This window comes from Rhinolophus sinicus, chromosome 3 (genome assembly GCF_057876585.1).
Source record: "Rhinolophus sinicus isolate RSI-liver-muscle chromosome 3, RSI-T2T, whole genome shotgun sequence".
Lineage (NCBI taxonomy): Eukaryota > Metazoa > Chordata > Mammalia > Chiroptera > Rhinolophidae > Rhinolophus > Rhinolophus sinicus.
In genome coordinates this window covers 197,254,250-197,536,182 of record NC_142503.1, presented here as the reverse complement: position 1 = coordinate 197,536,182, position 281,933 = coordinate 197,254,250, and the positions used below count along the sequence as shown (strand labels likewise).

At 51.7% G+C, this 281,933-nt stretch overlaps 5 protein-coding genes across 18 annotated transcripts; 2 read left to right on the top strand and 3 right to left on the bottom strand.

Annotated features, from left to right (window-relative positions):
* Positions 1–3,235: 3,235 nt before the first annotated feature.
* CYP46A1 (cytochrome P450 family 46 subfamily A member 1) lies at positions 3,236–33,243 on the bottom strand. Of its 2 annotated transcripts, XM_019751594.3 has the most exons (15): positions 32,907–33,180; positions 26,361–26,441; positions 25,722–25,803; positions 19,862–19,935; positions 19,332–19,418; positions 14,656–14,794; positions 13,652–13,762; positions 12,658–12,808; positions 12,402–12,464; positions 10,642–10,714; positions 8,247–8,331; positions 7,502–7,612; positions 4,983–5,071; positions 4,171–4,237; positions 3,236–3,990 (listed from the first exon to the last, which is right to left on the bottom strand). In XM_019751594.3, exons 1-15 carry the CDS (start codon positions 33,026–33,028, stop codon positions 3,820–3,822), a joined length of 1,506 nt encoding a protein of 501 aa, XP_019607153.1. In that variant the 5' UTR covers positions 33,029–33,180; the 3' UTR covers positions 3,236–3,819. The 2 variants fall into 2 exon arrangements, with proteins under 2 accessions (XP_019607153.1, XP_074183048.1); XM_074326947.2 differs by lacking the exons at positions 25,722–25,803; positions 26,361–26,441 and having other exon boundaries at positions 32,907–33,243.
* A 5,586-nt stretch (positions 33,244–38,829) lies between these two features.
* HHIPL1 (HHIP like 1) lies at positions 38,830–70,593 on the bottom strand. 4 transcript variants are annotated; one of them, XM_019751566.3, is made up of 9 exons: positions 62,413–62,808; positions 55,505–56,151; positions 52,883–53,026; positions 50,155–50,483; positions 49,564–49,690; positions 47,593–47,738; positions 44,716–44,797; positions 42,285–42,367; positions 38,830–40,394 (listed from the first exon to the last, which is right to left on the bottom strand). In XM_019751566.3, exons 1-9 carry the CDS (start codon positions 62,692–62,694, stop codon positions 39,859–39,861), a joined length of 2,376 nt encoding a protein of 791 aa, XP_019607125.3. In that variant the 5' UTR covers positions 62,695–62,808; the 3' UTR covers positions 38,830–39,858. The 4 variants fall into 4 exon arrangements, with proteins under 4 accessions (XP_019607125.3, XP_074183044.2, XP_074183045.2 ...); XM_074326943.2 differs by lacking the exon at positions 62,413–62,808 and adding an exon at positions 70,400–70,593 and having other exon boundaries at positions 39,711–40,394; XM_074326944.2 differs by lacking the exon at positions 62,413–62,808 and adding an exon at positions 62,860–62,987 and having other exon boundaries at positions 39,711–40,394.
* A 17,616-nt stretch (positions 70,594–88,209) lies between these two features.
* CCDC85C (coiled-coil domain containing 85C) lies at positions 88,210–165,683 on the top strand. 6 transcript variants are annotated; one of them, XM_019751581.3, is made up of 8 exons: positions 88,217–89,342; positions 145,275–145,348; positions 151,981–152,016; positions 154,051–154,086; positions 155,630–155,737; positions 160,767–160,862; positions 161,646–161,744; positions 162,491–165,683. In XM_019751581.3, the coding sequence occupies exons 1-8, from the start codon at positions 88,565–88,567 to the stop codon at positions 162,578–162,580; spliced, it is 1,317 nt and encodes a 438-aa protein (XP_019607140.2). In that variant the 5' UTR covers positions 88,217–88,564; the 3' UTR covers positions 162,581–165,683. The 6 variants fall into 6 exon arrangements, with proteins under 6 accessions (XP_019607143.2, XP_088653604.1, XP_019607140.2 ...); XM_019751584.3 differs by lacking the exon at positions 160,767–160,862 and having other exon boundaries at positions 88,210–89,342; XM_019751582.3 differs by lacking the exon at positions 154,051–154,086 and having other exon boundaries at positions 88,218–89,342.
* Positions 165,684–166,319: 636 nt separating this feature from the next.
* Positions 166,320–187,957, bottom strand: CCNK (cyclin K). 2 transcript variants are annotated; one of them, XM_088797479.1, is made up of 11 exons: positions 187,809–187,957; positions 179,586–179,835; positions 179,049–179,130; positions 177,625–177,756; positions 175,856–175,961; positions 175,328–175,385; positions 174,427–174,596; positions 173,794–174,062; positions 173,048–173,081; positions 170,228–170,299; positions 166,320–167,458 (listed from the first exon to the last, which is right to left on the bottom strand). In XM_088797479.1, exons 2-11 carry the CDS (start codon positions 179,780–179,782, stop codon positions 166,839–166,841), a joined length of 1,740 nt encoding a protein of 579 aa, XP_088653605.1. In that variant the 5' UTR covers positions 179,783–179,835; positions 187,809–187,957; the 3' UTR covers positions 166,320–166,838. The 2 variants fall into 2 exon arrangements, with proteins under 2 accessions (XP_088653605.1, XP_074183054.2); XM_074326953.2 differs by lacking the exon at positions 187,809–187,957 and adding an exon at positions 187,562–187,698.
* On the top strand, positions 187,634–249,100 carry SETD3 (SET domain containing 3, actin N3(tau)-histidine methyltransferase). Of its 4 annotated transcripts, none has more exons than XM_074326951.2 (14): positions 187,634–187,755; positions 197,815–197,841; positions 197,958–198,067; positions 199,821–199,913; positions 201,103–201,251; positions 203,167–203,239; positions 203,545–203,801; positions 235,428–235,486; positions 236,300–236,414; positions 240,549–240,623; positions 241,744–241,910; positions 242,784–242,869; positions 245,988–246,148; positions 246,850–249,100. In XM_074326951.2, the coding sequence occupies exons 3-14, from the start codon at positions 197,965–197,967 to the stop codon at positions 247,294–247,296; spliced, it is 1,785 nt and encodes a 594-aa protein (XP_074183052.1). In that variant the 5' UTR covers positions 187,634–187,755; positions 197,815–197,841; positions 197,958–197,964; the 3' UTR covers positions 247,297–249,100. The 4 variants fall into 4 exon arrangements, with proteins under 4 accessions (XP_074183052.1, XP_074183053.1, XP_019607134.2 ...); XM_019751575.3 differs by lacking the exon at positions 187,634–187,755 and adding an exon at positions 188,359–188,526; XM_074326952.2 differs by lacking the exon at positions 197,815–197,841 and having other exon boundaries at positions 187,734–187,755.
* The last annotated feature ends 32,833 nt before the right edge of the window (positions 249,101–281,933 follow it).

The following is a 281,933-nucleotide window of genomic DNA, read 5'->3' as shown; positions in this document are numbered from 1 at the left end:
CCCCCCTCCCCATTTCCACCCCAGTAGTCAGTAGATGCGCCACTGGATGAGCCTGGGCCGGGGCGGGATGCCGAAATTTGCACCCTCTAGGCCTTACCCCTCCTCCTGGAGACAGAGCTCGCTTCTTCTGGGGCCCCACCCACTCACTAGACCTTACGGCGGTGGGGAGCACCGCCCCCTTGGCCAGAGACCGTCGCACGGACCTGAGCGCTGCGCCGCGGTGCCACCGTGTGGCTGTTCTGGGAACTGCCCTACCTGGCCTCCCAGACTAGCCCTTCCTTCCCTGGAGGTAACAGCAATAAAGATGCCACCGCCAGTGAAGTTACAGCAGGCAGGTCTGCGGCACTGACGCTGACTGGCTCTGTGCTAAGCACGATCCGGGTAGAAGGCTCTTAATTCTCCCACCAACCCCAGGATGTGGATCCTACCAGTATTATTCCTCCTCCCTTACAGATGGGGAACTGAGGCCCAAGCACCATAACCAATGACGGATGGAGTAGGATTTGACCCCAGAAGGTCTGGCTGCGGAGCCTTTCTCTTGCCTGGCCCCAGAGGTTGGTACCAGCCCTTTGCACATTGGGGTCTCCTGGGGGGACCTAAAAAGAAAAATTTCCAGGCCCCACCCCACAGACTGCTCCAGCTGGCCCAGATGACTCTTATACCGTGTTTCCCCGAAACTAAGACCAGGCCAGACCATCAGCTCTAATGCATCTTTTGGAGCAAAAATTAATATAAGACCCGGTATTAGGTTATATTATACCGGGTCTTATATTACATTAAAATAAGACGGGGTCTTATATTAATATTTGCTCCAAAAAATGCATTAGAGCTAATGGTCCGGCTAGGTCTTATTTTTGGGGAAACATGGTAGATAGCCAGGTCTGAGAACCACCTGCCTTCTCCCAGAAAGTCTGTTTTTTGTAAGAGGAAGTGGCTCCGGAGTATCAGGATGGGTGCACTGACCCACAGAAAATGACAGCGGAGCCGGATGCGGGTCTAGCTCCTCAGCCCTCCAGCCCTGGGTTTCCAGTGCTCAGAGGCAAGCCCAGGCCTGCAGTGACCCGGCTTGTTGAGCTGGTGGAAGGTCACTGGATGCAAAGGGCCAAGAGTTTCAGTCCTGAGTCCCCTATGGCCTGGCTGTGTGCTTTGGCCTTGATGTTCTCATCTATGAAATGGGCTACACTCTAGAGGATTTGAAGAGTTAGTGATGTGAAGGCCCAGGCTCAGCAATGGACAGATATTTTCTAAGTCAGGGGACAACAAAGGCAACTTGACATTTCTAGAGGGAGCTGATCCCTCAAGAACCCTCCAGAAAATACCACGTTGTGCCTCTGGAATGCTGAGACTTGGTGGCTATGGACCTTTTAGATGGACAGTGCTGTCCTGTGGGGGCCAGGCCCAGCCATGGCAGGAAGCAGAGGGCATGGAGTAGCAGGGGCTAGTACTGGGGACCTGGTGTGGGAATTGGGGGGTATGATGTGGGAAGGCCATGGAATTTGTGGAGTGGAGGCTGCTGTGGGGCTGTTTAGGGATCTGTTGGGGAGCTGATGAACCTCAGAGAGGGGCTGCAGAGGATGGGGGGGTCACAGCAGGACAGGTGCTGGGAGCAGGGCAGTGCTGAGGGCCCAGGAATGAGACGAGAAGAGACAGTGGTACTGGGCAGCCATGAGAAGGGTCTGCTTTCAGGCAGGGCAGAGGTGAGCAAGGGCTGGGTTTGGCCATGCAGCTGGAGGCAGAGCCCGCACATCATTCTCAGAGCCTCAGAAGGTTCTAGTGTCCCCCAGGTAGGAAACTGGAAATGGAGGGGGTGGGGTGGAGCTTAATGAGGGCCAGCTGAGTACCCAGATTGGAATGGGGCTGAGGAAGCAGGACCCCCCTCCCAGCTACAGAGGCACCCCAAACGCCGGACCCTCTGCCCAGAAGCTCAGGTGAAACTCCAGCCCGGGCGGGGGACCCTGCTCTTCCCCAGTGGCAATACTGCCACCTGCACTGAACATGTCACCTTTCCTCTGGAGCCTCAGTGTCCTCATCTGCTAAATGGGAAGCTCCTTCAGAGCTTTTGTTTAAGATTGTGACAAAGACTGAGGAGCCCACGTACGGCCCAGCCCAGCCCAAGTGCACACCCTCCCTGGGGTGGAGGGGCACCTTTTCAGGCACGTACCCCAGGTGCAGGGCGAGGGCAGTTTGTCCTCTGCACAATGACAAACTCCCAAGTGCTGAAGGAGAGACGGGGCCAGCCTTTATCCTTGGACGGGCCAATATTTACTGCCCATTGGTCACCACAAGGCCCTGGGGAGGAAGGGACGGCTTCTTCACCCCACCATCACCGTGCGAGTTCCAGTCTCGCCACTTGGGGCTGGGTCCCCACCAGCCTTCTCCAACCAGGTCAGGAGGGGCAGCATCATGACAGCAGGTGAAGAGGATGCCAGGGCCATGAGGCCAGGCATCCAGGTGCTCAGCTCCACCAACTGCCCCCATGAAAGGTCCCCCGACCCTCTCAAATCAAGCTCTCAAAACCCTGCCTGGGGCCAGCCCGGTGGCTCAGGAGGTTAGAGCTCCATGCTCCTAACTCCGAAGGCTGCCGGTTCAATTCCCACATGGGCCAGTGGGCTCTCAACCACAAGGTTGCTGGTTCAACTCCTCAAGTCCTACAAGGGATGGTGGGCTCTGGCCCATGCAACTAAAATTGAACATGGCACCTTGAGCTGAGCTGTTACTGAGCTCCCAGATTGCTCAGTTGGTTGGAGTGCATCCTCTCAACCACAAGGTTGCCAGTTCGACTCCCGCAAGGGATGGTGGGCTGCGCCCCCTGCAACTAGCAATGGCAACTGGACCTGGAGCTGAGCTGCGCCCTCCACAACTAAGATTGAAAGGACAACAACTTGACTTGGAAAAAAGTCCTGGAAATACACACTGTTCCCCAATAAAGTCCTGTTCCCCTTCCCTAATAAAATCTTTAAAAAACAAAACAACCACAAAAACCCTGCCTGTAATCCCAACCTCACACCACACCAAGGAGCACGGTCTTGCACAGAACAAGAGAACAGGTTTCTGTTAACACAGGGCCTTCTGGGTAACCTAGGCAGTCTTCTCCCAAGGGGACAGTGTCTGGGCCTCTCCAGGGGCAGCTTCCAGAGCTGCATCAGCCCTTAGAGGGACCAGCCTCAATACCACTCCACTTTACAGATGAGCAAACTGAGGCCACAGCACCCTGGCCGATCTGGCCATTCATTCATGCAGTCAACACATATTTATTGAGCATCAACTCTGTGCCAGGCCCTCAGTGGGCATGGGGGGGCTCATAGATGAATCACACTCAGACCCCGCACTCGAGGCACTCACAGCCTGGCAGGGCAGTCAGTCACATCAAAGGACACTCATGATACAGTGTGGTCAGTGTGGTGTTAGAGGTAGCACAGGTGACCAAAGGAGCACAGACAAGGGGCCCCTGGCCCGGCCAGAGGTAGCAGGGAGGGCTTCCTGGAGGAGGTGACACCTGAAGAGGGCTTTAGAGAGTGAGCAAGAGTTAAGGTATCTGGCAGAGGGAGTGGCCTGTGCAAAGAGGTGAGGGGAGACAATGGCACATCTATGTGGTATCTGGGAGCTAGGCAGGGACTGGTCCAGGAAGGGCAGTGGAGTTAGCAGCACACAGGGAGCTCTGAGGGGAGTGAAGCAGGCATGGGTGGCAAAGGGCCCTCTGGGAGCCAGTGTGGTGGGTACCCCAGAGGAAGAGGACAGGGACAGGATGGGTGGCAGTGGGTTGCAGAGGAAGGTGGGCACGGCCCCTGCCCGAGGAGTCCGGTCCTGCCCAAGGTGCCCTCAGCAGGGTGGGGGTGGGGGTGCAGGCTGCCAGCCCCGGGGCTGCAGGGTGCACAGCACGGGGTCCAGCGGCTTGAGCGTGGCCTGCTCCTGCAGCCCATAACGCTGCCCAGGTACCAGCCGGAACTCGAGCCTCTGCAGCAGCTTGGCCATGACCACCTTCACCTCCATCTGGGCATGTGGGGGGGGGGGCAAAGTGAGAGGGGAGAGCAGGGAGTCAGTGAATGCAACCCCAGGATCGCTGGGTCCCCAGCCCCCAGCCCAGAGCAGGGCTCTAACATGCATCTTTGCCCAGGACAACACACCACCCTGCAGTCACTTCTGGGCAGCAAACCCACCCCGGCCTCCTACCTGAGCAAACTGCTGCCCAATGCAGGAGCGGGGGCCCAGAGAGAAGGGGAAGTATGTGAACCTGGGCCTGCAAGGAGAGAGGAGTCAGGAGTAGGCCCGCAGCCGCTCAACAGCACAAAACAATGTCTTGCTGATGATTAGCTGTTGGGCCAGGGCTGAAAACATCTACAGCTGACTCTGCTAAATTCTGGCCCAGCAGTTTCTCACATTATCCTCCTGTTGACCCTTCCAGAAGGAGCTGTGATTATCCCCGTTTCACAGACAGAGGAATTGAGGCTCAGCGAAGCAAAGCAATTCACCCAAGGTCCCGTGTCACTTACTCGTTCGGTCAGTCACACGTCCAGTTCTGGGCAGTCTGGGTCTGAACTGAGGGGCTCTGTTCCTGGAGCCTGGCTCTCCCCACTGCTGCTTCAGCACTTTAAGGGTTCAGTCCCACAGCACCCCCCAGAGGGAGCCATTGGCATTGCCACTTCTCAGATGGAAACATCGAGGCAGAGAGGGGTGCAGTCACTTGCCCAAGTCACAGGGCTTCCCAGTATAAAAGACTGGTCATGAGCCGGCTTTAAAACCAGTGTGAGCTGGGTTCAAACCCCAGTTCTGCCACTTACTGGTTGTGTGCCCTCAGGCAAGTTACCTAACCTCTGAGCTATGATGGCTTCCCCAGTAAAAGGGGGCAGGGTGGGGATCACAACTCCCTCACAGTGGTCTGAAAGGCTCCGTGGGCTCGGTGGGCACAGGCAGCTCAGACCAGAGGCTGCTGGGACCGTCCTCCCACAGGCCTCCATCCGTGGACAGCTCGAAGAGACACTTACTTGGGTGCTTTGGGGCTGAAGCGATCGGGGTTGAAAGTCAGTGGATCCTCAAAATATGTGTCCATGCGCCCCATGACGTAGGTGCTGAACTGCCGGACAAAGGATCCGTTTGTCTCTGGTTCCAAGGATTGGTCCCCTCCCCCCTCCCCCACACACTGTGACCAACCAATGGGGTGACTCAGAGAAGAGTAGTCCCCCAACTCCCCACCCCTACTCTCCTCCACCCACCCATCTGGGCCAGTGTGGGATCCCACTGGCCCCTGGAAAGTCTCTAAGAGGAAGAAAAAAGACAGCCCACTGTGCCAGTGACGCCCAGCTGGGCATCCCATGCTTGGCCCCGCCTTGGGGGAGCTACCATTATCCCTACTTTATAGATGAGGAAGCTGAGACTCAGAGAGAGAAGTCACCTGGCAAGTAAGTAGCCAAACACAGGAGTCAAACTCAGGTCTGCTGTGAGGCCATGTTTCTCCAGATCTGTTAAAATCTGAGAGCTGTTATTATTCCAAGTTTCTCTTCAACACCAGGCTTGCTGGGGATGTGGGGAGCTGCAGACCCCCGTCCCACTAGCCTTTCACCTACACTCATGGCACCTCTTGATTTAATGGGGTTAATACTCCATGCCCTGCCCCCAGGGGCCATGTGTGCCCCCCATAACTTGGGCCCTGGGTGCCAGCCTCTACCTCTTTACCCTGCACATAGTATGTCCCTGGGCCACTCTGCCTCTGGCTCTCTTGCCAAGAGTCCAGGGGAGAAGGGTCTGGAGGTGAACTTTGGAAAAGTGAGTGAGTGGGAGTGTAAGACAGAGAGGGGTCTGAGGTCGCAAAGGGTGATGCTGATATGCCTGGGATTCTTGTCAGACAGATGACTTACAGAATCCTGTTGATTCTTCTCAATAAACTGGGACTCAAGTACCACCATCCCCATTTTACAAGGACGGTGCTGAAGCCCAGAGAGTCAGGGTCTCATCAAGATGACCCAGCCAGGCCAGCTGGGTTTGGAGCCTGGATCTTCCCACTCAAGACCCGCTGAGTTGCACACCCAAGCTGCGAGTCGTCAGCTGCAGGCCTGGCCTGCCAGATGTGAAGGCATTATAAGGAGATGGGCATTAAGGCAGGTGGTATCGGTGCAGGGGTGTTAAAAAAAAAAGGCAGATAAACAAAATAAAGAACCACACACAGATGAAACTTTGATACGTGCTGGGAAGGCGTGGCAGAGCCCTGGGGAAAATGGTGCTCAAAACATGGGGCTGGGGGCCGGCCCGGTGGCTCAGGGGGTTAGAGCTCCATGCTCCTAACTCCGAAGGCTGCTGGTTCGATTCCCACATGGGCCAGTGGGCTCTCAACCACAAGGTTGACAGTTCAACTCCTCGAGTCCCACAAGGGATGGTGGGCTCTGCCCCCTGCAACTAAAATTGAACACGGCACCATGAGCTGAGCTGCCTCCCCGATGGCTCAGTTGGTTGGAGCATGGGCTCTCAACCACAAGGTTGCCGGTTTGACTCCCACAAGGGAAGGTGGGCTGCACCCCCTGCAACTAGCAATGGCAACTGGACCTGGAGCTGAGCTGCGCCCTCCACAACTAAGACCGAAAGGACAACAACTTGAAGCTGAACGGCACCCTCCACAACTAAGATTGAAAGGACAACAACTTGACTTGGAAAAAAGTCCTGGAAGTACACACTGTTGCCCAATAAAGTCCTGTACCCCTTCCCCAACAACAACAACAAAAAAATAGATGGGGCTGGAAGCATGGCGTTCTCCTTTGTGAAAATAAAAATGGATCCTGTTATGGGCTGAACTGTGTTCCCCTAAAATCCGTATGTTGAAGCCGTAACCTCAGATCTTTAAAGAGGTTATTAAGTTAAAATGGGGCCATTAGGGTGGGCCTTAGTCCAATATGACTGGTGTCCTTCTAAGAAGAGGGGATTAGGACACAGACACACACTGAGAAGAGGCCATGTGAGGACATAGAAGACGGCTGCCTGCAAGCCAAGGAGAGAGGCTCAGAGGAAACCAACCCTGCTGACACCTTGACCTTGGACTTCCAGCCTCCAAAACTGTGAGGAAATCAATTTCCGCTGAGCTCCCCAGTCTGCGGTGCTTTGTTATGGCAGCTCAAGCAGACAAGTACAGATCCATACCTCACACCATACATGAAATCAATTCCAAGTAGATAAGAACTTAACTTTCAAAATAAAAATGTAACATTGTTAGAAGACAATGTAAACGAATATGCCAACCTCGGGATAGGAAAGGATTTCTTACACAAGACAAAACGAAAGAACCAACCGCTAAAAACCTCTCTGAGCCTCAGCGTCCTCACCTATAAATGGGGCACCCGCCTTCCGGAATCATCCACTGTCATCTTACACTGGACAGTGTGAATGGGGAGAAAGAGACCTCACAGGGTTATGGTGAGGACTCAAGTGAGAACACCAAGGGCGGCCAGTGAGAACAGGGCGCAACCTCGGAGAAGAGCCCCAATTAGCCACTGAGGACACGCAGGCGGGCCCCACGCACCAGGAGCGGGGTGTTGCCGGGGACCCTGACCCCATCAATCAGGGTCTCCTCCTCCAGCAGGCGAAAGGTGCCCCATGCTGGTGGGTACAGCCTCAGCGACTCTTTGAGGACCTGCAGAGCCACACGGGGAGATGACAAGAGAAGTCAGGAAATTCGGTGCAACATGTCCCAGCCCATCTCTGCTCCCTTTGGCAGTGCTGGATGTGTACCCACCCAGGACTGGGGCCCAGATACCTTTGTGTTCAACCTCTCTTGTGACAGAAAGAGAAACTGAGGCCCCAAAGGAGAAGGAGGTTGTGCAAAGCCACAGTGGCAGAGCCCAGACCAGGAGCCAGGCCTACCTGTGAACCAGGGCTCCCACCATCCTGGGAACCCCCACAGCACAGGCAAGGTCTTTTGCTGTGCTTTGTCTTCCAGGGGAGGGGGCTGCTGGGCCTGGCCCCCTGGGTGGGAAGCTCAGGGTAAGTGCAAACACAGCTCCATTCACTGAAGGGCTGGTTTCCAACCTTGGCTGCATATTGGAATTCCCTGGGACACCTTTGCAATGTTGCTGCCTGGGTCCCACCCCCCAGCAACTCTGATGTCATTGCCCAGGGGCAGTCTAGGCATGGGAAATCTCTTCCATCTCCCAGGGTATTCTCATGTGCAGGGAGGCTAGAGAACCCGTTCTAAAGGGTTAGGGAGGCAGCAGGCCTGACCTGACCTGACCCACATCTGCCCAGAAGCTTCTCTCCCACCCCCACACCTGGGACAGGTACTGCAGTCTCCCCAGGTCCTCGTAGTCAAGGTGCCTCTTAGAACCGATGACTTCATCCACCTCGGCCTGCAGCCTGTTGGGTCAGACAAAGGCAAGTTCATCCCTAAGGAGAGGTGTCCCCACATGAGTTTTCAGAAAGGGGGATAGAAGGAAGCATGCAGAGAGGGGCCTAGGGTTTCCCCACCTGTGATCACTGCCCAGCCACCCCATTGTTGAAGATATCCAGGAGCCACCACATCCAAAACAAGGTGCCCAAGCAGGTGGGAATGATGTTCCAGGGCCCTTTACAACATTCGCCCTTTGTGTCGGGTGCTGGGAATCGGCACTAGGAAATCAGTGAGTCACAGAACAAGGCCTCTGCACAGAGACGCCTATCTCAGCCTGGGCCACAGCTGCCCGCAGCTGGGAATGGCAGACTGAGCGGAGCAGGGATGCTGGCTGAATGAAGCCTGCCTGGGGTGTGCACTGTCAGAATCGTATGCAGCCCTAAGAGTGGACTGGACCGCCTCACACCCACTAGGAGGGCTGTCACCAAAGACAGAAAAGAGCAAGTGTTGCAAGGACTTGGACAAATCGGAGCCCCTGTGCACTGCCGGTGGGAACACAAAAGGTGCCGGTGCACATGGTGGAAAACAGTGTGCAGACCCTCAGAAAGTTAAACATGGGACCACCATGTGATCCAGCAATTCTGCTCCTAAATGTGTAACCCAAAGAATTGACAGTCGTGTCTCAAGTAGATATTTGCAACCCCATGTTCAGGGCCAAGAGGTGGAAGCAACCGAAGTGTCCACGAAGGGACAAACACCGCCCGCCCGTCCATACGGCGGTGTGGATTCAGCCTTGAAAAGGAGGGGCATTCTGGCACGGGCTACAACAAGGATGGACCTGGGGGTCATTATCCTGAAACAGCCAGTCACAAAAGGACTCCGCTTAAATGAGGCAGAGTGTTCAAACCGTAGACAGAAAGGGGACTGGGGGTTGTGGAGAGGGGGATGGGGAGTTAGTGTTTAATGTGGACAGAGTTTCAGTTTGGAAAGATGAAAAGTTCTGGAGATGGATGGTGGGGACGGGTACAGGACAAGGTGAAGTGCTGAATGCCACTGAGCTGTACAGTTGACAATAGTTAAAATGGTAAATGAACTGAGCTGTACAGTTTAAAAAATGTATACAAGTGGACACTTTGGTCAACGTTGCTCAGTCAGTAGTTCGCCGTAATCAGAAGTGTCTGGACGCTGATGGTAACCACTTTGAGCATCTCTTATCATTGCAGAAGTCAAACATGACTTGTATTCATCTTTTGTTATCAGTATATATTGAGTATTGCAATTTTAATACAATTTTCCTTTCTTAAAATGGGTATACATTTTTTTGGCTATATATATATATATATATCACGCATATGCGCACACATACACACACACATACAGAGGGTGCCAAATATATGTATATATGTAATATACATATTATATATTATATATAATATATATGTATATATATTTCATATACATATATTACCATAATATTACAAAAAGTGGATTTGGGAAGAGGTCACAATAATGTGGGGGTGATATTGTGATAAAACACATGGTAAAATTCAGTAGTTAGCCATGAACTGTCTCTGGATAGGTGTGGGCACTACAGGCAGATTTTTTATTATTATTACTATTTTAACTTTTTTCTCTTTTCTAATTTTTTAATAAAGAGCACATTATTATTATATCTTTTTAGAAACCCAATAAATGATTTTATATTCTCAAGGAGCCATTCACGTCCGCCCTTTTATGCTGGTGATAACGACTGATCGCAGACCTCTTCCCACGTCCCCAGCGCTCACACCCCAAGCCTGGTGGCATTTTCAGAATGCTCTTACATTTGGCTCAGTCAGTCTGGGCAACAGTCCTTGAGGGAACCTGTTTGTATTTAAGGAAACCAATGGCCCCGCTCAAATGCCATGTCCCCAGGGAAACCCTCCTTTGTCCTGCCAGCTAAAGACAAGCACTCCCTCAGCACTTCAGCTGGAATTCTCTTCAGTCCTCAGTGCCAGCACCTGGCCAGGTACTAAATACACCACAGGGAGGGAAAGAGCCACAGTCCCTGCCCTCTTGGAGCTTCCAGTTTCATGACTGAAATAGACTTAAAGCAAATAGTCCCAGGAGAAAACACACTCATGAGCTGGGAGGAGACAGAGGAGTTCTCCAGAGAGAACTGTCAGAGGAGGGACCAGCTTGTGCAAAGGCCCTGAGCTGCAGAGAAGCAGGACACAATGCAGGGGGCTCAGCCATGGGCGGTGGGAGCAGGTGGCCCTCTAGGAACAAGACATCAAACAAACCCCTTCACCAACGTCAAGGGAAGCCTTGCATCCTCTGGTCCCCCCTCTCCATACCTCGCCAAGATCTCAGGCTGGCGTGACAGCTCCATCACAGTGAATGCCAAGTGATTGGCAGAGGTCTCGTGACCTGCAGGCAAGGAAGAGAGTGGTAGCTCCACATGGGACAATGGAGCTGCTGCTGGCCTGGTCTCTGAGACCCCCAGCCCCTCACTTCTGCCTCTCAAGGCTGAGGTGGGCATACAGATAGGGAGACGCCTTCTACCCCGACAACGCCTGTGCCAGCCAGTGTAGTCACATAAATGGCATTTGCCCCGGACATCCACACTCCAACAGGCCCTTTCTCCAGCTGTCCTCGAGCCCTGCCTGGCCTAGAGGGATGTGCATCCGTACGTTGCGGAAGAGAAAGCTGAGGCTCGGAGGAATGTGTCTCTCTGAGGTCACAGAGCCAGAGGAACAGAGCTGGGACTCAAGTCAGGCAAGGCCTTCGAGCCCATGGCTATGTTCTCCCCAAGCTGTGAGCACCAGTCCCTGAGATCTGGAGAGAGCACACCTCCAGTTAGAGGGCCTGCCAGTGGCTTCCCCCTCAGAGGGCAGGGCTCATTGCAGGAGGGCCGATGCTGAGTTCTGGTAGGATCTGGCCAAGTTGATATTCAAAGCTCCCGGTTGGCCTAGGAGGGAACCATCCGTGTCACAGGAATTTCCTCTAAAGGGGCAGGTGGCTTACCAGGTGGCAATCACTGGCAGCCAAGGGGTTTGCGGGCCTGCTCAAACACTAGAGAAGGGCCTACACCTCACAGCAAGTAGGTGCTGGGAAGCGAGGCCCACCTGCTCCTGGGGAGGGAAGGAGGAGAGTCATGGCCAGGGCACCCTGCAGGGAGGGTTTGGGGACGGAGAGAGAAGCATCCAGAAGTCCCAGCCTGGCCCTGGCCCTGCATTGCCAGTTGCGACTCAGTGTCCAGACACTGCAGGAGCCCAGGGGAGGCAGGGAAGCTGTGTCTATTTTCCTTCCTCTGAAAACCCACTGCCCGGCAAGGTTCCCAAGCAATTCTGTCTCTGTCTGTCTGTCTGTCACTGCCATCAGACTGTGCATGGTCCCTCCTCTTGTTCGCCTGTCTTCCCTGAGCCTAGTATCCATTCACTTGTTCATTCATTTCATCCCATCTTCACAGATCCTACTGTGCTGGGCCGTGGGAACACACAGGTGGGTGAAACAGCATAACCCCTCACCGAGCATGCAATCTGCTGGGGAGACAGGCTGCATGGAATAACACCAATAAATATACAACTTAAACTGTGAGACATGCGGGCAGAGAGCTCTGGGCCCTATGGAGAGAGTCTAACTGGGGGCCTGGTGAGTTGGGGTAATCACTGAGGGCTTCCCCGAGGAAGAAGCACCTGAGGGATCGCTGAGGGGTGAATAGGAGCTTTCTAGGTGAAGACAGACGCTCAAGAAGTTGCTTAGCGTGTCTTTTTGTGTTAGTCTACTGAAGGCCTCCCCACAAATTCTGAATGAGGGAGTACCTTGAATTCACATGGCCAAGCTCTCCTGAGCCCCAAATCCCAGCTCCACAAGACCCCATGATTGCCAGCTCCATTACCAGGTCAGATACCGCCAAGAGGGCCTCCTGGGCCTCCCTAAGCAGAGAGAGGGGGCTTCTGCTCCCCTCATCCCAGCCACCACCCCACCCCCAATTCCACAGCAGAATCCTGCTCTGATGGCCCGAGAAATCTCTCAGAGGCAGAGCTTAAGGGATCCACAGTGCCCATCATTTCTGCACAGCTCTGAACCTTTGGTCCCCACTGAAACTACAAACCAGCAATGAAGAAGGTGACGAAGTTGTCCAGCAGAATCTCATCGTCCTGGGCCCCCTCCTCAGCTGAAAGACAAGGAGAGGCTGAGGGCGCTGGCAGGAACATCTGTGACACTCATACTCCTGCTCCCTCTCCCCACAGCTCATCAAAACCCCACCGTCTTTCTCCCCTTAAGCCAGAGCCATCTGGAGCCATCTGTGACGGACCACTCTGACAGGAGACACCCCGACCGCCCGGCCTCGGAGGGAGGCCCCGCACCTTTGAGAATCTGTGTGAGGATGTCGGCAGGGACGTCCTCCCCCCTCTTCAGGGCCTCCCGGCGCCGCTGGACCCAGTCCTTGCCAACCTGGCGCAGAAAGCGGACACTCTCGCGAATCTCACGAAGCTGCTTCCATTTTCCAGGCATAAACTAAACAAGAATTCCAGCTGAAGATGGTCCACAGAACACATACACTTCCCTCTCCCCTCTCCCCACAACTGCAACGTGACTTTAGAAATCCACAGCAGCACTGGCAAGCTGAGCAGAAGAATGCGAGAAAATTCTAGAAAAGATAAAGTAGCCAGGCAGACTAGATCAAGATGGCAGGCCCAAACTCAAGCATCCATCGGCTTCCCCTTCCTGCACAAAATCCCTAGAAATGATGGAAAAGATGCCTTAAAACATCCAGGAATCACTGGAAAAGAAGAAGGGATTCCTGAAGGCTGGAGGTGGTTAAGAGGAAACCACCACCACAGGAAAGTGAGGTGGAACCAATAGCCGAAAAGATGGGATGGCATCAGAGGACCGCAAACTCAGAGGCTAAAGTCCCAAGAACATGAGGGGGTCCTGGGCATCTGTCTGAGAATCAACTCAACTACCTCCTTTCTCCCTTCTTCCTCCTTCAAGCCTAGAACAAGGAGGTGATAGCTGGAGCTGCAGCAGCCATCTTATGACAGTGAGGTGATGGGCTGGAGACAGTGGACAAAAGAAAAACCCAGGAACATCTGACACTGTGGAGCCATCATAGCCAATCTAGACTGCCTGCTTCAGGGATCATTTTACACAAGAGAAAAATTAACTCCTAATTTACTTAAACTATTTTCATTTTGAGCCTCTACTTGAGGCAATGTTTGCAAATCCTAACTGATTCAGAAGTCATTTCACACATACATACCAGAACTCAAAACTCATTCTGGAAAAAAAAAAAAAAAAAGCACTGAGGACACCACAAGCTCCAGCGGCTGGTCACCAGAAGGGGTGCCGAGGCAGTACCTTTGCCAGAGTGTTGCGGGATGCGCTGATACCCTCCAATATCAGTTTCACTTTCCCGGACAGAGGCTTCTGGGCACCCAGTAGCATGCTGGTCTCCATCCCAAAAGCTGCCTGGGGAGAGAGAAAGGAGAGGTGAGACCTGGGGGACAGGGGGACCAAAGACCCGGTTCAGAACCTGGCACCATTCAGTTAGAGACCCAGGCCCTGGGCTAAGGGCTGATGTGCGTCCTGTCATTGACTCCTTACAAGGAGCCATGATAATTCTGACCCCGTTGAACGTGGTGGGCGTTAAGTAGCACATAGTAGCTGCTCAATAAACGTCAGCCTCCTTTCTTAACAAGATGCATTTCCCTGAACATGCAGCCTTCCTTGTGTGTCCTTTCTACACTCAGCTTCCCAGTGAACTGTTGAATGACAATGACTCTTCACAACAGTCCCTACACTCCAGCTGCCTGCCTGTCTTTGCCCGGGTTTGGGGTTATCTGGGCCACTGCTGGGTGTGCCAAGGTGAAAAGCCAAGCCATTACTCCATGAGGGATGCCAAGGGGGAGGTGGGCTTTGGGCTAGGAGTCAGGCAGACCTGAGATCCAGTCCTGCTTTTGCCCCTGACCAGCCACAGGCCACTCCCCACGCCTCTCTGTGTCCGTTTCTAGAGAATGAATTAGTAGGCCCAATTTCACTGGGTTTTTTTGAATAATCAAGGAGATATGAAGCTTTCAGCCCAGAGAAGGGGCCACTGATGTGTGGGGGATCAAGAGGGTGGGGAGGAAGTCAAAGAAAGGGAAGAGGGAGGGAAGAAAGCCCTGTGCCGCACATGGCACGCCCCGCCACACGCCCTGCCCCACGTGGCATATCATGCCACACACCCTGCCCCACGTGGCATGCCCTGCCCCATGTGACACGCCCTGCCCCACATGGCACTCCCTGCCCCACATGGCACACCCCGCCACACTCCCTGCTCCACGTGGCACACCCCGCCACATACCCTGCCCTCCACCCATCACCTTGGCCAGGATGTCAATGGTGGTGCAGGTCAGCATTTCCTGCATGGACACCGGTGTCTGCCCATCTGCCTTGGCTTCTAGAATCTCCACCAGCTGCTCCGCTTTCTCGTTGAATGTCTCCATCAAGCTAACCAAGGAGCTGAAGAAACAGCACACTCATCAGGGGCCAGTGTGTAGATGGCAGTTGTGGCCCCTCCCAGCCTTGCTGGCCTCCCTCAAGGCCCAGCTCCTAGACTGGAGTTGCAGTAATCAAACTAAGCCCTGGGGTTTCACCATTCTCCTCCACTCAGGATGACTGCTGTCCCTTTGCCCTTGTCCCAGTGGTTCCATGGGTCCTCCATCTGCCACTGGACCCCTCAACTCTGACCTCAAGGGGACGTGGAGGCATAGAAATTCTAGAGGACAAGGGGAAGGAAGAGAAGAAAGGCCTTTTTGGCTTCCAGAGCCCATGAAGCTTCCCTTCCAACCTCTTTGCTGGTATTGCCCACTCTCCCCCATCTGCCTGCCCAGGGCTGCTATCTGCAGCCTTTTGTTTTCCCATTTCATTCCCTGCCTTTGAGCAATCATGGTGTCCAACCCTACATGGAAATGAGCCCTCAGACCCAGAGCTCCCAACCCACAGCACCCCTGCCCTAGGACAGCTACCCAGATCATCTGCCAGGTATAGAATTTAGGAAGAGGTATGGAAGGATGCGCTCCAAACTCACAAAAATGGTATCCTCAAGTGAGTGGGAAGGGGGTAGACTGCTACTTTGCACATTATGTATTTTGAATTTTAACTGACAGAAAGCACTGCCTTTGAAATTGAGAGCAATTTTTAATGTTAACCATCTGGGTAAAGAACATAGGGGTATTCTTTCTCTTATTCTTATTCTTGAAACTTATCTAGATATTTGAAATTATTTCCAAATAGGAAGTTTTTAAAAACATTTAAAAGAGAAAATGGGAGATGCAAAAGGACAGTTTTTTAAATCAGCAAAGAAAGTCAGCTCTTCGTTGCCCATCCACCAACCCTGCTCTGGCTTCCTGGCTCTAGCACAGACCCTGGTACCCTCGTGCTTGCTACCACCCAGCCCCCACCCCACTCTGGCTGCGAATCTTATCCTCTATGGCCCAGGCCACGACTAAAAGTGCCACTCTGTTCTGGTCCCTTACCGACTTAAAACACTTTGAAGCACCCTGTCACTCTTAGGAGGGAGCAAAAATCCTCACCTGGGCCCAAGAGGCAGACTCTGCCCCTTGCTGACTCCCACCTGCAGTGTTGCCTTTCTGTTACAATTGCCTTTTAGCTCCTCCAAAGCACGATGCTCTTTCCCACATCAGGGCCTTTGCACATGCTGTCCCCTCTGCCTGGAGTTCTCCTCTCTGCCACCCTACATCCCCATGCTCTGCTACAATCTTAACACCTGCCTACTCTCCAGATGGACACCCAAAAGCCACTTCCTTAGGGAAATGTCTCTTGAGACCCAAGTAGACCCCATGCTCCCATAGCACCTCTGACTTTTTCATCATACCACTTATATGGTTTGAAAATATATATTTATTTGCAAAAGACTTGTAATTGTCTTTTTTCTTTTTTAATCATATTCACATTGACTATTTGGGTAACATGTGGCTGGTATCAGACCAATTCCAAATCTCTTGCAGCTATTGTAGTATAAACTCTGGGCTGGAGAGTTAGTGGTACAGTACAATCCCAAACCCCTTGTCTTTTATGAAAACAACTGGGACCAAGGTCTTTCAGTAAAAATAATATCTGAAAAAGCAGAAACTGGCAATTTACTCTCACAAGTTTATTAAAAGTATATAATGATATTCTACAAGAATAATGGCTGGAGATGAAACTCACCAGTTTTTTTCTCTCTCTCATTAGTGAATTAGAATTTAGCAAGGGTAAAACATTTACAGGGATCTCCCAAAGCTTTTTTTCATACAACTTTGTAAATTTTACATTTCCAAAAAAAATAGTCATCTCTTAAATAACTACCTTTTTGTGAAAATAAAAATTTTAAACGTGTGGTGATGGTTGCACAACAATGTGAATGTACTTAATACCACTCAACTGTATACCTAAAAATGGGCAAGATGGTAAATTTTATGTTATGTGTATATTACCACAATTAATTTTTAAAAGTAAACATGTCTATGAAAGCATTTAAGAAAATGTAAAGTGCTGTTCAAATGCAAGGTCCTGTGTCCTGGAAAGCATTCACATAGACAATGCCACTGATATTTAAGCCATGGACACTGTGGATGGTCATCTGGTTAGAATCTATGTCCTCTTACAACCTCAAAGCTTCCTGAGGGCAGGGACCATGTCACCTTGGATGGCCTTCGTAGCCCTGGCTCTTGGCACAAAAAGTATTTATTAAATAAATGCCTCTTTCCAGTCTATTTCTTCTCATTCTCACTCCTGGCAACTCTCCAGTAAGACCAAGACTATTTCAATTCATTATCTCATTAATGTATTCATTCACTCTATGGGCATTCCTGGAGGACTTGCGAAGTGCCGGGTGCTATGGGTGCAGGAGTTAGGAACAGAATGTGCCTTCTGCCTTCAGGGACCTGAGATCTAGAGAGCGAGGTGGATGTGAATGAGAATCACTGCAGTGGGCATGACAGGAGCATGAACTCAGCCTCGGAAGGTCAGGGAACAATTTCCCGAAGCAGTGACATCTTAGCTGGGTATCAAAGGATGCACAGGATTGATACCCTGGGAAACACAGAAAGCAGAAGGAATGGCAGAAACACAGGCAGAGATGCCAGAAAGCCCACTGGTTCTGGAACAGTGGAGAAGAAATGGTGCAAAGGCCTGAGGGGCCTAGCAGTGGGTGGGGTCTTACCCTCATCTTTCAGATGACAGGGACCCATTGAAGGCTTCTGGACCAGGGAGTAATATGGCCAGATCTGAGTTTTAGCAAGCTCTCTCCAGGGCAGTGAGGTGGATACATTGGAGGAGGAAGACAGGAGTCAGGGAGGCCAGGGAGGAGGCTGCGATGAAAGTCCAGGAGAGGATGTTTATATATTCACCCACAGATTACATACTAAGTATTAATGTCACAGTGGAGAAACCAGGAGAACACTGTCTTAACCAAGTGAGCAAAGTTAACATCTCCAGAGATGGGACAGATTGACAGCATGTGCCTCCTGACATAATATCCTGAGGAGAGCACAACAACATTTCTGCCATTTCTACCAAAAAGCATAACCTGAGTGTAATGATGCAGAAACAGCAGAGAAACTCTAATTGAAGGACATTCAAAAAAATTGGCCTGTAATCTTAAGATCGAGAAGGTCAAGGAAAGACGAAGAACTGTTCTAGAATGCAGAAGAGACTTGGTAATGAAATGTAACACATGAACATGGATTGCATCCTAGACAAGGAAAAAAAATAACTGCAATTGCACAAGTGACAAAATTCGAATATAGATCATGGATTAGATAACTGTATTTTAGATTCATGCTAAATTTCCCCATTTTGATAACTGAACTATAGTCGTGTAAGAGAATGTCCTGTTCTTTGAAAATGTACACAGACGTATTTAAGGAAAAGGATCCCAATGTCCCCACTTTACTCTCAAATGGTTTAAAAATATATGCATTAAAAAATACAAATATTTGTATGCACACACAGAGAATGATAATTATATTTATATGTACATACAGAGAAATGATAAAGCAAATGTTGATTTAAACAATAAACAATTCATGAATATGGATAAGAAACATACAGTAGTCCCTTATATTATTCTGGCAATTTTTCTGTAAATTTGAAATTAAATCAAAATAAAAGATTACTTTCCTCAAAACATTGAATATAGAAAGAATTACTATCTGACCCAGCAACTCCACTCCTAGGTATACACCCAAGAGATATACACACATATGTCCACACAAAAACTTGTACACAAACGTTCAGAGTTGCATTATCCATGATAATAAGAAAGTGGAAACAACTCAGACGTCCATACAATGGAATTTTATTTGGCAATAAAAAGGAATGAATTTCTGATATATCCTGTAACTTGGATGAACCTCAAAAACATTACACTAAATAAAAGAAGCTAAGCACAAAAAAAGCATATATTGTATTATTCCGTTTATGAGAAATGTCTAGAATATGACAATCCATAAAGACAGAAAGTAAATTAGCGGTTGCCGGGAGCTACGGGCATAGAGAGGAAATGAGGAGTGACTGCTTTAGGGGGTGATAAAAATGTAAAACTGACTAAGGTGATGGTTGTACAGCTTTGTGAATATACTAAAAACCATTAAATTGTACCCTATAAATGGGTGATTAATATGGACTGTGAGTTATATCTCAACCAAAGTTATTTTTAAAATGTTACCCCAAAATGAAAACTATAATAAATAAAATAAAATAAAATGCGCTGATGAGGAATGATGAGGTCTGAGCCAGGGGAGCTCCTGGGGGACAGGGATTGTCACCCCTCCAAGCACCATTGTCACTCAGCCTTTGATGTTCACAAACAGTGTGGTGACCTCTCTCAGCCTCACGTCCCAGTGGCCCACCTGTCTCTCTCTTTCACTACTAATGCCATCTCTTTCCTCTGCCCTTTCTGCCTGGGTGAGGCCCCCCCACACCCCCCACGCTGGGCAGCCCAGCCCCATCTGACCAGCCGAGACGCACAGTGCCCGCCTCCAGCCACACTCACCTGCGACTGAAGGCCAGATCCATGACTTTCCGCTGCTTGTGCCAGCGCTCGTAGTCACATTCGGACACCAAGCCTTGGCCAAACAGTCTGCGGGACACAAGCACTAGATGAGAAAAATGGTGAGGGATGGGGACGGACTGCTTGACGGGTGTGCGGTCACCTTTGGGGGTCATGAAAATGTCCTGGAATTAGACAGTGGTGATGGTGACACCGCATTGTGAATGTACCAAATGCTACGGAATTGTACCTCCAATGTGGTTAAATGGTAAATTTTATGGTATGTGAATTTTACCACAATAAAAAATAAATAAGAAAGAAACAGGGTGATCATGTGCCCCAGCCTCAGCGACCCCCGTACTCCCATCTGCCACGCGAGGGGAGAGGGGAGAGGGAAGGTGCTGATGACAAGAGCGGTGGCCACCATGTTTGGGGCACACATTGAGTGCCCAGCAGCCAGGGCCTCGGCCCTAAGGCTTCCCCGAGGCTCGGGAGCCCCTGGGCCCCTGCTCACAGCGGGAGCCATGCCTTACCTCTCGCCAAATACCGTCTGGATTGCGTGGTACATCTTGGAGTCCTTGTTATACTTGGTGGACATCAGGAACTTCTAAACAACCCAAAAAATGCAATATGAGCTCCTGCACCCGTGAGAGGCTGCGAAGGGCTCAGTAGTTTCCTTGACTCTTGTGAAACACCCCAAAAGGTCACCCTGAGCCGAGCCTCAGCTAGAGTGTGAACACTCCACACGCGTGACCGCGCCTAACCCCCACAAGTCCTGTCTTTAAGCAATAGCATCCCGGCGTTCAGGGATGAGGAAAGTGGGGCACAGAGAGGTGAAGTGATTTTCCTGTGCCCACACAGCTGAGGAGCTGTGCAGAGGGGTTTCCTCAGTCCAATGCCCACACCCAGGACCCCACACCTCACCATCTTCCAAAGTGGCAAGAGCAAGAAAGGACACAGGCTGCTCTGAAACCAGAGTGGGGCAGGGGGCAGGCCTGGAAAGAGAGCTTTGGGGACACCGGCGAGACACTCAGCACAGATTCAGTGTTGCTTGTGCCAACACAGCCATGGAAGTCAAGGAAGGCTTCCTGGAGGTAGGGTCAACTTTCTCACCAAGAGCTGATGGTACAACAGTAACATTAGCTGACAGCTCTTGAGGCAGATGGCCCAGGTTATGGAGTCAGCTGGCTTGAATTTGAATCTGAGCTCCACATCCTTACCCCGCCACATGCTAACAACTCTACCACCCAGCTCGAGTTACTGCCTCTGGCCCTCAGTTTCCTCATCTTACAAGATGGGGATAAGAAGAGTGCCGGTCTGGTAGGGTTGCTGTGAAGAGTAAATTCGTTCCGTATGAAAGCACTGACAATGGTGCCTGGCACACAGCAGGTGCTCCAGAATGCCAGGTGCAATCACCATCCTGTAGCTCGTTTAATGCCCAGTCAACCCTAAGCTGTGCTCGTCTTCCATACAGAGAAAGAAACTGAGATGTGAAACTGGCCCTACGTCACACATGTGGTAAATGGTGGCCACAGGATTTGAATCCAGGCCTTCTGCTGTGGGGGAGGGGAGAGAAGGCTGTGACCCAGCAGGGGCAGCCGGGGTCACATGGTGCATTCAGGTAGACGTGTGTGGAGTGGGGAGGAGCAGCAGGAGGATGGAGAAACCTGGCCTGGGGATGCTGAGCTTTAGCCTGTGGAAGCTGGGAAGCAGAAGGTGACATCTCTACTGTACATTAACTCAGGGGCAGCTGGTATTATCTGGGATCTAATATCAATTTTTCAGCTGAAAGGAACCCCAAGAAATGGTTGACTTTGAATCATGAGCCACATCCTGGGGACCCCACTCAAACACTATCATTTGTAAGCCAAGTTCCATCACTACCCCACTCCCACAGGTTTTCTCTTCTGCACAAAGACGTGATAGTAAAGGGTGGCCTCCCAGGCCCCTCTCAAACATCCCTGAGCACAACTCTGCCCAACCTGAATGAAGGAACTCCCACACTGAGGCACAGCACCCTCAACACAGGCCCTGGCCGGGTCCCTCACGGGAGCTCCTCACAGCTGTCCCTGGAGCTGGGGGCCCTTTGATGGCCCAGTGAGCTGGGCTCTGGGACATGAGGGAGGCCCAGCACGAGCTGCCTGTGCTGGCTGCCCACCCTGACAGCACGCTTCTGCCTACGAAGGGGCGACTGCTAGCGACTTGCCCTCCCTCCATAAAGAACCAGACATAGAAGCAAAACGTATGAAATGTCTGTTTCAGACACTGGACAATAGGCAGTGTGCAGGATTGTGAACCCTGAGAGAAAGAAAAGGAAAGAAAAAAAAAGACATGAGCCATGTGACCTAGGATTACTCCAGCTTTCTGCCTAGAGCCAATTTCAGGACAGATACTAAAAGGAGAAACTCAGATATAGCCCAGCAGCCTTTCCAAACTGATGAGTCAGTGACCAGAACCCAGGCAGGCCAGAGGACGCTAGAATTTGCAGGCAGTGTCCCTGAGAGGAGGGCGCCACGCATGGGGAGAGCTCCTGTGTGGAAATCGGCATAGGGACCCCTTGTGTCTCTGGATAAATCCCACCAAGTGCATGTGTAGAGTGAAACCCCCCAAGACTGGGTGAAAAATCAACTTCTGGGAAAAGGAGAATTACTGGGTAACTGCAGGCTGTATAATTCTCAGAACTTACACAGCCAAGAATTGTTCAAGTTCCCACCGGCCAGAGTTAAATCTCAGACACAAGCCCTTTATTAGAGGCCCCGGAAGGGGTCACTCCTTAGGAGTGAGGCTAAACTAGCTCTACAGTAAAAGTCTACTCTATGTCAACCCTACAAAACCCTTAAAACAAACCTGGAAAGGATAACACTGATCTGCAAGTAAGTGTACCGTCTACCAGAATGAGGTCCAGCACTCTTTAAAGGAATAACACAAAACCGAGCACTCAACAGTGTACAATTCACATGTCAAGTGTGCAACAGAAAATCACTAAACATGCTGAAGAACAGGAAATTCTGACCTATAACCAGGCCCGGAAATAACAGAGATGATGGGATTCACAGACAAGAACTTTAGCACGTTTATTACAAATACTACAAAAGCGCATATGCTCAAGGAACCCACATATCCAAGAAGTTCAAAGAATCCTAGGTAGAATTAACACAAAGAAAGGTAAACCAAGGCAGATCATAATCTAATTTCTGAAACCAATGATACAGAGAAAATCTTAAAAGTAGACAGAGATGAAGTAATACAATATTACTTGAAGATAGAGTGATATAAATTAAAGATTATACTATGAACCCTAGCACAACCAGTAAGTGACAGGTAATAAGACAATAGTACAGATACAATGGAATACTAAAACATAATCTAAAAGAAGGCAGGAAAGGAGGGAAAGGAACAAACAACAGGTGGGACAAACAGAAAACCAACAACAGCATGGTAGATTTAAACCTAACCATATCAATAATTACACTAAATCTAAATGACTTAAGCACCTCAATGGAAAGGCAGAGATTGTCAGACTATAAAACAGCAAGACCTAACTACCTGCTATCTATAAGAAACCCACTTTACATATAAAAGCCCAGATAGGGTACTATCTAAAGGGCAGACAAAGATATATCATACAACACTAAGCGTAAGATAGTCAGAGTGGCTATATGAATACCAGAAAAAACATATGCCAGAATTAGAATATTACCAAGGATAAACGGGGACATTTCTAAAGATAAAGGAATAGATTCATTACAACAAAATAACAATGCTCAATGTACACATACCTAATAACACAACTTAAAAATACATGAAGCAAAACTGATAGAACTGAAAGTAAAAATAGACAAATTTATAATTGTGGTTGGAGAGTTCAACACTCCTCTCTCATAAATTGTAAGAACACGTAGACAGAAAATTAGTAAGGATTTAGAAGATTTGAATAACACTATCAACCAACTTGACCTGATTGATATTTCTATAACACTCCATTCAACAATTACAGGATATACATTCTTTTTTTTAGGAGGGCGCAGCTCACAGTGGCCCATGCAGGGGTCGAATCGGCAACCTTGGTGTTCTTAGCACCACGCTCTAACCAATTGAGCTAACCGGTCACCCGAATATGCATTCTTTTTAAGTGCTCATGTACATGCACAAAGATAGACCATATGCTAGGTCATACAACAAGCTACAATTAATTTAAAAGGATTGAAATCATGAACAGTATTTTCTCTGACTTTGCAGAATTAAATTAGGAATCAATAACAGAAAAGATCTGGAAAATCTCATAATATTTAGAAATTGAATAACACATATTTAAATAATCTATCATTCAAAGAAAAAAATCACAGGGGAAGTTAGAAATTATTAGGTTGGTGCAAAAGTAATTGCAGTTTTTGCAATTATTTTTAACCTTTTAAACCACAATTACTTTTGCACCAACCTAATATATTGAACTGAATGAAAATAAAAGCACAACATACTGAAATGTGTGGTGCATTTGTGTTAAAGTAGTGCTTACAGGAAAATGAATAGCTTTAAATGCATATATTAGGGGGAAAAAGTCAAAAATCAATTACTCTCTCACCTTAAAATAGTAGAACAAGAACAAATTAAACTCAACGTGAGTAGAGGAAGGAAATAATAAAGAGCAGAAATCAATAAAATAGGAAATGGACAAACAATGGAGAAAACCAAAAGCTGGTTCTTTGAAAAGATGACTAATACTGATAAACCTCTTGCTAGCCTGATCAAGAAGATAAGAGAAAACTCAAGTTACTATTCTTAGGAATGAAAGAGGAGAGACATCACCACAGATCTGGTAGACATTAAAAAGATAATCAATAAATGTTGTGGACAACTTTATATCAATAGTTTCAACAATTTAGAAGAAATGGACAAATTCCTTGTAAGACACCAAACTCAAGAAAAAAATAGAAAATTTGGATGGTCACATATCAATGAAAGAAATTGAAACAAAAAACACTTCCCTCAAAGAAAATTCCAGGCCCAAGTGGCTTCACTGGCGAATCCTATCAAACATTAAAGGAAGAAATAATGCCATTCCTATATAAACTCTTCCAGAAAATAGAAGAGCGGGAACATTTCCCAACTCATCTTATGAGGCCTATTAACCTGATACCAAAACCAGACAAAGGCATTATAAGGATAAAGATAGAAACAAAAATTCTTAACAAAAGATGAACAAATTGTATCCTTGTATCCACGTATTAAGGAGCAAACTGTGTCAGGACCAGGAATTCAAGGTTGGTTTAATACTTGAATATGTCTCAATGCAAGTCATCATATTAATATATACCTTTCAACTCATTTTCTCATTGAACATCATAAAGGATTTTGTGTATGGCTTTTGGTAGCATGCTTTTAAAAGTCTTAAACTGTGACTGTATTGGAAATTAAACCTTTTAAAATAAAATTATTTTTAACATCCTGTTAAAGACACCATAATTGTTCCACTTGCCTCCTGACTCGGACCTCAGTTGTACTTTATCCCTCTTCGTGACACCACAACCATGCCGAGATTCACCCTACACATCATCTGAGTACCCACTGTGAGAATAACGGCACCATCCTTTACTGAGCAATTGCTGTGTGCCAGGCAGGGCTGGATCTAGTCTCACATACTTTATTTCAGTTCCATTCTCACAACTACTTGTAAGAAAGGCAACATCCCCTATTTTACAGACAAGGAAACTGAGGCCCACAGTGTTGAAGTAACTTGTCCGAGGTCCCACAGCCAGTTGGTGGCAGAGCCCAGATTTGAGCCCAGTTCTGCTGACTCCCAAGTAGGTGATCTGATGGCCATTCTTGGTACCCACACAGCAGACACCAACCTGCACACATTGCAGGCCAATTAATACTGCCTGTCTCCGTTTCCTCATCTCAAAAATGGGGACTAATAAGATCCTACCCCTATCAGATTAAATGGGTTAATAATTGAGAAGTACACAGAAAAGCGCATGACCTATGTAAACACTGTTTAAGTGGTTTTTTTGACCTTGTATTTGTTAAATAAATTTATCAATATTTAATTCGCATCACAGCCCTGAAAGAGAGGGGTTATAATCCCACCTTGCAGATGAAGGCACTGAGGCTGAGAGGTGAACTAACTAAATGTGTGTGCACTAGTTGGGCAGACTCCCAACCCACATGGGTCCCACGGCAAAGTCCCCACTCAATGACATCTAACAGCCCTGCTTGTAAGAGCCCACCAAACAGTGGGTGGTTGAAAAGATGCCATTCCCTTTTGGATCCTTGGGAAACCACTCCAAATGCATGTGGCTTGAACAGTTCTCTTCTAATCCCCCAGGCCGAGTTTCATGTCCCCACCCCAGGGATGGGGAGGGCTATCCCCATGAAAACCATGTTGCTTCCTACCTTGACTGACTCGGGGCTCGTGACGATGACCGAGGTCTTATGGAAGACATTGACCCGCACAACGGGCCCATACTTCTTAGCCCTGGAAACCAAAGTCACCCAAAGGAGGCTGTCAACTACTGGAAACATGAATACCACCAGCCCCGGCCCAGCCGGAGAAACAGGGCATCCCATCCCAGGAGGGGGCTCACCAAGGGCCTGGGGCTGACTCACTGCTGAGTCATGTCCCCCACTGGGCCTCAGTTTCCACATCCATGCAATGGGGCTGCTACACTCTTCCTTTGCCCCAAAGGTTGTGCTGGATATCAAGCAATACCATGTCTTTGAAAATGCTTTGAAAAGTGTAAAGCACCACCCCAAAAAATGACTCTTATCTAGTAACACCTCCCACTCAGTTTATAAATAAGGAAACTGAGGCTCAGAGATGGCTGGTCTAAGGCCACGGGGTTGGCGAATGGCAGAGCTTGCCTTTTGAACAAGCCTGGTCTGCCTCTCCACTCAGGAGGAATTGCTGAGGGTGGGAGTAATCTGGACGAGGGAAGAGGGAGTGTATGTGCTGAACTGGGGGAGCAGAAGGGAGCTGACCCGGGAGGGACCTAGACTGGAATAAGGGCAACAAAGGACAAGTTAAGGACCCACCAATCCAAAAACACATCTTGGAGCACGCGGCCACAAACCTCATCCTTTTTCCAAAAGTAGGGGAGGTGTCCTAGAAGGAAACTAGAAGAAATGGGAAACATTAAGATAGCCAGAAGTCACCATTAAAGTGTGTGTTCCTTCCCCACAAGACCCTGTGAAGTCGGCGTTATTAGACCCACTTCCCAGATGGGAGGACTGAGGCACGGGGAGGTATGGCACTGGCTCAGGGTCACCAGGCAGGATGCAAACCTGGGTCTGACTGGCTCCAGAGGCCTCCTAGGAGAGGAGATGGAGAGGAAGAAAACCATCTCCCTGGTGTATGGAGGTCAGGAGGTGGCACTCAATTATATTGTGTGGAATTACCTGGAGACATTCATTGAACACTCCATATGCAGGGTGCCATGCTAAGTCTCACCCCCATCTGACCTCCTCACACCACCTGGAGGTATAAGTCCATTATTAACCCATTTTACAGGTAGGACAGCCGAGGCTGGGCAGGTGAGGTCACATGCCCACAGTTGTGCAGCTGGTACCAAGGTGCTGGTACCAAGGTGCCCCACAGTCCTCACTAGGAGATGGTAGGGTCAAGCTAAGTCTGCAATGTGATCACCAGATTGTAAACAAGCTTTTAGGTGTTGCCTTGAGGCACGTCCCAAGGTATTCATGGCTTCCTGTGTGCTCTCTGACTCTATTCCAGTCAAGGTCACTTACTATTGCTTACAGAATGGGTAGCAACAAAACTGCAATTGGGGTGTTCTGGGTCAGTGAACTCATTCTCCTGGGGGGAGACAGAATAGATAAACAAATAAATAAACATGAAGTTAGAGAGTGATGGGAGAAAGATCAGAGAGGGGGAGGTAAGGAGAGCTGGGGATAGGCATGAGGGTGGCCATTTTATACAAGCAGGTCAGGGAACGTTCTTCTATGAAGGTGTCATGTGAGATGTAAAAAGAGAGGGACTTAGTTGCGAAGGAAACTAGGGGAAGAGCATTTCAGGCAAAGGGAACGGCTGGTGCAAAGATTCTGAGGAGGGAATATGCTCGGTAAGTTCAAGGAAGGCAGTGTGGCTGGAGCAGAGTGCTGGAGGAGCATGTACCAGGGTGGGGCAGAGCGCAGACGGCCTTGGGGGCTGTTGTCACCACTTTGGCTTTGACCTCGGTGATGGGGGCCACTGGAGGGTTTTGAGGAGAGCGGAGACGGGCTCTGACTTGGGTTTTAAATGGATCGTTCTTGCTGCTGCAGTGCTGAAAGAGGGGTGAGGAGGGGGCCGGGATGGAAGCAGGGGCACCAGGGAAGGGGCTGTGAGAGGTGAGGAGGGCTCAGACCAGTGCGGGTGAGAAGTCAGATTCTGAATGTACGCTGAAGGCAGAGCCAAGGGGACTTGCTGACCATGCAGATGTGCTGAGTGTCCAGGATGACCCTGGGCCACTGGGACAGTGGGTGGAGCTGCCATTTCCTCAGGTGAGCAGGACTGAGAAGGGGCTTGTTGAGGGCAGCGGACCCTATCGTCCACCCCCTGCCCATGTCCATGCAGGTGGGCAGGCTGCCAAAAGCCAGCCCTGAGACTGCTGGCTCCCTGGTCTCTGCCTGCAGAAGGGGCGGCCTGGAAACTCCAGCTCAACACCCCTAGAGCAGCCCTCCCTCCGCCAGTGACCCCAAGCCCTCCACCTCAGAGGGGCAGCTCAGCGACATGTGCTCTCCCCAGGTCCCACAGTTCCTCAGGGGGCTACACTCAGTTGTCCCCAGAAGGAACTTGCTTTTCTGGCTTTCTGGCCCTCTCTCTAGGCAATCCCCAAGCCCTGTTGAAGTTGTCTCTCATAAACTACTTACACTTAGATTCTTATCTCGACATTGGCTTCTGGGGACCAACCTGAGGCAAGCGGATTCAGTGGGGAGCTTGGCGGTGGACCTGTCCGCTTGGTGGTGCCTGTCTCCCATGGAAAGGAAGCAGGTAGACACTTGAGGCTGGAGGTGGGGGAGGCTCCGGGCTAGAGAGATACATGCAACAGTCCTCAGCAGGCACGCAGCATCTACAGCCCAGCCACTGGATTCCGCCACAAGGAGGGGAGTGTAGACAGAAAAGAGGCCCAAGGACAGGCAGCAAAGGGACGAGTCACGGAGACCGCGCAGGAGACTTGAGGAGGCTGGAGGAGAGCTGGAGGGAGGGGAGTGGGTGCTGCAGAGAGAGGCTTCAAGGAGGAAGGAGAGATCAGTCTGCCCCAGGCTGCTGAGGGGCCAGGCAAGATGGGGACCCAGTGTGGCCTCTGTGGTAGCTCCAGAGAGGACCTTGGCCAAAGCAGGTTAGTTGAAGAGGTGGGGGGCCAAAGCCCAATGGGGTGGTGGGTTCAAGAGAGAACAGGAGGGAGGAACAGGGCCTCAAAGACAGGCAGGCTTCTCAGGGGTTTGCTGTGGGGGTACAGAGACAGGGGGCGGCCGTTACATGGAATGAGAGGGGGAAGACAAGGGTTGCTGTGGGGTTTTTTTAAGCATATTATATAAAAATGGGAATGATGCAGAAGAGAAGGAAAAGTGATGGTGCAGGAGAAAGGGGGCATTGATGGGGCAGGGTCGCTGAGCAGTGGGAGGGATGGGGGGGTCTGCTGTCCTTGGCCAGGAGCCTGTGTCCCAGTGGGAAGGGTGCGTGGGCCCGGTGCAGGGAAGGGGGCAGCTGTGGGGGCCGAGCCCTGAAAGGAAGTTCTCCCCGACTGTTCCATTTGCTCTCAGGGAAGTAGGAGGCAAGAATAAAGTCTGCCAGTGCGGATGGAGAGGCGGAGGGGGAGGTGCCGGGATTGAAGAGAAGGCAGCATGTGCAAGAGTGGGCGGGCAGATGCCTGGGGAAGGAGGTGCAGGGTGGCTACTGAGGCCCACTCGAGGTGAGCGGCCTTCAACTTCTACCACTCCACCTGCAGAAGGATGGACCGCAGACATTACACACGACTGAATAGTCTCGTATCCATGGTCACTCCCCAAAGCTGCACATTTTCAGGACATGTTCTCAGTTTTCAGTCACCTGAGTGAGAACAGAATCTGTAACCTCCTCACCCTCCCAGGCCCACCTGAGAGCCTCTGTCCTAATCACTGTGATCCACTACCACCTGGGGAGGAAGGTGAGTGACACCTCAAGAAGGCCAAGAGCGTGGAGTGGTGTGGGGTCCCCACTGCCAGGCAAGACAGGGAACTAACACTCGTTCCTTCTGGTTCCTGCAGGGGGCGCGGGAGAGGCAAAGGCAGGGCAGGAAGACCAGAGGTTAGAAATCAGCAGGTAAGGGATGATCAGACACTGGGACTGGGGGTGGCCAGTCAGAAGCCCACCTGGCCAGTCCCCAGAACATGCAGTTCTCTGCAACGCGCACAGTGGGGAGCCAAGTTTTCCTGGGGGCAGACAACGCTGTGTACAGTAATTGGAGCAGAGGTCATCTGGAGAGTCCACTCTGAGACCACCCAGAGGGGTGAAGGGAGCCCACTGGATGGCGAAGGGGTGGGCCACCCACAGGGTGAGGGTGAGGGGTCATGATTGTGCCTTGTGCCACAGGAATGGGGTTGTGAGTGCTCAGCTGGGCACCCAAAGTCCATTGGGTGCACCACCCAACAGAACTAGCAGTGGGTCTCCACCATCACCAGGAACCACCCAGTAACCTGTTGAACACTCCCACCCCCAACACCTGGGCAAGTAGGAGTGGGAGGAGAGAGCCAGCACTGCCCAGGAGTCAAACTTGAAAAACTTACTCCAAAAGAAGTAAACACAGGGAGAGAGACTTTTCATTGTCAAGTTTACATTCACCCCACACTACCAGGAGAGTGGGGGCTGATGAGAAAGTTTAGAGCAGTGACAGAGAAATAAAGAAGCTACAAGTGTTTGCGTGGGATCTGAAGGTGGGGTCTGAGGTTTCAGCTGTTACACGGATGATTGCAGTAGGATATTGTTTGTAATTAGAACACAGAGGGGGGCACTCAGGGAGGGCATCCTGGAGGAGAGGGCATTCTGGTTACTCCTGCAGAATAAGGAAGATGAAGGGTCAGGTGGGGCTGCCTCTTTGCAGGGCAGAGGGGTCCTTGCCTGCAAGCTGGTAAAGCCATGATGCACCAGTGGGCAAATGGCACTCCTGGAAACTCAATACCCTGATTTCTTGTCCACCATGGTATTGTCAATCATGGTCTGGGGATCCAGGCTTTGAATGCCAAAGCATCTGATTTGTGCTAGAAGAGGTTCCAGAACTTTCACTTAGTGCAGCTTTATATTTGACCACCAACCAATTTTTAATCCAAAATCTGCCTGTGGACCTTTCAGTTCACCTCCTTAGAACGAAGAACCCCACCATAATTATATTCTGCCTCCTCCCACTCCTCTGACGACCCACATACACGTGTAGGTCACATGTAGATTCTGTGGTGTAAGATTTGGGAGGGAATTCAGGCCTAAAAAAGGAAAGAAATGAGGACACATGCTACTCCATGGATGACCCTTGCAAACATAATGCTAAGAAGCCAGACACAAAAGGCCACATGTATGGTTCCATTTCTATGAAATGTCTAGAACAGGCAAATCTATAGAGACAGAAAGTAAATTAGTGGTTGCTTATGGCTGGGGGTTGAGGAGAGATGAGGAGAGACCACTAACAGGTATGGGGTTTCCTTTGAGGGAGATGAAAACGTTCTGGAACTAGAGGTGATGGTTGTACAACTCCGTCGCTACATTAAAAAGCACTGAGTTGTATACTTCAAAAGGGTAAAGTTGATTTATTGTCCTTCCAAAGGGCATACAAATTTTATTTTTTAAATGCAAGTTTTAAAAAAAATGTGAGGAGGGGCAGAGAGGGGTTTGCCTTAAGTTCTTTCTTCTCAAGACACAAAGACTGGACCGGGTCTGTAGTGCTTGAAGCACTTGTGTTTACGAGAAGGCCAAATCATGAGACCTATCAGAACAAGCCCAAAAGTCATTCAATTCCAAGCGGTTGATGGCTGACTTGAAAACTTGAAAGGGTGACATTGTACCTAACAACTTGCAGATTTCTACCAGCCACCTTGAATCACTGTCTATTGATTGTCTACTCTGCATGGACCAGGCATTGCTATGCTAGATGTTGGGGACATGACAGAGAACAGACAGACACAGGCCTATGAGGGAGACAGACATTTAACAAGAGGTTGCACAAATAAATTACTCAATTGCCATTAGGGTCACTTAGAGTTCATAAAATGAACGAACATAATATATTTGGGTGTGGGAGCAGGTGGGACCTCCTTGAGGAGTTAGCATTTAAGCCAAGGCTGCAAGGCTGGGGGAAGAACCATCTAGGTGGAGAGGAAGACAGAGCTGCTAAGCAAGGGAAAAGGGGTCAGGAAGACCTCAGAATGGGAGAGGGCACCTGGGAGGATAGAGAGCCGGTAGGGAGAAACAGCTGCCTCCCTGTGTCCCCAGCCACAGAGATCTTTCCCGGACCCACCCAACAGGAATTCAGGCATCTAATACCAGGGCACCTGGCTTGTGCTGGAGGTGGGTATCTTCCCGATGTTCAGGTCCTGAGGCTTTAAAAAGTGTGTCTAATACCATTGTTTATTCATTCATCCAACAAATATTTATTGAGCTTCTGCAATGTGCCAGGCGCTGGGAATACACAAGCAACACAGCATCCCTGCCCTCCCAGGGCTCACATTCTAAAGGGGAAGACAGTCAACAGGTGAACAGACAGTCAACAGGTGAACAGAAGGTAACTTCAGGGGGGATGGCCCTATAAGAAGTTTGGGGCTAGGTGGGCTTTACACAGGGTGGATGGGGAACAGCAAGACCCCAGAGGGAGGGAATCAGCTGGGGGAGGAAGGTGCAGACCGACTGGGGGCAGCAGTGAGTAAGCAAGGGGGGGAGAGGCAGGTTCTGACAGCTCAGCAGGGGCCTTGCTGGCCGTGGGAGTGGACTTAATTTGGAATTAGATTTAGTTCTAAGGTGATGGGAAGTCTTTGAAGCAGAGAAATGACACATTTGATTTAAGCTTCAGAAAGGTAAGCTTCAGGTGGGGTGAGGTAGGTTGTGGGGGATGGGGGCCAAGAATGGAATGGAAGTACCGAGAAAACAAAAAGGATATGCCAGGACAGAGGTACAAAAGAGAATGTGACCAAAGTACAGTGTTCCAATCCAGGTTGAGTAACCCCGTCCACGTCCCCAAAGTTAAGAGCACCCACTTTAGAGCCATGCTGACCTGGGTTTAAATCTAGGCTTACCGACGGTGTGACCTTGGGCAGGTGACTTTGCCTCTGCGAGCCTCAGTCTCCTCGTCTGAGCGATGTGGTAACAATAGCGCCTACCTAACAGGGTTGTCGCTGCCATCACGTTTGTGGGGCCCAGCAGAGCGCGGTGGGCGCCGAGCAGCTGCGGTCGCTGTGAGTAATTTGTTACTAAGAATAGTTAGCGCCCCTCTCCCGGCCGCGGTCTCCAAGCGGCCGCGCGCAAAGGCGAGGCTGGACCCCCGGCCCCGATTCTGGTTTGGACGCGGTCCCCCGACCCCCCATTCGAGCGCCCCATCCAGGCCCCCGCCCCCACCTCCCGCTCACCTGGGCCGCGGAGGCCCGGGGATGTGCTCGTAGCGGCTGCGAGCGCGGTGCACGAAGGTGCAGCAGAGACCGAAGGCGACCAGGACGGCGCTGCCGAGCAGCAGCAGCAGCCCGGGGCTCATGGCTCCGAGACAGGCCAGGCCGGGGTCAGGGCCGGGCACCAAGGGGGCGGGAGGCCGCTAGCCGACTCAGCTGTCAGCGCCGCGCGCCGCCTCGGCCCCAGGCCCGGCGCGACCCAGCACCGCCCCCACCGCTCGGCTCCGCCCCCGCCAGCTCCGACCCCTCCCAGAGCGCTCCGTCCCCGCCAACCACGTCTCCGCCTCCGGCTCCTGCTCTCGGGGCCCGCCCCCGCTCTGCCCTGCTCCTCCTGAAACTCCGCCCCAATATTAATTATGCCCTAGCCTAGACCCCGCCCAGATCATGTGGTTTCCGCCAATCACAACTCCGCTTCTGGCTCAGACCCCCTAGGCCCCGCCCTCTCCCCGCCTCCCCAGGCTCCGCCCTCAAGCCCCACCCCAACAGAAGCTCCGCCCAGAACGCGTTGTCCCTAGCAACCCTGATTCCTCGGCGCTTGCTAACCTGGCGGCGGCGCTAACTTCTGCGGACTGGTTCCGCCCTCTTCCGCGCCTTCAAATAATGGCGTTTCTCCGCGCGCGGTCCTAGGCCCCTTCCTTTCTCCCTAAAACCTTCCTGGAAACCCCATTCTAGTCTCCGAATTTCTGTATTACACAGACTGTTCCCAAACCTCTTCCTGGAACCCCCAAAGTTGATTTCCCCTGTCTGGCCTGTCCACGCTGAGTGCCCTCGGTCTCCCAGCGTGGGGCAGGTGACCAGCACCCTGGGGACACTGGAAGGCCTGAGTCTGAGAATGAAGAGCGCATCTCTGAGCCCGACCGAGGCTGCTCTCCCGGAGTTTCAAGCACTTCTAGAATCTCCCACATTCAGGGAAGCCCCATCGGAGGTGTCGACCCGGGTCCAAAGTTGCTGGAGTGGGTGAAAAATCTTGGTACGCAAAGTCACCCTCAAGAGAAAAGGAGAAATGTGACCCGCGTGCCTGAAGGGTCTGCTTGAACTAATAACTAAAACTGCCTTCCCTTCTGTAACCTGCTTCTCATTACCCGTTCTAGTATGACAGAAGGGGTCAGCTCTGGGCTTTTTAGTTCCCAGTTCTACACTCAGGGGTCCCCCGGAGTGAAAGCAGTGGGTGGAATGGGCCAGGTGTGCCCACTCCTAGTCCAGATAAAGATTCTCCGGGCTGGGGAGAAGGCACCCAAAGATAGATGCCGCTGGGTTTCTGAGAAGAGAACATGTCCCTGCCTCACTCATGGACCAGTCCAGGAGTGGTTGGGCGACTGGAAAACTGAGAAGGCCTATCCTATGTACCGGCTTTCCCAGGTGCAGCCAGGGACAGTCCCCATCAGGAACAGGACTGTCAGGGGTATGCGGTCTGCGGGGTGACGGAGAAGGCCAAGCTTTAAGAGCTGGGTCCAGCACCGAGGAGACAGGATTTCTGCACCGAGGCCACGCAACCTAGGCGTCCTTCCCCACGTGGGGACCTGGACACGCCCCCAGTAGAGCTGTGAGACAGTGGCTTGCGACCGCGCCCCCGTGTGGCGGCGAGAAGCAGCCGCAGGCGCGCATCGGAGACTTTTGGTTGTCCCTGCTGTGGGAAGGGGGAGGTGGGGAGGTCAGACAGCTCCTCCTGGGCTGTGAAAGCTCCAGGAGTTGGAGGCAATTTGAAGAGAGGACCCCGAACAATTGTTCTTTGAGGGCAAGGAGGGCAGGGCAAGGTCCTGAATTGCTCTGGCCACAGTCTGTGCCCCACATGAGGAGGGCATGGAGCAGCATCGGGGTATAATTGTGAACCTGAGCCTGTCCAAGCAGAGCTAATGAGAGGAGTGGGCGTTGGATAATACTCTCTGGTACACCGGTCAACACCAGTGATCTCTGGCTCAATGTGACCGTGGCTCAACCTGGCATTTCTGTCAACAGAGGACCCCGGTCCCTGACGCGCGAGTCAGCTGTGTCCCCTCCATATGGCGACCTCATCTGATCCTGCCAGCTCTCCTGTGATTAAGTGGTGAATAAATAATGAGATCGGAGCACACTAAGGCTGGGGTCCGAGGCCCTTTGTCCAGGGCGGGCAGCACTGCGAGCCTCCAGCAGACGGCGCCACTGGGAAGCACCTGGCCAGCCACCCGGCTCTTCCTTTGGAAGGTCTAGACTCTAGACAAACCAATGGAACAGTCACTGGGCACATGTGGCTATCAAGAGCTTGAAGCGTGACCAGTCCAAATTGAGATGTGCTGTGTGTGTAAAATACACAACAGACCATATCGACTTAATACAAAAAGAAAGTAAAAAGAAAAAAATCTCATTGATATTTTTATATTGGTTACCAGTTAAAGGGATAATTTTTGAATATGTTAAGTTAATTAAAATGAATATCACCTGTTTCTTTTCACTGCTTTAACAGGGCTACTAGGAAATTTGAAATTACTTATGTCGCTCATTTGCATTTCTGTTCGACAGCACTAGTGTATAGACAATGGTCCTCCAAGTGTGGCCCCTAGGCCATCAGCATCACCTGGTGTCACGATGCAAATTCTCGGCCCCACCAAAACTGAGTAAAAAAACTCTGATAGGACCTGGCAACTTGTGTTTTAACCAGCTTTGCAGGTGATTCTGCTCAAGTTTGAGAACCATCGGTAAAGATGGCTCCATACAGGAAGTGGTTTCCCGGCGGGAATCATGGAGGGGCATACAGGCAGAGGAGATGGCTCTGAAGTGGCTGCCCTCATTTGAATGTCCTGGCAGGGGACAGGTACAGTAGCCTAGGGAAGGAGAAAGATAAGGCTCTTTGGAGGGGGCTTTGGTTCAAAGCTGCCTCACCCTCTGAACATGGGACCCAACACTAGTTACATTGTCACCTTGGGGATCTGCCCCTTCATCTGGAAAAGAGGGATGGTGATGTCAAGGGTGCCTTATGGAACCATTGTGAGGACTGAGTGAGCCAACACACCTGAGACACCTGGCACATAGTAAGTGCTCGATAAATGCTGGTTCTTAGAAGGAGTGAGAGAACAGAAGAAGACGTCCTCTACGTGGTAGTGTGAAGAGGCTCATCTGCCTCCCATTTTGAGGATTTGTCCCAGGTCATTCTCATCTGGTCCCTCCACATGGCGTACCCCTCCCCACCCTGTCTTGTGCAGTTGGCAGCTACCAGTGTGGACACCACCAGCCTGGTATTGAGCATTCTTTCTAGGAAGCAACCTGGAATGGGCTGGACATGTTTGCAAATGTTACCTCAGTTTTCTTCCAACAGTCCTGCTGATTACCTCTGTTTTCCAGTGAGGCTCAGAGGGGTTAAATGACCTCCCCAAGGTCACACAGCCAAGGCTGGAACCCTGGTCTAGCCTCAGAGTCAAATATTTGCAAGGTGTAAATACAGGGATGCCTTAGTGAACTGGAGGTTGCCAACTAGCTTGCTCGCCTTCAGTCACTGACACAGCTGTCAGGGCTGCCAAGGACAGGGGGCCTTTCCTATCGTCAGAGGAGAAAGATTGCTACCCAGGGCCCTGGTCCAGCTGGGGCTTACCAGAGGGGTGCAGGTAAACAAGGAACAAGTGAGGGCCAGTCAGGGACCTAGGGTGTTGTCAGCCCTGAGGCTGATGCCATAGACACAGTCCTGGGCACTGGACCACACCCGGGATATTCCTGCAGCTCTGGGCTGCGAAGGCTCCAGAACGAAGCTGTGTGACGCTGGGCAGAGGCAGCCCCTCTCTGGGTCAGGTTCTCAGAGGTCACTCTAGCTGCTGTATGGAGACTGGATTAGAGGGAGTAAGGGCAGAGGCCTGGAAGGAGCAGGGGGAGACTTGGCCCAGACCATCGCCCACCCTCAGGGATGCTGAAGGACTCTAAGGCAGGGTCAAAGTCCCCAAGGACAGAGTCACTTGTGAATGATGCTTTGTTGGCTGGCCACAGGCAATGGAGTGAAAGGAACACTGGACAGGGAGTCTGCACCCAGCTCTGCCCCTCCCTGGACCTTTGTCCCCATCTGCGCAGTGACAGGGCCTGATGATGGAGACCACTAAATTCAATGGTCTGGAGGTAGCACAGTGTGATAGCCCACAGCTGGGGCTCCAGAGCCCAACCACCTGGTTTCAAATATTGGCTGTGTGACGTTTAGCAAGTAACTAAGCCTCCCTGGGCCTCAGCTTCCACATCTGTAGAATGGGGGAGACTGTAGCATTTGCCTCATAGTTACTGTGAGGATTTAATGTGTGAATAACAGGTAAAACTTCAGAACTGTACGTAGCATGTATACATGCTCAGCAAATGTCAGCGATCTACCCTTGTTATCACCAGGAGCAGTGAGTCTTATCAGTTTCCTTCTCAGGAGTCAGGCCACAGCCCGAGCCCTGCTTGGAGCCTGACGGATGATGAGTTGGGGGACTGGTGGGCTGAGGACAGCACTGTCCAGAGGAGTGGTCAAGCTTGTGAACTTCCCCAGTTGCCTCAACAAACAGCTCAAGGCCCCAGCTGAGGGCTGGGCCACTCCACTCCACCACTCGGGGAAAGGTGCTGAGGGCCCCAGATGGTAGCTCCATGCTACTGGTGCTGAGATGCCCCCCATCACTTCTGCCCCGCCTCCTAGTCCCTACCTTATATCATCATGGCCTCCAGGCCTTGAAATGGGGAGGGGAGCTCAGAAACATGGGGAGGGGCATGGAGAAGCCCAGGAAGAGGAGGCAGAGGATGCTAGGTAACCCATCCCCTGACTCTGGGCCAGAGGGACTGACAGGTCTGGTCCCCACACTGGGTAGGGCCATGGTGCTGCCCTGCTTCGAGGGCCTTGAGGGCCACCCCACCTTCTCTGGGCTCTAGTCTCAGCTTAGGTGGCCACAGGCCTAGGCCAAAGCCTCCCAGGCCCATGTCCCCATCTGCACAGTGCAGAATTTGGCCTGGACGGTCACTAAGGGCCATCCCAGCTTCCTAACATTCTCAGAATTTTTCTTTTTCCTGGGAAGGTGCCCAGTCAACCCCTGGGCAGTGAGAGACCGCACAGCCACACACTGGGCAGAAGGGGCTCGCAGGGGTCTCGTCTCCATCAGCTGCTCCCCAGCCAGGCTGGCAGCACACAGTGGGCTACCCGCTGGGCCAAGCTGCACCCTGAGCTAGGGAGGGCAGTGGTTAGGGTGCCAGCAGGTGCTCAGACTAGGCTGCTCATGTTCAAATTGGGTTTCTCCCTCCCTGACTGGGTGCCCTCAACTAAGGTGTTTAACCTCTGTGCACCTTGGTATCCCCATCTGTAAAAGGGGAGACGAGGGCTGTTCTGAGGAATGAGTTCACACATGCTGACCGGTCTTACAACAGGGCCCAGGACAGGCCACATCCACAGCAGTGCTCATTGTGTTTTCCATGAGGGGCACAACAGTGCCAGATAGGCCACAAGGCCCAGGGCCCTTGACAGCCTGCTCAGGGCAGAAGCGGGAGGAGTCCGAGAGAGTGACCCTCTAGCATCTGCCTGCAGCCCGACTCCACACCCAGCCTCAGTGAGCAGAGCTTCACAGAACCATTTCCTCCATTGCCACACGGCCCCACGTGCCAGCTCCTCTCTCAACAACACGCAGGCTGGGCTGGGCTGCCCCACCTGGAACGCTTCCAGCCCCCAACACGGGCCATATCCTCTCCTCTCTGCCCAGTGACCATCTGCTTAATGCCCCTGTGTCCCCACCTGCCATCAGAAGCTGAGCCCAGCTATACTTGACGCCCCTGCACAGGCCTGGCACAAGCCAGGGCCAAGGCCCTCAGTGGGCAAAGGAACTGTGAGCAGGACGGGGGCTGCAGGCCCATCCCCCCACCCTGCCCACCTCCCCAGCTCCCAGGCAGGCATGGGTCAGAGAGAAGAGACGAGAAGGGAAGGGGTTGTAAACAGTCATGGTGTTGGCACAGCCCTGGGTGATAGAGCATCAGTAGTCTCACTGGACCACAGCCAGGTTGGCCCGGGGTGGAGCTGGAGGAATGGAAGGAGGGGTTCCCTGGGATTTCAATGAGCAGGCGTGGGTTTTGAGATGACACCAGTGGGCCCAGTGGCCCCAACACCTTCTTGAAAGTGGAGAAGCCCTAACCCCCCACTCACCAGGAGCTGGGGTGCTGGGAGTGGCCACTGGGAAGCTCTGCCCAGTCAGTGCTGGGTGGCTTTTCTCCTGGGGAGAAGGGGAAGTCAGACCTTAGGGTTGGGTGGCCCCGCACCCTCCCCAGAGCACCCACATGGACCCAACATGATGAGGAGGTTCAAGATGACCAGGAGGCTTCTCCCAGAGGTCAACCAGTGCCCTCCAGCCAGTGCCCCCAACCCAGGCACTCGCTGGGACAAACATGGCCCATTATTACCCTGGACACATCGGTCTGATGGCTTCTCTTTGTCCCCCTGGATCCTTTCTGTGCTCTTCAGCACCTCCGACTGCTGGGCCACCAGTCCATGCTCTTTGGGCCACATTCCTCAAGTCACACATTCCTCAGCTGGTCTTGGGCCTTCCACTACAGTTGTGAGCAGAGCAAGCCTGGTTCCCCTCCCTCAGTCTACCAGCTATGCCTCTGTTAATGCAGGCAGGGCCATGTCTGTCCTTGAAGAGTGGCTGTCCTCAGTGCTCAGGGTTCCATGCCAGGCTGTGTTCCTGCTGCTGCTCAGAGGTAAGAAAAGAATGCCTCCTGCCAGGAACACACATCCACAGGGCCCCCAGACCCCAACACATACTGGGGCTTCCAGGCCGAGGACACATGGGCAGGGACACACAGAGAACACCATTCACTGTGCATACCTCATGCGCATCCACAGGACAGCATTACAGATGGGCCACCTCCACCCTCAGACTCCTGTGCACGCACGAGGCATGCACAGGGCAGAGGGCCCTGCCAGGCTCTGGTCAGGCAGACAGACTACACTCGCCTACAGATCGGGGTCCTCGTGGCTGCACACGACGCCCGCGTCCTCCTGATGGCTGCAGTTGTGCGTGCCCAGGCCGGCATGTGTGCACTCCAGCAGGGTTTTCTCACTGCCCGTGCAGCGCACGTCGTCCAGCAAGATGGGCAGTGCACGGCCCTCACCGAACTCGGCGCGCCTGGTGGCTCGCACGGCGTATGCAAAGCCCAGCTGGCGGCACACAATGGCTGCGGCCTTGATGTCCCAGCGGTCGTCACACACAGTGCCCCAGCGTCCACCCGCAAACACCTCCACACGCCCACGGCCTGGACTCAGGCCCGCAGGCCGCACCAGGCGTACGGCGCCATTTGAGGGCGCGGGGTCTGCAGTGCCTGGTCGCCCCCTCCGCCGCCCACTGCCCTTCCGGCCCCCAGGCCGCCGGGTGGGCCTTGCCGGCTGCGGGGTGGGCGCGGGCCTTGCGGCCGTGGGGCGGCTGCGTCGGGGCGCCTTGGTGGTAGCACGCGCTGTGGGCCGCGGGGTGCTTTCGGCCCTCCGGATGAACTCTGCACAGAGGAAGAGCCGGCGATCAGGGGACCTTGGCCACCCTAACCCACCCCAGCTCACCACCCCAGAATGCAGACCCTGGGGAAAGATGTCCTCATTCTGCCCTTGGCTCAGACCCTGAGGATGGTGTGCCTCTTGGGGCACCAATGGTGGCTTCCTGGGTCACTCGGGCCCCACAGGATGTGAACCTGGAGTTGGGTGCAAGGTGCTTCTTCAGTCATTCTGCAAACACTCACTGGCAGCTGCTTTATGCGTCTGCTGCTGGGTCACCCCACCCCCCAGCCTGCCCTCCTGGGAGTCCAGTCTTGGGAGAGTAGGGGAGGGGGAGGGCCAGCAGACCCTCACGCTGTAAACTCTGGAGCTCAGTGGAAGGGAAGGTGTGTCTGGAAGGGCTTCTCAGAGCCAAGTGACCCTTTCTGATTCTAATCTTTGGCTTGGGGTGGGCAAGCTGAGACCCACTGGTGGGGGAAACTGCAAGGGGCCATGGCAGATGGACAGAATGGGAACCACACGCCCGGCCCGCCTGGCCAGAGTGAAGCCTCCCGGCCAGGCCTCCAGGTTGCCTTGCTTCTCCCACTGCGCCTCTTGCTGCTCCCTGTGCCTAGACTGCCCCCTCCCCCACCTCATGGTGAACCCTTCTTCCTTCCAGGCCCAATCCTCAGCCTCTGCTCTAGGACCACCACCACCCACCCCATCCTGCACTACTCTGGGTCCCCATGGCACCCAGCACACGGTTCTGTCACTGGGCCTGGGACACTGAATGACTTTTCTGTGTGTCCCGCCAGGATCCGGCTTTGTCTGACTTCTGTGGCTCCAGCACCCTGCCCTGAGCGGGTCACCAACAAAAGTACCAGAAACTGCTGAATGAGTGAACGGAAAACTGGCCGAGGCCTAAGGCCAACTGAGGCTAGAATTAAGTTCCCCCAAACAGTGAGCTCATCTCTTCCCTCAACTTTCCTCTTCCCTTCCTCAAGGCCAGGCACCCCCACCCACCCATGTGCCCAGCCTCCACTCTTTTGCAATCCCTGTACATGGTCCGCCATCTGGTGACCTGTTAGCACACTTGGCCCACTAACGTATTCCCTTTGGCCCACAAGGTGGTTTTTAAAATTTTGAGCTAGTTGCCAAGATTTTCAAATGGGATGATTTGTATGTGACAACTCTAGAAGGCAAGGACCACATCTGTCTCACTCAGCATTATATCCATATCCCCAGAATGAAGCACATTATGTGCTAAATGAACTAATGAATTAATTAATTAATGGATGGGTTTCCTGCTTCTCTTAAGAACTGGAAGGTCTGGCAACACTGGGTCTCTGTCCCCACCTAGCTTGGGCGCAGTAGAACAGCCCCTCTCCTTGGGACAAACCCTTTTCAGTTGTCCCCAATCCCAGGGGGATTGGTGCACACACACACACACACACACACACACACACCCCTTCCCACCAACCTTGTCCAAATGGAACGTCTTATGACAGGCCCAGCCCAAATGCCCCCTGCCCTACAGGCCCTTGCACCTAGAATAACTCTTTCCAATGTTCCTTGCGAACGCACAGATACACCCTCTTTCTCTGTCCCTCTCAAGAACTCCAAGTGTACCTTTCCTGGTACCAGCTATTTCTCCCTTTGTCGCCCTCTGAGACCTGCATCCCCTTGGGGCCACCCACCCATGGCCTGGGGCTGGCATGCACCACACCAGTGGAGGGGGTTTAAGGAGTTCCACCCGCTTTAACTGAGTGTCTAATGTGTGCTCTTCATGGTGCTGGACACAGGGCCCGAGGAAGGGCGTCTAGGTCCAGCCGTGAGGACCCACATCTGATGGAGGGGCAGCTGGGTGTGGGCTGCAGGAGCTCCCCTCCCCCACGGTGTCCTCGTTGGTGGGCACTTACTTTCTTTGGGCACAAAGTGGATGAGGCGGCTCCTCACCTTCACCTGGGCAGGCTGGATCTGACACTTGCCGGGGGGTGCCCGTCTGCCAACACACAGGAGGTCATGAGTCCCGCCCTGGGAGCCGGCCCTGAGCATGTCCCTCTGACATCACATTCCCTCTCTAGCCAGGCAGGAGGGAAGGGCAGTGTGCTTTCAGGCCTGGGAAGGTGTGGAATGGCTGCCACTTATGAAGTCCCTTACAATGGCCTGCCAAGAGCCCATTCAGCTTCTGCATGAGGGCCGGTGGCTCACCTGAGCCACTTCTGATTCAGAGCGTGACCTGTCTGCAGGACACAATCAAATGTCACAGCCCTTCTCCTCCCACAGCCTGTAACTAACTGCAGCCCGATTCCTGCCTGCTACCCTGGCCCCCTGCGCCCACGGCCTTAGAGGAGGGTCTCTCTCTGCCCCTCTAGTTCCTTGATTTCTGCTGATGCAGAATCAGAGATCCCTCCGCCTGGAGGAATCAGGGAAAGATTAAGTCCATTTAAAGAATAAAGGGGGAGAGAGAGAGAGAGAGAGAGAGAGAGAGAGAGAGAGAGAGAGAGAGAGCCCCCCGGGCTGGCAGTAGAGCCAGGGACCTGGGGGCCTTGGAGAGTGGGAGAGAAAAGAGTCAGAGAAGGGTTGCCAGGGCTATGAATTGGGCTCCTCTGACATCTTTGAGGGGCACCAGTAAGGAATGGAATCCCATTTTAATTAGTTTTTGGCTGTCGATATGTAAGTCTTTTAAATGGGAACGACCCTATTCTGGGACTGACCCACGTGGGTGCAAGACTTCAATAGGTTCCACCAGCACAAGGGGGAAACCCTAGGGGTAAAGCAACCATGTGACACGAGGTGGCTTCCAGACAGAAGGAACTTGGGCTTTTCCCCCAGAAGCTGAAGAAACGCAACCAGGCAACACACTTCTGAAAGCCATAGAAAGGGTGGGTTTTCTGGCTGCTCTGAACTCCAGATAATATCCTCATGCTTCTCACAGACCCAGCAGAGTTTTGCTCCTCAAGGAAATTATGTAAAAAAATCTTCATTATGCAAAAGGGTAGCAGATACATCAAAAAATGCCACAGCAGTTATATTTGGGTGGTCACGGATGACCCCACCCCCTCCACTCCTGGTTTCTCCGTTTGTCCTGTCATGGGACCTCTGTGCAATATGTCATGCGGCAAAGAAACACATTTATTCCAAAAGATAAAAATAAAAGAGAAGGATCAGAGAGGGAGGAGTCTAGCCTTTTCCTGGCTCCTCCCATCCACAAGACCTGGAGCAGAAAGAAACTTCCCTCGGCTGCACAGGGATAATAAGGGGTCAATAGCATGCTGCCCAAACTAGGACGAGGTCAAAGGCAGCATCTGGCACAACTTAGGTGCTCCATAAATGTGACATTTCCTTAGAGAAGCACTCTTTTTTTTAAAAAAAAAGTAAATAACCTAAATGCCTGAGGAATGGTTAAGACAATTATGGCACAGTGAGTCAACAGAAAAGTACGCAGCCATTAAAAACGATCCTTTTGAGGGTGATGTTGCAACGTGGAAATGTTTACACAAAGTAGGGAAAAACGAACGAAGAAAAATGCAGTTTGCATGTGCTCCACCATGATGACGTAAATCCCGGGCTATGCAGGTAAAGATGGGTGAGACCTCAGGGAAACGAAAAGGGGGCATGAAAAGAGGACCTATGTTTTTCTTGATAAATAGTTCTGTCAATAATTAATAGATCGGTGCTTAAAAAAAAAAAAAAAAAGTGTGGTGAGCAAGGAATGTCTGAGAAGCTGTCACAGACCAGAGGAAGCTCAGGAGACAGGATGACTAAATGCAATGTGGGATTCTGGATGGGATCCTGGAACGGAAAAAGGACACTGGGGGAAAGCTAGAGAAATCTTTTACAAAAAGTGCAGTTACTTTAAAACAGTGTGGAGTCTAATTAACAGTAACGTACCAATACTGTTCATTAGCAGTGACAAAGATACCACGATAAGGTAAGACTTCAATAACAGAGGACGCTGGGTGAGGGGAATAAGGGAAACTCTATGTTATCTTTGCGACTTATCTGGAAACCTAAAACTATTCTAAAATTTTTAAAAGAATTTTTTTTAATGTGATGATGGGGTCTGCGCTTATTGTCCCCCACCAGTATCTTCGACTCCCTCATGTGGTGAGTAGAGCGGAACTTTGAGGCTGGCAGGCCCCGTTTTGAATCCTGGATCTGCCCCTCACCAGCAGTGTGGACTGGGCTAGTCACATCCCAATTCTGGGCCTCAGTTTTCTCATCTGAAAAATGAGGGTATGACTAATACCCACCTTAGGGAGTAGTAAGAAGGGGAAATGAGGCAATGGAGGTGAGGGCTCCTGGCAGACAGTAGGAACTCAGGCAATGCGGTGGGCCGGGACTCACCTGGAGGGGTCAATCATTTTGTAGACAACCCCACGGGCCGCTGTGGCACTCGGCACGCCTGTCGACATGAAGTACAGCTCCCCTTGGACAAGAAACAGGGCAAGGAGTGAGAATGCTGCCTGAATACGGCCCCCCCAGCCCCATGGCCCCCACCTCAGGCTCTGAGACAGACCCTAACCTCAGAAGGCAAGGCATGAGGGAACACGTTCCAGCTCAGGGTAGCTCTCCAGTGCCCAGAACTGGAAACAGAACCTGAGGAGGGCATCCAGACATGCCCAGGGTCTTCTGTCAGAGCGTGGACCCATCCAGGCTCTGACCTCTGCTCTCGTCCCTCCTGCTGCCCCAGCCCCACCCCTGGTCCCTGCCAGGGGTTTCACGCCCGCACACCTCTGGATATAAGGAGGGACCTCAGCCCAGCTCCCCCACCAACTGCTGACTGGGTGGCGCAGGCACATGTGGCTCCCTGAGCCTCAGCTTCCTCACCCAAAACAGATGCCTCCTAGGACTGTTGTTAGGATTAAGAGAGCACACAGTGAGTGCTCAGTCAGTGTTAGCTATTACTGCTGTTGTCACTGTCACCCAGGATCTGGGTCCTGCCAAGTCTTTGAGGCCAGAGTCTCTCTCCACTGACCAGCAGGCAGAATACAAGCTCGGGGAGTGTCTCGTGTGAACACTAGTCCCTGCACTCAGCCCCACCAAGTGAGTGCCAGCAGCTGTGGGACAGCCCCACTCTACGCCTCAGTTTCCCCACCTCTCAGGATGCAGTGAAAATGCAATGAGTGAGTTACAAACACCTGGCACCATGAGTGCTATCAGGGAGCAAGAGGTGTCTGTTCTCTGCTCATCCAATTCTGCCCCTGACTCTTGCTGCCAGAGGTGCCTATATCCAGGAAATAGGCTTCATTATTCCCATCTTACAGATGAGAAAACAGAGGTTCAGAGAGGTCAAGTGACTTATCCAAAGTCACACAGCTGGTGAGTGGTTAAGCCAGACCTGGAATTCAGGAACATCTTTGCCCCTGAGCCCACACCGATTCAGGATACATGGTTGGTGGGAGGCCCAGACACAGGCCACGTGTGACTCAATGTGATAGTTCAGTCATGCGAATACCTTCAGTCCTTCTAAGGGGACAGTGGAGAGCTCTTCCAAGGTTGGGGGGGGGGGGGTTCCCCAAACAGAGATGGAGACAGTGAGGTGAGAGCTCTGCTTCGGGGGGTGGGGAGTGGGAAGTAGGGGAGGTAATGGGCCCACATGGTGATTATACAACCTGTGGGAGGGAGTGGGGTACCCTGGCAAGCTGATTCCTGCTGGAGAGTACAAAGGCACAGCCATGAATTTGCTGTGTAGCCTTGGGCCATCACTTCCCTCTCTGGGCCACTTCCTGTCTCCCCCCTGGCTGTGCAGCCCTCCCACCTACACTCCCGCTCCTGGAGCAACTCGGGGCTGCCTGTACACTCAGCTCCTTCAGCCTGGAATGCCTTTCTCCATCATCTTCCTTTGACCAAAGCTTAGAGCCCTGCTCTGGATACAGAACCCTCCTCCTCATGTCTGGACATGAACAGTCAACCTCAGTTTCCCCATTTGTAAAGTGACAGGGTTGGACCGGACATACTCCAAAGCCCCTTCTTTCATGCTTGGGCAGGGAGCCCCCATTGGCACTGCCAAGCCCTGCTCAGAGCCACGCTGCCCTCTTGGTCTCTGCGATGTGACCGTCCCTGGAGGACAGCCGGCCAGCAGAGGTCCTTGTTTTACAATTTGCAAGTATCAGAAGAACAACTAGAGAGGCGGAGGCTGGAGCCTGACGCTGGGAGAGGTTTGTTTGCGTTGGACCCCAGAGCGCTGTGCCTTCCAGGGGCCGCCTGCTCAAGCTTGCCAACGGGCTGTTCCTGAGCTGTCTGTCTCAGAGGGGCCTCCGCCTGGCGGTCCATCACTCAGTGTCACTCAGAGGGCTGAGGAAGGGCCCCTGGGAAATGCACCTTCCAGGTCCTGCCTCTATGTGAGTGTGTGTGTATGGGGGAGGGGGGTGCAGATGGGAAGGGTGGACAGAGAGCACTCCTCCTTCCAAAACACGTTAACCCCCTATTGACCAAAAGAAAGGACTTCCCAGCGCCCAGTGGGCTTGGGGTGGCAGTGGGGGCTGGGGCTGCCCTTTTGAAAATTTAGATTCTGATGGGTACTGGTTCAACAAAGGTTTCCCAGACTCAGGCCTGGGGGCCCTGGGCACCAGGCCCTGCGGGGGACACGCCTCAAAAGGCCCCTGGCTGGGTGTTGCCCGGCAACTGCGCCAAGCATCCACTAGGCCCCCTTGGGAACCCCTAGGCTTTTGTCTGAGGACAATCCAGGGCCAAGGACAAAGGCAACAGGCTGGAGCGGCATCCAGCCCCAGTGGCCCCTCTTCCTCTCCCTTCCCCCACTGTTCCTTGCATTGAAAATGCAAGTGCTTGAATGGGGGACCCACGAACAGGCAAGAAGGCGGTGTCTACCCATACTCCGAAGACAATGTAGCTTAATTTTATAGGCCCCAGTACATTTGCCATCAGGAAACCAGGGCAGTGGAAGTCTCAGGAGGCACTCTTCCCCTAACTGGCTGCATCGCCATCATTACAGAGCCTTTCCCGGTCTGCTAACTGCCTTGGACTCTTACCCAGGTGATCACACTCTCCGCAGCAAGCCTCTCAGGGTGGGGCTTCCAGATGAGGAAACTGAATCTCAGACTGGTGAGGACAGATGCCCGGCAAGGTCTTGAGCCCACTGAACACATCACTCTCCAGCCTGAAGTTGATTTCAGGCCTGAGACCCCATTCCTCAAATCCCAGGCCAGAAGGACCCATGGGGTGGGGGCGCCGCCCAGATGCAGAGACCCCAGGAGTGCTCACCGGCCTCGTCCTCTGCGAAGGAGATGATGTGCGGATAGTAGTTGTTGATGAGGCCCGGGAACTCGCAGGTCTGGCCCCGGCCCATGCAGATCTCACTGTACCGCCACCGGCCTGTCCCCTGTTTCTCTCTGAGGGACATCAGACGCCTGCAAAGGAAGAGGAGCTGTGGGTCATGCCTGGCATGGTGCCCAGGGGAACCCCACCTCCAACCCATCCATCCACTCATCTGTTATCCAGGCAATGAGGACCATATGTAATTGTAGGGTCCAGTGCAAAATGAGCAGGCAGAGCCCCTTGTTCAAAGAACACTAAGCAGTTCAGGACACTGAAGGCAGAGCATTAAGCCAAATGTGGGCCCTTCTGAGCGTGGGGCCCTGTGCCAGTGCACAGGCCACACATGCATGAAGCTGGCCTTGCCCGCAGTCTTTACTGAGCACCTACTATGTACTGAGAAGCTTGGGGGCGGGGCACGCAAGACCAAAGACCAGCTTGGTTCCCGCCCTCTCAGCTCAGCCCAACCTACTGACCAGCAGGCGGCAGTCAGGAGCTAACTTGGGTTTCAGAACCCTCCAAGGCTGGTGCGCAGAAGTGTATGCGCACTTTGGAGTTGCCTCAGCTTCTGAGCACATGGAGCCTGGGCATCTTCGGAATATGCAGATCTGACCCTTTGCTCCCTTTTCTACCTGTCAGTTACCCACTGATACTTCTAGCTCCTGCTCAGCTGTCTGTCCCCTCCTCTGGGAAGCCCTCCTGACTGCCCCCATGTTGGGCTTCTCCAGCCTGTGCACAGGCTTTCTGGGGTTGGACTAGAGAACACTGAGATTTGTCTCCCTGACTCAGGTACGAGGTATTCTTCAACTCTGGCCCTGGCACCTGACCCAGCAGACAAGCTTGGGAAAGGTTGGCAAAACTAATTGAATCTCTGTAGACAGGTGACTTGGGCACGTCTCGGGGAGGGAGGAAGTGGGATAAGTGAATCAGGGTAAAAACAGAGGCTTCATCTAGACCCATTTACCAGATGGCATAGCTGAGTCCTAGAGGCAGACACCTAGGGAGGGGCAGAGCTGGGAGAAAGATCCAGCACCCAGAGGCCCAGATCAGGGCTCTCTCTGCTCTAGCTGCAGACATCCTGGCCACACACCCACACCCAGGTCAGCAGCCTGCAAGAGGTGAGAATGCCCCTGCCAGCCTCAAGCTCCCTTAATTCCTTATTTTCCCTCCTGAGGAACAGCTGCGCTCATGTGGAGAATCTAGGGTGGCAATAATCAAGAACCACCCGATACCATCTGCATACTAGATTCTAAGTGCTGTGTGAATTAACTGACTCAGTCCTCAGAAACCCCTAGGATGCAGATGCTATTATCATCTTCATTTTGCAGATGAGCAAACTAATGTACAGAGAAGTGGAGTAACTGGGTCAAGGTCACATGGCTAATAAGTAGGCCAGGATTGGGACCCAAGTGATCTTAGCTGCACTTTTAAGCATCATGCCAGGTGTATATCTCCCCTGTGCCTCTCTGGTCCTCAGTTTTCTCCCCTGTACAATGGGAGAATGAGGTGGTCATGAGGTCCCATAAGCTCCTCTGGGGAAGGAGTCTGACCCACAGCAGGTTTGCAGGGTATGCTCTTTTCCCCTCCAAAACCTGTGTAGGGTGTGACACCCCCACCCACACTTTCTAGGGTCTCGGTAGGTGGAGGTGGCACTGCCATAAAGTGTGGGAATCAGGCAGCAAGTCTTCAGGGGCCCCCATGGTCAACCCTGGGTTGGAGCCCAGCTCCCCTCTCCCCAGCAGGGTGGTTCTCTAGCCTCTCTCTTCTGGACCAATGCTCCCTGGGGCCCTAGCCCGCTGGCACAATGACTGGTCCTACCTACCTGGGGTGACCCTAAACCTGTCTAGGAAGTTGTTTGTGTTCCCCGGACCTTGCTCCTTTGCCCTCCCAGCCCTCCAGAACTGCTGTCAGGCCACCTACCCGCTCATGAAATCTCCGAAAATATAGAGGCCGTTCAGGTTGGGGTACTCGCAGCCGCGGTACACATAGCCCCCGGTTACTGACTTTCCCAGTTTGTGCGGGTAGGCAAATATGGGCAGCACGTCATCTGCAGTGTGGGGAGAAGGTGGGGTGAGTCTTGGGGGAATCCCCTCCCCCACAACAAAACTTCGTGGGTGGTCCTGAGTCTTGCTGGGCAAGGGTATATGAGGTCACTAGGAAGGTTGGAGATGGGGCTCCAGATATTCACTCAGGGAGGGAGGTGCTTACAGCTTATAAGGTGGGTAGGACAGCCCACCTTGGGGGGCGAGAAAAGGAGGAGACTCCCAGGAGAATTGGGGAGGGGAATGAGGCGAGAGGAGGTCCCGGGTAGGGGGTTGGGGGGTCAGAAGGGAGGCATTGGCGTATGTCCCGTGGGTGAAGGATGGATCTGGGATCAGGGGCTCCCCAGGGGCCATCTCGTTGAGCCTCGTGTGGCCACCGAAGGAGGCGCTGGCGTACAGCGGTGGGATGGGGGACAGATCCGAGGAGGAGGGTCCCGGGAGCGCGCAGAGGGGTGGGGGTGGCGGTCACCGAGGGAGGTGTTGGCGCACAGCTTGCGGTCGTAGCACTCGAAGCCCTCGCGCGCGCGCCAGCCATAGTTGCGACCGCGCTCCACCAGGTCCACCTCCTCGAACTTGTTCTGGCCCACGTCGCCGCAGAAGAGACGCCCGCGGCCTGCGCCCGACGCCGGGTCGCCACGGTCGAACGAGCATCGCCACATGTTGCGCACCCCCAGGGCGTAGACCTCGGGTCGCGCGGCGGGGTCGCCCACGAACGGGTTGTCGGGCGGGATCCGGTAGAGCGGGCCGCGCTCGTTGCCGTCCACGTCGATGCGCAGCACCTTGCCCAGCAGCGCCGACCTGCGGGCGGGTGGGTGGGAGACGGCGCCTGCTCGGAGTCGCCCTGCGCCAGGGCTCTCCGGCATGGCGGGGCAGGTACAGGGGCCCCGGGCCCACGGCCCAGCCAGAAGCAAGGCAAGCCTGGGCTGTGGGGCCAGAGACCGAGGGTTCAGTCTTCCTCAGCTCCTTACCAGCTGGGTAACCGCCTTCGTTCATTCAACCTTACTATGTGCCAGGCCCTGTCCCAGGCATTGAACATGCATACCATGTACGGCCTGGTTTAGGCCTCACAACAAATCTTTTAGGTAGGTGGGTATTATTGCGACCCCCATTTTACAGATGGGGCAGCTGAGCTCAGAAAGGTCACGTAAGTGCCCTGTTGCCACACGGCTAGTAAATAGTAGTAGGGCTGGAGTCCAGCCCAAGGAGCTTGGCCATAGAAACCCAAGCTCTTAACCACGACACTGTCTAACCTTCCCAGGCTGTGTCCTCCACTAATATGAGGCTGGTCCTCTTTCCTGCTCATTCACAGGGTTATGCTATAGGGTGAAAGTTAATGCTCCTAGAAAAATGACTTGTGTGTAGTTTACTTCCAGCACCTAACACAGTGTCTGGCACATAGTAGGTGTTCTATGTGTTTGCTGAGTGAGTGAATGAGTGAATGCAATCAAAGTCAAGTGCACCATACAGAGTACAGGTCAGGGGCGGGAGGTGGGAGAGAGAACACTGCAGATCTTCGCATAAGGGAGACTGACTTCTTGCTTTCTCTCTCCCACACCCCTAGGCCATTGTAGGCAGAACCACAGCATACCAGAAAGCAGATAGGCCTCAGTGCTGGTTCAGTTCATCCCATATTCTACACCCCTGCCCCTACCTCAAAGATCAGGCAACCCAGATTCTGAGAGGGGGACCACTTCCCAGATCCTGCAGACAGCTCTGGACTGGAAGCCAGGCCACTCCACAGCACCTCGCAACATCACCTTCTACAACCCCTGGAGTGAGAAGACCTCAGGATGTGCCCTCCAGAGCCACACAGAGCAGGCGTGCAGCCCTAACCTCCACAGAGCTCCTGGGGGTGAGTAGCTTGTGGGTTTCATTCATCACATGACAAAAGTGACACATGATGGGGGAAATCTGCGTTGTGCTTGAAGACAGGAAGCACACTGGGGAACACTCTTTTATCTGTGATTGTTGATGCACCTACGTAATTAATGCATGGGTTTTCCCTTGCTCTCGGCATTTTGGTGACTCCCAAATGCCGCTTTACAAGGCAGGACTGGCGTGGTTTGCACATTTGATGCAACTGTGTGCCCACCACTCGCACACAGCTTCAGCACCCAGGCATTTCCCTCATTAAAGACATCTTACAAGTGTCCTCTGTAACGATGATAAAACGCTCGCAGCCACTAGAGTTCCCACAGTTGATCCCCGACTGCATACGTTTAGGTTTTACCCAATGGGTTCCTGTCGCATGCTCCAGGCTGTCAACACCAAGCTGCAGACTGCAGCCCAGAGCCACACCATGCACCAGGCTTCCATAGGTAAGTGGGCAAAAGTCATAGCAGCAAAATAATTGTTTTAAGTTCTGTCCAATTATCCACAAATCCTTAATTTCTATTTTCTCAACTTCATCTCGAAACACATCCCAAACATGAGAAAGCTGCACTGACTCTTACACCGTCACATATGAAAGCACAAGTCACAAATTGTGACTACTTTAATTACTGTAATCAGCATCTGACTCGCTATTTTTACTTTCTGGGCTGAGGAGGGTTTTGTCCTTTTGGCTAAGAGAATGGAGGAGGCTGTCCTGAGACTGCTAGATAGCCTTGTCTACACTCACATGACTCATAATTGTGTGTGTGTGTGTGTGTGTGTGTGTGTGTGTGTGTGTGTATAGGAGTGGAATGATGGCAGGCCATCTGCTCAAGCCAAGAAGTGAGTAACTGAGAGCAATTTCTAGGCCATCGTAGGTGACCCCTGGGACAGAACACCCACTTAACCATACGACCCTGCTCCAACCAGCTCACATGCCCCATTTGGTCTGAGAAGCACCCCTTTCCTTTCTCTGGTTCCAGCAGGGCTGGGCTGACTTCAGAGAAAATCCTATCTTCCCAGAGGCTCTCTGATGCCACTTATCAGGCACCTATGACAAGTAGGCACTATGCCTGTCCCTCCACAAACATGACTGTCTTTATTCCTCACGACAAGCCTCCCCATGGAGATTATTATTATTCCCCTCTGGCTGACAAGAAGCAGTGACCTGATGAGACCCCAGCTGGCTAGCTGCAGGCTAAGCTGGGGTCCAAGGCCCTTTCTGCTGCCCTCCACTGCATGGCTGAGGAGGTAACCCCCTCCAGAAGAGCATGTAATCCAGGAGTATATAAACCAGCCCACCAGCCAGCCGGAGCACGACATACTTGTTTTGGGCATTTCCAAACTTTCCAAAGGGGTCTCCAGCCATCCCGCCATCTCCGGTAAAGATGTAGAGGTACCCATCGTCCCCAAAGAGGAGCTGCCCCCCGTTGTGGTTCGAGGCTGGTTCTTCGATCTCCAGGATTATCCTAAAAGAAGATAAGGCGACCCCCACCCCAAAAAAATAACCTCAGCCAAAAACACAAGACAAGGTCACAGCAAAAAAAAACTCCTCTCTCAGATGTCATTTCACAGTTGGAAAGATGTTTCATATCATTTATAGCAAATGATTTTTACAAAGATCTGTTAGGCTCAGCAGGGATAATTTACTCCATGTGCTAACAAGGAATTGGAGGCTCATTGGGGTTGAGGAACTCGCCCAAGGTCACACCCATAGGGAGCAGAGCTGGGACTAGAACTCAAGTCTGCTAGTTCTGGTTTAGCGCTTTTTCTACTACTCCCCACTGCTAGCACCTGCCCTGCTATAATCATGCAAAACTGTTGACCCAGTCACTGGCACAACTGGTTTCTTCATCGTCATAGCTACCCACACACCAGCCATGTAAGCTGCGCACTTTCTACACACTCCCTCATTTGTCATCTACTGTAACTTCGAAGGCGGTGGTCTGGTGGCATGGGCTGAACTCACCTCCACACCCACACCCACCCATCAGCAACCTCCATGACTGCCGGCCAGCTGGCTTCCGGTTCGGCTTTGCCAATGGAGAGTGGAAGGCAAGAGCCCCGTTTCCCTGGCTTCTGGCTCTGCCTCCAGGAGTAGTGGTTGCGGAGATGGCAACAGCGCTGGTGAGTGTGGACACCTGGGCTTCGGCCCAGACTTCTTGGTACCGGGAGTAGCAAACGCAGCAGCACAGACCTTGTCCCTTTGGTTCTCCAGCCCATGAGTGGCAACAGCCTCGTGCAGTTACTAATTTCTAGGTAACTTGACCTTCCCCTTTTCCTCTCCAGCTCTCCCAACACCTTTGTAGTCCACTCACTGTATTCAATTCCCTCTTACTGACGTGCTTAGGCTGGTTTAGACTTTCCAGGATGGGTCAGTGACTTACCAATCTCTTATCCATGCAGATAAGAAAAACCAAGATACAGAATGGTCAAGAGCTTGAACCCAGGACTTTGGGCCTTCGGAGCCAAGACTGGAAGCCTTTCCACGTGAGGCACACATGACTTGGTGAGCCATACGGAGCCCCAAACTCCAGGTCGTCCGAGGAGAGGACAGCTTAGACTGTGGGTTTGTCCACCTCCCATTGGTATCCCAGCCCTGGGAACAGAGACTGACAGCTGACTCAGGAAAGGATGACCACTCGTTCCTGGCCCTGTCCTGAGCCAGGCAGGCCTACTTCTCCCCCTACATGAGTCAAGTTCTAGGCTTGTACTTGTGAAGCCCCCACAGGACCCTCAATGAATGCTGACTCTAAAATATGTTCATTTGTATATTTTGTATTGCACCTTCAATCTTTATCAGGAATAAATTTTTAAGCGTCACTATTGAAGACACGTCCATTCTGTCCCTCTGTCTCCCCTCTGTGAGATCCATGTGACACACTTGGTCTCTCGTGGAGAACTGGTTGTGCAGCCTCATATAAGACCATGAGTGTTATGTTTTCTCCTTTTGCTCTGGCTGCCAGGAAGCTCATAGTCAAAATTACCGCTGCATGACAAGATCCACATTAGCTTAGCCAGCATGTTTGATTCCTTCTCCTTTTTATACTTTCAGTGTCAAGATTTTAGTTCCATCAAACACATGACGTATTGTTATTTGCCTATTTGCCCTCAGATCCAGTCGGTCCTGGCCCTCCCCCTACCTGTTCTCTACTTCAGAGGGCCAGTTCCAAAAAACTGCATTTCCCGTGCTTCTTTGCTAGCTAGATCCAGCCAATGACGGCATTGGCAAGAGACTGGAGTGCGGGAGAAAGGGAGAAGCCAGGGTATTTCTCCCCATATCTCTCTCTCTGCTTCAGGCAGTGTCTTGGCAATATAACAGCACCTCCCCCCTGGGTCTAGCTCCCCCTGCCCGGGCCCACCATGGTTCCAGCTTCCACTGAGTGGCTCCAGCTCTGGGGGCCTAGTCACCCTGCCTTCTCACTTTGTCCTCCAGCCCAAGAGGTAGAAGCAGCTTCCTTCAGCTATTAAACTCAAAGTTGCCTCACTTCTTCCGCAGGTTGCTCTGCCATCATTTGTAACACCTCAGTAACTAATTCCCATATCAAATTCTGCCTGTTGAATTATCTGGTACAGGATTTATTTTCCTGACAGACCAGGGTTCCAGCTCTGATGCTTCCTGGTTGTGTGACCTACCAGGTCACTTCACCTCTAAGCTGCCACGTCCTCATCTATAAAACGGGGAAGGTTATACTAATCTCACTCAGCTTTATGAGAACCAAATGAAACGGACCATCTGAACTTGATGGTCTGGACTTGATCCTGTGCTATCTGCTTGGCAGCTGTCCCTCCCCTGACCCCAGAACAGAACGTGGGGTTCAGCCCCTTCCCCAGGGTGATGTTCCAAACATTTAACAACCTGAGCGGCACACAGCATGAATTGACATGGTCATATTGGCCGCATTCCAGCCCTGCCCCCACCCAGCCCGGCTCCCCAGGGAGGCCACCTCTCAGACTCGTGGTCCACGGTGTTCCCGTCATCCTCCGAGACCCTGAACTCGCTGACGCGGATCCACTCGTCGAAGTCGACCCCCACCGAGTAGTAGACGTAGAGCTTGCCGTTATGCCGGAAGCGAGGGTGGAAGGCAACGCCCAGGAAGCCGCGCTCGTCGCCCTCCCACGGTGAGGTGAGCACCGCCAGGCTGATGTTCAGGAAGGGCTTCTCCAGCCGCGAGCGGTCGGGCAGGTAGGCCCACACCAGCCCCACCTGCTCAGCCACGAAAAAGCGGTGGGTGCCGTCCCGGGCATGGACCATGGCCACGGGGTTGCGCAGCCCATTGGCCACCTCCTCCAGGCACAGCTGCAGGCAGCCCTTGGCATCGGCCACCACACGGCCCAGGTTCGAGTTGAGGTTCTCGTTGACCAGCAGGCGCGGGAAGCAGTAGTCCGTGTCGTCCAGGGACAGGTAGCGGCAGAACTTGGCACGGTTGCCCTCCAGTGCCCAGAGTTCGCGGTCCGGTGAGAGGTGGCGGAACAGGCCCCGGCAGGTCTGCCACATGTCCAGGCAGTAGTCCTCGCAGAGCCCGGGCACCGTCCGCAGGGGCGTGGATGGGTCTTCTGCATCGTAGAGATGGGCCGCATAGGGCGAGCATTCCTGCAAAGAGAGGGACAGCTCAGGGATGCTTTGTGGTGGCACTTATCAGCTGTGTGACCTTGGGTAGGTCACCCCACCTCCTAGGACCTCAGGCTACTGATCTGTGAAATGGGAACAAGTCCATCTGTCTGTTAGCAGGATTAGTCGCAACTACAGCAGCAACTACAGCAGGCCTCAAGCCTCCTCGCTGGCATTCTTTTTCTCTTGCCTTAATGCTTCTGTTAGGACAAATAACCACAACTATTACTATGACTAATAACAACGACATCAGCAGCTACTCTTGAGCACCTGCTGTGTGCCAGGAGGGTCTGAGGTACTTATCTACTTTCTCTTTTAATGTGATGCCTCCTTTGCTTTGTTTAGCTCCCGGCTCAAGGGCCACCTCCTCAGAGTTTTTCCCTGACCACCTTCCACCACCTCCCTTTCCTCCTGGCCTCCAACTCAGCTTATAAAAGAAAAAAGCAACATCTAACATGACTTGATATTATAATAAAAATGAATGCATTTACATGGTTATTGTCTGTCTTCCTCAGGACATTAATTCCATGAGGGCAGGACTGTAGCCTGTCTTGGTCACTGCCCCACCCAGAGCCTAAGACAATGCCCAGCACATACACAGTAGGCTCTTGGTGAGTACTGAGGGAAATTGCTGAATAGTAACATGCCTGACCATCCCTTAATGGTGACTAAGTGCTCCTACCTCCGTTATTCACTTAATCCTCACAAGAGCCCATGGGGGGAGAGTGCTACAGATGGAGAGACTGCGGCAGCCCCCCCTCCCCCGGCTGTCATTCTGTGCCATTCAGACAGCTTGGAGGAGTCTGGGCTTGGTCGCAGGCTGAGCCCACTCTCCCCAGCACCACGGAGGCTGGCACCTGTATGTGTGCATGTGTGTCTTGATAACGCCCATGGCCTCACACCCCCCTGGATCCTCCTCTTCTTCATCCCTCGGGCACCTTGTTACAGCCTCTCCCAGGCAGAGGCCTAGGGCTGGCCCCTACTCTGTCAGCTACCAGAGCAGTTTTCCCATGAGATAAAGGAACCAGACCCCCTGGGGCACCTCTTCAGACCCTCTCAGCCTCAGTGGCCCCCATTCTAGCTCTGCTGGGCGCTAACTTCACAGGGTAAAAACCAACAGCCATGGCTCACCCCTTGCCTCCCACCAAGGGCTTCCCCATTCATGAGACACTGTGGACCCCATGCAGTGCCCATGATTTGGAATGTGCAGGAAGTAATACCTCTGGGGCAAGCCTTTGACCCCTGGGAGGAGGAAGCTGACAGCTGAATTGTTCTGCCTTCCTCCCTGCCCACGAACAGTCCTGATTCACAGTTCATATGGTTTCCTGGAAACGTGGGCCTGCAGGTTCAAGCATCACTCACATTTAGCAGTAGCCAGCTGGAAACTACATCCTCAACTGGGCTCTCCCTCCACCCATCACTCCAGCTTTCTGGTCGACTCATTCTAATAAGGAAATAGCCCACCAGCTTTGCCTTAGGTTCTGCTTTGGGAAACCCAGGTGGAGGCAACAAACCCGACCAGGCCTCTCCCAGCGTCAAGCCTCCAGCACCCACCCTCTGAGAGCTGAGAGCCCACCCCACCTCCCATCTCCCCCTAGCCTGACAGCCAACACAGACGTATCCAGATACTCACTGACGCCTGATCCACTCTGCCCACAGCTTCCCCATAGCTCTGCCATCATTTTCACCTCTGAACCTTAGCATGCACTGTTCCCTTTGCAGGCATGCTCTTCCCTTGTAGACAGAATTCTATTCAGCCTTAAATAATAACCATGGCCTTTGGAGCATAGTAATAACAGTAATAGCTCCTGGGCATTCGGGCAGACTGTGGGCCAGGACCAGGCTGGGTGCTCTAGTGAATCTGAATTTCCTCCTTGAGGCATCTGCAGGCAAGAGGTGTACACAGATGGGGAAGCAGAGACTCAGAGAAGGAAGCCACTGACCAAGGTCACAAGCCAGAGTGGACAGGCTTGGGTTGGCAGGCAGGAGGAAGGGAGAAGCAGAGTATTTCCCAGCTCCACTGGCTGGCTGCTAACTACCCAGCCCCTGGCACCATCTTACTTGCACCTCCCTGCCCAGGGCACAGTCCTCAGCTCCCCAGGCTCTCTAAAGACCTCCCTTGGTCGGAGCCCCTGACAAGAGCAGATATAATTACTTCTGTCTGTGTCTGACACACACACCGCTCCATCACGAGCTCACCCAGCCAAGGCCAGCTCTGACTCAGCTATGGGCCCTGGAGGCCTCAGGGGCTGCTCTTCCCGCAGGAGGGGAGGTGCTGACAGCCGTGTGTTCCCCCCTCACAGGCAGGGCCCGGCCAGGTTCCAACAGGAGGCCTCCAGCACAGCAGTGGCAGACTGCCCTTTTGGCTGTGTTCTCAGGCTCCAGGCCAGGGGCTACTCCCTCCCGTTACATGATTGTGGCTTTTGGTCACACCACAGCCTGTCTTCCTGGCCCCGCCACTGCTACTGTGGAGCCGAGGGCCACTTGGTGATACGCACTTAGAGGTTCAGTCACTGTCCCAGGCCCAGACGGGGATACCACATTTCACACACTCCGCTCTGCTGACAAGCAGCCAGACGGCCGGGCCTGGCCTCTGTACAGTGCCACTTCTCCCCCCACGGTCCCCCGAGAGCCTCCTGTGGTCCAGCCAATGGCTGTGGGAGGACCAGGGGGAGTCTGTGTGCACACATGCTTCATTTACTCTCCGTGTGGTAGGGTCACTGTGACTCCTATTGTATAGATGAGAAACTGACGCGTAAGGGTCACAAGTCAAGAAGTGGCCAAGCCTGGCTCAGACACAGGCCTCTGACGTCCAGACCAGGGCTCTTTCTACATGAGTCAGCAATGTCTCATCCCACAACTGTTTACTGGGCACTGACTGTGTGCCAGGCACCACCCTTGACTCAGAGACACAGTGGGGAGCAGAACAGACTTCTAGAAACCAATCTGAGTGCCCTCCATTCACCAAAGCGCAGACTAAAACTGGAGAGGGAGTAACGAGGGTCTCTAGGGAGACAGGGAAGTCCAGCACCCACGCATCGAAACACTGGATCTGGAAGGCCCTTGCTCTTGGCCGACGTACTTCCACTGACACACAGTGCAAACCTGGTGCCCAGACCTGGGTCGTCCAGAAGCAGGAAATGACTAGGGGTGCAGGGATTGCTACTGACAAGGAGGACGGTCAGAAGGTAGCCAGTGGGGGCAAGTGGCAGAAAACCCAGAATCGTAGTGCTCAGCTGCCTGGGCCATTCCACCCAGGAGCAAACAGCCTGCCCCCCTCACTGCCCCAAGGCTGCCACCGTGCAGTCACTGATACTCCTGACGCATGGTCCTGAGTCCGGAAGGCTTCTTATGTCCACCACCCATTCTTTAGGAAGACCGAGGCCTTGCGCACAGTGTTCTCTTGTAAGATGTTCCTGCCCCACCCACTTCTGCATCTGGAAAACTCCTATTCCTGACTCAAGTCCCAACGCAAAAGTCTCTTCTTACTTCTCCATTCTTCCAGGGCCCTGACTCCTCCCTGGCCCTTGTAGATGCTTTCACAGCCTTCTGTCCATATCTCCGACATAACACTCACCAAACTGTTATTCTGTAGCTAGTCGGGTGAACTCTCCACTTCTGCTGTCACATCACCATTGCCAGAGATGGCTCAGCTGGTCTGCTTAGCTAGGACTTAATTATCTCTATGCATGTATGTCTATCCCCCTGACTATGGGACCCAGGGCTCAGCACACAGTGGGGCTTCAAGAGGGCAGGCAATATAGCAAAGTGATTAAGAGAAGGGCTTTGGAGTCAGAGCACACTAGAGACTGAATCTACCATTTCCTGTGTGACCCTGGGCAAATTCCCTAACCTCTCTATGCCTATGTCCTCATCTGTAAAAGGGGACAGGAATTCCAACTTCATAAAATTTATGCATATGCTACTTTGTTCAGTAAATGCTCAAACAATATAGGCTATCAAAACTAATAATAATAATAATAATAATAATAATAATAGTAACTCAATGTTCCTTCCTCCAGGAAGCCTTCCCTGACATTTCCAGGGAAAGTGTGGCCTTTCCAAGAAAGCCCCAAGAAAGGGTCTGAAGGATCCAGGAAAGTCAATCACCCTCTGGCTAAGGAGCTATTCTGGGCATCTGGAAGAGCTGTGGGTGCCAGATGGGGGCAGGTTCTGGAGGGGACTGTGGGTGCAGTCATGTTTTCATGGTCTCTCTTTCCTGTCTGGAGTCCATCTCCCCAAGGCAGATGTGAATGCCTGAATGCCTTCTGCCTTTCACTAAACCTTGTAAATAAGGTACCTCGGCAACCTCCCCTGGTGGTGGAAATCAGGAGGAGCTGAACCCAGACACAGCCTTGGCTCACAGAGTACACTCATCTGTCCAGCCTCTCTCCCAGCCTCCCACAAGGCCCCTCCAGGGAAACCATGATCCAGTCTCCGCTGCCCTCTCCAAGTTCACTCCAGACATGAGGTCACTCGCAGAAAAACCTGGGGTGAGATGCTAGCAGCCATTCCACTGCTTGTTGCTCAAAGCCAGGCGGTACTGGGAAGGTTCCCAAGAAAATAGGGGACCTCTTGCCAGCGGAGGTAGCAGGACTGACCCTTTCCTTCCTCCTCCTCAGACCTGCTGAGCTTGCCACATACTAAGTGCTCAATCAACAAATGTGGATTGAATGCATGAATCCTGCTATGTGATCAGGGGTGGGAAGGCCGCAGGACCTGGCCCCAAGGAACCCCTCAGGCATGTGAGGGAGGCAGACGTTTGACCAGACCATTCTAGCTCCTCTGAGATGCACAGTGGGGCCTCAGCAGAGTCTACCAAAGGCAAGCACCCCCCATCCTTTGCATTCTGGAGCTCCCCAGGGCCCCCCATCTGCTCCCAACCCCTCTTATTTCCCACCCAGATGGTCTGCTCACATTAGCAATGAGTGCAGTCCAATTGCCCACACCATGGCCACCACTGGGCTATGTGACCCACAAGCAAGTCCCTGCCTCTCTAGGCTTTCACTGAATCAGCCTCTCGGCCTGGCTCGGTCCCCACCCAGGGCTGGGCAGCTAGTGGGGGCCAAGGAGGCAGCAGAGAAATCCAACTGGAATTGTCCATTGAGCCCCTTGTATATGTCATTTAGCCTGTGTGGCAACCCTGGGGGCAGCTAAGATTGCCCCCATTTTAAGGATGATGCAACTAAAGTGCAGCGGTGACCTGCGCAGGGTCACACAGCCAGGAAGTGGCAGAGCCAGGATCAAATCCTAGTTTGTCTGATTCTAAGCCAGTTCTCCTGCCCCGCCCACAGCACCTGCCCTGCTGGCTGAAGGCTGGGACACTGCGCTGACCCTGCAGGACATCTCTAGCTCCAAGTCCTCTCACTGCCCAGGTGCTGGGACAAGGCCAACCTTAGGGCTTAACAGCCTTGACCCTTACCCACCCGGTTCCCGTCAGCCATTCGGAATCAGACCCACACAGGAAGAAAATGAACAGCTAAGGCACAACCTCGTGTTAAGAGAAGCTGGGGCTCCATCCTCAGAAGGGAGATGGGGACAGATAGGTTTCACCAAAAAGTCACTCAGGTGGTCTTGAAAGATGAGTGAGCCTCTGCTTGGTTGGGGCACCATTCTCGGGAGAGGCCACAGCACCAGCAGAGGTGGGGCCCAAAGCTGCCTGGGCATCCCAGGCCTGGGGCTCACCCAAGGTCTGAGAGTCCGGGATGGGCTCTGACACTGCTCCCTGGGGGCAGTGGAAGGACCCTCATTGGGAGCACTGTCCCCTCCAAGCCCCCCTGCAAACCCAAGGCCAGTACATTGACCATGCCCTCGGCAGGCCCTTGGGCTCCCACTTCCCCTGGGACAACGCCAGGGAGCGCTGAGAGGAACAAAGGCTTCCCACCCTGGTTCCCCGACAATTGGGGGCGGGCTCCCTGGGACGGGGCACTGGAAGATCCCCGGACAGAGGAGCCCCTAAATGCCGAGGGAGTGATGACAGCATCCGTTCGGACTCCTGCTTCAGGAGGGTAAACTGAGGCCCACAGAAGGCCCAAGTCACAAAGCCAGTGAATGGCAAAGCCCTGGCCCTCCCAGGATGCCTGTCCTCCCGCTCTGGGTCGAATTACTCCCGCTGGGGGCTCGGGGTCCAAAGCCCACTGCCTACCCATAATCCTCGCCCAATGGTATTGCCACCGCCGCCGCCCACGGCTGGGCGAACGGGTCCCAGGCGCGCGCCCTACCGCCGCCCGCGCGCCCGCTCACCTGGCACAGCAGGTCGAGCGCGTAGCCAGCGCACGAGGCCCACAAGCCGGCGTCCACGCGCGCCGCCAGGGCCCCAAAGCGGCCGGCCAGCGCCGCGTCCTGCTCTGGAGCGCAGCAGCCGAAGGCCGAGTACTGCGCGCAGAAGCGCAGCGGCTGCGGAGGCCGGAAGGGCGGCCTGAAGTCCAGGCACTGCGGGTGCGTCGCTGCCCGGAGCACCCGCAGAGCCAGCAGCGCCAGCAGCGCTCCGGCCCCGGCCCCGGCTCCGGCTCGCCCGCCCGCCATGCCGCCGCCGCCCCGCTCCGCCCCGGCCCCAGGGGAGCTGTCGGCCGCGCCCTGAGCGCCCGCCTCCCGCCTCGCCGGCACCCTCCCTGGGCGATCGCTGAGCGGGCAAGGGGGGGCCACCCAGCAGGGCCTCGAGTTTGGGGACCTGCCCTGCAAGATAGTCACCTCTGGTGCGGGACGCCCTGGTGGGGCTGAAGAAGGAGGAGGGGCACGGAACAGAACTCGAACACCGCACAACCTCTGTTCCGGCTGCGCTGGTCTGGCAGCGTCTTCCTCCTAGACCCAGAGCCTTTCCAAGGACAACGGCAGTGGGCCTGCCTCCTGGGGTCCCTGGTGCGGGCTGTTTCCCCGTGCTGCCTGGGACACAGCTTCCTCCCTCAGGCGCTATTTAGCCCAGGAGCCCCGGGAGGGAGGCTTGGACTCTGGGGTTCCAGTCCTACCTCTAACCAGGCGGGGGGGGGGGGGGGGGGGGGGTAGGGAGGGGTAACAATAGAGATGATGGCTGGGAATTCTCACGAAATCACCTAAAAATGGGGGTGCAGCCATACAAAGGGCAGGCATTGTTGCTCGGGGAATCACAAGTAGAAGTGAAACCTCGGCGGGGGTGTGGGGAGGGAGGCTGGGGCAGCCTCCAGAGTCCACTCTTGGACCCCACCCCAAGCTTCTCCCCTTTCTTCCCTCTTGAGCCAGCAGATTCTGCTACAGCCCAGGACGGCTGGGCCTGCTCCCCCCCACACTGCATGCCTCCTGGGTGGGCCTGCAGCTCTCCATCCTGCAGCTCCTGGCCCAGCTTCTGCCCTATACCATTCCCCTGGATTGTGGGTCCCTTTATACAGATGACGGAACACAGGGCAGTCAGGAGCTCGCCCAGCTCACACAGCAAGCTGGTACTTGAGAACACAAGCATCTCCATTTCTGTTCTGATACATAAGGAGCTTGGAAGCCGTCACACCTCTCTGCCAATAGGAAAAAAGCTGAACAAACTGAAAATCAATGACTTTTCTTAGACCAGTTAGAGAACTGAGTTCTGAGGGTCCACCAATACCCTCAAACCTGGAGAGACAAACAAATCCAGTCTCAGTCGAGATCTGCTCCTCAGGAGAAGAAGTTGCTGGAGCCATAAACTGGTAGGATGGCTGAAATGGGAGTTTTGATGAATTGCTGGGGGCTGAGTGTGCACTAGTATGAGACTGAGAAACTCGGGGGATAGGGATTCACAGTCCAAAGGAGGGGGGCAAAATTTTGTGATTTTTACCTCCAGGATCACCCCCCCCCCCCAAGGCCTCCTCATGGCTCTTGCAGGGGGAGAGAGAAAGTCATCATTGTGAAATATACCCACAGCCTTCTCCATAGCAAAGGCAACTCTCCAGGGGAAATGGCTTTACCAGAACCTGTCCACCCTGAGGGAAGGCATTTCCCCAAATCCAGCCCCCTCTAATCTTCCTGTCTTACCTAAGGGAGGGAAACTAAGAAACACTAGTGACTGTCACAGCCCAGGGACATATGGTTATGGAACATTTCTCCTCCCAACTCCTTACTACCACCTCAACAGGCCTCTAGTATAGTAACAGGGTTACAGCCCCAAGAGCTACAAGACACACACTCTATCTAAGGTGGGGTTCTTAGGAAATCTCAAAGAGAATGGGGAAAAGGAGGACAGCGGAGGAATTTGCAGCCACTAGCTCCTACAGCTGCAGCAGAGATTAAACACGAGCAATCCCTAGCCAGATCACATAAATTTTCACCCTAACAGTCTATCTATTTCAATTCCTGTTGCCCAGTACATCATGTCTGGCTTTCAAGAAAAAGTTACGTGGCATGCTAAATGACAAGAAAAAACACAGTCTGACGGGGAAACATCATCAGAGCTGGACTCAGGGGAAGACACAGAATTTGGAACTATCAGGCAGGGAATTGAAAATAACTATGATTAATATGTTAAGGGCTCTAGTGGAAAAAGTCGACAACATGCAAAAACAGATGCGCAGTGTCATCAGAGAGATGGAAACTTTAAGAAAAAAATAAAAAGAAATGGTAGAAATCAAACACACTGTAACAGAAATGAAGAATGCCTTTGGGGGTGGCCGGTTAGCTCAGTTGGTTAGAGCGCAGTGCTCTTAACAGCAAGGTTGCCGGTTCGATCCCCGCATGGGCCACTGTGGGCTGTGCCCTCCACAACTAGATTGAAACAACTACGTGACTTGGAGCTGATGGGTCCTGGAAAAACACACTTAAATAAATAAAACTTTTTTTAAAATAATGCCTTTGATGAGTCCATCAGTAGGCTGGACATGACCAAGGGGAAAATCAGTGAACTTGAAGATACGTCAATAGAAACTTCCCAAATTAATTGACAAAGGGGGGGGGGGGGGAGTTAAAAAAACAAACAACAGAACATCCAAGAAGTGTGGCACAATTTCAAAGGTCATAACATCTGTGTGATTGGAAAACCAGAAAGAGAGAATGGAGCAGAACTATTTGAAGTAATAACGGCTGAGAATTTTCTAAAATGAATGACAAATACCAAACAACAGATCCAGGAGTCTAAGACCACATAAAGCAAAATAAATACACCCACCTCCCCACACACACACACAAATCTACAGCTAGGCATATCATATTCAAACTGCAGAAAACTGAAGTCAGAGAAGATCTTGAAAGAAGCCAGAGGGAGAAAAAACACCTCACCAACAGAGGAACAAAGAGAAGAATGGCAGCAAACTTCTTAGAAACCATGTAGGCAGGAACAGAGTACAGCCAAGTATTTAAAGTGGTGGGGGGAAAAAAGCCATCAACCTAGAATTCTATACCTGACAAAATTATCCTTCAAGAGTAAAGGAGAAAACAAAGACTTTCTCAGAAAAACAAAAACTGAGGAATTCATCACCAGCAGACCTGCCCTACAAAAAAAAAAAAAATGTTAAAAGAAGTTCTTTGAGGAGAAGGAAAATGATATAGGCCAGAAACTCAGTATATTGGATGATTCTAGCATATGGGTAAGTGAAATTAATGACAAAGATGCCATAAGGGGTGGGAGGAAGGAATTGGGAATACCCTGTGATACATTAGCTGCACCACACAGGAAATGGAAGTGTTATTTGAAGATGGACTTATGTTAGTTAAAAGTGTATATTTCTGGGGCCGGCCCGCTGGCTCAGGTGGTTGGAGCTCTGTGCCCCTAACACCAAAAGCTGCCGGTTCAATTCCCACATGGGCCAGTGGGCTCTCAACCACAAGGTTGCTGGTTCGATTCCTCAACTCCCACAAGAGATGGTGGGCTGTGCCCCCTGCAACTAACAATGGCAACTGGACCTGGAGCTGAGCTGCACCCTCCACAGCTAAGACTGAAAGGACAACTTGAAGCTGAACGGCACCCTCCACAACTAAGATTGAAAGGACAACAACTTGACTTGGAAAACAGTCTTGGAAGTACACACTGTTCCCCAATAAAGTCCTGTTCCCCTTCCCCAATGAAATCTTTTTTTTTAAGTGTATATTTCCTCTGTACTATTCGCTCAAAATTTTCTGTAAATGTAAAGTTGTTCTAAAATAAAGTCTATTAATAAAAAAATTACAGCATAAACAAAATGTAAATTGCATTTGCCAGAGCAACCACTAAAATAACTTTTAAAAGAAGTATAATTGGGCAAGCCAAGTGGCTTAGGTGGTTGGAGCGTGGTGCTAATAACACCAAGGTTGCCAGTTCGATCCCTGCATGGGCCACTGTGATCTGTACCCTCCTTAAAAAGAAATTAAAAATAAATAAATAAATAAAAGACATACTCGTAGACTGTCAGAGTGGATAAAAAACAAGGCCCTACTATAGGTTGTTTACAAGAAATCACTTTAAATATGACGACTCAGGTTAAAAATAAATGGATGAAGGGGCTGGCCTGGTGGCTCAGGCGGTTAGAGCTCCGTACTCCTAACTCTGAAGGCTGCGGGTTCGATTCCCACATGGGCCAGTGGGCTCTCAACCACAAGGTTGCCAGTTCAACTCCACGAGTCCCGCAAGGGATGGTGGGCTCCGCCGCCTGCTACTAAGATTGAACTGGCACCTTGAGCTGAGCTGCCTCCCAGATGGCTCAGTTGGTTGGAGTGCGGGCTCTCAACCATAAGGTTGCCGGTTCGACTCCTGCATGGGATGGTGGGCTGCGCCCCCTGCAACTAGCAATGGCAACTGGACCTGGAACTGAGCTGCACCCTCCACAACTAAGACTGAAAGGACAACAACTTGAAGCTGAACGGCACCCTCCACAACTAAGATTGAAACAACTTGACTTGGGGGAAAAAAAAAAGTCCTGGAAGTACACACTGTTAAAAAAAAAAAGTAAAATTAAAAAATTAAATAAAAAAAAAAAGGGATGGAGAACGACACATCATGTTACCACTAAAAAGAAACCTGGAGTAGCTATATTAATTTCAGACAAAACAAACTTCAGTAATAGAAGCCAGAATGGAGTCCTCTAATCCCTACTGGCTGTTGAACCCCGAGGATAAGGTGTCTGGCACATGCTGGGCATTTTATTGTTTTTATGAACAAATAAGCACATGGATGGACAAAAGGATGAAGGAATGGGTGAGTGGATGAATGAATAAATGAACGAATGCTCTGACTTTACTAGCAGGGCCTGAGCTCCTGCCATAGCCTGTAGCCACAGGCTAGATGGCCTGGACAATTTCACCAAATGCCTCTGGAGCCGGGGATGTTTATGGGAAGGTGGGGGAAGGACAGTGTCAGCAGCAGGGACAAAGCTGATCATTTGAGCTGATGTACCCTCAAGCCCTGTCTGATGGAAACAGCCACGGAAGCCAGTCCTGTGGCTGAGAAAACCTCCGGATTTGCTTCCCCAAACATTGGCTTTGTGCTGTCAGCAGATGATTCAGGGCTCACAAAGGCTGCCTTCTCGCCCATCCAGGCCCCGCCTGGCACAAGGTGGACACCCAGCCCTGCTGTAATCTCCCCTCCCTGACCCCATGCAGGACCCTCCCCCAAATCTCAACCCCAGTTTCCATACCTCTTGAGTGAGGGTGGGGAAGAGGTAAGACCAGGCCACTGCTGGCCGCTCTGGGTCCCAGCCCATTGGTTCTGAAGGTCTAGGAGCACTGCCCACATTTCCAGGAGCCCAGTGGGCACCATCGGCTGCCAGAACTAGGTCAGGCAGGCCAGTACAACATCCAAAGCCTCTTCCGGCCAGACTGGGTCAGTGTGGGCAGCCATGCATCGGCTCCTGCAGACCAGACATCTGCTAATTACACGGTCATTAGTTTCTTGTCCAGAATGAGGAGGAAAGAAGGCCATGGGGCAGCCTGTTTACCCACTGGGCCACCTGACTCCCTGTCTCAGGGTAGCAGCCCTGGCCTCCTAGGCCACTCAGCCACAGCCAGAGAATGTGCTAGGAGTCGTCTCATGCGCTGGGGTGTGAGTTTGTCATCACTCTGCCACCCTGGCAGCCTGACTACCTGTGTGATGGGGCTCACGGCCAGGCAAGGGGCCTGGGGCCACCTTTTGCAGACATTTTACACCTACAGAAAATTATAAAGAAGAGAAGAAAGAACACCCAAGAACACACCACCAGACTTCAGCCACGTGAATACTTGATTACATCTGCTTCAGATGTCTTAAATCTGTTTTGAAACATGAGGAACTGTGAGCCACAGTGTGAGGCAATGTGGGTTAGCAATCCAGAGCACTGGGTTTGCGTCCCAGCTCTGCAACTTGCTAACTGGCCCAGCTGTTCCGGGGGATTCCAATTTCAAATGCTGTCTCCAGACATTTCCCACGCTCTGTTCTGTAGGGTATGGGTTTTGGGTGTTTTCATCAGGGGCTAGGGCTACATAGGGTGCCACAGTCAGGTAAGTTTGAGAAATACCATGTTCCAAGCCCCTGCTGAAGATTCAAGATGCACCTCTTTGCTAAAGGCTCTTAGAAGTCCTGCAGCCAAAGCCTGGTTCATTTATTCGCTCTTATAAGTCTTCCAATTTTCCCAGCACACCTTTTAACACTATTCTAATCTGTTGCCTTGATACACATCTAAGCCAGGACCCTCACCTCTCTGTTTCCTTATCTGTAAAAAGGAATGGCATCTCACCCTGGCAGGCCTGGAGAAGAGTTAGGTGGGAAATGTAATGGAAGGGCCCCCCCACCAAGAGGTCTGACCAATGTTGCCCCCACCCCGAACCCCTCTAGGGCAGAGGCACCTCCACCTCCAGCCCCAAATAGAGGCTCACCCAGGCTCTTGCTCAGAAGCCCAGGGGAAGACATTTGCCCACCCTGAGCCCCTGAGCACACTTCCCTTAGAGGGGCCCGTGGCTGGGAGATTTTTCAGAAGCTGACCAAGTCCTCTTGGGGAGTCCTTCTGGGGAGCCCAGCACAGCCTCCCTTCCCTCATCCCCCAGTCCCCTGAGGAAAAAATGCCAGCTTTGCTCTTATCCTGCTAGGCTCCCAGAAGTGAGAGCTATAGCCTTGCTCCAGGACAGGACCTAATGCCAACACCACGCTCAGATTTTCCTTCCCCAGTACTCAGAAAGAACCAGCCCTTCTGACACCTCGATTTCAGATTTGTAGTTTCTGGAACCACAAAAGAATAAGTTTCTCTTGTTTGAGTCACCCAGTCTGTGGTACTTTGTTATGGCAGTCCTAACAAACTGAGACAGGACCTATTGTACCCAGGAGCCCCAGCTCCCTGCTCCCCACCATCCTGCCCACTTAGTAGCAGTGATTTTGGCCAGTCTCTTCTCCTCCACTACCTACCCTGACTCCTACTCACACCCTCCAGTGCATATTACTTTTATCTCACTTGGTCCTCATAGCAACCTTCCAGGGTGGGTATTACTATTAACCCCATTTTACAGATGGTGAAACTGAGGCTCAGAGATGTGGAGAATGGCTGACCAGTCAGATGTATCTGATTAGAACACCCCAATGCAAGGGCATGAGATGCCTATCACTAAGGCATTTCTGAAGAGACCAGACAGCAGGAAGTAGGGGTAGAGGATGTGACACAGTGAATTGTGGGTACTGTGAATGGCCAGAGGCTTTGGGCAATAGGGCCTCCTCTCTATTGTTACAAACAGCCACCTGCCCAGTGTGTGGTAGGTGAGTGCTGCTTCGGCCAGGGCTTGTACCCCGTGGCCTCAAAATCCCACCCATTGCTTAGAATCCAGAAACTGGACTCTGAGCTCACTGGGATCTGAAACCATGGCCCTGGGCACCCAGGAGGCGCTCAGCCAATCCTAGACATTCTACAGACACCTAAAAGATCACCTCAGGAGGAAGAGGTTAAACCAGGCAGATAGATTTCAGTCCACGGAGAGAGGGTCTTTCCCAATTACGAGTTGGCCCGTTAAGGGGTAAGCACACCATCACTGGAGGTATACAAGCAGGTCCTGGGCAGCTCCTGTCAGCGCTGCTGTACCTGGGAGAACATTTGGTCACTTCCAAGTTCCTTTCTGTCATTGAATGTCCATGAATACTTAAATCTTTCATGTATTTTTAAGTATAGGCAATACGTCTATGTCATTAAAAAAATCCAAAAACACAAAACTAAACCCCGTGATGAGAGCTCCTTCCAGCCTACGCCCCCAGCCCCCCGATTCTGCTTCCAGAAAGTGCAGAAGATTCCAGGTTCTCGCGTGATCTTCCACAGTCTATGCAGGCACTCTATTTTTAAACGAATACACGGTCATGTTATTTTTCACTTACGGTCCGCCTCTTGCTTGTTTCCCTGACAATGGATTTTCAGCAGCAGCCTGATGATATGGGACTGTCCCCTCCAGGTGTCCACATGTATAACATGGTGGTGACGCCCACATTACAGGGCTGTTGGGAGACGACGTTTCCCTGTTGGGAGACGACGTTTCCCTGTTGGCACCCAGAGAAGCTCCTGGCACCGGTCTGGGTCACGAGAAAGGTCCTACGTAGTTCAATGGATGTCAGGGAGTGAGCCCGCCCCTGCCCTTGTGGACGCAACAACTCTTCAGGCCACCAGGGGGCTCCATGGAGCTGCCTCAGCCTGCTGGTGGCCCCGCGATGTCCAGAGGTGATCAGGTCAAAGCCGGAGGATCCTCAGGGGGAGGGAGAAAAGCACGTGGGCTGGACTTCTGCGTTTTGTATTTCCAGACAGTGCTTCTTCCTCCATCCTCCTTGTCCGGAATATGGGGACAAGAAGCTGATGTCACCTGTGACCCCACACACCTCTCCTGAAAAGAATAAAAAGTTTAAAGCAATCTTTGTCGTACTTTTCATTCAGAGAAGACAGAGAGAAAGAGGTTGTCCTACACGCGGAGCCACACGCTCACCTGCCCCACTCACCCCATGCCCTCAGCACCTGGGCCCAGCCTGCCTTAGCGAAACTCGCTGGGGGACCTCATGTCCTCTGCTCTGTCCATTTGCCTGTCCCCTGCTCATACTGGTGCCTCTGTCTGGGGTGCCCTTGTCCTTCCCCACCCTATGTCTGCACAGTCATCCCTTTCGGGCAGCCTGCAGGCCAGCACCCATCCTGTTGGGAGCCCACAGGGCCAGCTCTGGCCTGACACAGATACCAGACGCCCCCATCCTGAAGCTGCAGACTTGGCCTGCAAGCCCAGAGCTCAGACAGCTGGGTGGGCCATGTCCCAGAGGCCTGCAGTGGTCTTGGGCAGTTTCCACCTCTTTCCGTTGGTCCCACCTGACAGGACAGACCAGAACAGGATGGAGCTGGGACAGGAGCAGGGAAGCTGGGAAGCTGGGAAGACAGGAACCTGTTTGGCAGGCTCCTCTGCGGCCTCTCAGCTCCGTGGGAACCAGGAGGCTCAGGGATCACAAACACAGAGACCGGGACCGCCCAGCTGCTTCACCAGCCCAGAGCCAGTGCCCACTGGGGCCCAGGACTGTCCGAGCCACAGCTGCGTTCAGTTACCACACTTGAGGCCAGCTATCCCAGAGTCAGAATCACCTGTAAAGTCGGTCGTGGTGAGCCCACGTCTCCTCCCGCATCAGGACAGACAGCTGCACCAGCTGGAGGGATGAGGATACAGACATTTACTGAGCGCCGACGTGGGCCACCATAGTTCTAGCACACTTAGTCCTCACAGCGGAGAAACAGGTGAAGTCACTTGTCCAGGGCCACACAGGGAGGATTTGAGCCCCGCAGACTGGGCCCAGGTCCATGCTCTTAACCAGCAAGACACACGGCCTTTTGGAGTAGGGCTGCTTAGCTTGGGGAGAGAGCAGGGGGCTGTGCTTTATACATTGAGTGCCTCTGGTTGAATTTTCAGGCTTTCCACTCATCTCCACTGTGTGCATCACCAAATGCTTCCAGGAGCAGATGGGTTGGAGTTTCTGCCTGAGCCTAGGATATGATGGAGGGTGGGGGGACAGACCCAGCCTCACATCTTTAGCATAGTCCTGGGGCCAGCTGGGACCTGACTAATTATGGGCCCTGGCCAGGCACTTGGCTCCAATGATGCAGTCACCCAGACCTGCCTGCCTGGACCACTGCCCTCAGTAATAATAATAATTATAACTATTATTACTATTCTATTGTGATGATGGTAATACCTGTGGGAGGCAGTTTGGCGTTGTGGTGAGAAGACCAGACTCTGTGTCAGGCAGACCTGACACACCTTGGCTGCAGGACCTGAGGCCAGCGACTTGACCTTCTGTGCCTCAGTTTCCTCCTCTGCAAAATGGGCTGAGGTTGCATCAATTTCCAGCGGCAGGGATGGAATCCTGGCCAGCGCAGGGAAGACGGGACCTGAGCTGCAGCCACAGAAAGCAGGCCACTGCATGCTTTTAGGGTGAACGCACAGTGTCCCACAGAACCCACAGTCCAAAATTCCTGCCCCTGTAATACCTGTCAGTCATCAGCTGATGAGGGTTTCAGGTCCTGGGATGACAGCCCTCAGCTAAGTGGCTTATGCACTTCGTCCTGGAGGCACCCTGCAATGTCACTAGGTTGGGGACTGTTCTCTCTCCGGCCTCCTCTCTGCCATGGAGAAATGAATTTGCTGGGCTCTACACTTTAGAGCTAGGGTGACCGAGGCACACAGGAGGCCAGGGGCTTGCTCCAGGCCTGAGAGGGGGCTGAAGGTCGGGGTTCAAGCAGGGGTTCTCAATTTGGCCTCCTCTGTGTAGTGCCTGAACTAGGCTCCTGAGGAATAGGACACGGATTGTGGCTGGAAACACGACCGTGGGGGAGCAAGGGAGTCGCGTGGCTTACAGAGGCCATTCGCATTCACAGGCCAGCTGCTCCAGCCTCCACCTGCCTTCTCTCCTCAGATCCCAGGATGGATGCACAGGGGACAGGGAGTTGGTTAGCCTAGACACTGTGTCACCAAGTTTGCATATGTCCTGTCCCCACAGGGTGCGAGGTGGGGGAGGTCGGTGCTACTGCTACTCCATCCACAGATGAGGAGAAATGCAAGCGGTGAAGCAATTGCTCAGGCCACACAGCTGATTGGAGGCAGGGCTGCACTGAATGCAGGGTGGGGTGTCCCCAGATCCTTGTCTCATCTCACCTTGTCTCATCTCACACTGCAGGGAGCCACTGCCCAAAATGGGTGAGCGGAGCAAGGTGGAGAGTCAGCTCTGGGCTCTCAATGGGGCTCTGCAAGAACTTGGCACCCCCGGCCCTTCAGAATTTCCACTCTCACCTGCAGGGCTGGGTAACTCAGCCGCCTCACTAGGCTGCCAAGTGGATCGAAGACAATGTGAGGCGTGCCCATCTCGTGCAGCAGGTACTCGATAAAAGTAAGTTTCCATCTTCCTTTCCCTTGAAAATAAAGTGGTGTCCCTCTCCCAGACAAAATATGTACATTTTAACACAAGCCCTTTTCTTAAGAGGGGCATGAGTGATGGTGGAATTCAATGCGTGTCAGGCTGGGCAGCAGCTAGGGAAAGTCTCCGTGTTCCTCAGATCACATGAGCAGAGCCTGCTGCCACTTGTGGCACGCCAGGGTTCTCTGCCCTCCTCCCCCGCCAACCGTGGCTATCATAATCTCAAAGGCATCACTTCCAAAAATCACCCAAATTCTCCTGGGCTGAGCTCATTTCACAAGCTTGAGCTAATGGAGAAGGATTTCCCTGGACTCATCACACCTTAAGGAATTGTGGTTCTCAGAGCCGGCCTTAAAGGGAAACAGACATGCAAAAAAGAGTGCAGAATAAGGCTGCTCCATCAGCATTTCACCTCTGGTAAATCAGACACACAAATACTAGCAAGCACGTCATTAAAATGAAAAAGCCGGTGCTGGTGGGGCTGTAGGAGCCAGCTCACTCCTGGAGCCAGGGTGTTCTTCCCCAGCTCTGCCAGCTGTGGAACGGGGAGCCCCCTTCCAGGCTCAGCACGCACATCTCCTCTATAGGGAAGCCTGCCCAGCTCTACATCAGAACCACTGCTCCCTCCCGGCGGTTCCCACAGTACACAGGTGGCTCTTTTTCTGTTCCCTCCTCCACTCCTAGCCAGAACGTGAACTGGAGGACAGGGACCCCTGGCTCATTCATTCAGCCAGTGAACGCCAAGGGTCCACCATGTGCCCAGCACTTTGTACACACGGTCTGGGATCCTCACCGCAACGCTTAACGTGGTGAGGACCCTCATTTGACAAATGAGGAAACTGAGGCTCAGAGCAGTTCAGCCATTTGTCCAAGTATGGCTGGCCCCGAGCCTGGGCTCTTTCAACAACAGTGTTGCCTCTGCAGGGACCCAGCTCTGGTTGGGCTCTGGGGACCCTAGGTTCCCAGGGTGTAAAGCAGGGGCTGGGCAGGTAGGCAGATGTGACCAGCACGGTGCATGGACGCCGTGATCGGGGATCTGGGGGCCTGTGGGAACCTGATGGGCTGGAGGGGAGCATGGAGGACTTCACAAACCTGTGTCCTGGCAGCCAGGTGAGGAAGAGGGACAGGGTGTGTAAGACAAAGGGAACACTGTGGGCAGAGCCATGGAGTGCGACAGATGACGGTGTGTCCAAGGAGCAAGCTCTTTATGTTGTCCCTTGGGCGGAGTGCAGATGTGTGCTGGAGAGCGGAGTGGTTAGGAGGGGTCACTACTCCCTGAATAGAGGGACCTAGAGACGATGCTTTGAAAATCCGAGCAACCTGGAGTCAGAGGCCTCTAAGGGCGGGCCACAGGTCTCTGTCTTCAGCCCCGTCCATTTCAATCAGCGCCTGGACAGAGGTGGAGCCTGGGAGGCTTGCTTATCAGATGTGCCAGTGGCAACGCCCCACGGGAGCCTGGCGTTTACTGGAGCCTCCGAAGGACCGAAACCAACAGAATGGAATTGAACAGGGAGAGCCAGAATAACCTGCATTCAGGGGCAAAAGGGCAATTGTGCAAAATGACAAGTTATTGATGAGGTGTTTTTTCCCCCTCCCAAATTGTCTTAAAAACAGGCATGTTGTGAGGCTGAGATGGAGAAACCTGTTTCCTGGGCCTCTCTATCTCATTGATAGAGAACCTGTAGAAGGTTCTCTACCAATGTTCTGTGGTCAGTGGATGGACGCCCTGCAACTGCGGTGTCCTGGCTGGCAGAGTCCTGCAGAGGAGGTGGCCAGCGCCCCGGCACCAGGACGGGCCTGACCCCAGCAGTGTCTGTGAGGCTCCCCACCTACTCACAACAGCTGGGGTTGGCCTAACCCACATAAAAGACCCTCGTTCTATCAGGAGCAGGCATTCCAGGTGCCCGGAGACTAAAGAGGGCCACGGCCATGTCAACAGCACCTTTGGGGTGGGACCGTGGGGGCAATTCCCTTTCTGTGGGAGTGACAGAGGGCAGCCCCCAGTGCCTGTGGTGAACTGTGGACAGTGGTTAGGAGAACTGGTCAAGGGGAGACTCAGCAAGCAGGAGGCCTGGCACACAGCAATCTTAATAAATGGTGATGGTTCATGAATGAGTCCACTATCTTCAGAGCTCCAGAAAAGCCACCTCAGCCTCTGCACCTCAGTTTCCTCAGCTGTTAAGTGGGTATAACATACATAGCAGGTTAAGTATTGGTCAAGTAGTGGCATAGGATGGGCACTCAGCCTGGGAACCCCCCACCCCAGTAAGCACCCCCTCTCTACCTCTGAGAGACAGTCATGCTACCTTAGCTTGTTCACCTCTAGTAACAGAGACCTCACTACTTGGAGTCTGAAACAGCAGACTCTGGCCCTGCCTCAGAAAATTGATGGTCTTGTGGTAGAAGCATGCTGGTGTCAGGCTTTGTGGAAGCCACTGGACACCGAAAGGCTAACGCCCTGTGATCCTATTAAGGGTGTTCCCAGTGGGAGAAGGGCCAGAGTGTCCCCCAGGTGGGCCCTGGAGAGGCCCTGTGCAGAGGCCTGGCCTACCTATCTTCTGCAGGGGGGGAGAGGTCCTCTGTGTTCAGGCAGCTGTCAGGAGCCCACAAATCCCGAGACCCCAGCCTTCTTGGGGGAGCAAGGAGGCCAGCACTCCCTTAAGTTTACTGTTCCGCAGCTCCCCCTCCCCCCTTTCCCTCTCTGCTCCCTCAGGAGAGACTGGCCTCTGGGGACTCCACCCCCCAGTGGTGACCATCTAAAGGTGTGTTTCAGGGACAGCTGTGAGGGCTGGCCCATCCTCACCCACCTGGGTGGGGGACGGGGCTGCCTTGGGGAGGCGCCTGCGCACTGTCCCCCCCACTACTGAGGAGTGCTAACCTGGAACGGAAAGGGGGCTCTATGCCAGAGACCAAGGTCAGTGCAGGGGGCCTCCTTGACCCTCAGCCCCAGGAGGCCTCCTCCTTTGGTAACAGCCAGCAATTCCTGTCAGGCAGGTCAGAGGGCCCAGGAGCCAGAGGCGCTTTGTCATCTGAAAAGAGGGCGGGATTGTCTGCCCCTGGGTTTCTAGGCCTCCTTTCTGGCCTTTCCCAAAGCTGCTGACAGACCTGCCTTCCTGGGGAGCTGAGGGATGGTTTTCTCACTTCCTCTGACTTCTGCAGAGAAAATCCATCACCAACTGGCCCTGAAATCCGGGCGGGCCCCAGAAAGATGGCATTGAGTCACTCGGGCCCTGTTTGCTCTAACAGCCCGGAACCTTGATTGGTAATTAGCTCTCACAGAACAGGGCCGGTTCTGTCATTTCCCCACCAGAAGTGCCAGGCGGGACTTGCTGACTGCCCCTCCTTGGAGCCACAGGAAGGCCAATCCTCATCCTTGGCCAAACTAGGTTAGGTTTGGGGGCTGATAGCGTTTGGGGACTGGGAGCGGGAACACATTCATCTTTTCACTCAGGAACCCCACTTCCGGGAAACTTGGCCAAGGAAACAGTCCAGCAGGAAGACCAATCTGTGCACAGACACGTCCCACAGGAGCTCTTTAGAGCAGTGCAGCCTGGAAACAGCCTCTGCCCAGCAGTGGGGGACCAGCCAAGTACCTGGGCCGGTTAAATATCAGCCGATTGTGAATATAAGGCAAGTGGTGGGGGGAGAGGGGGCGGTCCTGGACATGGTGAGTCCTGAAGCCAGCACTGGTTAAACAGACAGATCCCAGGATTCACCAAGAGGTGGTCGGTCAGAATCTCCAGGGAAGGGATCTGGCTGACTGTATCCCACATGAGTCTTATCACCAGGCAGGTATGAGAACCCTACTCATGGCTAAGACTGCAACTCAGCGATGCATTTATTTAAAACTTGCTCAGTCTTAGTTGTTGCATCTGTTAAATGGGTCTAGCACGGGGCCTGCGGGTGGGGGGGGGTGGTGGTGGTGGTGGTGCTGCCGGGAGGGTTAGTGATATGGATGAAAAAGGGGCACTGTAATAAATCCAAGGAAAGTAATCTTGCAAGTAACAGGGTGACTTGATCACAGTCCCTAACTGGGGAGCTCATGGTGGGCAGTCAGCCCCAGGCCCATAACTCTCTCAGTAAAGGGCTCATCTTTGCCTTAAGCAGCTCTGTCCATTGTTTGTGTGCATCTAGGTTCACACGTCTTTGAAACGCCCAGTGAGGTCTTTTGCAGACCCCTTGGAGGCATAACCACCCTCAAGGGAGCACATGATCTTGTTAATTATCCTGTAATCCCATCCTGCCTGCTTCCTCCCACCTTCCTCAATCTTCCTTAGTTCCAAATGTATAAAAGAAACTGCAAAACTGTCATTCTCCGGAGCATTTGAGATCTTGCTTCCTGGTAATATCATCAGTTAGGCTCAGATAAACGCTTACAAATTCTCCACAGGTTTGGGCCTTGTCAGTGAAATTGTGGACATCATGGCTCCGTGAGCTGCTGTCACCACTTTTACAGCCTGTGTCTCCTCCTCCCCGTCTCTCCCTGTCCTATAATCGCCAGAGGAGTTTGTGTCTGCCCATGTCACCCGGGCCACACAGGCAGGTCTGAGGACATCCAATGTCCTGGGAGTTGCGTGGAGACTCGACTGACGTTTCTGCAGGGTCTTCTCCACGGCACTCGCCCTGCCGAGAGCCTCTGGACCAGGAGGGGTGTCTCCAGCTCTGAAATCCCAGTGTGGCTGCTTCTCCCTGGCCCTCGGGCAGGTCCATCACCTGTCTTCATAGAAGGGTGTACCAGCCATGGGAGTGATGCATTGTGAACCCCCAAACACGCCCCTGAACCTCAGCTTCTGTGATCCGATGGGCACAATTCCTGCTCCTCACAGGCCCGCTGGGCAGATAGAGGGAAGGGACTATCACAGACTGCTCTGTAAACTGGAAATGACCACGGAAAACGTGGGGACAGACTGGGGGACCCTCGAGCAGGAGACCTTGCATTTCTGAAAATGCTTATCTTCCATCCAGTCCCACAGTTGCTTGATTTTCTCTGTGGGCAGAGAATCCAGGCTGGAATCCTTCCCCCTCAGATGTTTAAGGCACCTGTGGCTGTGGTCTTCTAGCTTTCAGTGCTTCTAATGGGAAGTCCAATGACAGGCTTTTAAAAATATATCTTAATTTAAAAACACATGCACACCATTTCAAAAATCAAAATTATAAGGCTTATTAAAAAAAAGTCTCCTGCCCCATGTCTCCACCCAATTCCTGCTTCTCAGAGGCAATTGTTTTCTATTCTCCTGCCTTATCTCCACATCTCCAAATAACATACTTATCCTGTTCTTTATTGACCTTCCAATGTAGGCCTTATCTCTGCCTTTCTTTTAGAGACCAGGAGGGTTTAACCCACTTATTCCTCTCCCCCCACCCCCCCCGTCCCCTCCCCCATCCTCCTAGTATGGCTGTAGGGTAATTTTTGGTTAAATCAATATTGTTTATATAATATACTATATAAACATTATTGCCAACAGGGCCACCATATGTCCTGTGACTTTATTTCCTTCCTTGTAGAACTGCTGGGTTTACCTGGGAATTAATAATTGCCTCCTTGTTTGGTTTTCTTTGTACTTATCATTGATTCACCACCAAACGCCCTGACAGCTCTAATAGTCCTCCCAAGACAACCAAGCCCCCGGGGAATCCTTGAGTTGGGTTCTCTTACTTGGCCAGCTCCTCCCAGAATCCTCCCTCCCTGTTCTACCTGCACTGATTGCTGCTGGTCCCCAAGCCCTCGCACCGGCCGTCCCTTACACCATCACCTCAGGGCTCCCTGTTCCCCCTATTTCATGTCCGAAAATGTCTTACCATACCCCCACATTTGATTGACTAGGTACTGAAATAATTTCCATCAGAATGTTGAAGGCATTGCTTCACAGTTTTAGCTTCAGGAGTGGCTGTTGAGAATTTTAGCGTTACTGTTGCCTGACCCCTTACATGTGGCTCTCTCTCTCTCTCTCTCTCTCTCTCTCTCTCTCTCTCTCTCTCTCTCTCTCTCTGGATGTTTCTAGGATCTTCTCAATCCTGCTGTTCTGATGAACTTAGTATGGCCTTTTCTTCCTTTTTTTCCCACTTCTCTGCTGGCCCTATGTGTTGTTGACGTAAATAAATGTCCGCACCTGTAGAGAATTGTTATGAGTTTATTTGAGCCAAACTGACGACATATGCCAGGGAGCAAGATCAGATGCTCCAGAAAATAAGTTTTGCAGCTTCTTTTAAGCATTGGAAATTAAGGAGAGGACAGAAGGAAGATTGGAGAAAGTAAGGTAGGGATCAGATTACAGGACAGTTAACCAGATTAAGGCTTCCTTGAGCCTTAATACCCTCTTCAGGGTTATTACTTCTGGCATCTCAAAGGTCTGTTAACCTAGTTGTACAAGAACAATGGACAGGGCTGGCTTTAAAAACTTTCTTCACTAAAGAAATTATAGGCCTGGGGCTTGACTTCCCACCATGACTGTCCAGTTAGGAATTTATGATCAGATCACCCTGTGAAGTTATTTTTCCATAGAACTTTGTTTTTCTTCCACAGTGTCCATCAGTCCCAGATAATTTTTTGGTGTTATATCTTTGATACTTTCCTTCCCTTCATTTTCCCCCATTAGATACAGGGCAAAAACAAAACAAAACCAAAAAACCAAAAAAATAGGGTTGTTAAGTGAATACTACAGTGAACTGCAGAATCCCCAGCACCCTTCCCTACCCTAGGCCACACAGGTGAGTATTATTTGGGGAATTTGGATAACCATAGAGAAGGATCTCTAGATCCAGACACTCGGGGAGGGGTGTGCCCCCAGAAATGGGGTGGGTTCTTCTAACTCAGCCTGACACCAGTGCACAAAAGCCTTGTCTCACCCAGTGCTTCTCAGCCCTGCCTGTAAGACTCACCTTCTCCAGATATTCTGATTAAATTGGTCTGGGAAGGGCCTGAGCACTTGCATTTTACCAACTTGTACGTGATTCTGACAAGTGCCCAGGGCTGAGAACCACTGGGCTGATCTTGCTTGGAGAGCCCGACCAGATGTCCCCTTAGGAGCCCGGCTCACTCACAGGGGCCCTGAGCGCTCAGGACGCAAAGGTACATGTCCTGAGCTGGGTCATAGCGAGGCTGAGCCTGTTCTTGAGAGAAGGCTCAGCTCTGCAGTTAGGCTTTCAGAGTCTGGAGAGACTCATCCAGCCTGGGCTCTCGCAGGGACCTTGCAGCCTTTCCCTAGCAGAGCAGACACTCAGAGATACAGCCACTCAGAGAGGGACGTGACTTCCCCAGGGCCACCCAGCTGGCAAATATCAGACCAGAGACACAGATTCTAAGTCTAGGGCTTTTCTACTTAGCCCAGCTGCTTCGGTTATCATTCATTCATTCATTCATTCATTCATTCATTCATTCATTCATTCAACAAACACTTGTTGAGGCCTCAGGTTCTATGCCCGGAGGGAACTAGGAGCAGCAGTGAACAAAACGGTGGAACTAATAGTCTGGTTGTTTAAGTTACTTATGTCACAACGTCTGTCTGCCCAGCTGTGGGCTCAAGTGGGGGTTGGGAGGAACAACTTGATTTTAGCCCAGCCTCACCCAGAGCAGGTCACAGGAGGAATTACTGTTATTGCTGTTGTTGTGTGAAAGAGGAGGGGCAAGCTGGAGGGGGCTGGGAGGGCTGGGCCTGGAGCTAGCAGAAGCCACATTAACAATTAAGGTCTTGACTTTCATTCCACCCTCTGCGCATGAAATATTCAGGCAGGAGAGGAGATGGGGCTCGGATCTCTGCATTGCTGTTTGGAGACCTTGGGCCTAGGGCAGCACCCAAGACCTGTCATGCAGGGCATGGGGGCTGCTAGGGGCTGGGCAGGTGTGGCCCAGAGGTATCTGATGCCGATGGTGTGATACACACACCCCAAGAACACCCCTGGGGCCAGGCCCTGAGGGTCCCAGGGAAGATCAAGTCTTTGTCGTCAAGAAGCACAGCTGGGAGGAGGCGGATGCAAAGCGCCCATCACAGGTGGGGCAACCCACCTGCCCCCCCCCCCCCCCCCCCAGCACAGTGATGCACAGAGATACACAGCCGCGCTCCAAGACCACATGTCTGGGGCCTGGAACTTGTCACCTGGAGTAAACCCTGTAATTATCCTACGAGTAGCACAAAACATGTTGCATTGTATTTGTGCATGTGTGAAAGTATCACTCTGATAAATACAAACATTTCAAATAAGTCACAAGTGGGTAAACTGGCGCCACTGTTTCTTCTTTTTTTTACTGGGCACCTCATGTATGAAATTTGGCCTGGGCTTCTCTTGTGCTCTGAGAGCCCCAAGGGAGACAAAGTGGGTCGTGGAAAGTGCACAAAGGTTCACCCACCAGAGTGACACCACCAGCCGTTGGCAAGGACAGGCAAGCCACACTCTATACCCCGCTGGCGGCAGTGCGAAGCAGCACCCCCTCTTTGAAAAGGAGCTGGCGTCATCTGGTCACCCTGAAGCTGTGTGCACTGTATGACCCAGCCATACTGTGTCTCGGCACAAACGTCAGCCAAGTTCATGCCCATGTACATTCTGATATGTGTAGAAGAATATCCATGGCAGCATTGCAGGTTAAAGCAAAAAACTAGAAACAAATCTTCAACAGGAGAAAAGTAATGGTAATACGTTCGTGCAATGGGTATTAGGACAGCAGACGCTCCCCGGGGGGCCATTTGGCAAGGTATGGAGATAGTTTTGGCTTTCACTACTAGGGGTGGGGGCGCTATGTCCATCCAATGGATAGAGGGCAGGGGTGCTAGTAAACATCCTACAGTGCACAGGACAGCCCCCTCTGCACCCCCACAACATACTTATTCGGTCCAAAATGTCAACCATGCTGTGAGGCAGTGAATAAGCTACATAGCTCAACGTAGCAAAGAGTAAAACAGCATGCTGCAGGACACATGAAGTATGGCACCGTTTAAATAAAGTTCGAAAGCATGCCAAATTAAGCAGTATACTATAAGGGGGAGATAGAGTACCCTGAAAGCACAGGAATAATCAAAACAGCATTCAGAATCCTGGTTACCCTGGAATCGGGGTGGGCTGGGCCAGCAACCAGGAGGGGTCCCAGGGGCGGTCAAAACTGGTGCTGATTCCTTCAGCTGGGCAATGAGCTGTATCGCAGTTGGTGGTCATATGAGATAGTTCATGATAAAAATGTTTTTAAGTGCATTGAGGTGAGAGCTGCGCCTGTGAAGAGTTCCCCTGACTCAGTTTCCCCTGTGGCTGAGGCTCCCTCCCTGCCTTGCTTCTTGGGGCAATGGTGTGAGGGGACATCAGTAGCTGCAGCTGGGAAACAAGGGGCAGGGAGGGGTGCAGATACCGATACTGCCCCCCCCCACACACATATTGGTCCCTAAAGGGACATTTCTCCCTGGCCTCTGTCTGGCTTGGCCTTGCAGCCTCCTGCCTCTCTCCCAGGCTCAGCTGACCCTCCGATCCATTCCTCCACTCTCACGTCCTGTCCTGTGCTATTAAACACGTCTGGCTAGGTCTCTCTTCTGTGGCTCCCACTGCCCTCAAGTTAATTTAGAGGCTTTTGCCTGTGACGTCAGTGGTTCTAGGACGCTGTCCTGTGCATTGCTGACCCCTGATCCCCAAAACGGGACCTGACACTTGGGTAAACGGTGTGAGTGAACCTACCCTCTCCCCAGGCTTCTCTCTGCTGCCCCCCAGGGAGCTGACATTCAGGCGAACTGTCCTGCTGGTGGCCCCAGCTTCAGTGAGTTTCCCTACCTAAAAATGTGGGAGTTGAGACACTTGGTCATTAAACCATGTCTTGGGGTTCCTCATATTCCATGCTGCTCCCATTCCAAAAGGAAGTTGGCTGCATCCCAGAGCCATATCTGACATCCTTTGTAGCCCAGTTTGCCTGCAGCAAGCACTGGATTTCCGGGACAGCCCTTGTTTCAGTGTTTGCCTCTGGAAAATGGGCGCAAATGTCCATACAGGAAGACTGTCCTGGTCCAGAGGGTGGGGACAACATGTAAGGAGAGGAGGCACTACTCACCTCTCAAGAGCTTTGCAAGAGCTCTTCTCGGTGGGTGTCTGGCTTGGTGTGGGGGCAGAGCCCCAGAAAGCAGTTTCCAGGCTCTCGGCCTCACATAGAAAGGTGTTGGCTCAGGTAGTAAATGGCCAACTGTGATTGCATGGCCATCAGCTGTGGCTAGTTGGCCGTCAGCTGTAACCAGTGAGCCATTGGCCACTCATATAACTGCTGTGGCTACGCTAGCAGAGAAGAGGAGAAGGAAGAGGAGAAAGAATGGGGGCTAGCAAGAAGATGGCGGCTGGGCTGGCAAGCGTCGATGGCGGTTTGCGGACAGTGTGGATCCAGCCTCCAGTGAGAGTATAGTGCCGCCAGAGAGAATATAGTGGTATGACTCCCCTACCTATGGCTCCGTGGGTGTTCCTTTTTGGCCTCACCATGTCCTGCGTTCTTGTATGGGGAGCGGGAGCAGAGACCCCGCAGGACACCCCGCATGACACTTGGTTACAACGTGGAAGGCCTGAAGCAGAAGGAAGGCAGGTGGTGGCCAAGGTCCTGGCACAGGGCTGGCCCCCAGCATCATAGAACCAGAACCAGTGAAAGGTCCAGTCTTCCTCTTTGAGAAATTGGGTGCAGGAGGCAGTAGTCTATGGGGGAAGGTACACACTTGGGCTCAGAGGGTCCTGGGTTTGAATTCCAGCTTGCTCACTTGCTAGCTGTGTGACCTTGGACATGTGACTTAACCCATGTGAGCCTCAGTGTACCCCTTTGTAACATGGGGATAGAGAACTGCTACCTCACAGGACAACGGTGAGGACTCAGTGAGCCCATCTGTGTAAAACCCTAGCACGTGTGGGCACGCAGAGACGCTCATTCAACACTATCCGTGTCAGTATTACGGGCCCTTTTCCATGGGCATCGGAAACATTCAGCGTAGCACAACCCTCTGGCCACACCACCATCCTCGGCCTCTGAACACTGCCCATAAGTTCACACTCGGTGATCTTAGCTTCGTGGAAACAAACAACCAAGCCAACAGGAATCCATGTTCAATGCTAGAAGGGCTAATGACAACATCTCCTAGGGCTGTTAAAACCATCACGTGAGGGCTGGTTTAGAATCAGACGGAGCACGGGCAAGTGGTAGGTGGTGGTGATTATTATTACTGTTGTTACCTATCAAAGCCCCAGGGAGAGGGTTATACTACCTCCCATGGCTCACAGAGCCCTTTGCCGCCCAGCTCCATTCCTATGCTCCAGCAGTAAGGCGTGGCTGTGTCTGGACACACCCCTCACTGCTGCTCACCTTGGGCCGTGGCTTGTGCTGGTCCATCCACCTGGAGTATCCTGACCCTCTCCTCCCTCCTAACAATCTGACAAACTCCTATACTCATTCTTCAAGAATCAACTCCAGCGTCAGCTCCTCCAGGAAGCTGCTCCCTGTGTTTCAGATGCTTCCAAAATGATGTATTCTGCTCATCTCTTTTGTGGTACAATTTACAATGTATATATGATTGCATATATATATATATATATATATACACACACACATGTATATACACACATATATATACACACATTTATGTGTAAAGTCTTATGTAATATTTTTGTGTTCAGTAAAACCAGTGAATGAAATTGACCTTGGGCAATGAAAGTGACCTTCCTGGGCTCAGTTTCCTCATCTTCAAAATGAAGGGTTCAGACTTAGTGGGTCGTATGCCGAAGGGTCGCACATTCACTCAGCAAACACCAGATGGTAACCTGCACTGGGCAGTGCCCCAGTCACGCAGGAGAGTTACAGAGCCCCTTCCCTTCCCAGGGGGGAGACAATCACCACCAGTGTGGGAATTTGGAATATTTTGGAATATTTTGTTTACTCTGTGTTAGGATACCGGCTCTCACCCCAGCTGGCTCCAAAAACATTTGTGTGGCCTTAAATGGACACATACAGTCTAGGAGATTCTGGGGGGAAAATTGGGGATTGGTGGTGCATCTTTATTAAAAGGCCCACAACTCCGTTGACTGAGTGGGTTATCTAGAGAATTACTGTGTTAGAGGTCCATGATCTGGCTTTACAGTTTTCATGACAAGGCAGAGCTTCTCATGTCCGAGGGGCTAAAATGAAAGCAGACATGTGACATTTCCGAGATCCTGGCTCGGGGTACAGGGTCAGTTGGGCTGTGAGTATTCTAGGGGACTTGGTGCCTCTTGCTGGACCCCGGGGATGTGGGCCTTTTGTGGGGCCGTGGGGCTCCGGCTTAGATGGTCCCTCTTGCTTCAGGAGCCTGTTTCAGCTCTGGGCCCTCTCAGCCTCCTGCCATCCTGTCCTGCTCTGCCCAAGCCTGCCCAGCCATGGTGCGGGGAGCAGAGACTTCCTCTCAAGCCACCCAGTGGCCTCATCTCTAGCACTTTGTCTTTGCTGCACCAGAGTGATGTTGGGGACGCTCTCGTGGAACTCTTGGCCAGGGGACTCTTGAGTCTGTAGATGATGGAAACAAACCTCGTCTAGATGGAGGCTTCATTTTTCTCTCAGAAAGTTCAGCTAAAGCTGCCAGTGGAGGAGGATCAGGGGATGCAGGCCACAGGGACCACGAGAAGCCACATGCAAATGGAAGGGGGTTCCCACAAGGACAGTGTTAATCCTGCCTGAGACTTCCCTAGTGAGTCGTGGGCATCGTATGCTCACTTCTGACTCTCCCAGGAGCAGATCTGTGCACAGGCTTCATTGGGTGGGGGGAGCCTTCAGGGAGCTGTTTAATCTGGCTTCTTGGGGTGAGAAAGACCCATGGCCTCCCCAATACGAGCTGAAACCCTTTTTCTCTCCAAACCCAAATGGCTGGGCCTGTGGAGCACAGTGCCCCAGCGGGGAGAACGGCCCCCTCCACCCAGGAGCCAGGAGCTGTGTCTGGGGGAATGTCAGCTCCCCTGGGCTTAATCCTCCAAGCTATGCCCCTCAGGCCCATGCTCTTCCCACCCGGTTTCCTGAACATGTACCTGCAGGGAGGAGTGGATGGGAGTGGGGGGAAGAAGGTACTGAATCTGGACTTCTGTGCACACTCCTCACCCCCAATCCCTTCTCCACATATGGCCTACAGTGAGTCTCCTAAAAGGCAAATCGGGTCATGCTGCTTCCTGCTAACTCCCCACTTCTTTCCCAGCTGCCTTAGAACCAGGCATGAGTTGGCCCCTCTGGCCTCATCTCTCACCCCTCTTCCTTGTCCATTCCCAGCCTCACTGGCCTTCCTTGAATAGGCCACTAACAGGCCAACCCCAGGGCCTCTGCACTAACTGTTCCCTCCACCTAGAGTTCCCTTCCCCTTGTCTTTGTCTTTTTCTTTCAGATCTCAGATTAGATGCCCCTCCTCAGAGGTCCTCCCTGACCACGGGATCTAAAGTAACTGATTATCACTTTCTGTGACAGCAGTTTGTCTTAATTCCCTGCCCAGCACTTACTACAGTCTCATAGTTATCTCATTTGTTTTCTCCCGGTCTCTCCCCCGAGAGGGCCGTGGCCTCTGCTGTTGTCCCCTGCAGAAACCCCTGGGAGTCTAGAACAGGTCTGGCCTAGAGTAGGCGCTGCGAACACGGGTGTCGGGTGAATGGCTGAGCAACTGTAAATGGGGACATCAGCTGCTGCGCGGGCGCGCGCTCCAGGCTGTGGCTGCTCACGGTCGAGTGCGCGGGTTTTATCTCCTTGCAGGTCCCGGGGGACCGACACCCCCCTCCGCCCTGCTCTCAGCAGACGAGCCGTAAATGGTCTTCGGGGACATGAGGATAACGAGACAGACTCACAGGCTGAGGGAAGGGGCGAGGCAGCCGGTTGGGAGGGGGTTCTGCAGCCGGCTCGGAGCCCTGCAACCCCGGTGTTAAGGCCCCAATGGGAGACCTTTCTCCACTGTCCCAGTGGTTTTCACCTTGCGAATCGCCGATTCCCCCCGTTGTCCCGGGGACCGGCGGCCGGGTGTGCGGGGAGTGGAGCTGTGAGCGCCGCTCGGGGCGGCGACACGTTCCTGGCGCCCTCGTCCCCTCGGGGCAGGGAATAGGGTACGGTGCTCCGGGACACGGCGGGCGAGGCCCTGGCCCTCCCGGTGCGCACAAGATAGAGCCACAGCCCCGGGCTGGAGAGGAGACGCAACCCCTCTGCGAGTTCCGGCAGGGGACCGCGGTGGAGATGGGGGTGAAGGAGCAGGGGGCAGGGTAGGGGACAAAGAGCCGCCCTGCCGCCGGGAGAGCGACCCCTGTGTCACAGGCCTATTGTTCGTTGTATCTCTGACTGAGCTGTACTCTGGTGCCCCGGGAGGGAGAACGGGAGCTGTCCTCCGGGTCGTGGGTGTTTACTGGGGACGGGGAGGGTGGGCGGGGGTCGAGGGCCTAGGATGGGGCTCGGCGCGCATTTCCGCACGTCTCCTTTAAGGGAAGCCCGGCCCTACCTTTCCCACCGTCGCCCTCCCCGTACTGTACCTGCATTTTAAAAGCGCCCTGTAGCCCTAGGATTGGCCCAGGCGGCGTCCTCCGGGCGCAGAAACTTGAACCGCCGGGGGGATGGGGGAGTGTTGGAAGCCCAGTGGCTGGACTGTACCATCTCTTCGGCGTCCCCCGCGTGCGCCCCGCCCCTCCCACACACCCCCGGAGAGACCCAATCGGACGGGAGGGAGGGCGGGAGCGCGGCTCGAACGCGCCTCTGGCAGGGCGCCGGGCGGGCGGGCGCATAACGCGGGGGGATGTCGGGGCTCGGCCGCGCCTCCGCCCGCCCCCTCGCTCCCCCGGAGGCGGGGCCGGCCCACGGCGCCCCGCCCCCTCCCCGCCCGGAGTGGGCGGGGAGGCTGGGGCTCCCGGAGCTGGGCCGGGGGCGGGCCTCCGCCCGCTTCGCCGGAGTCCGGAGAGCGCCTGGCACCGCGGCGGCGGACGCAGCAGTGGTCCCTGCTCGCCGAGCCCGGAGACGCGCGGGTTCCCGGCGGCCCCGGCAGGCGCTGCGTGAGGACGCGAGAGGCGGCGCGGGGCGGGCCGCACGCACCCCCGGCCGACCCCCACCCGCGCGCGGACCGGCCCCGCACAGCCCGGGCGCTGGGAGCGCCGGCCCGGCGAGGGCGCGGGCGATGCCGTGGTGACGGCCCTGCCATGGCGAAGCCCCCGGCGGCGGCGGCGGCGGCGTCGGAGGAGCTGAGCCAGGTGCCGGACGAGGAGCTGCTGCGCTGGAGCAAGGAGGAGCTGGCGCGGCGGCTGCGGCGGGCCGAGGGCGAGAAGGTGGGCCTCATGCTGGAGCACGGCGGCCTGATGCGCGACGTGAACCGGCGGCTGCAGCAGCACCTGCTGGAGATCCGCGGCCTCAAGGACGTGAACCAGCGGCTGCAGGACGACAACCAGGAGCTGCGCGAGCTCTGCTGCTTCCTCGACGACGACCGGCAGAAGGGGCGCAAGCTGGCGCGCGAGTGGCAGCGCTTCGGGCGCCACGCGGCTGGCGCCGTGTGGCACGAGGTGGCCCGCTCGCAGCAGAAGCTGCGCGAGCTTGAGGCGCGCCAGGAGGCCCTGCTGCGCGAGAACCTGGAGCTCAAGGAGCTGGTGCTGCTGCTGGACGAGGAGCGCGCGGCGCTGGCGGGGGGTGCAGGCGGCGCGGGCGGCGGCGCGGGGTCCCGCAGCTCCATCGACAGCCAGGCCAGCCTGAGCGGGCCGCTGGCGGGTGGCGCGGCGGGCACCGGGGCCCGCGACGTGGGCGACGGCAGCAGCACGTCGAGCGCGGGGAGCGGCGGTAGCCCGGACCACCACCACCACGTGCCGCCCCCGCTGCTGCCTCCGGGGCCGCACAAGGTCCCCGACAGCAAAGCCGTAGCCACGCGCAGATCCCTGGACGACCTGTCGGCGCCACCGCACCACCGAAGCATCCCCAATGGCCTGCACGGTAAGGACAAAACCGGCGGGGCAGCGCGGGTCACGGCCCCTTCCCCGCGGGCGGCCACCACTCCAGACCTCTCCTCCAGCTGGCATCCATACTCTGGGCAGGGCGAGCCCACGCACACCCGCAGTAGAGCTTAGGGTGGCCTTTTTCTGCTCAAGTGCTGGAGGCGTGTCCCTGCCCAGCTTCTAAGCCGCAGCTCGGCCGGCCGGGACCCACCAGACCCCAGAAAAGTTTCTGTCTGGCAGAGTTATCAGTATGAGAGTCCGGGCAGGCAGGGCTCGCCGGGGGTGCCTCACCCCAGCCTGGAGACCCTTGTCGGGGAGTGGGAAGTTCTTCATGGGGATAAAACAAAAAGAAAGGGCCTTTGAGCATGCATGAATTTTCCCTCTGACGGAGCAGCAGGCTTTCCCCACCCCGAGCTCCGTCCACGTGTGTGCTGGGGCTGGAATTCCTCCTGAGCCGCCTCCTGCTGCCTGCTGTCTGGGAAGGAGCACAGGCAGCCAGGATGAGACCCGGAGTCATTGGGCCAGAGGATGGGGCTTAGTGCCTTCTGGGTTTGCTAATTGTCCTGCACTTCTCAGGGGTGGGGAGACCTTTCTCAGCGGAGGCTCTAACTTTCCAGAGGGACGTATGTGCTAGGAGTGGACCCTTGGCCCTTGTTCCTCTGCATGCCTCAGTTTCCTTGTCTGTAGAATGGAGGTGGTCCCTGCCTCCAGGATCTGAGGTGGAGCGAGCCTCTGAAGGGATTTGTAAACTGTTGGGACTCCTTTCAGGAAGTGTCATGGTGTTAGGTGTTAAGGGTGTGGGTGGCAGGACCTTTGGCCTCAGGACAGCTCAGGTCTTCCAGGCCAGTGTGACTGACTGTGGGGCCCAGTGCAGGGCGCCCCAGCTTGGGTCTGGGGAGCGGAGCAGTGGCGCCCAGTTCCAACTCCCCTGATCGTTTGCCCTCCTCCCTGCTGCCTCACTCCTCTCCTACCTCCCTGTTCTTCCACATTTTTGGTGGCTTAGTTCCCAGTTCTGGTGACAATTACTGCTACCTGAACTGTTTGCCCAAAGGTGGAGATTGAACAGCCCTTTCTGGTTCTTTTAAAGGCTTTGCTAGTTCAGAGTAAAATATATCTAGGCCTTAAACGACCGCTCTTTCCCAGAGTGACAGCCTGAGCAGGGGAGGGACCTCTCTAGTTTGGTGGCCAAGTGGCCTGTGAAGGCGCCTTGGGGGTGGGGTCTGGGGTGGGAACTGGAGGTGTGGTGGTAATTAGTGTAGGACAGTTTTTCCTTTATTTACCTTTCCAGCCTGTGAGTTCAGGGCAGGACCAGGTTGAGACCGATATTTTGTTACTGATTAGCAATCTATGACTACAACTCCGGTTACTTTTTGTAACTCTGTATTCACCCCCCACCTTCAACCACAGGCTCCTTAAGGCCAGTGGCAGTAGCTCAGACAGAGTTAGGTGGTTTAACGTGTTGGCGTTTCAGGGTCTGGGGAATGAGGAACTCCAGTCCTAGCCTCTCTGGCCTCACCTTCTGGGGGGCCTTGGGAGAGTCAGATTTCTGGGCCTGGGTTTCCCCAAGTGCGTTAATAAGGAGGGACTGCGTCAATCCTGTGGCTGGGAAATGAAATGTTTTCAGCTGCGTCATTGATGACACCTGGCAAGAGTGGTTCACTGTGGGGCACTGAAGTGCTTGAGTTTTTAGCATATTTGCAGAGAAGTTCTGTCACGTTTTGGACCAGGGGACTTGAACCCTGCCTGGCTGTGTGCCAGTTGCAGCAGCCGGCGATGCAGGCGTGGAGGACGGGGCTAGACCTGAGGGTTTCCACCCCACTGGGGGTGCATGGGGTGGAGGTGTAGGGTTTCCTGCAGAATCATGTGCCGCTCCCCCACGTCCCCCACACAGTTCAAACAGGACTGCTGCAGCAGGCTTTGTGGTGGCAGAGCTGTGCTTTGGGGTGAACTGAAAATTCAGCATCATTATCACAGATTTCAGTTGCAGACAGTGCAGCTACTGTTAGTTTTGTCTCTTAAAGTCATGGGTGGCCTTGAGCTGTTCTCCCAACAAGACGAATAGGGTGCCTGGAAATAAGGAAAGGCCCTTCTCTTAGAAATGCCTTTTTTGTCCTCGGAGTTTTACGTCTAGTGAAGAGCAGGCTGTAGATAAAACAAATAATGAGCCTCAGCCTGAGTGGAGGAGAAAGTGGAGTCAGACTTGGGGCTTGTGCCTTGTGGAACTGGTCTCCGCTCATCCTCCCAGGAGCTGCGGGCAGTAGTATTATCCCCGGGCTAGCAACAAGCAAGTGGACAGAGGTTTTGAGCATGGCCTGGGAAGGCAGCTGAGACTGGAAGGGTCTCCATTCCAGTTGCCTGGGTGGGGCCGGGGTCCTCCACTGCTCAGACCGAGGCCTGGCTTGCATCTCTGGCCTATTGTCATGTTGGCTGACACTGTTAACCAGCAGACACTGGTGACTCCTTAGTCTTGATTCCTGACCCAAGTTTCTCACTCTCCCTCCTAGGAAGTGTCGCTTCCTTATCGGTCACCATGGAGCAGATGGTTGAAAACCCCATTACCCAGAGGGGCCAGGCTGTGTGGGGCTCGAATCCGCACGCCTCCTCTTCCTTCGGGAAGGTACTTAAGTTCCTGGAGCCTCTCTCTCTGCTCTTCTGTAAAGTGTAAACCCAGAGTGCCCCCTTTATCCACAGGAGGTCAAGGGAGGTCAGGGTCTGCACACAGTGAGTCTCAGTGGTTGTCAGGATCCTTATGGTGAATATTTCTTCCAAGGCTCCTCTTGAAAAACTATAGGGACCGCTTTGGGGGCTTGCCATACGGCCTCTGGTGTCCATTCTCTGTACAACTTGGTTTGCTGTGTAGACAGACGGCTCATCTGAATGTTTGTGTCTGAGCCCGGGTCTGGCTGCACCTGCCAGCGTGCCTCAGGAATGGTGGCCCTGTGGTTCTCTCTTGGGAGTTGTGGGGTACCTGCAGCCGCCTGGGTGCCCTGGAAGGCCCCTGGAGGCTGTGGTGGGAGGGGGCCCATCTGTATTCAAGGCATCTTTGGCTGGCCGTGCTGGCGGGCCTCTGACTGCGAGTGCAAATAGACCTTTCTCCTCCTTGATTTTGACAGAGGGCTGGACGGGGGCACTGTTTGCTCTAATGCAGTGGGGCAAACTGAGGCAGCTGAACCCCAAACACCAGAAAGTCAGGTTTGCCCCCTTGAACTGATGTGATTTTCAAACAAAAGCATTTCCAGCCGTTTCTCCCCTGCTCTTCCCCCTCCCGCACGCCCCTCCCCCCATGTCCTGTGCCTGTTAGTGCCCTGTCCCCTCCCCCTACCCCTGGGGCCCACGCCCCTTTAGCTAACCTAGGGAAACCAGAGCCTCCGGCAGGCCTTTGTATGGCCCTCTTTACTTTTTCAAGTTTGGATTAAAAATTTGAGCTTCTCAAAATAAGATGAGTTTGTTCTTCGGCTTGTGTTTTTGTTGGTTTAAAGGGAGGGTAGAGCGAGGGTGGTCTGGGCCTTTAAAAAAAGACAGAGCTGCTGGCCCTGAATAGGTCTTTCATGAGAGGCCTCCAGCTCGGGGCCTTCTGTGCAGGACTGGCTAAGAAGGAGGCTTTTCCTAAAGCCAGCCTAGCCTGGAGCAAAGGTCAGTGAAGACAATGGGCCAGGTTAGATAAGCCTTTCCACTCCCTCCCCAGCCTGACCCTGACCATCCATCAACGGCCTTGGGGTGCTGGCCTGGCACAAAAGGCCTTGGGGTGCTGGCCTGGCACAAAAGGCTGGTGGGGAGGAGGCGCTCTCGGGCAGGTAACCAGGGGCAGGCCAGGGGTGCCCAGCGCTTCAGAGAGCTCCCCAGCCCAACTCCATTCTGTTCAGAGCTCCCAAATGGTCCCATATCACAGATGGGGACACTGAGGCTCAGAGATATGTGGTGACGTGCTCTGGGTCGTGGGGGCTGGTGGGTAGGGTCTGGGATCAGTCGAGCGTCTCCGTGTGGGAGTCGGCCAGATGCCCTGTGCCTGCCGCCCCTGTGTGTCGTGACAGTGTGGCTCCGTGGGGCGAGGAGGGACTCCCACGGGAGGTCTGGTCCTCAGCAGGTGGACCTAGGACAGGTAGGGAGGGAGCTCCAGGGGCGGGACCTGTGTGACAAAGGTGTGGCACCTCTTCCCGGAAAGTGGGCCCCTGAGCCTCATCCTGGCTTCCTGTTTCCTCACAAAACCCCTCAGGTGAGATAGACTAGGCAGGCTGGTGAGGTGTCTGTGCTCAGGGTGTCCTCACTTCTCTGCCAGGCTGGCTTTCCTGGGCTGTGGGGGCCACCACACCTCTCCCCCGTGGCCTGGCCTCTGAGCTCTGAGGACAAACGTGGTTTAATGTCGTCCCCAGGGCAGCACGAATAGCAAGGAACTCTTTTGTTGCTCGCAATCTGTGTTTCCCCATGGGGACTTTCCACACCATGCTTGTCATGTCATTAGCACAGAGAATTGAGAGCCTGGAACTTAAGGCGACTTCTGGAACCTGAGGCCTCTGTTTTCTCTGTAAAATGGGAAGCCTTTATCAGTCTGTGAGTTGAAGGGAAAGGAAGCGTAGCGATGTGTGTACACCAGCCGTCCCTCTCCTCCCAGCCAGAGCTCTCAGTGCTGGGGGAGTTTAGGGGCGCTGCAGCCTGCTAGGTAGGGCTCTGGCTTCAGTTCGGAGAGACCTGGGGGAGTCTTGCTTGGCCTTGCCACCTGCTGTGTGTACATGGCAGCTCCCTGAATGGCTAAGCCTCAGTTTCCTCATCTGTGTCCTGAGAATAATAATAATTCCTTGGTCCTAGAGCCGAGCCTAAAAGGGTGGGTTCGGTGGCCTCTACTGCCACCTGGATCCCTGCAGATTTGCCTGCTCGCAGGGGGGTGGGGGACCCTCTGACACAAAATTTTGAGGGGAGCCCTTGGCCTGCCCTGTGTTGGAGCCAAAGGAGCCCTTGTCTGGTTGAAGGGCAGGTTGGAGGTCCCTGCCCATCGCCTCCTCGTGACTTGTGACCTCTGAGCTCAGGCAGTCCTGAGCTGCTGGGGGGCTCAGGTAAGGTAGCAACTGTGGGCAACACACTGTGCCTGCAGTCTCCCTCTGTACCCACTGACAGAATAGCCAGCCACGGCTGCTCTGCCCACGCCTACAACCTGCGTTCCCAGGATCAATGCCCGGATCCGTGTAGGGACAGCTCTGAGACTGTCAGGTAGTTCCCATCTCCTTGGCATGTGATGAGAGGACCCAAGTGGCTTCCCAATGGCTTGGTGACAGAGGAATAAGCTTATCTGCTAAGGGGATGTGATGCTCCCTTGATCATGAAAAATCAGGAATTGTTCCCCTCCTAGCAAGTACCCAGAGCCGGTCACTGTGACACGTCGCTGTCCCCTGCCTCCACAGTCCAGTGGGGGCTGGTGGGTGGAGGTTTCGGGGCAGGTCTGGAGCTGGGTCCCCCAGTGATGGATGCCTGCTTTTGAACAAGCCACCGTTGACCTCCAGCTCGGGTTTTATTGATTTGCCTGTGAGTGTCTTAGGGCTTCCCCTGTACAGATGTTGCACTGGAGGTGGGGAGCATGGTCTCACTGAAGCGAGGCCAGTGGCCCTGGGGAGCAGGGAGGGTGTGTTCCCCTTCCTCCTTCCTGCTTCCCCATCAGCCAGAGGCCTTCGCCGTTTGTCATTTGTTGTTTCCTGAATTCAGAGATGGGCTGCTCACTTCTCTGCTGCCGTGTGGGTACGTCTTAGGGTTTGTGTGTGTGTTTACTGGAGGGTCTCCCTTCCTTCACTCTGGAAGAGCCATTGTTACTCACGGCGTGGGCATCTGTGACTGATGTTATCTTGGGATGGAGGAAATGCCCGGGAGAGCCGGAAATCCTCAGGAACTGTCTGGAGCCAGTGGGCACTCAGAGGAGACTTGTGAGGGAGGGGATGTACCCCAGGCCTGGCCACATGGGTGCTGGAGCCCCTAGACCACCCGCGTGGGCCCTCCGTCCATCATCTCTGTCTATCTCTGAGCTTGTGTGGCCCCGGCTCTGTCATCTTGACTTGGCGGAGGGGCAGGTTCCCAAAATGTCTTTTGGGGAGAACCAAATGTGCCTGGGCACGGCGCTGAGAGCTGCGGTGTTTTATGTCACTGCTTCTCAGAAAGGGAAGAGCCCCACTGCCCCACTGGGATCCCCGCCGGGGCTGAGGAGAAGGTGCAAGGTGGTGAGGCAGCTCCTACCAGGTCAGTGGGGTGGGAACCGGGCCTGGGGGTCCCATCCGTGTGTCCCTGGAGTCTGCACTGCCTGCACGTACCCAGGTGACCCTCTCCTCCGGGTGTGACTGTTTGCCATGTCCCTTTCTGTGTCTGAAGTGCCCTGGTTTGTCTCTCAACCTCTTCAGGGTGCTGGGGGATCAGGGGAGGGGTGGCTGAACTTGGGAGCTGAGGGACATAGGCCTTGAAGGTGGAGCAGACAGCAGGGAGGAGGCCAGGCTGGGCGCCCAGGCTCACAGTACGCATTCGACCTGCTCATCTGTCTCACTGCGGCTCTGGTGACGGGAACCAGGGGTTGGGTAATGGGCAGGGCTGGGGCAGGTGGGGTCTGTGTGGCCCCTCCCACAGTACCTGTATCTCCCCTAAAGTCCCTGGGTTGGGCTTTTCCAGCTGTGGACACTTCCAGCTGTGGCTTTTTTTTCTTGTTAAAACAATTTTTAAAAATTATTTTATAAATTTATTTTTAAATTATAGTTGGTACCCACATTATATTCATTTCAGGTGTACAGGATAGTGGTTAGCCATTTGTATAATTTACGAAGTGACCCCCCCGATGAGTCCACTCAGAAATCAGATCTTTTTTACAGCCCATCCCTTCCCTTTCTCCTGCTCCCTACTGAATAAATACGCACATGGGTTATCTGCTGGGCCTGTGAGTGGCCCCATCAGCTGACATGTTCCCCGTATCCGAGGTTTTGTGGGTGCAGTTGGGCCACTCAGCACTGTTCTGTGGGTTGGACATATAGACAGAACCCACAGCTTCCGTCCACTAGTGACCTGGCCTTGTGCAAGTCCCTACCTCTCTCCGGGCCCTCATTTTCCCACCTGTAAAATGGGAGTCCTCCATGGACTGGGCTGAGGGTCCCAGAGAGCCTGGTCTTTATTGGCCCCTTGACTCAGAGTTCCTGCGACAGACAGAACCACAACAGAAGGGCTGCCTGCCCTGCCTATCCTGCCTCTTGTCGGTCACATTTGTGGTTAGGTCTCTTGCCTGGCTTGGTCTTCAGCAGGGGCAGGTCTTAGGATGGAGCAGCTGGGTGGTGGGGGTGGGGTGGCTGCCTGTGACGCACAGGTACTGCTCTGTCTGGCCTGGCGAAGGCCAAGACCCCTACCTGGCCCGCCTGTCCTTATGCAGGGCCGCACTGAGAGCCTCGGTGGAATTACCTGCCTCTGCCACCTGATCACCTCTTGTAGGACCAGGTAACAGGTTTGGCGCTAGAGGAGAGTGCTGAGCTCCAGTTCCCTGGTGTGGGGTTTGCCGGGGACAGGTCGCTTATCCTGGACCTGAAGTTGTCCCTGCCGTCCTGTCTCTTCCCCAGTCCATAACCTTCTTCAGAGCAAGGTCCAGTCTTCGTGGCACGTAGTAGGTGCTCAGTAAACGCTGGGGTGAGAAATGGGTGGCCGTGAGGCACTGGATGGCGACTTACTCTCCCCTTCTTGTTCTTTTAAAGCTGACACTGGTCAAATCACGTTGGCCACCTGCCTTCCCTTTTTCATGTGCTCCATTTGGTGCCAAATGGTCTTCAGCTACTAACAAAACAACCTAACCCAACCCCCGAGGGGGTGACTTTCACCCCTCCCATCTGTTTCCCCTTAATTACTAAAAAAAATGCATGCCTGCTTTTATCAGTCATTCCTAACCTCGCCTATACGTTAGCTATCGTTCGGGAACTCTAAAAATGCCAGTACCTGGATGGACCCCCAGAGACCGGTCCAGTTGGTCCAGTGGTTGTAGAAGCTCCCTGGGGTCCCCTGGGGGGCAGAGCACTGTGCGAAGCTCCTGCAGAAAAGCCTCAGTGTCATCTGGGAGCAAGGACTGCCCCACACTGGGTGACAGCCTGGCTGGCCCCGGCTGGGAGGCTGCTGTCAGTCGACATTAGCTGTGAGGGAGAAATAGGCCGTTTGTGTTGTCCCCTCCCCGACCTTTGCAGCATGGACACCCAGGGAGGTGGCTTTGGTGTGCCCAGCCCGGGTAGCCTGGCTGCAGTGGAAAGCTGGGTTTGAACTGGCCTCCCATTTTCTGAGCACCTACGCCAGCGCTGGACAAATCCACTGGCTCCCCCCGCACCTGGGAGCTGTCATAGGCTGCCAGACATTGCCACGTAGGCTACGCCACCCCATTGTGGGATGCTGGGCTACCCAGACGGGGTGGGGGCCTTGGAAGGCTGCATTCAAGGGGACAGATGCAGGTAGGGCCAATGGCACTGAGACAGCATTATGGAGAAGACTCGACCCATTTCCAAAAATAGCCCATCCACTGTCAGGGGAAGCGTCTCTTTGTCTCCCCCAGTCTGTCTTTCTGTTGGCTCCGGGCTGTAAGGCAAGGAGGCTCACTCTTGTCTTGGAATCAGAGGCTCCGAGCAGCTTCCCCTGCCCCCCACAAGGGCCCAATTGTGTACGGGCCCTGAATGCACCCGGTGTCACCGAGCGCTGCAGCACGGTTCCTGTCCCTAATGAGCCCGCTTTGGGAGTGGCCTTTTGTCGTGGGTTCCGGCTGCACTGCCCGCGCTGGGCTCTCAGAAGGCTCGATTTCCCAGCTGCTTCACGTCTCCTGTAGCTGGTAGGACAATGGGAAGCGCCCGACTTGCCCTTTCTCCTTTTTCTGTGTTTCCCATATTTTCTGGAATGTGCACACACCACTTTTATACGGGACAGAAAATTGAACAGCGAATTTCTCCGTCTTTCAGCGCCTTGTGTCCTGGCTGGTGAGGAGGGCTCCCCCCCACCTCCCCTCCTGTGGAACCTCCCCCACCATTGTCTCAGACCTAACTCGGGTCTCCTGGCTGTTTCCCCTACAAATAGGCTCATGTTTCCTAGTCCAAAGCAATAAACGAAATCCTCTGCCTTCTGGCATCCTGCCCCTCAGGTTCCCTCCCTTCCCCACCCAGTTCTCCAAGGAGCACTGAGGCTGCCACCTCCTGCCCACCCATTGCTTCCTGGCCCCAGGTGGCCCTGGACCCTGGGAACTGCAGCTCTGGCATGCTCCAGTGGCCTGCGCGTCCTGACCTCTCGGTGGCATTTGACGCCCACTTCAGGCTTATCTTCTAGAAGATGTCCTCCCGATGGCGGTTTCCACCCACCTGCCCTTGGTGGGAACGTTCCCCCTTGCTAAGCCCCCAGTCTCTACCTCCCGCTCCTGACCTTGAGGCCCAATGTCTTACTGGTCACCATCCTGCTGACTCTGTGCCCGCTGGGTTTGGGTCCCTTCCTCTCACCTGTGCTCCCGTACCCTCCACCTCACAGGTAACCAACCCTGCTTCTAGGTTTCCTGGCTCTAGCCCTGAGCTGTCTACTGGCCACAAGTGTCTGCTTTAGTTCAATTTAATTAAGATCAAGTAACATGAAAAGTTTCAGTTTCTGAGTTGCGCTAACCCCTTGTAAGAGCTTTACACCTTCTTGACAATGAAGCAAAGAAACAGTTCCATCATTCCAGAGAGTTCTGTTGGGCAGCAGTGATCTAGACAACTCCTTGCTGGGCCGTGGGAGGCTGTGGGACTCCCCCTTGTCCATAGAAGGACGCTCTGACCCCAGTGTGGTGTCAGGACTCCTCCCCCAGCCCGGACCTGGAGCCCCAGGCACATGCAGACACTTAGGGCTTCTGCTGGCAGGCACCCGCTGAAACCCCACCCTTCCTTTGAGGCTTAGGTCAGCCCGTATTGATGGACAGTCACAAGATGTGTGACCAGTCACCCTCACCTGCTCAGCATCTGCAGGACTAGGCTCTTGGCGGTTGCCCTACAGCCATGGATGACACTTCTGGTGGCCTTGTGTGGGTTCACATGCATGGGCTGGAACCCTAGCCGGGAGAGGCCACGTGGCTCCTTGGGGCTTCTGAGGCCTCCCCCCACAGGGCCCAGCCCCTGCTCCCAGCCTCCAACTCATCCTCAAAGTGAGGCCAAGAGCCCGCAGGGTCAGAAAACAAAGAAAACAGCTTTTAAAACAGTGGGGTGGAGGGGGCTGGCCACGCCAGCCGGCATTCCCTCCGCTCCGAGTGGGGAGCATCCTGGGGTGGCTGCAGACCACCCCTCCCTGACCGGCTGTACCAGCTTTAGGCTTGGCTCCCCTCCTGCCCTCTGTGCCCCCACTTCTCTGAGGAGGTGGCTGTGGCGGGTGGTGGGCTGTCTTGCCATGTCTCATCTCGGGGTTAGACCAGCTGCCTGGGTCCACCTTTGGGCCATTACTCCAGCTGGGCCCTGGCAGATGAGGCCATTGCTTACCATACCTGGGACTCTGGCCCTGGGCCTGGTCCCTCTGCTCACTGTGCCCGCTGTGTGTGTGGTGATGGGGGCGTGGTGGTCAAGGTGACATCGTGAGATCCCAGCAGGGTGACAATCCGCCCCTGGCCCCTGCCCACGCCTGGGTGAGGCGCTGGCAGTGCGGGGCAGAGGAAAGCGCCTTCTCAACCGTCCTGCTCTGGAAATGCAAGGACAGTGCGGACGTGGTGGGAGCCCTGTGGTGGGAGCCCTGTGGGCAGGGGACCCCTGATGTCAATGCCCCGAGGTCCCCAGCACCCCGACAGCCCTAGAACCTCCTGCTCCTCCTACCGCCCCCTCCCCCTGCATTTCCTGGCCCCAGACCGAGGGTCTCCTGAGCCTGCTGCCTCCTCCACCCGCTGCAGCCTTTGCCCACCGTTAGAATCCTTGCTACTGATGGGGGGCAGACAGCAGCTCCTGGAGTGTGGTCTAGAGGCCCTGGGGGGCTCCCTGCCTGTCCTCCCGCCCAGCCTCTGAGGTCCCCACCCCAGGGTGGCCTGGAGTGGGGGTGGTGGCTTTCATCTTGCTTTCCCCCTGCAAGTGCTTAATCCCCTTCCACCGAGTTAAAACCTTGTTCCCGTGAGTGCAGCCTGCCTGGTCTTGGGCAATGTGAGCTGTTCCCCAGTGCGTGGGGCTGAAATGCTGTGGGAGGTGCGGGATGAAAAGACCCCTTGTTTTTGGTGCAACCCAAACTCTCTGAGCAGGAGGGAGCAGAAGGGGAGCTGTGGCACAGGCGGGGCACTGGAATCTCTGGCCTGGGGCTTTATTATGGGGGTTGTGACAGGAGACAGGCCCTGAGCTTGCCCCTCGGCAGCCCCCGCTGCCTTCTGTGTCAGCTGTGCCCTCTGTGCAGTGACCCGAGGGATCCTCAGCCAGGGCGGTAGGACAGGCTTCAGGGAACCCCTGCACCCTGGAGTGACTGTGCACTCATGCATTTTTCCTGGGCCACAACCTATAGTTTTCATCAGAGGCTGAGAGGGGTCGTGGCCCAGGAAGGACCAAGAACCATAAGAGGAGGGTTAGTGAGGCTCCTCTCTGAAGCCTTTAAAACATAAAAATAAATGAACTTCGTGTGTGCACGCAGGTGGAGACGTGCAGGGTGCAGAGGCGATGCGTGCCCTTAAGCTCTTCTTCCCTCTTCTGGCTGAGCATCCTGGACACCTGACAGTCCCAGTCTGTGCCCGTCATCTGCCACATTGGAGGATGGGCTCTGCCTCACCCCCCTCACCCCCCGTCCTCAGAGGTCACACCCCTGGCGCCTCTCTCCTGAAGCTGGGTTTATATGAGGGCTTTAGGGTTGGATAGATGTTCTCATGCAAATCTGTGCTTCTTGGACTTCTCTCTCCATCATTTCCTTTCTGCCTCAGTCACCCCCCACTTCCCCTGGGCCTCAGTTTACCCATCTGTGAGATGAGGCAGTTGGAGGGGCTCCAGTCCATGGGGGCTCAGGAATTTTTCTGGAAGTTGAGAACATTCTAGAAGCCTGGGTCCTCTCTCCGTACCAGCCTTGCTCAGGTGGCTGCTCCCAGCCCAGCCCATTCTCTCATCCCCCATGCAGCCGGACCAGGGCCTCTTGCGGTTTTGGACATTCCTGCTGCTCTGAGGCCTTCAGGGCGCACAGTGGCCCAGTTTTCAACTGCAGGCCCTCACCTTTCGGGTGCTAGCCCAGGCGGGGGAGTGATCTGACCCAGAATCAGAAGGCAGCAGCCAGGAGGGATCATTTGCACCCCCACCCCAGCCACCCCACCCCCTAAGGCTTTGCTTTCCCAGCTTTCCCCCCCACCATTGGCTTCCTGTGCCAGCTCCCCATGGCAGCGGCCGCCACTGCCAGCAGGAGCGGAATAAAAACGAGACGTCTCCTAATTTTCTTCTTTTGAATTGCAACCTTGATGCTTCCTCCCCTCTCCTACAGACCAGTCTTCTGGTGACTTTTGAATGGGTCTGTGGGCTCCCTTCTCTCTGGCTAAATATGCATGTGTTGGTGCCCTGAGGAAGCTGGCCCAGCTGCCTGCATTTGACTCTGAAAGGTGCTAATTTACTGGTGTGCTGGCTGGTGTTTTTGGCATCCTGGATGCCAGTGGGGGGAGGAGGGAGTCCTGTATCCACCTGACATGCCCTGTCTCCCCAGTGTTATCCCCACTTGCCCCTCGGTGGTTTGCTGATTGGCAGCTGGAAGAAAGAAGGACCGTCCCAATCAGAGAATGGCCTCGGAGGCCTGTGGGTGTGTGCGGACTGGGGCTTGGGGTGAGTGTGGCCAGGGTGATTCAGGAGGCTGAGGGTAGAGGGAAGGTTCACTGGACTGGGCTAGCCTCGTTCTCCAGCTGATGGGGACTCAGAGGCTCATAGGAGGCCGCTTTGTTTATTTTGTAGCAGACACTTCTGAGATTGCTGTGGGGTGGGACTCCAGGCTCCAGTGACCGCGGGCTGCCATGTGCCACTTCTGCACCTGGGAGAGCCTGTGGGGTAGGAGGGTCAGCCCACTGGAAGGACAGGAAATGGGGCTGCAGGGGGGCCAGGGGCAGAGGGGCAGTTCCCACAGGTGCACTTGCTCTGCTGACCGCCTCTGAAAAGCAGACCTCTGGGCCTGTGGCTGTCCACCACGCAGGGCCCACAGCTGGTCCTGTTTGGCCCGGGGAGACCCTTAGGCAGGGGAGCAGTGGATGGCAAGTCTGATCTTGTTGAGACCCTTTCCCCTCCCCTGCCCTCCTATAGCCCTGCTTTGTCACCTGTGAAACACTCTTGGGTTAGGGATCTAAAGGGCCACCTCATAGGGGGTTGGAATAAATCCATGTATGCTGTCCTTGATTTTTTTCCCCTCTAATAATAAGGAAACTAACAAACACAATCTCCCAAGAGGCCTTGAAGGGACAGTTCTGACCGTTGGCATCAGGTCCTGAAGCTATTTTTGGTCATGATGCGTGAGAAGGTCCGGGGAGGAGAGGGCCCAGTAGTCGCGGGGGTGTGGGGCCGAGGGAGCCCTGCTCTGAACCCTCGGGCGCTGGGCACCGGTGATGCAGGCCGTTCCCGACGCAGGTGGCTATGGCAGATTCACGCCCTGGCGCCCTTACTCCTGTCCTGAGATTGCCTCCTTTTAACACCCCGGGTGGCTTAGGGCCTCCAGGGGACCCAGGAAGGGGAAGGGCCCAGTGGGGAGGCTGCCCTGTGGGGGTTACTGGGTGGGCTTTGAGGGGCCGGTGGCACCCCCCCCAGGATCTTGGCCACTGCTCTGCGGATTCCTGCCCGGTTGGGACTGTCCCTCCCACCCCACCCATGGGAGTGAGCAGGACCCTGGGTCAGAAAGGCAGGGGCCCTCACGAGCTCTGGAGGTTTGCCCGTTACTGCAGGACTTGGTGGTGACAAGCCAGCCCTGAGGCCGCCTGGTTGCATTTGGGGCTGTGGGGACCTGGACCAGCAGCAGGGGCCGTGGCAGGGGCAGCCCGTGGGCACTGGGGGCCAGGCTGGGGCTGCCTCACCGCACATCACCGTTCCTCTCCGCATCCCGAGCGGCTCAGACGAGGAAGTGCTTGAGCGCGACAGTGATGAGTTGGCATCTGGAAATGAAGCCTCGTTAAAGAGATTGCTTCCCCCAAATGTATGCATTTATCATTAAAGGGCTTTAGGAAAAGGAGCCCTTGGGGCTGCTGGGGCCTGGGTTTGTGGAGGGGGAGGTCGGTATCAGCCCCCCATGGTAAGATGAGGAAACAAAGCCTCATGAGCCCATGGGATGTCACAAGTGTCCCCCAGCCCTGTGCCTCAGTTTCCTCCCTGTATACTGGGTGGAGAATGGAGGTTTAGAGGGCCCAGCACCCCAGGCCTTCTCAGCTCTGTGCTGTACTGTCTGTAGCTGAGTGCCACAAGCTATGAGGGGCGTTAGTGGCAGATGGGACCCATGCCCCTGGTGCCTGCTGACCACGGCGTCCCCACCCCCATGCCCAGGCTGTGCCCTGCTTGTCTCTGCTGGGGAGACAGGTGGGGTTTGGTGTCTTTCTGAGTTGGCTTCCATATGTGTGTGTGTTTCTGTAGGAGACCGAGAGCAGGTCAGGGGCCTGGTTCTGGCCCCAGCCTGTCCTGGACCCTCCTCGGGCCTCATCTGGAAGGGACCCTGAGGTTCCCCAGCCTTGCTCATCTCTGGGCCTTAGAGTCATGTTGGCTCATTATTACTACTGGGTCTGGGAGCCACCCAAAGGCAGGTAGGGGAGACCTGGAGAGAAAGTCCTGCCCAGAGTAGGACAGCAGCTCTGTACAGGGAAGAGGAAGGAGGCTGCCAGGCGGCTGGCCTGGCCCCTGTGCCCCGAGCAGGGCCGTCTCCCAGCCTCAGGCCTGAGATTCAGGGAGAAGGGGCTTGGGCTCCGGCCATCTCACTCACCTCCCTGCTGTGCTTGGCAAACGCCCACTCACTGGTGGGTCCCAGGTGGGATGGTGATTTGGTTACCTGGCTGGCCCTCTGAGTGTCTGAGCCACCCGTGAGGGCCCAGGGGGATGGTCCTTGCACCTCAGCTGTGGTCGTGGGCCTATCTGTGCGAGCCCAGACAAGTCACGCAAACCCACGTGCCTCACCGTCCTGCCTCCGTTAGATGGGGTGGCGCCATCTGTTCCCTCTTACGGGCTGTTGAGGATGAACACACGCTAGTATCAATAGTAGTAACAACAGCAGCTAACAGGTACTTAGTTAGAACACTTACCACATGTTCACTCAGGCATGCTCTCCCTGGTTGATGGGACGTTCTCCCTAACCGAGGCACAGAGAGCTCAGGCAGCCCAAGGCCAGTATAGAAAGGGGCAGAGCTGGGATGTACAGCCTCTCTGTGCACCAGCCACCTGTCCACATCGGTAACTGTTTCTTCTTCCAAACCCCTACTTGTTTATTACAGAAAATGTAGAAGAATAATCACCGTGGACCTCAGCATGCAGAAGGCTGCTGTGTGTGGCCAGTGTTGCTATTGGCAGGAACTGGTGTGTGTCTGACAACCCGGAGCGTCCTAGTTTCGAGTGTGATTTTCCTACTCTCTGTGAGCAGTGGGACAGTTACATGGACGTGAAAGTTGAGCAGTGGCAGAACTCTCATTCTGGAATTTCTTGGCTCCAAAGCCACGTGGGGTTTACTTTTCACAGCGTGGCCCACGATGTGGATTTCTCCTGGCGCGTCATACACTCCAGATGTTGTCTCTGCCTTCAGTTTGATCTGAGACCCAAAGCCTCCCCCTTGCAAGCCTGAGCTCATTCAGCCTTCCTAATTTATCCTGGGTGCTCCTGACGGGCCCCAGGAGGCTGGAATGCCTGCTGATGTGTGAACCCCACTGGGGGTGGGAAATAAGGTGGCCCCTCCTTTGGGCTCTGTGGGACGGGTGCATGCAGGGAGAGGGGGCGAGGATGCTCATATGTTTCCGGCGTCATTCCCAACAAACGTCCTACGAGGCTGGGGCTGGGGCACACCCCTCTAGCTGCCATCTCACCTGGTCCTTTCAGGCCGCAGACTCCAACCCCCCACCCCTATGATTTATCATTGGGGGAGATGCAGAGTATTGCTCACCCCTAAATAATCCATTGCTCATCGTGCAAAGCTTGGGAGACACTGGGGGGTTCAAAATCGAAATTTAACATCATCTGCGCTAATACTTGGTTCTGTTTCTAGAAGAGGAGTCGAAAGGGAGGTCTGTACACATCTGTTCAGTTTTTGTTTTGAAATAATTATAGCCTCACAAAAAATTGCAGAACTAGTACAAAGGGCTTCTTTGTGCCTTTCCCCCGCTGCCCCCTCTCCCCTTGGTGACATCTTATAGAAGTAGAGTGCGTCATCAAAGCCAGGACCATGACGTCATTAGCACCAGGACCACGGCGTCTGCACAGCACAGTGGCTGGACTGTAGACCCTCACTCAGGTGGCACCGGCCCTTCCCTGAACTCATTTCGGTGTGTGTGTAGTGGTGTGAGATCTTATCACATGCGTAGAGTTGTTACACACACTTTTAAAAATAAATTTTGCTATTTAGACCTGTTTTTAGATTTACAGAATTATTGAGGCGATAGCACAGAGTTCCATAACCCCTGCTCCTGGCTTCCGAGAGCGGCATCGCGCATTTGGTACAGTTAACGAGCCAACAGCGATGAATTGTATTAACTAGAGTCCACACTTTATTCAGATTTCCTCAGATTTTACCTAATGTCCTTCTTCCGTGTAGGGTCCTCTCTAAGACAGGCTTTTTAAAACACAAATTTTGCCACATAGTATTTCTCTTGTTTGTAATCCCACCTTTTTCCCTGTGAGGTGTTGGGAATGTCTTACCACATACATCAGTGACTGCTCTGTGGCCGTGTCTGAGTGGCCTGTGGGCCACCGTGCGTTCCTTCCATCATGTGGATGCCCCAACGGAGCACCTTCAGAAGGGATGCTGTGTTCTGTAGGGCTCTCCAAGGGGCAGGCCTGGCACTGCCTTTTGTGTGAGAGGGGGACACCTTTAGAGGCACACAGCCTCTCCCAGTGTCCCCCAGCCATCGGAGTCCTGCCCTTGCCCTCCCGGGACACCACCTGGGATGAGTGAACATGAGGGCATGTGTCTTTGAGACTGGACAAGGTCGTGCAGGGGGCAGAGCATGGCAGCACAGAGGCATGGTGCAGAGAGAGGTTGGCATCTGGCTCTGCCCATGCACACTGGCCACGGGCTCTTGGGTGAGTGCGTCCACCTCTGTGAGCCTATTTCCTCCGGGAGGAACCGGACACACTCAGCTGTCCTTCACACCTGGTGGGAGAAGCGAATGGGGGCTTGCAAAGTGTAGTGACTTGTGACTGAGTTAGTAATGATCAAGGCCACTGGTTTCAGTTTTTGAGTCTAAACAACCTCTTCTCTGACCACTCCTGTGTACGACCTCGCAGCCCAACCGCGCGGTTTGGGCTCCAATCCGGGCCACTTCCGAAGGGTCACTGCTCCATCCCCTTCGTGGCCTTGCAAGGCCAGGCCATGAGCAGCAGGCCCCACTGACAGGATGTTTGTCTGCAAGCCCATTGAGAAATCCCTCTGGAAATCCTCCTTTGGCCCTGGCGCTGGTGAGAGAATTGGAGGTAATGGGACCACGAAACAAAAGGTGCCATTGTTGGGGCCGCCTGGCAGGGTCAGTGGGTGCCCAGGCCAGGGAGGCAGACCCTTGAGGCAGGTAACGGGGTTTCTGCTCACGAGTAGGGTGGCTGTAAGCGTGCTGTGAGGAGGGGAATTGAGGCCAGACCCCAGGCCTGCGCGTCGTGCTCTGCCTGCCTGCCTGGCAGCCCTCCCAGGATGTCGCCTCGGGATGTGACCAGGGGCAGCACCCTCTGCAGGCGGGGTCCAGACCAGCTTGGCATGGTGTCATTGGTGGCTTGCTCACTGGGCTCCAGCCACTCTGCCTTGCCCAGGTAGTTGCCCCACCGAGCACAGTGGTTTATGGTGAACCTGTGCCAGGGTGAGTGTGGGTCTGCAGTCTTGCAGGCTGGGCTCACCGGCCTCCCCTGGCCATTCTGTGGTGGGATTTCACCCGTCCACACCCACCCGCTGCTCCAGTATTCCCGGAGCTAGCCTCCCAGCTGCTGGAGCACCACGTCCTGCCCTCATTCTGTCCTTCTGGAATGTTCTTAATACGTAGCTTCCACCCTGTGCTCAGCCCCACAGGGGCCCTGAGCCTCCACATCACGTCTAGGCTCCTGGGAGCAAAGTTGAAAGTGCTCTGTGATGTGCCTGGAATACTTTTCTATCTCTATCTCTGCTCTGCTCTGCTATCTTTTCCGGCAGTTTCCATGACCCCAGGCCAGTAACAGTTCCTGAATACCATCCAGGCATTTCCACACCCCCCTGCTTTGCCCTGGCTGTCTTCTTGACCTCTAGTTCGCTGCCCGTTCCCTAAGCCGTGGCTGAAATGCTGCCCCTCTTTTCACAGCTCTAGCCCCCCTCACCTCCCCGCCCCAGTGTCCACAAGTCCCTCTTTGCCTTCACCCTCAGTGCTTAGTGTGGGTCTCTTGGAGACATGTTTCATTCTGTGACAGTTTCAATGTCAGCCTCCGTCGTGAATTCCTGGGACGTGCCATGTCTTACCTGTTGTTGGTCTGGCACCTACTGCCTCCTTGGGGAGTGCCCATGAGTGACTGGTAGGTGCTGGGAGTGCCCTTGGCAGGACAGGCGAGGCCCCCTTGGGCCCCGTGGCCTCACCCGAAGCCCACACCCGAGCCGCCTGGCCCCTCCTTCCTCTGTGGGCCAACTGCTTCGTGCTGCTTCCTGTCCCAGTGGCTCAGGCCGCCTCGATGATGCGGTTCCTGGAAGGTGTCTGCTCTCCAGCAGCAGCCCCAGGAATGTGAGGCTGAGACGAAGGGCTGGCCCTGCCCCAGTGACTCACTCTGGGTGTATGTGGTTCGCCACAGTGGACGCTGCTGGGGTTACCCTGTGCCCTGCCTCCCAGGCTGACACATCCAGAGCTGTGAGACTGAGCCAGCTAGGGGTGGGCAGAGGAGTCTGGCCTCAGGCCACCTCAGGCAGACAGCCCGGCAGCCCTCTCTCTCTCAGTGTCCTGGTTTAGTAAGGTGAGGATGGAGAGTCAGGAGACGTGACGCAGGCAGGAGTTGGTGTGAGCCCATCCCTCAGCCACTCTGCACCCACGGGCCCTCAGCGTGGTGAGGGGTGGGCAGGGCCCTGAGAGTCACAAGGTGGCCAAGCCTGTCCCACCTTGGCCTCCTTCAGCCATCCCGAACCTGAGTCCTTGCCTTTCGGGGCCACCCGGTCCTGTGTTTCTTGCCCTTAGCTGTTTGGGGCTGGGTTTTGGGAAGGCTCACAGGAGAATGGGGTGAGTTGGTCAGTGGCTCCCGGCTGGCATCTGGCATCCAGTGGGCATCTGGAACACCCCGGGCCCTTTGTGGGTGCCCTGTGGGTCCTGCAGGGTGAACTGGCAGGAGCCTGGGGTTGGGGGCCCCCCTGCCTTGCCACTGAGCCCCAGTTCTCCTCAGCTGTCGAGTCAGCCACCAGCTTCTCAGATTAACGGAGCTGCAGACGACGGCACAGGAAGCTGAGGAGGGTGATGTGTGGCCTCTCAGTATACACCTGACCAGGCTCCCCAAGAACGGGGAGGGCCCCAGGTTCTCTGACCTGCCCTGGGCTCAGTACCTGGCCTGAGTGAGAGCGAGAATTGGGGCCTTTGATTTGTGGGGAGTTGAGGAGATGGACATGGGGAAGACACAAGGGATGTGTGCATGCGTGTGTCGTGTGTGTGTGAGATTCTACATGTGTGTCTACATGAGAGTGTCCATGGCTGAGTATGTGAGTGTGTGTTTGCATGTGTCTAAATGAATGTGTGTGTCTACAGGAGAGAGAGAGAGAGAGTGTGTGTGTGTGTGTGTGTGTGTGTGTGTGTGTGGGAGTGAGTGTGGGAGTCCCCGCAGCCCGTCCATACACCTCGCTCCCCTTGGTCACATTCAATGGATTAAAAGCACCGTCCCCACAGCTTCTATTTTTGCTTTTGACCTTTAGTTAAATGCTCACAACTACTGGGCATTGGTGCGGTGGTAAGTTTATCACATGTAATTGGGAGAGAGGACAATTTTATTTCTTTTAATATCAGTGCTGCTCCCCCAGCCCCTCCCAAGGATAGGGCTGACTTCTTGAAGCTCTTTTCCGGGGTGAGTGTTTGATCATCTAGGTGACAAGTGGGTACAGTCTGTGTTGCGCTGGCATCACACGCTCACGGCGCCGCCCTCCCTCCACAATGCCTGCTGACTGCACGGAGGAGAGCACGCCGAGGACACAGCCCTTCTTCTCCGTGGCTTATGAAGTCCTCAGTGCAGGTGAAGAAACAGCTACGGCGCTTACAGGAGCTGCCCGGGTCACACAGTGGAGGCCCGTTAGACCCAGGCAGCCTGGGCCCTGGAAGTGCCCCGGCCGTGTGCCTTTCCCTGTGACGTGGTGCCTGGGCGACGCCAGGCCCACGAGAGGGAGAAGCGGAGGGTCTGAATGCCCACCATGGTAGGCAGAGTCCTCGCCACGGTGTCCCCACGGCACACCCCAGGGACCTGCTCAGCCATTGGCAGAGGAGCCCTACGGACATGGCAGGAGGCCCAGTGTGACTTCTGCTCCTGCCACCCACTTGCTGGACAGATTGTCTCACTGCTCTGAGCCTGAGTCTCCTCGGCTGTTAAATGGGCTCAGGGACACTCAGGTGGTGCTGTGCAGACTGGGGACGCACACCTGGCACGCAGCAGCTTCTCAGTGGTGGTGACAGTCTTGTTTATTTAATGTGTTTCCTAAGCGCCCTGAGCAGGAGTAGTGAGCAAGACGCAGACTGGGAACCAGAGAGCAGACCGTCAGGAGTACTGTTTCCGGCGGTTGGAACCAGCCCCGCTTGGTACAGGGGCAGCTGCTTCCCCAGCCGATGTCTGCTGTGACACACAAGGCCCCCGAGTGGGTGCAGAGCTGGCTGGGAACTGAGGGAGCAGGATTCTCTGGGACACATGCTCATGGGTGCCCCTGTGCACCCAGGCAGCTGGGGGTGGGGTGGGAGTGCTCATCAGGTTTTGGGGAGGTACTCTGAGCCCTGATTTCCTGCAGAGTGACTGATAGTTTGTCCCTTGCCCCTGAATCTGAGGGCATTGTGGAATAAGAAGATTGTAAACCCCAAAGAGGCCTTGCAAATGTTTGTTGCTGTCCAGGCAGCTCTCATCAGGAATACTGTTCTCCCCAGTCAGGCTGGAAAGTGAGCTACAGGTGGGCTCTGGACCCGTGTGCACCCCGCATGCCCCTGGCATTCCTGTGTGGACGTCAGACTTGGCTCCTTGTTGAACATTCCCTGGGCTCACAGGTTCCCAGAGGTGAGGCTGCTGGGCCAGAGGGGCAGGTCCCACCGGCCAGGTTCATGGGGACAGCTTGTCACCAAGCAGAGCTGGGGAGAGCTTCCTGGGAGCACCTTCTCCTGGGCTCCTGTGCTTCAGAGCGGGAAGGGTCGCTGTGCGCTGTCTGGCCAGCTCACTCCATTCACAGCGGCCTTCAGGACCACGCTGGCTGTCTTGGGGCCTCTGGCCCTGGGTTTTAGATGTGGTCAGTGGGGAAGGCTAGCAGCCACGCTCTGAGTTTTACTAAGATGTCTAGAAATCCGAACAAATATCACAGCTTGACTTCGTGATTTGTAAGGCCCTTGGATGTGGCCCCCTCTGTGGGTCTGTGGTTTCTCTTTGGGGACAGAGGGAGATGTGACCATCTGCCTAGCAATCCCCATGAGAGGTGCATGGACGGGAGCTGTGGGGTGGGTGGTAGATGAGGCTGGTTTTCCCTGGGATTTCCACTGCAGCGTGAGTTCTGGATGGGAACAGAGGGGGTCATTTTGGCTTAAGGCATCTGATTTGGCCTGAGAGGTGACTCAGATTCCTGATGTCCACCCCTGTCCCTAGCTTGCAGCCGTGAAACACAGACCATCTGGCGCAGCATGCTGACCTTCGTTCTTGGGTGTCCTGGGGTGGGCTCCATATTCCAGAAGCCTCTTTCCTATTGGATTTGTTTCATTGCTGATGGCCTGTGAATGGCCCAGCTGCTCAGGGCCCGGCCAGGGAAGCCTGGAGGGGGCGAGGTCCTGGCCTGTCCCTGGCAGCCTGCTGCGGGGCCTGGAACTTGAGTGTTCGCTGGGCATGGAGCAGGGCTCAGAGGGCTGTAAGCCGGTGTGGTGTGTGGGTCTGCCACCGTGTGTGTCCATTTAAGGGGAAGAAAGCCTACTGTGCAAACATTTGTGAATGATTTCCTCTGATGCTGGCAGCATGCATGTTTGTGGTGCTCTGAGCACTGCTGAGTGAATACTGGCTGCTGGTGCCTGCCAAGCCCCACACTGGTGGGCACTTCGGTGACATAGGAGGAGCAGGGTTGTAACATGCAGGGTGAACGGCGTGCCGGTGGGGCCCTGCTGGCAGAGGGGCTCAGGGTCTGTGCTCCTGAGTTACAGGGCTTCTGTGCATCTCCCGGGATCGCTGTCACGCACTCCCCTTGCTCAGTTGGACGCATTCCGGCTGAGCACCCTAAGCCCCGTGCCAGCCGGCGGTCAGGAAGCGGGCCCCACCCACGGCTCCTGTCAGGGAACTTGGGCAGAACAGGGCGGATCCGGGGAGTAGTGCCACTTAAACAGGAAGGAGGAAGCACTGACTGTCCCCTCGGAGGCTGCGACCAAGCCCCATTCTGGATGAGTTCCGAAAGGCTGTCCTCTGGCTCCCGACCTGACCCTCCAGGAAACATTGCTGCCCTGTTGCTAGTTGAAGCCATTTGCTTGGTGACCTTGGCAGTCACTCACTTCTCTGGGGCTCCAGGTGTAAAAGTGGGATGGGCCATGGGATGGCCAGCATCCCCACTGAGCAGCTTCCATGCCCATCCCTGGGTGAGGACCTGACCTGTGACCCCATTCAGCTCCAGAATCCCTTGTGGCAGGTCTGGCTTTGCAGCCGTGGAAACGGTTTTAGGGACATGCCCAGCTGACAGAGCTGAGAGTGGTGGAGTCAGGCAGGCAGACCCCAGCCCGCCCAGCTGGTGCACCCCTGAGGTCAGGCATGAAGACTAACCAAATCACTTCACGTTGACAAGCTCCTAGATGTGCTTGGAAGCCAACGGACGCTCCCCAGCACCAGTTGCCTCCTTTCTCTGCCTTCTCTCCCTAATTCCAGGCCCGGCCTCCCTGACACCTCTCACTACATGCTGGGTGACTCCGTGGTCCCCTTCATCTTTACTCCCCCACTGCTCCTGGTCTGGATGGAACTTTGCAGGGTTCCCTGTGCCTCAGCCTGGGAGGGGTGGGGGAGTGTGCCGGGTGTGTGTCAGGTGGTGGGGAGAGCTGCACAGCCAGCATCTCGGCCTCCCCGATCCAGGAAAAGATCCAACTGCTTCTACTGTGGAGCACACAGCAAACCCCCAGAACTGTTTCCATGTCCTCTGAGCTGCCCCCGGGGCAGGGCTGTGGCTGTGAGGTGGTAACAGTGACTCAGGATTGAACTGCTCTGCACAGCTGGCAGCGAGTGTGCCCTCTGTCAGTGAGGATGTCTGGACAAGATCTTGGGTTCCAAGTGGCAGCTCCTGAATGCGGCACCCACCCCCCTCTGTCCTTCGTACTCCAGGGCGATGAGCGTGAGAATTCCAGCAAGGCAGGGTCTGGAGACCCCTGTGGCCAGACCCTCATTTGCTTGGGGGCAGTGGAGAGCTTGTAGAGACGGGGGGGGGGGGGGGGGGGGGGCTCTGCAGGCCATGGATCGGAGGCTCAGCGATTAGAGGGGCTCACTCAGGTCACCCAGCAGGTGCAGTGGGCCCTATCCAGACTTGCCTGTGTCAATTCCCCGCCCTTCCACGGGGGCGGTGCAGAGGGAGTTGAGGGTCTCGGGTGGGGTCGTGGTGAGGGGTGCATTTGGGAACAGTGGCTGTAAAGACCAAGTCCTCATCGAAGGCTGCCACCCCCCACCTCCCAGGCGGCCGTGGAGGGCTGGAGACCTTGCACCTGGAGCACGGAGCTGCCTGGGCTGCTCAGCGCAATGAGGCTGGCATCGGCGGGAGCTGAGTGCTGCTGCCCGGGGTCCCTGCCTGGAAGCGCGTGCAGGCTCCCAGCCAAGCCCTGGGGGCTTCGTCACTGACCGCCTGCTGTCAACAAGGCCCTGTTTAGCCTGCCCTTCTGTGGGGACACTGAGGCCCAGAGCAGGGGAGCAGTGACTGCCTGGGAAGGCGGTGGCCTCAGCTGGTGCCGGCACATTGGATCACTGAGGGTCCTGCGCTTCCCCGTGAGACCCAGAGGCCGTCAGTGCTCCTCAAAATTGAACTCCTCCAAGGGCTTGGAGCAGGAGGCCTGGGAGCAGCACAGCACCCCTTTCTCAGTCTGCTCATGCTGCTGTAACAATACCACAGGCGGGCTGCGTATAAACAACAAGCATTTATTGCGCATGGTTGTGAGGCTGGATGTCCGAGGTCAAGATGCCCCCCCAGTTGGGTTCTGGTGAGGGGCTCGCTTCCTGGTTCATAGCTGGCTCTTCCTCACTGTGTCCTCACGGGGCACAAGGGGTGAGGAAGCTCTCTGGGGTCCCTTCTATAAGGGCACTAGTCCCGTTCACGGGGCCCCGCCTTCATGGCATATGCACCTCCCAAAGGCTGCACCTCCTAACACCATCACCTTGGGGGTTAGGGTTTCAATATGTGAATTTGGGGGGAGGACACACAAACATTAAGACCATAACCACTCCTAACCCCAAACCAGGCAGAGCCAGCTCCCTGGGGGCTCCTTCCTTTGGAGTCTGCACCACTGGTGTTCACTCTGGGTGGTCGGTGAGGTGTGGCAGTGGCTGGGCTGGGGCTACTGGGGGCTCCAGGAGACATTAGACGGTGTGTGGGTAGTGGCCATCTGTGTTTGGTCTCTGAGTACCTCCAGAAACAGTACAACTATAGTTGTCCCCTTCAGCACCGGACTCCGGTCCTTGGCTTTGCACATGGTGTCTCTTGTGGTCACCACGAAGCCCCCAGCTCTGAGGGCACTGTCATCCTATCTTGTGCACAGGGAAGGTGGGGCTCAGAAGTCCAGGAGCCTGGTCAGGGTGGGCCTGAGGTCACGAGAGAAGAACTGGAGCCCAGGCCTCCTGGCACCACCTCCCATTGCTGGGCCGCGTGCTCTGTTTCCGCTGTGGATGGAGCCCCTGCTTCATGAGTATTGATTGGATGTCCGTTTCCATGTTCCTGGGAGACTTCAGGCTGAGGTCTTGTTAGGGAAACAAACTAGAAAACAAATCAATGGACAGGATGGTGTCATATACTGGTGAATGCCACGAAGGACAAACAACAGATGGTGGCATCTGGAAAGAGGGCCACCTGGATGGGGGCTTGGAGGGTCAGGAAGTGTCCCTGGAGGCTTTCCAGCCAGAAATGGACGTGGAGGCCAGTGGGGATAAGCTTGGTGCTTTCCAGGAGCAGGATGGAGGCCACTGTGGCTGGAGCCTAGTGACCTAGTGGGCAGAGTGGGCAGAGCTGTTGAGTTAGGATTTTATCTAAAGCCAGGCAGAGGTGACACCATCTCGCTTACACTTCTGAGGCTCTCTGGTTTCCCGGTGGAGGACGGGCTTGAGGTAGGGTGTGGGTGCCTAGATTGGTAGCTCCTGCAGTATCCTGGTGACAAAGGCACAACTTTCAGCCTCCTCATGAAAAACTGCAGAAATGGCAGCAATGGTGTGAACAGCCCACATTGTGGCCTTCAGACTTAACGTGTTATTTCTTGGAAACAATTTCATTTTTGAAGGAGGTGCAGTTGTCCCCCAGGAATGGAGGAGATCCCAGGGAGGACCTCAGCTTGGCCATTCACAACGTTGCTGGGGCCCTGCCAGGCTGGCTGTGTTGGGGCCAGGGTCACAGGAAGCCTGCCCCGTGGTCCCTCTGGGGCCCTGTGAACACCAGCCGGCAGGCTTGTGAGATGGTGTGGGGAATCTGGCCCTAGCCGCTGACTTCCCGAGACTTCCAGGGGCTGGGTGAGGGTAACAGGACACCATGTGGGGAGTGTCTGCACCTCATGCTTCTGGAGACGCCCCTCTGGGGCTAGGATGCCTCCACTGAGCAGTTTCTAGCTCCGCTGCCCACATCGCTCACCCGTCCCTTCAGCCCCTCTTCCTCTGGCTCTGGCAAGATAAAGGGGCAGGAAGCTGGGCACGTATGATATTCACGGCCACTCATGCGTCAGAAGGCAGGAGGAAGGGGTGAGTGGGGCTTGCTTTCTAATCAGCCTGGTGGAGCCGACTCATGGCAGTCACGGGAGCCTGCAACCTGGGATGTGCTGGCCGAAATATTTACGTCCGCAGGCCCCGCGCAGGCCACAAATTCCCCTGTGCCTGTGATTCAATTTCCTGTCCACCTTTGTCTCTGAGGAGTTCCTGGCACCATAAATCTGTCTGCAAACAGCAGGGAGGAAGAGAATCCCAGGTGCTGCTGGGCGCTCACGTCCTCGGACCACGCGGATCTTCCTGGCAGCTGAGGGCCCGGCCAGCGCCCCTCCCACACGTCCTGCCAGGACACCTGGTCACCACTGACTCGGGGCTGTCCCTCCACTTTTGAGAGCTGCTGCTCCTCTGTCAGGTGGGGCGGGCAGTGCAGCTCTGGTGTGCAAATTCAGCACGTGTGTACGAAAGGCCCTGGCCTTGGTACCACAGCCGTCGGACCTGGGTGTCGGTATAAATTCGTAATCGTTATCGGTTGCTGTAATGGCCACAGTGGACCCGGCCGGCAGACCTTGGCCGGATGCCCTGGGAGGGGTTAGACTCCGAATGGTGGTTCTGGAAAGGCTGGTCCTCGGTGCCCTCCCAGCCTCTCCTCCATGGCTGCGTCTCTGGTTGACCCTGCATTTGTGGTGAGAGGGCCTGGTGGTCCTTGCCGTTGGGCTGCCTTTGTCTTCATTCCTCCTTCCTGTGTAGTGGGGTGAGCTCTCTGCGGGGTAGTTTGCTGGGGGGAGTGTGCCCCTGGCAGGCAGGGCTGCCTGGGCAAAGGGGGGTGGACAGTGGGAGCCTGCGGGCAGGCCGCGCTGCTTGAAGCCCCGGAGGCGGGGGGAGGGGAGGAGCCCCTTTCCACCTGCTGGGACCACGCAGACCCCGTGCCAGCCCCGGCTGGAGCACGTGCCACCCCTCTGCTTGGTTGTGGTTGCTCCTCTGTTTGTATTGAGGGCCTGGGTCTTTCTGCTCCTCCTCAAAAGGTGGGTGTATGTACCCGTAAGGCCTGTGCTTTTTGTGGTCAGTGGCCCGGAAGGTTAACATGTAGATAAGACGTGTCTGGCTCCGGGTGGACCCCTTGTTCCCAGGGTCCTGCAGGGCATATCTCGAGGTCCTGGAATGTATTTCCATGTCTCCTGCCTGGCCTGCTGGGTGATAGCCCCACACCCTCCTCTGACCCTCCCCTGCTGGCTGGTCACCACCTTAGAAAGCCCAGCCTGGTATAACTGTCTCATATCCAACGCCCCCTCCCCCCACACAAAAAAGACAGCGTGACAGCATAAAAGACACAGCCCCCAACCCCTGCTACCCTGGGCTCTGCCTGGGCTACTTCTGGTCCCTGCTGAGGTTCCTCATCTATAAAGTGGGATTGATGAGGAACGCACATCATAGGGTCCAGTAAAGGGCTAAGCATGCAGGTTTTCCTTACCACCCTGAGCCTGGTGGGAGGAAGCGCTGTCCTGGGCTCCAGTGTCGGTGACTGTGTGACCTTGGGTTGGCCGTTTAACCTAACCGCTCTGTGCCTGTTTCCTCAAGGGTCAAGTGGGAGAATGCTAGAACCTTCCTTACTGCAGGGTTGTGGTGAGGCTGGATGGAATGAGGTATGTAAGGTGCTCAGGTGTGTAAGGAGTGAGGCCATGACAGGTGCACATGGATGTCACTGCCTGTGGAGGCGTTTTGGTCTCAGAAAGGCACATTTCCAGCCCCACGTCAAAAGTTCCCTCTTTGGAGCTGTCCCTGCTCACACACACACATACACGAGTGGCCAGTTAAGGCGGCCCTTAGCTCAGGGTCCTTCTAACCAGCTCCATCGTTAGCAGGTGTCCTCAGTGAGTCCACGGCTGGGTTCGGAGCCCGGGCCTGGGACAGCAGCCATCACAGGGAGGGTCATCACATCGCCGTGTGCAAGCGCTGTGCTCAGCACCCTTGGTGCAGACCCTCGGAGGTGTGGACAGCTGACCAGATGCCTCGGGCTCTAATGAGGCCTCCTGGGTGGCAGTTTGAGGTGGGAGGCACCAGGTCCAGGTGTTGGCTCGGAAGTGTCCCAGCTTTGTGGCCTTGGGCAGCCGGGCCTCTGTATTTGTCTTCTCGGAGTCTCTCTGGATAGGTGCCATTGATTTCATGGCTGTGGACTGTCCCAGCACCAGGGGCCAGCCTGTACTGCTTCGATCCCTAGGCTGTGGGGACGTGCTGCCATGGGGCAGGGCCATCCGTACAGCCCTGGGACCCGTGACATACTGCAGGGGACAGCTGAGCAAACACCCCGGCGCTATCAGCGCTTCAGAAACCAGAGCCGTGTGTGTGTGATTCCCAGGTTTCAGGTCCTGCTTTTAGGCTCCTTGTGGTCAGGCTGCCCCAGGAGTTAGATGAACTTGGATCTTCTTCTGTGGATAAGGCAGACGGGTCGTGTGGGTCTTTTGTTGAAGAAGGATGTTGCTTGGCTGGGTTTGGGGACAGTCTGGATGGTCAGGCCGAGAGCTCGGATTGGACCTTCACGCTGCCCCTGCCGCCCTGCAGCAGCCTCTCCCTGCAGCCGCCCCCTCCTGGGGTCCCCAGCGACCCTTGGGCAGCCCACCCACATGTCTGAGGCCCATGTTCCCGCCACTGTACCAGGCACCAGCCTCCCCAGCAGAGAGGGCCCTGCCTGCCTTCCAGGACCACTTTCAAGGTAGAGGAGGGCAGGGACCCCCCAGAAGTCCAACGGAGCCCCTCCTTCTCCACCCCACTTCCTCTCCAGTTCTGTCTGGGACGCGGTAATCCTCCCCTTGGTTGACAGCCTGACTGCCCTTCTTTAGGAGCCTGCACCTGGCTTTTGGCCAAACCACTAATAACGACGCAGCTCACAGTCCTCCTTCTGTTTGTGGGATGTGCGGCCTGGCCTGACCTGTTCCCCAGCCTCATCCTCCCTGAGGGCCTCGTGCCCGTCCCCTCGTCAGCGGGCCTGTGTCCCTCTCAGCACTGGCGTGCAGTCCAGTGGCCACTTCTCTCCTGAGCGGTGTCCTCATGTGTTTGTCTGGCTTCCTTGCCGGCCCGTCAGGAAGGTGCTGCCTTCTGAGTGTTCGCACGTGTCCAGGGGTGACGGCAGAGGCCAGGGCAGCTCTCAGTGTGGCTGTGGGAGGGCAGAGGGCTGTGGGGTCTCTAGGCCTCACCCTGCCCTGTGTGCCCGGTGCGCTGGGTGGTGGATGGTACAGCGTGACGGCACCTGACCTCAGCAGGCCTTGGGCGTGTTGGATTGCGTGGAAGTTCCCGCATCTTCTGCCTCTGGCTCCTTGGGGATTGGGGATCGGAGCCATCTGGGCCCCTTCTTTTCAGTGGATGGTGAGGGACAGTGGAGTGACTGAGGAGCCCCCGAGAGCCCACCACTGCCTGCAGGAGGTAGGCACCCTAGCCAGGCTGGGGGGCGACAGGAAGGGGTGTGCCAGGCTGGCCTCCTGTCCAGGTGTCAGGGTGGCTGCTGGGCATGGGCTGGAGGTTGCTCAGAGCCCTTTTTGGGTCAGGAGACATGTGGCAGGAGGTGGGCGCCTGCCCAGACACTGCCCAGGCAGGGCGAGGGGCATTTGTGTCTTAGGGACCTTGGCTCTCTCCAGGAGTGTGTGACCAGGATGCTCTACCTCCCTGGGCAGAGGGAGGGGAGGCAGGAGGCCGTGGGTTGCGGATGAAGTGGCTCTGAGTGGGTCAGCCCTGGATCAAAGCCTGAGACCCACCAGGTGCCATCTGGGGTGACATGGGTACTTTACACCACCACCCAGACCTCAGTTTCTCTGCCTGTAAAATGGGGTAATGATAGTGCCTACCTCATAGGTCTGCGATAATTCATGTGACATGCTTGGCACAGTGCCTGGCATGTAGTAAGTGCCAAGTCGACTTTGGCAGTGGTGTTGACGGGCGTGAGCAAGCCTTCTGTGCAGTCGGTGCTCAGGAAAGGCCAGTTTCCTTTTACAGTAACATTTAGTACGTATAGTGGGGAGAGTGGGGGACCCCTCACAGCTTCCTTCTCTAACTTCCTGGGACTTTCTGTCAAGTGGCCCAGGAGTTTCTCCATCAGTCTGCCTCCACCGCCAGCTGCCTTCCCGTTGCCTGGAAGTGGGGGGGTGGCCAGCATTCCCCTCCTGCGTCATTATGCCCCCACCCGCATTCCCCACCGGCCTGCTGGACATCTGTTTATGTTTGTGGTTGTTCCGGTGTCTTTTCTGCTTGGGTTGGGCTGTCCAGTATAGACTCCTCTGTTAACAGAACAGCCAGACAATGGTTATTAAAATGGGGGGGTGCTGGCTGGTGGGGGCTGGTGTCCTGTTGGGCTCACATGACCATCCCAGGGGTGGGGGTGGGGGGAGGGAGCTCTTCCCAGCTGCCCTGTGCAGCCTGCCCGCCTCCCAGCTGGGGCCCAGGCATGCACGCCCCTCTCCGTCCCTGCCTATAAAAATTGTTTTGATACCTCCTGCCCTTCAGTCAATGCACATGGAGTGTCAGCCGTCTAATTTTTAGGTCTTCAGTTTTTCTCTAGCTGCATTCGTCCCAGGTTAGCACTACAGGTTTTGGTGACCTCTTGGGGAGGGGCCTAGGTTGTCTGACTTTCATGGGGAAATTGAAGGCCCTTCTCCACGTTCCTCCCTCAGCACAGTTCAAGGCACAGGCCCGGCGTCCCCCCACCGAAGGTCAGATCTCCCCGCATGCCCCTGCTTCATGACCTGGGAGATCTCAGAGCCTGAGTCCTGGGCTGTGGCGGCAGAGGAGAGGGCCACCTTGAGGAAGGGAACAGCACATTGAAGCCCACTGCCGGGCATGTAGGCCATTGCAATGCTGTCCGGCTGGTTTGGGAAGGACAGGCTGTTGCTTATGTGTCTTCCCTGGGTCTGGGAATGCAGAGGGAGCCTCGCCCTGCCCAGCCCCTCAGCGGGACTCAGCCACCTCCCTCCCTCAGTTTCCTCCTCCCCACTGGGTTCCTCTGCCCCCCTGTGCCTGGGACCCCTGCCCAGTAGCCTGCCTCTGGGGCTCTGGGGTTTTCTTGTTAATCAGTCCTGATTTTTAACTCCTGGGCCTTCAGTGGGGACAGAGGTGTGCTGGAGCCCTGCTCTGCTGTGCATGCTTGTCGTGTTCACGTGCCCCCAGCCCCCTTTGTAGTGGCGGCGTCTGTATTAGGTCATGTGATGCCCTCGGTGGGGCTTGGGGACATGGGCCTACAGGCAGACAACCTGGGCACAAATCCTGGTGCCCTCATTTGCTGAGTCACCTTGGTCAGTTGTGGACTCTGTCTGAGCCTCAGTTTTTTCAATTGGAAAATGGGAGAACTTAATGTAAGCTAGGGGAAACTCAAATTAAAACCGCAGTGAGATATCACTTCACACCTGTCAGAGTGGCCATCATCAATAAATCAACAAACAAGTGTTGGCAAGGACGTGGAGAAAAGGGAACCCTCCTGCGCTGTTGGTGGGATTGCGGATTGGTGCAGCCACTGTGGGAAACAGTATGGAGGTTCCTCAAAAACTTAAAAATAGAACTACCCTATGATGCAGCAATCCCACTTCTGGGCATTTATCCGAAGAAATCTAAAATACTAATTCGAAAAGATATAAGCAATCCTACGTTCGTTGCAGCTTTATTTACAATGGCCAGGATATGGAAGCAGTTATAAAAACAGTCATGGGGATGTAAAGTACAGCACAGGGAATATAGTCAATAATAATTACGTATGGTGCCAGGCGGGTGCTATTGGGGGATCACTTTGTAAGTTTTATAAATGTCTAACCACTATGCTGTACACCTGAAAGTAATATAACACTGTATGTCAGCTATGCCGTAAGACCTCGCCGGACAATCAGCTCTAATCCGTCTTTTGTAGCGAAAATTAATATAAGTCCCGGTGTTATATTATATTATATTATACCCAGTCTTATATAAGACCCGGTCTAATAGTAAAATAACACCGGGTCTTATATTAATTTTTGCTCCAAAAGATGCATTAGAGCTGATTGTCCAGCTAGGTCTTATTTTTGGGGAAACACAGTAATTGAAAAATTAAACAGTGAAAAAAGAGAGATAAGCTATAAACTGAGGGGAAAAAAACATCAGCTGGTTTTAGGGTTGTTGTGAGGTCCAGTGAAGTGGTGGGTAAATGAGGTTCGTGTCTGTCATCGTCAAGGTTTAAGCAGACACAGAACGGCCCAGCTGGGGTGTTCATTTATCTGTGGGCACCACCACCCCAGGTGGTGAGCTGCCGAGGGCAGGAACCATGGATGCTTCCTCCCTGGGGAGGGCCCGGGAAGGTGGGTGGTGCGCCCTTGTCTCAGGGCTCTGGCCCCCCTGTAGCACCCCTTCTCACTGCCCGCCCAGACCCACCCCTGCACCTTGGATTCTGAATTGAGAGCTGCAGGATGCAGCGAGGCCCCTGTCAGCTGAGTGTCAGGCTCAGCTTCCCCTCGGTGACATTGTGCCTGCACGTCCTGTCTTGGGGACCTACTCTGGTCCTTCAGTGTCACCATCAAGCATGTGACCCTGAGGGCTGGTTTCTCACCCTGAAACCTGCCGTCCTGCCACCAGACTGAACGTGGTGTCTCAGCCTGGGTGGCTGTGAGGGGACGGTGGGCGGGCCGGGCCGTGGGAGGAAGTAGGGGCGTCGGGGATGCAGGCAGCATGTGAGGACCAGGGACCTGGGAACAGTCTCCAAGTGGCTGCACTGTAGTTGGAGCCGCTCTCGTTCGCAGAACCAGCTGGGGACAGTGCGATCAGTGGCCCGTGACTAACCCCGAGTACAGCCGCTTGGCTGCATGCTCAGAGGCCGGAGGCCGCCAGGGAGGGTCCATTGCCCCTTCTTCTTTGGGGCTGCCCCCAGGACTTCTGGCAGTTCCAGAGCATTCTGTGGATAAGTGCGTGTTCCCCATTGCTTGTTTTCTCCTGCATCTACTCCCTGCTGCTCCCACCCCGGCCCGATCTGCCCCTAAGCTGACTCAGTCTGTGCAGAAGGCCTCAGGTTGGCTGGATGCCCATCTTTCTGTAAGGATAATTTAATTTGGATGGTCAGTGAGGGGACTTAGCAGGCTGGACATTGGTTCCCAGGGGCATGAGATGGCCTTGGGTGAACGAGCTGCTGCCTCAGATTCCCGATGGCCTTAACCAGATGTCGCCACCATCAGACCCAGCCAGGCGCCACGCCACCCCCAGGGGATACATGCACACAGCAGATGAGTCCCTGCCTTCAGGCGGCTCAGAGTCCGGCGATGGATGCTGATTGGGAAGGGGCTACATGAATGAGACAGGAATCAAAAAGAGCTCGAGGCCCTGGTGCAGAGGGAGGGCATGTAGCCTCCATGGGGGCAATCCCAAAGGCGCCTTGGAGGAGAGGACCTCAGAAAAGTGCAGACTTGTTCCTGCTGACCCTGAGATGCACCTGTCTAGCCTCAGGGTGAACCCAGGCAGGTGGGGTGTGTCCTGGGGTCAGCCATCCTGGGGGTGGTGGTGGGGACATGGGGCAGACAGGAGGTGCTTCCCAGGTAAGAGGAGGCAGCCTGCAGAGCTAAAAGGCCTCCAGCTAGATAACTCCTTCACTTCAAAGAACAAAACTTTCCCCAGACCTGTGAATGGAAGAGAGTGTTCCCACACCTGCTACGGGAGTGTGAATGGCGCAGCCTCCAAGAAGGGCATTTGGTAATTTTCAGAAGCTTGTGCAGGCAGCCTCCTTTGGCCCAGCGAGCCCACCATTGGGAATTTAGCCTGCAGGTAAACTGGCACACAGGCCACTCACCGCAGCAGTGCTTGTGATGGCCATGTTTGCAGACAGCCCAGGGGTCCACTGCCAAAGACCGGTGCCGCCACCTCCAGGCGCTCTGGGGGCTGTCTTCAGAGGAAAGGCCGCCAGTCTGGCTCATGCCCAGGAGCGGCACAGCCCACCTGCTCGTGCATGTGCCATCCACAGGCTCCCTTGCCCGCCAAGAAGCGTGCTGGGGATGCTGGCACATGGGGCCAGGGTGGCCTGTGGGAGGGGGTGATTTATGTCTGTCTGCTGGCAAGCATTGCACTGTGCCTTCTGCCAGTGTCGGGGAGCATGGTGCCGGCCCTACCTGCCCACTCTCGTCCTCTCCGTTTCATCCTGGGGTCTTGCAGATGTTGAGTGACTACTGAATCACCTGGTGGTTTCAGCCTACTCCCTTGGGGGGAGGCACCTGCACCAGGTACACTGATGGCCCAGCCGTGCCCTGAGCTGCCTGTGCCCGAGGGCTGGGGACCAGGAGGCAGGCAGGGGAGAGTGAGGCAGCGGTCCTGCCCACAGTCCTGCTGGGTCCCGACAGGATGAGTGATTGGCTGGAAGAGGCTGCTGGCCACGCCGCGCCATCTGGTGGGGCTATTGTGGACCACACAAAGGATGGAGCATGGTGGGGCAGGGCTGCTGAGGAGTGGACAGACACGCAGAGGGAGGACTCGGGCCTCCTGGCTGGAGCTGGCACATGTGTTCTGTGTGACCTGGGCTTCAGAGCAGAGATCTGGTTTATTGCTTCTTGCGGGGAAACAAGGGATGACTCCCTCCCCCGAATCTTTGGCTAGAATGCTTTAAACAACTCTGGTTCTGAGCTGATTTATTGCCCTGCTAAGATGCAAAGGCAGTTTTATGTACTGGGTAATTAAGTGGCATTATAGACGGCTGAGAGTAAGTGGCTGCTGTTTTAATAATTAAAACAAATGACCCCTTCACTGCATCCCAGCTCGATACTGTTTTCCCTCAGTGTCAAGACCCTGGAGAGAGACAGAACGTGAGTGTGTGAGTGTGCACATGCCTGTGTGTATGTGCATGTGTGGGTGTGAGCGGGTGTGACTGCATCCCTGTGTGTGCATCATATGTGTGTGAGTGTGAGGTGTGCAGGGCGGAGGACGAGGTGACTCCTTGCTGATCTGGTTTCTGGGACAGCTCTCGGGGCGCACACACTGCCTGCGGCCGGCAGAGCCCCCTCCTGGATAAACTGTCCTTCTGCCCTTGAGGCCAGCCTGACCCATGCAGGTTTTGGACATCACCTCCCGTGTGGGGCAGCCCTGATTCCAACCCCAGCTCTGGTGCCGTGTGGTGGCAGACAGGCCGCCCCTCCTCAGAGGCTCAGGCTCAGCCCCTGTAGGATGAGGTGACCATGCCCATCTCACCCGCCCTGTGCCAGGCACCCAGGGGCATGTGAGCTCTCCTTCGATGATGGAAAGGCATGGATCCCAACTCTGTGTGGGCGCTGGGTGAGGGCTCGTGGAGGCAGAGATGAACCAGGTCTGCCACTGCCCTCAGGGTCTGAGTGACCAGTGGGGATGCTGGAATGGGGGCGAGGCCATGGGCAGTGGTGACAATGGGGAGGGACCTGGCCCCCGGCCGGCCAGAGTGCCGGTGTTCTGTACATCTGCTGCCTGCTCAGGGCTGCACAGGCCTGGGGGCAGCTGGCCAGCCTGCGGGAGTGGCATTCTCGTCTGGCCCAGACTGCCATTGTTTTCTGGCCTTCCCCAAAAGACGTGGATCGTGTGGCACAGTGCGTCCTCACTCTTGTGAGGCTGGCACTGGGCTGGGTGCCTATTGGGCATTTCTGGGACAGGGTAGAGTTGAAGGAAGCAAGAGGTCCAGTCAGTGGCTCTGTGCTGAGGTCCTCACATGAGTGGCCTAGGCAGAGGGGAGAGGATGGGGGACACCCATCGCTGGGGGTCAGGCACTGTACTAGGCTCTCCACGTACTATGGCCTATGAATCGAATTTAATCTCACCAATCCTGCAGCAAAGGTGATTCTTTCACAGTTGGGAAAGTTGCAACTCAGGGCTGTTCAGGTGCCAAAGCCACAAGTGGGGGGCCAGCTCTAAGGCCCCCTCTCCTGCCGTCCCTTCTTGCCCTACCTGGGCATCCTCCATCTGTCCTCCCCACTAGTGTTTCCTCGGCCGCAGCATATGCCGGGAGCTGTAGTTCTCCAGGCTGGGTGACTTCACACCACCTCCTAGTCCCTGCCCAGCCGAGATTCCCAATGTTGAACTTGCAGCCTGGGAGTGCCAGTCCTCGACTGGCCTGTGTGACCAGCCTGCACCGCCCTCATCCCAGGCCTCAGTTGTTCTTTCTGAAACATGGGTGTGTCGGAGTCAGCTTCTCACCTTTGCAGCGCCCAGCCGTGGCTGTGCTGTGTCCGTGGGATGTGGAATGTGCCTGGGCGGAGCTGGGCTCCCAGGCAGAGGCATGTCTTGCCTGAAAGCAGGCCCTGCCCACCTGGGCACTGTCCAGCCCTTGGAGTGTGTGCGCTGCCCCCATCTGTGGGTACCCCCATGGCCCCCTTCCCTTCGCTGTTTGTGAGCTCCCAGGGCAGACCCCAGTCCTCAGAGTCTGTGACTCCAGCACGGAGGGGACACCCAGTGAGTGATGTCTGTGCTTGGGTCTGCCCATCTGTAGGACAGCCGTGGGTCCCCGGGCTCTGTGGCTTGAATCCTCTCCTCCCTCTGGCCCTGCAGCTCTGGTGGGCGCCTCTTCCCTAACCGATTGTCTTTTTAAGCCTGGTAAATGGAGTAATGCCAGTGTGGTTTGGTTGCCAGAGCGACTCGCCCAAGCTCGTGCCATCCCAGCGCTCAGATCCAGACATGCCAAGGCTTACTGTGCCTGTCACAGCAGTGGCAGCTGTGGGAAGGTCATTCTCGGTACTGCTGCTTCCTGAGGTGCCCGAGGGCCCCAGGGGACATGGCACAGCCTCCTCATGCTGCCGGGAACGCCCCTCCCCGTGGAGCTGCAGGCCGAGTCCTTCCTCCTATTAGGGTAAGGGAGGTGCCTGCAGGCCCCGGAGGGAGGCTGGGGTGTGGGGCTGGCAGGTCAGGGCTTGCTGACCCCAAGGCTGCCTGTGGACTTGCTGCCACCTGTCCCCCACCGTCCCTGTCTGTGTGATCCCTGAATTTCAGAGGCTGGGCAGTAGGGGAGCGAGCCAGGGATGGTCCTGAAGGAGACTGCCGAGACGTGTGAAACAAGCCTCATTTCTTCCCTTCTCTGCCCTCTCCTCTCATGGTTGGGTGGGCTCAGGCACGCGGGTCTTCCCGCTCAGACTTCGGGTCTGGGCTGGGCTGTTTTCACATCCGCCCTTTCGGAGGCCCTCTGGCCTTGCGTCCCAGGGGACCTGAGCCATTTGGGGTTGTCAGCCTGTTGGGAGGCCCGGATGTGAGTGAATGCTGTGGTACCTGCCTGTCTCTGGCCTCCACCTCTGCATCTCGGTGGCGGTCACAGCAGAACCTCCACACCCAGTGGAGAGCGTGGCGGTCAGTGACTCTTAGAGCAGCAGAGTCCCCTTTGCAAGCAGCCCTCCCCCAGGAAACAGGTGACAAGGGCAGGGGACTGTCCTGGTGTCCGGCCCAGGCGTGGTCGGCTCTAACGTGGCGGGCTGTGTGTGGGGCTCAGGGTACAAGGACTTTGCAAGGAGCCCAGAACCAGGGCAGAGGTCGTGTGGTCCAGCTCACTGTTCAGACTGGGACAGCGAGGGGCGGCAGGCCTGGGCTCAGCCTGGCCCAGCACAGAGTGGCCGCCGATGCCCCCACGTGGTGCCCTTGAACTTGAGGGCAGGCCCAGGGACGGTGCATGCACATGAGTGAGTTGTCCTGGCTGCACGGAGGGCTCTGGCCTGTGGCTGCAGCAGGACGTGGCCAAGCAGCAAGGCTGTCTCCGTGTTAAGCTCTTTGGTCTGGAACTTGGGGGAGTGGTTGGTCCTCCCGGTGCTGCTGGAATCCCCCCGGGTTACGGTGGGCAGTGGGCAGGCCCTGGGCTGGGCAGGGGCCTGGCTTCTCATCTCAGCTCTGTGACCCCCTGCTCTGGACCTTGGGTCCCTCCTGCAGAAGGGGCTTCTCAGGCTCCCATGGGCTCCAGCGTCAGGGCAGAGCTGGGCTGTGGTGTTGATTAACCAAGGTGTGCCCTTGGTGGGAGTGTGCGACCAGCGCTGTGACTTTCTCAGCTTGGAGTTTTCCTGAGTGTGTGACCTTTCTCCAGGCCATGGGGCGGGGGCATGCTTTGAATAGCTGAGCTCTCTCTGGGGCCCTCTGAGAGCATGCCTGTCCTTTGTACCTTCATTCAATGGCATTTGAACATCCCCATGAAAGGGGCCTGGGTAGGACCGCTGGACATTGCTGAGCCTCTGCTCCTCCTCTCCAAAGTGAGCCTGGCACCGGTCCTCTTGGGGGGCTGCTCCGACCGTCAGAATTAGGAGTGCTGAGTACCTGTCCCACATCTGGCATGGGGGGCTCTGGAGTTGCTACATGAGGTGTTTGTCATTCTCGATCCTGCCCCTGTGGCTTTATTCAGGTGGTTTTGCCAGTACTAGTCCCTTCTCTTCGTGTATGTGACCGTCACCATTTCACAGATGGGAAAACCGCGACTCAGAGGGGTCCTGGGCCGTCGTAGGATCTCCAGCCCAGACCTTCTTGCCCGTTCTCCATGCAGGCTGACCCCGGCTGCTGTGTCTGAGCTGATACATGTGGACAGGTGTGAGGTCCGAGGACCCCTCTGCCTGCTGGGACAAGGGGACAGTCTTGGGTGGTATCCACTCACAGGCAGCTCTGGGCTGAAAGCTCCTGGGTCCCTGTCCCTGGTGTCTGGGGCATACCTGCCAAGGCGGCAGCTGGTGTGAGCCTGTTAAGGAAAGGAATTCTGTGCTGTGGTAGTGGGACAGCGAGAGCCAGCCTCAGAGTTGATTAGTTTATTTATTTTGATTTCTAAGAGGATACATCTTCATTAGAGAAAGAAGATTTGGAAACGTAGAAAGAAAACCAAAACGCAGTTAGCCCAGCCTCCCAGGCAGGTCCCGCTCAGAAGAATTTTTTTCCCCTAAGATTGAACTGTTTATTTTCTCCCCGTGCGTGAGTGTGTTGGCTGCTGGCCGTCTGTATATTTAAGGTGGAATCTGGCTTTTTTCACTCAACATTGCATCAGGTGCTCTTTTTTTTCTTTCCTCTCTCAGTCGTCATAAACGTCGTCAGTGGGTTAATCTCCATGTGGGCTAACCAGAACTTATGTGACAGTTGCTCTGTTGTTGGACAGACTGTTTCCTGATGGTCCCTTGTATTCACAGCAGTGTTTTTGGTTAGTGGTGACCTCGGGCTGGTTGGCGTTTTGGTTGGTTTGGGGGCTGTGGAGGGCACTCTGCCCACTACACCAGAACGGTGCTCTGGATGGCTCACGCCGGGGGCGACACAATGTGACTGCAATTTGGTCATCATCTTCCCATTTCCCCACTTAAAAATCTATGAGAAGGTGTGTTTGTTTCTGGGGGCTGCTGAGACAAATGATCACACGCTGGGAGGCTTACGAACAACAGAAACTTACCTCTCCCAGCTGTGGAGGCCAGAATTCTGAAATCAGGGTGTCGGCACGCTTGTTCCTCAGGCCTGGAGGCTCCGAGGGAGGAGTCCTCCTTGGCTCTTCCAGTTCCTGGCGGCTGCCGGCCGTCCTGCAGTCCTTGGCTTGTGGCTGCCTCGCTCCCGTCTCTGCCTCCGGCTTCACACGCCTCTTCCTGTGTCTGTCACTTTCTCTCGTATAAGAACATTCGTATGGAGTTAGGGCCCTTCCTAATCCAGAATGGTCTCAGCTGGATCTCTACTTTGCTTCCATCTACAAGGACCCTTATCCAAGGTCATACTCTGAGGTTCCAGGTGGATGTAAATGTGGGAGGACGCTACTCAGCCCTCGTCAGGTGTGCACGACCTTTATACCCCTGGGGAGATGAAGGGCACGGAGAGAGATGCTCGGAGAGGTGGAGTACCGGTCGTGCCGCTGTTCATGGTCAGAACGGAATCTGAAGCCGTGTGTCTCCCCACTGTCTGCGGAGCCCCAGCCAGCACTGGAGCCCTGGTTCAGGGTGTCCCTGAGAAACCACAAGTTTCCCGGGTTGTTCTAATAGACTTACACAGACCTCTCAAATGTGCTCAGAGGTTGATTGTTTATTTTTCCTTAAGATTGAACTGAAAATACATTTTTTTCTGTGATGTTTCATCTTCTTGACGTGTTATGTTTGGAAGGATGTGGACTAAGACGCCATCTTCTTCGATGTCTGCAGGTGAGAGAGGACAGGGGACGGCCTGCTTGCTCGTCAGTGCAAAGAACGCTTTCGCTGTCCTTTGCCTCAGACACCCCCCATGGAGGGGGTCGGGGCAGGGGGCGTTCATTCAGTGGGGCCATCGGCCGTTGGAGGCATCTCCCTGGCATGCCGTTGGGGTGGGTGGGAGGGAGCGTGGTGGCTCTGGTGGCCCCTCTCCAGGCCAGCATGCCACCCTGCCCCTGCCACCTCTGCGCTGGCCCCAGATGTGACTCAGCAAAGAGCCCCTTGCTTGCTGCTGATGTTGAAAGATGGACCCTAGATGGCCCTTGTGTTGCAGGTGGGGAAACCGAGCATAGGCAGGGAGGGGTCACAGAGTGGCTGAGGGGCCAGTGTCCCTCGGGCGGCTGGGGGTGGCCTGTGGTCCAGCCCACAGTCCGGGTTGCAGCGGGTGGGCATCCCGGGACCGTGGCTCTGGTGGGTAAGAGCTGGCCCGGGCCGTGGGTTCCCTTCCCGCTGCACCATCTCCCGCTTTGTGAGGTTCGGTGAGTCTCCTCCTTATCCGGCCTCATTTCCCCAGTTGGAAGTAACCACCTCTCTTAAAGTATTTCTGTGAGGATCAGATCAGATAACAAAGGTAGCGGGCCTCCCGCGAGGTTCTGGAAATGGTGGAGAAGGTGTCTTTGTTTTTTTCTTAAAAGTGAGTTTAAAGTTACAGAAATATGGCAAGAATCGTACAAGGACCCCTGTAGCTTTCCCCTAGATTTGCCAGCAGTTTTTGCCTCGTTGCTTTGTCATTCTTTCTCTGAGCGTGGACTGTGTTTTTTCTTGAGCCGTGTGAGAGAAGGTGGGGTTAACACACCCTTTCAGCCTTAACCAGATGTGCGAACAAGGACGGTCACATAGTGATGGCACGGTGCGACGCGGCGGTGAGCATCAGGAATTTGGATGCTGACACCCTGCTTGTCCCATCACGATGCTTTAGAGGAAGGATTTTCTGGTCCAGGGTCACATGCTGTACACTCTCTTTAGCTTTCTTTCACTCGGAACCAGTCTTTAGTTTTTCTTTGTCATTTCGCCCACACTTTTGAAGAGTACACACAGCTACATGTTGGCCCTGTCTGACGTGGCCCCTCAGTCACATTCAGGCTGTGCGTTTGGGCAGGACTGGCCCAGAGGGGAGGCTGTGTAAGTGGCACGTCCTGTCACGAGGTGCCTGGTGCGGGCTGGTCTTGGGAGTGAACTTGCTCATTTGGTTTAAGAGTTTCCCAAAGGTCTCCCCACTGAGCGATTAGTAATACATGTTTGTCATGAATAAACAGCCTGTGGGAGGCACTTTGAGACGACATGGTTGTCTTGTCCTTGCTGGACACCCCCACTCTGGGTCAGCGTCCACTGGTTCCCTGCCCGGCCATGGTAATGGGGGCTTTCTAACTTCCTCCGTCCTTCTAACTTAGCAGTTTGCATTCTGCTGTGAGGGGCCCTTCCCTTCTCTCTCATCTGCCTGTGAGTAGACACAAGGATTCTTATTGTATCTATCGTATTGTAATCCCTGCTCTCACTGTCATTGTCCCCTTGCCCATGACAAACAACTGGTTGGCCACCAGGAAGGAGAAGGGAGTTAGGCTTTGACGTGCATCCTTGTCATGCGGGAGACCCTGCTCGCTCCGCCATTTGTCGTGCCATTTGTCGTTCGGGGCAGCCTGCGGGGTCTCTGCTCCCGCTCCCCACATAAGAACGCAGGATATGGTGAGGCCAAAAAGGAACACCCACAGAGCCATAGGTAGGGGAGTCATACCACCACTATATTCTCACTGGAGGCTGGAATCACAGGACCTGTAACCTGCCGTCCGCTTCTCTGCCTGCCAACCAACCGACTCACTGACAACTCACCAGCACAGATGCGGCAGTTATATCAGTGGCTAATTGGCTAACTGGTTACAGCTGACGGGCAACTAGCCACAGCTGACGGCCATCTACTACCCGAGCCAGCACCCCTCCATGTGAGGATGAGAGCCTGGAAACTGCTCTCTGGAACTCTGTCCCCACAGTCCTTATAGGGTTGTGCAGGGCCTGGGGTCCAGGGCGCCTGCCCTTGTCCTGGCCGTGCCGCTGACAGCCTGCGACCTTGGATAAGTTGACAAACACCTTGGGGTCCTCGGTTCAACCCAATATTAGGAGAGCTTGGGACAGGCTGACCTTCAAGGCCCTTCTGTCCCAACCCCCAGAGCCCCTTGCGGTCCCCTCCCAGGTCTTGTGCTGTCCTTCTGCTGAGACCAGGAGCTGGCTGTGGGGCACTTCTGGTGGCCAGCTGTCATGTCCCCTGTGGCAATGATGACACAAAGGGCGGCTCCGTGGCACCCCGTCCACCTCACTTCCCGGTGGCGCTTCTCCAGCAGGGCCCTTCCTTGGCAGATCCCAGGCCTGTTTGTTCTCGTTAGTAACCAAACACTGACCTCATCCTGGCACCGGCTCCACTGACCTTCAGGTCTGTTCGCGTTCATATCTGTCTTAAGGAAACACAGCTGCGTGGGCAGGCACGGTGGTGCGCTGCGGTGATGGGCATACGCCCACCACGCCTAGCTGAGCCCTCCTGTGCCTGAAGGTTCCCCAGAGGCTCTCAACTCATGCAGTACAGAGGGGTGTCCTGGGTCCCAGAGAGCAGACTTCCGCCCAGGGTCACGCAGGCCCCGGGTGCATGCACCAGTGGAGGTGCCTGTGTGCCCTGGATGGTGACAAGCTTCACAGGTCACCTGTGAGAGCCGGAGGTGGTGTTTGATCCTGGGGAAACAAAGGGCTAATGTCCCGGCTCTGTCCCACGGTGGGGCTTTGAGGGTCAAGTGCAGTGTGCAGGCAGCAACGTGAGGGCGGCCACCCTTCTCCAGGTGCCAGGCTTGGTGAGTGGTGCAACCCTGCAGGAACTCACACAGGGCTATGCACAGTCTAGTAGATAAGTGCTCCAGGCCCTGGGCCCAGCACACTCAGGGGAAGGGCCCCCTGCTGGGTGGGCAGGGGCTGGGGCTCCCCAGCAGTGGAGGCGTGGCCAGAGGTGCATGGAGGGGCTCAGTGTGGGGACAATCAATCACCTTCAGCTGAGAGGTGGGGGGTGAGGGCACCGAGGGGAGGGAGGAGTGAGGCTGGGAGGGCATTGCTGGGGAGTTTAGGTGGGAAAGCCGTGGGGACAGGTTTTTGGAGCAAGTGGAGCAGGACCACTCCAGCAGGGGTGGCGGGGGAGCCATGGTTTGCCCACAGGGCTATGGTCCTGGAGCAGGGGACCAGGGGCCCAAGGGAAGTCCCTTGGTCAAGTGCCATGGAGGGATCCGAACTCTGAGCTTATGCTTGTGAAGGTTCTGGAAGGACCTCGGAGAAGATTGTTAACTGAGCCCCACATTCCTGAGCTGCAGTGGCCTGGCCTGGGTATTTCAGAATCATCCCAGCAGCTCAGTGAGCGGGCATCACCCCTCCCATTACAGATGAGGACGCAGAGGCTAAGAGATGTTTAGTCACCAGTGTGAGGTCACACAGCTATGAGTACAGAGAGGCCCAGCTGACCCCAGGCCGGTTACTCCGGTTCTGTAACCCCCAGCGCATCCTCAGTGCCTGGGTGACCAAGTGTCTGGCCAGCAGGACAGTGAGCTCCTGGTCTGTCAGTCCTATTTTGGGCCACCACTGATGTCACGGTGGGAAGTGGACGGTTTTATAAGCCCTGCCCAAGGAAAGCAGGTGACCTTTGAGCCCCAGAAGTTGTGCACCCCCTCCTTAGTGGGGAGATCCGTGGGTCCAAAGGGCAACTTTAGCTGGATTTACTGGGTGAAAGGCAACTCAGAGAGCTGAGCCCACCAGTGATGGCAGGACAGGAATGGACCTGGCGTTGAAGCTGGGCTGGCAGAACCCTGCATCCGAAACACCAGAACCCCCCGTCAGCACCAATGCCTGCAGGGCTGTAGCCCTCCTTTGGTAGTGTGTCATGCAGGGTGTGTACCCTTCTGTTTGGGGTCTCCGGGAGCCCATCCGTCCTCACTGTACCGAGGGGACACTGAGGCTCCGCTGTGGCCATTCCTGCCCCCATGCGGCAAGCCGGCCCCCTGACTCCACATCCAGGGGCTCTCCACAGCAGGGTGAGGCTAAGCTCTGCCCGCCTCCTCCCTGCCAGCTATACGAGGCCTGGCCTGGGGCAGCCCATGCCCTTCTGAGCCAGCCTCTTGGCCCCCCAGTGACCTCAGGTGAATGCGCAGGTATATTGGCTTTCCGAGTGGTTGGGTCAGGGGACAAGATTGCAGTACACCCAGGGGCAGCGAGGTCCTGCCCACCCACCCCTGTCTCGAGGAGCAGTGCCTTATTCCCCCAGCATGCCGGGGCAGCTGGAGGTGGTCTCAGCTTGCCTGCCCTGGGACGAGCTTTGCCCTTCCCCTCCCTGAGCCTCCCACCTGGACCACCAGCTTCGGGGTTTGTTCTCACCCTTGCAGCATTCAGATCAGATCCCCAGGTGACCTGTGTGTGACCAAGGGCTCCCTGCCTGCTTCTTGTCACCGTGTGGCCTGGGGCTTGGATGAAGGCCGGCTTGGGCCGTTTCTCCTCTTGCCAGTTCCTTCTTTGCTGGAACCTCCTTCCTGCCTGGATTTGGCTTGAAATGGGGTCAGTTTGCTAGGAGGCAGGAGGCTGAGCCCTGGACTCAGGGCTCCGGTCTCAGCCTTTGGTCCCCTGCTCGCTCCCTCCCTCCCCCCCCCACCCCCTTCCCCACAGGCCACCTGCTCTGCCCATGTACATGGGCTGGATAGTCATCAGTCACCAGGGTCCATCTGTCCCCAGGGCTCCATGCCCTCCATGACCCTTTGCGCCTGGGCGCTCTGTGTGGTTGGAAGGGCTTCTCCTCTGCCGTGCATGGAACCAGCCTGAGTTTGCTCCCACGTCACAGCCAGCTCTGTGGTCCCAGTACCCTATACGCTACCAAAATCTGAACTTAAAATAGAGAGCGGGCATTTGCTTTACGAACAAATGACACCACGTTCGCTTCAAATGACCTTCACGTGTGACATTCCTAAATTGAATTCAGACCCCACTTTTAAAAATTTGTGGCGAGGCCCCAGACTTCGCTAGCTCTGAAAAGGAGGCAGGTGCTGGGTGCTCGGGTGAGCCAGGTCCCAGGTGGCAGTTACGTAGTGGAGGTGAGTGTCACGTCTCCATGGCGAGCTGGTGCTGGGGACTCAGGGGGGCATGCCCTCAGCTTGGCTGTGTGGAAGCCTCAGCTCCCCGGTCCTTTCCATCAAGGTCATGCTGTCAGCATGTGGGTGGTTTTTATTGAGCATCTAGTAACTGTTGGGGACTTTTATAGCCGCTGCCTTTCTTGGTCCCCAAAGCAGCCTTCCAAGGTGGGTTTTTAATTTCTTTTTTAAATGAAACAGGCTCAGAGTGCTAGACAAGCGACCTAAAGTCACACAGCCACAACTTTTAGTTCCTGAGTTAGTTTCCTTTGGCTGCTGTCACACATTACCATGACCTTGGGGGCTTAACGAACACAATTTATTATCTTACAGTTCCAGAGGTCAGAAGAGCGAAAATCAGTGTCAGCAGGGCTTTGCTCTTTCTGGAGGCTGGAGGGGAGAATGGCTCTCCTGCCTTTTCCAGCTAGCGGCTGTCTGCCTTCCTTAGCTACTGGCCCTTCCCCCTCTTCAGAGCCAGCACCAACACATTTCTCTGACTGTTCTTCCCTGGTCACAGCTCCCTCTGACCACAGCCGGGAAAGGCTCTCCGTTTTTAAACATTCAGGCAAGTGGGTTGGGCTCACCCAGATAGTCCCGGCCAACTTCCCACCTGAGCTCCGTAACCTTAATCACATCATGAAGTCTCTTGTCATGTGGGGTCCCATTGTCCCAGATTCTGGGGGTTAAGGTGTGGGCATCTTTGGTGGGGGCGGGGGTGAGCGGGGACAGAAATCTGCTGAGTACATTTCACAAGCGCAGGCTGAGGACAAGTCCCCTGTGATGTCATATGGGGAAACAGCCAGAGGATGTGTGGAGACTGCTGCCGGGCTTTTCTCCTGAGAGACCCTGTCGCTTCCTAACAGAAGTCTCTGCGGCTGTCACTGGCAGGCGCGAGGCTTCTGCTTTCACGTTCCCAGCATCAGTTCTGCCACGTGCCCTGTGCATGCGGAGTTGATCCTTTGCCCCAGTGGGAAGAAGGTGCCTTCCTCAGGACCTCATGGGGAACGGCACCTGTCAGCTGGCTTTGTTGCTGATGCCTTGGTCAGTCGTCACCCTGCGGTGAGCTGTATGTGAAATGGGAAGTGCAGTTTGCTGTCCCCACGCTGAGTCCGTCATTTCTGACTGGGCAGGGCCTTGCTGCCCTGCCTAATTGCAGGGACGCAGTCTTGCAGGGGCTCTGAGTCGCGTCCCTGTCCTCCTCCACCTGCCACACCTCCCTGCCTCTGCACACGGCTGGACTGTCCCCTGGTGTCCTGTTGCGTGCCTCCCCGTGGTTCTTGCCTCTGCTGGACAGTTGGCCCCATCCTGGCCTAACCAGCCCCTCACGCAGGGGCTGCCTGGCACTCAGGAGAGATTTGGTTGACATCTGATGATGAACAAAAACTCCCCTTTCTCCTGAAACCAGCAGAGGTCTCCCCTTTTTGCTGCTAAGGGGCTTGACACATACATTTTGGGGCTCAGTAAATGTTTGCCCCCCTCCCTCCACCCCTCAGACTTCAGTCTAGCCCGTCCCAGCCTCGTCACAATCCCTGAAGTTCAGTTGTGTTTGCAGGAGGCTGGCCCCACCAATGAATAGTCAGGTCCAGGAGGGCATGGGGTCCCTTGGGGATGGAGCCCAAGGGGCAGACGACTTGAACAGTCCCTGCTCAGCATGGATCAGGGCTTCCAGGCCCTGTGTGTACGGTAGACTCACAGGGAGGGCATCTAAAGTGTATGTGGATGTCCAGGCCCCTAGAGTCCAATTCAGAAGAGATCAGATGTTATAAGGTCCCCAGGGAGCCAGTGTGTGTCGGTGCTGCGGTGCTGACAGCCACAGGCCCAGGGTGACTCAGCCACTGTGTGTCTGTGTGTGTGTCCTTGCCGGGCAGGGTCTGTGGAATCTGCTCTCGGCCATTATCTGCAGTTCCCGTTGGAGTACAGTCAGGCTTGGTGGGGGAGGGTACATGAACAGGGCTGTCGCTCTCACCGTCACCTGCCCACACAGGTTAATTTCTGTGAGAACTGAAGGCACAGGAGAAGTTCGGTTTTTCCCCCTTCTCTCTGGTTTGAAACAGTGACACGGCCTTGGTTTGGCTTGTCAGGCTTCCCCAGCCGTAGCGAGGAGTTTGAGTTTTTGGTTAGAGAACACCGGAGGCTACCAGGCAGACCCGCCCGGGGCTCGTTCTAAATGAGCCGATGGGGACCCGGCTTCCTGTCTTGTTGCTCCCTCGAGAGTTCAGTGCAGTTCTGGAAGCCTCGTGTCTTTCCCTGGAATTAAGCGCCTGGCACCCCTGCGGCCCAGAGTGGCCAAGGCGCTGATCCGTGGGAATCCCCAGAGCGGCTCATGCAGCACACAGAGGGGCAGATGGCAGCCAGGGGACAGCCATGAACCTTATCGGTGGAGGCTGCGCGGCCCGCGTGGAGAGAGCCCAGTTTTCATTAATGCAATCGTTTGTTTTTCTCGGTGCCCATTAATTTTTTTCCCTCTGTGGACTCTGGATGGAGAGGGTGGGGCTCCAGTCACGGCTGTTCCATTTCATTGTTCAGTGGCATTCGAGGTTTCCATGATCCCACGTCTCCGGGCGTGGAGGTGGGAACATGGGAGGGCGGGATGCCGGCCGTTTGGACATCTGTGAGCCAGACAGTGTTTTCACTGTGTGACTGCGGCCTTGCGACTTAACCTGTCTGAGACGCAGGCTCCTCTCCAAGAAGCAGGCACAGTGGTAGCAGGACCTACCTTATCAGCTGGAGGTGAGGATGGTCTGTGGTGACGGGAGGGTCAGGGTTTTCCTCAAGTGCCTGCTGGCACACGAAGGTGCTCAGGAAAGTTTGTGTGTGCGAATGGGAAGGAAGGTGCCCTTCTCAGTGCCCTGTGTGGAGGTGAACACTCTGTCCCAGGCCCAGGGCTCCGGAAGTCAGCTCTGACTTGCCCGTACCACCCTGCAGACCCCTGTGGGCAGCCCAGGTGGGCAGGCCAGGCTGGAGGAGGGAACGGCTGGGGCCAAAGTGCCCGGACCTGCCAACCCGCCCAGCTCAGGGCTGCCACCCCTGACGGGCGTCCTCACAGGAACCCGATGCTCCCCTGATAAGCCTCCCTCCGCCCTTCTGCCTTCATCCATAAATAATACCTGTCTCACATTCAGCCTGCACCTCCTGGAGCTGCGATGGGTGCCAGGAGGCAGATGCTAATGGCTCAGGTGTACCCGAACCTGCCTGTCACGGTCCCACCTCCGTGCCTTTGCTCACGCTGTGCCCACATCTTGTACTTGCCTTACATCCCCACCCCGTTGTCTGCCTGTCAGAGTCCTGCTTGCTCTTCAGTGCTCAGTTCAGATGCCGCCTCCTTCAGGAAGGAGTCCCTGATTTCTCCCCATCAGTACTTGCTGTACCTCTTTACTCTTTGCCCTTCAGCAAAAGTGTTTATTCCTATAGCTCTTTCATTAGGCTGAGAGACCCTCAAAGTAGGGGGCCAGGTCCTTGGACAAGCATGTGTGACACTGGTTCTGCTGGTGCCCGGCTCTGTGACCTTGGGCAGACCTGTTCACTCTCAACATCCTTTTTCTCTGGCCACCTGGCAGGGTCCCCGGGAGGCTTGGAGGGTGGCAGCGTGAGTGCATTTGCACTGAGGTTGGCAAGCAACTTCCCGTGCCCTCCTCATACCTACATTGGGAACCTTCAGTGATCCAGGGGCTCCATCCAGCAGATGATGCCTAAACAGAGGCCATTCAGCCTCTCCTTGCTTCCCCCTAGTGATGGGGAACTCACACCCCACTGGTAGCCTGGATTGTCGTGAAATTGGCAACTCTCCTTTCCAGTGCTGGGCTCTGCTCTGTGAGAATTCAATGCTTTAGAACTGCCCGGGGTCCCGGGAATAGGTGGGCCTTGGGATGGAACATCCTCCACGTCCTTTGAGAAGACAGGGCCATTTGCAGACTCCGCTGGACCCGTGTCCTGGGCCTCACTGAGGGAGGCCTGGACATGCTCGTGGGTCAGAGGTGAGGGCAGCAGAACGCTCAGCTCCCAGGCCTGCCGAGCCTGGCCTGTGGGCAGGGTGGGTGGGCAGCAGCTGCCAGGGGACTGAGTACCAGCCAAGGACCAGTCACTTTCCAGCAGGACTGGGTACTGCAGGAAGCGTGGCCTTTGCTGCCATCTCGGGCTCAGGGCTGCACTGAGCCAGACGGAAGGAAGGCAGCCGGGAGGAGGAGGCCGCGGTACCACGGCCTGGTCCACACCATCTTCACCTCCCTCAGCCTCAGTTTCTTCATCTGTGAACCGGGGGCCGATGGCCTGCTCCCAGTGAGGAAAGACGAGGACCAGTGTGTGTAAGGAACCACTGTTGGTGCTCATCACGTGTGCGTGGGTATCAATGGTTCTTTGTTTTTTAAATTTTTAAAAATTTATTCGAGTCACATTGATTAATGAAATTATGGAGATTTGAAGTGTACAATTCTATAATACATCATCTGCCCATTGCGTTGTTTACCACCCAAAGTCAAATATGCTTCCATCACCATATAGTTGACCTCCTTTACCCTTCTCAACCCCTTCCCCCCTTTCCCTCTGGTAACCACCATGCTGTTATCTGAGTCAGTTTGTTTGTTTGTTAGTTATCAATGGTTCTTGCTGGAATGACCTGCTCTTGCTCTATGACGGAGTCTGTTCCGGCTGCTACAACAGAATGCCACAACCTGGGGGCCTCATAAACAATAGACATTTATTTCTCGTAGTGCTGGAGGCTGAGAGTCTCAAATCAGCACGCTGGCAGATTCAGTGCCTGGTGAGGGCCCGCCTCATAGACGGTGTCTCCCCACTGTGTCCGCAGTTGGTGGGAGGGATGAAAGCTCCCTGGGGTCTCTTTTTATCAGAGCACTAATCTCCTGTGGACTCCACACTCGTGACCTAATCACTTCCCAAAGGCCCCACCTAACACCATCACAGTGGGCATGAGGTTTCAGCACTCGGATTTCGGGGGGAAACAACCATTCCGGCCATAGTGGTGTCCCTGGTGCCTGGAGCTGGTCAGAGCTCCCTGTGGTTGGTCCTCGGTCCTGGTCCTCAGCGCATGGCTGCACCTCCTTTCTGTGCCTACGGGGATGGCAGTGCCTCCCCATGGTGGGGGAGGGGTCTGAGGTGACCTGTGGGAGGAGCAGCTTGCTCTGTCAGGCACAACGGCGCCACCACCAGGAGGCACTGGTGCAGAGTGGGGCATCTCCCTGCCCTGCCCTGCTCCATTTTGATTTCCACGCCCCTCACATGACCTGCAGGTGTGTGCAGGCACTTCCTGCCCCTTGGGGATGCATCCTGGACGGGAGAAAGGAGAGAAGCCGAGAAAGCAGATGCTCTCTGAGCTGTTTTCATTCCTGGGACAGAGAGGGCGTGGACCCCTGGAATGATGAGGGTGCGTCTGTTTAATGAGGCCCTTCCACCCCCACGGAGCCATTGGCCCTGATGCCACAGCCGGCCCCTCTTAATGAAGTGGAAAGAGAAGGGGATTTAATCAGCTGAGCAGCCCTGTGGAGGAGTCAGCCATCTCCCGGCAGAGCCCCCACGGAGGAGGCCTAAGGCATGGTATGGCTGCGTCCTGCTAATGACCTGCCACAAAGCCCGCCTGTCCCCAAGGCCTTTCAGGGACCCTGCTCAGTGGGAGGGGGCTGGAAGGGAGGCAGGGCTGGCAGGGACCCTGGACAGGGCAATAGCTAGAGAGTCAGGTCCGTGTGTAACTATGTGTCACTGTGACCCCCCCCACACACACACACGCCCTGTCAGTCTATACTTCTTCCTATGCAGAGAGGGAAAATCGTACTTTCTCCTGGGCAGTGGCAGACTCTGTTGGCACAATGCCCAGATCCCCGAGGCACTTACTGCTTCCGGGCCCACCACTCACTTCACCTGCCAACACCTGCAGCTCCACCTGGGAGCTTTTTCTGTCAACTCTCCAGGTGGGCAGGGCTTCAGTATCAGTAGCACCTCCCATCCAAAGCACCCCCACCAGTGAGCCCTTGGGCAGGCGAGTAACCCTGAGACCCCAGAGCTCCCCAGTGGATTGACACCCCTCCCATTCTTCCCCACCCTGCCTCATTTCCCCACCCCCCAGCTGGGCTGGGGGAGGGTCCCTCCCACTAACTTGCTGGTGCTTGAGTCCTGTCTCACCCAAACTAGGATGTAAACTCGGAGCAAGGTCTGCCCTAGACAGCGTATGAGAGCTGGTGACTGGGGTCTGAGGGCCTCCTGTGACTGTCACAGGCTGACGCGCCTTCCTCTCATTGCAGCTGAAAGCTGACTCCTTCAGGAAACTGGTCCAACCCACCCAGCAGGATGAATTCCTGCTAGGTCCTCAGATTTTTTCCAAAGACCTACTATGTGCTGAGTAGTGAGCTAGGTGTGAGCTGAGTAGTGAGACTACAGTGGTGATCAGACGTGACCTCTGGCTCCCAAATTTTTACAGTTTGGACTGAAGGTGAGGCTGGGGCAACACTGCCTAGCCAGGGAGGAAGCCAGGCCAGGAGGGGAGATGGGACCGGCCTGGCCTCACAGCTCCCGAGAAGGCAGGGTAGTCTGATGGTTAGCGCCAGTGCCGAGCACAGGCCTCCTGGGAAGGAGCCAAACAGTGTCCGTGGGGAGGGGCTCACAGACTGCAGGCTGGTGACCACCCCCCACACCATGGGGTACACAGAGCATCTGTGAGGAGGGACAAAGCAAGGGCTGATATTCTGGGTCCCGGAAGTAAGAATGTTGCAGGGAGCCCCCCCACCCCTTCCTCCAGATGGAAGCTGAATCGTGAGTCACCCAGAATTGGTCTAGCGGGCCCAGGAGGGGCCAGAGGAAGGGGGAGGGGACGCCTTGGCCAGTCCAGCCTGGAATCCCTTTCCTGGTCAGCTCCCTCGTTTTCCTCACAAGCAGTGAAGCCGGGAAATGACGCTTCCCTCCCCCTCCGCTCCTCCCCTCATTACTGCGAACCTTGGGATTAATTTAATTACACACTCATCTCCAAGAGGCTGGGGCTCAGAGGCGCCCGGTGGCATCACGCGTTGCCTGAGGCTGCTGGGAAGGATCGTCCTCCCTGGGAGCCAGGCCTTTCCCCAGCGTCTCCTGCCCTCCTGCCCCCCCACCTCAGGGTCCACCTCTCATTCTTTCCTGCTCTGTCCCACGGGTGACCAGATGTCCTGCTCCCTGGGTCCTGGCAGGGTGCAGGGGCTGGTTTGGGCAGCTGAGTGTGTGGCCAGGGTCCGGCATGGCAGAGGAGGCTTCTCCAGGACTTGCGGGAGGCGCCTCGAATGCTGATAAACTGCAGGAATGGGAGGGCTGGGGGGTGGGGGCTGGAGCTTTGGAAAGGCCCCCAGACCGGAGCTGGGAGAAGGGGCCAGAGGGTGGCTGGTTGAGCCCACTATCTGGGCTGCCCTCCCAGCCACCCTTCTGTCTCCCTTGAATTAAAAGCTTCAGTGATGTCAGTGGGTGGGTCTGCAATGTGAAGGTGCAATAATTTATTCTCCTTTTTTATACAAGAAAGATTTCTCCCTATTCTCAAAGTAGATTATGTGAAAATTAACAGGAAATGGTGTGAATTAAATTTTAAAAATCACCCTTTCCTCCACGTGAGCCATGCTGCTGTCAGTATTTCCAGGTGCCCTCTGCTGACGTTATTTCAATGCATCAGTTTTTAAAATGTAGCAGCAATTACACATGTAATTTTGTGTCCAGTTCTTTCCACTGGCATTTAAGTGTTTTCCCACATTGTTTAGCAGAGAGACTCTTCCTAAACATCATTTGAATGATGGCAGAGTGTCTCTCTTGTCGGACACATCGTTATTTCCAGTTTTGGCCACTGTGACACCGTCTGCATGCTCCATTAGTAGAATTAATTCTTTTGGATGGATTCCGTTGGAATTATTGGACAAATTAAAATATTTTAAGACTCTCATATTGTTCTTTTGAAACTCAAAAGAAAACCACACCCACAGTGGTCTATAAAATGTGCTTTGTTTTCTGTAGCCTCTTGGGTTTTGGGGTAAACCCAAATAGACAGGTGGAGCAGGGCCCAATCCTTGGTCTGGGGCCATGGACATGGCCTGTGGTCTGTGCCCACGTGTGGCCCACTTGGGAGGACAGCTGGCCTGTGGGCTGTGGCCTGTGGGCCCTGAGGTCTGGCACTGGCGGTGGGCGGATGGGTATTTTTGGGTCATTTGTGGAATGTGTGATGGCCTGGGTCCTTTCCCGGTACTGCATCTGTCACCACTCTTCTCCTCACGGCTATACTGGGAGCTGGGTGTTGAACCTGCTGTGGCTGAGGGAAAGGCTGCCTCAGACAGGAGCAGTGGCGTGTCCGGCCTGCTCGCTGCGCATTGAGGGTGCTGAGCTGGTCAGCCGGTCTGCTGACTCCATCGCAGTCTGTGGCTCCAACTGCAGTCTAACCAAGAAGGGAAATGCTGGGAGCCCCTGACTCCTCCCATAGAAATGGCAGAGAGGCAACACCCTCCGCATAGCCAGGAGACTGGGTCGGCATTGTGTCTACCTTCTGAAAGGCTGAGTGTGTGAGTTAGTGACCGGACGTGGGCTGTTGTCACACACAGTGGCTGGTCCCTCTCCTGAGTGCGGCTGTGCCTGGCAGCCCTATCCCGTGGTGGGAGCTGCGGTGAGCAGGGCGGCTGGCTTGCGGCCACCCCCAAGGATTGGGCAGTAATGAGAGAGGCTTGACCAAGTACTGTTGCTCCTTTCTGGGAGCTTCTGCCAGCTTCCCTCAATGGTGCGGTGCTGTCAGCTTTGCCGGGGCGGCCAGACACTTGGTGTCCTGAGTGCTGACTGTCAGGGGTGGGCCTGGCTGGTGGGGATAGGAGCAGGAAGGCTGGGCCTGGGCCCTCCTGCTCACCCACCAGCAAGTGGGAACCCTGCGTTCCTCATGGCCTTCTCATCTGAAAAATGGGGACATTGCCTACTGCAGAGGCTGCCATATGTCACATGGGGTGGGGAGTGGGTCCACCCCTCCCCCACCAACCCCACCTAGAGGGAGACCACACTGGGGCCTCCTTGCCTTAACTTGTACAGATGAGAGAGCTGGGACTGTCTTCAGTTTATCTTGTCTGCTGGTTCCCAGCTGGCATTCCAGGGAACCCCCCCTGCTAACAGCATGCAGGGGACAGACAGGTTGGGGAGCCCCGGGCATACCCCCTTTCCTTCCCTGTGCTCAGGGGGGCCCAGCAAACCCTGGACACCGAGGCCTTTTCCATCAGGCCTGTTTGCATGGATGCGATGTGGGAAGGGATGGAGAACTGCTTGTCAGTTTTGGGTGACTAGTGAGTAAACTGAGGCTGGAGGCAGTATGGACTATAGTGACCGCAGGCCAAAGCAGGGTGTGAGCAAGGCCTTCCTACAGCTGTGGCCACCCAGGTCTGGGCACATGGCATCTGCCCACACGGCGAGTGTGCACAGGGTCCCGGGGTGGGGGGGCTTTGCAGTCACTGTCTAGGGTCCAGCCCCACCTCTGCCACTGCTGTGCATTGTGCTGTAAACAAGCCGCTGGAACCCTGATTCCTCAGCTGTCAAAGGGGGCTGGCTCTCCTGAGCTGGGGTGAGGTGAGGCTAGTGTGGGGAGCACCCAGCCCCCGGAAGGGCTCCCCGGCCGAGCTGGCCTGTGGTCAGTGTCATCCCTGGGGCTGAAGGTGGGGTAGGCTGCAGAGGGCCACTGTTCTCCCTTTCCAGAAGGCTCTGCATTCCTGAGAGGTGACTGGTGTGGACTGGAATCGGGGTGTCATTCCCCAGAAGTGAGTGGTTGGGGCCAGCTGCCACCCATTCCTGCCCAGGGCTGGGCCTGATGCTTAAAAATGCAAATGCTTGTGGGCCTGGTCTGGGGCTGGCTGGGCAGAGCTCCTGAGGGTCCTTCCATGTGCTTAGGGAACAAAGTGAGGCAGGTCAAGGGGCAAACGGGGCACCCATGCAGGAAAGCTGCCTCTTACAACTGGGGGCGGCCTCTGGACAGCCTAGCTGAAGGGCAGGAATTCCTGGGTCCGGGGCCAACCCCTGGTGCAGGAAGGTCATGCCCGGCATTCTGGGGGGAGAACTGCTGCCGCCCCAGTCCTACAGGGCACCAGTGGGGCAGGGGCATGACATCCATGCCATCCGGGAAGATGCCAAGGGCATTGGGTGGTGCCGGCCGTGCGCTGGGGGTGGGCAGGTGGTGGTCCAGCTCCTGGCGGTTCTCATTGGTAAGAGTTGGTCGGAAGGTGGAGGCTTATCTGCCGTATGTGCCTCCTCCGCTGACTGTTTGTAGAAGTTCCTGCACATCAGACACGGTGCAGGCAGAGGACGTCAGGGGCTGAGTTAGCGTGCTTAGGAGCCTCAGTTTCTCCTGCTGGACCCTGGACCCTGGGGTGCTCTGGCCCTGGTTGCAAGGGCCCCATCAGGGGAGTATTTTAGAGGACCCGAAGCATTGCGGAGGCTGAAGGAATTGGTCCAGGACAAGCTGGCGAGGGAACCCCTCATCTCCTTTCTGCAGAGGGGGTGTGGGAGGGCAACTCTCCCACTGGAGACCAAGTCTGATGGTTAATGTGTCCCCCGTCTTGTGTCATTACAGATCCCTCATCCACTTACATCAGACAACTGGAGACCAAGGTGAAGCTGCTGGAGGGGGACAAACTCCCCGCACAGGTAGGCCGTCTGGGGGCGGACTTGGAGGACCGTGCCTGTTGCACGCAAGGGCCAATATGAGCCCTCCACCCACCTCTGGGTGCCCACCCCTGGCTTCTGTGCCCACCCTGGCCCAGCTTACCTGGGCTCCCTTCCCCCTTCATACTCGTAACCCCACCCCCACCCCCACCCCCCCGCCACTCCCATCCCAAGCCATCTCCTGGAACACAGGCACCTAACCCCTGCTCACTGCTTCTGGGGTACCCTGCATCACGTCTTTTCACTCTCTGTCCCCCAGTGGTCTGCGAGCTCCTTGGGGGCCACAATGAACCGGTACCAGAGATGGTACGGACACACAATTGCTGAAGTAATAGGCCGCTTTGTTTGCCCTTCTAGCAGCTGGGTGAATCAAAGCTCAGAGGTGGGCTGGCACGCGTCCCTCTGAGGGAGACCCACACGGAGACCTCCCTGCCCCTGCCACACCCAGGCCTCTCTGGGCTGGGGTCCATCTTCCTCCCTCCTGGGCCTGACGTGCCCACAGACAGATGAGGCCGTGTCTCATCCTCAGCACGTCCCCAGCACAGGGACAGCGGGTTAGAGACCAGGCGATGAGGGCATGCAGAGGGCATGCAGCAGGGAGGTAGTGCAGGGTGAGAGGCAGGGCACTGCAGTGTGGCTGGAGCGTGGTGGGGGCATGACTGTTGGCACAAGGGGCCTTTCCTGCTGTGGGTGGGGCAGTGATGGGAGGCTGGGGTCAGGGGTCTGTTGGCGTGGCCGCCCTGTAGCCTGTCTCCCTCGTACCCATCCCTGGCTTCATCTCCCCTCCCCCTCCCTTGCCGCACCCCTGGTCCGTAAGCTGCTGGCCAGCTGGGATGCCCACAGCATTTCTCTGGGAACCAGCCCCAGGGAAGGCTCAGCTGCTTGGCCCCAGTTGCTGGGCAACCAGTGGGCTTGGCGCCACTGCCCTTCTCAGGGAGCCTGAGGCACCCTCTCTGCCCGCTGGGTGGCTGCTGGCCCCCCCTCCGGCCCCCTTGTCCCTGCTCGGGCCACGTGGACAGTTCCCACAGCTCTGCAGAGTACAGGGTACAGGTTTGGGCTGCCCCTCATTTCTCACTCCCATGGCTGCTCTGCCCCTCCCCACCATGCTCCGGTGCAGAGCCAGGCAGGCATTGCATTATAGGGCTGGTTTTATAACTTTGTGACGGGGTGTAAGGTCCGTCATGGTGGAATGGCTTGGCCACAAGTCTGGCTGGCTCCTCGGGGCTGGAAGAGCCGGGAGGAGCTGGGGTCTCACCTGGCTGTGGGGGCTGGGGCTCCTTAGACCCAGCGTTCCACGTGGGCCCGACCTGGGCTGGTCATGGTTGCTAAAGAGGGGTGTGGGCTGGGCTGGGCTGGGCTGTGGGCGCTGTGGGTGGAAGTGACACAGGATATGGGGGTGGTGGGGCAGCAGTAGGGCTCAGGAACAGGTGCCCGGCCAGCGAATAGGGGAGCGAGCCGCCCCAGCCACTGTGCAGCGGCATGAGGCCAGGACCACGTCTGGTAGCTGAAGCCTCAGGCCGGTGGGGTCGGCAGCCGTGCGAGTCTCTCCGGTCTGCTCGTTCTCTGTCCCGTTGCTCCTGGGAGAAGCGGGATGAGAACCAAGGGCTGGTTTGGGTGCTGTCAGCGGTGATGTTCCGTTGCACACACATAGGTCGCAGAGTGGCAGCTCTTTCTTTTCCTGATATGCACTCCCTGCCTCCCAAGGGAGCCCCCCCCATCAATGTGTCCCTTTGCCCCACACCAACATATGCAGAGGTGGAGATGGACAGGGGCCCCTTTCTTGCTGTGGGTGGGCAGTGATGGGAGGCTGTGGCATAGGGGGACGGCAGCTGCCTGGGCACAGGTGGCTCTGCCCAGCCCCTCTACCTCCCCAGCCTGCTCCGACTGCTCCCAGGGATCAGACTTGGGCCTTGGCCTGAAGGCAGCAGCGCTAGGGTTCTGTCCCACCCCTGTGCCCACGCCTGGGCCAGGCACGCTGGGCACAGACATGGTCCGATGGGGGCAGGTGGACCCTTGCCCGGACCCAGGCTTGCTGGCTGCAGGCGGTTAGACTGGGACTTAGGGGCAAGGACACGGTTTTCTCTGTGCGTTGCCAGAACAGAAGTGCTGGGCATTCAGAGGCCAAACAGTATGGAAGCTTCCAGCGTCTTATTTCTGTAGTGCTTTTCCTTCTCCTTGAATGAGGCCTGGTGAAGCTGAGCTGCTCTGGAGGCAGCTGTAGGCGCTGGCGTGTGTCATGGGCGTAGCCACCCAGCTCTGCTTCCTCGTCTCTGCCTCAGCAGGGACTGTGCTGCTGGGCTGGGGCCTTGCCCAGGGTGTCTCAGGGGGCCGGCGTCCGCTACACCCAGCATCCCAGGAAGGCAGCTGCCATGCGCTGTGCTGCTCGGGCCTGTGCATTGCGAGCCCACTGTCCTCGTCTGGCACAAGCACTCAGGCACCAGTGGCATTGGCCAAGTGTCTCCAGGGTCACCCACGGAGCTCCTGCTGCCCTGCCACGCACTGTTGCAGGTGGGTGGGCGTTGCTGGCCTTGGAGGAGGGCACGGCTGTTCTGAGCCCTGCAGGAGGAGAGAGAGACAGAGACACAGTGAGAGAAGGGCCATCCCCTGTCCCTGGGCTTCCTGGTGACAGTTCTCACCTTGCTTGCCTTTGGATTCCTGGGGTGGCTCAGATGGCACCAGCCTTATAAGGATCCTCAAGCCACTTCCTGTTCCCCAGGGTCCGTTTACTCACGTGTAAAATGGACACTCACTCAGTACTGTAATTGATCACTTGCTGTATGCATGGCTCTGGGGATCCAGGGGTGACCAGGCAGAGCCTGCCATCAGGGAGCTTGCTGTCCAGTCTCACTCTTGTCCCTGCCTGAACACCTCCTTTCCTGGCCAGCAGGACTCACGTGTCCAAGGGGCTGCTGGAGGACAGCAGAGCGGGTGCAAGCCCCATGGTCAGGCCCCATGGTCACTCTCCATGGGGAGTACTGGCCTTTTTCTCGCGGAGTCCAGGGAAGAAGGAGTTTGTTTAGCCTTCTTCCTCTTGGACTCTCGCAAGTCATGGGCTCCCAGCTCAGGTGTGACCTCCTGCCAACAGCCTTCTCAACCACCCCCAAGTGGCTTTGTTCATGCTCTGTGCTCTCAGCCCCGTGGGCTGCCTGCTGTGCTGGTAGGGTAGTGGGATCCTCCATTAGGGAGCCTGGCCCTCACCCCTGCGGGACTGTCAGCTACTCAAGGACTGGGCTGCAGGGTCTGAGTGGTCAAACCTCCAATGCTCAGCATAGCTGGACTGGGTGGATGCATCTCGGGGAGCCCCTGGCTGCCCCCCACCCAGTGTCTTAAGCCAAGAGGGGAGGCTAGTTCTTGCCCAGAATGAGGAAGGTCTGCTCAACCATTGGAGAGCTGCTTTATAAGGTAGTGAGTGTATCATACTTGGAGGTAATCAAGTGACGGATGAACATATTTGGGAATCTTGAAAGGGTGGGATTCTGGCCTTGGCCTCATGAGTTCTGGCTTGTGAGATATTTATGATTCTAGCATTTAAGTCTTGTCATTGAAATCGAATTGCACAGAAACCTCCAGCTCTGTGCAAAGTGGGGAATCTGCCTGTTGGCGAAAAGTCAGGGAGAGCAGTATTATTCTTTGAACTGTCTTAAGGGGATGTGGCTTTGGGGTTTGGGTGGGAGGACAGCGAGCCTCTGTGGATTCCTGCTTCCCACTGCCCCACCTCTTCCCCCCACGGCCTCTATTTAACTCCCAAATAGCTTTAATTAAAACTGTGCCAGAGTGAGTGTTCACAGACTAAGTTACTGTATTGCAGTTCGTGTTTTCTCTCTCTTGTCGGCTTTAAAAATTTCATCAGCACAGCTGCTTCCTCTGTGATGATTCATCTCGGGCCCCCATACACGTTAGTATTTTTCCTGTGGCTTCTCTGTGCCCAGCCGGGCTGGGGTGGGGGCGGCTATAATTGATGCTGGGCCTCAGCTCTGTCTTTCCCTCAGTTAACTCCCCTGCTGGGCTGATAAATGAAGGCTCTGTGTGTGCCCAGAAGCCAGCTTTACAAAAGCACGCGGAGCTTGCGATGCTGTGTCACACTGGGCAAGCAGGCGGCCATCTGGGGGAGTGCAGGCATTGGTCCAGGCCAGTGACTGAACAGCCCCCCGCCAGCCTGCCCCCTCCTCCTCACCCCTGTCTGCTCTTTCCCCCATCCTGTCGTGCCACACTCGGGGGCTGAACACTCAAGTTGGAAGTGACCCCAGGATTTACACCAAGCACAGATGGGGAAACTGAGGCCTGGTGGAGCGGGATTTCCTGGCATGGGTGACTCTTTGTTTGCGAGGGCTGCCATAACAAAGAACCACATGCTGGGCAGTTGAAACGAGTGAAATGTATTCTCTCATGGTTCCAGGGGCCAGAAGGCCAAGATGAAGGCAGGGTTGCTTCCCTCTGAGGCCTGGGAGAGAAGGGTCTGTCCCAGGCCCCTCTCCTTGGCATGTAGACGCCCATCTCCTCCCTGTGTCTAAACGTCTTCCTTCTGTATGTAGTGTCCCAGTTTCCCCTTTCTATGAGGACACCAGTCGTGTTGGATTAGAGCCCACCCTGCGGACCTCACTTTCACGTGATCACGTCTGTAAAGACCCATCTCCACACAGGTCACATTCTGAGGTCTTGGAGGTTAGGACATCAACCTACGAGTGGAGAGGGGGACACAGTTCAGCCTGCAGCAGTGCTGTCGTTGGCCTGATGGTATAAGAAAGTGGCTTTACCCGCTGTGTGGCTTGCGGTGAAAGTCCGTGTGTCCTGGTACCTCGGTTTTCTTACCTGTAAGGGATGATGGTGAGTCCACGTGCGGACTGAATGGAACCCGGCACCTGGGGAATGCCCTGGGCCGTGGCTGACCTTCTCACCTTTTCCTGGTCCCAGGACCCGGAAAATTTCAAGGTCTGGCAGACTGTGCCCACCCGGCCAGTGTGTTAGACTGGCCCGTCCCCAAATGAACCGCTCCTGTTTGTCCTTTGTCTGCGTTTTGAACCATCCAGGCTGCTACCATCTAAGCCCATCTCTGATGCCCCTATTCTTTTCCTGAGTCCCTGAGGAAGACAGGCTGTTCTGATGGGGGGACTCCCTTGCCCAAGCCCTCCGGACATGCTGGCCCCACGGCATTTCTTCTGTGGCGGTTCAGCTTGCTGGGGTCTTCTGTGACATTTTGCCTTGGCGACAAGGTCTCGGCCGTTCCTGCTCTGCCCGTTTGGTGTCTGGGCTAGGCTGTCGTGTCCTCGCCCCCTTTGTCACGGGCAGTGTGGTCTCCAGAGGGCTTTAAGTGCCTCATTAGCAGAACCTTTGAACCGGTCCAACCCCTCCTGAAGCCCAGGAGGGAGCCCTCTTTCCAGTACCAAGTGGAAGGTCAGTCTAGCAACATGGGTGGGAATGGAGTAGGAAGTCCACCCCTGCCCCCTCTGCCAAAGGCTTAACCGGTGGCCTCTGTGAGCCACACACTGGGTGAGAGTCCGCATGGCATGAGGCCAAGCCCAGGTCTCTAAGCCAGAGCGTCAGGTTCAAATCCCTGAAGTGTCATCTTACCAGCTGGGTGGCATTGGGCCAGTGGCTTAGCCTCTCTGTGCCTCAGTTTTCCCATGTGCAAAATGAGGACACTAGTGGTGCCTGCCCTGGGATTAAAGGGCAAATCATGGAAAATACCGAGGCCTGCGGCTGGCCAGCGGTGAGGCTTATGGATCAGGCACCGTGATCTCGCCTGTAGGCCATCCGGCAGCCGTGTCCTTTGAGACCCCAATTTATGTGCAAGCAGAGACGGGAGAAGTGGGTGGGCTGCTCAGACCCACCCAGCCACGATGGTGTTTGCATCTGCGTCTGTGCCCACCTCCTTGCTCTGTGGGACCGTGAGGTGGTACGGTCATTGTGATGGACGAGGCCTGGGCCACATGCTGCCTGTCAGTCACCGCCCCAGGTCCTGAGCGGTGCACACACCGAGTTTGAAAAATGGGACTTAGGGCCAGAAATTGCATGGGGATCAGGGGAGCAGTGCCAGCGGTGGATAAGTGATATTAGCCACACATTAACCACACGTGGGATCTCGCCTGCCTAATCGGAGGACTTATTAGGAAGAACCCTCTGGGCCCAGAGCCGTGTGTATAACGGCCTGCAAATGAGTTCTCTTAAAATTAAAGAAAAAAAGAAAGTGAATCTGGTTGGCACCGGTCTGCTCTGGTGAGGACCTTGAGGACAGAGCAGAGGCCAGAGGGAGTGCGTCCGGCCCTGGCCTCTCCCAGCTGGCTGGGATCTGGGGGTGTCTCCAGCCCCATGCACCCCACTGCAGCCTCTCAGAAGGGCTGCTTTTCTGCTGAACGACAGCTGCATTCTGGTGAGACTTAGGGAGGGCTGCCGTTCCCTAAGGGGGTAGGTGCCCCGCGCCAGGGTGTGGCAGATGCTGTCCGTCCTTGGGAAATCTGGAGTTTTAAAAATGGGGGGCTTCTGGGAGGTGTGTTTGGGACCCGCCACCCCAGTTTGAGGTGTGGTAACACCATGCCGGCCAAGGTGTCCAGGGTAGGGGGACCCGTAAGGGGCGTGAGTGGCGTTTGGTGGGTGACACTGCTCGTCTTGCCTTGCAGCTGCCCCAGCCCTGCGTCCAGAGAAGCTGGCTTCAGGTAGAGCCTCCGGGTGGCACTGGTGTGCAGTGGTGTTTGGGGTGGGGCGGGGCTGCTCTGAGTGCTGTGTGCTGCTCTGTCTGCTTGGGGTCCCCTCACTTGGGCCCTTCCCGTCCCTTCCTGGGAGCTGACCACCACCCAGGGTGCCCTGGTCCTGCCTTTAGAGTCTTCCTGGGACCTGCCCTATCTCTGAGCTGGTGTCAATTTCCAGCGTAACAAAACGACAGGAAAAGAGCAGGTTCTCACCTACTCACTGGCCCCGCCCACTCGGGAGGTCAGCAGGCTTAGTCGCTGTGGTTCCCTCTGTGCGGGGAGAACCCTGAGGTAGAGGTGGGAGGAGGGGTTTGCCACGGCCCGGCCGCTGCCCCTGAGTGAGGTCCTTGGGGCTGCCTGGGGACAGTAGTGCCCCTGGGGCTCAGTGCTCAGCTCCCTCCCCCTCCCCGCAGCCCTGCCTGTTCCCCTGCCCCCCCAGGAGGTAGGTATGTTAAGGTTTTGGAAAGCAGGGCTGGTAAGTGTCACAAGCCCTGTTCTGAGACACCCACCCCTGCCTGCACCAGGAGGGCCCACGGGCTGAGAAGCTTGCCTGGCCCCCTCTGAGCGGGTACTGCCCCTGGTCGCTGCATGCAAATCGGCCCAGGGGCCTGGGTCTGACAGTTCGAGCAGACACCTGTGGGCAGGCTACTGGGCACAGTGTCACTGCTCACCCTCGAGCCCCCACCTGCGGTCAGGTGCTGGGGCCACAGTAGGGCCTTCTTGAGCAGGAAACTGCTCCAGCAGACGTCCTATTCATGGGGCCAAAAGCCCTTTGGGAGCAGAAAGGAGGGGTGGGAATGGCTGTCCCTGAGCAAACCCTGAAATGGGGCCAGCCCACAGCTGCTGGCCCCCCAGGCAAGGAGCCCCCGTGTCCAGGCCAGGGAGGTGGGTAGTGCCTCCTTTTCTCCGTGTCCCACCCTTGGCCTGTTTCTGTTCGGCACCCTCTGACAGGGCTCCGAGCTTTATCCAGGGGTGTCCCCAGGGAAGGTAGTGGCACGCCTGTAGCACCACAGGGAGGCCCAGAGAGGCTGGAGTTGGCCTGTGGAATCCGTGGCCAGCCAGCTCTGAGCGTCGGTCACGGCCCAGGGCGTCCTAACAGTGGACGGGGGCCCTGCAGCCTCCTGGGTCTCCCCCTCAGGGACTAGAAGTCTCGCTGGCCTTGGGAGGTGGGGAATGGACAGAGTGGAAGGGCAGTGCTGTGTGTGCAGCGCTGGATCTTGTTACCTTCCCTTTTAAGGATTCTGGAAACCCTGTTTCAGCCCCCGCTGTGTGTGCCAGGCCCTTCTGCCGGGTTAGTTAGGGAGACTGCAGGTGGGCAGGTGTCTTCCCTGGGGAGCGGCAGTGCCCCCATGCCCCGAGGTGCAGGCCCAGCGCGTGAGCTCCCTTCCCTCAGCAATGAAAACCTGGTGACTTCTTTCTTCCAGGGCACCAACAGGGAAACACCAGGATTTTTAATTTGGGTTTAAGTGCAATTATGGCTCCTCATTTCGATGCGTCATTAGTCACGTTGCCCCTAATGAGAGATTGTGCCTCCCCCCCGCCCCCAGCTTTGAGGCTTGCTAATGAAGTTCTGTGGACATGCAAATGTTTATAGATGATCGCTGAAGGCAAGGGTGGGAACTGTCTGCTGCTAATTAAGAAACTCCCCCCTCCCCCATCCTGCATACACCTCCTCCCAGGGAGCTGTCTGGGGGAGGGAGGAGAGACACAAAGCAGTGTTTTGGTAGCAACCAGTGGGCCTGTGGGCTGCCTCAGCATCCGTTTGGTCCAGCGCCAGAGAAGCAGGGAGGAGGTGAGATTCAGCCCAGGGCAGAACGGTGTGTGCCTAAGAGCAGGGCAGTGCCCAGCTGTCCTGGTCCAGGGGCTGGTGGGGGAGAGCAGAGGCCCAAATTCCTGGCCTTGCGGCTGTGTGTGTGTGTGTGTGTGTGTGTGTGTGTGTGTTGGGCCCGGCTGGGCCTTACATTTGGTTTTTTAACTTTCTCTGCCTACCTGGCACCGCAGGTAGGAGTGTTCCTGCAGAATGGTGTCAGAGACCAGGTAGGTGAGCATCCTGTGTCACTGGGTGTGGACGTTTAGTGTGTCTGGGTTTGCAACCCAGTGTACTCTCTGTTGGGGAAGATTTTGTAGCTGTCATAGAGACCTGGCCAGGAAAATACCTTGGCTCGGGATTTTTGCCTCTTATGGAACTGGGAGTGACCCCCCCCAGGAAGCACAGCACCCCAGGAGTGGGGATGTGCATGGGGGTGGGGGGCTGAGTGAGTGCTGGGTGGCAGGGGGCAGGGGCTGCGGCCTGTTTCTCTGTTTGGTGTCCAGTGGTAGGGGGCTCACCCTGATCAGAGCCCTGGCTCCAGGAGGACCGACGTAGCATGCATGGGCTGTCATGCCTCCGGCTCACCCAGGCACAGCCTGGGGAGGGGCACGGCCGTCCCATGTTAAGTTCTTGGGCCGTGCCCAAGGTCTACCTGGTAAGACCTTGCCACACGTTGGGGGCCACCATGAGAGGGTGATGAGCAGCAGGAGGGGCTCCCAGCCCCTGCCCCCCCTTTACCCCTGCCCCAGCCCTGGCCCTGCCCTTACCTGTGCCCCAGCCCCTGCCCCAGCTCTGCCCCCGCCCTTGCCACTGCCCCAGCTGGCCTCCTCCCCTCCAGGGTTTGTTTGGGTAACTAGAGCCTGCTGATTTATGGGACGGACATTCCCCTGCATTTTATCTGCCCAGCAGAGTTCCCTCAGTTCCTTTGAAGTAGAAAAGTGTGCTTGTGGCTCTTCAGCTAGACCAGGAGGCCTGTATGGGACTGAGTGTGACCCCTGGGTCCTCTCTGGGTGCCAGACCCCAGCCCTAGCTTCTGCGGCTGGGGGGTTGGGTTGCTTTGCCCTGAAGGAAACCACCTAAGACCAAATCTGCATTCATTCATTCACTCATTCACTCATTCACTCATTCATTACTTATACACTCATTCCCTCCTCCCCCCCCCCCCCCCCCCCGCCCTTGCTAAGTACGCACTGGGCATTAGCTATGAGCCCAGCTTGCACTGGTTCCTGAGGAGACAGAGGGGTGAGACCCAGGGCCCACATTTCAGAGCTCCTGTCCAATGCTGGAGGCTAATGGACCCCCTGAGCAGAGGACTGTAGGGAGCCCCAGCACCCATGGGAGGTGGGGGGCTTTCCTGTGGATATGGCCCCAGGGCTGGAGAAGGCGTGTGGGGAATCCAAGTGGGGATCCTGGAGCAGAGGAATGGTCAAGGGGCGAGATCCACACCCTCATTCACTCACCTGTTTTTTCAGCTGTTCAGCCAGCATGAGTACAACACACAGTGGGGAGCAAAAGGAAGGCCCGAGGCTCATGGCACCCACAGGGATGGGATGGAGTGGGCTAGAGCAGGGTGGGGGGAGAGACGGAGGGTGCATGGGCGGGGCGTCCAAGCAGGTGGCAGAGCAGACCACAGCCTTGAGGGAGGGAGCAGCTCGGAGGCCCTGGTAGGAGTGTCTCGTTTGGTGGTGGTGGGGGCAGCCATTCTGGGTCCTGATGGGGCACAATCCTGGCCCCTCACATCTGACCTCTCGCCCCCACTCTCCTCTGCAGCAGGCAGGCTCTGGAGAGTACCGGACGCTGCGGAAAGGCTTCTCCCCGTACCACTCGGAGTCCCAGCTCGCCAGCCTGCCCCCCTCCTACCAGGACTCCCTGCAGAACGTAAGTGCCCCATCCCAGACCCCCAGTGCTCCCATGGAGACCTGGCACCTCTCGAATCCTTGGGCCACGTTTCAGTGTAAGGGTGAGGCTCAGACTGGCTAGTGACCTGCCTGGGCCCGTGGACAGTGTCTGGTCAAACCAGGTTTGGGACCCTTGGTTTCTGTCCCAGGTGCTTCCAGGTCAGGGGAGGGCATTGTCTTGTGACGATGGCACGAATCTGTGAATATGCTAAACAGGTCAAGGTCTGGCCTTCCTCATTCCCCTGCCTTCTTCCTCCACCCTCCCAGGGAGGGGCCTGGGCTCCTTGACTGGCCCTCAGAGACTTTTAAGGGCCCATTTTGGTGGTTAGAGGTGGAAGACGAACTCTGGCTGCCGTTATGGCAGCGCAGGGCAGTGTCCGGCTGCTCAGGCCCGGCTGCCGTGCTGCTATGCGACGCTGTAGCATGTGTCACTCCTGGGACAGTGGGGACAGGGTGCTGGCTGGCGCTGGAGCTTGGGCTGGAGCTGCGTGTGTGTACGTGGGGTCCCTACCCCAGGCCTTGTAACTGAGGGTGAGGAGAAGCTCACGTTTGTGGACTGTACTTCAGTTATCCACAGTGGGTTATCCTGGCTCTGCCCTGCCCTGATGGGAAAGGAAGGGGTGGCACGGGGCCGGCCCTCTGCCAAGTGGGCAGCCAGCTCCGGACTGCTCCCTGGGGGTAAATGCCTCCATCATACCTGGGTGACACGCTGTGTGGAATACATACCGTGTTTCCCCTAAAATAAGACCTAGTCGGACAATCAGCTCTAATGTGTCTTTTGGAGCAAAAATTAGTATAAGACCCCGTCTTATTTTACTATAAGACCAGGTATAATATAATATAATATAATATAATATAATATAATATAATATAATATAATATAATACATAATACCGGGTCTTACTTTACTATAAGACCAGGTATAACGTAACATAACATAATATAATAAAATATAAATACCAGGTCTTATATTAATGTTTGCTCCAAAAGACGCATTAGAGCTGATTGTCCAGCTAGGTCTTATTTTCGGGGAAACACGGTAGATCTCTAGGGGCAGAGAACACACGAGTGGATGCGAGGAGCTGGATGGGGGCAGAGTGTGGAGGGATTACTAACAGGTGCGGGGCTTCTTTTGGGAGATGAAAATGTTCTCTTGTGACGATGGCACGAATCTGTGAATATACTGAACACCACTGCCTGTGAGCTCTCTGAGCAATAAGATGATTGTAACAAGAATGACCAGTGTATTGAGTGTCTGCTACATGCAGTACCGTGCAGGAAGCTCTCCACACACACAGGCCACAGCGAGGCAGGGACCCTAACTGTCCCCATGGAACAGGGCTGGCCTGAGGTCATCAAGGTGGGCAGGTGGGCCTGGACTCTCGCCCCAGGGTCCTGGTCCTGCCGTCTCCCCTTTGCCCCGGACAACGAGGACGATGAGCAAAGCCTGGCTGGCCCTGGCGCTGGCAGACGTGGGTGGTGCAGCGCTGGCTGCCGGCCGAGCGTCTGTTTCTCTTCTGAGGCCCTCGCACCTTCTCTAGGAATGTAGCTGCTGACGCTGTGCAAGACCCACTGACAGCAGATAATCCAAATATTTATCCAGGAGCCTGTGGCCAAATGAGGTTCCTGTTGTTTCATGAGGAAGGGCCCTGAGATGCTGGTGACGCCCGCAGGGGTGGCTCCTCCATTACTTAATTTCCCCTGCCCCCCTCATTCATTCTGATCGCCTATGGGAACCCTAATGGCTAACAGCGATGGCGTGCTGTGTCCCGAAGCCCTCTCAGTGCTGTGAAACCGGCTGGCTGCTGTGATGGGCCAGGCCTACAGGATGGGAGCAGAGGGAGCCATGGCTCACCAGCGCAGGGTGGATTGCCAGCGTCGCCCAGCTAGTGCCTGGGGGCCCGGAGCCAGCATGAGCTTCTACTGAGGCTGGGGGCAGGTCCCTGGGGTGGGTAGAGAGGGTTGGGTGTCTTGTGGGAGGGGCAGCCGTGAAGGCTGCTGAGGTGGCAGGGAGGGGCCAGGGCTGAGGTGGAGGCTGAGGCCAGGATGTTCCAAGGTACCAAGCCCTTGCTGGGTCCTGGAGAACCTGCGTCTGGCACGTGGGTCCATAGGGAGACTGAGGGCTTGTGTGGCAGGACCCTCTTTGCTTGGACGCTGCCGGGGGCATAGGCTCTTCCACACCTGGGCATGTCCTCTGTAAAGCTGCCTGTAGATCCCAGGGGATGGCAAGGGCAGACAGTCCATGAGTCAGAGGGTCCCCAGGGGAAGCAGGTGACTCTGATGGGGACACGCCGTCCCTGCCAGGCTGGTTGTCCCCAATGTCCCCACCTCCATACCTACCCACTTCGCTCACCCCCTGCCCACCTATGTCAGAGGCTGAGTGTCTGCCCAGGGATCCCCCAGCTTCTCCCCCACAAGGGTCACTGGCCCAGGTGGCTGTGGGGCAGGGTACAGGGCTTCTGCCTTGGGCTGCAGGAGGGCCCCGGCTGGACTCTGGACTCAGGGTTCCATGGGAGGAGCTGTCAGCAGAGGGAGGAGGTTTGTACCCATCAGCCTTCTGCGAGGAGGTCAAGGCTTTTTGACAGCTCCCCAGGGAAGCTGGTCTCCCCACTGTTTTATCAATTAACTTTATTTTTCAGCATACCATTCAGTGGTTTTCAGTGTATTCCCAGGTTTGTGCAATCATCCTGAGATCATTTCATCGCCCCCCAAAGAAACCCCGTCCCCGTAAGCCATCCTTCCACATTCTGCCTTCTCCCGGCTCTGGCAACCGCTAGTGGACGTTCTGCTCCTACAGGTTTGCCTGTTCCGGACATTTCACATACAAGGAGTCCTCTGATAAACGACTGGTGCTTTGTGACTGGCTCCTTTCACTATAGCAGTGTCTTCGAGGTCCATGGATCAGGGCTTCACTCCCTTTTACTGTCGAATAATATTGCACTGTGTGGACTCACATTTTGTTTATCTGTTCACCATTGCTGAGCATTTGGGTTGTCTCCATGTTTTGTATGTGACTAGTGTTGCTGTGTACACTCCTGGACAGGTATTTGTGGGGACATAGGTTTTCAGTTCTTGGGTATGTGCTGGTCTCCCCACTTTTGGCATCAGCCCTGGAGTCCTACAGGCTCGGGTTCGAGGCCCAGCCCCATTGTTTACTAGCTGTTTGGCCTCGGCAAGTCATCCAGCCTCACCCTCCTCACCTGTAAAATGGGGATGTAAAAAGGTAGCATCTGCCGAGAGGGTCGTGTTAACCACTCAGTGGGCAGAGGAGGCAGGACGTGTCACTGACTACTCAGTGGCCCGCCCCCCCATGAGGAGGCCTTCCAGTGAGCTGTGCTTGGGGAATAGCCATGAGGTGGCAGTCCTGACTACATGCCATTGCTCCTCGTACGTATTATTTGTCCAGTGGTGGCTTCCTTTGTAGGATACCGTGGCCACTCTCTCACTGGCAGCCTGGCGAGGCGGACCAGGAAAGGGCTGCATCGCACAGCCTTCCCTGGCCACTCCTGGCTTCCTCCTGCCTTTGCTCCTGGAGTAAGCCCCCTTACAGAGCAGGCAGTTCAGGGAGTCCCAGGTACAGACAGGACAGGAGTCCAGAGGTGGCAAGGGTCAGGCACTCTGGCAGTACGTGTGTGGCGGTCGCCCCCTCCTGGCCAGTCCGGGGAGTGCAGCCTTCTGCCTCATGTAGTGCACCTATGCGTGTGGCCTGCTTTCCACCTGCTGCCAGCTCCCCCAGGGTCCCCAGATCTTTTTGATTCCCCCACATGACATATCTGGCCTGGGCACCAGGGGCTGGGCAGCCTGGGGTGAAGTTAGGGGAACACCCATTGGGCAGCGTCCCAGGGCTCTGCACACACCCTAGGACACAGGGACCCTTTCTGTTGTCCAGATGAGGGAACCCAGGCAGCGTGGTCGGGGACCCTGCCTCAAGTCACAGCCAGCAGAGCCTTGCCCAAGCCCAGCTTTCCCTGCCCCCAAGGCTGTGGGTCCCGGCCTCCGTGGAGGCCCTGGAAGCAGGTGTAGGCCAGGCAGGCAGAGGAGGAGAGTGCAGGGGCCTTGGCTGCTGGGCACAAGGTTCTGGGCCATGATGGTTTCTGCACAGCGCAGCCTGGATGGGCAGGATCCTTAGCCAAGCTCACCACATCTGCCCAGACGCTGGAGGAGTCATGGGGCCCACTGATGCGAAGCAAACAGACTCAGAGAGGGCAGGGCCTTCGAGAACCCGGCTTGGAGGGCTTGTCCCTGATCAGTGCTCACCAGCTCGCTGGGGCACTCTGGATGTTTCTGTCCGGTTCCCCTTAGGCCCACTCCCACCGTCTTCTGACCTGCTGGCTCCTCTTGGCCCCTGGGGTTCCACCCTCCAGGCCTCCTTGTCTGTGGGCTTCTTTAGTGGGGCCCTGAGTCCCGGGGTCCCCCTGCAGCCTAAGGCACCCTGGCCACTTGGGCCAGTGACCCTTATGGGGAGAAACTGGAGGGCCTTGGGCAGACACTTGGCCTCTGCCGTAGGCGGGTGGGTGCTGGGAGTCTGGCTCCCCACCCCCTGCTCCCAGGCTGATGTGCGAGTTACCAGTTAGAGTGTTTGCTGAATTAGGTGGCCAGGTGGCTGCACAGGGCTGGGAGGCAGGGTTCGAGCCTGGAAGAGACTGTCCTGGGGGTGGAGTGGAGTCGAGTCACCCACTGGGTGGCGTGGAGAGTGTGAGGGGCTTCGGAGTCCAGCCGCCTGGTGTTTGCTGGTGACCTTTGTGCGTCTCTGCCCTGAGTGGCACGTGCTTCCTTCCATGTGTTCTGTGCGAGGAGCCTGCTGGGCATGGTGGCTGGAGGCGCTGCCCCTCAGCTCTGGCCTGCGCCTCATACCTGCCTCTCTCCCCCATCACCTACCCCACCCCGATTTCCTCCTGCCTGGCCCCTGGCCCCATAGAATCAGGGACCTGGCTCAGCGCTGGTCACACCTGTGGCTGCCTCCTGAGAGCCACTCAGGGTGAGCTAAGCTGCGGAATTCCTTCCCACAGGGCCCGGCCTGCCCGGTACCTGAGCTGCCCTCGCCCCCCTCCGCCGGCTACAGCCCTGCAGGACAGAAGCCCGAGGCTGTCGTGCATGCAATGAAGGTGAGGGCCAGGCCCTGCCCACCTGCCCAGCTCCCCCTCCCTCAGGAGCCCGCTCCCTGGGCACTGCGGGACATGGGACCTTGGACCCTACGTTTGCCCTCTCTGGGGGCATCTGAGCAGCAGGGTGGGGCTTTCATCTGTGTGTGGGAGACTGGATGGCTGTGACCGCCTGGAGCACTGTAGGGGAGGGACTCAGGTGCCGCATGGTGGTAGCCAGTGAGTGACATGTCTGCCATGCCTGCAACGGGGGAAACTGAGGCCTGGGGGGTGGGGGAGGGCAGGCACTCCCTCGAGGTGAGAGGCATGGTCAGGACTCGGGATAGGACGGCAGCCCAGGCCTCCCAGGCCCAGCCTGTCCTCCAGGTGTAGCGGCCTCACCTCAGGGCCTCCAGGGGCAGGTCTCGACGAGGCGGTGCTTTCTCCTGGGGCACATCTCCCTCTGCTGTGCCCCCCATCCCTTTACCTGTGTGCAGTGAAGGGTCCTCAGCCCTGCCCAGTAAGCACAAGTGGGGGCCCGGGGTTGGAGTGAGTCCACCTGTCCGAGGGTGGTCCCTGCTCCCAGCCGACCCATCCTCAGCTCTGCCCCCAGTGCGGCTTCCCTCGTGTGGTGTCTGCAGTGTCCCTGGGGTGAGAGGACACAAAGTGACAAAGGACGACCTGCCCTTCAGGCCTGTCCACGTCCCTGACCCTGGGGCACAGTGGCTCAGTGTCCTCGGCTCCTGTTTGCAGCAGGGCAAGGCCCGCCTGGTGGCCTCTGCCCTGACCCTGACCTGTGCCCTGCAGGTTCTGGAGGTCCACGAGAACCTGGACCGGCAGCTCCAGGACCGCTGTGAGGAGGACCTGAGCGAGAAGGAGAAGGCCATCGTCCGTGAGATGTGCAACGTGAGGCACTTCGCGGGCTGGGGGCGGGGCTGCGGCGGGGCGGGGGTGCCTTGGCCTGACCCTGGGAGTGTGGGTCAGGTGACCTGGGGGGCTGGGAGGAGGCACTGGGGCTGGGAGCCCCGGCCTGGACTCACCCCACTGCCAGAGAATGGGGTCCCTGGTCTCTGTCCACCCTGGGAGTGCACCCTGTGGACCCCCAGGACTGGTCTTGTTCACCCTCTGCCTGGTCCCAGGTGTCTGGCTCCTGGCCTCCCAGCTGGCTGGTGCCCCTGGTGGGTGCACAGGTGCTCAGACTGGGGGTGCCGGCAGGACCCTCCACTCTGACAGCCTGCAGGGCTGAGGCTGCCGGGAAGGGAGAATGTGCCCCCGACCCACCTCACTGACACGTCCCACCTCTGGACCCTGGCAGGGGCCAGCAGGAGAGGGTGACTCACAGGGGCTGAACCAGGGCCCCCTGTGGGGTGGGTCTTCTGAATGCCCTCAAGCCCCCTCCTGAGTCCATGGGCTCCACTGGACAGTCGCAAGGCCGAGCCTGCACCCCAGGGGTGACTTGCTCAGGATGGCAGGTGTGACCGTGAGGGTGGATGTGCAAAGACCTAGTCTGAGTGTCTCCGGGCCTCAGTTTCCCCTTCTGGCCCATGGCTCTGGGGACGTAGTGACTTTGAAGAGCAATGAGGCAGAATGTGTGCACAGGCCAGCGGGTGGGCTCGGCGGGCCTGCCACTCACGTCTCTCCTCTGTCCGCAGGTGGTCTGGAGAAAACTGGGCGATGCCGCCAGCTCTAAGCCCTCCATCCGGCAGCACCTGTCTGGGAACCAGTTCAAGGGGCCCTTGTAGGGCCTTTCCTCCATGGACGTGGACTGTCCCTGCCCGAGGTCCTCAGAGGCAGTGGCAGGCCCTGTGGCCCAGCCACTGTCTTCTTCTGTGATGAATTGTACATAGGACGCTGCTTGCCGTGGCCCGGCTGCCATGGGCCCGACATACTCCTGGCCGGCCTCCACCTCCCACGTCTCACACACCAGCAAACGGGAGACGAGAAGCTGCTGGCTGTTTCCTGCAGCTCAGTGGCCCGGACAGCACCGTTCCCACCCCAGGGCCTGGGCTTCAGGCTCCACTGGCGAGAACTGAAGGTTGCTCTGAGGCCAGGCCCAGGAACCATGCCAGGCCATTCCCAGCCCTTGGTGGAGGGGCACCTCATCAAGCCCTCCGTCCCCTGGCTGCCACCCGCACTGGACAGAGGCCACTGGCAGCTGGACGTGACGCTGGGGACACCACTTATCCCCCACCTGCTGTGACCTGAACGCTGGCTCCCCAAGCACTGGGTCCCGGGAGGCACAGACAAGGGACTCCTGTCCGTGGCTGGCCAGAGGCTCCTGAGGCTCTTCCTGTGGCCCCTCCTGCCAGCTGCTACTTGTTTTCAGAGTTCATGCTTCCACCCCTCCTCTCCCCCTCTACAGTGGCGCCCCGCCCGGTGCCAGCTTGTGCCCTTTTCCGGCCCCTCCTGCCCAGAGTCTGAGGCATCTTCATTTCCGTGGGTCACATGATGGGCCAGGGACGTAGCAGGCCAAGGGCAGGGTCCCTGGGCTGAGCGCATGTGCCTGTCCCGGATGGGTAGCACTGGGCCACGGCTGGGCCCCCCAGACCCTGGTCCATCTTGGGGCACTGCGGACAGAGCAGCTTGGCCACAGTGACAAGTTCTGCCCTCCTTGTGGCTCTGGCTTTCATTTGCTGTGACCTTTAGCAAGTCACTCAGCCTGTCTAGGCCCCTGGTGCAAAATGAGGTCTCAGATGCCTCAGCGTACTCATGGTTAGAGGCTGTCAGCTGTCACCAGCCTGTGTCCTCGTTCACAGCACGTGAGCCAATGGCGTCCACCTGCTGGAGCGGCCACGGAGTTGGGGGCTGGGGAGCTGAGGCCCCAGCTGAGTTCTGCTATTTGCTGCCTCCTCGGGTGCGGTCCCCTGCGCTCTGAGCCTCAGTGCCCTCTGCTGTAGAATGGGGCCATGAGGCCTTCCGTAAAGCGCTCTGGGGATCAAATGAGACCGTCAGTGTAAATGACCATGTAGAAACTGTAAAGTGCGGTATATAAACTTAAAAACATGAGGAAAATGAGGCCCAGAGGGGTTAGGAGATCTGTAGCAGGTTACAAGTGAGATCCCAGAACCTGGAAGGCAGGCAGATAGGCCCCCGTGAATGCTGTCCCCTTGCTCTGTGGAGTCCCTCGCACAGCGGGACAGGGCTGCGTGCGGCCTCACGCGGCCGGCCTCACGCGGCCGGCATTTGCAGAGCCCGAGGTTGTCGGACCTCGTCCAGGCCCAGCTGAGGGGTGGGGACCAGGCAGGGGGTGGGAGGGGCTGCCCTGCTTCCCACCTATTTGCCATTGGCACCCTTGGGTCGTCCACGCACGGGAAAGCCCGTGACCCTCCTTGTGCCCAGGGAGGGCTAAGTGGTACTGCCGACAGTGACAGCCACGTTGCCCTTGCCCTGGGTGTTACAGGATCTATCGGCTTTTTCTGGAGGGCGCCTGCCGTCGCGGCAGGTGGTGATCTCCCTGTCACGGGCTGTGCACTGGCAGTGGGGTGAACATCCTTGGTCACGGCACTGGGTGACTCCTGCCTCAGTGGGCAGGGAGCTGGGGGCGGAGGCCCCTCTGGTCTTGGAGTCCAAAGAACCACAGAGCAGCTTAGGGCGGATGGATCCACTTTGGGTGGGAATCACATCTGGGAGCCCACTCGTCATGTTTGGGTCATTGACTTTGCCACGACTGAAAATAAGCAATAAGGCAGGGCTCCTGGTAGCTGCAGACCTGCAAACTGACCCTGGGAACAGCCGCAAAGGGACCCTCCCCACTGGAGGGAAGTGACCCTGTCCCTCAGGCTGCAGTGCTGTCCAGGGGTCAGGTGCAGTGTGTCTGCCATGGAGGCAGAGCGAGCCGGGAGATGGCTCTTGTCCCTGAGCCAACACTGCACAGGGATGGCTGTCGAGGACACAACTGTCCCTGTGACAGTCATCTCACTAGTGTAAGCTGTTAAAAAAACAAAGCCAGCAGCATCTCTGCCTGACCCCACACAGGATACAATGCGTTGTTGTGGGGGGAGCCCACAGGCTGGAGGGGTTCAGAGGGGCCTCACCATGGGGGCAGTTAGGGGCCAGCTCAGGGGAGTCCCAGCTCTGCCACTAACAGGGAGAGTGCGTAAGGTGACACTGGGTGACTCTCTTCCCCTCTGGAGCCTTAGCTCCCAAAGGTCCTGGTGGGGGGGACATGTTGCTGGACGCGGTATCCTTTCATAAAGGTCCCTTTCCTCCTCTGCAAATACTCTGATTCTAGCTCTTGAAGCCAGTGTGACACCTGTGCTGTGGCTTCAGTTCCCACTGTGACGCAGACCACCCTTCTAGCCTGGAATTGAAATCTGCTGAGCACATTTTCTAGGGTGGCACATTTTTATCCGATTAGCTACACATCAGTGTTTAAAGAGAAAAAAGTGACCTTTCATTTTTTTTCCTTGAAAACTTGAGAGGAAACAAAATACTACTGATTTTTTTTTTTTTTTTTTTTTTAAAGAAACAAACAATGCATGACTGCAGAGCGGTAGAGGTGTATATTTTTCATAATGTGGGGCCAGAATCTGCTGCTTTCTGGAATGGGCTGGAACTCTGTCTGGTCCCCATCCCCGCCGGCAGCCATGCTCTATTTTCTGTAGGACGTGACAGCCTGAGAGCTGGGCCAGCCTCTCCCGGCTCCGGGCAGAGCTGGGGGCTGTGGACTGCTGTGCCCGTTTCTACCTTGTATTGAACCACTTTGATTTGGGGAGAGAAAAAGAAATAGAACCTTTTGATAGTGTGGTAAAAACACTGATTTGAACTATTTTAGTAAAAGGAGCACCAGAAGATTGTGATAGTGTATACTTTGCGCTAGAGAAATAAAGGCTCTTTGCAAGCCTCCGTGCTGGGTGTGCAGTGCTTGTGTTGGGTGGTGGGGATGCCGGGGCAGAGCGCCGTGGCCCCTGCGAACGCCTCGCACGGGGAGTCAGCTGGGTGGGAGCAGTGGAGACCGCTCACTGCTACTCCAGTGGCCTCTGCCTAGCCACGGGCCAGAGAGGGGAAGGACTTCAAATGCAATCCCTTGTCTAACCCAGGAACCCGTGTCTATGCAGGTACAGCTGACAGTTCCAAAGTGGTTTGCAAATCCCGGTTCCTCTGAAGAAAGCCAAGCAGGCACAGGGCGTGGGAGGCTGGTCCACAAGGGTGCTGCCCGGGAGATGTGGGGTGAGGTCTGGCTGGCGGTGAGGCCCCTGGGCAGTGTCCCCCCGTGCCTCCCGTCAGTCGGCCCCGGGGCGAGAGGCAGATGTGCTACAGGCCCCAGCCCCCTTCCGCCACAATGGACACAGGTTTCACGACTGACTGTATTTGGATGGTCTTGTTTGTAACCAAGGTGGAATTCACAGTATGTTACATTCACACTGAAAAAATGTACCTCTATGTACAGGAATCTGCAGATCATGTAAACATACATGACTTTCCAAGTACACTTCCCCCTTCATCCCTGAAGGAAAAAGAAAAAAGCCATCCAACCAGGCATCCCCTTCAAAATAACTTTAATACAAAGGATGTAAATATCTCTAAATCAAAAAAGTGGTTCTTCTGACCTACTGGGTATCACGGGACAGATCACAGAATGAAAGCGATGACAACAGCTTGACTTCAGATGGAACTGGACTATTTAAAATGGAGCATCCAGGAAAAATAGGCACTGATTTCTAGAAGGAAATTCACTCCTTACTGAAGCTATTCATTGAGCCAATGTGGCTGGTTAACATTTTCACTAGTATAAAGTCACCCAGTGCAGGACTCAGCCGACATCAGCTGCCACCAAGCACCATCGGTGGCAATCGGTGTTGCCTAGGCTACACTGAAAGCCACTGTCCCCATTCTCCAGACGTGGAGGACCACCCCGATTTCATCTCGGCCAGTCGGTCCACTTCCTCCCACACTGCCACTGTCTAGCATCATACAAGGTACCCTGCTGCTCACCCACTTCAGCTACTCTTCAAGATTAGAAAAACTTGTTACAAAACCAAAGGAAAAAAAGGCGTCAGGTTATCTCATCCAGGCTGCCCGTCCCAGCCCCCCCACTGGAGGCATGCCGGGTGGGGGGATGGGTGGGGGCACAGGCGGCTGTCCTCCAGGGGGGACGGATGGAGGTGGGTAGCTAGCTGGTGGCAGGCCCAGGCCTGGAGGAGGGTGAGGCGGGACGGCGTGGGTAGGGGGCAGGCGTGGGGGTGGGAAGTTGGGGTTGTAGGTGGGGGGAGGTGGAGGGTAGCCAGGAGTGGGAGGCGGGATGGCGGGTGGGGGGAAAGAGGCTGGGGGAGGGGGCACTGGCGGTGGGGGGGGGTTAGGGGGGTAGACGTGGGGGTGGTAGGGCAGGTGAGCTGGTGGCCCGTAGGCGGGGGGCAGGGTGCCGTACGAGGGACCCTCCGTCTTCATCATGGACTGCAGGCTCTGGTAGCCCTCTCCAGACATGTAGGAGCTGGTGGTGGACATCCCGGTTATGTAGCTGGAGGGCGGTGGCGGTGGCGGCCGGTGTGGCAGCGGCGGGGGCTGGTGCACGGGGGCGGGGTGGGCCGGAGGAGGAATCTGGACTTTGGGGAGGTCACTGGCATCCACAGGGCCCGGCGGCTCGGCCTCGCCCAAGGCCGCTGAGAGGGGAGGCTTCCGGTCTGCGGGGGAGAGACGCATCGGTGCCCAGGGCTGCGGTGCAGGGCGGGTCCGTGGCTCCACAGCGGCCCTCACGGCCACCTGCCACGTTGCTGCTCCCCCAGGGACATACTCACAGAGGAACTGGGAGCAGCTATCGTGTCTGAGGCCAGAGCAAGGCCAGGGTCCACATCTTGACACCATCAGCTCACTCCCTACCAGTCACACAGGCCTGCACCCCACCTCCAGCCACGCTCGCTCCTAAGCACCCCAGTCCCGGCGGCCCACGGAGCCCCCTGTCCCCAGCAGAGACATGCGAGGGCCCCTCCGGAGACTGGGCGCAGGGCCAGGGCCACACTGCATTACTCCTGCAGCACAGGCTTTAGCAGACGCCTGAGACTTGGTCAAATGAACGAGGGAGCACGTGAAAAATAATGGACAAGTCACTGACACTTGCAATGTGGCCATAGAGGTGGCAATTACGGTTCTATTCTACCAAAGAGAAGTGAGGCCAAAGCCACCCCGTCCTCTCAGAAAGCAGCGTCTGCAGAGGGCGAGCGCGGGCCTGTGTGGGGTCACGCATCCCGGAGAAACTCCTGTCGCCGTCCCTTGTCCTTCGGGGTGGCCCGGCCACAGCTCTCCTGCACTCTCCCTTTCTCCAGAGCCTCACCCTACCCTGACACTCACTCCTCAGTCACGGTCAGAGCCTGAAAAATGACCCTGGACACCCCCACCGGGGTAGCCAAACACTGAGACGTGCGTCTTTTCCCAAGGCGGCGCAGGGTCAAAAACAAATGACAGCAGCAAGACTTCCGGTCCCAGAGAACACGAACGAGGAAAAGCAAGGGCCGTGACGAGGGTTTCCAGCTCCCGCACTTTCTCTCCCACGTTCCCTGTCACTGTGCAGACACGGAGCCACAATGTGCCCGGGTTGCCCTGGGCAGTGGGAGGCCCAGGCACCGCACACAGCCATCAGCCACTGCTTTCCCACCCACAGGGCACCGCGGTGTCTGCTGTTCCCTCACTGTTGTCGCCAAAGTGAGTGCGAGGCGGATTTCAGGTCGGTGAGGACATCTTTCAGCAGCAGCCATGTCCCTGGGGCCTGCCCGGGCTACCAGCAGCCTACCGCCCAGTCAGAAGGTGACACCTCCCTGTGGAGACCACGCTGGGCTCCGGGGGCACCAGGGACCCTGTGGTTCTGGAAATGGAGTAGGGTACACAAAGTATGAACTCAAGGCCTGTGCAGAAAATGCCAACCACCCAGAATTCCTCCACGTGTCACCCCATGGCCGCGTGAGTCCACAGACGTGCTTCCATATTTAAGAAACCACTTCTGGCAGCACGTAACTGCCGCCTCCTCAAGTCAGCAGTGCATGTGCCCTGTGCTCTGTCACTCAACTTGGGACAAAAGTGGTTTCCCAGCACCTGTGCTGCTTCTCTTCACACTGCTGACACCCGACTGTCACAAGCTGCCCTCTGAAACGTCCCTGTGACTTCCTGTCAGCTCCGGCCGAGTGCCTCTTGGGAACTGTGGTTCCTGCCCCTCTTCCCTCCCCAAGTCAGACTCCTGCTTCTCCTTCTGATCCTTCCTCCTGCCTGCCCCCCACCCCCACCCCCACCCCCACAAAATAGTTCTGGGTGGCTGCAGCGAGCTCCTGCGGCGGTACCACTGCCCCCTTCCCGACCTCCATCTTCAGAGGCTCCGCGTCCTCCCCCCGTGGCCCTTCTAGTGGCCTGGCTGGCTCCTGGCTCCCAGGCCCACCACCCCTGCGCTGAGCGCCTGCGCTGCAGCACCCCAGTTCTTCACTGCTTGGGGCTCCCCAGGCCAGCACAGCCTCCTGAGCACGTCCCCGCCTGCCCCACCAGGGCACTGGACCTGGGGACCCACACTTGCCAGGAGATGCTCCATAAACATTGAGTGACCAACAGCAGGCGGCTTTTCCGGCGAGCTTCACACTGAACTGGGGATTGTGGGATTTGTCCCCACGTGGGAAACGACACCTGTGCTCGCAGAGCTCACCAACCAACGCGACTGAGTACATACAGAGAAGCCTGAGCAGCAGCACGTTTGCTGCAGGCGTGGTTCCAGGAGCCTAAGGTTGGCTGCGGGCCCACCCAGTGGTCACTACGGCCGACTGAAGGGGCTGCTGCCGCTGAGGTCAGAGAATTCTCTGGAACATCCACCACCCTTCAGAAAGCACACACACAACTTCCTGCCTTCTCTGCTGAATGCTTCATTTTCCAAAATGCTGCCACAGGTAAAGAATTCTTTACAACTCTGTCCTCTGCTCTTACTGATGCCGACCAAGGGGGCTCCCCAGTTCACTGTACGCCTGCGGAGAACTTTCCACTCTTAAAATTTATTCTCCACGTGGCTTGGTGAGTGAGTGCTTATCTTTCAACACGTACTGAGAAGATCTGCCAACAGGAAGCAGGTACGAGAGACAGGGGCGGGGCTCTAAGATCTCAGCAGCCCTGCCAGGATGTGGCTCGGTGCTCACACACTGGCGGGGCTCGTTTTCCTAGAACTGATTCAAATTCGTTTTTCCTGGGTAGCTCAGCATTTCTGGATGTGAGAGTCACAGAACATTCAGACAGACTTCGAATTTACAATACCCTCAAAGGGTCTGGTTTGTGAAAAAGGTTTGAAAGATCCTTAGTCACTACTATCTTTGAAAATTTCGGCTACAGAAGTCTCCCTTCCGTAAGCTCTCCCCAGGGCCTCCCAAGTCTGCCTTTCAAAAGGCAGGAACAGAAGCTGGCTTTTCCGGCAGCTTCCCGCAGACACTTACCTGGCGGTGGGTGGGCTGGAGGCAATGGAGGGTGAGTGGTCTCAATTTTGGAGATTTTAGGTGGTGGTGGTTCTACAAAGAAAATGTAGATTCATGTAAACATGTTATAGAGAAAAAAAATACTGTTCAGGAATCTCTTAGGGGTAAAAGAATGGCTATGACCTGGCCTTTAAGGGAACCTGAGGAAGCCCTCAGCTGAATCATCACGTACTAATTCTTTTACAAGAACAAAGCAAATCAAGTCAATATACCCCCTGCACCCCAAAAGAAAGCTAACCATCCAGCTTCTTACAGTCAGCCTCTTTCCCACAGCTGCCCCGCTTCCTTGCCGACTGTTATCACAAGCCCTTCCATGGCCTGAGAGCAGCGTACAGCACCTCAGGGACCCAGCCTGACTATCGGAGTCACACAGAACAAGAAAGCCCAGAGCGCTCAGAGGAGAAACCGCCTTTTTGTTCTTACTCAGGCATATCTGCAGTTGATTTTCTCTCACAAAGTTCCTCCCAGGTGGCAGCACGTCAGAGTGGCACGTTACTGCACCAGGACAGACATGGTGCGAGCCGCCCTGAAAGCACAGCAGCCAGGCCCACACGGGGCGGAGGGCCCAACGCTCAGCTCAAGCAGCTACGTGTGACCGGCATCCACAGTGACCGTGCTAAGTCGCCCACACAGGCTTCCCCAGGTCCAGTCTCTTCTGTTTACAAAGGTGGAGAGTGTGCTCACTTGATCTTTTTGTCTGTTTGTCTGTTTGGCCCTTTCTTCCCGGAACCCACTTTATCCTGGCTGGTACACTGGTCTGATTCTGCTCTGGCGGAGCTGACCACTTGGTTTTGTGGTTTCCTCTGCCTCAAACAGGCTGGATTCAAGGTCTGGGGATGTCTCTCTCTTTACATCTTCCTCGGAGACCAAATCCCATCTCTCTAGGTGGATGAGCTGTAAACTGACATCTCTCGCTTCTCTCTTACCCCCAAGCCTGGGCACCTGGCTTCGAGCCCCACCCCTAGACCCAGTGGCCAGCACCTGAGCCCTTTTCCCTCCATCTCTAGTACGTGGCATCACTCTGACCTCAGGCGTCTCCCTCCAAGCCCCTCCCACAGCCAGCCAAGGAGAAGGGACCTAGATCAGTGCTGTCCAACAGGCAATTGTAAATTCTCTAGGAGCCATGTTACAAAGAGGTCACATTAATTTTAATATTTAACCTTATATACATGCAATTTGATCATTTCAATGTGGAATCTATGTGGAGCTTGACTAGTAAGAGTGTTCACATTCCTTCTTCTTACTACCTCTCAGGATCTGGTGCGGGTCCTGCACTGAGGGCACACGGCCATCTCAGGGCCCCCTGGAGCCAGTGGCACGCCCTGCACCACGCCGTCGAGATCCCACGTCCAGGCTGGGTCTGACCCTCCCTCCCGGCCTGGTCTGCACTCTGACTCTGCCCTCACCAGCTCTCACTCAGATGCCGGCAAGCTCTTCCCCGTTCCCAACCATCAGTGCCTTTACTGCTGCCAGAAAACTCTTTGTGAAATGAACTCGGACTTGGCCCTGCTCCTGCTCACTAGCCTCCCGTGGCTCTCACTCCCACGCAAATCCCTCTTCTTCCCACAGATGCTACTGTCTGCTTCCAACCACACTTGAGGCCTCTCGAAAGCGACTCCCTTCCAACTCCTCACATTCCAGGAAGACTCTTCTCTCCCTTTCCTCCCAATTCCTTTACTCACCTGCCTTCCTTCACTAAAGGTCCCACCCTCTCAGCTCCAGGCCTCCAAGGTCACCACTGGCTGTTTCCACTTCGCTTACAGACACTGCATGTCAGCTCAGTGACAGCGTCTCCACGTGGCGAGGAGCGCAGCACACTGTCTGTCTCACTTACTGTTTGCTCAGTGCAATTTACCTGCACTGAGCTTATCATTCCCCCCTAGATCCTGGGAAAAATGTAGCTTTACTGTAACTTGAAGATCTCAGTAACAGTTCAATAAATAATTCACTGGGTTCCTAGCCTGGAACTAAGCAACAGAGAAACAGAAAAGAGTAAACGCAGTCTGTGCCTGCATAGAATTCAGTACAACAGGGCCACTGACTGACAGAGACAAAGCTCAGTCAAAGCGCTTCTAATTTTGTCTTCTGTACTCTTCCCGATTTTGCTCACTCTGTCTGTCTCCAACATAGAAACAAATTAACCAACGTCGGGCTCTACTACATTTATTAGGTTGGTGCAAAAGTAATTGCAGTTTTTGTAATTATTTTTAACCCTTTAAACCGCAATTACTTTTGCACCCACCTAATACATCAGAGTCTGGAAGAGGCCTGGCTCGCATTAGCAGCAGGTCCAGGCGTGCGGGGGCTCTCCGGGCACCACTCCTGCCCTCATGCCCATCCCTTCTCTGTACCACTCTGCTGCTCCTGTTCAGTATGGGGATGCCCAGGGCCCTTGACTCTCTTTACTGTGGTGTGTTTAATCTCTAGAAACAAATACAGCTGCAACAGTTCTGCATTCGTAATTCCATGGTTATGTACGTTACTGAGTACACTGCTAATTGCCACTAATGTGTTCTGATGCCTTTGGTCAGAATACACTCTGCAAGTGCCGAGTCGGGGTAAGTGGAGAAGACGATGCCCCTTTTGGGCAGGCAGGGTCAAGTTTTCAGTACATGTGCTGCCGAAGCGAGCACGGGGTCAAGTTTTTGATGGGCTCCAAGGTTACATTTTAAGGCCCATCTAAATCTGAAAGGAAACAATGTTGACTAAGAATTTAGTTTTGATGAGCAGACACATAAAAATAAGATATATAAAAAAGAAAACACTAGAAAAGGAAATTACCTGCTGCTTTGTTCTCTTCTTTGGGAGAAACGACCTGTTAAAAAAAACACAGGACCGTTAACCACGACCCTGGGACTAGGAAGGAAAAACTGCTGACCCAAGTGCTGACAACCACAGTGCCAGACTGCGGCCTCCCAAAATCTCATGCTGACCGGACTGTGCAGGGCAAGCCTGGCACCTCCATTTCTGCTTCTTTCCTTGCCCGTTTCCAAATCACACAGAAATACCAACTTTTCTCAAGAGTGAGTTCTAAGCAGCACTCAGCTACTGGCCCTCTAACGCTCTGCCCTCAAGTGGGTGAGCGGTGTCTGGGGATGCACGTTGGTCCTGCATGGCTTCCTCTGGGGGCTGTGTAACATCAAATGGCTTCCCTCATAGGCCACGTCGCTACTATGGGGAGAAACTCTTACAGATACTGTGTCACTTAGAGAACGCCACAGAGCAGAGGGAGCTGGAGACACCCATTCCAGCAGGGTACAGCGTGGAAACAACCCCCTGGCAGGTTTCAGGCCTTGCTGGAGATGACTCAGGCGGCAGTGGCTGGAGGAGGGGACAGAGCCGTCCTGGTTCCGAGGCACCGCTCCTCGGACCACGTTGGTTTTCAGACTCCCCATGGACACGCCGTCAGACAGCGAGGTCACCCTGCTTTTGGTGTTTCGTGGGATCCCTTAGAGACGGGCACATGCTTGGGTCGCGTACCGCCACCCAGAAAGCCGACCATGCCCTGTGCCAATCTGGCCACTCACCGCGGCTCGCTTCACCTGGCGGGGAGGACTAGGCTGCGGGGATGGCTTCTTGGGTGGCGGGGCTGGCTGCGGTGGTGGCGGGGCTGACGGCTGGGAGTCCTTCTGCTGGGGCTGGGGCGGTTCGGAGCCTTGAGGCAGCTGTGACTGTGGCACTTGTGGCACTGGTGGGGGGGGATGGAGCGGTGGGGGCTGCTGCAGCTGATGGGGCGTGTGATGAGGCATCTGCTGTTTTCCTTGTGAGTACAGATCCAGGATTTGGTGGCAGATGTCTAAGTGATAGGCAACCATTACATTCATCACAAATTATTGACATTTTAAGTAAAACTGTACCTCAGGGAAAAACCCAGCCCGTTTCCCTCTGAGCAACGATTCCCCTCTGAGGACCAGTGTACGGGAATCCCACGTGTAACCACGCCGTGTCTGCCATGCACAGCGCGGTGGGCATTTTCACGGCACCAGAACGAAGCGCTCAGACAGCGCGAACACTGTATTGGAGAACTGAACTAAAGACGCCTCTGAGAACACTTTACACAGGCCTGTTTGGGGAGGGGTCCATTTTCGGAACTCAGGGTTCACAGGCAGCACACCAGCTGAACACGGAGCGCCCGTGAGGAGCGCCCGGCAGCCCAATACCTTCTAGCACGTCCACAGGGACGTCCTGCACGAACTGCTCCCACCACCTCCGGTACATGGGTTTCGAGGTCCATTCTTGTATTTCAAATTTGCACAAACGTCCTGCGAGATACATCACTGCCACCGCTATGATCTCTGGCTCCCACTGCAGTGACAGGGTCGTGCACAGACTAGTTCAACGAGAAAAAGAGAGGATTTGACTTGGATGAGCAAACACCTATGATTAACTAACCTAATGGAAATTAGGTGCCACATCTAAATGTCGATTTGCTTACTCCTCCCAAAACACAATCGAATAAAGTATTATAAATAAAAGAAGCATGGCTCTAGTCTCCTAAAGGTATCAAACTAAGTTACTTTAACCACAGTTACTAACTTGTCCGTCTAAAGAATCAGGAGAATTTCAGTGAATTCAAAAATTGCCAGGTCATAAAATATAAGAGAAAATGGTTTATGTTCTTCAAACTGTTGAATCCCAGCCACTGAAGTGTTCCTTCAAAAGATGGCAACTCCACTCACAGGCTCTGTTCCCTGTGTAGTACCTCGTTAGCTCCCTGGGCTCTAGAACACCCAGGCTCTAACATCTCTACAAGGCAGTATTTCTGTAGAACCGAATGGGTTCTAAGTATTTAGGCACCAAAACAGTCCAGTGTGTTGTTTCGGACTTAGGTTTCAAACCGGTGATGAGATTTCGGCATCTCACACCACTGTGACGTGGCAAGGCATTCCCTCTGCTGGGAGCAGACGACCCGGCCTGCAGCTCCAGCCCTGCCGTTAACTGGTTCTTCAAGCTGGGGCAAGTCAATTTCCTCAATACAAAATAAAGAGTCTGGATAAAATGACATATAAAGTCCCTGCCAATTTAAAAACACTAATTATATCATCATTTGAACACACGTACCTGTCATTTACAAATGTCCATGCCATTTGAACCAACTTTTGAATTTTGTTTTTATCACCTAGAAATGGGGAGAAAAAGGCAAATTAGAAGTAACAGAAGAAAAGCAGCGCAAGAAGCCACAGTCCTTATTCAAAGCCCAGTGTGCCCTCAGCATCGTCCCCACACACAGCAAGGACTCTGAGCAGGCCCAAGCCCCACCTCCGTGCTTTCCACACGACCTTCTTATGCTGAACCTCCATTTACGGGAAACCTGGCTCCAAGGCTGATTTTATTAGGCTGTTTAAAACATTCGGATTCATTTTCCTGCCTCCTTATCACCTGGCAACTGGATGACAGAATCCGTTTATACATAAAAGGAAGCAGTAGCAACAGCCACGGTCCTCAGCCGTCTGGGCAGCTACGGCCTGGGTCCCTCACACACTCAACTTCCTGCTTTCCTCTTCTAAGAGGCATAATCTCAGCAGCACCCCACCATTGTAACAACTTGATTTCAGAATGAAGAAGTTCTTTGAATAACTTTTTTCTCACCTTTGAGTTGTTTTGCATATTTGAGTAGGAACTGGTATGGATGCTCCACCTGTAAATCAAACTTGATAGTCTGCAGTAAGATTCGCTCTAGAACCATCACTTCTTCCTACAAGTAGCAGAACAAGTGTCAGGATAGTGATTTGCCACAGACCAGAAACATTAGAACGTGAGCTTTCCTATGTGTTCGCTTCAAGTTCTATTTTAACAATCATGTTTCATTCCTTTCTCCTCACTCCCACTCAGGCGTTTAACAGGCTCAGAAACAATGACAAATTCTGAAAAGCACTGAAAGTTAGAAGACGAAACAACCAGAACTAAGTTTTTTAAAATACTGGAAAGAAAATAAACATTCTTAGGAATGTTATTGCTTTCAATCCACGAGTCCCCTTTTACAAAACAGACCCTTACTTTATAGATAATTTAACTGAACTGTAGTTTCTTTCCAGACCTCCATCAAAAAGCTGCACTCCAGGAATGTACATTGAACACTTTAAGAAGAGATTATGATGGTGGCGGCTTCGTGCAAACTCGGACTGTGGGTTACTTGTGCCAGTTGAAAATACTTAGTGTGTGCATGTAAACGAGGTCACATCACAGTCATGTTGACATCTTTCATCTATCTGAAATAAGCTGTCCCACTGTTATTTACTGAATACATAATTTTCTTTTATGAAACCAAATCCTAAATTATCTGTGCGCACACACGATCTTTTCTCTCCATTGATTTGTTGTCTGCTTCTGTATCAGGATCAAAGGGATTCAACATTTGGAAGGGACTACTCCTTTTTCAAAAAGTTTCTTGTTTCTGTGTGTTTCCCTCTGAATTTTAATATCATTTTACTTAGTATCGTTCTAGAAAAAAAAATGAAAGCTACTGATGTTCTGATTGGGAACTCACTGAATCTACAGAACAATTTAGGGAAATGGACATATTTAATTACATTGAACCTTTCCATCAAAAATTTATAAAATACAATCAAGACACCCTATGCGGGAAGACCAATTAGAGAATCGCTTGTTTGCATCCGAGAAGAAAGGGCTTCGTAGAGGATTGAAAGTCTCATCATTATCAGCTGCATAAATCCATTAACTCTGGGGAGAGAAGACAGGGAGGCAACTGGCTTCCACTTTGAAGTATGGTGCTACTTCACAGAATAGAGCTGAGTCCCTCATGATTTTATTATGCAAATGACATGGCAGAACTAAGGTTCTTCTACCCTAGTTTCCCAAGCATTCTATTCTTTCAGGAAAGCTTTTTAAAATCTTAGTAACTTTCACACAATATGAAAAAAATCCTGCCGACACTTTTTTCCCCCTCCGTTTTTGTCACCACCTGTTTCTCAGAAGCTTCAACACATTTTCTAAATTTAGAAACACTCTTTTACTAAGTGTGCCAATCCAGTCCAGGCTGTAGCTCAGAGTATTATTATAAAATAGCCCAAGGCCGGGCCTCTCTTTGTGTTTCAAATACTCGATTAATGGGGTAATTAGAGGTCTGTGCCTAATATCACCCCTCAGGGCACTTCCCCTCAGCCCCAGACGACCTGTGCGGGGACTTGTCTGGGTTCCCAGGTTGAATGCTGTCACTGTACCTTTAAACTACAGCTTATAATCAGACAGTTACATGAATACTTGATGAAGAGCTACCCACCACTCAACTATAACATCCACGAGCGTAAATGCCACGTCAGTTTTGTCAACACAAGCACCTCCATCTTCATGCGACCACGAGGAACTGAGATTTAAAGGTAGGAAGTTATGATTCTTACCTTCGGGTCATCTCCAAACTGGCCAAACTGTACATCATTTAATAAACTACGAGCTGTTTTGATGATATCTTTACATTTTTTCGGTGTTTCTTCTACTTTCCCAGCCAGAAAGAGACAACAAGCTCCTGTGACCTAAAATGTAGACCAAAGTCCCTGAGACACCGGTGTCAGAGCTCACACAGGAACAGAAGCAAGGACTCCGACCTTCTCAGCACACTGGTCCCCCCCCTCTTCTGCAGTCCTCTTTCTCACTCACAAATACTGACACTACAAGCTTGAAGGAAATTTCACACACATACCGCCCCCCCGCGCCAATTTGGCTTCATAAATTATTTAAAATTTAATTTTCTGAAGAACATGTCATGTAAACAAAGTAGATGCCAACAAGGAAGAAAGTCACAGAAACAAATTTTCTTTTCACAGTCAGCTTTGCCACAGAAACTGGGCAGAGCTAAATGCACGTCTTGTGGACCGATCTCTGCACCAGAGCCCAGGCTTGCTTTCCTTCCCCTCAAGCTGCCTGGCTCCCCCGTAGTCCAGTTCCCACATCACCGAGGCCTTCTCATGGCTCTGTTGTCAGCTTCCTCTGCCCACGCCAATGTCTCCTGCATGTCCCTGCCTCCAGAATCCTGGTCACATTAGATGGCAGACACTGTGTCAGAGGTATAACGCTGATTCTGACATGGTCTCCTTCACCCAGAACTCGCAAAAGGAAAAATGCCAATAGACCAACTTCCTGTTATGTCTAATTGTATCACCTTCTTTAGGAACTCTTCAGTCACCTCAGTTTACCCACTGAAGTCACACGCCCGAGTCTGGCGTTCAAGGCGCCCTCTCGTCTGATCCAGTCTTACCTTTCCGCCCAGGGTCCCACCACCATCCCCTTCCTGCCCAGCCAACCTCCTGGCTCGGCTGACACTGCACCACGTGCTTCCTCTGCGTCTGTCAGGCGACATCCTGTTGGACTACCGCTCTGCCCCACCTCGCTGGCTCCGCCCTACGCAGTCGGGGCTTCACTCACCGCTGGCACCTCCTCCCTGCACACTCCCCGGTCGCCTCACAAGGTAACTAATCTTCCCCTTGAATGCTACAGCCTTCCGTCTCTACCTCTTACGGCCCACTCTCTACCATGTGTTGTGTATATGTCATGTCATCTATTCTGGACTGAAAGCTATTTCTCTTGGGGAAGGTAATAAGGAAGTAAACTTTCACACAAAGTGCAATAGGACTGTGGTCCATATTAGCTTAAATACGATTTGAATACAGTGAACTGAAAAGTTCAAACTTCATTTTGTTTGTATGTAGTATGTACTATGTAAAAATAAATACTTTCTGGAAATATGATAAAAAGACTACGATCAGTCCACTAAACTGTGTGGAAATAATAATGTAACAGAGAATCACAATAAAACTCAAATACTTACATATCTTGGGAATTGCTTGAAGGAATGAAACATATAGAAGCGATGGAAATAAATTATTCCAGTTGCCAGGGTATCATAGTGGCTATTGGTCTGGTTAAGGACTTTAGCCAAGAAGTTTTACAGGTTATATTCTTAGTTACATGTGCCAAAACAATAAAGACAAACAAGCCACAGCACCAAACTCAGGTGAAGCAAACACCGTCAGTGGCAGAGCAGCAGATGGCATCTCAGGGGTCGGAATTCAGGTACAAGACTTAGCGAGGTGCAGGGTCCATACCAACGAGGCGGGCAGGGCTTCAGCACCCGCGAGGAACGTCAACTGTGGCCACTTGTTCAATGGCTAAGTCTACATATTTAAACGATAAACATGAAGTAGAAACCCCCTGAAGTGCCAAGCAAATCATAACATTTAAATAGCAAAGATATTTAAGAGTTGTTTCAGGACAGAGGTATCACTACACATTTTGTCAAGAGCATCTCATCTCATTCTTGGTGGGGGCGCAGCTATCTATACAGATTCCAAAGCGAGAAGGATACAGTCCCAAACGCGTGCCCACATCAAAGATGAACCGAGCCCCCTCTCGGCGGTACCGGGCCTCAGTGGCTGGATCGAGTCCTTCCAGTTGCGAGGGTGTATGTGCCAAGTCTTTCTTATCCCAGTACCAACATGGTTTCGTGTGGTCCAGGTTTGCTGAGGTTACTGAAGGGCTTGAATTTTCTTTATTCTCCTTCATTTATTGAAGTAGACTTGTTCTTTCCAACAGATTCTCTGAAAATGTTAAGAATCCTAAGAAAAGAGAAAGAAGCAAAGTTGAAAAGGGACACCCCATAGGAAGCAATCCCAGTCATTATAAACTATCCATAATCACAGATTGTACCTGATTTTGGATCAAAATTTCCCACAGAAATAACACTTCTGATTGGCAGTTACAAGCCCAGGTTTACCTCCAAAGCCAAGTTCACACATCCGAACGCACTGTTCTACACCGTTTTAGATAAGGGACTCGAACATCTAGGGATTTTGGAATTCTTTTGTAAGAAAGATGTGTTCCTTCACCTCCATTTATTTATTTATTCAATCGATCCTTTATTTACATTAGTGTGGACTCATCAGTATTTATTTATTCTCTGAGTTATCAACCAACACCATCACCCAAACTGTTCCAGCCACAGCCATTGCTAGGAGCTCTTTTAAGTTGGCTTCCGACTTGTTTTGTAACTGACTTTGGAATCATGTAGATATTTAACGTATTCACGAACTTAACTGAAAACAAAAAAAAAGCAAATCCTAAAACTCAAAGTAAACCCCGTGTTCATCAGAGAACACGATCACACGGGAAACCTTTACAAGCAGTTTCTGCTCATTTCATCCTGAGTGAGACAGTCTACAACAAAAAGCTGCACAGAAACCTTGAGCTTCAGCAACGCACTGTTAGTAGCAGCATGAATACTGCAACTGTCAAACCACTGTCCTGTAATTGCAGGACAAAGCAAATACGTAAATGTCAATGTTGTCAGGAATCAAGGCTTTCAGTGCAAAGTAAACAAACACATATACATAAAAAATTAAGAAAAAACCTGTAGTGTTAAATTTTAATTGGAAATATCAAAGCAAATGATGGTTTACATCCTTATACCTCCATCCTTCCCAGCTCTGTCAATCTCAAGTACCTAGAAGAAACCACACCCCTGCAGTCGGGAACAACCTGGTACCCACATCGTCCTTTCCAACACTATTACCCTCTCCAACGACTCAGGTCTCCTTTCCAGTCTGGGGCAGGGGCCTGCCTGGGATGTGCTCGGGCTAAGGGAAGCTTTTCAGGAGACACAGCAGCCAACAGGATGGACTCCCACTGGACAAATTCAGGGAATTTGAATATTAAAAAGAAGAATGACTATGATTGGTTATGAAAGAGTGAATAAACAATCCACGAGTCCATACTAATATAAAAAAAACCCACAACAACCCACTTTGCTAGCACTGGTAGTAATTATTGTGAAAAACGTACCTTTTTTTTTTTTTTTTACCAAAAATGATCAAACTTGGCATCACTAACAGGCTGAAAACCTGCCATTATGTGCCTCCTGATGTGATGCAATATGAAATAAATGTCACCCACCTATGTAGTATTCTTACTCTCCAAAAGCTTAACCTATATCCAGCCAAGCCTTTAGACCTAACTTCTAGTTTAAATACTGGGAGTAGAAGAAAAAGTTAAATAGTACAAAAAAGAAACTATGTGTCACATTCAGAAAGTGCAACACTCTACAAGACAACTGACCTAGCTTCTTCAAAAAAGTCAATGTCATGAAAACAAGCAAAAAAAGATGGGAGGAACACCAGAAAAAAAAAAAAGAAAAAAAAAAGATGGGAGGAACTGTTCTACATTTAAAACAATTAAAGAGGCATAATTAAATTCAATGTGTGAACCTCGATTGGATCCTGCTTTTTAAAAAAAGCTATAAAGGAAACTGAACAATTAAGAGAAATTTTACTATGAACTGTATATTAGAGGCTACTAAGGGTGTTACTACTAATTTTCTTAGGGGTAATAATGATATTGTGATTACAAAGGAGAACGTCTGTATTCTTCTATTGAAGTATTAATTTCTGAAGGATTGTGGAATGATATAGTATCACTCTTTCCAACTGGTTTCTTTTGCTCAAATATTACGTTTTTAGGGTTCTTCCTTGCTGCATAAGGCGGTACTCGTTCATTCTCATTGCTGTGGAGCAGTGGTTATCAACCAGGGGCGAATTTGCTTCCCAGGGAATACCTGGCGACATCAGGAGACATTTTTGGTTGTCATAACTGGGGACTTGCTGTTGGCATCTAGGGGGTAGAGGCCAGGAATGTTGCTGAACATTCTACAGTGCACAGAAACCCCACAACAAGAGGTAAGCTGATCCAAATGGCAATAGTACTGAAGTCCAGAAACTCGGGGGTACAGTAAGTATTCTATTCTATGACCATATAACAATTTTCCATCCATTCTACTGTGGACGGACATTTGAAATGTTTCTGGTTCTTGATTATAGATAACAGCAATAGGCATTCATATATGTTTTTGTAGAGCAGAAGGCGACTGGCCAGCTGGCTGAGGGAACTAATATCTCAGCAGAGCTGTAATTTACTCATGGTACACTAGCTGGGAACCTCTACTTTAAGATATAGTAACCTAACAGCTCTCCACGCACAGTACTTACTCACTGAACTATTTACTGAGCATTTACTATGAACCAGGCCTTGATAACATAGCAGGGAACAAGAAAGGTAAGGTCTTTGACCCACCAGAAACATCTAGTTGCAGAGACAAAGAGAAACACATATGTTAATATTTGTCAGAAAATGGTAGGTGCCATGAAAAATAATAAAGCACGGGAAGGGGAGAGAGTGATGAGAGGCTGTTTAGAGACAAGCAGAAGGAAATCCGTTAGGCGTCTACAGTAGCTCTTCACGGAATGCCTAATGACGCGCTGTCCCCACACACTGGGAGGGGGAGAAAGCAGCGTCATTAACTGGCTGAGAGGCAAACAATAGCAAGAGATGATTTCAAGTTTGCCTGCCTGACAGAGAAGGGTGATACCAAAAAGAAAAACGGGTAAAGGAAAAAGTTGGTTTTGATGAGGGGAGAAACGGAAGAATGTGGTTCTAAAAGTACCAGATTTGAAGAACTTCTAAGACACTTGTGTGGAAATATCCATCAGACAGATAAAGAGCCTGCTGAAATCTGGAAAGAACATATCTATTACACTTGGGATTCACCTACGTAGAATTGACAACTGACAACTGAAGTCATGGTGACGGAGAGTAAAAACAGGAAGGGGTCCGGGGACAGGACTCTGAAGAACTGCAGAAGCAGGAAGAGTCACCAACGGAGAGAAAAGGAAGGCATGGTCGGCCAGAGGTGGGGAAACGCGCACCCTTAATGCACGAGAAACCAAGAGACAGCTTTAAGCCAGAAGCGGTAGTCAGCAGTGACAAACCTACAGAAAAATTAAAGGACAGGGAAGTAAGGAAAGGTCACTGGTATTAGTGATTGGTTATCTGCGACAACGAAAATGGATTGTGATGACTGCACAGCTCTGAATGTAATAAAAACCACTGACTTGTCCACTTCAAACGGGCGGCTTGTACGCTGTGCGAATTTTAGCTCAATGAAGCAGATACATACACATAGGTAAAGAGAGGAATCTTTTCAGACGTGCAGTGGGGCAGAAGGAAGACTACAAGGGGTGTTAGGGAAGGACCAGGCCATGAAATAGGTTAGTCTCATTTTTTTCAGCGGAAAGGAGAATGCAGGACATCTAGGCAGAAGGGAAAGAGCCGCTACAGGAGCCACTGGCGCCAGCTGGTCAAGGGGTAATAAAAAACAGCCAAAAAGTTAACCCGGGAAAGGAAGCTCTCTCTGTGACAGAAGGGAAGGAAAAGTCTGAGGAAGATTTCTGAAAAGTCATGTAAGGGGGAGGAAGTAAATCATCGAAGAGCATCTCCACTTTCTTTGGGCAGCTGAGTGCCAAGCCATCTGCTGAGAGGAAAGGGGCCGAGTGGAGAAAAGGGTAGGAAAACCCAGCAGGGATGAGACAGGGAGGAATCTCAGTCCACAAGTGGACAAATCACAAATATATTTATTCAAGCCTGCTTTACTCTGCTGTCATTGACGAAACCCCACGCCAATAATCCAGTGTAGATGCCCTTAGAGTCGAGGGCAAAATGAACAATACATGAAACGCAGTGAAAATAAATGTACAGAAATAGAATAGAAACAGTCCTCTAAATCATTCATTCTACTGAAATAGTTCTTGCCTCAGTTCTATAACCCTGTCCCCTATTCCTCTTTAATGATTTTTTCACAAGGCCCCAAAAAGTCATAAATTTTCTCATTAGCAGTTCACAATTATTGTGAAAATGACTGAGAGACTTATGAGCCCCACAAAGTGAAACTCTCCATAAACAAAGAGCTGACTGTCAAGACAGGTTAGCAACATCTTTCAGGAATGTGCTTCAGATTATGTCACTTTACATGATGAAAGATGAAATGCATTTGCAACATTCAGAATTATGGATGCTTACAAGTTGGAAATATTAAAGGTCACCACTCAATTTTTTTCACACAGCACAGAAATTCCCCCTGAACATTAAGTACATCGGGTCACTCACTGAACTTCATTAATGGGACCTTGATAGTTTACAAAGCAGGCCTACGGCATTGCTGAGTATCAATAACTGGTGTTCACATTAATTCTTGTATTAATTTTATATTGACTTCTATCTGCTTTATTCATCTATTACCTGTTATGTTCATCCCCTAGATCTGGTACATGGATGGCCCAGAATAATGAATGAATGAATGACCTCTACCTTTCAACAACTCTCTGTTGCTCCTTGAAAATACCTTTCCCTTGTCTACTAATCGCCTTTCAAACATATAAAGACAACTTTTACATTCCCTTCTCTTCTCCAGGGCAAACAAACATCCCATTTCTACAACATTTTTTTTCAGTGTTTCAAGATCCCTCCTAAGTATTAGCATCCAAAATGGAAAACAATACTCTTTATGTCACCTGCACAGTACTAGGGGAAGGGAGATGAGTAGCACTCAGCTGCGTGTCCACTGATTGCCCGCTGAGTCCCAGCATGCCTGCAGGCTGTGTTTTCTTACCCTCACAATTTATCACTGAGAAAATCGAGCTATAGAGACAAGGAACAACTTGCCTAATCACACTGCTAGGACGTGGCAGAGCCACAATTTGTCATTAGACTAAGATACTGCCTTCCCTCAATCTGGACCCTACTTGTTTCTATAAATGGAACATTACATCCTAGAACCATTTTGGTCAAGTTAGGTCTTCCTCATGTCAAACAAGGACAATAGTGTTTTTGTAAATTTAATCATTCTTGGTAAATTTGTATCTTGTTATTTGGGCCTACTATTTCAGTCGTTAAGAACTCGTTGAATCCTGAGTGTCATCTAACATGCTGGCTATCACTACAGGTTTTGCACGTATTTGAGAAGCATGCCTCTTACATATTTAACGTTGGTAATAAAAAAAAAATGCTAACCAGAGTAAGAGCAAGACTAGAGCCCTGGAGCCTCTCTCTAAAGACCTCTCTTCATTCAGGCGGACATCAAGGCATTAATCAACATTTTGGGTTTGGTAATCTGAATGGATATAAATCCATCTAATTAGCCCTCATCCAGTGTACATGTATCTGTGTCTGCTGGGATAGGAAGACAGATTATGTTCAATGCCCCGAGGAAACCTAAGTGAACTCAGCGCCCACCCACTATCGATCTAGTACATTTATAGCAAAAGGAAACATGGTTTGTGTCACCCAGCTTTTTTTGAACTGGAGCTCTGCTGGTTTGAGGGAATCAGCTCTCCTTTCCCAAATACGCACAAAAGCTTTTTGCTCCCCCAACAAGATTCTAAAATGGATTAATAACAGGTTCTAGCATCCAGGAGTCATCTAATTGCTCTGCAAAAACTGAGACATTGACCAGACTCCAGTCTTCTATCATTCACTGTGCTTTTAAGATTCCTCTAAAGCTATGAACAATGATTTTACAATCTTATCTGCAAGTTCTCTGGCATATAATTTATCTGAGCCTAAATATACAAATGAGATTTAATCCAATTAAGTGTTCTTAACAATCTCCCCAATTACCTTGAACTTAATTCTTCTTGATTTGTTTGTCCTTACCCAGTTTTGGAGAAAACAAACAAAACATTTTTCTACCTTCTAGATACTCAGTGAACTCATTGCTTTCCAACATAACCTGCAGAAATGAACTACAGTCCCACGCTACTTAAGGATGGGAGTATGCTTTGAGAAATCTGTCGTTAGATGATTTCGTTGTTGTGCGAACATCACAGAGCGCACTTATACAATCCGAGGTTGTATAGCCTACTGCACACCTAGGCTATACGGTATATACTACTGTACCTGTGCTACAAGCCTGTACAGCTTGCTACTGTACAAAACGAGATGAAATCAAGCACAAGAGAAAAGACGCAATCAAGATACGGGATGCAATGGAGAAAATGATGGAACCAAGAGATGCAGTAAACACGAGATGTATGAGGCGACTGCTGGCATGACAGGCATACTGTTTTACAGCAAACTTTTTTAGTAGCATACATTCTAAAATAGCAATAAAAAGTACAGCTTAGTAAGCACATAAACCAGTAACAGTCACTTATTATCAAGTATCATGTACTATACTGTACATAAGTGTATTTGCTATACTTTCATACAACAGGCAGCACAGGTTTACACCAGCATCACCACAAGGCCATAACGCCTTGTGCTACCACATGACGACAGCTACGATGTCACTAGTGATAGGAATTTTTCAGTTCCACTATAATCTTATGGGACCACTTGTACACTCGGTCCATCCTTGACCGAAATGTCGTTATGTGGGTCAAACTGTAGCATGACTGTAGCTCATTTTGGAGGCCAAAAATATGATCAATTTTTTTCTTTATGATGTTCAATTTTTACAAATGGCATTTAAAGTTTAAGGATCTCCTTAGCAATTAGAATGTTTCTTTATTCCTTGTTGGTGCAAACTATGTTTTCAAAATGAAACAAAATGTTAAACATGCTTTATGCGTGAATCAAGCAATGTTTGAAAAAAAATGAATATAATCAAAATGAGACAAAAGAAACCCCTAAAATTAGACACCTATGATAGTCACATTGAAAAACAAACAAAACACAATCCTGGAAAATTATTACATTTATAGTCAAGATTGTTTAACAAGCAAGCATCCTAAGAACACAATCACTCACCCAAAATGTCTACCAATACCACTACTGTAATCACCCCTTCTCCATTCGGCTCTAGGTGCTGGGGACACAAAAGGCACCTCACGGAGCTTTCACTCCAGCAACACCATTCACATAAACCTCTAATGAGTGCCTACAACTGCGAGGCACTGTGCTAAGCATCTCTAAGGAGCCTCAGAGCTTAGCGTAAAAGCATAAAAGGCCACCCTCAGGTTAACTGCTCTCAGAAGTCGTTTCTAACGTCAGGCGCTTTAGCGAAAGCTCCCTTTACCCGGCAATTCGAATTTAGGAAGCGTTACCGACCGTGCTTTGTGCTGGTAACAGCTGAAGAGCTTTCAGAGAACTCCGATACTAACGCCTCAACTTTCCGAAGAACAATTCCTTTAGTAACAAAACGAACCCACCCGGAAGAGGGCCGGGACGTACGATGTCTCGGTAAAAACGAACCTAATCGCGGAAGTGCCTCGTCCTCATTCCTAGTCCCACCCTCGTTACACGGCTCTCCGGACGCCAGCGCCGGAGCACGCCAGATGCGGAACGACACCCAGTCTCAGGTCTAACCAAGGCCGGGACCGAGACACTGCACAGTAGGTGGGCAGAGGTGGGCAGGTGCGGTTGTGCGGGAGAACGTGCGCGCGCGGGAGACCCCTGCGCCTTCTCACCACCCGCTACAAAGTCCCCGAACTCCAGCCGCCGCTCTTTGAGAGCCGCTACCTGTTCCTAGGGTAAGCGCCGGACTCCCTCCTCCGCTCTTGCGCCTCAAACCCTCTCCCGAAGCCCGTCCCGCAGTCCCGCCATCGCCCGCTAACTTCGATCTACACCAGGGGTAGCAGAGGGAGGCGGAATCCAGGAAGAGAGACTCCGCCAGCGGATGGAGGCAGTTGGCCAAGCCCTCCTCGGACCTCCAGGTACGCGGCGGGGGGGGGTGGGCGGCGCTACCAGCGGTCCGTGGGTCACTCACCCTCGCCTCAGGCAAGCCCCTTAGCTACGTCTCTCCTTGCCGACTGCGGCCATCTTGGACGTGGGATGTCGGGGAACTACGTCATCGCGCTGCGTCGGCGACGGAAAACACGCGACGGGAGTCTCCTGTGAACCAATCAGAAGAAAGTAGAGCTCTCAAAGGAGGAAAGAACAGCCAGTCTCCTTTCAGCCCCTCCCCTCAGGAGGAGGAACTTGACAGAGGGCCCCTCCCATAGGTCCCGCCTCCGGGGCAAAGGACATTCGGGAGCAACCGAACCTGCTAACGGAACTTGGACGCGAGAGGTGGGGCCCGGGGGTGCCCACCCTCCAATCAGCGCCCGGGCGTGGCGTAGCCCCACCAATTGTAGCCCCTGAGCTGGCGGGGGCCGAGCCGGCCGCTCGGGCCCAGGAGCCCTCTGGCCCAATGGCCGGGGAGGAGCCCGAGCTAAACGGTAGGGGGGCGGTGGGGCGGGGCCGTGCCCATGCCTATGAGCCGGAGGCCAATGGGCGGCGGCGGCGGCGGCGGCCCGGGGGCGGGGCCCGGGGGCGGGCGGAGCCGGGTTGGGCCGCGGCGGCGGGCCGTCTCAGGCCGCGGTCCCGCCCCTCCCGTCCGGCCGCAGCCGCCGCCGCCGCCGCTGCCTGGGGCTTGGTTGAAGCAGACGGTGGGTCTGGCCGGGAGTGTGGTGCCGCTGCGGCTGCGCGAAGGGACCAGCGGGCAGGTGAGTGCTGGCGGTGGTCCCTCCGCGCGAGCGGCCCGCGGGGCAGATTCGCGCCGTCGTTCCCGAGCGCTGAGAGACTGCCCCCAGTCCTGGCCGGCATCCCTCGGCCGAGGTCCGGCCCGCGCTCCGCTGGCCGCTTCGGGCCCGGGGTGTGCTAGGCGGTGGCGCCCTGGGGCCCGGAGGGGAGGGCTGGGTATGGGCGACCCGGTGGGGTCGGAGGGTGCCGCTTGGCCTTTGCCCTCCGGCCCTGCCGGGACGGGGGCGAACTCGCCGCTGCCCCGCGTGTTGTTCTGGAGCCCAACGCTCCGGTCCCCGCTCCGCCCGCCGCCCAAGGTGGTGGCAGGTGCAGGGAGCGCCGGGCCCCTCGTTGTCCACCGGGTGGGGCCCGGGCCCCTTTCCCTGGCGCTCGTAGGCTCGGCTCAGCGTGCGGCCGGCTCGCGCGCTCTCGCTTCCTTCCTTCTTCCCGTCGTCACCCCGCGGCTTGGGTGAAGGCTGTGTGTGGCTTTATGTTCCTCTCTCCAAATCTGAGGTGCCCGCCGGGGTGCCCGCGGACTAGCCCCTGCTTCTCTCACTTTCCAGTTATGAAAACAGTCGTTGAAAATAGGTCATCTTTCTTCCCACGCGCCCTGGCCATCTTCCACACGCTTCGTGCCCTACTAGGGAGAAGAATTCAGTGCTTTGGAGTTTGTCATTCCGGCATTAAACTCTTTCTCCTCGTGGCTCCAGCCTGGCGACGCAGCTCTGCCTCTCCGATTGCCGCTTGGGGAAAGGAGAGGATTACTGTCGGGCGCCACTTGCTGCGGGGGGCCTCACCCCCGCGGTGTGTTGACACACTTAGGGTCACTTGAAGGGTATTGTTTTGCTTTTCCAAATGTTTCAAAAGCAAACGTGTGATGTTTCAAAAGCAAAAATAAATTTATAAAGTATATTGACAGTTTAATTTTGCTTTTACTAGGAGCCTTGGAAGAGTTAACGTTTTGACAATGGACCTGAAGGTGGTTTGGTTGTAGTGGTGGTTACACAGCTATACGCCTGTGTCAAAACTTAGAACTGGACCCAGAAAAGTGTGAATTTTGTCGTATATAAATGATACTTCTCCCTACTCCATTTTTATTCTTAAAAAAATGACCCCACTGGTGTTTCAAAACTGACCTAACCATTAGCCTCTAAGAGGTTTCCCTTACTATTTTAAGGGAATGCATTTACCTCAAGAATATAGCAAAATAATCACAGCTTTCCTCTCCACGGTTAAAACTTGGCAAGACTTGCTTGAACCATGGTGTATTGTGTCTGTAGAGGCTACGGTGCTTGCAAGTCCTGCCTTACCAAATGAGTCCCAGGGGCTGCTGTGATTGATATTTTGGTAAAGTTCCAGCAATTTAAGGAGTTTTTCTCTGGCCCAAGAAAGTAGTTTGTAACGCCAGTTTCTCGAACAGCTGCAGAACAACCTCTTTATTGGGACCCCGAATAACCTTGGCTTTAGCCTTCTGCTGCCCCTTCCTGTCTGCGCTCCTTTCTCTCTGTGTGTTCAACATTGTGGGTTCATATCTGAAATGAAACTCCAGTCTCAGCCAGGGAAATGGTTGCTGCTTCTCATCTCCAGCATGCTAACATCTCTCAGTGCTTTTCTCCTGGAATGCGAATGAGGTTGGAGTTGATAGTTAAAACTTTGATGTCCGCATGTGCTGTAGGAATGAAAGTTTCTGTTCAATTCTGTCAATAGGGGTGCAGTAAGATTGTCAATAAGAAAGGGACACTTACTGAGCCTCTCTTCCTGGTGGTGAACATTTAAGCCATGTTTTAAATGATAAGTAAACCTTTGCTTTAGAGGCCACTGGAAAAGGAGAAAACTAGAGGCCTTTCTGCAGATTTTTTCCATTCTGAAGTTCAACTGTCTTTATTTTGAAAGCTCTGATAACAGGTCACAATGGCCTCCTTAAAACTTGATGCTCTCATATTAGAAGAGAAGGACAAAGGAGATGGCAGCAGGAGGACAGTATCAACATTAGTACAACAGAGGCTTGCTTGTAGTAAATATTTAGTAGGTAATTATTGAAATCAATGAAAACCAGGTACCTAGTTTGTGCTGTGTGGAATTTTGGTGACAGTACGAGTAAAAATCTTACCTCCTAGCTCAGGGTTACTCTACATTGTTTTTAAGTAGATGTCAGTTTAGTTTGAGGCTTTCCAAGTCTCTTAAAACGTTTCAATTACATACTCTCCTTTTTTCTTATCACTAATCTGAAGTAGCTTTTAGAAATGTAACTAATAATAGTGTGTCTTTTTTTGTGTGGTTTGATGACTATCTTTCACTGGGAGGGTTTTTATCTTTAGAAACTGGTTTGTCTGCCCCTGGCTACTGTGCGTGGTGCTTCTGTTGGGGCGTGGGGAGGAAGAGTTTCAAGTGTGTTTCCTCTCCTTGGACCTAAATCCTGGGAATGGGGCCTAGATTTTGCTGCCTCCCTTTCCCCTCCGGAATAGCAGTCATTTATTACTATGGCATTAAACATTTTTAACAGAAGAGTGAATATATCTTTATTATGTTATTTTGGAAGTTGCTTGTGGCCAGTTATTTTTTCAATTAGCTAGCATTCTAATTGAGGCCAATATTTTGATTTGCTGTGTGCAACCTTTTTCTCTTGCTATAGTCGTAGCAGTGTTTATCTTGGATATCTGTTCATTCTGAGTCATATTTAGCCAGTTAAGAGGACTAAGGAGTTCTTGCTTTTAAATTTTTCTAGGTTTCACTTTTGTTGTGTTTACAGGTGTACCTTCCTTGGCAAAATTGACTTCTGTACATTGGATTTCCTTTTATCATCTCACTTTCCGATTCATAAAGTTGGAGATGTCAATCAAGTGTTTTTATCTGCAGATATAATTAATTTACATAATGTAAATTTACATAAAGTAAAAATAACTTTCTAACACACTATTAATATGCACACTATATTTTTCTATTATAAACGAATTGAGACTTGTTTTTTGTTTCTTTTTCAAGTCACTTAGTTGTCTTAAAAAGCTTAATTAGTACAATTGGAAAGTTAGAAGTCTTGCTTTTTCTCGTTTAATTCACCTAGTAACTCAAGCCAGAGATTAGCTGTGTAGACTCCATTTCTAGGTGGGGAGTTTTCTCCAGGTTTTGGAAATAAACAGATGGTAAGACAAGAGGTACAAACACAGGCAATTTTCAACTGAAATTGACAATTTTCAACTGAAATAAGTTTGGAAGAAAAATGACTCCAAATGATGATAAAAGTCATATCCTAAAGTTAAAACTTTGAAATTCTTTCTTACTCAGGTCCTTTCCAAGTTGAAATTAATTGATAATCAAGGTAAGTCCAGCCACTCACGGCCGACAATAGAAGAGAAGACCGACTCGAGTTCAGATTTTGACAGGGATCTGAGTGGTACTGTTTACCAAGCAAAGTGGGATTGTAACGTTTCACATGCCCAGGCTCAGTCATGGGGGACAGAGGGACAGAGCAGGAAGAAACTCTGTCAGCGTTTTTCAGAAAGAGTAAAGAATTGTCTAGAGTATGTAGATAATCAGGAGTCTACATAGAACGTTTAATAAATATGCACTATGTTAGGCTTATTACCTATCTACGATCCTGCATCTCACTTTCCATCTTTTTTAGGATACAATTCATTAGAACATAAAAGGTCTCAAAAACTTCTGTGACTAAGTGGTTTAAGGTGTCAAGCTCAGTGAGGCATGACTTCAATATCAGTAGTTTTCTGTTAAGCACAGTTAAGAGAAAGTAAGGCTTCGTGTTGAAACATACTCGTTAGTTGCTTTTACCATAACATTGACTAATGACTAATAAAGTTTTTCATTTGATTGTAATGCTTTAGTATTGCTACAGGTCATGGTCAACTAAGTGGTTTCTGCAGTTTTGTGATCCAGGACAAGAGGATGTCCTATTTCAAAGATGGGTGTGGGGTGTGTGGGACCGGGCGGAAGCTAATTTGAAAGTTTTGATCATGTCCCACACTGAAGCGGAGGCCACTCCTGTGTATTTGGACAAGGCCGGCAAAATGGCTCTGTACTTTTTAAAGACCAGAGAGAAAACCTTCACGTCGTATGTTTTACTACTTGAGGGAATACTGTTGTTTTGAACTTCCGAGGTGACAACAGACCTTCAGAGCCTTCATGGATGGGTTGGTTTTGAGCTGTGAGTCCATGAAATCTATTGAGTATCAGTCAAGTTTGCCATCAAGCTGTGCTGGGGAGGCTCTGCCTCCAACTATCTATCATCTTGCATAAAATTAATTAACCTCCAAACTTCAGCTTTCTCATCTGCAAAGTGGGCATAAATAATGTCTGTCTGTGGTGTAAAATGCTTCCCTCAGCTCCTGATGTAGTAAATTCCCGAATGATGCCACTATGATGAAGACAGCCATGCTGGGGACCCGCCATGGCACACTGGCAGGGATCGCATAGCTGCAGTAGCCTAGAAGCAAACAGCACGATGGTTAGCATGAGGAACTGTGTTTCGGGTCACACACTCCGTTTGCTCCAGCATGTCTGTCTTGCTGCAGGTCAGTGTATGTGAGGAAGGTTCCAGGTGACTACCGTCTGACCCTGAAGGCTAGGGGAGCGTGTGCGCTGACTGCGCGAATGGCTTCACTTGTGCACTTGGCTTGTAGAAAAGCGAGTGCAATCTTAGGTATATTATTACTGAAACCTCCTTGAATTGAGTTCCAGGAAGGCAGTGGTCCCTCTCAGAGCACATCTGAAGGGTTTTGTTGACTTCGAAAAAAAATTCACTGAAGTGTAATGTACCGAAGTGGTTTTGTCCATTTTTGAGAAGTACCTTGTGAGGAGCATGTTAGGTCTGGAGAAGGAAAGACTGGGGGCGGGGGGGGGGGGGCACAGGAAGCTGTGTTCAAAAATTTGAAGGGTTGTTTTCTCTTTTAAAGGCAGACTTGAGACAGGTCATGGTGGATGATGAACTTAAGTGATGGAGCAGCAGCTCGGGGCCGCAGTGCGGTGTGTTGGGGAGCAGAGGTGCACCCTCAGAACTTTTGGGTTGTTCCAGCCTCTGCCATTTGGCAGCAGCAAGCCTCAGGTGGTGTCGTTGGTACCAGGGATGACATAGCCCTGCCTCTCGCACAGGGTTTTCGGACGAATGAATAGTGGATCGCAAAGCACTTTAACAGCCATGGCTGCTACGTAACATTAGATGTCATTATTTTAAACGTGTGGGGTTGAGAGTTAACACAGGTAACCCCAAAGGTCTCTCCTAAACCTGAAATTCCACAATTCTACAATCTAGAATCCTTTATGGGAGGACTGTGGGTGGTTTCAAGGTAATTGGACACATTACAGCTGTTCCTTCACACTTATCGTTTTTTCTTTCTTCTGTTAGAAAGATACAATAGGAAATGATCATTCCTGATACCAAATTATTCTTTGCTTTATGAGAGGTTTTTTTTGCAACTCCCTTTAAATAGGAGGCTCATTTTAATTTAAGTATATTTGCAACTTAATTCAATAGCAGTTTAAAACTCAAACTATTATGTCTTGAGGAGTCAATCAGAAATAGTTTAAGCACCTCTAAAATTATGGTGTAAATTAGTGGAAAAATAGCAAAAAAGCATTGTAGAAAGCAAGAAACATCTGTTTTTTAAAAACCTCAAGTTTGTGTACATGTATATCTATATCTATCTGTATGACAGCCCAAATTGTTCTGTGTAAAGATTGAAATTTTACTTACATGCCATTTATAGGTCCATGTTCATCCTCCTACTTAAGAAGCTCCTGAGTTGAAGTGAATTCCAGCTTCCGGCCTGCCTGCTTGCCTTGACTTCTGGGTCCTTTAGAGTTGTGACACATCAGGACCTCCTTTGATAGATTGGAGTGATGGGTGCTAGTTGGCCGCTTTACCTGGTGTAAGTTAGGATGGCTTGACCCTACTGCGAGGCCCTGCTCGTCTGCAGAGAAAGAGCACATGTCTGATGCACGCTATGGTTTCCGTTAGCTGGGTGCCGTGCGACGCAGGCTGTGTGTGCCTTTCCGGTTCTGCAGGAGAGACATCAGCACAGTTAATACTTTGCAGTTTGGGAGTGCTTTCATTTTCCTGAGCCATCATCCCATAACTTGTATTTTAATTCGGAGCGTAGTAATCCGATCCCAGTGGCCTGCAAAGTATTTTCGTGAGATTCTTTTCTTCCTACACAAAGACCAGGCAGCCTCTCACACTCCCTTCAAGTGCGTTCTGCAGCCGGGCGCCTGAGGTAGGAGGCAGCCACGGGGCCATTTTCTCCTTCAGTCAACCCAGCTGTAAAGTGGGCTACATTGAAAAGCAGATGCTGGGTTTGAGCTAAGCTTTCCCGGATAAATTGCCAAATAAGTATCATCAAAAATGTTTATTCTAGTTGGATTTAGTTGAAGGCAACTGAAGAAAAATACAAATATACATCGTTTCCACTCAGACTTTTTGGAAAAAAAAGAAATGCTCACGCAGCTGAATTCCAGCTCAGTCTGTTCAGTATGTGTGAACTACGTAAAAATGGGTCGACCGTCCATCCAGCACCCTCTCTGACCACCACCCCCGCCGTCAGCCAAGGTCCCGACGTGCACTTACTCTTATTTCTGGGACCTGTTTGTCCCACCACAGAGATGATGTGTAGAAGCATCACTGGGTTGGTCCGAAGTGGTTGTTGATTACAGATGCCACTTGCATATTAGTCAGCAATTTAGATAGTTGAGTATGCATTTACTTTACTGTCTTCTGAAGCTCATTTTACCTATCAGGTAGAGAAGTTGTTGGTGGACTTGCTAAATAGTTTATGGTGTTTTAAAGAGCCACATTTTGAGGATTCTGTACATTGTTAAACTATCTTGATTAAGAAAAGTAGCTGTGTGTGAAACTCCTGGCGCGCTGCTCCATCTTACAGATGCCCCTTTGAACAGCTATAACTATGATTGTTCGTAGAATCCGTTTGTCTGTCAGTCCTCTGTTGCTTTTCTACATATTTTCTTTTTTTAATTATTTTTTTAATTGGGGAATATTGGGGAACAGTGTGTTTCTCCAGGGCCCATCAGCTCCAATCTAGTTGTGGAGGGCGCAGCTCAGCTCCAAGTCCAGTTGCCGTTTTCAATCTTAGTTGCAGGGGGCGCAGCCCACCATCCCATGTGGGAATTGAACCGGCAACCTTGTTGTTGAGAGCTCGCGCTCTAACCAACTGAGCCACCCAGCCGCCCTCTACGTATTTTCTTTTGTCTTAAGTGTTGTATAAATCTTTTTTATTCTTTCTAGATAATTCAATAAAAATTTGTAAATTATACCTGATTTCAATCTAAACTTTGGGAGAACTTTTATTTAGCATTGTATCTTCTGGCTAGTATTTGAAATTTCACTTGAGTGTGGGAGTGTGTACACACACTTAATTTAGCACATCTTTATATTTTTCTAATATACATGTTTGCAATAAATACTGGAGATAAATGTCTGGTCTTTGTAGGAACTTGGTGAATTTCTAACAGGGAGCTTTTCCCCCTGAGAGCCCTGTGGATGTACGAGATGTCTACTTGACTGTTTCGTTTGTTGAAACTGGGAATCTAGCCCCAGATACAGCTGAAATCACAATGAAAATGATTCATTGTGTGTAACCGATTTTTGAATCATAAATGAAAAGTGTAGGTAGTTATTTCAATTCAAATCCATAATGTAGGGCAGGGGTGTCCAAACTTTTTTCAACGTTTTTCACCAAGGGCCTTATGCAGTAAAATACACAAATAGCCGGGCCACTCACTCGAAGTGAAGTACGTATTGTCTCACCTGGTTTATTTAAGTAAACTAAATATATTTTTGGAATTCGCTGCGGTCCAATTAACAATGGATTGCGGGCCGCAGTTGGCCCGTGGGCCGCAGTTTTGACACCCCTGATGTAGGGGAACTCTTGTTAGCTGAAAAAGGCTGAAGGAGGTTGAATTTAGGAAACCATTCTTACTGGATTCTCCCACCTTCTCAAACTGAGTCTTAAAATTTAGTCATCCTTCTTGCCCCTCCCTGTTCAGTTGCCTTCCTGATTTGAGGAACTCTCCTTGCTGAGTCTTGCTTCCCTACCTCCTCATCTCTGAGGCCAGGCCTCTCCTTCGCTCGGCTCCTGCATGTCTCCTGCAGCCGCTAGCAAGGTCCCTGGGCATGGTCCCAGGCATGGACCAGAGAGCTTGTTTCAGTGAGTCTCCTGCGCTTACAGCCTGCCTGTGTGCCGGACGCGATACAGGATTTCAGGTTGGAAGCTGTGGGCTTCTGGCCAAGTCACAGCTAAGCCCCCTGAAGCAGCTGCCGTCACCGGGGGCCTCTGTGGGTGTGGCGGCGGGACCATGTCTGACCAGCGAGAGCAGCACACAGATAGATGCCTGTGCCCCGGTCATGGTGCCCACAGGGCTTCCAGCCACGTGTTGGCCATCGCTCTTCCCTTTCCGTGGAATACACTTACCCCTGCTTTGCTGCTGCGAAGAGGGAAGGCTTTTGGAGGGCCTCCTCAGGGTTGCTGAGCACCTAACACACAGCAGGTCTGGCCCCCAGGGCCGCAGGGAGAGCCAGGCGAGCCCCTCACCGGAGGCGGGTTTCTGCAGGCGACACACACTTGGGAGTGTGATCAGAGCCCTTCTTTCCACACTTATGGCTAGTTTTCGTGACTTTTAGGTCAAGTTCAGTGGCCCTCCACAGAAGTGCCCTTGGGAGACACGGAGGGGCCTGAGATGCAGAGAAGAGCCACTGGTGCCTCCTGTCCCACTGTCTCATCTGTTTGTGGAATGTTCTGGTCGTTGCTTATATGTTAGACCTTACAGGACTTGTGGGTGGTTGAAGTACCAGATTGGGAGGTACTGGGAGACCTCATTCAAGTCTGTGGTCTGCCACGGACTCCAGTGAAACTCTGGGCGCGGGACTGTGAATTTTCCGTGGAACAAAATGAAGGAGTTAGGTGACCTCTCTCTGAAGTTTCTTTGAGCTCTAACATGTCCAGGGAAATGATCTTTTTAAAGCAAAGCGTGGAGAATACAGGTGTATCTGTTTCTGTGCCCAGAGGACAGTTTTCGATACATGTATGTATACTTAACTTTTTTCTCTGTAGTATCGGGGAATAAACATTTTAGTATACACAACAAAATCTGTGTAATTTGAAAGAAGTTCTAGAGTAAAATTTGCTTCTATTATAGTTTCTGTAGGTGAAAAGAAACAGTTTCTTCCAGAGACTACAAAGCAGATTTTTTTTCGTTTGAGAGCCTCCAAATGCTAATATTTGTTACACATTTTTTTCTCTTTTTGGAAGGAAACTTCAGGATATAGCACCTGTGAGGTAAGTTCTTAGCATCTTAAGGCTAAGCCACTGTGGTGCCACCTTTTATTACTTGATTTTGTTCTTTGGAAATGTAATGTGAACTTCTCTTTGTCTTTTCTTCCTCTTCTCTGTAGTCAGAAAATGGGTAAGAAGAGTCGAGTGAAAACGCAAAAGTCAGGCACCGGTGCTACAGCAAGTGTGTCACCGAAGGAAACCTTGAACCTGGCTAGTGAGCTGCTGCAGAGTAAGTCGCGCTCTCGGCCTTCCCATGGGGCACGTACCTTTTGGCTCCTGTGTCCTCAGTGCTGCGTGGGACAGTCACCCATGTGGTGAGGCGTGAAGTGAGCCTGTGAGCTGGGCAGGTTACGGAACCTCTTCCACTGCGGCGTGCTCATCTGCACGCGGAGCTTCCGCGCCACTGTCAGGGCCGCGTGACTGAACGAGGCCTGTATGTGATACTGAATGTAAAGCGCCCATAGCGCAGGCGCCACGGCAGGGGCTTCCCTGGGCACGGGGGACACGGACAGGCTCATCCACTTGTTAGCAATGTGGCCTCGGAAGTTACTTCCCCACTCTGAGTCTCAGTGTTCATACCAGTAAATAAAGACTCATCTCGGGAGTGTCACGAGGGCCACGTGAGCTACGGCACATGAAGGTGTGTTCTGGGATGTCGAGCCCCAGGGGGGCAGACCTGGAAGCCAGCGCTCCCTTACTAGGCTGGCTCAGCCTCATCATTAGTGGTTCAGTAAGAGTTGGCCAGTTTTCACCTGCTGGAGTTAGGTGTTCTTGGTTCAAGGAAAGGAAATCTCTTGCTTTGGAAAGGTAGCATAAACTGGTAACTTGTTTTTTACTGGTGCTGTGCATGTTTTAAATTTAGCTGTAGTCACTCTATTAACTACTAACTACACTGGTCTCATTTTCTTTGCTCTTTATGTTTAGATTCTGTGAGTCTAAGCCCCAATACAAGTGTAGCTTTCTCTCCCTGACAAGCAGGCAGCAGCGAGTCCGGGTCATGTCCCCCCTTGAGTATCCCACTGCCCCTGGACCCTCACGTCCCCCTCCTGCAAGAGCGCTGTGGGTCCCCACAGAGCCCTGACGCACTGACCGCTTACCACCTGCCTCCCCACTAGACCAGCAGCTTTAGGACAGGCTCCTCTCCGCATATTCCAGGGCCTCAGTCAGTGTTTGTTGATGGAAGAATGAAGTAAGACTGGTCGGCCTTAATGTTGTACTTATGAGTCAGCATCTGCCTGGTCATTACTGATTACACACCACGGAGACTCCGTTCCGGACAGCAGAGCGGGCCAGGAGGTTTAGCGGAGCGTGGGAAGGGCTCTCTCTCTAAACTGGTAGCTGTTTCAAAGGGAAGAGCTGCTGCAGGCCGGGTGCCCCGAGTGCAGCCTCCCAAACACCAGTCTCAGGTGTTGCCTGTGGTCCTGGCCTACAGCAGAATCCCCGCTGCTTTCTTAGCACTGACCCTGCTGTCTCTTTTTGTGACTCCCCCAGAGGGCTTAATATAGTGCCTTACACATGGATGTGGAATGTTTGTTGACTAATTGTCCTCATATCCAAATTGATGGTTCTCTTAGCCATTGTTACAGGTTTAACTAGAAATAAACATTGACTTTCAATGTTCCCGTCTCTTACCATCTACAAGAGTTTTCAGGGCAGTATTTTGCAGGTTAGCATAGCTTTTTAGGTTTTCCTGTTTGCAAGTATGATCTAAGGACGGTGTATCAGAGCAGCAGGAAGGAAGTAAATATAAGCTGGGTGTTCACACCAGGTACTGGGGCAGCAGTTGAGCACGTGGCATTTGAATAGTTTCGGAGGGTTTATAGCTTGAAAAGTATAGCTGACTTGCACTTCTCACGTTTCTCATCATGGCTATAGTATCTTTGTCCTTTAAACCAACGGCAACAACAAAACCCAAATCCTCTTTCTTCTGAAGACTAGCAGGTTGAGCTGAAAGAAATGTGTGCGTGGCTTTTATGTTACAGAATGCAGTAGTCCTGCCCCTGGCCCGGGAAAGGAATGGGAAGAGTATGTGCAGATCCGGTCTCTGGTGGAGAAAATACGGAAAAAACAGAAAGGTACGTTTTCTAGAATGCCAATCCTAGTTTAAGAAAATCATGTCGAGACTCATCATAAGTCAGAAAGGTTTTGGGAGTAGTCACGCTCTCAGTGTCTTTCATGCCTCTGCAAGGTTGGGGAAGGGGCTGCCAGGCTGGGAGAGATTGCCCTGGGCACTTCTCGGGAGCCCACCCGTTGCTGAGAGGCCGCCTGCTTTGCAAGGGGTAACAGTGTTGAGCTCTGTGGAGGGGAAATGCTTGTTTCTGGGGGCTAAAATGATATGCCTTTTCCTTATCCTTATTTTAGGAAATAGTTACTTAAATCTGTTTCTCCATACTGTGTTCCCTTTAGGGTTTGAGGTCAGTCCATAGTGCTGTGTGTGGTCAACACACAAGTATTTACTGATTGCTTAATGTGTCGCCGAGGTTTACAATGAACTGAAACATATTTTGATTAAATAAGAGATGTACTTTTATTTCCGAGCTGTTTTTACGGGTGTATTCAGTAGATGTCGGAATGATTCTCGGCCACGCTGGCAAGGGGGCCAAGTGTCAGCTGAAACAGCCTGTTCAGCATACCTATTGTTTTTGTTCTGTAATGCACAGAAAGCAAGGGCACCAGTCCTTCAGGGCCACGAGGAAGGTGCAGGGGAAACATAATAAGGAGCCTGTGCTTACAAGGAGGAGGAAAACCTTCTTAGACTCCTGTTTATGTATTGTCAGGAAAGTGAGTCAGAGGAGGGTTTGTTTTTTATTTGCTCCCTGAAGTAGTAGCTTTATTGCTTTCCCACAAACATCTACAGTCATGCAGCCTTTGGTTAGATGGTCTCAAGCCCCAGATGGTGACAGGCTCCTTTATGATGTGTTTATTGGCACTAAATGGAGACTGCTAATCCTGCCTCATCAAAAATGGGGCTGAAAAGTTTTGTGTATCCTCAGTGTCTCCTGAGCACAGACCGTTGACTACAACTTATGCTAAAGTTAGAGATCTCGCTCGTTCTCAGTAAGTGAAGCGCAAGGTCTGTCTTTCCCATCACTCGATAGGAGATGTGCTGCGGCTAGCTGGTGATTCGTTTTGGTTTTTTTCAAGATTGGAGTGTTACTGGTATTTCCTATGTCAGTTACGCGCTATGCTTTATTTCCTGAGAGTTGCGTGAATGATACATGTCCTAAAAGCAGCTCTTATTTCCTGAAACTCGGATTGATACAGGTTTGTCTGTTACTTTCGATGGAAAAAGAGAAGATTACTTTCCTGACCTAATGAAATGGGCATCTGAAAATGGAGCTTCTGTCGAGGGTTTTGAAATGGTTAGCTTCAAAGAAGAAGGCTTTGGCTTGAGAGCAACAAGAGATATCAAGGTGAGTGTATAGCCTGTTGGTCTGGCCGCCGGTCTGTGTGTCTGGACTGGGGTGTCGTGGAGGAGGCACAGGACGTGGAGACCGATGCCTTGGGCTAGTGCACCTGTCGGCAGGGAGGCAGCGTGCCACCAGCGCTCGCTCTCCCGCCCGGCAGCCTCCTGGTAGAGCCCGTGTTCCGGGCAGCCTCTCCCAGCTCGTCCTCCTCGGGAGCTGTGCTGGGGGCCGGCACTTCCCATGTCTGGGCCTCTGTTAGGCGACGACAGAATGCGCCTCACAGAATTCTGAGATTTAAATGCAGACAGGATGTGGGCTCAGGTGGTTTGCAGGGAGCGCACCCAGGGCCTGCGGTGGACGGGATGTGGGGTGGGGTACGCTGGAGGCTGGTTTGCTTGACGATTCTACCAGTCTCTTGGATGGAGGCACCGCTGCTGAGAGACAAACCAAAGGAAAGGAAGAAAAATACACATCTGCTGAAGGACAAATGCTTTTTCTCCGCTCTGGTCCTTCCTTCAAGATGGAGGGAGCAGCAGCCTCTCTCAGCCTCTCACTGTGCCTCTCCTAGAAAGAAGGCGGAACTTAATCTGTTTGATGATTGGGGTTGGCCCCTTTCTCGGTGGGATCTGGCTGCCTATGTGCATTCATTGTGCTGTGTCCTCTGCACCCTCTGAGTTTTCCAGGGGCAGGTCACACATGGGGAGGCCTGTGGGGCTCCAGTGCTGCCTGTAACCAGGTGGGAGAGTCTAATTCTGGGGTTCAGTAGGTGGTATTCCGGGTGACCATCTGTTGTCATCTTGTATCTCTCTGAGTTGCTTCAGAACCTGGGTGGAGGAAATGGGTGTTAACTTAATAGGTCCTCTTAGACTTCAGCAATGTTTTCGGCCAGGTTGTAGGTATACTGACAAACCATACACTGGTTTATTAGATACCTTCTAAATATCTAGTCTGTCAGCAGTACCTTGCTTGTTCTTATGCCTGGCTTCCAAAAGAAATCCAGGGTCTCTTCCTGCGTGATGCTTATAACCTATAGTAAGGGACAAGACACACAGAAACAATCAGATAGTAGATAGACGTTGGTAAAAGGCCAGAGGAAATGAGCGGTCACACGTTCTGCCCTTGCATCAGATGGGTGGCGTCATCAGCGTGCACACTGCCCCAGCCGTCCCAGCGGGGGTTTGTCTTCACTGCGTGCACGGGCTTTTTTAAGCTTTATTGACGATTGCTGATACGTCAAAAATCGCACATATTTAATATATATATTTGATGAGTTTAAACATGATACACCCGTGGTACCATCACCACAATCAAGGTACTAGAAGCAGTATAAATACACATACAGAACACGCTGAGGAAAAGCCTCTCCTGTTGCCAAAATAGGAGATAATACTTTGGGGAAAAAAAATGAGTAAACCAAAGTCTGTCTTAGGGGCTTGTGCTTTTGCTGGGAACTGTTTTTAAAGACAAGTGTGGAGAGGAAGGACTGTTCCCCTAGCTTCAAACACGCAGTAGCAGGCGGAGCAGCTGACATGGACGGGGTAGGGTTCTGTTGGAGGTAGACATTTTGTTCTGTTTTTTAGCGCTTAAAAATATAAGTGCAGCAGAGAATAAAATAAACACCTTTGTGCTCCGCCCCAAGTTATAGTTGCTTCAAATTACAGTTGAAAGTCCCTTTTTTGATTCTCTCTCAGTATGTATAGCTTTTCTACTGTAAACAGGATTTTAAACCAGCTTCCACTCACTTAACCACATCGTAAGTGCTTACATTTAAAATATATTTGGTAATTAAAATGAAGTACTTACCTGCAGCCTTAAGTTGTGTTTCACCTGTCGTGGGCTTTCTGACCATAGACACTGTTGGATTGAAGACTGTAATACGTTTTGATGATTCTACTGTTTTCTTGTTTTTTTTTCCTTCTAGGCAGAAGAGTTATTTTTATGGGTTCCACGGAAATTGCTAATGACTGTTGAATCTGCTAAAAATTCAGTTTTGGGTGAGAATAATTTCTGACTGTTCAAAGCCAAGTGAAAATGACAGAAACACGTAAAATGTCATTTTGTGGTGCTAAGGACCATATTTGGTTGTTTTCTCAACTAGCGAAATACTCCCCTGAATCCACATTAAGTGTTTTCCATGCTTGTCATCTGACATAGTAGAAGAGTGTCCAAACAAAGATGCATGTTACTCTATGTGTTACAAGACTTTTTGGGTATTTCTATAATTTTAATATGTATTTCGAATGCACACTTTTGAAAGATGTTGGTGGAACTTACGCTGTTAACTTCTGGGTTACTTCAGGGCCCTTGTATTCTCAAGACCGAATTCTTCAAGCCATGGGAAATATCACACTGGCCTTTCATCTGCTGTGTGAGCGCGCCGATCCTAACTCTTTCTGGCAGCCCTACATTCAGACCCTCCCCAGCGAGTACGATACCCCTCTCTACTTTGGGGAAGACGAAGTTCGGTACCTTCAGTCCACACAAGCCATCCACGACGTCTTCAGCCAGTATAAGAACACGGCTCGGCAGTATGCCTACTTCTACAAAGTCATCCAGGTGAGCCGCTGGCTGCTTCCTGACGGTCTGCCTGACAGGGCGGGTGGGGGGGGAAAGGAAATTGATTACATAGGTGTTCACTTGACATCTTAGAAAGCATGCTGCAACATTTTGCTTTTCACACGAAAATGTGTTTTAGTCCATTGTTTCCATTTTCACAGCAATATCACTGAAATATGGTTTGACTATATTGATTTCATCAGGGTCCGTGTTAATATAGGCAGCAATTGTTCCTAAATTATGAAAGGCACTAAGTTTTTCCGAAAGCAAAATACAATGAAAATTTAAAAGCCACAAAATGTATCTAATACAAAAAAGTGCTTTGTGCATAAATTTTCCAAGAAACTGAAGCTCTGTTTGTGTGTTCTTCATACATATTAGCAGTAAAATGTTGACAATTAATTCACTAATTATAATGCTGATTTGTTTTTTAAAGTATGCTGTATATTAGTCCATTTTAATTTGTTCTAAGTAGAAGTGGTGTATAAAAATCTCTCTAAGGTTGTGAATGAGGCCTCGGAGCCCGTGGCCGATAGGAGCACAACTTCCTGTGAAAACGAGGGCATCGTGGCCGAAGTCACCTTGGCCAGGCAGAGTGGTGGCAGTGGAGAGGGCGGGCTCTGGGGCCGGCCTGCCAGGTTTGAGTCCCTGCGGCTCCTTGTGGAGCGCTGTCCTTTTGGGCAATCTCTGCTTTCATTCTCGTGTCTGTAAAATGGGATAATGCAGCGTCTGACACGCAGGGCTGCTGAGCGGAGGAAAGGAGTTGACCTACGTGAGACCGTCTGTACAGTAGGCCTCGTTATAGAGACGCTCGGTTTATGTTCCCGTTTTGTGTTTCGATCCTTCAGGCCCTGTTGTTCACTTGTTTTGTTTTTTGTTGTTTTTAGTCGCTTCTCCCCCATCCCTGCAGTACCTTATGTTAGCATTTCTTCACCTTTTCTTCTAAGAAACTCCTAGTGGCCGAGGCTAGTGGAGACTGTTCCTGCAAGACTAGGGACTAAACCCAAAGTGACCAACCACAAGCTCAGAATGGCTTCAAAGTCTCATGTTTTTGTTGCTGTTGTTGTTGGTTTTTGGTCTCATGTTTATAAATCTTAAAAATTCATGCAAATGTTTATGTTTGCTCTAGTTTTAAAATCTTGTTAAATGACATTCTGTCAAGTCTGATTGGCACTGTAGGTAAACGGCCCCATCTCTCCTGTGACCCCACATGCCACTGGGTACACTGGGGAACCCCTATTTTAGTGGGAACAGCTCAGCTGTGACCCGACCATGGTCAGTGTGGGTGTGGTCAGTGACAGAGAAAACGGGACCGGCACCTAACAGTGGTAGAAACAGGTGGCAGAAGGGAATCATTACCAACTGAAAATACATCATAGTGAGCTTTCGTAGAAAAGTTCCTAATGAGTGATTTAGTTTCACCATGAGATGTGCCGTGTGACCACCAGGAAGGTGTGTGCTGTGGAGTCGAAGACTCGTGCGTGAGGGCTCAGGACAAAGAAACACGGACTTCAGCAAAACTTCCCTTTCAGAACGTCATATTCTGAGTCTAGCTGCTGTTCTGCTTTGCGAGTGTTCACGTTGCTTCCAGAAGTTTCAGTACCAACCCTGAGTAAACACGAGTGTTAGCATCGTACTGCTGCCTTTTATCAGAGCCGCGTTTTCTCCCCGTGGTACCACACCATGTATCTCTCATGCTTTTCCAGCATCCGACGGGCCTCTGCTCTGTTAGGAGGTCACTGCATCAAGGCATTATTGCTCGGGGGAGAGAGAGTCTATTATGTCAGTTCATATTTAACATTTTCATTACAGTGACCTGCCCCCAGTTTGATTCTTTTTTTTTTTTTGCATTGTGGCTCTTAACCTTTTTCAGGGTCAGGGGAACCGTTTTCCCAGAGAAATAAAAGCAAGTGTGTCCTATATCACAGATACTTGCATACCATTTGAGGGGAGCGGGGCCAAATTCCAGAACTCAGTTCGCTGTTTTCAGTTGTGACTTCCCATTTAAAATCATCTTTCCAGGGTCCGCACCAAGCTGTGCATCTGAACTGAAGCCCATTATTCTTCTGAGCTGACGGCTGGAGTGAGGGTCTCTTGGCCACTGTCTCCTGGAGCACCCGTGGTGTGACAGCAAGCGTGTTTTGGGTCCCTGTGTCTGGTGGGGATCCCAAGTGCATGCAAGCGTCAGGGTCCATCCAGCCTCGCAGCTTACTTGTTTTCAGGCTTTAGGATTTTTATTCTAAGAGAAAAGTAGCACTAGGACTGATTTCCGGTAATTATAAATTCCTTTCGGTAGATTTTACTGCATTGCATTTTTTATTTTAATGTTTCTCTTTCTCTTGCTCTGGTTGTTGTTGCCTAAAAGCTAGAAAAATGATTTCCTGTGTTCTTTCCTTCCAGCATGTTTCCTTGGTCAAGGACCTTTTAGTGAGACTACTTGTTTGTTCATATTACTTTCTGTCTTTAACTTGCTTTTCCAAGTTCATTTAAAACAGTTTTTCCGAGCCTCTGCTGGTCTTCATGGACTTGTGCTGTACGGTTGTCTATGTTTTTTCATTGTATTTACACTGTATCCTTCTTGAGACGTTCAACATACAGTCTGTCCTTTAGGTGTTCAGCAGATGATCATATGTCACCAGAAGCCTCAGATGCAAGGAATTTGGAGAACATCCCCCCAGGTCCTGGAATAACACCCTTTGGTTCAGTGTCAGTTCATTATAATGTCGATGAGAGGCTGGAGGAACTTCCTCTTGTTAATATGAGTTAGCCTACAGTAAAATTGGTTTTGTCATATGTCATTTCGCTCAAAGTCGCAGAACCTGTCGAGCACGTTACCTGAGGATTTTCTGGACCTTGTGTGAAGATACAGCACCTGCTGGTGAAACTTCACGCTGCAGCCTAATGGGTGCACGTCAACACCCCGACTCTGGAAGCTAAATTCAGGAACGTGGCTCAGCCAAATGCTGGCAAAGGCTTGTGTGGATTGACAACCCTAAGTGGTGGTAAAACTTCTGTCAACTTGTGAAAAGGAAAGAAACCAGGGAAGAAGAGAGCATTAATGGCGGAAGGCAGTGTAATGGCATTTAAAGCTGTCTCAGATTTTTAAACCTGTAAAAATACTCTCAGCAGATCAGGGCATTCCAAAGTTCAGCTCCAAGGGAGATGTTTCGCCTGGAAATAGGGGCCAGTTTTGTTTAGAAATCAGTAGAAAAGTAGGATGTGGCTTAACCCATTTTTGAAGTAGTGTCATTGTGTGAAAGTGAAGTAAATTACATCAGATTTGATTTGATGTAACATAGGTGAATGATAGTCCAAATGTTTCTCACCCATGTCAGTGAAAAAGGATTTTACAGACCCTGTGAGTCAGCTGTTTCATTGGTAATCCCATGTAATGGACCAGGCACTGCGGTCGGAGCTGCCGCCGGGCCTACGGTTAAGAGTTGTCTGAGGGACACGCACAGTTTCCTGTGTTGTTGATCTTGAGCATGATGCTCTTTTAAGTAAATGCAAGTATCCAGGGGTTAACAGAACAGAGAGTCGTATCTATAAAATTACCATTTTTTCCATTGATCTCATAATTTAAGTGATTTGTCCCCCTCTTCCTTACGTTTCCTCTTTGGGGTCCATGAAACAGTTGGAGAGGTGCAAGGAAATGTATGGAGATGGAGAAACTCATTTGGGCCATGAACTTATTTCAAGGCACGCATCCATTGCCGCAAGCTCCCACATTTCCTGCCTTACGCTTCAGGACGGAGTAAGGCAGTCATGTTGGCTGTCTTCCTTGAACAAGCAACTTCTCCTGCCTAGCCAGAAGATTCAAGCAGCCATACTCACAACTTGCTGAAAACAGGGCCGCCAAGAGCCAGAGGAAGATGTCACTTTTGGTTCTTGGCATCTTGTGGCAGTTGTGGCTGAATACAAACAGTTGCTTCTCCCATTTTTCGTGTTCTTGTGACAGTGCCACACAAGGGTAGCGTGAGACGTGAATTGCCAGAGAGTCGATTTAGCCTGTGTTTTCCTAACACATCTACACATAGAAATCTATACAAGGCCTTCAGAAACGAGCATCAAATTGGGGCATTAGGGCGTTTGCGTACTTTACAGATCCTGCCACCCTTAAACTCTTGGGCACTGTGTGTCAGCATCTGAAGCTGTCTGCAGACGTGTGTGGGTGCCACTGTCAGGGAGCACACATAGATGCAAGTGTAACTTCCTCTGCTGGCAGAGGTGCTACCCCGCGCTTCCCAGGGTGCGCACGGCTTGTACTCCGTGTCGTCCCTCCCATGGGGCTCTCCGGAGCCAGCCCTCCCGCTCTGCTGGCCCTTCCCTTCACCTAGAACCTGTGTTAAGAGTCTGGCTTCTAAGGAAAACCAGCCACCACCTCCTCCTGACCTTGGATTTACCGTTTTCTTTTTTTTTTTTAGCTCATTGTGTCCTCTTGATTGTTTATGAATTCAACTAATATTTATTGAGTGTCTTTCAAGTGTGGGGTACCACACCTGGGCACAGAGACTGGTATCTCTAGGGATGCAGAGATTTGTTTTTTGATTTTGAAATAATTTTTTTTTTTTTTTAGTAATAAGTTTTGTGAAATTATTTTTTTATTTTTTTATTAGTTTCAGGTGTACAAAACAATGTAATAGTTAGACATTGATCATTTATATCCCTCACAAAGTGATAACTCCCCTTCCCCAATTGAAATACTTCCTTAGACTTACAAAAGAGTTGCAAACATAGTGCAAAGTTCAGAGCGTGGCTGTGGACGCTGCCTCCTAGATACCATTCTCTTGACCTCACTCCCACTTACATATTTCCCTGGAGGCAAATGTGTTCCATATGTGACATTTTTGTTCTCAGCTGACTTCATGTCAGTGTCACGTCCACTGACTGAGGGGTGAGGGGTACGAATAGCTACAGAAGTGCAGAGGGAAGGGACAGAGTCAGAGGTGATGGTGAGTGTGAGAGAAGGCTAATAGAATAGGCTGGCGGTATTGAGGTTCACGAGCAGTGAATCCAGAGTCACTCCTTGGATTGTGATAACAGGAACTGGGTTGAGAGTCCAGGACGGAGGAGGGGAAGAACGATTTCTGTTTGCAACTTGTTCACCTGAATTGGCCGGGGGCCTTTTTCCGTGGCGCTCGGTCCCTGTGGGGCTGAGAAGGGAGGGTTAAGGGGGCTGGGAGTGGCTCCTGGGCACCTCGGAGGGAACCCAGAGCCACAGCTGATGCCCAGTCAGTGACCCTCCCTGAGGCTGCTTTAATCCTTCCAGCCACCTGGGAGAGAGGTGTTGGTCCTCCCTTTGCAAATGGGAATCTGAGCGATGGAGCAGGGTGTGCACACCTGGGCTGGCTCAGAGCAGCTTAGCTAGACCCCAGCCCATCCAGGCCACAGGCTGGCCAAGCCACAGTCTGTCTCTGTCGCTGCTGGGGACTTAATCTGGGGACGAAGAAGTGGTCTGGTTTTAAGGGCAGAGCAGTCTTGTTTAAATCTGTGTTGGGCTGTAACTTGACACAAAGCTGACGTGGCTTGCCCACTGTGACTCCTGTGCTCACAGGTCCATCCCGTGAGCCTGCCTGGGGTCGGCCTGCTGGCGGTTTCTTCCAGCTCCCTGAACGAAAGCCCTCCCGCCGAGATGTAGTCTCAGCTGTACCGAGGGCAGCTGTTCACTCTTAGAAGAAGCCATAAGGCCCCTGGTTTCCCCCAAAGTGGTGATGAAGCTGGTGGTTCTTTCTCTCTTTTTTATCCTTATCGATTTGACTTAGAATGATGTAAAAAATGAGAAAACACCAGGACTCAGGCAAGTCATTCCAGACTCACACATCTTTGGAGGGATTCCAGTTCCTGTGGGATCTTTGTGAGAGCCTCTGGCTCTCGTGCTGAAACTCCCTGCCCTGTGTCCTTGCTTGTTCCCGATTGCTGACCTTGGCTTTTATTAATCTGTGTTAAATGTATGAGTGTTGGCCTTATTTAAGTTTCTGGTTTTGTCAGTTATCCGAAACGTGTATCTGATGTTCATTGTTTTCATAAACATAGGCTGCAGATATGTCATTTGAAAAGTCGGACTTGTGTTTTTAACTGATCACTTGTTTTGTATACTGTTACAGTAATTCAGATAGATTCAGACCTCACCTTCTGGGAATCTAGAGTTCTTTGTTTCTTCCAGCTTTTGTTTCAGCAGCCTTTGGGGGACTAAAGAAATGCAGTGCTTTATCTCTGCATTCATGGTTCTAGTTGTGGAAGCTGTGCCTGGCATCTTGTCGGTGGCACATATTCCTGTCTTGGGGACTTCGGGACTTCGGCTGTGGGTCTGTACCAGGGAGCAGGCTTGGCAGCCCCACGCTCTGTGCCAGTTTTTCAGGTACAGATTCCGGGCTCTCCGTCTGCTGTGTTTGCTAGTGACACGCCTGTCTCCCGCCCTTGTCCCTGCCGGCTCTTCCCCTGGCAGCCCTCCTATTGAACCACAGCTTTCCTTCCCTTTCTCATTTCATTACCTGACTTGGGGTCCTGGGCCCCTTTAGAAAAATTTCCAACTTTGCTACTCAGAGTTAGGTAAGATGTCCAACAAAGCAACGCACATGGATTGTCCCTCGTCTCCTCCTTTATGCATCACCAGGTGTGTGCATGTTAGCGGAAGCACCGGCGTGGGGACTGCAACAGCCCTAACGAGAGGGTCTTACCTGTGCCTCCCTGGTGGTAGGACGCAGGAAGGGGTTAGCATGTACGGCCATGCCTGCTGTGTGCCAAGCACTGTGAGAACTTTCTCTCCTTTCGTTCTTACAGTGAGGAGGAGTTGGGAACTACTGCCTTCCCATAGACTCTGAGACAGAATTAACCAAATTAGATTCAGAAGAAACCTCCGCTACCAGGCCCTGGTCGTTGGTAGTTGAATTCGTGTCTGAAGAAGTGGAAGCAGAGGTCAGAAATGGGGCCTCACTCGTCTGTGATGTTTATTGAGCAGACGCCCCTGCGTGCCCGGAGGGCCGAGGGGCTTGACGAGGCTCCTTCAGTCCTCGTCACCCCAAAGCTGGGCATCCCCCCTTTTTACAGAAGTAAAGAAGTGAGGTGACAGGCTGAGGGTGAGAAAGCTGGCCAGAGCTGCTCATGGCGACTCAGGGTTGAAGCTCTGTCCACCCCGCCCAGAGACCATGTGCCGCTTCCCTCCGTCCCCACAGCCCCAGCCTTTTCTCAGTCTCGTGTCTGTCCCTCCAGCCTCCGCTTCACCAGCCCTTGGTCTTTCCCACAAGTCTCATCAGTAGGACTTTGTGTGAAAATCCCCACAAGTTTAGAAACAAGAAGCTTCAAATAAGACTTGCTTGAAACCTGCTTTTTTTCTTTTTCCAGCCCCGCTAGGGTCTGTTTGGTGAGTGAATTCCCCATCCCGTGGGATGTGATTTGTAGTTCTTTTTTGTTTTGGGGTTTTATTTTTTGTATGCCAAAGAGGGAACTTGCTTATATTTTTGAGACCTCGGACAAGTGCCCTTCTGAGAACATTCTTCCGAGTTAACAGACACATTTGTAACCAGCCACTCATGTTAGTTGTTGGTGATGATGTCAGATTCTCTCACTTGCCTGCAAAACTGGACTGTTTCTCAGTACAGAAAGGGCTGTTTCGTAATTTCTCGGGGTCCTCCCATTTTGGGCCGCAGCCGTCCCATCGTCACCCTTTGTGTCTGTCAAGGAAAAAAACACTTGTGACCAAAGTGTGAAAAGGAAGTAGAGACAGTAGAAGAACCTTTGTAACAGCGATTATTATATTATTAATAGACAATTTTAATCAGCAGCTGAATGTGGAGGCACAGTTGACACTTTTCACCTCGCCGCATTTTAATGCCAGTGGAAGAGTGGACTGAGCTTAGCCTTGGGTGAACTTGAGTGAATCTGTAGACTGTGTCTCGTGAGCTCGCGAGAAGGATTGCTCTGCCAGAAGTGGTAGCTTAGTGAGTCGTCCCAGGCAGGCCAAGGCGGCGTGTTGCTGTTCGGTTCAAGGTGTCGTGGCTCTGACACAACGGCCACTCCAGCCTTCCTGGTTTCCTCGGATTGGAGGCTCTTGGTATTCACTGTGGCTCCTTGCTTTTCTGCGTTTGCATCGCTTGTTAACCCTACCTGGGATTGAGACTGCCTGCCACTCTGATTTGAATATTTGGTGCTTCATTCTAGCCCTGGTGGGCTTACAGCCTGGTACAGGTGGACCACGTCATTGACCGTCGTGGAAATTCATTGTAGCAATAAGTCTCTGCTGGGCAGATTATCCAAAATAGGGCCCGTGCAATATAGTAGTTTCAAAAGCGGTCTTGTTAATAGCAGGTCTTCCAACTCCATCCTGCTGTTCACGCTGCATCCAGCCTGCTAGCTTTGACAGCCCATGTTTCCGTGGGGTGCAGTGTACTGTGGAGGCAGGAACAGTTCCAGAGGGTCCACGCCTGCTGCCTGCTGTGTAAATCTGGGCAGATCATGATGGAGTCTGAGTTCCCTTATCTGTAGAAAGGAGACTTGGGTGCTTGCCCTGCTAGGCCCTGCATAGGTGTCACTGGGCCGGGGCAATAAAGAAGTGATACCTATGCAGGGCCTAGCACGCTGGTACCAGCCCTGCCCCAGACCCAGCGGGGTCGGCCCAGCGCACTTCCGGGACCCTCCTCTGGTCTCTGCCCGACCGTGGGCCCTGCTCACGGCCTGGTTTTTCAAGGCTGCCCTTCCCGATGGTTAGGGAGCCACTCCGTACATGGAGGCAGAATATGTCCTTAGGACCTTCATCTCATCATTTTCTTCTTGACTTTTAGAGCAAAAGAGTACATTTCATCATCTGTCACGAGTCCTGTCCCACCCCCGTCTGCTCTCCAACTGAAGTGTTCACTCAGCAAACACCTTCTCTGCGTGACGCACCTGCTTGGAATCGACGGCTCACAAAATTAACCAGAAGCTTAACATTCTGGGCTTGTTTAATTAGTTCAGCAAAAAGTGATATTTAAGGGCACAGATTAAAAAACATGGGAGTTCAGAGAAGGAAGAGTGCTTTCAGCTGAGAAGCTTGAGGAGGGTTTTTGGTTTGTTTTTAAATAGGAGAAGCGGCATTTGGAGAAGATAATTACCATGTTAATTAAGTGAGAACCTACATTTGTTTAGGGCCTTATAGCTATGAACTGCGTTCGTGTCCCTCCCAGCAGTTCGTCCTCATCTTCTGGCACGGGTATGTCCCTCTCGTCCAAGTAGGAGATAAGAAAGCTGGTGCTCAGAGGCGGGCGCAACCTGGCCCAGGCGAATGGGGTCTTTGCCTGTTGTCTCCCTGACTGAGGGGCCTGAGAGCTCCTGTCCAGACGTCTCCAGTGTCCAGACCTGTCCCTTGTGGGCATTCCCTGGGCCAATGCTCCTCGTCTCAGAGACACGCCCTGGCTTTGTACCCTCTTACCTTGCTTTCTTTTTCTCCTAAAGCTTATTAATACCGGACAGCTGTTACATTCTTCATTTGTTTACACTTTCTGTCACACCAGCGAATTGCCTCCCTGCCTGTGGCTGTGCTGGTATCTGAATATACACTTCTGACCCTCTCCCCAACTGTCCTCCTCGAGGTTACTGGATGGCTCCACCTCACATACGACTGCAGCAAAATGCTCTGCGACTACTACACTTTAGACCCGAAGTCTAGTTTTGGAGAGCCATCACTTTTAGGCCCCACAGTGTTCCGTAGTCCTCGAGCTTTGTCAGATGTCATGCTTTGGGTACTTCTGTCCTGTCACAAATCAACTTTATTCTTTCAGCTCTAAAGAAAAAGTAAGTTCTGAAAATCAGTAGTTGAAAACATAGCATGCATACTTTTTTTTATTAAATCAAATAACTGCCTATTTAAAATATTTTCTGATAATGGAGTTTTACTGAGTGCTTCTCTTCCATTTCCGTGGTAGGTGCTATAAGGAGATAGAAAAGTAATATGAGGCCCTTGCCTTCTAGAAGTTCATTGTAGAGATGGGAGAAGAACAATTGGCAGGAAATGTTGAAGAGCAAAAATGGTAAACTGAGGCAGGGTCTGCTGTCTGAGCTCTGAGATGCCTGGGGCGTCCGATGGTACCAGAGTTGGGGCTTGAAAGGCAAACTTGTCTGGTGGAGGGGAATAGTGTCATGATGTTTGGAGTTGGGGTGAGCGGGGCAGAGACGGGGGCAGGAGGAGACAGCCGGAGCCCAGCAGAGATAGACCCCCTGGAATTGAGGGAAGTAACTACAGATTTGCGGGACCAGCTCCCCTGTCTGACACGGGCATCTCCCTGAGATGTTTTTGGTTTCTGGGGCTCAGGCCAGGGTGGGATGGAGCAGCTGGGGCTTTAGCAGTTCTGTTTCTGTGACACCTGTTCAAGTGGCTCAAACTCCCTGAGCCTCAGTGTCCACAGTTACAACCTACCCTGTCTCACTTAACAAGGGATATGAATTGTTTTTAAAACGTAAAAGCATGCTGTTAACATAATGAACCAGAAGGTGGGTCTGCGCCCCTTTCAGCGGGGTCGTGAAGGAGAGTTCCGTACTGGATGTACAGAAAAGAGGACGAAACGGAAAGGCCTGTCCCCAGGAGCTGGGATGGAGGGTGTGGGAGCTGGGGGGGGAGCGGGGGAGGGCGCCGAAACCCGCAGGAACTAGGCCGAGGGCTTCAGCAGGCCCTGGAGTTTCTGTCCTGGGCGTGACCAGGAGCCATGGGGAGCCCACCATCAGACTGACCTGGCTGTGCCTCCTTGTTTAAAGATAACCTCCCACCAGGCGGGCTAGATGACCAGATAGCCTGAGGGATTTGAGAAGTGTTTTAAGGTAGAATTGACAGTATCTGGTGACACTGAATGTGAAGAGTTTGGGGTATTTAAGGATGGTCTTGAGGTTTCTGGAATAAATTGGTTTGAAGTTTCTCTTTTCCCCCTTGCTCCTAAACTGACTTTACCAGCCTTTCTCTAGTTCTAACCTTTATGGTTTGGAAAGGAAATTTTCAATCCTAAATTTCTGGCTTATTTTAACGGAAGACACACCAAACGTAATCTTGTATCTGAGTTTTCAGTCCAGACAGGTTTATTTTGTACTTTGGGATATATATTTCAAGCAGAAATCTTTTGTATGCAGAAGTGAAGCCCGGAGCACATTTTTATTGTGAAATTATAAGCTCGTGAAAGTGAAGGTTTTAATGGAAGTGCTCACCCAACCTTAACCATAGTGGCGTACACAATAGCGTGTCTGAATGAAAAGCTGTCAGACGGGCAGCTTTCAATTTAAATATATCAGTGATTTCAAGACCAACTCTAATGAGTTTTAAAGTCTTTGTGTCAGTCTCATGTTTTCCCTTAAATGCTGGAAGTCGTTTAAAATTAATAAGCCAGTTTTTATTTGGCAGCGTTTATATCAGAAATGCTACCGTCGGCTTTGGAGCCCTTGCTCTCGTGTGGTCGTTTTATTAGTCTAAAGTGTGTTAGTGTCCGTGGTTTCTAGAACCAGAAAGACATTGGCTTCCGTTAATGGGCGAGTAGACTAACCTCCGGGACGACCTAGATACAGCTGCTGTGTGTAAATGCTGACTCTTTGTCACCTGAATGGGGGCAGCATGGTGACAGGAAGTGTGTCAGTGAATGTTAATGTAGGTGTGAAATGGATTTCCTTGAGTTAGCGCAGTGTTGGACCAGGGTGTACTGAGGACTTCAGAATAGAATTCCCAAACTGAGAAAGATGCCCTGGGGAGAGGCAGTCTCTGTCATACACACGCACGTGTACACACACCCTGCACACACACACATGTGCGTACACAAACCCCCGTGCCCCTACCCCCCGCCCCCCGCCCAGTCACACAGCAGACTCACTGCATCTAGGCCTTCCTCTTTGGCACTTAGCCGTTTTATCCCCACTCATACGTCAGGAGCACTCTTCAGTGCTGGGACGGCAGCGAGCTGACGATGCAGGGGCTGTTTTCCAGTTTTCAGTCTAGTGGAAAACCAAATCCAGTAGGTGATACGATAGCAATTGGGGGAAACTAGCCCAGAGGAAAGGGAAACAGCAGAAAAGTGGGGAGTCAGGAGAGGCTTCCCAGAGGTAGGAATTGCAACTGACCCTGAAGAAGGTCCAGGAGTTTGCCCTGTGAAGGGCAGAGGGCACAGCACGACCACTCATTGTGGCTGGAGTGTGGTATGCATGGTGACACGAGGCGGTGAGGGTGGAGCAGAGACAGAGGCTGGAAGGGAGGGAACAGAACTAGCGTGTGGTAGCACTTGACTCGGTGCCAAGATCTGCATTAAGCACAATTCCATCAAATTCTCACACTAGACCTGTTGGTCCGATTGTTATTCCCATTTGACAGGTGAGGAAAGTGAGGTCTATTTCCTGGTCTGTCTGCTCCAGGACTTAAATGCGTACCTAGTTATTGGTACACCAGAACTTAAATTCGTGCCTGGAGCTGAAGTATCTTCTCACTGGATCATACTGACTTCATCTTGTAACCAAGGCAGCTGGTCACTCATCCCATAAACATTTATTGAGTACCAGCTGCTCAGTAAATCTGATTTGTATTTCCACACAAGCTGCTGACATGTTCTAAGCCGTGGGTGATGTTCTCAGGAGACCTGCTGAAGGCAGGGGTCGGCCTGTGTGGTCCAGGTGCCGAGACCAGTGAGAGCCGGCACGGAGTTAGAGCTCAGTCATCGGTTCTTGGGTGAGCACGCCATCTGCGGGGTGGGGCCACGAGGAGGTCGTGATCAGGTCACAGTGCTAACACGTACCGCCACAATTCTGCATCTCCTTTTGGGGTGTGGGTGGGCGCTACCTTCCTGGAGGCTGCTCTAGGAATTCAAAGCACCATAAGAACGTGACAATGAACCACATCAAATTTGCATGAAGAAAAAGTCATTCCAAGGCAACCTCACTGACATTTTCCTTTTCAATATAAAGGGGGTGTTGAACCTCAGCTGTGAGAGAGAGCGCCTTGTGAATGTGGGTCGTTAGTGGAAGGAGCCAGGCTGTGGCGAGGCCTCCAGGGGCCTGTTTGCAGGCCGTCTTACTGGCCCCGTCCTGCCTGACACTCTGGTCGGGATAGAGATGAACACCTGAGAGGCATGCGGTCAGATTTCTGGGTGACGAGGGACTGAGGAGGGGCCTTCCTGTGTGGATGAGCCTCTTCACTCAGAAAGCTCTCTGACCTTGGAAGGACAGCTGAGCAGGAAGCATCTGGAAGGCAGTAGGCGTGGCGGGAAGACGGGTGACTAGACAGCCCGCTCTGGAGTCCTAGCCTCCGCCAGCGGCTTGTGTTGTGACCATGGACACGTCACTCCCGCTGTCTGAGCCTCACTTTCCACACGTACCAGAAGAGAGAAACTGCCCTGTTTCCCTTCCTGTTTCCCTTGTAGGAGTGTGAGGCTAGGTGAGAAATGGAAGGAAAGATGGTTTTAGACATAGAGCATTTTACAAATGCAGGTTTTTTTCTCACTGCTCTCCGGGGTCCCGGAGAGGTGGTTTTCGGACACGGTGTGAACTGAGTAGGGTGACCTGTGAGAGTTCCTCCCAGTTCACTGAACTGTGGAGACTGTCACATTCAGGGCACCTGCGGTGTGAAAGGGCACAAGCTTAGCCCTGTTCTCTCCTCAGTCCCTGATGCCCGAGCTGCTTGGGGAAATTAGTCCCAAGGGGAAAAGCTAAATGACAATAAAACATTCAAATAGAAGCATTTCGCTACTTGGTAAAGATCAATTACCAAAATCCTAGGCAAAAACTGCAAAGAGCACTTCAGAGGCAGGAAAGAATGCAGTGATTTAAGAGTTTGCCACATGAAAAATACGGTTATACTTTAAAGGCTTAGATAAAGATCAGTAATAGCTTCCAAACATTAAAAATTATGAACTGTTTTTGTAAGATTTATCTACAGTCTCTGCAGACATTACATATGGCAAGTAATAGAAAAAGGTAAAAATAATATCTTCTGATGAATTATATCATAGTAATAATGAATAGGCTTTTGACCATGTCAGTTATTCTTTAAAATGGCCGATATTAATAGAGTAAATGCAGACTAGACCAGAGAGGTAGGGGACGTTTAGTAACCCCCTGGAGTCAAGGCGAGCAGCTGGGACTGTTTGTCTATGGGCTTCTACTTTTTTCGAATTGAGATTTAACTTATACACTTAACGTCCACATATGTTAACTATAGATTGGCTCTTATCCTAAGTAAGCACCACCAAGACCAAGCTGTGGGACATTTCTAGCATCCCAGGACGCTCCCAGTCGGTACCCACCCCCCTTTTCAAGAGAGGACCTCTCTGCGGACTCTGTCACCACAGGTTATTTCTGCCTGTACAAGCTTCCTCTAGGTAGAACCTTGCATGTGGACTCTGCCTCTGCCTTTTGCTCACTGTAATGACCTGTGACCTTCATCCCTGTTGCCGGGTGGAGTAGTAGTTTATTTTCTTTGTAACTGCTGTATAGTTTCCCATTGTGTGCATATACCACAATCTGTCCCGCTACTGATGGGCATGTTGGTTGTTCCCAGCTTTTGGCTCTTATAAACAAAGCAGCTGTGAGTAAGCTTGTATCTGTCCTCGTGGGGACATACGCGTTCCCTCCTTCTGGGTACTCTCTTGGGAGAATTACTGGGGTATTGGGCAGTCACCTGTGTAGCTTCAGTAGACGTTGATAAACTGTTTTCCAAAGTGGCCGGGCCAATGTACATGAACATTCTAGTTGCTCTCCATACTCGGTCCTTGAGACATTCCTGGGTGTGCAGTGGTGTCTTGCCGTCTGACTTTCGTTCTCTGATGACTGATAGATGCGTTGAGTGTGTCTGCATTTGCTTATTAGCTACTTGGATATCCTCTTCAGGGGCATGGCCAGTCAGATCTTTACTCATTTAAAACAAAATTGTACTATATTTCACTCAGTACACCCATATAATCAGTATAAAATGATTAACGATACAGTTTACATTTTTTATAATAAGTTTTCAAACTTCAATGTGTACTTTTGGGGGCAAGTATAATTATTAAGTTTTTAATTGTGGTAAAATATATGTAACAAAATTTGCCATTTTGACCATTTTTAAGTATATAATTCAGTGGCATTAGTTACATTTATAATGTTTTGCAAATATCACCACCACCATCTATCTTCAGAACTGTTTTATTACCGCAAACAAACTATAAACATTGGGAAACCCTGCCCTCCTTCTCTTCCATTGCCCGTGTATAATTGGGTGTTTCCTCCTGGATATGTGTCTTTTATAAGACATGTTTTGTGACTATTTCCTCCCAGTCCGTGGCTTGCCTAGTCACTTTCATAATGATATCATTTGTGGAACAGAAGTTCTTCATGTTAATGAAGTTTAATTTTAATGAATTAAATGAATTCGTTTTAATGAAGTCTAATTTATCGTTTTATTTTTTTGAAGATGATGTTTTCTGTGTCCTTTTAAAGAACTCTTTGCCTGGCGGAGGGGTTCTCAACCAAAGCAATTTGCCCCCAGGGACAGACATGTGTGGCTGTCACAGCGGAGCCAGTACGTTGGTTGTCAGGAGCTTCGTATGGAACATAGTAACTTAGGGAACTAAAGTTTTGGTGTTTGGTGGCTTAAAAGCAACATTTGAAGCACGAGGTAAATGGCCTGGCATTTAGAGAAACCAAAGATGTTTCCTTCCTGTCTATCTGATTATTAAGAACTTAATTTAGAGTTTTTTCTGTTGCTTTTTAACTTTCAGGTTACAACCATTATGAAAATCCCTGCACAAAAGATTCAGTTCATAAAATAAATTGACTGTAATAAGTGCTGTTTTTATCAGACTGTTACCTGGTTCTTTGCATATAAATGTTGTGATAGGACATTTGCTAGACAGAAGGGAATTTGTTTTTTCCATTGTAGTTCAGTTGTATTTCCACTTGTCAGGTCTTCCATAAAACGGACCCCTTAAATATACGAATCCTGGTAGGAGAGGTTGTGATGTTTTAGGATAGCTAGGATTCTAAGAAGGAGAAAGCACTTTAAGGAGTGGTGTCCTGGGACCACGCGGAAGCCGATCTTCAAGAGGGTGGCAAGATGGAAACAGCGTTAGGAGAGCTTTTCTGTGCTCTGTGGTCATGGCGAGTAGATTCGTAGTATTCTTATGTTAAAATCTTATTGTATATGAGAATTTGTGGCTGGAAAATGGTCAGATGGAGAAAAGTATCACTGTATCCAGTGTGTGTTGTGAAATGGTCATTGCTCTGCTGCTGAGCCTGACCTGGCAAGGGGATCAGTTGATCTAGGGTTAGATGCTTAGATCTCACTTTAAAATCCTTAAAAATACATGATGCTATTGTGGGGCACCACTGGCTCCCCATGTTCTGCATTTGTTTTAGGCACTAGAAAGAGTGTTCGATTCGGAATCAGGACACCTGGGTTTGAGTTACAGCTCTGCTTCTAAGTAACCTAAAGAGTGGCAGGTCACTTAACCTCAGCTTCCCCGTTTGGTAATGGAGGCACCAGTCACTGCTGTATGTTGGTACTGGGCAGATTAAATGAGAAGTATAAGAGCACTTTGTAAAGTACGAATCTTCACATAAGTGGAAAGTACCTGCTGTGTGAGCACACCCAATTTTAAAAAATTGACTATTATATGTATTATGTTTGTATAGAGACAGCACTTGAAGTGGTTAGGTGAATGGATTCAGAAGCTCCTCCACTTCCTAGCTGGGTGACCTGGGCCAGGTTTCTTCTGGGCATAGTGTCTTTGTCTGTAAAGTGAGGGTGATGGTAGTACCCATCTTATAGCGTTACTGTGAGGTTTGCATTTGTTATCATCTGTAAAGTGCCTAGGACATTTCATGTGCATGGCACATAGTAGGTGCTCCATGAATGTGAATTATTTTTATTGTTACCGTTAGAGTTGATTTGGATAGTAGTGAAATTTAGGACCTACCTCAGTCAGACCCTTTTCCATAGAAACTGAGCAGTGCTGTCAAAACATGTATGATTAGTTCTTGAAATAGGAAGTTGAGGCACCAGCACTGTGATGTGGTGGGGCTGAGGGGTCCCAGAGGCTCTGCTGTGGGAAAGACAGCAGTTCATGAGCACAGCACTTACCTGTGTCTCCCCTGCCCAGCAGATCTAGAAGTTTAATCGTTCACTAATGAGTCACCTGCTTAATTTCACTCATTTCTTTATCAGGGCCGGTTTGAGTCTCTGGAGGGCTGAGAACAAACTTTCTTCAGTTTTGTTTCCACAGCTCCCAGCCTGGTGTTTGGCATGTTGAGTAAATGAACTTTTTGTAGGTCAGGTCAAAGCTTGTACTAGAGTTCTGAGAAAATGAATAATACGGCCAGAGTTGGAGATCCTGAGAAAAACATCATGTGGCTGGAGTCTGGCCCTGCTGTCAGAGACGTTTTTGACTTTTTCTTAAGTGAAATTATTTTTTAAATTATAAACCATACATACGTGTAATACAACATATTAGGAAATACACAGTAACTTAAGGAGGAAAATGAAAGTTTTATTTATTCTATTTAGCAAGGATTCAGTGACTCAGAGCCGCAAGTGGGCAGATCGGACAAAGATGGGGCCAGAAGCCCTCGTGTGAAGTGCAGCTTCTCCCAGACTGCATTTTGCCATCATTCACATGTGTCTGTCGGCACACGTGAAGGGGCAGCAGGGCTTAAATCAGATAGCACAGATCTTCACTCTTCTATTTGGTGGGAGCTGGCACTAAACCAGTTACTGGACTCCCCTCGAACGAACATAAGTCACCTGGGAGACATGTTACGGATGGCGTTCCCTGGGCTCCACTCTCGGGGTCCTTAGGTCTGACCCAAAGGCCCGGATGTAGCACCCAGAGAACGGGGCCTGGGTTACAGGACTTGGGAGAGCAAAGTGCTTCTTTGGAGCCCGTCCAGAATCTCTTACGATTTCCTTTATGCTTCACAATTTTCCTCCGTTTCAAAGAACAGAAACAGGTGTATGGAATTGAAGAGACCAAAATAAATCCGTAAGCATGTACGGTAGGCCGTATGGAGGCCTTCAGATCGCCTGCTTTTCATAAGTCACTGTGGAAATGGAAGCGACTCAGATGGGTTTCTGTGTTGGCTTGGATGCTGCTTGAGACTAGCAGTGTAGAAGCAACTGTTCATCACGTTTTAACTAGCCAGGGTCTTTGTTCAGACTACACAGCATATGTGTCAAAGAACTGGAGAGCTCTGAAAGCTAGAAATTTGGGAGTGGCAGAGAATATCAGTTCTCAGGTGAGTGGGTGAACGCTGAGCACAGCGAGGGCAACTGGACTTTGTAGCAGCAGATTAATGGTCATCACAAAACAGACGAGACGACCAGCCTTCTCAGCAGGCTCCTGCCTCTGAGCTGAAGAGAAGCGAGGTGTTTTGTCCACCTTCAGTTCCTTGGCTTCTCTCCGTCCTTCTCCAAACCTCCCCTTACCCATCCTCTTCACTTTTCTTTCCTTGTCTAGACCAGCCCATTTACCTGTGTCCTTGGTGGCACGATGCCCCACGTGCCTTGGTGCTGTCGCTTGCTCTCCCTCCCATGCTTCTTTTTCCTTTTTTCCTGCCAATGTGTTCATTTCCTCTGTCCTAAAAGGCAGGAAGGCACTGACATTTGCTGATGCCTGGGTCCTGGGGTTAGGATGGACCCCATGGAGCAGAGAGGCACAGCCAGCCCCGCCCCCATCCACCACGTCCTCCACTCTGTGGAGTCCTCCTTTGGTTGCTAGCTTTCCCTAGAGAAGACCACCGTCCTCATTTCCATCATTTACCAGTGTCTACCAAATTTAAATCCTTTCTCCTGGGAGGATACTAGCTTACTGATGCCTCTCAAATACAGCAAACGTGGTGGAGGCTCTGTCTTGTTTTACAAGTGAAGAAGAGGATGGTGGGTGAGGCACTGCTGCAGAGCCCTGCCCTGTGCTCGGCCCCTTTGCAGGGCCCTGGGGGCCGGACTCACCAGCCTCCCTCCACAAACCGCCGCCTGGGCCTCCCCAGGCAAGCCTGCCCTTCTGCACGGCTGTTTCTGGTGCTGTCTGTGGGGGACACGCTGCCTGCCCACCCGCCTGCCCGCATTTAGAGATGTAAGCCATATGCCCCGCCCTCCATGAGTCATTGCCAGATCTCCCTTCACAACAGTGTCGGTAACCTCTTCTTTGTAATTCCAACGCATACGGTTTGTTGTGGCGTGACACATCATGGTTTGCCCATCTGGACTCCCTGCGGTAGCATCATAGCTTCTTGTGAGTAGGGACCCACCTTTCTCTGTTGCCCCCACAGTGCCTTCCACACAGCAGACACTCGGGAATGCGTGGAGTGGAGGGGCGAAGCTCGGCTAGAACGCACTGAAGATGCAGAAACATGTGTGAGCACATGAGGGTGAAACGGCGCCCCTGCATTGTTTTCTCACAAATAACAGTGACTGGACTTCACTGTTCTTTTCCAAGATTGATCAAATCCTTTTTATAAAGTTTCTTAACACCTGCTCCTTTCCTGTTTTTTTGCAGGTATATGTCATCCCGTAGTTCACAGAGTTTCACTGTAAATACTATGTTTATTGCATTATGTCCTGTTTTTTATGGACTTATATTTTAAGCATAGTTAGGAGATTGAAAGATGTGATTATTTTGGCCGTCCTTATAATGGGTGCCTTTTCCCCAATAACAATCAGTGGGCATTTTCTAGTCTAATTTCTGTGGCTGTTCAAAGGTACGTTCTCCTTGTCAGCATGTGTGCACATTAAGTGACTGAGTAATTTGAAGTGCTTAGTTTTATTTTTCAAACCAAAAGGTTAATCTGCAAAGTGACCACACTTGGAGAAGTTAGCGTGATAATAGGAGTGTGGCTGGGAAAGTGCCCGGACACACTGGTCTGCCCACCACACTCAGGAATTGTCCGGCCACTGATCAGAAGGGGCCTGTCACCACCTGCTTCTGATTGTGGGCCGCACCTCCTGCATGGTTGACGTGAGTGCGCCTGTTGGGGTGTGTTTGTGTGTGAGGAGCGAGGGAGGGGTACCTACACATGAAAAGCAGAGGACGGCTCTGCCCGCCTGGACCAGCAAGGCTGTAAATGGGCACGAGGAGGCTGGACTGACCCTGAACCTGAGATCACAGCTGGAAGTTGCCTTCCAGATCTCGGAGGACTGTTCTTCATGTGCTTCCACCTTGCAGATGCCCCTCTATTTGTTTTCTTTTTAAATAAAGGGCTAGTTTAAAAAGAAATCTCCACATTGGTCAGTGATCACTCCAGGATGGGCAATTCTCTCACTTTTCCTCCAAACTAAGTTTACGACTTGTGTGGAACAGGAAGCAGGCACAGTGGACGTGGGTGGGGTCTGGATGTGTCAGTATGTGTTTGACAGGTTCCGTGGGAGAGCCCCCTCCTTCCGCCAGGCCCCCCTCCCTCTCCTGACCCCTCAGGCCACTCTCATCGCAGCTGTGCCTGTGTGTCTAGTCCCCACTGTCCACCAGACAGGAAGAAGCTATGCGCGGGCAGAAGCCAGCGCTGTCTCCTGCACTTGTTTCCAGTTCCTGGCACGGCGTGTCACTCAAGGGGGCCCTCCATGAATATTTGTTGACTGAGTGGGTGGATGACTGACTGAATGAATGAATGCTACAAAGCAACTCAAGAGCAATTTAATATAGTATAAAATCAAGTGCTAGGTGGTATTTTGCAGACTGTTAGAAATTCGGAGGTCACTGGAGGTCATACAAAGGTTTGAAGGAAGAGGGACCCTAAACTGCCCGAGGGTTTGGCTGTGAATCAGTGAAGGGGGGTAGGTTATTCTACTTTGGAAAATAATACCAATGGTAGTTGTGAAAATTGGGGGAAAATATTTTCTACATCAGGTTTTTTCACGGATAAATAAGATTACTTCCAGATTTTGCAACTGTTTTTTAGAACTTAAAGGACGAATAGAAAAAACAGTGGTCATTTTGCTGAATATAGAGTCTTAATTGACAAAGCTAATGATCTAGGAAAACCTATGTTGGAAATGTCACTTTATTGTATGTGTCTGGAAGTGCAGATGGGGAAACAGATTTTTTCTTTTTGCAGTAGATTCATTAAGTGTTTAGGAAGGGGTTCTCTTCTACACCACCTTCCCCAGCCTGAGTAGTTGGAGACTAAATCTAAACTCCATTTGTCTCATGTCTCTTACGAAAGAGCCGGCAGCTGTCCTTTACTGACAGACTCACGTCCTCCTCACCGCCCTCTTTCCCCGCTTCTGCTCCTGGGCTCAGGAGCGTCGGCAGGAGTGGCCGGGTGACCGTTAACTCCAAGAGGAGGCAGACCTCAGCCTGGCCCCAGAGATGCATCGTCACGTCCTGACCTCTGGCTCATCCCCCGCGATTTGTTTCGTCTCTTCAGCACTGAGCCCCCCAGGCTCCCCGATTCCTCCTTCCCTGAGAAAACTGAGACCATGTGACCGGAACGTCTGTCCCTGTTGTCTCCATCGCAGGGCTTCTTGTGTCTTCACCTCCCTTAGTTCCTTTGAGAAAGAACCTTCCCTGGGAGCTCAGGCGAGCCCCGCGGCCGGCCGTCAGGGGCCCTGACATTGCTACGTGTGCTTTCTTCATTTCCCTGCATTTTCAGCCTTTCCTTCTGTCCTAGCTTTAGCTCCTTGGTTTACAGGACGTCCCTATGTCTTTGAGCTAATGTCCTGTCCATCTTATGTCTTTAACCACGATTACCAAGACTATTCCTCTCTCAGCCTGGGCCCCCACCACTGCCCTGCCAGTGACAAACCTTCTATGGGTCTGGGGCCGCTCTTCACCAGTTCCGTTGGCTGTTCCCTGTGCCCAGCCACCTCGCCCTCCCTGACATTCATTCACACTTACCCTTCCAGCACATTCTTCCCCAGCCTTCTCCCACACTGCCTTTCCTGTCCCCTGAATGTAACTGTCACCCAAGTGTCAAGACTCTGGTTTAGGAGTTAGACCTGGTTTTTAACCTAGTTCTGAAGTCTTTTCTCATCTATGACTATAATCTACAGTCTTCTAATATCAAAATATGACTTAAGTCGATGTATTGGATTTCTTGCTTTCTGTTCCCAGTGAACAATTTAATAATGATCTGTTTTATAGGTAGTGCTTAAAAGATATGCACTGATTAAACTGTTCTTTCATTGACAGTTTGTTTCCAGATATTGACTGCTCCAACAAAATGGTATTATTCTTAGAATGTGAGGTAGTATTTCCTCTGATAAAAATGAGAGTGAAATCCATTTCATAACTATTGATCAGTGAAGGATTTAATTAAGAAAATACAAGGCAAAGAATAATTTTTATGGAAAAGGAAGTAGTCAGATTCATATTTTCTGACTTGACTGCTTGGCCATCACTTGCTTGTTCTCATTAGATGGAAGCCAGGTAAAGCTCGGTGCGAGCCCCGCACAGGTAAAGCTTGGTACGAGCCCCGCACAGGTAAAGCTCGGTGCGAGCCCCGCACAGGTAAAGCTTGGTACGAGCCCCGCACAGGTAAAGCTCGGTGCGAGCCCCGCACAGGTAAAGCTCGGTGCGAGCCCCGCACAGGTAAAGCTCGGTGCGAGCTCTGCACAATTTGCCCCTCCCTTTCCTTCTGAGTTTCAAGGTATAATCTACCCTTAAAAACACTTCACAGAAGAACTTTTCTTTATGACTTCTTTTTTATCTTTTCCTAAGAAATTTTATGCTAATAGGGGAAATAGACAATAAAGATAGATGCCATTTTAGTGCCTGCTTTTATTTATTTCTTATTTTTATTTTTTGGGGGATAGAAGTGCTTGGAAGAGTTCTGGTACCTATTTTGGACTCTTAGTGAAATGAGAGAGGGAATTTTTTCATCAACTGAAGATGAATATAAAATAATTTTGCTTAAGGAAGAAGAAAGCGCTCGGCTACTACTACCCAAAGGCATGGACTTTTTAAATTGCATTTGGGAAGTCAAGGGGCTGTCTGGACTCGCTGTGATACCATTCAATTTTTACTCTAATAAATACAACCCTGCAGTTCAGAACATTGCAGTTTTCATGGGGGTATTTTTGCCAGTAAGGTTAAAATATTGGTTTTATTTATTAAATCTCAGGATAATACATTTGAAATTTCCCTTTCCAGGCAATACAGAAAAGGTTTGGACTTTTCCGAGCCATAGCCCTTTATCAGTGACTTCATATTACAACCAGAGAAGTGTTGTCACCTCTTGTTCAGTGGAATCTTTAGGTGATGATGTTTCCTCGGTCGTTGGGACATTCATAATTCTGCTCGAGTGACAGTGACCAGAGAAATAGTATTGGGTATTTTCTCTTTGATTGGTACGTTTCGAGCACAGGGTAAACTGGGGAAGTGGAGAAAATGAAGGAGTTTGAAAAGTGTGCTGAGACGGAGACGGGCCAGCACTCTCACGACTGGCTGTGTCCCGACTCTGCTGACAGACTGCAGGGGCCGTGGAGATGCCCACTGAACCTGGAGCCGTGTTCTCAGCCACGCACCCTCCCCCACCTCCCTGTGACCTGCAGCCGGAAGTGGGGCAGCAGGGACCTTTACCCGAGATTCTATCCCCGGGGTTTTCCACAGTCAACTCAGGGCAGCTGGTTACAAACTAGCAGACTGATGTATTGATTCATATGATGTGCCTGAAAACGTGGGCGCTCAGGAGGCTCACGCCACCGTATGAGGCCTCCCAAACCATTAGGGTTGACGTATTACTACATCAGAGCTTGGTCTGTCTTTACCAGAATCCCAAGTCTGACATCCACGGGTTCTGGGGTTCTGTGGTGCTCCCCTAGAGTTCATTTCCCACTAGCCATTCACAGACTCCCTCAACTTCCTTCAGGCTTAAAGGCACAGCATTTACAAGGCCAAGGTTCATTTCCCTAACAACACGACAACTAGGAGAGCTGCAAGTAGCCAAAACGATGTGAGAACTTGGAGATAATGCTGGTTTAATGATTGATAAAGCTGTGGGGTGTCTTAGAGACTGTTCAGAGTTATCATGAAAATGATAGGAATTCCAGATAATAGAATATTGGAAGTTGTTGGCACACCATGGTGGCATAAGTCTAGTGAAGAAAATACCAGAAAGTAAATTCCAAATGTGACTCCTGTGCTTTAAAACATAAGGAAGGAAAGGAGTGAGTCTATATCTCTGTGTATTTGGTACGTATGTGTTTTCTGGGACCAGGGTTCTCCACGGCCAGAATGAAGGGAACTGGGTCAGGTGAGCTCCAGTTACCATCCCGGTCTGAGGTTTATGACTGTAGATAGTGATTTTTAACTGAATGTGGTACCCTTCCTGGTGGTTGGGGGAATAATAGAGTCACAGTCTTAGCTTTGCTAATGTTGGCTACCTCTCAGCTTTATAATTCCCTTTCCGATAGCTCTATTTCTAGAACTTCACTAAGAAACAATGTATTTACCGTATCAGAACTATGCTTTATTTGCAATCCTTTTTGCTTTAAACTTCAGAGATCTTTTGCTTAGGTCGTTGTCCCAGCCCCGTCATTTATTAACTGGGTAACCTTGGACATGCTATAAACTTCTCTGTCCTTGTATCCTCATCAGTAGAATGGGGCTAGTAGTGCTTGTTTCACAGGAACCAGGATGATTAAATTACACAATACACATAAAGCTCTCAGAAGAGTTCCTTGCACAGAATGCTAGGCAGATAACGATTGCTAATATCTACCCCCTTCCTCTTCCTCTCTCAGTTTCTTTCTCTTTCACTCTTTCTCCCTGGGAGATCCAGAGAGCTTTCCTGTGTATCAAACCCTGGCAATTCCTTTTCGGGGACAAGGGTTTATGTTCATGTTCTGAGTGTCGGTCACCCCCTCAAGGAAATGGGTGTCATAATGGTGGTCATAGTGCTTTCCTCTTATAAATGCCTGGTGACTCTGAGCGTGCCAGCCTGCTTCATTTAACCAGAGCCAAAGTCCTTGAAGTCTAAAATAGCTGAAGTGAAAAGTAAAATACTACGACGCTGATAATAAATAATCCTTGCCTGACTTTTTGATGCAAGTATGTTCTTGTAAAACAGTAACTGCCTTTACCATTCTGCGTATTTCTAGTTTCTCTGATAAGCTTAGGGGTTGCAAGAGTATGTACCTTATGGATAAGCATCGAGCACTTGGTGGAGCCGTTGTCTTTGCAGACCAGAGAAGAGCTTTGATCATGGTTTGGGGTCCTTACATGACTCAGATTGGGATATTTTGGGCCGGGGAGAGTCAAAAGGCAAAGAAAGGGTTTAACACGTTGCGTACGGATTACGAGAATCTTCGTTTTTTTCTGAGCCATGTGTTAAGGACGGATAACGAGAATTCTCGTTTTTACTGCTGACTCTTTTTACTTTGCACATTTTATTGAATTATTTGTGTTTCGTTAATAACAAAGGAAGCTGCTTTCTGCAGTATCACACCAAGAGGGATTACTAACATCATAGGTGAGTAAATCTTTTCGTCCACCTGTCACATGGTACCTAGCAGCGTGCCTTCCACTTCAGAGACAGTACATAAAACATCTGCTGGATGCATGCATTTCTAGTCCTAACCTATTGTTGACTTTTTTCTGAGTCAGTAAATATTTGTTAAGTGAATAAATGATTGACCGTTAAAGTGTTGATTGATTGTGACTCAGTTTGGTTCAGAGCTGATGGACATCTTCAGGGTGTGCAAATAGTAACCCGTCAAGTTCTGAAACACGCATGTTTTTTGCAGTGTTTCAACCAATTTCAATTGAATTTAAACTGGATGTAGGTTATAGATGTCATTGTCTTCAATGAAAACAATTCTTCCATCTTGAAGTAATTTTATAAATTTATTGAACAATGTTGATATTCCTCCACTAATCTCATTTTCTTAATTTCAATTTTTTTATTATAAGGTAACACATTTGTTATAGAAAAATTAAATATATATAAGAGAGAAGCAAACAATTTAAATTTAATGTGTATTGATATATTTATTTGATCGTATTGAGTGAATTCAAAGAACTTTATGATGAAAAATTCCCTGAAGGGTTGGATGTAATCTGTGTTTAAAAATAAAAGTCTTAAAAATTGATTTTTTTCCCTCAAGAGCCAACATGAACCATGCGTTGATTCTGATTTATGGTCATCAGAACTAAATTCTAGATTCAGTAGATACTTTGCAATTTGTCATTATGTTAAACTGTTATACCCACTTAGAAAGTGCAATAAGTGGAAGGATTGGTCAGCCTAGAAGTGTGCCGCCTTACACGCTGCTTCTAGTGAGCCTTCATTGGGAAGGGGGGACCTCAGTGTTTTTCCTTCTGCCCCCCTTTACTTTGCCTTCCCTCTAGTCTACCTACCATCTTTTGCTGTCCTGTCAGTACTCTGCTGTCTTCCCTTCGTTTCCTGTCTCCCACTTCTCCTTCAGTCATCTTCTTTCAGGGGAAATCCCTCTTTCCTTCTGATCTGCCTCTGGCCCCTTGTCCTCTATGGTTGGTGCAAGCCAGGCCTCCAGCGTGGGTCCACGGAATCACCAGGGGCCTCTCCCTTCCCCCCAGTCAGCCGGTGATCTAACGTTTGCTGAGACTCTGGACCCACACCGGGCTTAGCGGGGGTGCCACAGGGCTATCCTGCGGAGGGAGACATTTCAGATGGCATTCAAAGCACCAAAGATCTCCTGGTTATGTGGGCTGGGGTCACATGTCCACAACTTGTACCTGCCAAAACTTATATCTACCCAAAAAAGGTCAAGTCTGAGGTTCTGTAACTGATTTTAGCCTTGTAGAAGTAAGAAATGGAACCATTGCCAGGGTTAGGTGTATCCACAGCTAGTTAACGCGACTGTCCCTATTGATATATGCTTTAAGAAGTAAAGCCAAATATAATCGTAGACATATTTTAGTTAAAAAATTTTAATTGCATACTATTAAATGTTTTTTTAATCAGAACAAACTGGGTGCAACTTCTAAATTACATTTTGTGATTCCTGATACTATAAAGCTGTTAATAAGACACTGAACTACTATATGTATTTTTGAAATTAATAGTTGATTATATACTCTAGCAGGCTATAAATTCTTTATAATACAGTATTTAGGAGTCATTTTTATGAACTGAACCACTTTTCTTAGTATATTTAAATGCCTCGTTGAAGACGATAATTAAATGTATTCACTTTGGTTTCCTTATAAGACGGGCTGGGTAGAGATGAGTGTTCTTGAAAAGCACAGATCTGATTTTGAGAAGTGTTTGTTTCTTAAGGGCTGTTTGTGCATTCTAATCCTCTTTTATTTTTTTCTCCTTAGAGAATTTTGAATCTTTCTTTTGGTTAAATGTGTTTCTTTTGAGAATTGTTTTAGGAAATACCTCTTCATATATATGGGCACATTTATCTTTATTATTTAAAAAATGCTTTTTGTTAGATGTTAAAGAAAAAAACCACTTTATCTCAAATGTATCTTGTTCCTATACAGAACTGGTAATGTTTCAAAGCTGTTTCACATACTAAAGGTTTCTGAATTAGGAATTCACGTAATAACAAATTCTGCTTATTTTGGTTCCCACAAAGGTTTGTTGTTGGAGCTTAAAATAAGACTGCAGCTGATTCACGTGACACATATTAACTGTTTATTTAGTTTAAGTACATGTCTGTATCTCTCATTTCTGATCAACCTGAAGAATTTGCATGCTGTGCAGCAGCCATCTTCTTTTATACTTTATTAAATATCTGTCAATTATAAATATCAAGGTTTTACATTAATGTCAAGATAGTACATCAAAAATTCATGGAATATGTGACTTTTTCCAAGGGTATTTAATACTTAATGCATTTGTGTCATTTTTCTTTCCAGAGATATTGACAGGTTTTATTAAGTGTTTGTTAGGGAGATTTCATTTTTATCAAGGGACTATAAAGAGAAGCTGCATGCTAAATCAATTTTTTAAAGCCAGAATATTGTTCATTTTTTCATCTTCAAACTCTTGTAATCCATAGGTTTTATGTAAATTTCTTCTTGGTTTATTTTTGTTTTATGTGAGTGATAGTCCAAGACAGAACTTTAATAAGGATCAAATATGCTGACTGTAGTGCTTTTTAATTTCCTTAAGCATAGCTACTAGACCCAGGCAATATGGTAAATTCTTCAAAATGTCATACTTACATATTTAGCAATATTACTTCTTTTTATTGAAGCCAAACAAATGATTTTAGATATTAATCTTTCCCAAACGTAGTGATTATTTTGTACTAGGTACGATATTACTGAGCCTCATCTGGAATCTCTCCTGGAGGAGGGAGTGAAGAGTGCCGGGCTTGGCGGAGGAAAACGAGCTCCTCGTTTAAAAGCGAGCTCCTCCGGGCTTCAGGTCTGATTATGAGCTGCGGCAGTTGTTCATTTTTCCAGCTTCAAATGTTTATAATGCTCAAGAAAGGGAAAATAGCAGCCACTTAAAAAATGTGCAGAAAAGCTGTGGCTGGTTTCCGAACCCGTATTTAAGGGGACCGACGCAGTGACCTGCTCCTGTTGGGTGCCCGGGAGACCCTGTCACTGTCTGTCACTGTCGTCTCTCTGACATGAACCCCTCACCCAGCTTATGTGTATCTGCAGCTATCACAGTTAAAACGAACTGGCCACAAAGTGTGAGTTTTCTGGTTTAATTTGCAATTTTATTTTTAAAGTACAGGTCAGTCATGTGTGTTCTAGTCATGATAAACAAAACCCCTACAGGATTTTGCTCTGTGAAGTGAGGCACGTTCAGTTAGCCTCCCTATAAAGTATGAGCTTAAAGGCTGTCACCTGAAAACATTTTCGTAACTTTCAGGTAACTTCAGGTTAATATTACATTTTTTACAAGATGTATTTTTAAACCTTAACTTGGTTTTCAACAGAGAAAGTCTTGGTATTTAAACCAAAAAATCATTCTGTTAAGCGTGGGTTTTTTTTTGTTGTTTTTTTTTAATCACTCTGTCCAAAGCTTGAAGAGTGTTTGGAATACACATTTTTCTTACTCTTGTTCATTTTTTCAGGATATCTGAAAATATTTTTTTTCCAAGTTAAATGTTTTTCACATGCAAATCATTTTCAATCTTTGAATGTTTCAAAATCCTTGTAAAACTATTATAATTTCAAGAGGTGGGGTAGATATTTTAGAAACCAGATTTTGCTTGAGTAAAGCTGAAGCAGTAACCATTCTAGCTAAACCCAGTCTTGGTTTATGATAAGTTGCTGTGAAGGCCTTCCTTGCCCTGGGAAAGAATTCAAGAACTCTGCGCCTGTAACCTATCTACCATGACACCAGTAGGTGGCGGTAGTGTCACAGTAGTGAGAGCTCTGTTGAAATGGCAGTTATTTGCCATTCCCCATAGTGTCACATTTTGCTTCAGTATAACTGTTAAGTGCATGCGTCTGTGGCAGAATTGCTTTCAGATCAGAATTACGTGCATTAGGCACACCCTATTTTTTTAAGCAGATAAGAACAACTATTTCTAACAGATTCTGCATATATTACATAACCCTATAACCAAAATGATCTTAATCTTAAGAAAGCATTTGTGCATTTTTTCTTGAGCTTTCTTTACAACTTCATCAGGACTGTGAGCATGAAGTTATGTTTTCGGTAAGAAATGTATACAAGTAGTAGGAAGAGAAACACTTCAGAGAGAAGTTTTCATCTTTTTAGTCCTTGAGGGGGTCGCTGTTGTTTGAATCTTTCTGTCGTGTCCAAAGCCCTTTGAAGATCTTTTGAGTGTTGGAAGATTCTTCCTTGAGTCATTTTAGCATTCAGCATTCCAATTTCGAGAATTCTCATCTTTTCTGCTATTCAATAAGTCAAGCTTTTGGGCTGAGGGGCGTGGATCAGATTTTGAATACTTCGGGGATTTCTCATTGGAATTTACCAGCTTTCAAAATACTATAGTGCATTCCACAGTTTAAATGCATGAAAGTATTTTAAAGTAACAAAAACAACAATGCTCACTCACCTCCTAGAGTTTGAGAAAAGGTGGGATGTGAATACTCCCAAGTACCATTAGATGTGAAGTTTCATTTAATTGTAAGTGAAAGGAAATTTTAGCAACAGAACGCTGAAGTTTTTCTGTGGTACTTTTTACCATAAAAGCAGTTTTAGGTAGAGGGACGGTTCTTATCTGCTGAATTTGTACTTTTTTGAGGAAAAACCTGAATACTGGTGTGGTTAGGTTTCTTAATTCAGTGGAAAGCATTTCAAAGCGCTCAGGACACAGCCGAGCATTTCATTTGTTACAAAGAAGAGACAGTCAGTGGCCCCAGTGTCTTGGATTCTCGCGTCTGACCGTGGTATCAATTTTTTTTTTTTAACCCCAAAGATAGGATTTCCTGATATTCCTGTAGCAGCTAGAAAACGCCCCAGGGCAATATGATGTTTTATATGTTGACTTTAAAAACGTCGTCTTTAATTTCATTTCGATTATCACAACAGTTAAAAATTAACGTGACTATATTTTTATATGTTGACTTCTTCCAAAGGGTTAAAACTGGGCGAGGATTCGAGGGGAGAAGCGGGCACCTGGGAGCTAGCACCCAATTGGCAGCCTTTTGTAGTATATAATTTGCCTAAAATTGCGCACTGAGCACAAGCTTTTGTTTTCTAATTGATTTACGGTTTGAGCCACTTTTACCTCATCCCCTACTGTCCTGCACACGGTGCCAGCGAGTACATTACAGTGAGCGATGATAAATTACTGTGCACTTGTGATGCTAATGCGTCAAGAGTAAAAACTGCACACTACGTGGGGCTTCATGCGTTAGCCGCGCGCAGACACAGGACAGCAGAATTTCATTTGTAGCTCAGGAATAACCATTTGTTCATTTGATCGCTTACTGCAATCTGTCTATCAGACTGTAATTGAAACTGAAGATTAAAATTATACTGTTACAGCTTTTAATTTCTTAATTGAGACAAAGTTTTTAAGTGCTTGAAAGGTCTAAGGTGTGGGCAGCGGGGGGAGTGTTGTGAAGACAGACTATGAAATGTATAAAATTTTCTCATAAGTGTGAAGTTTTGGATATTTTTACCAAACGTTCTTTTGTCCAGAAAAAAAGGAGTAGTAACATTTAAGTATGCTGATCTCTGTTTTAAATGTTTGTAAAATTTATTTTGTAATTTCACAAAACTGTATTTTTCCTGATTTTTTTTGGTCTTGGAGCCACACTTAACCATGTGTGTGATTCATTTACACGTACCAAGTTGATTCCCATCCAAATGATGTAAGTCAAAGATAAGTGAAAGAACTTTCCATTTATTAGAGTGCCGTTAATTGTCCCTTTTATTGATATCAGAAGAGGTTTGAAATCTATGCGTAAGGGATATGCAGCACGTGACGGCAGAAGACACAAAGGGAGCCCGCGTGGACACCTGACTTGGGGGGTCCTGGGTTTCTGTGCAGGGGGCGTGCCTACCTTTTGTGAAGTCAGTCTACCTTAAATTTTATGTTTGTGCCGTGTCTGTGGGTTCTAGTATCGAAATAGGAAGCCGCAGATTTATGGCGGCTGCTGGGCACAACAAATTAAGCTGACAGTGATGTATGAGCGCGTAACAGCACGCTGATCCCTCAGTAGCGCTGCTGGACGCCTCCTGCTGCACTTGGCTCTTGTTAGGATCTGTTAGGCAGCTAGATAATGAAATTCTGCTGACTGACTTCTGTTTTCCCTTTTTCTCTCTTCACCTCTGCTTTCTAAAACTTGTAATTCCCAGACTCATCCTCATGCCAACAAACTGCCCTTGAAGGATTCTTTCACTTATGAGGACTACAGGTTGGTTGTGTGTGTGTGTGTGTGTGTGTGTGTGTGTGTGTTAGGGGTGGTTCCTAAGTGAATTTGGGATCTTGGAAGTGCAACATGCTTCAGGAAGAAGTGACCTGTGTGACCATGTAAAGCCTCAAGACGGAGTTAGTCTTTCAGAAGTTACAATGGACAGCTGGGATAAGTGTCAGCATTTTAACGGCCCTGTGGAAACTGCCATTAACCTGTAATGGTAGGGGATTAGATGAGGCAGCCAGCTGATACTGGAGAGGAACCTCCTTGTGGGGTGATTGTGAGGGTTTTTTTTTTTCTTTTTAAATTAGACAATTTTAGTGTTAAGTGGGACTTCTTTTTGAACAAAAAGACTTAATTCACTGCACAGCATAATAAAAAATAGCACTCCACATTTTGTAGAGTTCTTAGAGGATTTCTGATCAGAAAGGAGTTATGTTATTTGTACCTTGAAAGGGGCAGAGTCAGCTTATGGGTAAAAGAGGGTGGGGTTGGCTTGGAGGAGGGAGGGTCTGTGCCCAAGGAAGACCCTGGGGGGCCCTCCTGCCAGGTCTCTTCCTGGGAATAGCCTCCTTAGTGGCTCCTACTGGATGCCTTCTGGCTCCCTTTTCCTTTCATTTCCCCCTTCCTCCTCTCAAGTCTAGATTTAATTTTAAATGATGGTGAGGAAGCCCAGCCATCACTGTTAGTACTTAGGAAAAGGTTTTGAAAATTCGTGAGCAGTCAGGCAAACCTCAGGTTCTGGTTGAGTTATTACAGCCATGGGCTTTTACGTGTTCCGAGTGTAATTCACCTCTTCTCTGGTTGTTCCAGGTGGGCAGTCTCCTCTGTTATGACACGACAAAACCAAATTCCCACGGAGGACGGTTCCCGAGTGACTCTGGCGCTGATTCCCTTATGGGACATGTGCAATCACACCAACGGCCTGGTAACGACCTCCTGTGTGTGTTGTGTTTAATCAGGGAGGCTGTTGTGGTTAAGCTTGAAAGTGGACATTCCACCTACAAACCATTTTCTCTGCCGACTGCCTCCTCCAAAGGGAACAAACACCCCTCCCGCCGCCCACAAATAGAGGCTGGTATTTTTCTCTCCCTGTGTTTACTTAATCCTGAAAACCGGGAACTTGAATCTTACATCACTTTCAAAAACCACAGTGAACTGCATTTATTTGCTAAACCATAATTCCAGCCTAAACATTCATTTTCTTATCTTATTGAACCACAGACTAAACCAAACTTTCGTTTTTCTTATTCTTGTGAAAATACGTTTTATTGAAAAAACCTTTCTTCTTTCTCATTTTTCCTCGTGTGTTCCGTGTTTTCTTCCTTTGCTGACTGTATTTCCGGTTACACACGGTTCTCGGATTCCTTCCCGGCCCCCCTCTCTCTACCTGACATGCTGACACATCTTGGCCCGTTTACTAACCTGCTTTTGTTCAGGAGCGTCCCGGACTCCTGGTGTTGGGGTGGGAGGACGGTGCACTTGGGCTTTCCGCCCTTGGCCTGGAGTGCAGGACTTAGCTGGTAGCGTGAGATGTGGGAAGCGCTGGTGGGGAGACATTAAGAAAATAGGGAAATTTTGTGGTGATCGTTAAATACCCTGTGATGCCGAAAAGGAGGAAGCCTGCAGCATTCTTTGGATTCCAAGCAACAAAGGAGGTTGCCAGCTCTCTGCTGAGGTGGTTGTCTGAGGACCATCTCCTGATAGTCGCAGTAGATCAAAGTATGACCAACTTCACAATAGTTTGAATTTTTAAACATTATACTGGTATACTGGTTTGGTTAATTTTTTTTTGTTGTTCATCTTTTCTCAGTGTTAGCTTTCTTTGTTATTATTAGCAGTATTATAAATAGACTGAGAAAATGCTGTAAATGAGTGTTTCACGACTAATTCTACAAAGTGGCCAGCACACATGTAATGTATGCCAAACTCTTAAGATAGAATACCCTGGCGCTCATTTGGAACGGTCTAGCAACAAGTACACTATTAAATTGTAGAGAAAGACTAGTTCCACTTTTACAATTATATTTTAGCCTTAATTTAATATGCTTCATTTAATTAGCCATTTTAAGGAATAGTACCATATTTTACCATTTATTTTCATTAGTGAATAAAATTTTACATTCTTTCCTCTTTATTTTTTTCCTTCAGAGCTATTTTAAGCTGATCATAAGGTTGAACTTAAAAAATTTTTCAAACAGCTTTTAATATTTGACTATAGTATTTTTCTTTTTTTTGGATTAGATCATTGGTTCCCAAACTTGATAGATCCTTGGGATTTATTTTTTTATTTCTAAAGTTTAACAAGTACATACTTTACTGTAAACACACAAAACCAATTAAACAACACAGAAGCCTCTGCGGAGTTTCCTCCCCCCAGCCACAGGGTCCCTGCCTCCCAGGTTGACGGTTTTGGTTTCTTGCAAACCTCTCCCACCCTTTGCTGTGCATTTGAACCTTCACCTTCACACACACACACACACACACTGGTTTTTGTGTTGCTTTCATGTAAATGGAATTCAATGATTTTCTAATACTGTTCATAAAGTCTTTAACTTCCACAGGCCTGGCAAAACCTCTCTAACCTTTAGAAGGTTTATACAAGATGTTAGTACTTTCCTTATAGTGGTTGTTTTCCCTGCATAGTTAATGCAACCCCTTTGGGGAACTGTTTCCCCTTGTAATTACAGGACTTCATGGGAAATTTTGCCTGGTAGAATTTAAGAATCTATTTTAACACTATGAAGTTGTATATTATATGTATTAACAGTTAATCTCTTTTTTAAAATAAGGTACTTGAAGTTAAAGCTCAGCTTTTCAGACAGATTTTCTTTTGTGAGTGTGTCTATCCTGACAATTGTTGTCTGTCTATTCTGACTGTCACTGAGAGAGTAGATAGAAATTTGTAACCCAGCAACGCCGTGTGCTTCGAACAATGTCTCGAAAACCTGGTTATGGGAGTAGAATGGAAGAATCAAGTCTGTGGCAGTAATTTCAAACCAGTAGCAGCGAGAAGAAGCAGAAGGAAATAAGAGGCTAGATGAATCCCTGGGCCAGAGAGTCTGGTGAACGTGAACTGATTTCCAGGCCACGTGGAAAAACAAATTTAGACAAGTTTATACGACATAGTACTAAGCTGTAAGAAATAATATGTCTTTAAGTTCTGCATGACTTGTTCAAAATTAACATAAGCAGCAGGTCTCCTTTCTTGAGGTGGTTCAGTTTGCACAGAGAAGGACACTTCTACGTAAGTAGTTTATAGGCCATTGTGTTCCAGTAGGTAAAGTGTGTTGGAATAATCGGCCCTGGTATTTGAATATGTGACTACAGTCAGGCGAAGGAGCATTGAAAAACTCACACAGAATTAAGGGAGGCTCTTTTTCAAGGTCTTTCTGAGTATTGAAAATTTAAAAACATTTAGATTGACATGAGGCTTTCAGTCTCCAAGTAAAAGCCCAGGTTTTTACAGTAGCAGACAAGACACCCGCCCAGCCTGTCCCCATTGCACAGACAGGCCTTGGCCCCTGAGGTTCCTCAGACACGAGCACAGCCCACTTCAGGGCCTTTGCACATGCTGTACCCTCTGCCTGAAACATTGTTCCTGGGATGACTTCAGGACGACTCAGACCTCTTCCAGTGAGGCCACCCTGAGCGCCCTGCGCAAAATCCACACCTCGCCTCCCATAAGCCGCCCTTCCTGTCCTGTTGTCTATCTCCTGTATTTCTACCTATTTACTTTTGTGTACTGGTGGCCCGCCCCCCCTTCCTGCCCGCTTCCCCTAACTTCTTTCTTGTCTCTTCACGCTCCTGTTGGGTCCCTGTGGAGCCACGCTGTGGAGCGTTGATGCGCAGTTCCTACTCCATACCTTATTATCAAGGTCATGTTTAGAGTCAGAAAAGTGATTTTTTTCTCAGTGTTGGGCAGGAACTTCATGGAGCTGATTTTATCAAGTGTTTAAGCTGTTCTGTGAGTGGAAGTGTACAAAATACCTGGCTTCTCATTGCTTTCAGCTTTCCCATTGGTCTTGCAGATCAGAAGTATGAAGGATTTCTAGATGTATGGTTAATAAAACGAACAGGCCAGTGTCATGTCAGGAGGCTGAAGGGAGGTCTGGCCCTCCTGGTAAACTGGACTTGCTCAAGAATTTGGAGCGGCACCGGAAGGTTTGAGACAGGAGGTCGACACTGTAATGTCGCCAGGGATGCAGGAGCCACAGTGCTGGGTTTGGGAGACCAGTTGGAAGCTTTTTGCAAATGCTAAGCTAGGCCAGAAAGAACGAAGCCCTCAGTCATGCCATGGAAAGACTGGGGAGGAAAGACCCCAAGGATGATTTAGAAGATAAAATGCCACCAGCTGAGGTGCAAAGAGTTTCTTTGTGACTCCTGTGCCATGACCTTGAGGTTGCCTGGTGCCCGCTAGGACAGGAGAGGTTAGGAGGTGATGTAGTTAGTGGATTTTTTGTATTTATTTGTAATGGGCTTAGAAACTCACAATACAGCTCTCAGAAAATGAATAGGATACAACTATTTTCCTTTGCTTATCTGAAAGTTTTAATTTCTCTAATTTCAGAGTAATATATGTACATAATTCAGGAACAGCTTTTCTTTTTCTGCGATTCTTTATCCAAAGGAAAACCCACTTCAGTTTCTTAAAGGCCAAACATTAGATAAAGACAATATTTGCAAGTCAATTAGAGTTCTCCAGGAGTCCTAAATCCGACTGTGGGGGGCAAATGCCACAGCTTTGCCTCATGGGGGGGCCTCAAAGGCACTAACTTTGTAATAAATGGTTTATGTTTGGCTGAGGCCAGCAAGTGATAATCTATACAATATATTTTCCTAAGAGTACGTCCTTTACTTCAGGTATGGAATCTTCCATAAGAATTTCTGGCGTAAATAGTATTAATTAAAATAACCAAGCATTTCTTCGCTCAGTTTTATAAAGTACGCACAATGCACCCTTCTAAGTACTTTGGGTAGCTTTTATTCTCTAATTGTCCAAAAACAAAAAGGCCTCCCGAGTGAGCGGCCCTGGACATGTTGGGCTTCTTGTCATCTCCAGATCACCACTGGGTACAACCTGGAAGACGACCGCTGCGAATGTGTCGCCCTGCAGGACTTCCAGGCTGGAGAGCAGGTGGGTTGCAGTGTCTGCTGGGGGCCGGCCTGGGGCCCCTGAGTTAATACCGTGCTGGTAATTTAAAAAGGCATTTAACTCGGCCAGAAAATCTTGGGGCTTATATTCAGGATGGTTTGGGAACACATCTTGAGACCTGAAGCTGCTATGCTTTGTGTTGGACCTTTGGATCCACAAAGAAAAAAGATTTAAGTGCAGCCATTTGCACCATTGAGCTAATATTTGTAATAACCTAAAATTTGTAACTGAAAATAAGCTTTGTTGTTCTAGCAGGAGAACAGATTTTTCAATTTTATAAACTGCACTGCTGTCATTTCTTTTTCTGTTGACTAGAACCTTCTTTATAAAGAAGCAGTTTATTTAAGTGGCAAAAACATAAGTGAATCGTAGCCGTAAGATCTATCTCCTTGTGCTTTCACTTTAATCTGAATTTTTAATCAAATAATTTGGGCAGGGGCAAGATTAAGCGATTCGGTAAGTTTGAAAACATGCACCTGTAAAGACCTGTATTCTGTCAGTCTTTTGACCGAGCAGATAATACACAATACCCAGAACTGACGTAGACCCCTGACGTTCCAAATGAGACAAAATGAAAAGTCTTAGTCTAACAAAGCACTGATCTCTTCCTGCAGACAAGTTCATACACCCTCCTGCTGGTTGCAGAGTTGCCATAGGATCTAGAAAGGAATTCCTCACAGACATTGCTTTAAACTCCTGCTCCAGAAGACTCTCTTATACTGAAAGGAGAGGAAGAACGTGCTGAATTTTAAAGGGCACAAGAAAAGCAATAGTCTTGCTGTCCCTCAAAAGGAAAGGCGGGAGGCCTGGGGACCCCGGGGAACCCCAGGATCCCGCGCCTTTGTGCACCAGGAAGGCCCATGTGGGCAGCAGAAGTGATGGTCCTTTTCACCATCTCAGATAGCTTGGAAAGTTGGGGAAATTGCACGCCTTGCTGAAACTTCACCCTCGCCACACATGATGTCCAGAGTAGGTGTGTGGTCACTTCAGAGCTGTGTTGTCACGTAAAGTATATGAGAACTGACCCTTTGTCCTGCTTTGTGTTAAGAATGGATGTTAAGTTTCTTTTATGTCCCTTTATTTTTTCTTCACTGCATCTCAGATTTACATTTTTTATGGCACTCGGTCCAATGCAGAGTTTGTGATCCACAGTGGTTTTTTCTTTGACAATAATTCACACGACAGAGTGAAAATAAAGCTTGGAGTGAGTAAAAGTGACAGGCTGTACGCTATGAAGGCCGAGGTCCTGGCCCGCGCAGGCATCCCCACGTAAGTACAACGGTCAGCTCTTTCCTGCCGTGCTTGAAACATTTCCAGTTGCATAATGTTTAATTGGTGTGTTAATAAAACTTCTCTACAGTGGTTTGTCTTAATCCCTTTATCCCTGTTACACAGCACATTTAAACCTTTGAGATGCGTGGTGATTGACCAGCGTTTTCAGATAAACATAATTGTGTTGCTGGGAGCCTTCACCATCCGTTCTAGGGGATGTGGCCTGAAATCCTCATTAAGTGAAATAAGTGCTTTGGTATCATTAATGTCTTTCACCTTGAAAAGGTTAATAACCTGGATCAATTTGTTTCATTTAATTCTTGGCCACCATTAGTTTCTGTAATGAAGTCATGATCCTCAGTGATTTCAAGAATTTCTGGTTAAATTCTTTAAGGTTTTCTTGCATGTGAGGTGCAAAATGATAAAGAAGACAAGAATTATGACTTATTGGTTCTACGGGGAATGGAGGAACCATTCTTAATGAAAATGGATTAGCCAGGCCTTTTTTGTATTGAACTTGTCAATATTTGATTAATGATTAAAATGTGAACTCGAATTATTGTGAACATTTTTTAAGGCCCACGGGCATGCTTCCTTCTCGTACCGTGTTGTGTGCAGCCGGAGATTAAGGCTGTTAGACTGTGAGAATTGCTGGCAGAGGTGGTTACTGCCATCCTGTCGGTCAGCCAGGCCTCCTGCGTGTTTCAATGACCCAAAACAATGCTTCCATGCTTGAGATGAGATGCTGGAGCGACTTGGGCCCACTCAGCGCTCCTTGGGGTCGGACGGGCTGTAGATTTAAGGGATGGATTTCACTTTGGAGCAAGTAAGTGACTCCAAGGTCACTAATCTCCTTCCTGCTTTTGTCAGTTCCAGTGTCTTCGCCTTGCATTTTACGGAGCCGCCCATCTCTGCCCAGCTCCTGGCTTTTCTCCGAGTATTCTGCATGACCGAAGGTAAATCATTTCAGGGGAAAAAAAAGATGTTCATTTTTTTTAAATTCAGGAAACTGGAAAGCATCGGGATTCAGATTAAAGATAAAATTGCTGGAAACCAAAGTACCTTTTGGGGGAGGACGTAAGATGGTGGTATTGGAGAAAGAAAAAAATTGATCTAGCTTACCCTAGAAATGTTTTATTAAATCCTCAGTGTGTTATCAGTATTTATTTGTAATAAACAATTGTCTATTGCATTGGAAGAAAACTGAAAACATCTTGGATTATCTAAGTGTATCACAATTCTACATTTGGAGATGGAAGTTTTTAATGTGCTTATTGCCGAAGTCTGACAGAGCCTAATTTCACTCACAGTGTACTAATATCTTTAACATGCCTGGAGAAGTTAATGATCAGCTGACCCTGAAGTGACATGGCCCGCAGTGGCGTGCATGGGCCACAGGACTTCATTTGTTAGCCAACTGTGTTCTGAATCTGAAGTTGCCAGCTGGCCCCTTAATGTCAGGCGTCCTGTTAGAGTAAATAACACTGCAAACAGAGTCTGTGTAAGTCCCAAAATGTTCCTGTCTCCAGCCTCTCTTTTCAGGCACAGAAAGAGTTAAACATATGTATGGAGCACTGACTTTTATGTTTGCTTAAGACAAGGCATTTGGGGTTTCTTCCTGAGGTTTACCTGTTGTGACTGTGTTTTCATTTTTCATCTGAAACTGCTGCTCCTCATCCTCGGTGCTGAGGTTTCATTGTGTGAGTGTGTGTGTCTGTGCACGTGTGTTTGCTGTTGTCAACTACCTTAAATCCTGTGCAGAACAGAAAGGGTAGGAGTGAGTGGAGTGTGAGTGAGACAGAGAGAGAGAGAGAGAGAGAGAGAGAGTGAGTGACCGCCTCCCTGAACAGACCAGACGAGTCACTGTCCTCCCGAAGCTGCGGCCCGAGCGCTGGGGAAGGGCAGTTCGGGCCGCAGCAGTAAACCATGGCCCATGGAGGGGAGTCTGCTGGGCTCTGCGGTCCTCAGCTCCCTGACCTTATGTCTGGATCCAGGACAAGTGCTGCCCAGGTCCAAGGTCTTCATCAGGAAGGAGGAAGAAGAAACTTAGTCCCAAAACACAGGGAGGCAGTTTAGACACCAACTGCAGAACCCGCCGAGTGCAAGATGGTACTTGTCCCTCAGAAGCAGCCATATTGCTGCAGCCTCACCGTCCCTCAGGTGAGAGCTTTTGGTGACCTGGTCCTTTGGTAGCTCATCAATTCCATTTAACAAACAAGAGTTCCTTTTCTTGCATGTAATATAGGGATACAGAATTGAATGTCACAGTTCCTCTGCTGAAGGGATTTATAATGAAGGGATGATGGTGACGATAACCCCTATCATTTGTGAGCACCTGCTGTGTGCCTCGTGGTCCTCATCAGCCTGGTGAGAGATAGGGGTTCCCGTTTGACCATTTGACTGCCGTAGAAACGCCAGCTCAGAGGGGTGACCCGACTTAGAGCCCTGCTCTACTAAAGGCAGCACCTGCGCCCAGGCTCCCACGTAGCTTCTGCTGGTTTGCAAATCACATAATCCATGGAAGAGATCCTAGTACTCCAGGGGATGGAGGAACCCATGTTTGACACTGAGCCAGGCTGAAGGGTGAGGGCGCCAAACGCGCAGTCCCTCAGTGGCCGGGTGAAGGGACGAGCCCCGGTGAGGACGGGCGGACCCCAGGCTGGGACTTGGTCCAGGGTTTGTCAGCTGGAGGAACGCAGGGCAAGGAAACCCACTCCGGAGCTGTTGGTTCACTTCCCCGAGAGATGCACAGTTTCACTTTAAAAGGAAGAGAGAGAGAAGGGTCTGCTTCTGCACTTCAGCTTTCAGCACTCGAGGTTGAGGAAGAAAACGAAAACAGTAACCTTAATTTAAGTATTTGGGGCTTCTAAGAAGTTTCTACCACTAAGGGAGCATTTCTTAAAATCTTCATTACCTTATACAAAGACTTCTAGAAACTGCAGGATCAAAAATGTGAAAATCCTGAATTTTATCATGACCTATTACTAACAACGGCAACATAATACATTTCTTCTTTGAACATTAGATTAACTTCTGTTTTCTTAAAAACAAAAAAAATGAAACAACAAAAAAAACTGCTTGAATCATGTTAGGGGCATCGGTGATTCGTTTCTCTCTAGTCAGAGAGACAGTTTGTCATGTCAAGACAATTGATGTATTCTTCGAATTACTCGAAGACTGATAAAAGTTTGGTTTGCTGGCAACAGAAGTTCTTCAGTTTGAATTGTAAATAGTGACAGCTGTGGGGCATTTTGCTCTGAAAGAGATACTGTCTCATAATTACATAAAAAGCCTGGGTGTGTTTCTTGAGGATGAATAGGATCGGCATGTTTTGGTCTTTTGAAGCTAATGTGCCAGGAGAGAAAATGCTCAGAGCAGTTGCTGAATTCCTTCTTCCTCTTAAATATATTTGAAGGTAATTGAGATTTTACTTGGGTTTATTTGTGATTCCTATTTAAATTCCTGACAAGTGAGGGACATAAGCACATTTTTCATTAACTGAGATTTTTATCGTCCATTTTCTTGTTTCTCTCAGTTTGTGGGCTTACTTGTTATGAGACAAATAACTTTGTCAGGTCAACTACTGGAATAAGCACCAATCAGACCTAAATTTTAGAAGGATCAGTGGAGTATTGTGCTGTTTTTCGTTTTTACCCTTTACATTGTTCACCTAAAGGTCTTTTTGACCCAGTTAGTCTGACTGAGCTCATGGCTTGTGGGTAGGGTATTGTCAAAATGTCCTTATAGATTGTCTTTCCAAAGTATCTTGTGTCTTTCAAAAGTACCTCGTGAAAACTATCCGAAGGCTTTCAGTGTTCCTCATAAAACCATGAGAAATGGAATGCAATGCCAAAGCTGGATAGTGGCTCAGGAAGACAGCACCTTGTTTTCCTGCCGGAAACATCTCTGACTCAACTCTGGAGAGTCTGGAAATGGCCTGGCTGACTGAGCGGGGAGAGCTTTTAGCCACGAGAAAGTGACATTGGTGGAGAAGATACTTTGTAAGGTGGATTGCTTGTTAAAGTGAGTAGTGCTTTTTCTCCCCTAACAGATGGCTGTTTGTATTTCTTGCAGAAGAATTGAAGGAACATTTGCTAGGAGATAATGCCATTGATAGAATCTTCACCCTGGGCAACTCTGAATATCCTGTGAGTTGGGACAATGAGGTCAAACTTTGGACGTTTCTTGAAGACCGAGCCTCACTTCTTTTAAAAACATACAAAACAAATATTGAGGTAATTAGATTATTGAATGAGGATTTGAACTTTGTCATGTTTTGAAAGATGCTTAATAAGAGATTCCTTCCTAAATGTAAATTGCTGTAATTCTTTAGCAAAATTGTGCATTTGAAATTTTTATTCATCTTAACATTTTTCTATTTAACACATTTATACTTATTGAAAGAGTCATATTGAGGCATTGTTGATTAGAAGATAAAATTTTAAAATTATGTAATACTTCTCTATAATTTCTAATTCATAGCGTACAACAAACGTGAGTTTTCATTTGAACTTTCAAAGTTTGCCATTGAGTCACTGGCTTGAAATACTTCTCGTTCATTCATTCACTCATTCATCCATTGAGCCAAGGGCTGAGCCCTGGGGCTCCGTCAGTGCACAAGACAGAACGAGTTCAAGACTAAGTGAAGTTCTCTGTCATTGTGTTAGAGCACCATGTGATTTAGGCTCTTCTTTTTTGCTTTATGATAGTTTTATCGAGGTATAATTTACATACAGTAAAACTCACACTTCTAAAATGTACACTTTGATGTACATATATAGTCTTTCAACCACCTCAAGTTCTAGAACCTTCTGTCACCCCCTAAATTTCCCTCATGCCCCAATCCCCAGCAACAACTGATCTGCCTTCTGTCTCTGTAGTTTTACTGATTTAGACTTCTTATAATTCATTTTGCTGCTCTTTTTTCATTTTCCAGGAAGACAAGTCCTTCTTGAAAAACCATGATCTTTCTGTTCGTGCAACAATGGCCATCAAGTTGCGCTTAGGTGAAAAAGAGATTCTGGAAAAAGCCGTGAAGAGTGCAGCTGCAAACCGGGAATACTACCGCAAGCAAATGGAGGAGGGGGCTCCACTCCCCAAGTACGAGGAGAGTAACCCAGGGCTGCTGGAAGGCGGCGTGGTGGACTCGAGGCTGCCCCTGGTCCTGAGGAACCTGGAGGAGGAGGCCGGCGTGCAGGAGGCCCTCAGCCTTGTGGAAGCCGTCAGCCGGGCCAAGGCTGTGGAAAACGGGCTCGTAAATGGCGAAAACTCTATCCCCAACGGGACCAGGTTAGAAAAGGAAGATTTAAATCAAGAGCAAAGTAAAAGAGCGACCGAAGATGCCAAAGAGCCTTCAGACAGCACTGAGGACGTTAAAGAGTAGCTCTGGGGGTGCGCCGTCTGCTGGGGGTTCAGTCGCGCACAAGTCCACGGACAGTCCATTCACATTGCTGTGTTTCCTGTTCACGTTTTTGGTTTTGTTTTTCTGCAGAGAGAAAAATATGTTTTTGCTGCTTTATATAAAAATAATTTTTTTAAGTTATTTAAAAAAGATCTAGCTTCCCTTTTTGATTAAGATTGCCATCTTGCTTTTAGGCAAAACAAACAAGTTACAAACCATGACAGCAATGGGGACGAGAGGTGGCTTGGAAGATTTTGCAGACCCATTGTGGGCAAATGTATTTTCTTCCTGGGGAAGAATCCGGCTCCTCTGTCAGCTGTGCTTTTGTGGGCCTGTCAGCTTGACAACCAGAATTAAAGCCTGCTCTGCCTCCTGCCAACAGGACTGGGTGGCGGAGCTCCGGGTGTTTGTGTGCTGGTGGGGCAGTTGCACAGCAGAGAACAGGCTTGAGGTTTGGAAACTTAAGAGTCTGGGCAAAAAAAAAATTTTCCTACAGCTATAACACCCCAGTACCAAAAGCAAAGTAAGGTGGCAAACTTATTTTTAATAGTTTTAAATGTTCATGATAATCCTAATTATATAAACACACACACACACATACACATATCTAGTGATTTCTAAAGATTTGTTTACTTTTGTGTTTTGTGTTACTGTATTAAGAACTTGCCCTTTCTTCTTGAATCAAAGTAGGACATGCATCATCTTCCTAATTTTAACTGTTGCCTCTGATTTTAAAGTGATGCATTTGATTTCCAGCTTCGGAGATGGACAGTTTGCAAACCCACTGGCCACAGCTCTCCAGCCAGGTTCAGAGTGAGGTGGCTCCTGGCTCTTCCGTTTTCAGAACAAGCCAGAGATTTTCAGAGCTACACTTTTGAGTAAAAGGCCTTATTAAAACGAGAACATGATTAATGCTTTTGTCTGTTCCTTTCCTTTGGCGTGGGACAGGACCTTAGCACCGAGCTTTCATGCAGACCGTCTTACTAATACCCCCGGCAGGTTCGGAACCTCACCTGTGCTGTGCTAGCCCTGGCTGGGGTTTCAGAGAGGAATGAAAGAAAGGCCCGTGGTCACCCCTCACCAGCCCTACAGGGGACCTGGTGGCAGCAGGAACACAAAAAGAGGGCCACTTAAGTTTGGGGGGAAGTAAAGGCTTGGCATGGTGTTCTGGTGGAGGGGGGTGTCATCCATCCCCAGAAAGCCCCCAGTGTTCAGCTTATGGATTACCGGTCTCCCTTCTCTATCAACTTTTACATTGAGTCTGATGTTTCGCTAAGCAGATCACTCACTTTGAAAATGCTATGTGAATGATTCGCCTGGCTGTTGGGGTGGACATTGCCACACACAGGTCGTCTGAGGATGGTCACAGTGTTTCTCCTTGGAGAAGACAGCTGTCCTGAGAACACCTGTCTTCTGGGGCTCGGCAGGTCAGGTCTACCTGCCGCATCGGACATGACTTGGCAGGTTTCATCCTTCTGGGAGGTGGGCAGCATCCTTCTGCGTCGGCGCCTGTCACTTGCTGCGTTGCTGATGTGTGTGTACTTTGAACTCACTGAGAAGAGGACTTTTGGGGCTGCCATCTCCCCTGTCCGTGTGGTACCCGAGGGGCCTCACCAAAAATAGGAAATAGTCTCTGAAGCATCCTCATTAATTCCCAAAAGGCAAGAGCACTGTGGTACTCAAGGAGTTTCCTACTCTGCTTGTAGAAGTCCCAGAGACTAGAACTTTCATGACTAACTTGTCTGTAGATGTATTTTCTCATTGGATTAAAAGTTGTCAAATCTAATACTGAGTTTTTCCTTTAAAAAAACACAACACAATTCAGAGATAAAATAGCGTCATGAGATGGATAGTTTCTGGAATGTTCCCTGGAGATCTGAGTTTGATGGAGCTGGAAGAGCACTGGACTGGCGTCAGGATTCCGGCCCGAGTCATCACAGCACCACCAACGATGGCTGTTGGGAACCTCGGGCCTCAGTTTCCTCATTTACTTGTAAGATGAAAGAATGGTACTAAATTATCAAACATCCCTGCTAAAAAATCTGGAGGCTATTCTGTCCATGAATTCCCCATCAGCAGCATCTGTTTGTTAAGGTCATTGGATCAGAAAGTGATTATATGTCAGGCTCCTAATTGAGGGACATAAAATTGGTGCTCATAAGAACAGGACTTTCTGATGTCAGAAGACAAGAGTATCTATTGAACAACATTATTTCCTCAGTTGGGTAGAATGGCCCTAGAAAGACTGGGAGGGTGGCGAGACCACAGCAAGCATTAGTCACCCCTCAGCCCTGATTCGTCTTGGCAGGTGGGGTGCTGCTGTACAGACACTTGGAGCCAGAACTTCAGCGTTTGAAAATGGAGGAGAAGTGATGAAATTGGCATTGAAGAACCCTCATTGCCATCTGTCATGAAAATAGACCTTTCTCTCAAATCGTTTTAAAGTTTACTTTCTCTTAATGCTGTTGCATACGAGGCTGTTCAGACTGGTCATTGGAAAAATGCCAGCTTCTGCTTCTGTTTCGTTAGCTCTGTGTGTTATTTGTGTAAACAGTTAGCAATTAGATTTCACCAGCCTAGAAAAACCACTCAGTTCTTCCACGCAGCCTGGCAATTGATGGGTGATTTCCCCCCATAGTTTCTAGAACAGGCTCACTACAAGATATATTTAATTTTTTTTTTTTTTTTTTGAGATGGGGTGAGACATTAAAAATATTTTCAGGTTCCCAATACACATGGTTATGCTAAATTAAACCTTCGTTTAAAAATGAGGGAATTTTCTGTAAGTCATCACTGTATTTTTTTATTTTTATTTTTGGTGGTTAATATGTACATGTTGGAGTGAAAGATGGAAAAAAAGACAATCCAAAGAAAGTACCTATGACTTGAGCTCAAAACTAGAATAGCACTGACTAAAGAAAATCTAGTTTCATAGTGGTAGTTGATTTGGGGGGTGAGTTTCAGAGAGACCAGATCTTAAAGTGTTGGCTGTAACCATGGCTACAGTGAGATGCTTTTTATGTGATGTATTGTGCCATGCTCATATTGATCTGGCAAAATGAATGTGTTTAATAGGGTATAGCTGATAACCTGACCCAAGAATTTTGCTCGCTTTTATTTAAATGTCAATTTCAGGTAGGTGTAGAGTAGAATCCAATCACCTCATTAAGGGTGACCCGATGATTTTAATCGGCAGCACCTTATATAATATAATCCTGAAGTCCTACGTGTACATTGAATTTGAGTGACTCGAATTGTATTTAAATGTACTGGTGAATTTGTTACTTACATGAAGCCGGTGTGCTTAGGCTATAGGTGTTCACAGGGATTTAATTCCTGACGTCCTATATTTGAACTGCTGCATGAAGGAGGAACGGAGCTACTCAGAGTGTCAGGAGGCAGCTCTCAGCCCCGTGAGGGAACACTTTCTAACGACACCAGCCGATTGGTGGGAGGGCTCTACTCACTGTTGGGACATGGACAGGCTGCCGGCCATCAAAGGTCGACTGATGTGCAGAGGGTATTGTAAATGTCTGGTGTGTTTTGATTTTCTTAGTCATTTTACACAGTGGCTGAGTGCACGTTCGGAACACCGCACCTGCTTCTCTCCTGGCCGCGGAACCAAGGGACGGCCAGCCTTTGAATGTTTGCGTATCCTCCTTTAGGGTTCCTTGTGCTTCCTTCCTCTAGAGGGGACCAGGAGGACCAAATGAGATCACACAGATAAAAGCTTCTGGCACTAGTGCCTGCTGTGTGCTAAGCATTCAGTAAATGTTAGTTATTACTATTTTCTCAGTCTGAGCCACTCCCAGGAGGCAGACAGTGTTAGTAGGACTGGGGCAGCAAAATTATGCCTGCTCTGCAGGCAGCAGCTCGCATCTGTGCACTGATGCAGGAACTTCAGGCCCAGGCTTAGCAACAGTTGTGTTGTTGGCGCAGTGCCAGGTTCTGTGGGGACCTCAAAGATTCCTAAGAAACCTTTGCTGCCCTAGAGGTGGTGAGTCAGCCATTTGAACAAATAACCGTAACCCGGGCAGAGCGTGCCACGTTCACGAGCAGTGCACCCTGGGCTGTGGTGCTGAAGGGAAAAAGGACCGACCAGAGGATGTGGCAGCTGGGCATCCAGGGGTTTCTTTGTGAGCAGTGGAGTGAAGGCAGCAATGGCCAGGCAGGCACAGGAGAGGCCAGGAAGGTCAGGCTCCTGGAGAGATCCTGCAGGAGACAGCCCTGAACACCACCGAGCCGGTGGGTACCACAGAGGAGAGCCCCTGGGGAGGTTTACCTAATTATTACAGGAACCAGTAGCTTCTTTACGTGGAAAATGTAACCATCGCCAGCTCCTTTGAACACAAATGCCACCGTTGGTATTTCCCCTAGAAATGAGATTAAAAGGCAGAGAAGCCGGTGTTTGTGGACTTCATAGCATGACCTGTGGAGCTGGGGACGTAAACTCAGATTGTGACCCTCAAATCAGCTCTGACTCCTAGTCTGTATGAACTGTCTTAACGGCCTCCAACTCATGTGGGCCACTTCCCTGGGCCTGGCCTCGGGCCTGTGTGTGTATCATACATGTATACGCAGAGATACGTGTGTATGTGTACATAGACACTAGTGTGTGTGTGTAGTATGTGTGTATATAATACTCATTGTTTCAGGCACCAGAGACGTTCCTCGGCATGCTTTAGGCCAAGCTCTACAGCAGCTGTGCTGAGCGGATGTTGGTGGCGGGGAGGCTGTGTTCCCCCACGGGCTCGTCTGAATGGCACCTAGTGCGTGCTTGGAAAAGGGTTCCCTGTTGATGGACCAGTCACAGCAGTGGGAGACACCCCCTCCTGGACCTGTGAATGCGCTCCTCTGGAGAAATCCCAGGTTGATTAAAATCTCCCTCCTTCCCTGTCTGTTCTCGCTTTCCTGTTTCTGCTTGTTCTAGGAGAAAAAGATCAGATGTGGTGGAACCTCAAAGCACCCTTTTCCAGCTCAACAGCATGTGCTTCAAGGAGCTACTGTTGGGATCACAAGGTTTGCTTAAATCCCCCAAAAGCAGCTGGAGCGCACCCCGGGATGGCTGCCCTCGGCGTCCACGTGCCGCTGGGGAGGTTTGTCCCATGCCCGTTTCCTGCCTTTCTGCAAAGTGTGTCCCAGCTGCTCCCATCCTCATCTCTCCACCTGTTTTATTCATGCAGACTTGCTTTTCTGACAGGGAACTAATGAACAATTTCTCCCTCCAGTGTAGACGACTGGTAGGCCTCCGCAATCCTTTGAGAGTATTAGCATTTGAGCCAACAGTCAGGATTGGAGCCCAGAGAAGAAACTGCTCATCCGAAAAACAGGGACTCCGAAATCAGGCAGAGCTGAAGTAGAATCCTGACCCACTGCTTTCTCCACCGTGGTTTGTGACCTACAGCAAGTTTCTTAATGCACAGGGCCTGGGTTTTCTTATCTGCAAAATGGAAGTACCATATAAGATCGCTGGGAGGTGTAGCTGCAACAATATGTGTAAGTCCAGCACCTACTTCAACCTACAGTAAATGGACATTTAAGGAGGAAACGAGAGGATCCAGCCTCAGTGATGATAGGCCACGTCGGGGCACAGAAGCTTGTCCTGTTTCTACTTCATTCCTGTGACAAGTTTTGTTGTTTACTGCCCAAGCCGGCTTCGGCTGAAGCAGCTAGGATCTCTGTCCATGAACATTTCAGTGTCTGGAAATCCAAATGAACAAATATACCTCCCTGAAACAAATATAAAACGACTCCCGCAGGCATCAAATACTTCTCCAGGCTATCTCTAAGGAAGCCAGAATTTCCAGTGGCAATTAAATTGCATGATTGGATACAGGGAAATTTTTATAATTGCTCACAGGTAGCAATTTATTAGGATAGATGTTACTCATGACATGTGTCAAAAAGGTCAAAGTTTATACTTCCTTGAACATTAACCTAATCTTTGAAACTCTAAAAGTTACACTTTTTGGTCATTAATTTTTTTTTACAAGCAGAGATTTTGACAATTAACCCAGTTAATAAAGGTCAAATTTCAATTTTTTCCAATTTCTGGGGCACTTAACTTATTCCTTTTTGAAAATGGGAAGATAGAGGATGATAAATAGTTATTAAATGAATACAAGGATGTAGCTGTGCTGTCAGGGTGATGATTATAAAACAGCTGATACTGGAAGAATAGAATTGCTGTGTATCTGATGGGAAGGAAAGTAGATTACAAGCCTAGGAAATAGAAAAATTAAGCCCAAATAATGTGTGCAGTTAGTAGGATAATATGAGTATATGCGCTTGTTAAATCATCTCAGGATTCTATTCATTCAATTATGTAGACTTCAGGCTTCAACTATTGAATCTGCACATTTTAAAATAAGTGATTTCTGCAAACTTGCAACAAAGTACAACGGTGAGTTAGGAGTCAAAGAACCCCCCACCCCACCCCCCAGCCCCACTTTGTGCAAACAGCACAAAGCAGCTAAGTCTCCGTGACCAGAAGCCAAGGGCGCAGCTGAGTGGTGGGGGCGACGCACAGCACCACCCGGAACCGCCCCCAGAATCGACATTGGCGGGTGCTGATGAGGAGAATACAAGGCAGGGGCAACGGTAGAGAAACCCCACAAAGCCTCGCTCTGCCGTCCAAACAAGACAAGCCAAACCTCCCTTCCCACCCCCATCAAAACCAAACCCACGTGCCCTCCCTCTAGCCCTGGGTTCCTGCCCCCCCGCAGGCCTCTGTGGGAGTCCTTACCGGGGCCTCCCCAGTCCCCCTCCTTTGCGCCCCCTGGTGGCGGTGCCCGATGGGCTGAACCGCCCGCCAGGACGCTGCCCTGGGAAGCGGGGCAGAGTTCTTGCGCCCAACTCGCTCTGAGAGCAGATACCTTTTCAGACCGAGCCAAGAACCTGGTCCGAGAGGTGGGTTTTTGTTTGCATGGGGTATGTTTGGGGTTTGTTGTTGCTGCTGTTGTGTTGTGTAAATAAAGGCCTTTCAGTACAGATGTGCTCGACGTTAAGGAACCAACATATAAAAACCACGTTTACATTGCATCTATTTATCCAAGAAATACCAGCGTTGTGCTAGGACCCAGCACCCCTCGCTTCCGCCTGCCCTGTGGCTGGGATGTCTTCCCCACCGGGCCTCTCTGCGCTCACACTGCGGCTCAGCCCCGCCATCCCAGCGCGCGTGGTGTGGTGTCCTGTCGTTGTCCTAGCATCCCGTTGGCTGCAGTTCACTTTGCGGTTGACATCCAAGGCCCTGTCTAGAGCCCTGTGCACCCGCTGTTCCTTGCACACAGTAGGTGCCCAGAAAATGCCGAAGAAAAGTGCAAGCTATTTAGCTCCACAAGAAGTCTTGAAACAGTGGACAATAACAGAGTCTTAAAAAATACATAATTTGGGAAATTGTTAGAATGGTGACTTTGGCTGTAATGCTTTATTCCCAACAATTCCACCAATGTTACGCCTGTGAACAGAGAGGACGCATGCCTTCCTTGATGGGTAGAAAGTCACAGGGGGATTACCTACTTTTAAGGAGGATAAATCATTTTCCCAAAGATTTGTAATCGGGAGACAAAAATATGAGCAGGTTTACAGCACTCCGGCTAGTGGGGTGCCCCCAGGAGCTCACATTGCAGGCAGTGGGTGCCACCTGCACGGAGGGCCATGGAAAGGATGAGACACAGGAGAGCCGAGCAGCGTCTGCCATCCAGAAATGTCCCTGCAGGCGGCAGACCTGTGTGAAATCAGCGCCCCTGAGGCTTTGAGCCCTTTATGGGGCTTGGTGGTCAAGCAGGCTGTCGTGTGTTAGCCAGGAAGCTGCAGAAAGGCGACTTCGGCCTTGCCTTTTTCTTCCCCTTTTACCTCCGCCGCTCATAGGGGACCTGCCTCCATTGTTTGCGAGATGCCGCCGTCCTGGCTTCCTCCGCTTGCCCACCCCCTCCCTGCATCCCTCCTCTTCCCTCCTGCTTCCCCAGCCTCCTCCCTCCCCGTCTCCAATGCCACTCTTTGCTACTCCCCCCTCCTCTCCCTATGTCATAATAGATTGTATCAGAGATATTTTTGCATCTACAGTTTTCTCAGCATTTATGGGAGGGCTAGACTCCCCCAAGTGGATGGGATCAGGGCTAGTACACCAGAGGGTACACCAGAGGGACGAGTGCCAGCATGGGGTGCCCAGAGGAGGTGGCCTCGGAGCCCGGCCCCAGCACACAGGAACATTCTTCCCTAGGGACAGGGAGGCAGGTGCCAGGCTGGCCTGGGGCTGGGCTGGTGCCACGGGCAGAGGAGCCCCCTCAGAGAGGACCAAGGCCTCACAGAGCCTCCCACTTCAGGCAAAAGAAGTGTGGCTCTTTTCCTCTAGAGAGGGGCTCTCTGAATTTTGGGGAGATATTTGTGGGGCCCTACACAGTGCACTGGGGGGACCAGGCTGGAGTGAGGAGCCACTCAGGTATGGGGAGGCGAGGGGGCCCAGCCATCCGACAACACCGGGAGGAAGGGCAGATCTGAGAGAGGGGCCTATGGAGGAGAGGTGAGCCAGGACCACACGGCCACAGCTTGGGGGCTGGAAATGCCATTACCCAAAATGGCTCTGAGGATGGGGAGCAGGTTTTCTGGGGAAGAAACAAGCCCCCCACCCTCTCCATGCTGCAAAGCTAACAGGCTGCATGACAAGTGTGAGTCTGCAGGAAGGTGGGTTCAGTTCAGCTCTTGCAGCACTTGGCAGGGATATTTACCTGGACTCAGTTTCCCCATCTGTACAATGGGAGAGCAAAGAACATGGCAGAGCACCCGCACTGAACCTAATGGCTTAGATGACCCCTTTGTGTGTGCATGGGAGGGGCACAGAACACGTGCAGTTGAACCTCACCATGAAACAGATCGATGTCTTCATGAGGTATGGGTGTCTAGCTCGACTTCAGCAAATCTACCCAAACCTAAAGTGTTTGGGGGGCCACTTGTGTGAGTCCCTTTGTGACCCTTCCCAGGCCCACAAGGAAGGGGCTTGTCTTCTATTTCCAGCAGAGCCTCCACTCCCCTGCAGCTCCCGCACCCCTCGGGGTTCACCTTAAAGGACTGCTCCTGGGGTAGGGAAAGGGCCCTGAGTGTCTCCACAAGGTTTCTCAGGCCCTTCACATGCCCTTCACATACCCCCCCCCCCCCCCAATAAACCAAACAAACCAGGACACGTGGGATCTCTAAATGGAACAAAAGCCCAAACAATGAACCAAACCATATTACAAAAGATTGGAAGCTGCTCAAAAGTTCATAAATAGGACAGGAATTGAATAAGATTCTAAATGGATGACATAACCCCCTGGAAGGGATGGGGACGGAAAGAACTAACCCAAGCCACTTGGGATGGGAATGTCTTCACTAGATTCTGCGAGGCCACAGGAGAAAGAACTGCGCACAGGTGCTGTCGTCTGGTCAGTCAGTGAGTATGTTTCTCACAGCCGTTCTGAAACTACCTTCTCCAGCCCTGAGGCTCGAACAAACAAGTCATTGTAATGTAGATAACAAGAGCTGGGCGTCTCACTGTTGGAGGAAAAAGTTCCGAATCAGGAAAACGGGAAGGCTAACACAAACCCTGTGGCGTTGAATGAAAAGCCCCGGTGGCACTGGACCGCACGGCAGACATGCGTCCTGGGTGTGGGGGCGTGTGGCTCAGCACACAGCACATGTGTTTGCCAGCTCCACCCACGGGAGGGTCTGAAGCAATGGTGCCCCAGTGACAATGAGCACACCTCGCCCCCAAACTTGGTTTCTAAGCACCATCCTCCAGGACAGGCTCGGCAGAGGAAGAGGCTCTCACAGGAGGAGCTCGTGGCATCTTGTGGCACCAGAAACTCAGGACGTGCTGAAAATGGATGCGGGCTTTTCCAGAGGACACAGGAGCCAACACGAAGAGACTCCCAATGGCCAAACGGGAACACTTTGTGCAACAAAAATGAGTAATGGTGGTATTGGATTATAACACGGAATAAAATAAATCTTTACGAGCCCATATGATCTAAATCAATAAGTACGGAAAAGGCACGGTTCTTCCTTACAGTCGAAGTCCTGTTATTAATGTAAAAGGAAAGAAGAACATAGAAAGTCACCCTTTGGCGAACATTGTAGTGTAACACATTTTTTGGGCACGATCCACAGACGGAGGCTTAAGTTAGTGGGCAAACGTTTGAAAAACACAATGTGAACGGTCTCCAAGTAGCTCCCTCGAGATATTTATTAATTACAAAGGAAAGATAGGAATTTGACAGTGGAAAAGCCTGGTAGATGTGCCCTTGACCAAGTGATCAAGGTCAACGTCACCAGGAATAAGACACGGACACCATGGACCCCCGACAGGAAGCACTGAGCAGGACACAGCATCGTCTCTGCGGGATTCTTGCCCAAAATGCACAGCGCGGTCCAATCCTGATGAAATGTCAGACAAACCCAGTTGAGGGACGTTCTACACAGTGACTGAGCAGCACACATCAACAGTGCCAGGGCATGACCGCCATGGAAAGACGAAGGAGCCCTGGGCTCTACAGCAGCGTGGGTGGGGCCAGGGATGGGGTCCTGGAGCTGAAAACGGTCAGTAGTGGAAACCCGGCGGCATCCAAACAAGGTCTGTGCTGCAGTCAGTAGTATTGTAGGTTGTTCAGTTCCGGGGTCTGCTAAGCGCACTGCGGTCCCCAACATGCGGACTTGCAGGGAAGCTGGGTGAGGGGTATATGGAAAATTGTACTATTTTTAAAACTTTTCTGTAAGCCTAAAATTAATTAAACAAACAGACAAACAAACCCCGTGTCCTGGCTGAGACTGCCGGGGTGTGAACCCTGCCCTGCCATGTACCACAGCCCACGTGCCAGCCTGGAGCACGTTGGTTCATTTCTCCACCCAGGAGACGTAAAGGCGTCCTGGACCTTATGCGGTGTCCCTGAGGCCTCACGACTGGAAACCACTTGTTATTTCTCCACCAGATTACAGGGACCTCCCCACCCCCGCCCTGTGCCCTTCCAATCTCCACACCGGGGGAAGGTCGATTTAGTACCCCATTTTCTAGAGGAGGAAAACTGAGGCCCACTGAGGTCAAACTCCTTCTCGCCCATTTCTGGGAAGATGAAGCTGTGACTTGACCCCGTTCCCTTTCCACGACATTGTCACCATTGTGGAGAACTTCTTGCAGGGCTGAGCGTTTCCTGTGTCTGCCTCGAAAATTTTACCGTGAGGATGAAACTTCTCACCTCTCTTTTCTCTTATTTAAAAACAAACGAAGCTATTTTTCGCCACCCCCGCGCTGCATCCAGCCATATTAAAACACTCCTTTCCTTCACTCTATTACTTTTCCTCCAGCTATTTATCTTGCAAAAAGAAGTCATAATTCTAAAGAAGCTTATTCTCCATTACAGTAAAGAGCCTCAGTGTTGATCAGTCTGAGTGAGTCCACGTGACTGAAATTTATGGTGTGCACAGAAAGCTGGGACCAGTGAAGGTCCCAAGCAGCAGCATAGACGAATGTTCCCAAAAACAAACAGACCTATAGCGCCCAAACTAGGCGTCAGCTAGGCATTTCTTGGCTTTCAGGGAGCAGCTCAGTAGAGTGAGTGCCGGTGGGAAGCTAGTCTATGCAGGGACCCCTCCCACCAGGGTGACTTGCATCCCAACTGACCTCCAGCACAGCCCCGAGAGGGGCGGGGTGCAGGGTTCTGTCCATTTTATGGATGAGGAAACTGAGGCTCAGAGAGATGAGCTGGGACTAGAATGTAGGAGTCAGGCTCCTGCCAAGCCCGGGGCCAGGTGCATCCACTTCCCAGCTTGGGAGCTCCTGCGCTGGGCGGAGTGGGGAGGTGGTCCTGGGTCTTTGAGGGGATCCCACTCTGGAGGGAGAATCCTACAGCAAACCAGTAAAGAGGTAAGATGGTTCCAGAGGGTGACAAGTACTAAAAGGGAAAGAGAGTCAGTAGGGAATGAGTGGCTGGGGAGGGAAGGCCCTTTACCTGCAATAGTCCAGGAAGGCCTCTCAGGGGAGGTGACATGTGAGCTGAGCTGTGATCCACAAGGAGCTGTGGCAAGTTCCCTGGGGTGGGATGGTGCCTTTGGGGGAAGGTTTAAGGGCACTGGAAGACCACCATGGTCGAGGCCAAATGAGCAAGAGCTGCAGGGCACCAAGATGAATCGGGGTGCAGCCAGGTTTCTGCCAAGCCTCTGGTTGGGGGGTGTGGAAGCCATTTCCTGGGATGAGGAGGACACAGAGCGGGGATGAGGGGCCAGGAGACCTGCTGGATGAGTGTCAGAGGTACAGCTGCAGACAGAAATGTGGGAATGTGGGAAAGGCCCCCGAGCGTTGATGGCGTGAGTTCCTGAGATATCCAGGTAATGGTCCTGTCCTAGTTTTGCAGCATTAGGTCCAAAACAGTTCTTGGACCAGCCTGCATTAGCGTGGAGCTGCCGAGGGGGACAGACAGATGCGGAGAGGCTCACATCTGAGTGTCTTGTGTCCTGCTCTGCAGTCTCGCGGGTGGAGAGGGGCACAGGCGCCAGCAGGGGCCCCACCTGCGTCCAGCCCAGGCTTCTGTGTGGGCCGGGTTCCGCCTATGCTGGCTTTGGGGAGGAGCTCATGAATTTCTGCAGGTCCACTGGGACCCTCACTCACTCAGAAAGTATCAGTGGCAACTGTGTACCATCCAGGTGACAAATCCAGGGGCCTAGGAACTGGCACCTCTGGCTTGGTCTGCTTGTATCCTAACCGTCTTCGTCTAAGCTCGTGACCAACGTGTTAGGTCTCTGCATGTTAGAGACCTTGACTTAATGTCAGGTCTCTCATTGTTAGGTCTCAGAGACCTTGACTTACACGCAGAGCCATGTCTGCAAGAAAACAACGAAATGTCTATTGGCCTGCACCTGCAGACAGAGCCAAACTTGCGATAACAGAAAACGCCACAAAACAGCTACTGGTTTGCAGGCAGTCAGCGTTTTCTGTTCAAACAAGGCTACGCTGTCCGCCCCGCCCCTGTAAAACCCTCCTCACCCCCTCCTTCGGGGCAGCAAGTCTCCTTTAGACACGCAGCCCGGGCTGTAGCGGTCTTTGCTCAGTCCGATACACTTTTCTCTCTTACAATAAAAACTTTCTTAACTTGCCTGACCACGCGTGTTCCTTTACCAGCCGACCTATCACAGTGCTGTCAGCACGAGGACCGTGCAGGGAGGCACAGGCGGTCTGGACGGGATCCCGCTGCTGCAAGTGTGATGGAGAAGAGGGTCCAGGACTTGGGGGCACCTACACGGAGGTGTAAATGCGTGGGAGCATCGGGCTGAGACGGAGGAGGGATGTCAGCAGGGTGCCACAGGCAGGATGAGAGAGCATCTCAGGGTGGGCCGTCAGCTGTGGGGACACAGGTGGCCGTTCTGTCAGGTAAGTGACCACTGGATTTGCCTATGGGGAGCTTATAAGGTGGGGGAAGGGGCAGAGTGTGGGCCCAGCTCAGGGAGGTGGGTCGATTTGGGGATGACAAATACAGCAGACTCCTCCTTAGGGGCCCAGGGAGCAGAGTGGACATCTGGGAAAGAGGAAAAGGTGGGAAATGTGGTTCTGGGAGGAGGGAGAGCTGGCACTTGAAAAGACGCTCTGGGAGAGCGAGCAGGGATGTGAAGTGAAACTGCTCGTGCGATGCCGCTCTTTTCTCTAGCCACCGTCCTTGTAGGCGTGAAGAGGGAGTTTAATGCACTTGGCAAGACCCCTGCTGAGGTTTGGAGGAACAGGGTGTAATGTGGGGCTTGGGGCTCTCCCCTGAGGAGGCAGGGGAGCGATTTTGAGGGGCTGATAAGCAGGCAAGGTCTGGAGGCCCCAGAACTGCAAGGGAACGGTGCTGGAGGGAGGCAGTGAGACCACAGGAAGTGAGGTCATGTCGCTGAAAAGCTGAGGGTGAGAACTCATCCCCAACGTGGCTGTAGGGTCCCTGGAGGGGCAGAGAGCTGTGTTCCAAGCAGAGTTCATTCTTTGTTCAGCAAAGACGTCTGTCGTGGCTGGCTTGGCCAGCTGAAGCTTGCTGGCCCGGGGTTCCCTGGAACGAAGCCCTCTGCTTGCTGGGAGACCAAATGCTGCAACAGAGCTGGCAAGCCCAGCTGTACTGAAAACACTCAGTAATGGTTGGTAATGACCAACCAGAACGGAAGAGCAAGATCCCCTGAAAGGTCATTTACCCGAGAGTAGAAAACGATTCTTTCTTGGAGGCTGTCATCTTTTGCTTTAATTAATATCAACCGCGTACACACTTGGCAGTGGCTTCAAGTGTTCGAGTGGACTTCCTGTGACATTTTAAATAAAAAAATAAAAAGTAAATCCTCGTGGGCTACCTGAGGTGTCTATCAGAGCCTCCTGGGCGGCAGGGAGCCTCCGTGGCAGACAGGCTGGCCCAGCCAGTGGCCGAGCGAGGACTGAGAGTCTCGCTCTGAGGACAGACTGCGGCAGCGTGGACCCTCCTGCCTGTTTCCTTGTGATTAGATTCTGGTTCTACGTCTTTCTCAGGCACACGACAGAAGTGATGCTGGGTTCCACTCCCTGCATCCCATCAGGTGATACAAGATTTCACCTTGTCCCATAGCCAGTGCGCTTGACTTTGTTCATTTGGTTATGGTAAGTTCTGCCAATTTGTAACTGTAGAGTTACTCTTTTCCCTTTGTAACTAACAACATACACATGCATGTGTGTGTGTATGTGTGTTGGGGAAGGTGTTACCTTGTGTGTGTGATATGTAAATATCCCATTCCCCATCTGTTCCGATCATTATTGTTATTTACCATATTTATTTGATATCCCAGTTGTCCCCGATTTGGCCAGTGGGTTAGCCTCTCAGGCTGGCCCTGGTGTCCTCATCGTTCTCCGAGCCTTCTTCACCTCTCTCTGCCCCAGCCCTGGATCAATGGCTCAACCACTTCTCCCAGGAGCCCTGTTTCGTGTTAGTGGAACGTAGGGCTAGCAGCCAAGATCTGGGCACTAAGTGTGCTCACTACTATTGGGGTGTCGGTCTCCCTGGCTCTCTCAGTGGCCAGAGCTAAACACACACATGTTCACATACACCCCTTTACATCGAAATGTCTGTATCTTTCTTCACAATTCGCATCTCCAATTCCAGTCCAGCACCACAGAGCTCATGCCAGTTTTCTCCCTTCCCATGTTTCTAACGCCCTTCCCCCACAGTGAGAGTCCAGACTCCCGTTGTCCTCACATATTTATGTATAGGATCAATCCCCCAGGAGGTGACCCATCTCCCGTTGCCTGGATGATCCCCTCACTCTGCTTGGGCGCCAGTGTCCCGCCACCATCACCCAAGTGTGCAGGCACCCTCCTCTCCCATCTCTCCCCACCATGATATCCCATTGACCCCCTGCTCAAATGCCCTCCCACCCCACTTGGGCCTTTGGTATTCACACCACGGAACTCCAGCATGGAAACGCTCACCCTTCCTCTCTTTGGTGTGGCCACCTACCCTGCTCAGCCTTAGCTAATGGCTTTTGGACTGAATATTCCACAAGGAAAGAAGGCAGGCAGGCTGCATATTAAATTTTAATAGAGATTGCCAAATTGGTCTCCAAAGTGACTTTCCCCATTTGTAATCTCACCAGCAGGGTAAGAGAGAGCCTATATTCTAGCTGCTCTCCAACACTTGATGTTGGCACACTTAAACTTTTGCCAATCTGATGGGAAAAAAATATGTCAATTAATTTGCATTTCCCTTTTTTTTACTAATAAGTTGAGCATCTTTTAATATGTGTAGTAACCCTTTATAGCTTCTATTCTGCATCTTGTCTACTCATATCTTTTTCCTGTTTTCACAGTGAATGACTTCTTTATATATTTCGGATACATTTATTACCTATGTTGTAAATATTTTTCGTCTGCCACTTCTTCTTTAACTTTATATTATCTTTCTTCATACAGACTTTTAATTCCGTAGTAAAATTTATGAATTTAAATCTGATTTAAGATTCGTCAATGTCATAAATATATCCTCATGTTTTCTTCTATTCCTCTTGCAGGTATTTTTTTTTCTTTTTTTAAGATTTACATCTTTTTTCCATTAATTTTTGTTAATGGTATGAAGAATTTTATTTTATTTTTTCCAGATAGGAAATTGTTCCAATATTTATTGAATAATCCACTATTTCCCTACTGATTCGAAAGGCCACCTTTGTTCATATACTAAATTCCTATATACATGAGTGTTTTTTATTTTTTATCTTCTATTTTTGTTCCCAGGATCTATTTATCCATTCATGTGCTAATATCACATTATATTTATTAAAATTACTTTGTAATATGCTTTGACATCTTGTCGGGCAAAATTCACCTCTTTGTTTTCTCCTTTTTCAAGCTGTCTTGGCTATTCTCGAACATTTACTCTTCCCTCTGAATTTTACAATCAGCTTGTCAAATCCCATTAAAATCTTGATCAGTTTTGATTGGGATTGTGTTGAATTTATATAGATTTATCGAGGAGATTAAAATGGAATTAAAATATTAATTCTTAGCCTTATGATATGGCCCCGAGAAAGTACGCGGTCGTGAATGGACTCTGCACCGCAGGTAGGCAGCTGTGCTCTCTGGGCCACTGAGATGAGCTCCTGCCCTGGGGTCTAGGCCCTTCTGTGTGGTACACAGTGTCTCTTGCCCATCACACAGGGCCACCAGCCCTCCTCCAAAGGATCTGGATACAAAATCCTGGCCTGAAAAGATCACTCACTCACCGTCATCAAATGCTCACTGAACACCTGCGGCCAGGGAGGTCCAGGCACCAGGTGTGGAGATGACCCAAAGACCAGGCAACAAACTCCTGCCTGTGGAGCATGGTGTGGTAACCCCAAGGAAAGGGCCGCTGCTGCTGCCTGAAGGGAACAGCCCCTAAGGTCATCTCTTCAGGATGGGTTGGTTTTCTGGGCATCTGTGGGGCAGTGTAGGGAGAGGATATGGTACATAAGACACAGCAATGTGGACAGGGAGTGGGAGGAGTGGGGTGGCCCGAGTGGGGGGTAACTGGAGTTGAAGCCCCCTTGAGTCATGTTGAGGCCTGTTCGGGCTGAGCTTGTGTGCCATGTAGGGGGTGCCCAGGGTGGGTGTGAGGTACAAGGCTGGGGACTGCAAGCTGGAGGCCTAGGGGTGTGTCCCTGGGGGTGGGGACAGGAGGAGACCAGGGGGCTGCCCAGGGGTAGCTGAGTCTGCCTGGTTCAATGGCCAATGGAAGTTATTTCCGTGTAGACTTGAAAGGTTGTTAAAGGGTGAGTAACAAAGTATGCTGACCTGAAGCTTACGTATGTCATTAAAACTCAACAATAATGGCAGCAATTGTCTAGGACTCAGAGCAACAGAAAATTTTTCTCCATTATTGCTGATATTGTATAGAATTGCAGGCATGTGATGAGAATAAAAAGCAGACTGACTTTTAGTCGGTTTTATTATGTTTTAAATTCTCCACAAACAGTGCACCTGGGAGAACCACTTCCAGCACTCCCACCTGCGTTCATCTCCACCCTTCCAGCTACGGCCTCCTTTCTCTACCCCCTTTCACAGCAAACTCGCTTTGCTTAATTTAACAGGGAGACCAACAAAAGAGTATTTGTGCAAATGCATACGGTATAAGGAGCGACTATACAGGAAGCCTCGTGTGCCCAGCACCTAACTTAAGAAACAGGACCGTATGTCAACTTTGAAGCCCTCTGTGGACCCTCCCAGGTCCCACCCCCGGCCCGCCTTCCCGCATAGGCAATCACGCCCCGTAGTTTTTGTTTGTTATTCTCTTGTTCTTTATTGTTTTACTACGTGCTTGTGGCCAAAAGGTGACATTGTTTAGTTTTGCATGTTTTCGAACCGCATGCAATTGAGTAATTTTATGTGTATCCTTCTTCTGTCCCCTGCTTGGTTTCCCCTCAATGCCACGTTCCCAAGATCGTCCACGTTACACGGATTCCAGTTCCTTCTTTTTCACTGCTGTGTAACGTCCTGTCACGAATAGACCACAGTTTGTGGATTCATTCTCCTGCTGATGAAATAGGGGTGTTTCCAGTTTTCGTTTTCTGCTATCTTAACAGTACAAGGCCAGTCTTCTGATGCTCGTGGGCCAGAACCCTCCAGGATATACACCCTGGAGTGGAATTTCTGGGTCATGAGGTGTTCGTTTCTTCTCATTTTGACTCCTGCCAGTGTGAAGTTCCCTTTGTTCCACATTATCATCAATAATTGATATTGTCATTGCCTAGAATTTAAAAAAAATTTGGCACTCATATACGAATGATATCATGGCCAGGTACAGGAGTCTGAGGTCACTGCCTTCCTTCCCCCTCAGTAGAATCTCAAACACTTTCAGATCGAAAGGGCACACTGAGTTTCAGGCAGGATTAGCCTGGCAAAATTCCTAAATTCCAGGGGAAACTTATTAAAGCTTTCAAAATTCCAGACAGAGGAAAACAATGTTGTTACTAAGAGACTCTAGACTAAAATCAGACTTCTCATTTGCCACCCTGAAAGTCAGAAGACAGAGGAATCATGTAATTGTTACAACAACCCCGTAAGTCAGGAGTGTTATTTACCCCCACTTTACAGCCAAGGAAACAGAGAGGTTGGGTAAGTTCTTTAAGGTTACGAATCTAGTAAGTAACTTATGATTCAGACTTATAGTGTCTGACTAAAGAATACACACTTTTTAACTACAATATTTTCCTAAGTAAGATGGAATATAAGAAAACTGCTTGAACAGGTAGAGGCCTTTCACCAAACTGAACAGCAGACAGAAATTTTAAAGCCAGTGTCATTAAAATTAGGAGCAAGAGACGGTGCCTGTTATCACTTCTGTTATTCAACACTGGGCTAGCTGATACAATTGGAAAGGAAACAAACAAAAACAATTTAAATACATGAAAAGAAATGATAAAATTCTCTCTTTTTTGCAGGTTATATAGTTATGTATCTAGAAAATTCAAGCAATTAAATAAGGACAAAAAACAAAAAAAGGTAAAGTGGCTGGATGCTGGAAAAATAAGCAACAGTAAAATAGCTTTTCTTTATATTAGCAATAAACAGAAATGGAAATATTTGAAGTATTTTATTGACAATAGCATCAGAAAGAATAAAATATTTAGGAATAAATTGAACAAAAAAAAGCACAAAATTTATACTATGAAAACTACAAAACATTGTTGAAAAAAATGAAAGAATATCTAAATAAATGGAAAGACATCCCATGTTCATAGATTATAAGATTTAGCATTGTCTTCTTTTTCATTTTTTTGCTTTTAATTGGGGAACAGTGTGTTTCTCGAGGAACCATCAGCTCCAAGTCATTGTCGTTCAATCTAGTTGGGGAGGGAGCAGCTCAGCTCCAAGTCCAGTCGCTGTTTTCAATTCTTTACTTGCAGGGAGCGCAGCCCACCATCCCATGCAGGAATTGAACTGGCAACCTTATTGTTGAGAGTTTGCGCTCTAACCAACTGATCCATCTGGCTTCCCCTCTGGAAGCTCAGGTTCAGCTCGTTGTCTTCAACCTAGTTGTGGAGGGCAAGCTCACTGGCCTATGTGGGAATCAAACTGGCAATCCTGTTATTCAGAGCTTGCGCTGTAACTAACTGAGCCAGCCAAGATTTAGTATTGTTAAGATGGAATACTTCCCCAAATTATCTACAGATTCAACGCGATCCCTATCAGAATCCAAGATGACTTCTTTGCAGAAATTGCCAAGATGATTTTAAAATTCATATGGAATTTCAGGGGACCAGGATGGCCAAAAGAATTTGAAAAAGAGAAGTAAAGTTGGAAGACTCACATTCCTGATTTCAAAACTTACTACAAAGCAACCGTAATGAAGACTGTGTGGATTGGCATAAAGATAAATGTATAAATCAGTGGAATAGAATTGAGAGTCCAGAAATAAATCCATGTGTCTATAGTAAATTTGTTTTTGACAAAGGTGCCAAGACTATTCAGTGGGGGAAAAATAGTCTTTTCAACAAATGATGCTGGGACAACTGTATAGTCACATGCAAAAGAACGAAGTTGGACCCTTACCTCACACCACATACAAAAATTAACTCAAAACAGGTCAAAGAACTAAACTAAATTAGACCAAAGCTATAACACTCTTAGAAGAAAACACAAAGGTAAATATTTACGACCAGTTTTGGCAATGGATTCTTAGATGTGACACCAAAAGCAAGAGCAACAAAAGAAAGAATATGTAAACTGGGCTTCATCAAAATTAAAAACTTTTGTGCTTCAAAGGACATTCTCAATAAAACAAAAAGACAGCCCACAGAATGGGAGATAATATTTACAAATCATATATCTGATAAAGGACTTGGATCTAGAATGCATAAAGAACTGGTATAAGAATAATAAAAAGACAACCCAATTTTAAATTGAAAAGAGGACTTGAATATAGCTATTTCTCCAAAAAAGATATACAAATGGTCAATAAGAAGCTGAAAAGATGCTCCACATCTTGTTCTCCACATCAGAGAAATGCAAGTCAAAACCACAATGAGATGTCCCTTCACACTCAGTAGGATGGCTAGATTAAAATGTCAAATAATAGCAAGTGACCACGAGGATATACATAGCTGGTAGGAATGTAGAAAGGTGCAGCCATGTTTGAAAACAGTCTGGCAGGTCCTTGAATGATTAACCGTTGAGTTACTACATGGCCCAGCAATTCTACTCCTAGGCTCATGCCCAAGACGGATGAAAATATTAGTCCACACAGAAACTTGTATACAGATGTTTATTTACATGGATGTTTATTGCATCATTATTCATAATAGCCAAAAAGGAGAGACAACCCAAATGTCCATCAATTAATGAATGAATGAGCAAAATGTGTGCTATCCATACAATGGAATATTATTTGGCTACAGAAAGGAATGAAATACTGACACATGCTATAACATGGACAAACCTCGCAAATATTATGCTGACTGGAAGAAGCTGCACAAAAGAGCACATATTTATATTACTCCATTTATATGAAGTGCCCAGTATACGAAAATCTATACAGACAAAAAGTAGATTAGTGGTTACTTAGGGCTGAGCAGGAGGGGGAATAAAAGGGTGAATGGTAAGGGGTGAACTATAGCTCAACAATATGCAGTTTCTTTCTGAGGTGAGGTAGTGTTTGTGGTGATGATTGCACGTATCTGTGAATATACTAAAACACCATTGAAATACATGCGTTAAGTGGTTCAATTGTATGGTATGCAAATTACATCACAATAAAGCTGTTTTCATGTTTGTGTGTGTGTGTATATATGTATATATACACATATATGATTTTTATTAAAAACATACCTAATATATTGATTATATTCCCCATGGTGTACATCACATCCCCATGACTTATCTGTGTTATACCTGGAAATTTGAACCTCTTATTGCCCTTCACCTTTCCCCCTTTTTTAAATTTTCAATTACAGTTGACATTCAATCTTATTTTATATTAATTTCAGGTGTACAGCATAGTGGTTAGATATCCATATAATTTAAGAAGTGATCCCCCTGACTGGTCTAGTACCCACCTGGCACTATAGTTATTACCATATCATTGACTATATTTGCTATGCTGTACATTATATCCCATGACTATTGTGTGACTTCCAATTTGTACTTCTTAATCCCTTCACCTTTTTCACCCTGCCCCCAACCCCCCCCATCTATCACCCCAACAAATCTAGTACCCGTTTGACACCATGGTTATCACAATATTATTGACTATATTCCATGTGCTGTACCCTACGTCCCCATAACTACTTCGTAACAATCCATATGTACCTCTTAATCCCTTCCCCTTCTTTCACCCACATCCCCAATTCCCCTCTCATCTGGCAACCATCAAAATGTTTTCTGTATCTATGAGTTTGCTTCTGTTTTGTTTGTTTATTTTGTTCTTCAGATTCCACATATAAGTGAAATCACATTGCGTCTCTCTTTGTCTGACACTCCACTCAGCACCACACCTCCAGTTCCATCCATGACACTGCAGATGGCGAGAACCCATTCCCTTCCCTGGCCGAGCAATATTCCGTTGTGTATATATACCACCTCCTGTTTATCCATTCATCCATCGGCAGACACCCAGGCTGCCTCCACATCTTGGCCATTGTAAACAACGCTGCAATGAACATATGATGCACATGTCCCCTGAAAGTAGTGTTTTTGGGTTTCTTCAGATAAATAATCCCTGAGGTGGGATTACTGGGTCCTTCATTGTCTCTTGTTATAGCCTTTGTTTTAAAGTCTATTTGGTCTGGTATAACTATTGCTACCCCAGCTTTTTTGTTTTTGTGTTTTTTTTCCATTTTCATAAAATCTCTTTTTCAAAACCTTTACTTCCCGTCTGTGTGTGTCTTTCAATCTGAAGTGAGTCTCTTATAGGCAGCACATGTAAGGGTTTTGTTTTCTTATCCATTCAGCCCTCCTATGTCTTTTGATTGGAGCGTTTAATCCATTTACATTGAAATTAATTGTTGATAGATACGTAGCTATTGCCATTTTATTATTCATAATTTTGATCTTTTTTTTTTCCATGTTAAAAAATTCCCTCTAAGATTCCTTGTAATACTGGTTTGGTCGTGATGAACTCCTTTAGCTTTTTCTTATCTGGGAAGACCTTTATCTGTCCTTGGATTCTAAATGATAGCCTTTCTGGGTAGAGTACCCTTGGTTGTAGGTCCTAACTTTTCATCATATTGAATATTTTGTGCCAATCCCTTTGGCCTGCAAAGTTTCTCTTGAGAAATCAGCTGACGATCTTATGAGCTCCCTTATAAGTTACTAGTTGCCTTTCTCTTGCTGCTTTTAGGATTCTCTCTTTGTCTTTAACCTAATGTGACTTGGTGTGGGTCTTCATCTTGTTTGGGACTCTCTGCGTTTCCTCGACTTGTATGTCTGTTTCCTTTGCCAGGTTAGGAAAGTTTTCAGTCATTATTTCTTCAAATAGGTTCACAATCCCTTGCTTTCTCTCTTCTCCCCCTGGTACCACAATGATGTGAATGTTGTTGCACTTGATGTTGTCCCAGAGATATCTTAAACTCTTCTCATTTTTTAATTCTTTTTTCCTTTTTTTGTTCTGATTGGATGTTTTCTGTTACCTTGTGTTCAAATCAGCAATTCAATCCTCTGCTTCATTTAATCTACTGTTGATTACTTCTAGTGCATTCTTCATTTCAGTTATTGTATTCTTCACTTCTGACTGGTTCTTTTTTATGTTTTCCATGTCCTTTTCTATGCTTGCTATCTCTTTGTTGAAGTTCTCACTAAGTTCCTTAAGCATCCTTATAACCAATGTTTTGAACTTTGTCTCTTGTAGCTTGCTTGCCTCCATTTAGTTTAGTTCTTTTGCTGGAATTTTCTCCTGTTCTTTCATTTGGGATGTATGTCTTTGTTTCCTCATTCTGGCTGCCTCTTTGTGTTTCTATGTATTAGGTCAACCTTCTATGCCTCCCGGTATTGGCCGGGTGGCCTCAAATAGTAGGTGCCCTGTGGGGCCCAGTGGCACAGTCTCCCTGGTCACCTGCTCTGGGTGCTCCTGGAGTGTCCCTTGTGTGGGTGCTCTGTGTGCCCCCTTGTTTTAGTTGAGGCTGATTGCTGTTGGCACGTCAGTGGGTGGGATTGACTCTCAGGCTAAGTGGCTGTGGGGTTGTCCATGTCCACAGCTTACAGGCTGCTGGGCAGGAGGCTTACCCCACTGAGTGGGATTCACCCCAGTGGGCTCTGGTGCCTGTTGAGACTGCCCTTTTTATGTGCTGATTGTGGGGTTCACTGGGTAGTGCTCTGCTGTGGTCTGAAGTCAAGCTCCAAGTACGTTGGTTTTGGGGACTTTTGGAGGGGTCTCCAATGCAGGCCCAGGTCAGCCACTGCCTGTAACCAACTGAGCTAACCGGTCACCTGGGACCACCTGGTAGGAGCTACAAAGCCATACATGGTTGGCCACTGCCTTTGCTGGATCTAAAGGCGTGTGGGAGAGGCCAAGCTGTGAATTGAAGATGTCTGCCACCAGGGGTAGCTCCGCAAAAAGCCAGGACACCCAAGGCCTGCTGCCATCTGCTGGCTCCCTTAAGGTTCAGCCACTGATAAAGGCTCATGCGGTATGTGAGTTGAGTGAGGCAGGGTCTCAGGGAGTCAGTAAAGTGGAAAGAGTTGTGGTCATCAGGTTAATTTACATTCTGTTTTGGTGCCAGTGCTGAGCTTGGATATACTCAGCAAAAATCTCATTGCACACCAAGGCCAGTTGGGGCCACCCTCCTGGGGCCTGCGGACTCCCATAGTTTTCCAAGGGAGAGTGCAATGTGGGCAGGGCGGCTGCTTTGCATATAAAGTGCCTCAGGCATTGGGGAAGTTGGGTGGGGCGGGGCTGGAGCTCACCAGACCAATCAGATTCAGATTTGGCCATGATGGGCGTGGGCTGAACACAGGAAAGATGGCGACCGGCTGCAAGGGAGAAGGACCCACACAGGGAAAACGCCAACTGTCCTTCAGCTCTGGCTTTGAAGCCACACACCTCAGTCTGCCCTCCCGTATGTCTCTGAGGTCCCCCAAGTCACCATCCCTCCGCTGGAGCCCAAGGTGAGTGCCTGTGAGTGAGTGAGTCTGTGTGTGGGCTGTTTAAGAGGACGTCTGGGTTTCCTGCAGCCTTCCGTCCCGCCTGAACCATCAGAATCCTCACTATTTTTACAGCCAGATTTGTGGGAGCTCTTCTTCCCGGCACCAGTGCTCTGGACTGGGGAGCCTGGAGGGGCTGGGGTTCCTCGTCCCTCTGGGCAGAACCTTTGTGGCCGCGCTATCCCTCCTGATTCTCAACTACCACACGGAGGTTTGGGGCCAGGCTGTTTTGCGTCTCCACCCCTCCTACCAGTCTCGATGTGGTGTCTTCTTTGTATCTTTAGTTATAAAACTTTTGTTCAGCTAGACTTCAGATGGTTCTCCAGGTTGATTGTTCTATAATTTAGTTAAAATTTTAATGTGTTCATGGAAGGACGCAGGCACAGTGTTTATCTACTCTGCCATCTTGGATCCACCTTGATATATCTGTGTTTGTTTTTCTTTTTAAAGAATAAGTTGGGGGGTGACCAGTTAGCTCACTTGGTTAGAGCACGGTGCTAATATAACACCAAGGTTGCTGGTACGATCCCCCCATGGGCCACTGTGAGCTGTGTCCTCCTTAAAAAAAAAAAAAAGTTGGAACAATATATTGATGTGGAGAGATGTTTATGATAAATGCTTAAGTGAAAAAAGGAAGTTTCAGAGTGTTATGGGTTGAAATAGTCCCCCCCTTCACCCCCCAAATGCGTACATTTAAGTTTTAACTCCCAGTAAATCAAAATAAGACCTTACTTGGAAATGAGGTCGTTGCAGATGTAATTAATTAAGCTGTCATGAGTGGGGTGGATCCCTAATCCAAAATGACTGGAATTCTTAGAAAAGGGGGAAATTTGGACAGGCATTTGCATGTAGGGAGAACACCACGTGAAGACTGGAGTTAAGCTCTCACCAGCCAAGGAACAACCAGAAGCTGGGAGAGAGGCCTGGAACACATCCTTCCCTGAGGCCTTCAGAGCGAGTATGGCAGACACCTTGATCTTGGCATTCTAGTGAGATCAGATTGTTGTGAGACAATAACTTTCTGTTGTTTAAGCCACTCAATCTGTGGTACTTCTTACTGTGTTTCCCTGAAAATAAGTCTTAACTGGACCATCAGCTCTAATGTGTCTTGGAGCAAACATTAATATAAGACCCAGTTATATTATATTATATTATGTTATATTATATTATACTCGGTCTTATATTAATTTTTGCTCCAAAAGATACATTAGAGCTGATGGTCCGGCTAGGTCTTATTTTTGGGGAAACACGGTATGACAGCCCTAGCAAATTAATAGAGAGTCACAATAGAAATAGAGATTACTTTATATTAATTTAGTTTGTTCACATTGGTTCTCTTATGGGATTGGACTGGAGTGGGAGAGGCTGTTTGGATTTTAAGTATCCTTTTATTGCTTGAATTGTTATAACGGACAGGTATTTCTTTTTGCATTTAAAAAACAAGAGTAGTTTTTTTCGTTTTTTTTTTTTTTTTTTTTTTTTTTAAGAGGACTGGGCTACAGGTTTGGGGGCTCCCTTCATTTCTTTCTTTCACCGTCCACGGTTGGACATTTTAACTCTTCTCTGTAAAGCCCTCCTCTCCAGCCCCTAAATTTGTTGGCCAAACATATTCTCTGAAACAGTCAGGACATTTCTACAGAACTGGGTATGGTGAAAGCCAGGCAGGAACGTGTTTCTTGCTCTTCTGACCTGGGGAATGAAGACCTTCCTGGTGAGGATGAGGATGAGACCATGATGGTGGTGGTGGTGGTGGTGATGCAGGAGGAGGAGGGAGAGAATTAATGCATGTTGAAATGTCTCATTTGCACTTTCCTCTTCCGCATCCAAAGGCAGTAGCTTCCATTTACAGATTTGGAAACTGAGGTTCAGTGAGGTCAAGTGATCTGGGTGGAGGCCCACAGCTATTACGTCATGGAGTTGGGATCCGAGCCTGCGTTAGCCTAGCGCCAACCCCGTTTTCCTTCCAACTGACAGATGCTTCCAACACCACAGAGGTTGGGGGGGGGTATGGTGCCCTTTCACACAGCCCCAAGCCCTCCCCCACCTCAACCCCACCCCAATCCCATCCCATGTATCAGGCTGTGTCCTTAGCCTAGTGGGAACCTCCTCTAATTCAAATCAGTGATGGGTTAGGAAAGGAAATTGGGACCCCACCACCGTTTGTGTCTGCAGTTTTCCAGCAGCTCCCCTTGGTTTGTTGTGATGTGGGAGGCCTGCATTATTCAAGCCCATGGAATATTCAGGCTGTTGGGCAGAGGGATGAGCGAGTCAGGGCTGGCTGAGCTGTTCTCACAAAAGGCCCCTGTGGGCTGGGGAAGCTGCCTGCGCCCTGTGCGGGGACAGATGTGTCATCCTGGCCTGACCCAGGTTGGGGCGCGGGCTGCCTGTGCCACCTGATCGATGTCCTCATTTGGGGGAATGTATTATTGAGCACATGGGCTATCTCCAGCCAGACTTCTGGACAAAAAGGCTCAGCTGTGTCTCTGCTGCTGGGAGCCCCAGTGAATCCACTCCCAGCGGGCGCTTGCCCAGTGTGCCGGGCCTGTGCACCTTTTGGGGTAGTGAATACCTCCAGGAGGAAAACCTGGCATTCAGGACACCTGGTTTCAGTGCTGTGTCCGCCATGCGACTGTAAACATGGCGGATCCATCAGGGGGAAAACCCTGGTTCTCTGTGTGCTTTGGCTCCCCCTGAGGTCAGTGTGAACAGGGTCCCTAAGCAAGAGGTGGAGCACTAGGGTCCATGCTTCTAGAATCAGGGCACTCGTCCTTCCTGAACCTTTGCCTCTGAGCCCCTGGGCATGGTTCTAGAGCGGCAGAATGCCATGGTGTGTGGGTCTGGAATCCCAGAGCCACTGGCTCTAGCACCCTGATGGGCAGTTCTGGAACCTTGTGGTAGAATTTCCTGAACCTCCAAGTCCGTGGTTCTAGAACCCTGGGATGATTCTGGAACCTGGTACTCCCTAGTCTGGAAACCTGAGCTCCAGTCACTGTGCAGAGCTTCCCAGCCCCCTCCTGAAACCTGTGTTGGTTCCTGAGGAGGCCTGATAGCTGCCCCACCAACCCTGCCTGCTGCTGACGGGTCCCTCTTCCCAACCTAAACATGTCCCATTAGGGTCCCAAGAGAATAACTCCATTTTACAGAGTAGGAAACAGAGGTATAGAGAGCTCAACAAGGCTTAAATTGTTCAAGGTCACACATCAAAACAGCAGTAGATTTAGGATCAAATGCGTATCTGTTCCTTTCAACTCTACCACAGGGTCTCCCTCATTCCTACTGAGATGCTGAGCTCACTCAGTCATTCAACAAATAGTAATTGAATACATAAATTATAGGCCCTATTCTAGATGCTGAGCAAACAGCCGTCAACAAAACAGAAAGGATCCTGGCCCTCAGCGAGCTGATAGTCCAGTGGCCGGTGGGGGAGGGGATGGAAACCAAACACATAACCCAGCTTGGCATCAGGATGGAAGGTGAAAGAGAGGACCCATGGCTGCTCAAATGCCCCCCCCCACAAGCTGGGCAGTCTCAGAGATATAAGAGCCACCCCCAATAATAAGACCAGCTGACCCCTTTCACCCTGCCGCCGCAGGAAACGAGCCCAGAGAAGTGTTAGCCCTAGGCTTCCCCTCCAGTGCCGGATGCTCAATTTCCCAGAAAATAGGGCTGAGGAGCCAGGCCAGGGCGGCAACTCTGGGCAGGTCCCCTCTGGGCGCTTTTCTCTTCTCTCACATCCGTCCAACTGTGAGCAAGTGGGCGCCCAGCCTGGCTGCGCAGACCCAGACCCCCATAAATTATGCACATCACTCCCATTTCTAGATGGAGGCACTGGAGAAATTACAGCTCCCATTAAGTTACACTGCACAGGCAGCCCAGCTGTTTCTCTCGCCTGCTCCGGCCTTCCTGGGCTGCAAGGGACTGGCTTGGCGGTGGGAGGGCCGGAAACGCTTGGCTACTCCGGGCCTTAATGCGCCACGCTCCGCTCATAACTCCTTGGCAGAGAGGAGCCTTCCGTCCACAGCAGGAATGGTGCTGGTGCCGCGCTAGCTGGTCTGATGCTTGAAAAGCTAGATGGAGAGGAAATGGTCATGGAGAGGCCGAACAGTGTGTCACAGGTGCTGCCTGCTCGCTGTGTGTGCGTCTAAGGGGCTGGGGCTTCAGGCCGCCTTACAGGGGTCTTTCCCACCCTTCCACTAGTCCTTGAGGTCCCATGTATGCGAAATGGGTTGACCTTCTCCTAGATGTGGCAGGAACTGGCCAGAAACCAGTCGCTGTGTGTGTGTATATACGGCATCCGAACAGGGGTAGTAAAGGGTGTCTGGTCCACTCAACCCATTTTGCTGGTGACAGAGGAAGTGACTCACCCAAGATCACCAGGGTGGGAGAAGGTTATGGCAGCAGTTTGAGGTGACTGCGTTCCTTTGGCTGCGGGGCCTTGGAGGGGTTGCTAACCTGCCCCTCCAGAGGACAGCAACACTTACCTGCCTGCATAGCTGATTGGACCAGGGCTTGGGGGCAGAACCAAAGACAACCACAGGTGGGCTATGGCATGAGCTCTGTCCAATAGGAACACCCCATCCTAGAGTGAAACAACCTGAGCCAATCAGAGCCTCTCACGGGGACGCTATGAATACTCAGGGGGACTGCCTGCACACCTCTGGCCGCAAGTGGGCGCCACTCTGTCTTCTCCAGCAGCTCAGGTGTCCTGCTAGTGCTCTGGAACTGAATTTCTACATGGCACTGACCCTCCCAGATGAGAGCTTGGGAGGTCCCTGGAGCAGGCCTCTGCCCACTCGGGTAGCCTGCCACAGGCTTTTCAGCATTGTCACCGCTACCGAATTCCAGCATCTGCAGACAGACTGTTATACGCGGCAAAGCCCGGGGATACTGATCCCCATCAATATCTATAAAAGAGCCAGCTGTTTCCATATTGAAGGTGTCTGTCTGCTGGCCCTTAAAAATATTAACTCATAGGCCCAGGGATATCGGAGTTGAGGACCGAAACTCCCCACTTCTCAGGGAGGAAAGGCGCTCAGGCAGGAGCAGAGCCCAGCCCCCACCCAATCTTGTGTTTTCTTTGCATCTGAGTGACCTCTAGGGACCTTCTCCTTTCACCGATATGTTCTGTGGGTGGCAACAATTAGACTGCTGGCTGCCCTGTGTTGAATGGGTACTGGCACCTGTATCGTGCTGGACACTTTATGTAAACACTAAATCTGTGAAGACCTCAGTGGTAAGCTTCCTCGTCCTCTTTGTAAAGATGGGGAAACTGAGGCCCACACAGTCAAGTAATTAACCCAAGACCACATCTCTAGAAAATGGTGGAACCGGAAACCGCAACTCAACTTCTGATTCCAAAGCTGTGTTCTCGGCTGCCTGTGTGTCCTTTGAGGTGGGTCTTGAGAAGTAAGGGTGGAAAACATTCATTCACTCCTGTGTGTGCTCATTCATTCATTCATTCAGCAAAGTCATCTCACAGTTCTAATGCTTTCCTTCTTAGGTTCATAATCTGTCCCTTTCTTGTTTGTTGCCTTCCTTTCTGTTGTGTGCGTCTCCCCCTAGAATGTGAGCGCCATGAAGGCAGGGACTGTGTATGCTTTATTCACCCCAGTGGCCCCATGCCTAGCAGAGTGTTAGTCCTCAAGAAATGTGGGCTAAATGTTGAATGAGTTATAGGAAATCAAGAAGCACAGATTTATTTAGTTGTTGACTTTGGTTGTTAAGCCCCTAGAGTTGGGTTGTTACAGCAGCAAGACCTAGCCCGTCCTGACTAATGGAGTATGTGCACACAGTGTGGATACCCAGAGCAGAGTAGGTGTCCCACAAAAGGCGGCGGGCAGATTCTCCTGCTCGTCACAGTTTAGCAGGCCTTTTCTTTCCTGGATGCCAGGGACACTGTCTGGGGACAATGGAGACATTTTCCTCCAGCTCTTTCCCAGTTGGCTCTGCCACAGGAAAGCAGAGAAACCCAGACATGAAGTCACCACTTGTTTTCGGCAAGAGAGCAAGAAAAAAGCCGCCGCAGTATTGTGTTTGCCTTATTAAGTCTCATTTTCTCATTACAATTTTCCCTCCTAATTGCTAATTTTTCCAGCTTCTCCAAGAGCCATTCTACTTCCGCCTTGTTCCTTCCCCCCTCCAAGAGCTGGTGCTTTGAGAAGCTGCCACAGATGGGCAAAGGAGAAACACACATGCTTGTTTTTAATTTACTTGAAATCCTCTTCTCTTGGTGCTACTGGGGCGGGCAGCTGCCAGGCTCTTCTGGTCACGTAGCTGGGGACTCAGCCCTGAGGACCGCCCCATGGAGGGGGCGGTGCTGGTGCAGGTCCACGGCTCTGTGCCCTTCCTGGGGTCCTGACCTTTGGTGGTACAGTGGCCCTCCCCTGGCCAGGGCTTCTGAGCCTTACGATCATCTGTGCACAACAAGCCGAGAGGCCAGTGGTCTAAGTGCTTGGACGCCCTGAGTGCCCGGTATGCACCCAGAACCTGGAGTGCTGTGGTTCCCCCATGCCAGCAGTGCATCCAGTCTCCTCAGCAGGAAGGAGCAGTGGGCACGCCATTTTCAGATGGAAAGATGGACAGACAGACTCAGAGAACTGAGGAGCCTCTGCTAAGGCTGCCTAGGTAGCAACAGCAGGAAGTTTCCCTAGGTTTGTCTGTCTGTCTGCTCCAGGGGCGCCTTCCAGATCACACACCTGCCCACATCAGCAAAGAGCCCGTCGCAGAGACAGGAACCTTTGCTCTTCCTGGAGCCGGCTGTCAGGCTGAGCAACCACTGCTTACTGGCCATGGGACCCAAATAAATTCCTTCTGCCCTCAAGGTCTTGGTCCCCACTTTTGACTGAGGGGATGGGATCAGATGCTGTCTGTAGGTCTGATATTTGGGACTCTAGGCATGATACTCTCTCGAGTCTCCCAATCCTTGAATCGGTGAGGATGGGGACATGTGACACAATATACAGGTAGATCAGACGGAGTCGAGCAGTAGGTTTGGAGTTAGTCTGGCTCTGCCACTGGTGGGCTCTGTGCATTTGGGCAAGACACTCACCTCTCTGAGCCCTCGCTACCTCATCTATAAAAGGAAGGTAATAATCCTGCCTCCTTGGTGGGAATTAAAGCAGAAGTGTAAAGGCATTAGCCTGGGGTCTGGTAACAAGTAAACACTCCTAACATTGCAGTTATCATCGTCATTGTTGTTGTGTTTTACAATTGGAGAAAATCACATACCAAAAAGGTCACCTGGTTCAAATCCTGTTTTATACAAATTGAGAAACCAAGTCAACAGAAGAGAAATGCATGCTCAACCTGGCCTCAGCAGAAATGAGCAGAGCTCCGTTTTACCCTCTGCCTCCTTTCCCCACAAATGGAAAAATAAAAGCACCTGCATTTGAAAACAGTTGCACTGACTGGTCTGGTCCCTGCGGGAAAGGATCCATCAAACACAACTGCTGCTGAATGTTGTATTGTCATCAGAGTCAGGACAGCCCTGTGCCCCATCGAAGTGACCCAAAGGCTGGGCAGCAGCGGAGGCCTCTAGAGTTGGGTCCTGGAGGTCCACATCCGGGAGCTTTGGGGAGGGGTAATGTCATGGGCGAGAAAAGGCCCCATCCAAGATGTCCAGGACCACCTGCACCGCTCAGAGGCAGCTGCTCTTCAGGGAACAAAAACCCACATCATTGCCACTTATTGACCGGACTGTCCTTTTCCCCAATTATAACATTTATTGGGCTGATTGCACCTCTAGAGTCTGTCTCCTGCTGCTTTGCAGGCTCAGTACTTCATAGTCCATGCTGGTTAATTACGGTGAAAGAAATGAACCTGAATGGAATCCTTTGCATTTCTTCACCAGGTTCATGAAGTTCCTGTATGTCTGTTCATCTCATTTCACCCTTCAAAGCCCAGGGGAGGTCAGGCGTCACAGTTCCATTTGTAGATTGGAAGACAGAGGCTCAGAATTTGAAGCTGGGCTTGCCAGTATGGTAGCCACTTGTGGCTATTTAGATTAAAATACAGTACAACTTGAAACGTTTTATTCCTCAGTTAATTAGCATTAGCCAAGTTTTCAGTGCTAAATAAATAAATAAAGTGAGTGGCTAGTGACAACCGTACTGGCAAACACAGAAGTATAGAATATTTTTGATATTTGGCAGAAAGTTCTATCACACAGCACTGTGGGTAGTTGCAAGGCCACTTAGTTGTTCCTGGGCATCGTGGGGCCTATGCACCCCTGTTCTCTGACTTCTAGTGCAAGATCTTCCAGGGACCCCTGAAAATGGAATTTGGAGTGTCAGTGTGAGGTGTGTGGCGGCGCTGTCTGACCTTCTCTGGCTCTGGGGTTTCTCGCGGTGTGCTTTGGTTCCAGGGAGCCACCTTCGGGTGGGGCAGGTCGGCTGGCATGGGATTCAGGAACAGTCTTTCATCTCTCCAACAAGAGCAATTTCTGTCTCCTGTTTTGTACGAAACTAGTAAGAACTGCTCCGTGAACCCCTATGCAAATGTGTAGTGTCACGTCATTTTTCTAATGAACCGGCAGCCGTGCGCCTCCAACAACAGGACGTCCAGGGCCTGTCCCCTGTACTCCGCTCCTCTTTCCCCAGAGTTGCCCGAGCCTGGAATGCAGGTTCCCTGAAAGGGGGCGCTGGCTCCTCCTCCTTCTCTGCCCAACTGGACAGAAGCTGGCTCTGAGTGCTCCTGGGGTGCTCGGGGAGTGGGACCCCTGCTGGAGGGGGTGTGGCCGCTGGGGCCAGTGGCTCAGCCCGGAGGTGGGCTGTTTAACAATGCAGCCGCCACAGGGAAAGGGGATGGACACCCTGGGGTCAGGGGAGGGGGGGGCTGCTCCTCCAGACCCAGCAAAGCCTCCTTCTTCACCTGTGTGTGCATGTGGCTGTGCCCAGTGCCCACCCAGAGCCCAGAGTGTGGAAAAGGAGGCGGGAGGGGTTGAGTGGATGGGTGAGGCCAGCCCAGGGGTGGTTTCTGAGAGCCTGCTGGGAGCCAGGTGGGGCTGGGGCTTCTTTCCATATATTCTTCTTGATTTCATCTTTACACTATTCCTTCCATGTGAGTGAAGATTTGCTCAACGTCAGGCAGCTAACAAGCTAAGAAGCACTGAGCACTTTGGGACTCCGAGTCTGACACTGGCACTTCCCGTCCCTTACACATCAGGAGAATCAGGTGCAGAGAAGACAGGTGATTTGCCTAAGAGCACACGGTTGCTGGTGGCTGAGCCTGGTTTCAAACCCAGCACCATTTGACTCCCTGGCCTGTGGCTCTTAAGAGAAAGGAGCCAAGGATTTTTTTTTCTAACCCACCAGCTCTGAGGGGTGGGGCTGTAGGAAGATGGGATGGGACTTTCTCCAAATCTGGGGGTCGCATTGGAACTGTCTTCATGTAATTCTTGTTTCTGCTGCCCTGGAGTTCTCTCTGCCTCCGTATGTTAAAAAGAAAGAAAACAATTTAACGACAACAACATACAAAAAAACTTAGATCATTTAAAAAAAATACAAAAAAGTCTGACTTATGTGAAATTTAATTTAATTTATTTTTATACCACCAGCTGTCAGTTCAAAGAACAACAACAAAGTAGCCATCTGTGCTTAATTTCATCAATCCACTGCTGATGGTCACGTGAGCAGGGCTTTTGGACTGAGGCAGAGCACGTGGTCACAGCTCAGTGCCCCCACCCCAATAGGGCCTCCATCCAGGTGGGGAGCCGAGGTGCACAGCACCTGGGCACAAGGGCTGAACTTGTCGCTAACTAGGAAAACCCAACTGTCTCTTCTCAAGACACAGTAGCCCCCTGAGTTTTCACATTTGCTTAGCCCCATGTTATTTCATCCACCCCACATGCAGTGGTGAGTGGGCGTTTCAGCCCTGAACAGTTAGGGAAACTGAGTCTCAGAGGGGTCTCCTGCCCAGAGTCACAGGGCCGATAAACACTTTCAAACCCTGGTTTGTTACACTCCCAACCCCTTCTTCTCACTATACCCAGTGGCTTCCTGAGCTA

Excerpts from the sequence above, each read along its gene's own strand:
- CCDC85C (XM_019751581.3), top strand. The coding sequence starts at position 88,565 with ATGGCGAAGCCCCCGGCGGCGGCGGCGGCGGCGTCGGAGGAGCTGAGC. Across the intron at positions 89,343-145,274 it reads CATCCCCAATGGCCTGCACG|ATCCCTCATCCACTTACATC; the intron begins GTAAGGACAAAA and ends GTGTCATTACAG. Across the intron at positions 161,745-162,490 it reads TCGTCCGTGAGATGTGCAAC|GTGGTCTGGAGAAAACTGGG; the intron begins GTGAGGCACTTC and ends CTCTGTCCGCAG.
- SETD3 (XM_074326951.2), top strand. The coding sequence starts at position 197,965 with ATGGGTAAGAAGAGTCGAGTGAAAACGCAAAAGTCAGGCACCGGTGCT. Across the intron at positions 203,802-235,427 it reads ACTTCTACAAAGTCATCCAG|ACTCATCCTCATGCCAACAA; the intron begins GTGAGCCGCTGG and ends TGTAATTCCCAG. Across the intron at positions 241,911-242,783 it reads GCCCGCGCAGGCATCCCCAC|TTCCAGTGTCTTCGCCTTGC; the intron begins GTAAGTACAACG and ends TGCTTTTGTCAG.
- HHIPL1 (XM_019751566.3), bottom strand. The coding sequence starts at position 62,694 with ATGGCGGGCGGGCGAGCCGGAGCCGGGGCCGGGGCCGGAGCGCTGCTG. Across the intron at positions 56,152-62,412 it reads CGCTCGACCTGCTGTGCCAG|GAATGCTCGCCCTATGCGGC; the intron begins GTGAGCGGGCGC and ends CTCTCTTTGCAG. Across the intron at positions 53,027-55,504 it reads GTGGACCACGAGTCTGAGAG|GATAATCCTGGAGATCGAAG; the intron begins GTGGCCTCCCTG and ends ATCTTCTTTTAG.
- CYP46A1 (XM_019751594.3), bottom strand. The coding sequence starts at position 33,028 with ATGAGCCCCGGGCTGCTGCTGCTGCTCGGCAGCGCCGTCCTGGTCGCC. Across the intron at positions 26,442-32,906 it reads CCCGGGCCTCCGCGGCCCAG|TTTCCTTCTAGGACACCTCC; the intron begins GTGAGCGGGAGG and ends CATTTCTTCTAG. Across the intron at positions 13,763-14,655 it reads CCATTGACATCCTGGCCAAG|GCAGCTTTTGGGATGGAGAC; the intron begins GTGATGGGTGGA and ends CTCTCTCCCCAG.
- CCNK (XM_088797479.1), bottom strand. The coding sequence starts at position 179,782 with ATGAAGGAGAATAAAGAAAATTCAAGCCCTTCAGTAACCTCAGCAAAC. Across the intron at positions 179,131-179,585 it reads GTGGGCACGCGTTTGGGACT|CCACTATGATACCCTGGCAA; the intron begins GTATCCTTCTCG and ends CCAGACCAATAG. Across the intron at positions 170,300-173,047 it reads AGAAGAGAACAAAGCAGCAG|AACCACCACCACCTAAAATC; the intron begins GTAATTTCCTTT and ends TTTTCTTTGTAG.